The sequence below is a fragment of the Hypomesus transpacificus genome, chromosome 17 (genome assembly GCF_021917145.1).
Source record: "Hypomesus transpacificus isolate Combined female chromosome 17, fHypTra1, whole genome shotgun sequence".
NCBI classification, from domain to species: domain Eukaryota; kingdom Metazoa; phylum Chordata; class Actinopteri; order Osmeriformes; family Osmeridae; genus Hypomesus; species Hypomesus transpacificus.
Genome location: NC_061076.1, coordinates 13,435,483 through 13,683,415, shown reverse-complemented (window position 1 = coordinate 13,683,415; position 247,933 = coordinate 13,435,483). Strand labels below are relative to the sequence as shown.

Below are 247,933 nucleotides of genomic sequence, written 5' to 3'. Positions count from 1 at the left end.
TCATACAAAAGCTACGATTTCTTGGCAAGACCCGAGTAAATGATGTTTGGCAGGCGTATCTACGGCACTGTTCACACACACACACACCCAGACCCACATAGAAACCTCTCTCTCAGACACACACACACACACACACACAGAGCACTGCAGGGTTGAAAGAAACTAGGTTTCAGATCTATCAATTATGCATCTCCTTTATGGCTAAATGACTATTAATATGATTACATTTACCAGCGTAACCATATTCTTTTAGAGGCCCTATATGCATTAAGATTGAATGAGCCAGTGTATACATCAACTCCTCATGACTAATTCACAGCCAGGCCCAGTCACTGATCCAATGCTGATAAACACACTTATCCAGTTGTGTCTCCTGGTGTATGATGGTGAATGTATGGTTCACCATGAATAGGCCTCTGTTAGACCACAAGCTAGCATGCCACCCTTCTACACCTGAAGCACTGCACCTCTCTTCTGCCCTTTCATCTATAGATCTCTCTGTACTTTCCTCACTCCGTCTCACTCCACCTCCATCCATCCATCTCTCCTTCCACCCTCCCTCCCTTGCTCCCTCACGTCCTGCATCTTGGGCTGTACCTCCCTCTGTGGCTCCATCTCTCTCTAGCTCTCGTCCGTCTCTGTTTCTCCATCCCTCCACCCTCTAACTCTCCGTCTATCCCTTCTATCCCTCCATCTCTGCCTACCTCCGTCCCTCCACCCTGCCTCTCGTCCCGGGCATAGGGGCGGCAGAGTGGCAGGCCATCGGACGCAGCCATCTGCTTTGTATGGCCTAACGTGGGTTTGAGAGGACAGCACAGTGGAAGGTATAATCACATTGAAGGTTTATATGTAGATTGCGTACCTGTTCAATGTAACTCAATGGAAAGGCACTCCATGTGCATTTCTTTAATAGAGAGTGAGGTATATATATATATATATATATATATATATATATATATATAGAGAGAGAGAGAGAGAGAGAGAGAGCGAGAGAGAGAGAGAGAGAGAGAGAGAGAGAGAGAGAGAGAGAGAGAGAGAGAGAGAGAGAGAGAGAGAGAGAGAGAATTAGAATAAACATAGACATAATGTACTTAATAAAAGTGGACACCATGCCTTCATGCACAGCACCTGAGTCAAGCTCACATCTGTGGCTGATGCTTTTTGTAAAGGTTACAGACTCATTCCACCACCACCTTCCCCTTTTTTTAAAACAGCACTTGGGTCAACCAGAATCCGTGGCATTTGCATAAGGTTCTCCATATTTTTTACTGCAATAATAATCGAAAAGGACAAGTTAATATTGCCTTTAATAGCTTCTATAAATAACTGTCTCGTCCTTCCTTGGCCCTCGGCCTCTGCTGTTTTGCAAAAATTATATATAAAATAAAACATAAATGGCTCTCTGTGATCCAGAGCGCAGTCAGATGTGAGAACTGTGCTGCTAACACGTGACTGCATTCGGAGCACGGGGGGGGAAAGGGGAAGATGTAAATTCATTTTGATTTCTCATTAACTCCAAAGAAAGGACCACAATACATCCGCGACCCCTACCGGTCGTGTTCTAGCTTGCACCCTTTTCGTTCGGTAGAGAGATGTATTCCTCTGGCTGAAGATCAAGACGTTCCTCCGCTCGTACGGCACCACGTGAAGTTCAAGCTTGCGCGTGGAAAGGTGGATCATGACTCGTGACGTGAAAAGGTTTACATAGTCCAAATGTTACATACTTTACGATCTCATCTCCAGTGGTATTTTCTTTTTTTTACCGCATGCGCCTCGTCGGCGGGGCCATGGAGAGTTGAAAGTTGGGAAGCTGAGAAACAAAAGCCGCAGTGAAGACTACTTCAAAGCCACGGCTGCGTTTACAACTCTCGGACTTGTACCAAACGCATTCTAACTCGGTCATCGCTGTCCAAAAGTGTTCAGATCTCACTCCACGCTTGTAACACACCAACAGCCCAAGATCAAACCGAGAATTCCCATTCTGCGGCGACAGGCACCGGGAGAGAGTGCGGTTATTAAGAGAGCTGCCTGCGCGTACGATTATGACACAGGTGCTGAGCGAGGCGGCCTAAACTCGATCCGGTGGAACAATAAACGAATCAGTTCCGTTTATTCAACAGCATTCGTTTTACATTCATAAAAAGAACAAATAGTGGTGGGTGTCTGCGTTTGTTTTGGGGCCGCTTAATTCTAACCAATGATGCTCAGCCTGTTGTCACGATGCGTCTGTATGCGCTGCAATTTTGAGATAAAATGTATCAAACATGGCCTAGTAATACTGCGCAGGTGATATTATAATCTTGTAGTCTGTGTTCATGCAACAGCACAAACCAACCCATGTGTTCGTCTGGCTGTCCCTCCCGCGGTGGTGCGGCACTTTGGTGAGGACAAGGCTCTGCGTAAAAAGGTATTTCGCTCTCACACCACGGAAAGAAAATTTTACTATTTCATGTCATTAAATTGTTAAATAAAAAGGCAGATATAGACTACTTACAGCATCTCCCTTCCACATAGCTCCAAAATAGTGGTATGAAATGACATTGCAACAGCCCCTCTGGAAAACCAGTCTTGTATAAATAACTGGTGAAATTATTCCCACGGTTAAAGATAAAAGAATCCCCTTGTAACTTCAACGCGCTGAGCAGTGAATCACTGTAATCCAATTGTCTTCATTGTGTCGGATTTTCCGTAGCAATCCACGGCCCTTGTATCGTCGTGTGTCCCAATATCATCCTATCCTGTTCCAGCCGACGGCAGGCGTGCAGTCCTGGACGCACACCGTGGGACCCACTCGAACGTTTGTGTGTATGTGTGAGAACAGAGAGAAAACGAGAAAGATAGTGTGCGTGTGTATGTGTGTGTGTGTCTGTTTGTGTGTGTGATCGCGCGCGCGCGCTTCTGCAGAGGGGCGGCTGGATGGATGGACGGACGGTCCCTCTCTCGCGCAGCGCTCGCTTGCTGGCTGGCTGTCCCTCTGCTCTGCGCTAAAGCTTCCTGAAGAAAGTCAGGGGGCTCAGTCACACTGGCGCTCACACAACAGTCCTCAAGATGAACACGATAACTACACGCCCGCTTCGCGGGGGAGCTTCTGTAGCTAAAACTGAAACGGAGATAGATTCACATATGCAGTGGAGCACTTTACTGCAGAGAGAGAGAAGGCAGGAAAGGGCTACACTCGACACTCAGAAAGGCGCGTTAAGTTGATTTGGACGGTAGCCTTATCCCTCTTGACGCCGGTCAATCATCAAGTGGTAATGAAAATGTCAGGCCAAATGCCAAAAGCCACTTCCCATCTACTGCTCCGGTACAGAAAGGCAGTCAGCTGCGATGTGATCGCAGATTGATAAACAGAGGAACAGACTCGGACAGTGTTTCTTTCGGACTTATTTTTTTGTGGCTAATTTAGTGGTTCTTGTTTTCCCGATCTTTCATTTCCTCTTTGTTGCTTTCGTGCTACAGCTGGGGTGCCTCTTAGTGACGTAGTCTATACGCCTATAATTTACAATTCCACATGCCAAACCTCTCTCTACCTACTTTTTTCTGCAGAGCCCCATGGAGCACCAGTGCCAACCGTAGAAAGGAGGTGGACATAACGAACACTATAACCGCAAACAACCACCATTATCAGAGCTGCCGATCGTCAGCAACAGCAGTTAGCCAAGAGAAAGAGAGCCATTCTCAGTTAGAGTATAGCTTAGTTACTCCGAAAGTTAGAGATGATGGCAACGAATGAAACCACGCCGAGGTTTACCGCGATCTGTTATAGAAAGACAACTGAACCGTGTTTGTTATAAACCTCAATAAGCTGTTAATATAACTCAATAAGCAAACTTCCAATTTGTCTTTTTTATAACAGATTTAGATAGAGAAAAGCGCTAATGGATCCCATTCCCAGCCTCGGTGGATATAGCAGTCGCTTGACGGGCACCCACAGTTTGAACAGGATGAAGTGAATAGTAGTCCAGTCATGCGTCTAACTGTAAGAAATCACATTTGGTTTAAATACACATTAATGGCACATTATCTGCTCCCAGTGGCGAAAATCTGTTATAATTTTTTTTGGGGGGGGGCAATTATCTGACAGTCAAGAGCAATTCCTAAGGGGGACACCGAAATTAATGCTGTAACACAGGGCCTTCATTGTAATATGTTAAATGTTTATTATTAATATTATTGAAATTTCCTCATGTTTACAGTTATTTATTGAGGGACAAATCCTATTTTTCCCAGGATTCCCGGGATTTCCAGCTATGTCTGCTCCACCAAGAATGTGAGCTCCTGATTTGTCGCTGCAGTGTTAGCCTAGCCTGTAGTTTGATGGTAGTTCTCTCAGCAGCCAAAAGGCTACAGTGGTGGTTCCCAGTATAACGTGTGTGTGTGTGTGCGTGTGTGTGTGTGTGTGAGAGAGAGAGAGAGAGAGAGAGTTGGAGAGAGAAAACAGAGAAACAGGTAGAAAGGGAGAGACTGAGACAGAGGCTTAGGGGGATCCTCTTCTTAGTTTATTTTTTATTTTTTATTTTATTTTTAACCGTCTTTGACGGTTAAAAATAAACAGCAGAAATGGATGGTTTTCTATAGTTAGAAATAGGCCCCTCCACTTCAGCTACAGTATGTGAGAAGACGTACTTGCTGGGCGCAACACACACACACAAACACACACCTAGGGAGAGAGATGTGCACAAGACCAACTGGCCTCACTCCAGCTTCTGTTGGGCCATGATCAGAGGAGAATCAAGGTTGGGCGGGGGGGGTGTTGTAGGAGGAGATATGTGTGCGTGTGCATTTGGCATTGCCAGACCAGTGTATGCCTGTTGGACCAACACAGAGGTGACCATAGGGGTATATGGTCAGAACACGATCGCACAACCTCTGGAGAGAGACACACAGAGAGAGAACAAGACAAAGAAAGAAAGAAATAGAGGGATGCAGGAGGAAATGCAAGACAACGGAAGTGAGGGAAGGAAGGAAGAGGAGAAGGAGAGCAGAAACAGTGAAACCTTAATGTGTTCACAGGTTCTGACTCAAAACCTTGTATCTTTCTACAAGGGAGTTGGTTTTGTTTCCCTACTGTGTATAAACACTAACCCTGCTCTGCCGATAATTATTGGTCGGGCATGTTTGTTTCAATGATGTTTTGACATCGATAGCGACATGCTTTAGCCATTATCTTATATTTGACCGATTTCTTTCATTTGTATTAATTTAACAGATGCTTCTATCTAAAGTGACATCAAAAGTGAATATAGAAAAACAGCAGAAGACAAAGGATCAGAAGTGCATAGTTCTACAGTATTTCTGAGGTCTGAGTCAAGAAAAGTTCTGTATTTACCACCAATACTACCTGTATTTATTCTGGCCACACTGCCAAGTAACTACATAATATCATCTACAGAGTAGGAACTGTCATTGATCTCTTTCTGTCCTTCACCCGCTGAAAAGAGCTGTGTGTCAATCTCCTAGAAGACAGGAGATCACGGCTACGTGAAGTTGATCAATTGGTCTTAATATGACCGTTCCTCTTCACTGTGCTCCGAGACACTGTGCCCTGCTGCTTGTCGGATATAGCTACAGTAATCTGATCACCTCTATTCCCGCTTTCTTTCACACGCACAAACACACTGATACGTTCACACAGAGGGGTATGTGTAAGAACTATGCTCTGATCTAACACGATTGGTGGTTAAATGGTTGGCACCTCCACACTCACAGACTCTGCTGAAAACCTTAGTCTCCTCATTTCCAAGAGGAGACCAGCAGAGTGATACAATGGAACTAAACAGTGGATGACTAATGGTTTCAATATTAATGACTGTTGCTGTTGCAGTGTGTGTCCTCAGTAATTCTAGAATGTTCTTGTTACTACCTGGATATTCCACTACATCTTCTCCATGTAAACACATGGAAAGATTTACCATTGATTCCTATGGTCAATTTCTCATACAGATATCAATATGTTATATCAGAAGCACATTTCCTGAGGTTATGGTCTGCCTCCAGTAGTTTACTGTAGGTTATGCTATAGGTTATGTGTTTGTGTGTGTATGACAGAGAGAACAGGGGGTATTCTACGAGTGCCATTTGACCTTTACGTCTTCCCAGAGAAAAATATCTTACTGTATTGGTAGTGACATCCCTACACACACAAACACACACACACACACACAAACAACCAATGTGCGTTGACACCGTTTTGTAACCTCATATTTATGGAGTTAGATTAGTTTCATAATTCAAACAAACAAACGCAACACGATTCAAACAAATTTAACACGATCCAAACAAACGTAACACGATTCATACAAACATAACACGATTCAAACAAACAAACATAACACGATTCAAACAAACGTAACACGATTTTCAAATGTATTTCGTGATTCACAATTGTAACGCGATTCACAAATAAATGACCCTATTACATTCGTTTGCAACCTGACAAACACAAGTTACAAATCCCTGCATTCGTTGGTGTGAATCCTTGCATTCGTTCGTGTGGATTTTTGGAACTTTCCTGACGCGCTTTGATCCACAAATGCATTTTTTCTAAAAGATATCCTCAGCAGCCTATCAGATCGTCTCTTCCAATTTTAGCCAATCACATTAACGTGTCTATGTGGACTTCAACAACCTGCCATAATGACGGACATCGTCTCCTTCAGATCATGAGCAATGTCGTCTGGTAGCATGTAGGTGAAATATTGCTTGTTAATCTTATTAAACCGATGATCATACCTGATTAAATATTGTTGAGAATGGCAGGATTCATGTTTAGTCATTTTCCGTGTTTCCTAGGCTAACGCAGAGCCCGGTGATTGGCTAAAATTGGAAGAGACGATCTGATAGGCTGCTGAGAATATCTTTTAGAAAAAATGCATTTGTGGATCAAAGCGCGTCAGGAAAGTTCCAAAAATCCACACGAACGAATGCAAGGATTCACACCAACGAATGCAGGGATTTGTAACTTGTGTTTGTCAGGTTGCAAACGAATGTAATAGGGTCATTTATTTGTGAATCGCGTTACAATTGTGAATCACGAAATACATTTGAAAATCGTGTTACGTTTGTTTGAATCGTGTTATGTTTGTTTGTTTGAATCGTGTAAGGTTTGTATGATTCGTGTTACGTTTGTTTGGATCGTGTTAAATTTGTTTGAATCGTGTTGCGTTTGTTTGTTTGAATTATGAAACTAATCTAACTCCATACATATTTGGTCACTGATGTATCTGGAGATCTGGGGAGGTAAACGTCCACCACCACGCTCCTGTCATGATGACTGGTGGAGTGCTGCCCCCTAGTGGAGTTTCAACCGACTTCAGGAAGAGATTCACTTTGCATGATGAGGCAGTGGTCCTTTCGTCTTCTGTGCTTATCAATTAACTATACATTTGACCTTTGTGCGGTATTCAGGTCTGTGGGACTGTTGTTTAATGTTGTACAAATTATTTATAATTATTTAGTCTCCTCAACCAGAGACTTGTTCACCTTGACTCATTTTCTGTGGATAATATGTAAATAAGTATAGGAACACATTTACATTGAGTGGACTTCGGCACCCCCAAAACACATTTATATAACATACGTGGTGTTTGGTGGGGTAATCAAAGTGTGTGTATGTGGAAAAAAAGTTCAAACAAAACAATAAGGTTTGCCTTCCTTCTGTCTTCGTCTTCCCTGGGCCTGGCTGTTTGAACCAAAAGCCTCTGCTTCTCTGCCTGTCTTCCATGTTTTACCTTTTGTATTGTGTGAAATGAAATGGCTTGTTGGAACTTCTCAGTTCAATTCAAATAAATGTATTCTATTCATATACAGTATGTACATATATAAGGGGTGGGAATCTTTTGGCATACCACACGATTCAAATTGATTTATCCGAGATTAGTTAAAAAATATATATAATTTAAAAAGCCATCATAAAAAAAAATCATAATCGCTAGCAGACTGAATCGCGATTCAAATGTGAATCGATTTTTTCCCCCACCTCTAATATATTTTCCCACACCCTACACCCAGCCAGATGCAAATTAGGGTTTGCAAATTAGGTTAGAAACAGAAATTCTGTATAGTTTGAAAATATAACTCATTCATAAACCATTGCATTCCTACTACACTACCAATAATACATAAATCATAACCAATCTCAGGTCAGATGATGAAGTTCCCATGCCATATTTGTTTTTGATGTTTAATCAATGTTATTGATATTGTTGCTACATAACCTATCGTGGTCAAATATGGACAAAGGTCACAAGCACATGAGGATCTACAGCCCTCCCACGGGGCCTCCTCCCCCGGCCGGCTGGCCTACCCTCTGCATGCTGGACTCCTCCTCCTCAGCATCTGGGCCTGCTGGAGGCGGTGCTGCAGCTGCTGCTGCCTCAGCTTGTGCTTGATGTTGAGGCAGAAGGGCACGGGGCACTTGTTCTCCTGGCAGTTCTTGGCGTGGTAGCAGCACAGGGCGATCAGCTGCTTGCACACGGGGCAGCCTCCGTTGGTCTTGCGCTTGCAGCCCTTGGCGTGCTGCACCACGCGCTTCATCTTCTGGCAGGACGGCAGCAAGCAGTTGGCATTGTGGCACTGGCAGGCGTGGACCAGGGACTGGATGCAGCGCTGGATGCTGAGGTGCCGGCTCTCCATCTTCTGCTTGTGATCGTGGCCCTTGGTGTTGTAGGAGGTGGGGGGTCAGTATTTATGTATATTTCTGGACAAATCCAAAGCATATAAATACAATTGTCCGACAATGTTTTGTCAACCAGTTAGTTGGACACAATAAATACAATATGGTCAAAAGTAGGCCCATGTGACATGTGAACCAGGCCCGGAGTGGGTAATCGGGAGAATTACCGGTTGGCCGCTTCACTCTTTGGCCGGTCAAGGATTTTTTGTTGTTGACATTTGTCACGTTAGTCTATCTTTTCTTAAAGTAGGCTACACACGTTCCGCATTCTGACACCGCAGCCTCTGCATGGGTTGTACCATGTGAGAGAGTTTCCCCTCCCAAATAGAGTTGGTTGGGTCCACACAAGTGGCAGCTGGTGTTGAGAGAGGCCTAATGATTAGCATTAGCAACGTAATTATTTGACTAATATCGTTGTAGCGTTGCCAACCTATTCGCAAGCAAAATATTAAATTTAATTAAAATATTTGCTAGCCTATTGTAATACAAAAAAAGTGGTCCGGTCTTGGCCCTGAAAGCAAAATATTAAATGTAATTAAAATATCAGCCTTTTTGTATCACCCAATATATGATTCAAAAAATAAAAGTAGGCCGGTCATGGGTCTGAAATTCCCGGGCTGAAAAGTGGCCCTGATGTGAACACCTGCTCATGTGCATCTGCTCATCAAACATCTCATTCCTTAATCATGGCTAAAAGCGTCACCCATTTTCCGCGGTTGGGTGTATCGAAAAGCTGTTGGCTTATTAAAAAGAGCAAGGCCGTAGCCATGGAGTCAACATTGGGGGGGACGAAATTTGCTAGGGAGTCTGAGGGTCCCCCCCAGATTTTTTATTTTTTTTTATTAATTTACACATGGGATTAATTTGTAATGTATTTTTTTAAATTGTGTAGTTATTACATAGCAGTTTTTTTTATTATGTACCTTTTCTTGTTTCATTGTATGTAATGGCAGAAATTAGGGATTAAGAAAGTACCACTATAATCATTTAAACAGAAATGTATGCATTGTGATTAGAAGTCCAAATATTGTGTCTAAGGTTTCGAAAATTGATGTTTTATTAACAAATTTACAAGAAAACTTGGGTGGGCAATAGGGGCATTTGCTCTGCTCTACTTTCTTCATATCCTCTAATCGCCAGTCCTCCTCCTCTCCTCTGGTCCTATATTTTCATCGCTAGTAATCTCCTTTCCGCTGCTCTTTTTTCCTCTCCTCTCCAGAGAATGACGTGTTTTGACTTGTCATTCTTCAAGCCAAGGATCCAAAGACCTTTTTGCACTTATCATTGGCTCGGATAAAAGACTGACATATTTCTTCAAGGTCCAGTCTGTCCAGTTTCTCCTGGTGCACGTGACACATGGCTAGATTATTCAGCCTTGTTTGACTCGTAGATGATCTAAGCCATGTTTTAAGCCTCCTCAGGGCACTAAAACTCCTTTCAGCCTCTGCAGAGGAGGCAGGGACGACCAGCAGAAGCCTTACTAAAGCTTCCACCTGACTGAAGAGACCTCTCACCTCTGGGACCATTTCTCGAATAATGCTAGCAACATCTAAGCTTGTTTGATATGTGTAATTGGCCCCTAACATGGCCAACTACACCTGCAGTAGTCTTGAATTCAATTCAGGATACTCATCTACTACCTTGTCCATGTGTCCGTGTAGCAGCACATTTTCAAGCTGCTGCAGCTTGTGGAATCCAGCTTGATCAAACCTCTCTATGAATTGAGTATTCACTGTGTCCAAGGCGTTGTAGAATTGAGCTCTGTACAAAGACTGGGCATCCGGATGGATATGGGCAGTAGCCTGACCGATGTAACGCTTTGTAGGTTTGCGAATATGAGGCATCTGAATAGGTTGTAGGTCCAAAGTTGTTGCCATAGCAGTTGCTCTTGCATGTAAGACATCAAAGTGCTCTTCTGTTCACTTGTCCTGCATGCTTCTTTTGACATGTTCCACAGCCTCCAACATGCCTGAAATGGTCTGTTTTCTAAGCTGCAGGGAGGTGTTCAGGCACTCCAAATCCGCCATCAGGTCTTCAGCCATTACAAGGCCAAGCACAGTGTTCCCTTTTATAAATGCTCCATGAAGACCATTAGCCTTAGTTGAAGTGTCAGATGAGTTGCTTGAGGCCATTTCTTCAAGGGCTGTCACTATTGACTCATACTGACTGAGAACTGAGCGGATAGCAGGGGTGCGAACAGTCCACCTGGTGGGACAGAGAGGTTTCAACGAGGTGAAACCATGCTTTGATTTTGCAACTTCTTGGAAAATCACCTGAGACTGATTAAAGAACCCCCCCAATTCATGTACCAGACTCATTGAATCTCTTACTAGTTGAGAGGCTTCACAGGCAGCCTGCGTAACTAAGTTCACGCGATGTGGACCACAGTGACAATACATAGCCAGCGGTTGTTCATTCCTTAAAATGGCTTGCACCCCCTGCAATCGTCCAGCCATGTTTGCAGCACCATCATAGGTTTGTCCTCGAATTTGGGAGAGAGGAAGACCTAGACGCATCATCACATCACATGCCATCTTGGCTATATTTTTCCCTGTGGTTGATGACACTTCGTAGAGTCCCAGGAATTCTTCCTTTGGCTGTAGATCTGCATCTACAAAGCGCAAACATATTGACTCCTGCTCAACTCCTGATATATCTTGAGTGCCATCTATGATAAGTGCAAACTGCACCACTGGCATTGATGTTATTTCTGACACTATTTCTTTGATGATTGTATTGCCCACCAGCATCAAAATTTCATTTTGCATTTGGGGACTGGTGAAATCTAAGTGACCTTTTAGCCAAGTGGTCAGCTCTGCATCACTCTCTGCCTTGTACTTTAGAAGCTGGTTGAAATTCCCATTCTCCTTATCAGCACCTCAAAAAACCTGACCTTGTCGTGCCAAGTACTTCACACCCCCAACAATCTTCATAAGATTTCTCCTTGCTTGTTGCTACTGTCTTTCAAGCTCACGTGAAAGTTGGACATTAACAGGCTTTGGCTCTTGAATCCGAGTTATCACAGCTAATTTGTGACACTGGCTGTCTTTGTGAGCACTAAATTTCTCCAGTGCCTTCTTCCAATTTTGAAAGCCAGTCCTGACAAAAGTTGAATCTGCTTTTGAAGCAAGCTTAGACTTTTGCATTGCAAAGTATTTAGCACAATAGAAACAGAGGACCCCCTTTATGGAAGGGCTGTAATGGAGCCAAGTATAATCTTTAAACCATTTCTCCTGAAAGTAAAGTGTCCTATTTGATAGGGTTTGACTAGGTATGACTTTCACATTTGGCTGATTTGGGCAAGGTCCAAGGTCCTCTCCTGCACCTTCATCTTTGTTTGCCTGTCTGCTCTCTCTCTCAATCTCTCTCAGATTGTATTATCTGAAATACACACGAGAAGCCATATAAGGAACATCTAATCTGAAAATAACATTAAGACAAGATTGTTGTGATGGTCAATGCTCGGTCTTAACTATCACTTATTCTATTATTCTGTTCTCACTCACCTCCATATCACCTGATCTCCCTGGCTTGTGGGCATTCTCATGCTCATCTCTCTCTCCATCTCTCTCTTTACTCTGAACGCACTAGAGTGAACATGAAATACTGTAAATATTATCAGTAAACTAACGACGAAGAATGTTGTTGATACACATGGAGGCCAACAGTAGTCTGTGCATTCGGATTAGACTGTTGTGCTTAAACCTAACCTCAGTGGCACCTGTGTCTAAACCTAACTTCAATGAGGCATTGCTGTGCCTACACCTAACCTCACTGAGGCCTGGCCTGTGCCTAACCTCAATTGTGCCAATATTAATTATGATGTTGTCAGAGAAACACTAACGCTGCGATATCCGATCAGTCACAATATTTGCTCTTTTTAAAATCACTCACCTCCATTTCACCTGCTCTCCCTGCCCTGTCAATGTCCTCATGCTCTTTCTCTCCATCTCTTTCTTTGCTCTGAACGTGAAATAAATATGATCAGTGAACGTGTTGTTTCTCCCATGATGTTCAGGAATAGATTGGTAACCATTTATGATCTGAATGTCAATTACTATTATATGAGGAAGCTAACTTATCTCTTCTGCTACTTCTATCATCTGACTGCCATTAATTTTCTAACTGCCCTCAACTTACTTTCCCTCTTTTCTGTGTCTGCCCAAAAAAGTGACGAATGTCACTGCAACCCTTCCTCTTGCTCATGGTGACACTCAGTGTTACTGTGAATGAAAGCTTACTGTAAAAAAAAACCTGCTTGCGCTTCAATCCAACAAACAACAATAATGCTATTCATCCTAAGCAGTAGTCGGCATTTCAGTCAAGACACTCACGTGATTGATTTCACCATTTATTCATACACATGACAAATGGTTTAAAATTGGCGGAATGGATGTACATGGGGAAGCGCTCCCTGCCTTCACTGCAGCATGCATGACATGAGGCAGGGAGCAACAAGTTAAATCCCCCACGGGGAGAACAGATAAACCACATGGGGGAGAAGGGGATGGTGGTGGGTGGCAGCAGCGCAGAACACAAGGGTAATCGAGGACGGGTGTGCGTGCATGTGTGCGACTTTATAGCGCCGCCTATCAAGCTGAGCCTATGGGCTGAGAACACGGCGATGGGTGATATGGCGCGCGCTGCCCGAGTTCCATGCCTGAACTAGCTCCGCCCATTAAGGTTTGTCCAGTTGTCTGGGAGAAGTTAAAACCAAATCGTTGTAAAATAAAATACATTTGTACATGTTTTTTTAAACAATCAGTCCAGTCAAATGAAGGGATATTACAAGACAACATGTTTCTACATTTAGCTAGCTGGCACAGATCAATATTGGCTCATACATGATAATTATTGGTTCACTAGGAAAGTTTCCACAAAATACAAATTTGTGGGAATGTCTCCGACACTCACCATCAGAGACAGGTCATGTACGATACTTATATCCAGGCAAATGCTAGGTGTCCTCAATGGGTTAATGGGCTAACTCGGGCAGGGGTTTGTGAAAGTACCGCCTAGCTCTTCATGCTTTCCTTTTCCCCTCTCTCTTCGCGCTCTCTCCCCCTCGCTTTTTGCGCACTCATCTCATCCTGCAACCGGTGCGAGTTTACATCTCCCGGCTCCCGTACATAGCGCCGGTATCAGTAATACGTAGTAGTTATAAAATAGTTATAAAATAGCAATTTTTACCAAATTAATTACATTTTTTATGTTCATTTCGGACAACGTGCATGGTTTCCCGTCGTAGCGTAGCACATTTATATTTTATTTATATTTTTATCTCACTATATTGGGGGGGACATTTTGACCAGATTTTAATATTGGGGGGGATGTGTCCCCCCCAATATACATTATGATTACGGCCTTGACAAAGAGAGACGCAAAAATCAAGATCCAGCCAAGTTACCACACTCAAGACCATTTATTTTGTTTAAATTGTTTGACGTAAAAAAAATCTGTAAAAAATGATCATCCACTTCCCATTCTCCCCAAGGTCAGCAAAAGTGTATTATTTAGCTTTAGAACTGACAAATCAATAGCTTTGCTTTTTTTGTTTTGCACGAAATTACAAGCTAGGCCTACAAATTGCTGCGCCATTAAAAATATTGCTAGGCCTGCTTCCCATAATATTTCATGCATCTTTGTGCTGTTGAACTTTGGGTTTTGTGAGATAAATATCCTATGTTGTCGTTGATTAGTAACGCACTTCAACCATACGTGGTTCGCTATTCGTCAAGAATAGACTATCATACTCACTGCTTAATTTGTTGTGTAGAATTCCTCAAAATACAGCAACTAGGCCTATGTATTGATTCCTGGTAGAAATTGCGTAAACGCGAACAGTTTATAAATTAACTTTCACTTTCATTTAGGCAGGATATAGTTTACAGCCAATAAGGAAGTTGGGACTTAAAAAATTAAAGACCCAACCAACATTTTGCTCTAAATAGCCTATTTTATTTATGAAAGACGCTTCATAGCGACCCAAATTGTTCATAATCTAAGATGGCTACATCAGAAGATCAAGGAGCGCAGTGGTGGAGAGAAATTATGCCACAGCTGTTTGAATCAGATTGTTTTAAAGGGTTTTCTTTATGAAGGAAATGCTGGCAAGATGAAGCTTTGCGCAAGTTCAGCCAGGCAAGACCGATCCCTGCACTTGGGCACACTCGATAATGTTTCACTACTTAGTCCCCCCGCTAAGAACGGTATACTTTCCCTTTTCCTATGTCGGGCTGTCATCTGGGTTAAATCTTCTTCGTAGCTGTCAGCCTATCACAATGATCCGTTGCCTTTAAATATGATTCTTTCCTTGTTTGGTTTGTCCGTGCTATCAAGTGTGTGACCCTCTACCTCCCCGTCGCCACCTGGTTCATTGTCTCTGTTCTTCGGCTACTCTGACTGGGTCGTCGGCTGACGCCACCGTCACCAGTGTCTGGACTCCGTGGGGGATTCTTCTTTGGATGATGGGCAGGCGCAGCCTGGTCCTAACCCAGACTCTCGTACATTTCATTTGTACAGAGAGTCTGGCCTTGCTCCATTGACAAGCGTTTACTTCCTTGTAGGTGGGTACTCTGTTGAAGTTTTAAACTATTGGATCTGCCTAGAGCCACTCTGATCTGCCATAACCAATCGCTAGTGTTCGCCTTAACCAATTCCTTCACCACTACTGTAACAGAGCTAGCTGCCGTAGCTGGAATATCAAACTATTCCCAAACCACGTGGGGAGGAGGGCCACAGCATCATGGCCACCAACAAAACTCAGCAAAACTTGTTCTTGCTCCGGCCTTAGTTTATAAATATTCGTCAGTGTTGCCACAACAGACTTAATGGCTATGCTCGCATTACGGAACTACAACACAGACTAGCGCACAACATCAACGTCATCGTTCTCAGCCACTCCCCCTGTTCGCTGATTGGCCGGTTAAAAATTAACCTGCAAAATCGGACTTACGTACTGAATGGCCAGACCGAGTACAGAAGCGAAATCCAAATTGAGCGGTAGTACGTAGGAGGGCAGAGCCAGGCTAGGGCAGGCGCCCTTTGATCAATAATTCCCCATGGGGTCTAAGCTCCAAACACTTGTAGTACATTTATCATCTGTTAATAAACATCACTCGTCCAGGTCTCTCCTGATTTAACTAGCAGCAACACATAAGTGGAGAACTTATTTCAGTAGAGATGCAGTGAACTGTATCTACTAATTGTATCTTACTGATATCCAAGTTGGGTGTGCAAAATATTTCTAATAGAACTGTGAAAAGGTTTACCCATTTCATATCGTCAATATAAGTACCACGACTGTCAACCAATCTACCACACCCTCTCGTGGTTTATTGCTTTAAATAACTTGTCACCAAAAGCTAGACTATACTTTGGCATGTGTGTTAAGTTACCTAAGGGGTTTCTAAATATAATTCGCAAAGGGCTGGTGTAAAAAATATTTGTATTGGAATTAATATATTTAATGCGGTCTAATCTCTCCATATATTTGAATTGATCGTTTTTATTGGATGAAGTGGAGGAAAGCGAACCAATATTCTGTTCCTGTAACGTATCATTTGACAGCATAAATAACATTTCCACTTCCCAGATCAAACCAAACCTGCAAGCCTTACCTTTGGTAGAAATTTAGCCTGGTAAACCCCCCAAAGTACAGGAATCAGTCTGGTTCAGCGGGCTAAAACTTATCTTAGAGCACAACATTTCCTTCTGATGCGTAACCGTTTCACTCAGCCTGGCCAAGTGCCATTCAGAGAAGAAAGACATCAGACACTACTCAAGAAAAAATAAGTTTGATCTCTCAGATAGGGAGACATATGGAGTTTCTTGCATGACAATGTTTGATTATCACACAATAATCCGCAACAATTCAATGTTTGAAGTACTGTTTGCCTTTTAAAACACTCCCATCAATCTTCAGCCATCAATCCCTCCATACCCTCCCACCACCCCCACTTCTAGAGTCATCAGTGTGGGATTATTGCAGACAAGATTCATCCTCAGACAGCCACAACACACTTCCTCTTCTGCATACAGGGTCTGAGGGAAATGCCTAGGCTGATCATGGAAGAGATAAAAATATACTCTAGGCGTTGGCCTGGGTAGTCAGTTGTTGAGTTTCACCTCAGCTCAATGCTGTGTGAGAGTCTGGTGTTTATTTAGCACTCAGATGGTCACCTAGTCAATCAGCATTGCCATACAGTTTGACAGGTCATCATCACCACCATGATCATCAACATCTTCATCATCATCATCATTATTATCATAACAGCTTGTTTTAAACAGCTGACATGGAGGCCACATTTAGAACAAACCATGCTTCAACCTCCTTGACAACGACGTAACCAGGCTCCCTAACATAGTAGATGCACTCATAAAGTATTGCACTGGACAATAAATAAGAGGATCATATAATCAGTATGGAGGTCCATTTCCGTCAGTAAAAGAAGAAAAAATATGATTATGATAATTATGAGATACTAAGTCAAAATTATTTGCCTGACGTTGTCATACTCATAATTCTAGTCAGAATATGATTCTGAAACCACTCCGTTGGGCTGTGAGTATGGGGCGTGTTTCAACCGCACCCGAAAAAAAATGCCTCCTTGCTAAATTGGATAGACCTACAACCAATCAGAGCAACGTAATATGTTGTTTGTTGAAAACGAATTCAACCCAAGCGGTCTTTGGTGACGTGGTTGATTACGGAGTCGATCATCTATCCATCATCATATTAAGCCCGCCCTGACAATTTGATTGGTCCGAACAGCTCCTGTTAGCTGCAATCCCAGACCCAACTTCCCGATAGTGATGGGAAGTTTGGATAGTTTTAATGATTCGGCTCTTTAAATCTCGTTCAGTAAAATGAACAAATCTTTTCCAGTCATTCGTTCATTTCATTTCATAATTATGCGACATTAAATCGTAATTATGAGATACTATTATGAGATAAGTGTAAACTAGGGAGGGTACCATTTCTGGGGAAATTGTGAGGTGTGCTTGCATTGGTTGCAAATGGGTCTGTTATATTTCTGTATATTTTAAATAAGTATGCATACTTATTGTTTATGAAGATGGCATAGATTAAAAAGCTGAAAGTTTTACTGCTCATTTACACACGAAATACTAAAAGTGTAGAATGAAACAGGGTTTTCTTGTCATTTCCCTTAGCCTCACATAGTTGAAACAGTTGCATCAAAACGAAAAAATTGGGCAAATTGGTCTCACTGCTGCAAACACCCAATAAATAAATATATATGAGAGAGAAATTAGGTTGCGCCTTGTCAAAGGCAATCACATCCAATTATGAGATACCAAGTATGCATGTGCTCCAGTATAGCGCTGAAAGATTCCATCATCACACGTATTGTGTTAAAGTTGAACTCTCATTGGGCTCACCTCTGGTGGGGATGAGTCTGCCTAGAGGTTGGGAGGTTGACCATCTGGTGACCTGGTGCAGCCAGAACAACTTGGAGCTCAATGCTCTTACGTAAAACAGTGGAGATGGTTGTGGCTTTCAGAAAAAGCCCAGTCCCACTAAGCCCCATCACCCTGCTTGATTCCCCAGTCAACACTGTGGAGTCCTTCTGCTTCCTGGGCACTATCATCTCCCAGGACCTCAAGTGGGAACTGAACATCGGCTCCCTCACCAAGAAGGCACAACAGAGGATGTACTTCCTGCGGCAGCTGAAAAAGTTCAACCTGCCAAAGACAATGATGGTGCACTTCTACACAGCCATCATTGAGTCCATCCTCACCTCTTCCATCACCATCTGGTACGCTGCTGCCTCTGCCAAGGACGAGGGCAGACTGCGACGTATCATTTGCTCTGCAGAGAGGGTGATTGGCTTCAACCTACCATTCCTCGAGAACCTGCATGCCTCCAGGGCCCTGAAGCGAGTAGGAAAGATTGTGGCTGACGCCACCCTGGTCACAAACTGCTTCAACCATTCCCCTCTGGCGGAATGTTTCATCAGGACCAAAACCTCATGCCACAAGAACAGTTTCTTCCCATTCACAGCTGGGATCATCAACAAGGCCCGGGTCACCCACTGACATGACTTAGACGATACATTAACATGAATTCTACACTCCTAACAAATGTGTTACATTAAGATTATTGTCTTGTACGTTGTCTTTTTAAACTTCCTACTGTGAATTTTTGCACATCCCTGACAAACTATACAGCTCTTTATTGATTTAAGTAACAGTCATATTGTACAAATGTTCTATAATTGTTTATAGTTGTTTCTATTTTACATGTATGTATTTTATTACAGTACTTGTTTTATCTTTATCTTTCTACTTACAATGCTTATTGTTAGGCACCAATCTACCATCGTAAATTCCTTGTATGTGTAAACGTACTTGGCAATAAACGTGATTCTGATTTTATTCTGATGTACTTTACAAGGATACAGATGATCCAGTAATGATCTGAAGGAAGTTCTTGTATAGAAAAAATGCACAGTATGTATAAAAAAATACACCCAACACATAAAATATCCCCCTCATTTATTACATACAACTCCATTGTAATCCATCTACACAATTGTGACTTTAAATATGAATTCACTTCCTTAAGAACATCACAACAAGCGTGTCATTTAACAACAATAATACATAAACAGATCAATTAAAGTTATTTTCATTACATTGTGTATATCCAATGATTATTGAGTGTGCACGATTTTTCGGATCAAAAAAGACAGGAAAAATTACTTAAAATAGTGAAAATATGAAAGATATTTTAAGAGATTGCAGTCCCCTGGTTGCAACATATTTGTGGCCACATGGTGGCGACACAGGGATTAGTTGTCAGCATCGAAGACATCAGCAATAGTCCTAGAGGTAGAGAAGAAGCATTCACATATTTGTCAGAAGACCACCAACAGTCATGGATCGAAAAGGGTGAATTCAAAAAGTTACTAAACTTTAGACTACAGTGTACTATGTTATACTGCTATAATACTATAAAATGGTGCCTTACTTGTAGATTGATCCAGTCAATGCATCAAGAACCCCACCTAGGAGAGACATAATGTTATAAATGTGTCCCCTGCTTACTTGCTGTTTTCACACGTCATTCGTCTCATGATAGCAACCTATTCATTAGACTCAACATCTCCAACAGCAGTGAGCTTACCTGGCTGGCAAACGGTCTGGCAAACAGGACAGACGTAGCAGAAATTGCAAATCTGAGGAGAAAGACACAAAAGTGACAAGTTTGTCATGATATAGTGCACTATGTACATGAATTTCTCATGAAATTTGTGAGATTTTGCCCTTTTGTTAGTTTATAAATATAATAATAATATATATTATACATTATATATGATTTCTCTCAAGGGACACATCATTTCCAGTGCCACAGTTGCAGGTGACTTACCTTGAAGACATTGTTGGGTAACAACCCTCATATCTAAATATCCTTAAAATGGTAATGTCTTCTATTATAAACATATCTGTTCTGTCTGTGTGGTTTTAATAGACAGATCTGCTAAAACCTTTGTTTCTAGACCAGAATTATTATTTGTTTACAAAGTTGCTGTCATAAGGGTTGAGAGGGATTTTGTTCTGACTATCCATTAAGGTTTAGTAATAGAACATCTTAAAGAAGACGAGTGCAGGAACATTGTGATGAGCCACATTCAGGAATTTAAATACTCTTTCTGGTTATATACAATTGTATACAATTACAATTGATTTAATATATGACTTGGAAAGGAAAACAGATTTTTTATCAGATCAGATATCTACTTACCATGCTGTTTTTAAGGTTGACTAGCTATCCATGAATCAAATCAATGTGTTGACTTAACCATAAAACTATGGTAGAAGTTTTAGAAATACCTTAATCAAACCTTTTTTTTGTTTTCCAGGGAGGCCTGAAATTATAGCACACTCGAATGACAAACAGCTCACCTGGCAATGATCACAGTGCTCAGACTCATCTTCTTCTTCACAAGGGCACTTATCGCAGCTGTCACAGTGCTAGGAGAATGGACAGGATTGGAATCAGGGTTATCAAGTGGATAAAACAAAAGTGGATAGAGAAGGAATAGATTGGGTAGAAATAAGGAACTAGTTTAAGCATAGAGGGAGAGGCAATAAATAAATAACTTGAAATACTTTCTTTTTTTATGACACTTGCTTGACCCTTTTTCAAGTCAGTGTCTAATACATATATTGGCACAGTCAAAAATGAACAATCCCATTGAGTTCTCGGTATAAGCCGCAACAAAATGGTTGATCAATATGTAGGTCGTATATATAGCGTATTACAACTCTATATTAATTTAAACATTCAAAATAACATTTCATAAAACATAAAGAACATTTTTCATTGACATTTTGTTTCTTTCTCCTACACCTACAAAGGAGTTGAAAAAGGGAAACTCCCTTGTAGAAAAAGCAGACTGCACCAACCAAATACGAATGTGGGAGTTAAGGATTTGAGAATAGAATATGTCTGCTTTCTCATACAAAAACATATTTTCTTAGTTTTTTTACAATGCGACAAAGTGTTTCACTACTAGCACAGATTTGTTTGATTCATGTTTTACTTCTTCCTTTAGCACCAAAGTGTAAAAAATACAAATAATAAATAATAATTGAAATTATTTTTCATGACTTACCTCACAATCTTCACAATATGAACACAATGACCCTTTTTGATAAAGGTGATCTTCATCATCATCATCTTCGTCATCGTCATCGTCGTCATCGTCATCATCGTCGTCATCGTCGTCATCGTCATCATCGTCGTCATCGTCGTCATCGTCGTCATCATCGTCATCGTCATCATCTGCATCATCATCAGCATCTGCATCAGCATCTGCTTTATCATCATCATCATCATCTCCGTCAGCAACTTCTTCATCATCATCATCATCATCATCATCGTCGTCGTCGTCGTCATCATCATCATCATCTCCGTCAGCATCATCAGCAACTTCATCATCATCATCATCGTCGTCATCATCTCCGTCAGCATCATCGTCATCTCCATCAGCATCATCATCATTGTCGTCATCGTTGTCATCATCTCCTTCAGCGCCATCATCAGCGCCTGTAAAAGACAGCGTCAAAACCAGCCAAAACACCTGTGTTTGTATCTGTATATTGTCCATATATGTCATGTATTATTGATGTGAGAAGGGCTTGCCTTAGAGGGAATGGCAACATCTAATATAATAACATCTGAAACAAACTTTCATAAAAATCTCTTGCATACAAAACATGTTAATACAGACATACAAACATAGTCAAATTTCAGACTAACCAGATAAATAAACCCCAGCTGACATGCACTCATACTGTATACTAGAATGTATACAAGGTCAGAAAAAGGATAGAGCATACCGTAAAATACACACTAACATTCACAGACGCACAACATACACGTCCCCACACAAGTGATAGTAACTCTCAGCAAGAATGTCAAACATTCACACATCTCTCACTTGAACTGTGTTACTGTTCTTTGTCTTTTGTTGTAGTTTGCGTTATGACCCTATGTGGTTGTCAATATCATGTCACCAACCTCCTGATTTACACCATGCAAATATTCACCAACCTCTGACTCCAGGCCAAATATGTACATCCATGCATCTCATGATCAATTGATTTATTCCACGATTGAAAGTAAGGTTAAAGAGATATGATCAAAGGAGATTCTAACAGTTTTCACACAAAAAATGAAAATAAATCTACGTAAAAATAACAGACCACAACGTTCAAATTTTCCATGCATTGTCTGGACTAACATTGAGCTAGTTTAATGTTTAAGGTCCCTTTTGCTCTCTTTCTTTCGCTACTAGGACAGAGATGTTTCTCTCTTTTTCCAAATACTCTTTTTCTCCCAAATTAATTATTCATATATAAAACACCAGGTAAAGCATATAGTTAAATCCATGTTTAATGTCTTGTTTACAGTTAATGTATGAATTGATTGTGTCAAAATAAAGACTGAAAAGTAAATCAGGACTTTCCGATTTCTCTGGACTATTTTAAGAAAATATGTAATAAATTGTAACATATTTTACATGTAATGTAATAAATGTAATGCAATATTTTTTTGCATGGTGGTGATGTTTGGGGCAAAGGATTGGGGGGTCAAAAAGTCCAAATAATTTCATAGGAAATTAATAATGTTACAGAATAAACATGGATACATTGATAAATGATTAATATTCATTCAAAGCTTTGATAAATACACAAACCAGGCTTGCAAATACATTCTGTTCATTGGAAGTTTTCAACAAACTGTGACATAAACAATCTACAGAGAAAGAGAGAGATTAGGAGATGTGGAGAAAGAGAGAAACTCTCTATTGGTACTCTAGATTCCCAAGTCATTGTATTATTTGGCCCTCCTTGCCTCCCCTCAAAGCTTTTGTCTCGTTCTGTCTGTCTGTCTCTATCAAGTTCCACTCTCTACATCACTGTCTCTCTTTCTTTCTCTGTAGTTTCACATGGAGACACAAATGCAGGTCAATCCGATCCAAAACAAATGAGAAAGGAAAGACGGAGTGAAGGAACCATTCTTTCAAACAAGACACAAATCAAAAGATCTTAGCTATTGACCCGATGACTGATTCCAAGTCAGGCTCTTTGCATGAAATTGACATTTTGTTCTTTCTCTCATTACAATGCTGCTGCAGTCCCCAAGTTCATATCTAGTGTACTGTACGAAGGACTTCAGACAGCTGGACTTCAGACGGGCCAGTTCAATTTTCCCAGAGTGCTCATAACTCTATTTAAGCAGGGAAGAGAACACAGAGAGAGTCAGAGACAGCAAAGATGACGAAAAGCTGGAATGGGGTGGAGGAGGGACTTCTACATACTACTTCACTCTCATTGAAGACTAAGGCAAACGACTGACAGAGCTAAGGACTGACAAGGCGTTTCTGCAAGGCTGCAAGAAATATCAAGAGGGTAATGATCAAGGTGTGGCTTAGCTCCGCCCCTCTCTCTTCTGAAATAGCTCAGTCAGGGAGAGATGAGGGGGTTTGAGGACACCCGTTCATCTTAGTGACGATAGAAGGGGATGGTGGGGGGAGGGGGTTGATGCAAAACATTCAGGTGAAATAATTGAACTTACCTTCATGGCTGTCATCATCATCGTCATCATCATCATCGTCGTCATCGTCGTCATCATCGTCATCGTCGTCATCGTCGTCATCATCGTCATCGTCGTCATCATCATCATCGTCGTCATCGTCGTCATCATCGTCATCATCGTCGTCGTCATCATCATCATCGTCGTCGTCGTCATCATTGTCGTCATCGTCGTTGTCGTCGTCGTCATCATCGTCATCATCATCATCATCGTCGTCATCATCATCATCATCATCATCATCATCATCATCGTCATCGTCGTCATCATCATCATCGTCGTCATCATCATCGTCGTCATCATCATCGTCGTCGTCGTCATCATCATCGTCTTCGTCGTCATCCTCTTCACTATCATCATCTCCTGCATCATCATCATCATCATCGTCATCATCATCAGCAACCACACCCTGCTCTGAAGAGAGCGGCAGGTCTTGCGCCTTCACGCCAGGAGCCAGCGGGGTCTGGAAGGTGCAGAGCAGAGCCAAGAAGAGCCCCAGCAGCCAGGTCTTAAAGGAAGCCATGTTTAATCACGGAAAGAAGAAGTGGACCAGAGATGGGGTGATGAATAATGAAGGATCACTCCTCAGACAAAAAAAAGCGCCCCTGGAGCTCTTGGTGAATCTGTCCCACACACACACACACACACAAACACAAACACCCCTGGGAAGACTTTCAGGGAATGTACACCAGTTATTAATAAGCACACACAATATGCAATGCCAGTTAACAGGGGTATTCCAAGTAGAAATCCAGACACTTGTTCCCAACTCTTGAAAAAAATGATAGACAAAATCCCAGGAAAAGCAGGTGTCCTCCTTTGGCGTGCTCAAAACAGGGAACGGTACTCCTTCTTGACCCTGTTAACTGTGTTTGTTTACAAATGATTTGTAGTTAAGGACTGCAGTAAAATTCTCAGTTTGAAGAGACCCGTTAGTAACTGGGCAGTGTCAAAGACACAGACGACACTAATGTGAGAAGCGCAGAAAAAGAGAGAGACCAACCCGGGGGGTAAGATGAGAAGGGGGGGGGGCAGTTGGGCTGAGTGACAGGGCCAAATGTTAGTGACCATGCTTGCACTGTCCATAAGATAGTGAATGCTGGAGAGAGGGAATAGAGGGAGGGAGGGAAGGAGAGGAACATATTGCTTTTCTGCCGTCATCAAATGTTCAGGTTTAACTTTAGAGAGCTGGGTGGCAGAAGAAGGCCAAGCAAGGATGACCATATATTGTGAAAGAAGGGAGGAGGAAGAGTTGGAAAAGCAAAGGAGACAGCAGGATGGATGGTTACAAGGCCAAATCACTGGGAACGAAAATTTGAGAGATTACATTTACAAGACACGCTTATCCAGAGCGACATACAGTAAGTACAGGTACAATCCCACCAAGGCAAGTAGGGTGAAGTGCCTTGCCCAAGGCCACAACGTAATTTGACATGGCCGGGAATCGAACCAGCAACCTTCTGATTAAAAGCCCAATATCTTAACCGCTCAGCCATCTGACCCCCTTTATTAGATTAGAGAATGTCTAAAAGACAGAAAATGTTAAGTGTTGAGACGTGCCAAACACCCGTCTTCGAGTTGTTTACACCTTTTCCCCTCTTCATATGTTCCATTCACTTTTTAGCTATGCATTCATTATTTGAGGGCCAAAGCACCCACTACGCTCACAATTTGAGCACTGATGTTGGATTGACTGGTTTGCTTACTGCCCACTCTCCAAAATGCATCTTACAAGCAGTTCCAAAAATTATCAACAAAAGTCTTGCTCCTGAAACCTTTCACGACTGTCCCTTGCACCTCGCACCCCACTCCCACCCCATAGCCCTTCGCCCCACCAAACTTGTCTCCTCAAAATAGCTCATTTTGTGCAGGGCGGGGTTAGCCGTCACTCTATTTAAAACCCTGCTCTCTCAGAGTCAGTGTAATGTGACCTTCCCTGGCTCTGTGTGGGACTGACACTGTACCACTCCTTCTCTTTTTCCCTCCCTTCATAACCTCATCTCTCATCATCTTGGTTATCTCACACGCTTTATCGAGAAAAAATTTTTGTTTATAATGTATGAAAGCCCCAAACACTGCAATATAATCACACACAACAATATCTATGTCTAGTATTCATTAACAAACATTTTCATTTGACACCTGTTGTTCTCGTGGATGATATTCCATATTCACAATTGTTACAACTAGTTTGATATTGTTTTGTTATATTTTCATGTAATGTTAACTTTTCTAAATGTTTCCAAGAAAACTTTGTGAGTCTGGTCCTACGATGGTCTCTGCACAATGTTTTAGTTTTACACAGTTGAAGTTCATGAGCGTGCAACTCCTTACAGTGTAACTGACTGTGAGAAACAGCTGAGTTGGAAAGAGCAAAGGAGTGAAAGAAAGAGATATGAGAGACATGATAGAGGCAAAGACTGCAATGTCGCTGAAAGTGGAGATGTGTGCCGACATGCCAAAGAAATATTTATCACTCCGTTTGGATGACCTGGCTCAAGCTGGGTTAGAACATTTGACCCATATATTTAACTACCACCGTCTTTAGTACCACTCCAGTCCATAAAGTTCCTGAAAATGAGCTGCTTATATAAAAGTTTCAATACTCATACATTTACCTGTTTCAATTACAGGCTCTCCTTGGACTTTTGCAAAGGCTAAAGGCAAATGTCAGTACTGACATTGCCCCACCGCAGCCCACCACACTAGTCTCATTTAAGGAGTCCAACAAAACAGCTTATCTAGTTTATGCTAAAATTGGAAATTATTTATAGTGTAAGCATGAGGTGTTGTAAGGTGAAAAAGGAGTCATTTTAAAGCTCTGTCCTTATAGGCTTGTAGAGATCTTCAGCCACCCTTCCGTTGGTCTGTCTGTCAGATCCGATGTTCCAGAACCCGATCCATTCACCTCCGTCAATCTGATCCAGATCTCAATCCAAGCCCCGCTATTCCCATGTAAGGATTGGCAGAGGTGGGAAATCGTTTTCCGTGATAGATCAAGTTAGAGGGGAGGGACGATTACAGCTGTAGTGCTGCACAGCCTTGATTCTAATGAACTAAATAATGGCTCGGCTTTAACAGTCTGAAGCCAGTACCCAGACCAGAATAGTTTTTATTGCAACCTGTATGGAGAAGTAGTGATTTATTTATTTATATGTTTAAAAAAAACACCTACATTGAAACGTGTGATGGTGAGTTGTAAATCAAGATAAGATTCGATATAAAGTTCATTTTAAGAATAAAAAAGAAAAGTTGTTTTGAAACGCCACACAACATACTAAAATATTTATTGCTGAAAGTGTAACCCTCAGTATGATTTTACTGTAAATAAACATGTCTAAAGCAAAGAGGGTCTGCACCTTCAAAGAGAAAAGACAAGAGCATGTTACTTGTCTGGCTACATTTGACTGTATTTATTTACCTTGGGCAAACAACATGCATTTTACTATTATATTGACATTGTGCCATATCAACATTAACTACATTTTCAGAACCAAATAAGGGGAACAATTTCAGTAATTGTGACAATAGAATAATACATACTGTGGTTACAATTACATTTGACAAATACAAGTTAACATGGTCAAGGTTTTAAAACAAAACATTAAAATAATGAATTCAAGGAGGATCATGGATTGTAGCGTCCCTCTTTGGTGTTCTTTGACACATTTTGGCCCTGAGTGACTATTATGATCTGAGTGTGTCTGTGTGTGTAGGTGTGTGTCAGCGGCGTAACAAGGACTTGGCGGGCCCGAGTGCAGATCTCACCAACGGGCCCCTTACCGACCTATCGTCAGGCGAAATTATTGAGTTTTCAGTTTAGCGATGCGCAAGGAAATTTAGGCTACTCATGATGTACAATTAAGGGTAACGACTGCTCCTTCTATGTGAAGATAGATTACGGTTTTCAAAAGTGAACGGCTCTGACTCGCGAGTCTCTGGCTCTAGATTATGCTTGCTACAACACGGAATGAGTATAATGGAACAGTCAGTCATGAGCCGACGTATCTGCGACATTTGAAATAGAGCACAGAGATGAGAAGAAAATCTGATCATTTACCAAGGCTTATCCGACGTTATGAATGACGTTTCGATCTGTCATGTGTGCTATCTGGGTACTAGTAAAAAAAAACTGTCACTTCGATGGTGAATATTTGATTTTATGTTCGTTAAATATGCTAGTTTACATTTAGTCTATCTAGCTTCAGCTATTTTCCGACTACATCCTGCACATAGTTTACTATATCTAACCTGGCCGCTGCCTGGTAGCCTAGGCCTATATGTGCATTTTTATGACGTTTAATAGCCATGTCAACTGCATACACCAGACAGTAAACGTTATGTAATTATTAGCCTACCCTGGTGGCTGAGTTTCACACTCATTGCTGTTGCTGAGCTGGGGGTCAGACGTAGCGTCCTCTTCAACACGCTTCGCCACAATCCAAATGAGGATAGTTTTGACAGCTTTGCCCCACTTACAAATTGCTCTTTTCGTTCCTGCCGCTTTCTGGAGCCACTTTTATGTTAAAGGGCATGGCATGGGGTAGCCTAATTCGCTTCAAAACGCTAATGCAACACAACTGTAGTATCCCAACAACAACTGTCTGTGGTATTCCAACAACTGGATGGGAACAATCGTGTGTGGGTGGGCGGGAATCTTTGACAACAATATTACCCAGACATCCTTGCTATTTTTCGAGGGCAATATTACTTAATAAAAACGACATTTGTTTCATTCAGCAAAAGGCAAATGAGGAAAAATTAATTATTTGCTGTTGTTAACACTGACTGTTTTTAAAATGTTTATTGGGCAGGTGATAGCTCATAATTCTGAATAACTGACACCATAATTGAGAAATGTTTGCGAATTGATAACACTGGATCATATGGGATCTTCAATTTACGGTTTCACAGCGGTGCAAGGGGCCCGGTCAGATTGCCTCAAGGGGCCCGGTCAAGTTGTCTCACTTTAACGGTGAGATCGAGGACGGGCCCCCTTTCGCCACGGGCCCTAGTGCAGCTGCACTCCTTGCACTCCCTATAGTTACGCCACTGGTGTGTGTGCCTGTGTCTATGAAAAGTGAATGCACCGAGGTCATCGAGTCAACAAGTCGGAGAAAGTGGAGTCAAATCTGCAACTGGAAACAAATTTATTGGAATTAGCACATATCCTGAATATTTGAACTCATCATGCCTGCAAAAATCCAAGTTCAAAATATGTTTAACTGGATATCATATCATATGTGGCAATAAGGTACAATGGGCTTATCTATTACTCACACATTTTAAAAACATTCGAAAATCCAGTATAAGAGTTGTAGAGATGTCTCACACTTCAACTTTGTCAGTTAAAGTGACTATTTCACTTGGTGATCTGACAATTAGTTCTGAACATCTAGTTCAGATTAGTTCTGATCCCAATCAGACAAAAAGTATGAATTAAATAATTGGAACGCAGATACAGTACTTTTCCATGTGATTGTTGAGATGTGTGTCTGTGGAAGAGGACCTTACCTCGGAGGGTGGGTGGCGGGCGTGTCGGCTTTATCACAGGGCTTTGAGAGAGTGCCTCCACCATCCATGAGAGGGCGCTAGAGCAGTACTCCAGCTATGTGTGTGTGTGTGTGGAGGGGGGGGGGCAGACATGGGAGACTATGACGGATGGTAGCCACACAGTGCTGAGCAGGCAGACACGACAGCTGCAGTCCAAATGAAGAGAAAAGTAGGGCCTATACACATGCACGCGCAAACACACACGTATACATTTGTGCACATCCACTCTGAGCACTCAGTTAAGGTCACTTGAACTCAAGACATGTGTATCTCGATGCCACGTGGGTATGAAAAGTGGGGTGCGTAGAGACCCACACTGACCTCTGTCTCCAGTGTTCTTAGCCTTCGGTCGTGATCACGGATCTCAGCCATCTGCTTCAGGACACTGTCCACCCTGAGGGAAAAACAACCCAGGGCCCGTAGCTTTGCTGTCACTTACCAAGTTTGTCAAGCCAGTTCTATCAACAGCTTTGGGAAGCAGGTCCTTTGCTCTCTGAATTGTGGCATTATCAAAGTCCAGAACTGAGACAGGATTTAACTACGTACATAAATTGTACAGGGTGTGCATTTTATAGTCATGACTGAAGTGCCTAGGATTTATTTCTTGAAAACATTCATAAAATCGTTGTCAGTCAGGTCAGATCAGGATCAAGTCAGGAACAACACATGGCCAATGAGCACCCACTTACTTGACAGAGGTACGCTTAAGTCGCTCTGTGTCACTATCTCGCTGTCGTTTGTTATGGGCAGAGAGTATGTTCTCCTTCTGGATAGCCTCCCAGGTGTTCAGTCTGCTGGCCTTCCTACCACGCAACTCCAGAACTGAGGGAGACAAAGGAATATAATTAGTTTTAAAGAATTTTCTTTTTTTTTAAGGTGATAAACAAGAGGGCAGAGAGTAGGAAAAGACAGAGAGAAAAGAGTAGATCTGTCGAGCAACTGTCCAGTTCCAATACTATGGGAGAGGCATGGAGGATAAGCCAGAAAGAGGTGAAGGTATTTAACCCTTCACTGCTCCAGAAACAACTACTTATCTGTGACAAGCACTCTCTAAAATGGATCCCCTCCTGGTTTTCTCACCAAAGTGTTTTATCTTGACAGAGGGAATGCGGCGGATGTGTCTTTTGATGAAAAGGTTTAGATGGGAGAGGATGATGAAGGGTGGAGCCAGGCAGGATCGAGAATGATACTCCACAATCAGGTTATACCGCTGGAATTTCCAGTAGGTGTCGCTGTGCTCCTGCACTTTGGAGAAGGTGTAGCTGTAGAGGGTTCAAAGGAGAGCGCGCTTAAAATCATTTTTTTATGGTTTTCTTCCCTTTAACTTTCATGGTTCAATTCACATCCAGGTAGATCACTAATTTGTTACCAGTGACTTGATGATAACCATATCAAGTAAAGTGTCCAAGCAAAGGCGTGAACACAGTTATTGAACTAAACATCACCATTGTGGTGTCTGAATGTGCTTTGATGAGGGAACAATTTGAGGTGGATAGTCGGGGTCTGATACCTGAACATGGCAATGAGCAGGTTGACCAGGAGAATGTTAGTGACCAACAGATAGATGACCAACAGGAGGACCACCAGCCAGTTGGCGTAGGTGCTCAAGCAGGGTTCCGCCCCGGCTTCAATCAAGGTGGCATTGTCTGTGCACTCTACCTCCACTAACTTGTCAGCTATGGACAGACAGAGTGTGAGAGAGTATGTTGTGAGAGAGGGATTGTGTGTGTGTGTGAGCAATTGATACATTGACAAAATATAGGTGAGAGAAAGTCTAAAAGAGAGGTAAGTATTTAGGCAAAGGGACACGTACTATAGATAGATTATGAGACACAATTAGGCCTGCAACAACGAATCGATTAAATTGATTAAAATCGATTGTTAAAAGTGTTGGCAACGAATTTCATTATTGATTCGTTGTGTCGCGCGATTATTTCGCCACTCAATATGTCGCAGAGATGTTTATTTAAGCGCGGAGCGGAGCGGTGGTAGAGGAAAGGCCATCGGAGAGAGGTTGTTGTTGATTAACGTTGTTCTGAAACACATGGCGGAGGCAGAAAAATCAGTACGACCCAAATCATCCAAGGTGTGGGAGCATTTCACACAAAATAACTCGAAACAGTGTGTTAATTGCCGAGGTGAAGTTAGTTTCATATTCGACATTCGTCTCACATTAGGAAGACGCTAAAACCTCAGACACCAGAGTATCTTAACAATGTCTGGTATGCTTCCACAGCCTTTACTTTTTCAACGAAGTTTCAAATAAAATGATAGAAAATCACTAATCTTTGAAACTAGCTTAATCCTCGCAAATCTGAATTTTTTTCAAAATGGTGTAAAAAATCTTAAATATACACCACATTATTCTAATAAAGTCTGGCCTACTTCCACAACCTTTCAATTTTCAATAACGTTTTAAACAAAACTCAAATAAATTGCTCATCTTGTAAAATAGCATTTATAACGTTTTCAAAATTGTGGGCCTGTTTGTGCACATTCTGAAGATTTTTTTTTGCACTGTGAATTTGCACTGTCAGTTCTGTTTTTGAATAAAGAGTTAGAAACTAATGCTTTTTTGTTTTTGTTTTTTTATCCGATTCATCGATTAATCGAAAAAAGAATCGACAGATTAATCGATTATTAAAATATTTTTTAGCTGCAGCCCTAGACACAATGAAGAAAAAAAAACTCCCTGAGTAGCACTGGAGTTTTTCTGAAGGGGGGTTCAAAGGGAGCTTAGTAAGAGTGACAGAGAAAACCATATATATTTTAAAAAAAATCAAGGTGACACTTAAATCAAATACATATGTATGAACAGACACAGACCATCCATTTCATGTATGGGAATTTGTCCAAATATGTGGAGATAAGGCCTATAAAACACTCGTCGGAAGATCCAATCCGGTCGGGGATCGTAGGAGTAGAGAAGAGCCTGATTGGCTACGCCGTAGGCCATAAGCCACACAGCCAAGAAGAAGAGGAAGAAGAACACATCCTTCATCTGTAAATCAAGAGAAGAGGAAAAACAATGATATTGTCAACTTCCTTCAAACTGCACAAAGAACCATAAAAAAGGTACCCATTTACTTGGTTTCTGGGTTGTACTGGGTGGAAAAGAAGGGATCCCTAAATCTAGACATATCCATTTAAACTGCACTGTGCTGTGGCCTAAATCTTGCCATTATATTCTGCAGTTAAACGTACCATTTTCACAGCACTCCGGTGACTCAAGGGGTACATCTCTTACTACGTAGACTAAGGCCTTAATGCAGGGGCCAGGTTTTATTCTGGCCCAGACCATTTACTTGACATCCTCCCCTTTCTCCCCAACTTTTCCTGTCCCTCTACCCTGTCACTGTCACAGTTATGTAGAAATGACACCAATATCGCCCTTTTTAAATGTACTATTCTCAAATTGAAACAACCTAAAGAAAAGCACTGAATCTGTGTACATTTAACAAATTACCAGTTGACATGGGGAATTTAAATAGAAAGGTTTTGAATGGGTTACTGAAAATCATCAAAAGCCTGCCAGTCCACCATAGTTTGAACTATACCCAGGATATCACTGAAATACTAGTCATTGAGAAGTCAAGGCACACCTGAATTCAGGTGAATGAGTCAGTCTAGAGTGCACAACTAAGTGTACTGTATCAGGAATAATTATTAGGAAGTTACTTGTTATCTATACAATAAAACGTGCTTTTACTGTAACTCCAGAAGGTGATTTCAGCCAAGAGTCTATTTAATCAGATTTTAAACTTTTGAAACATTAGCAGACATTCGTGTTGTAATATAAAAGGAACAAAAAAGCATGCCATTGGTTGTGAGGTGTATGGAATGTCAGTCAGTCAGAATAACACTTATTACTAAATATAAATTGTACCTAATTGACACTAAAGTAAGGCAGCAAACCATTCAGTTGTGTCTTTGCAATGCCTTGCACTGTTGCATTGATGGTCCTGGGTTCTATTCCCACTTGGGGCACTGCTCGGTCTCCCAGACTTTTCTGTGTGGAGTTTGCATGTTATCTCCGTGCTCACAAGGGTTTCCTCTGTAAAGAACCCTAATAAAACTTGCAGAACAAATTGCTCTCCTGCCCACTCTGTGCCCACTCATGTCCTAGCCAGGGACATTGGCAGGAGAGCATTCTGCTCTGCATGTTTTTAGATTGGCTTTTAGTACAGAGCCACCCCATGTGAACATGGGGAGAACATACAAACTCCACCCAGAAAGGGCCAGGAGATAACCACCCGACAGGCACGACAAGGGTGCATGGAACCCAGGACCTTCCTTCTGCGAGGCGGCACCACCTTTCTGCACCATGTGCCACAAGACACTTGTATACGATAAAATCCTAGATCATATAATATACATTCTATCTAGGGACTGAGGCAGAAAAAGTCAGGTAAAACATAATTTATAGATTTCACTTGACGAAAGCTAGCGCTGGTGTTAGATCTGTTTCGTAACATCCTCTCTTACAACATCTCTGAGGGAAGAGTCTTACAGGTATGACTTCAGATTTTTTTTTTCGTTCAACTGTTTGTTGGTTCAAAGCAACAGGATATCCCTCTGACAGAGATTAGACAATTGTCTGACTCTGCTTACCTGCTTCAAGACCCTGTACTCTCCTGCACACTTTTTCAGCCCTCACCATTTTCCCCAATATGATGATTTTGGGGCCCAGTTGCTTGTGGATGGCAAAAATGTGGATAAGCCTGAGGGTGAACACCATAAAGTCCAGAGCCATCACAGCCCGGCCAAACTCATACGACCACGGAAACATCCTGGAGCATGTGGAACAAATACTTTCATCCACACCATGCCACATAATACACAATGCATACATATACATGTTTATCAAGTCATTTAGATGCTACAAGCACACACACTTGGAGTAGACAGAATCAAACAGTGCATGCATTAAACACACACACATACACACACACACCTGCAGCATAGTCCGAGGGAAAACAGTATGATGGCTGTGAGGTCACACTTGTTCCACATATCTTGGATGTAGATCTTCATTCTTAGAAACACAGTGGTGGTGCCCACAAAGAAGGTCTGAGAAGGAGTGAGAAATTAACTGTAATGATAGTGGCATGTGTGGGTGGGGGGTGGGGGGGATGGGGGGTGGGGGGGGGGTGGGGGGGGGGCGGTGGGGGGGGGGGGGGCGGTGGGGGGGTATGGGGGGGGGGGGGGGGGCGGTGCACTCCGACTGACCTGTCGGATCTCCTCGCACACAAGCGTGAAGACCCAGAAGTACAGCACAAACTCTAAGGTGGATGGGCCTTTTGGGGGTGGGGGCATGAAGTCCACCAATAGGACGTAAGCAAACAGGCAGAGGAAGAGGAAGTACATCAACACGTTGCCTAGGAATGAGGTGACAGGTGCAAACCAGAACTGCCGCCATCGTAGCACAGCATATGGAAGCTTGGGAGGGGATGGAGAAGAATCTGAGGAGAGAGTTCGAGACAGAAGGATAACCAAGCAAGAAGGTATCCTGACTTACTAGAGTAAAAGAGAGCTCTTGGCTCAAGTCACTTATTAGCTAGCTTTCACCTGTGGATACATTTCAGACATATATTTCCTTGTTTCCTTATATACTTATCTTCTCCTTCAAACGGATTGGGTGGACAAGGTCCCTTTGTGAGATTTTTGAGAAGGCGACAAGAAGGAAGTATGCACTGAATCAAGGCAAGACTTTTTAGTCAACACAACCTCACAAACATACCTTTAAGACTGGCCCTTAGCGCAGCATATTCCTCTGCATCCTCCTCACTAAGAGAATGACAGGGAGAGAGTGGAGGTGAATTGGGGTTCAGGTGCGAGTACACACTGCTTGCACACAAATACCATTCCATGAAGCAGAAGCCATCGTGTTTACGTTTTCATGATGTCGGCGAGGGAGAACACAGTGCCCCCATCGCCCCCATCCAGACTGTCTGTTTCCCGACCGTGCGGTAACTCGTCTGACTTCCCTTCTTCCTCCTGCTCCCTGAGAGAACAACACAGACAGACATGAGTAGTACGGTGGCCCTGAAGTGCAAAACACACCCCCTAATATGAGTACATCCCCCAAATGAAAACACTCCCCCCAAATACGAGTCAACTCCCCCCAAATTGGATGACTTGTTCACCTCCCCCCAATACAAAAACAAGCTCCCCCAAATGGAAAACGACATTACATTAACTCAAAAACACATTACATTAACTCTGAACGGAAAGGGTAGGTACTACACTTCAGCGCTGATTGGATGCAGTAGGCTAACTAACAAGAAATAAGAAATTGATCGACAGAAGTGCAAAATGCAATAGCCTGACAGAGTTACGTGTACCAGGACATTTATTTGGGTTTCGAAGCATGCGCATAGGCTACTTATGCAAAAGCATAAATTGCGTGTTAAACGTAAACATCGATAGCCAAACAACTAGTCCACGTAACTCTGTCATTATCATGAACTTGATCGTTTTGGTTGGAAGGAAAGAGGAAACATTTGTGTTAACAATTCAGAGTCATGACACTACTGTTTATTTTAATCAGGGTCATTCCTATGAAATAATCTTAGATATGCTGTTAACGTTTCACAATATAATTAGCCTATGCGCACGCTAAAAACGCAGTCGAAGGAAGCAGGACTTTTCAGTAGAAAAAACTAATAGTCCACTACAGAAGAACGAAATGCCACAATGATAGAGTAACGTGGACCAGGATAGTTGTTTGGCTATCGATTTTTACATTTAACACGAAATACTTTTGCCTAAGTAGCCTACTATTTGCTACATTCTTCAATAGCCAAACAAATGTTCTGGTGCAGGTAACTCTGCCAGGCTATTGCATTTTGTACTTCTGTCGATCAATTTCATCTTTCTTGTTAGTTAGCCTACTGCATCCAATCAGCGCTAAAGTGTAGTACCTACCCTTTCCGTTAATGTAATGTGTTTTTGAGTTAATGTAATGTCGTTTTCCATTTGGGGGAACGTGTTTTTGTATTGGGGGGAGGTGAACAAGTCATCCGATTTGGGGGGAGTTGACTCATGTTGGGGGGGAGTGTTTTCATTTGGGGGATGTACTCATATTAAGGGGTGTGTTTTGCACTTCAGGGCCACCGTACATGAGAGACACAGAAAGCCCAAACTAAAAGCTTCATTTAATAGTAATATTATAGTAATTTCATTTAACGGCTGATCACTTTCTGGTTTGGTCCCTGCATGTGTTGTAAAATTTAGTCATTTAGTCATTTAGCAGACACTCTTATCCAGAGCGACTTACAGTAAGTACTGGGACATTCCCCCCGAGGCAAGTAGGGTGAAGTGCCTTGCACAAGGACACTACGTCGTTTGGCACTTGGCCGGGAATCGATCTGGCAACCTTTAGATTACCAGCCCAATGCTCTACGCACTCAGCCACCTGACTCACTCTGACATGGACAAAGGTTTGCTGCTGACCTGAAGCTGATGAGGTTGGTGTAGATGAGAGGGGGCAGGAAGAAGGTGATGACCAGTTTCCACACCTCCGTGCTCCGCTCCATGTCCCCCCACCAGATCTGAGACAGCAAAGACTAGTAGGGGATAAGGCAGGGTAAGAACACACACATACTTGTTTGCTAATCCGAACACATCCATGCACCTGTTGATTACATTTTTCACATTTTAGGTGTTTAAGGTTAATCACTGTCATTTGATAGAGTATGCGTACAGTGGCAACATTAAAACAAGTTCAAAGACATAAAATACTTAATGAAACTAACATTTACTGTGTGTTTTGATATGTATTGAAACTGCATTGAATATTCATCCATCAAATATACAACTTTTTTACAGACTGAGGGTCTAGTTATGATACAAGACAAAACATAAAAGGAAGAGAAAAATATATATACTATAATCCCAGACAGAACGTGAGGACAAAACCTAAAGGTCAGGGTCTGTCCCGAGAGAGAATGTCAGGATTAGGTCTGTGCTATACCCAGGTTTCAGCCAATTATATCTCTTCGGAAAATGAAATCATTGTGGGCTTGTCGAATGTAAGGGTCAGTACTATACGCTACCAATCCAAGTGTAGACATTGGTACCGTTGCATTTTCGTAGCACACTGATCTGTATGGCACTCACCTGTACACCGTCATGGCTGAAGAAGAGGCGGGCGTCGGCTGCGGTGGCCATCTGCAGGCAGGTGGCTCCACTCCACACCGGAGACTTCCTGATGAGGAGAGTGAAGGAGCGGCTTTCACTGCTCTGGTAGCACTCGCTGAAGACATCTGGTGACAGAGGCCAGAGTTAACAGTAACCTTCGAAAACGGGGATGACTCCATGACGGACGCGCTCGTCAATGACAAGACTCTTCACCGAGAACGGCCTCAATATCCTGGACCACTAAGTTACGAGAACTTTCCCAACTTGCCATGGGAGTTTTGGGGAAATAATGGGAATTTACTTGAATTACTGGTGAATTTTTGACATACTATAAATGCTTTATTTTGGAAACTTTTACAAAGAGGGTAAAGAGCTTATAGTTAGAGACCCAATTGCAAGAATTTTCAGCTTAGCAAGAATGTCACTTTAATATAATTAAAACTCACCAATCACTGAGAACTAACTCATCACCAGTGTTACTGTAATAATATTACATTTGTCTGTAACGTAGTTATGTAATGCGTTACTGTTGATAACGTCAGTAATCGCATTACAGTTACTTCTGAAAAAATGTTTGCGTTACTTGCGTTACTTGCATTACTGCAATCTACACATCGGGAAGAAAAACTAATAAATCAAACTCCCCTTAACAGTACGTGTGTTTGCGTAACACTCGTCACTTTGACCTTAGCGCCAAAATTCAAGAGGCGAAAACATAATGGCAGACACATCGTTTGAGGGATGGAAGTATGCACGTTACTTTGTTTTAGTTGCGCAAAAGGGACACAACTTAACTGTGCAATGTACATTGTGCCCAGGCCAAAAACACCTCTCCACCGCCGCGAACACAACTTCAACGGCAACATGACAACTCCAGATTATTAGCTTAAGATCAACGGAGTGACACTGATGCCGATTAAAGTTTGCCGTTGCCGACACCAGCCAAGCAGCCACGACTGGACTTCCAACAGCAGGTTAGCTAATCAGAGTTAAACAGGCTTGTAGGAACATATATAGTTGAGGAAATGTTGCCTGTTTCGACAGTGGAATCGCCATCTTTCCGTAACATCTTGTGTATGTCCTCATTATAATAAGAATTTGAGTTGATTAGGGCATATAGCCTATATATTGTACATATATTGTTATTTGGCAAGTAAATTATAGTGCATCTTAGGTGATGTTATGGAGTAATCCAAAAGTAATGTAACTAGTAGTGTAACTAGTTACTTTCAGCAGTGAGTAATCTAGTAAAGTAAAGCATTACTTAAAAAAAAAGTAACTAGTAATGTCTAGTATATTACTTTTTTTGGAGTAACTACCCCAACTCTGCTCATCACCAAACCAAAGATTTCCTGTTCAGAATAGGTGAGGGAGATGAACCTACCATGAGCTAGGTTCTCAAACTTCTGTGCCAGCTCCTTCATGGAGAGCTTGGTCTCCGTCTCACTCTCCAGCTTCGATAGCTCTCTCAGCATCTTGCAACCGCTCAGCGCACTGAGCACAGACTCTCCCGCCTGAAACAGAGAGCCACAGCTTGTCATTGCCCTAGCATATGGTGCTATTGCTCCTCCTGTTAACACACACTAAATAAGATAGACCTAACCAACATGATTGTCCTGGTCCTGAAGTATGTATTCATAGTTCTGCCACGATAACGCTCCTTTTACTTGCCTAAAGGTCAAAGAGTGAGCTCGACAGATATTTTTGAACATACAGAACCTTTTAGCTTATGTTAGTTGTTTGTGAAAGGTTTGCAGCACAGACCCATGTGTTTGGCAAGGCTCTTCTGGAAGCTTTGACACATAACAAACATGTTGCTCACACCATAAGCTTTCATAAGCATATGAAGCCTTATCATTTTCAGAATAAAAGTACCCGTTTTTACACAGAAATCCCCCTATGCCCTCCAAGAGAATGGTTGGTACTCGTGTGGGTCCCACAATGAAGTCCCTTTGTAAATACAGCTTTCCCTCGCCTCTAACCTCAACCTTAACCCAAAAACATATACTGAACCCTACACTTAGCCCTAGCTCCTAACCCTAAAACGATCCCTAATTCCTAACCCAACCCTTAATGTAATTTGAACCCTAACCCCCCCCAAAAAAATAGTATTAGCACTGGAAATGGTGAGGACCCCCCCCCCCCCCCATTGCATTGATACATCATTACATCATTACTCACAAGTGTTTTCATAAAGGTGAAATCTCTTCAAGTAAAGCATCCCCCAAAATACTGCGCTATCTATTGTTAAAGCTAATTGTCTTGAGATGGAGTATATTAAATAGAATGCAATCAAATACAGTAAAAGTACAACTTAATGGCACAGTCTTTTGTAAGCAATGGTTGAACATGGGTATTACCATCTCCCAGAAGTAGACGGCCATCTCGCTACGGTTCTGCAGGACGGCCCAGATGAAGAGGGAGGCCCAGGGAGAGAGACATCGTTGTTCCCTGTAGGGACAGTCCCCCAACAGCAACTTGTTCACATGCTGAAGAGGGGAGGGGAGAAAGAGAGACAGAAGGGGGTTAGGACCAGGTGGGGTTAGAGAGGAGAGGAACCACAGGAGAGAGTCTGCCATAACAAAAGACGCCCTGTGCAAATGTTTTTTAACACCTTGTCCCGACACTTTTCAATACAGTAACTACACAGTTTAGTTGTCTTTCTCCTTTGCTTATAACTTGCCCCCTCGAAAGAGCAACAATTGGCTATTAGGATTGACAACAGAGACATAGCCTATATTACCGTGCAATCATGTGTCATAACTGCTAGTAGTAGACAGCGTCTGAGCTACCTTCAGGGCTCTCCTTGTGCCGGTGCTGTGGTCCAGGCCCAGTGGGCTGTAGTAGAATGGCTCACACACATCACCCAGGATACCCCATAATAAACGAGAAACCTAGGGCACAACCAAAGAGAGAAAAAGGGTGCTTTCACACCTGACATGTTTGATCCGTTTCAATCGGACCATGGTCCGTTTTCTCTGAAAGTCCGGTTCGTTTGGATAGGTGAGAACACGCATTCGAACCCTGGTACGGACCAAACAACCGAACCATGGTCCCCCTAAAAAGACGGGACTCGGTCCGGTTCCAAGTGAACCATGGTTCGGTTCGCTTTAGGTGTGAACGTATATACATATACATCAGACATATTATTGACCTATTCCAGGAAGCAAACCAAAATGTAGTGCATTGTGGGTTGAAAAAGGATGTTGACACTTGACAGAGACAGCCATGCCACTCATTAGCAGCAAAATTAGTTGAGGGAAAACGTGGGGAACTGATAAAGTGAAAGCTCGTCTACAAATATGATCAGAGATACTTGTCGAGATACTTAATTGCAGAGACACTTGTGGAGACACATAAGAATAGCGAGGTATTTAAATTATTTAATGATATACTGAAATAAAGGGTTATTATTGCACAGTGGACCAACGTCGTTTGAAAGTTAAAAAACGTAGGCAGCAATACAGAAAAGTGCGTGATTTTCTATGGAAAAGTGGTAGCTCGTCGGACGAGAAAAAGTAATTCCCATGGTTTGATGACCTGGATATAATCCTGAGTTAAAGACCAACGAGCAAGCCAAAAAACGTGGTCATAACAATTAAAGATAGATTGCAATCTCAATTCGCTGCTGTTGCTCCATTGTTGTTCGTGACAAGGAAGTGATTTTCCCTCAATCATTTTCTGTCCAATAGATTAACAACCTGTATGACCGCGTGTCATTGTTTTTTACTAACGTCATTGTATTTTTACAAACGTTGGTTCGCTTAAAACAGGACCGTGTGAACACAAACCGGACCTAATGAAAAATGCAACAAAGTAGCAAATCATCCACTGATTCGGACCAAGCAAACGGACTAATAGGTGTGAAAGCACCCTAAGATAGAGGTTGATCAAAAAACCCGACTTCAGCATGACGCCTTGTCTGTTTGTTTTGACTGACACATTGTCGTCTTTTTCCTCTCCATTTTATACACCCATATTAAAGATTTTCTGATCCTTAACCACCCTTTACATACTACACAGAAAAAACATTGTGATGCATCTTTGAATTTCTTTTACAAACCCATTAGATACACAGGTTTATATTTCTCCATTTGTTGTCACCCAGCAGATAACATGTAATTTCATACACTCCCCCAACCCCACCCAAACTTATCTCCACCCCAGACCCCCTCTCCTCCTACCCCAGGATCCTCACCTCCTAACCCAGATCCCCTCACCTCATACAAGCTCAGCTCTTTGGCCGAGACGGGTCCTGTTAGCGGGCTCTGAGGCGTTTTGAGGGGTGAGCCTCCATCCAGGGAGTCAGGGAGGTCAGGCAGCAAGCCTGCCAAGCCTTGTCGTTCGGTGAGGCGCCGCTGGAGCAGCGTGTACGCCAGAGAGCTGTCAGAGAGCGACCGATAGAGGGTCTCCAGTCGCCGGTAGGTTAGGTAGTCCAGGATGTTGAGGCCGTTCTCGGTGAAGAGGCGCACAAACTGGGGCTTGTCGTTGACGAGCGCGTCCGTCATGGAGTCCTCGAGGTCCTCATACTGTTTGGGAGGTGGGGGGTGGGAGAAGAGGGGGAAAGAAGGGCGAGTTTAGAAAAAAATGGCGTACCATCTGTGATTGAAATACATTTCTAACTTTTTGGTTGTCGCCTGGCTGACCCGTCCTCACAATGCCTAGCTCTAACAAGCACACCAGAGCACACTTTGTTCACCGTCTGATGTCAATGGAGGGTTGCAGTAGCGTTTCGACTAGAGATAGCTCACCCTCCACAGGATGTCTCCGTTGAAGAGTTCACTTTTTGCGATGTCCACTCTGTTCCACGCTACAGCGAGCTTCAACTCCTCTATGTACTCACTGGCATCGCTGGATATGCGTTTACTTGCTGACACACACACGCAAACACACACACAACACAAATCCTTATATGTTGACTTTCCTTTCACAAACATGCACACATACACCTGGGCACAAACACCAAGACGTTACCTCTAACCAGAGCCTTGAGGAGCACTGTGTCAAAGTCATCAGGACCTTCCTGTTCCCCATGAAACACTGTGATCAGATCTCTGTTCTGATAAATACTCAGAACCTAAAGGAGAATGGGACAGAGAGGTAAAACGATATGGTATTGTTCTACATTTTCATGTTTGACCGTTCATTGCAAATCATGCTTGCTGCGATTCAATTTCCAAGGCACACACAAAACCATACGCACCCTATCCACCAGCTTCTCGAGGTCCACCTCAGCAGGGAAGTGTCTCCTGACCTTGTCACGCACCCTGTCCCTCAGCTCCGTGCAGGGCCCCTCCCCACCCTCACTCTCGGATGGGGAGATGGGGGGGCTGAGGAGCACGGTCGAGAGATCGTCCAGGACCTCGCAGATCAGGTCGGCCGCTGGGCCGGAACCAGCCAGGACCAGCCACGGGGTGGTCTTCTTCAGAGAGAGGTCAACTCTCTGAGAGAGAAGAGGACAGAGGGAGGGGGGTGGGAGAGAGGGAGGTGGGTGGGTGAGAGAGCGGGGATGAGGGGTGGCGGGATGAGAGAAAGAGGGGGTGTGAAAGTGCAACGGCCGTGTAGAAGAGGAGATGTTAGCAGTGATGCAGGGAATGGGAGGGAGGAAGAGAGGAAGGTCATTATGGTATGGAGGCACATATAGTGCTACAGAAACAGGAGAGTGTGACAAAAAGAAAGAACAAAGAATGAGACAGGCAGACAAAAGCAGTTTGCGGTGAGCATGTTTGTTTTCCTACCTCCAACATGGCGACCTCCCCAGAGATGAGCATACACAGCACAGGGATTTCAATATTGCCACTACCTGCCAACACACCAGGGAAATGGGACTGTATCAATTCTGCTATGTGAATGAGGTTCTCGATTTTGGACGGCGTGAAAATCTGAAGCTTCAACAGGAGGATGCAGACACATTTCTCCTGTTGCGTCTGAAGAGGAAGCTGTTGGGGAAGTGCAGCATATCCCTGGCATCAGTCAGACAAACGCGCACACTCATTGGGATATCTCGCTAAATTTATTTTATAACAATTACAGGGACAAATATATAAGAATCCAAATTAGTTACTAGCTATTGCCTGATTAGTTCATGCTAAATATGCCAAAGTAAATTCCTTGTCTGTGCAAACTTTCATGGCGAATAAATCCCATTCTGATTCTGACAGAAATCCTTTTAATTGTTCTCCCTGCAATGTAGAATATGACCACTAGATGACAGACTATGCTTACATATCAGGTCAATAGACTCTGAGTAACTATGTTGCTGCCAAGGGTACTGTGGGTAAGTCGCTCGTCAGGTATGTGTGTTTATGGATTACCTCTGGTCAAGCATACATATCACTTTGGAGAAAATCTGAAACATTGTACTTGAAATGCACAGCGATGTGTCTGGCCCACTAGGTCAAACAAATCAAGCTTTGCATTTGTTAACACTATTTGTAAACTGTATCATGTATCAAAACAGTTTAGTTATGCATGTCTTAACATAGTACAAGTAGTAAAAGCTAAGAGTACTTGGCAGGGTGTAGAATTCAATTCTGATTATGACTGTGAACCAGCATTTGCCAATTAAGAATAGGAGGAACATTGGGTCTCACCCCAGATGCCAGTACGCTGATGGGAGATGTAGTCCTCCATATTGGCCCTGAAAGCTGTCTCTCCACCTGGACGACCGACACTCCCATCATCCACCAGGAGGAAGGCCTGGTAGTTATTATCCAGGCAGCAGGAGTCACGAGATGTGTTCTGCACATAGTAACGTGCTGGAAAACTACCCTGAGAAGGGGACAGAGGGAATGAGAGGGAGAGAGACAGAGAGAGAGAGACAGAGACAGACAGAGAGAGAGAGAGAGAGAGGGAGAGAGAGAGAGGGGGGGGGAGGGGGAGAGAGATTAAGGAGGGAGGTAAGACGGGGAGAGGATGGATCAATGAACAAGGGAATGGTGAGGAACATTAGGTGAAATGTGAAATAGGAGAAAGCAGGTGGAATGAACAGGTTAGGGAAGGGGAAGGGTGAGAGTGGGGAGGAGAAGTTTGAATTGAGAGAATTGGATTTGGACTGGTAAGTAAATATTGTATATCAAATTGCAAACTATCAAAGAGAGCATGCCGACTGACCGACATTGTGTGTGTGTCTGTGTGGTGTGTGTACCTGAGGGTTGACGAGCTGCTGTCTGTTGTGCACCAGACCCCAGGGGGCCACGCCAAGGGCAATTACTTTTTTCTGAGAGAATGAGGAGGCCGCCGCCCCGTGATCCCTAACTGCCTCCCCCACACAGCGGCCCACCCCCTCCCTCAGCCCCCCTGTCACTATCCATGCCCCTGAGGGAGAAGAGGGAGAGGAGAGGGTTATGGAAAGAGGAGACGAGTGAGGCATACGAAAGAGAAAGCGAAAGAGACAGAGAGAAAGACAAGTAGAGACACACACAAGGAGAGAGGGAGAGAGAAGAGAGAGAGAGAGAGAGAGAGAGAGAGAGAGAGAGAGAGAGAGAGAGAGAGAGAGAGAGAGAGAGAGAGAGAGAGAGAGAGAGAGAGAGAGAGAGAGAGAGAGAGAGAGAAACTGGGAAAGAGAATAGATTTTTGTCTATTAAGCAACCATGGAATAATGGTTGTAACTACACAAACTCACACACACTGAAAGGGATGCACTGCATTTTTATGCAAACAGGCTTCATAAACCATTTCCCTCCCCTTAGATGACTAACAATTGGAAAGCAGCTAAACAACTGTGCATAATCGATGAGTGAGGGGCCCCACCCAATTTTAGATTCAGGATCTCGGCCGTTGGTTGAATGTGTTTCCTGTGTTTTGCTCTATGAAGCTATATCCAATTACACTAAGAGTGTGGAAATCAAGAGATTGTTAAAGGAACAGAAGTAAAAACATGTAGTAAACACATTCACAGTGCATCTGATTTTGTTCATACAGTGGCTGATATTCTTTTACTGTTCCACACCATCTAGGAGTTAAGACTGTAAAGACTGCTTGCTTTTTTCCACGGGTACTTTTTTTGACGTTCTGTTGTTAAATTGTTTAATTGTAACTTGTTCAACTACATGCTCTTAGGGTTCTTCCCTTTGGGACTTATTTAGTTTTCACAGTGTATGCTTCATGTTTTGGCTACCCACAATGTTTGGAGCTATCTCGTTGTTATGATCAGTGACCTATGCACTTTTGTAAAGCTCTCTTTTGGAAGTCGCTTTGGATAAAAGCGTCTGCTAAATGCATAAATGTAAATGTAACCCTCCCTTACTTTTCACATGCACTAAGTGAAAGAGGAGGTAGGAACTGTAAAGGCACACAGATGTGTGTACACTTTGCACTGGCCACTAAACACCATCACTCATGGAATATTTATTTATTTTGCTTTGCTCCAATTCATTCTACTCCTCAGTTCATTACAACGCTATTGGCTGAAATATGTTTGAGCCCACATGGTCGTGGCGTAGCAAGGTTTACTCTCATAATCAAATTCCAGTTTTGCAAGAAGAAGGTTGAACTTTACAGCATATTCTTCTAGAGTTTCAGCAATTACTGAAGCATGTAAAAAATGCAAATATGTTGTGGTGTGTCTGGATGACACTGTTCTACTTGGTGTTGTAACTTTTGTTCCAGCAAACTTAGGCCCAAAAACCATAACTCCTTCAAAGTGGCTCTTCTGCCTCATTTATTTATCTGCATAAAAGCTATGTTGTAAAAATGTCACTCACGTCAAACGTTTTGCCATGTGTTTACCATTAATGCTTTTTTGCAGCTCGGATCTAAGACGGATTCGAGAGACCGCAGATAGAATGCAGCTTGTCTGGGTTGTTATATGTGTGGAAACTGCAAGTGGCGGCTCGGATCTAAGACAGATTCGAGAGACCGCAGATAGAGTGCGGCTAGTCTGGGTTGTTATATGTGTGGAAACTGCACAAGGCAGCTCGGATCTAAGACGGATTTGAGAGACCGCAGATAGAGTGCGGCTAGTCTGGTTTGCTATATGTTTTAGATCTATTACTTTTATCACTTGTATTATTGTTTTTGTTGATTTTATGTAAAGCACCTTGAGCTGCAATTCCTGTATGAAATTTGCTATATAAATAAAGTCTTAATTACTTACATACAGATAGATTGAATGATTGATACGTTTATTGAGACATTTGACTGAAGAAAAATAGTTCTAACCTGTGCTCTGTGCCGCTCTCACCAACCCCTGCCGCAGCACCTCCCTCACCCAGGTCTTGACCTTTTCACGACCTTCGCCTCCTACCACTGACACCACTAGGTTGGGTGAGGGCACACCCCAGTGGGCTGTCATCAGGGTGTACACGATCTGAGGTGGAGTGTCACATGACAGACGCAGGAACTGGCCAGTGAAGAGACAGGGTAAAACAATGAGTAACATCAACGCTTTGGGTGTAAAATGTGGGTGGGAATAATTGAGATATTCAGAGACACAATTGGCCTGACTGTGATTCTTGGTTGTGTTATTTGGTCTTGGAAAAAAAAGGGCATTTGTTGGAGTCCGTTTATACAGTTCGGTGTGCATAGGAGAGGGCCTTTACGATCATGACTTACAATATATTGTTACGATTGACTAATCTAATGTTTTAGCTGAAGCAGCTAACTGAAGGAACGTAACATTTTCTTGAGAAGTAAATTCATTTTATTTGATCGCCATTTGAGATATCATGTGTTCTCTAATACCAAAAAACTAGGGAATGTGTTTCTTTGATGTAGCCTAGGACAAATATCCCAAGATAAGCCTGAGTTGTTTTCAAGAGTTTGTTCAAGGTTTTACAGTATTTATACTCTTGTAATCCACTTGACTGAGGGACTGGGTGACAGGCTTGACTGAATAAACCGAAACTGAATTTTACCGTCAGACGTTTGGCCATGAACATATCAAGTTTTATTGTTGTGTGTGTGTATTTCAGTGAGCATGCACGTCATACCTGTCTACGCATAAAGATATGTGTGTTTGTACTACAAAACAGTTCCATGAAGCATGTGTGTGCTTGTGTGTGTGTTAGTGCCGGTATTAGTGTGTGTGTGTGTATGTATGTGAGTGTTAGTCTGTATGTGCGTTTGACCCACATGGCTGTGCCTCCTCCCAGACCCAGCAAACTCCAGCTCTCCAAAGGCATCTGTGGGATACTCAGAGGAGTGCTGGGAACTGTCCCATTGGCTGACAATCGCCGCCCCAAAATAGTCGCCTGTGGCAATGGAGCCATGCATCTCACGCACACCTCCGCACTGGCACAATGCTCCATTGCTGAACCAAGAGACAGCAAGACAGACATCAACAGAGAATACGTAGAGATACAAGTTTCTGTATGTGTGACTCCAAACAGTAGAAGGTGACTCGGATGAGCTTTTACCTGAAGGAGTCCTCGACAAATGAGGTGCACACTCGCTTCTTGATGATCTTGGGTATCCAGCTCTTAAGGGATTGAGAGACAGAAGAAATGTATTTTGGCATCTTTGATAGTTAGCAAGAGCATTCATCACAGGATGTCATTCTCACAGAATTTATTCCATTCAGTAAATCTCACTGAAAGTCCATCAAAGCATCCACAACAGATACATTGCATTTGTAAAGAGAGGTGAAGCTCCCACTGCAGCCACTAAGACTAGAAACATTCGCATTGACATATATTTGTTTAGGCTGTTTCAACTTTTTGCTGTTATGTTGTGTTGCTTGGCCATGTGCAACCTATGCGCAGGTAAACATCAACCCAGCGTTAAAGCATTCCTCACAGGACCCCCATAACGGGCCTTCTCCTGGTATGAAGATTAAGGTTATAGTTGTCCCTTATAAATATGTATTCACTGTGTAATCATAAAATCTGTCCCCAAAACAGATGATGTTATCTGTTTTGCGGACAGTGTGAAAGCATTGGTACATTGAGCAGTAAAAATCGATTGTTTTGGTCTTGGTTGAGCTTGTGTGTAAAAGAAGTTCAAGCATTTTAAATTTGTGTTTACTCTATGCATTTTGTGTCAAAGCATCGAGAAATGTGTTAATTGTACAGCCTACACAGACGGATGTTGTGGTAACTTTGTTAAGAGTTTAGGAAACGTGTTACGTAAAGGTATTGAAAAAACTGTCATAACAATTGTAAAAAAACTCAGAATGTTCCTGTTGAAAGAGAACGTGTTAGTGTTTTGGTAGACATGGTGTTATGTTTAGTATATTTTTGTGTTGTGACAATTAGTGTTTAAGTTTAGTTTACATTATGTGATATTGAGCATGAAATGAACTGCTTGCCAATTGTGTGTCTTAGGTGTGTTGGCGCGTTACAGTAAGAGTTTAGGAAACTTTTTAGAAGTATTGAAAAAAGTGTCATGGCAATTGTAAAAAACTGTAAGTGGCTGTTAAATTGAAAACAGAAACAATGTGTTGAGTAGGTTAGTGTACAAGCGTGTTTATGTGCATGTGCACTTTACCATAACTATTCCCAACTGTCAATGGGTTGTTACATTGCACACACATCAGTGATGGGAAAAATAGGTAACATGAGTACTGTATGGGAAAGGGAAAGAGACTGTGAGAGAGAGTGTGTGAATGTGAGAGAGAGAGAGACAGAGAGAGAGAGAGAGAGAGAGAGAGAGAGAGAGAGAGAGAGAGAGAGAGAGAGAGAGAGAGAGAGAGAGAGAGAGAGAGAGAGAGAGAGAGAGAGAGAGAGAGAGAGAACGGAATGGCAAGAATGCAAGGAGTCGTATTCATGTTGAGACAGGATGGAGAGGTTCAAACGCTTCTAGAGAACAGAGGGAGATCCCATCATCACATGGTCTTTAGTCAGCTTATAAACACTGCCATGTTTGTGTGTGTGAGTGTGCGCGTACATGGACCTTTAGTCAACTAGAGTAGGCCTACTGTATGTCTTATTACAGGTATTGTTTTGGGTGTACATATGTATTTTAATACACTAAACTATGTGCCAATGTGTATGCTATATAGTCTGTGTATAGTCATATTTAGGGTAAGACATTGTTCTTACAGCAAGCAGGGAGATGGTCCTTGACACGCCTACTCAACTGGCAACCATGGTGACTGTCGTCTTATCTGTTAAGTTAGTGCCTTTCTAGTCTATGTACCCTGAGTGAGAGCACAGTAGATTTAGGCCTACTATTCTCAAACTGAATGTGCAACCATACAGGGCAGATCTGCTGTGTCCTGCTGAGTTACTCCACTGCATTGGGGTAGTCTCTCCATTCAAAGGGGCAGAGAGTTGGTCAGAGAGATGAGAAAAATTAGATCAACCATAAGATGAAGGTGTAAATAGATGTTTGGCTCCAGTTTGTATATTTGACATAAGAAAGGTTGTGGGCTGTGTGGCAAGCTTGAGAAGGTTAGATCTTTTCAACAACAAATAGGCTGCATGGTAAGAGAAGCATGTGGGGATTTAGTATGGGTTTAGATAAACCTGTGTGGCTTGGTTTGAGTTTCGACCTGTCAATTCATGTGTAAAAGGGATTAACGACAGCAGCTTGCGTTTCTCTGGTTTTTAAAACGACAAAAATGCTAGGATATAGGCTTATTCTCCCACCTGTGTCACTAAAGGGAGTCAGATGGCTGAGCGGTGAGGGAGTCGGGCTAGTAATCAGAAGGTTGCCGGATCGATTTCCCGCCGTGCCAAATTAAGTTGTGTCCTTGGGCAAGGCACTTCACCCTATTTGCCTCGGGGGGAATGTCCCTGTACTTACTGTAAGTCGCTCTGGATAAGAGCGTCTGCTAAATGACTTAATGTAAAGGGAAGGTGAAATACCGACATTTGGCTAGTAGCCTAAGTTATAATATATTCAAGGCTTGTAGAGTGTACAACGACATGTTAGGTTCAGGTTGGACAGACTCAATTCAGCCTATCATATAGATGTGTTAGATGTTTGTGGCGTTTCCGACAGTCATTTGATATTGCGCTCATGTCTAGCTGTGACAAGGTTTTCATACAGTGACCTAAACACTGAGTGCGTTTACATGCACACTAATATGCAGATCATAACCGGATAATGGCAATGCCTTTATTCAACTAATCGTGTGAACATCTTTAGTGGTTTCTGGTTTCCAAAGTCGGGTTAAGGTCTTAATCGGTGTAGGCCTATTCATAACCCGATAAAGACACCTGGATTTTTGCCCAATCTTTCTATTCTGTGTTACATGTGAACACCTTACTCGGCTTTCTTGCGGTTTTTGGAAACTGCGCATGCACTTGTTTTGAATCACTTCTTTTGAAGTCACAGATTTTACTATTTATCCTACCTAAATAAACAACCACATACGTTAAAGACATCTGCATTTTGTGATGGGTAGAGCTATAGAGCTAGCGTTGGCGTACTGAGCGTAGAGATCCCTGAATCATGAGATTACGACGTCTTCCACTTTTCGTTACTATTAAAAGTAACATGAACGCTTGTCATTTGATTCTGCATCAAATAGTCTACCTAAAGTAACATGCTTTTTACAATAACATACAATAAGCTAACCTCAAACAATAAGCAAAATAACTAGTTGCATGCTCGTGCAACTTGTTATTTATTAACAAGTTGGCAGCTAGACGCCGAACAGAAGTTTGTAATATGTGTAGTAGGATTCAATGTGTTATTGAATGAAACATACAGCAGTAGCTGGTAGGGCCGATACAGGAAGACACGCAACACTTTGCAGAGGGATGATGGTGGTGCAAGTTGACCGAGAGCAGACAATTAATAAAACGAATCATGTAGAGGCGTTTATTGAGTAGGCCTATAATTGCATAACTAATTACACATGTGTAGCCTATGGAGTAATCGTATCATTGACATACAGTAAACCGACAATTGCAGTAATTGGGTTTCTCATGGTCATGTATAAACGCACTCACTGTTTGTGGTTCGGTTTCGTGAAAATATAAAATTAAAGTAGGATAACGCGCAAATATGCCATGGCCTGCAACTGAAAGAAACATAATTCCAATCGAAAGTAGGGCATAAAGTTCAATGATATTGTTTTATTAAACCACCGCAGGAAGGGCCTCAGGGTTTGCCTGTCACCCGGAATGGCAAATACTGGCATGTCTGAACACGCAGGAGAACCGACGTTATTCAACATTAACAAACTAGGACAAGGTTGACGTCTAGTTTTTAATATATATATTAACTGTAGGCTATACCTATGGCCCATAGCCTAAAACGGTGTGCTGCTGGGCCATGTCCATGCAAGGAAACAATACCTAATAATTTACTCCATATCCCAAATAGATTTGTAATTATCTACAATTTGAGGACGTTGACGTTTTCTTGGGTTTAGATTAAGTTGGCAGCAGCGTTGGAATAATGCAATGGTTTGCAATAGCCTAAACGTCAGTCAAGAAAAAAACACCGGACAATAGCCGACTTTTGGTTACGCACTACTTTGGTACACGATCCCCATCGTTGCATCTTTAAAACATACAATCACTAGGTCAAACCTGATCTTTTTCCGTTTTTCTCGTTCCTCCTCTCAACCAGCCGCCTTCATTTTCTTTATCCGTTTCCTTCATAACACAATCCCTTTTTATTTCACCTCTCCTTCGCCCAGCGTCCGCCCTAGAAAGGTGGAGTAGCTAATAATTCCATTTCGAAGTTTGAAGTTGACCGCTGGAACTTTTGGAAGTGCCTGCGTTTAATTTGCTGAGCTCCACCCATCGCCACAGAATTAAGTTTTAGTTTTCTGTTGCTCCGCCTTGTTGAAAGCCTACCTGCTTAAACTCTAGAAATTTGAGATCAATTTTGGCCTTTTTCAGACCAATAAGGTTTTTAGCTGTTTTCAGGATCCCCTTGCCGGGGTGTCGTTCCAAAAAGTGGCTTCTGCCAAAAACAGATTCCCGAACGTATCCCACAATACGTCAATAGCTGTTTTTATTTGGATCAAATAGTCATACCATGCAAATAAACAACATATCCGGTGTTATAGCCAAGGGCCTATGTCTACTTTAGTGTAGGCTATGTCACGAGTAGTCACTGTGGCAAAATAGCTACGTGCTTGCAGTTGGAGTAGGCCTTATCAGGGGCGATTCTTGGATCAGACCTTTAGGGGTGTTCAGCCCCCAATGAGAATGGGCAAAATTAAGAGGCTAGATCTATGTAGAATCTGAGGTCTTGTAAACAATGTCCTTTTAACCATAAATATATATATTTTTTAGCATACATCATAATTCTTTTTTTACAAACGGGATTACCTGTGTTGAAGTACCCCCCCCCCCCCTACCGACTTAGGTTTCAAAAAGGTGAGTCTCACCTTAAGGTGAGGAGTTAGCATGCGTGTAATAAATCCCTAATTTCACTGGATAACAATTAAAACATTAATGTATTGCAAAATCTTGAATGAATTAAAAAACCATGTCCCTTTCTTCATGAATTACCAGCATCAAATAATTTCCACATTTATTTCCACATTTATTTCCACACCACATTTATTTCTGTGCTGTATTTATTTCCGATCTCACATGCAAACGGGAGGGGCGTGGTTATCTTCAGACCAACGCAGCTGCACACAAGATCGAAGGCAGATAGGGACACCTAGATTCAGTGGAAGACATTAGCCGTGTCAGTGATCGCATGCTGGGTTTATAGATAGCTGGTGCACACAAGAAATGCAGGTGCAGTTAGAAAAATTGCTTCACACAGGAATCCCTGTGGAACCCCCACACATATTTGGCACCCCCATCCAGCCATGTCCTGTTCCATGGAATCAGAAAGATCTTTTTTGAAACCCATTATTTTGTTTTGGCTTTTGTTCTGTGGAATGTAGCTACTTGATTTCCACAGAAGTCTTGAATGACCACAGACCACACACCTACTATTACTTACCAGGCAGATGAGTGTGTGTATGTGTAGGTGTGTGTGTGCACACGTCTAACCCTCTCCTGGAGACATCAATTATTGTAGATAGGGGCTTGACTTTGCTGGAATCCAACAATGGTTGACATAGAGCCTGTGTCTGTCCAAACTTGATGATGATGTCCAGAGTGCAAATTATCCGTTACTCCCTAACCAGGGTCAGGCCAGAGATTTTCATCAACATCACAGGCAATGTTTTCTCTAGCCAAACAGCAGGGGAGAATGCCCTTGAATGCCTGAGCCAATTCTGCCTCTTCCTCTGATATTTGCATCCATGATTTCAAAGTACAGATGAGTTTACCTTTTTATTCATTCCAAACCCGATTGCTGGTTGAGTATTTTTGCTTGTTAGTGCTTACACATGGATAATTGTTTGTTAAGGGTGTTTGAATTGCGCTGGTTTGAGTTTACTTGTCAAACGGCAGTGTTTTCTAAATGACATAATGGTGACAATTGTGTCTTACAGTTCTTTCCGATTGCTTACAGTTTTTTTCAACTGCTTACACACATTTCTTTTTTACTTGTCATTCTTTGCATTTGGGACATGGCAACAAGCGTTTCAAAGTCAAGTTCAAATGTCAGTGGCACAAGAACGGTAGCCTGGCTGCCAGCCCAACTTAGCCCTGCCCACAAAAAACATTTGGTCGGAAAGTTAGGTCTGGGGTAGCTCAGTTGTGGAAAAACTATATCCGAACGAGAGCTGTTCGGACCAATCAAACTGTCAGGGCGGGCTTTATATGATGATGGACAGATGATCAACAGTAACGTGATCAACCACGTCACCAAAGAGCGCTTGGGTTGAATTCAAACAAAAAATTACGTTGCTCTGATTGGTTGTAAGTCTATCCAATTTAGCAAAGAGGCATTTTTTTTCCAGGTTCAGTTAAAACACGACCCATACTCACAGCCAAACGGAACGTTATCAGACTCATATTCTGACCAAAATTAGTATAGAGTATTAGTTAGTATTAGAGTATGACAACGTCAAGCTACAAGAATGGATCAACACAAAAGAAATCAAACCCACGACCAAGGCTTTGGTGAATTAAATAGAAAATCTCCAGAAAGAGCAGCAAACAGGTTCACAAAATTACAGGTGTCATAAAGGTAATAAAGGATCTCATGCAAAAGGATGACAATGCCTCACAAGTAGCCTACAACCTCAACTTGAGAATTAAATTAAATTGGAAATCACCTGATTACATGAGTCTCTGATTCTAGTACTTCCTAACGAGGAACAGAAAAAACTATGAATGGTTTACTAAGGTAAACAATTGGCTTACTAAGGTACACAATGCAGTTTTAATTGAATTTGAGTCAACTTTCTTCCAAATCTCCTTTTGGCATCCAAATCTCAACCCTTTCTCCTCTGACCAAGTACACAAACATCCTGTAATTTCAGCTTCTTTATACAACTTTGTGAACTCAGGCACAACTCCCTGAGGGCCAGGGAGGGAGAACGTACAGCACAGGAAGCAGTAGCCCTGTGCTTGGACAACTCAGGAAATTCACATCCTGCCAACCATGACTAAGGGAAGACACAGAGCAAATAGTCAATATTTTGGAAGATTGAGACACCATTTTAAACATGTATAGTATCCTACATTGCTAACACCAATAACACATTGCTAGTCAAAAGGAAGCTTTGAACTCTCTAGCAAATTATGAGATACCATAAATACTTAAAAGGCAATGATGTATTTTAAGAGTCTTCAAACATGACTATAATACCACCTACAGTAGGCCATGTCTCAATCCAATGGGTCTACTTTCTTGTCATTCATTCTGCATATAATTTGTGTTCAATATTTGTAAAGCATGCAAATATATCTAATAGACTTGAAATGGGCATAATTACAGTAGCAACGCATACTTGCAATGTTATGCAATTTCTAAATTCTTGAGATGTGCGAGCAAAACAGGATGGAACCGGATCATTGAGTTGACCCTCAGAGCCTTATGACTTCTCAGTCCCCAATCTCTCCCACTGTAGTTTAAGCTTTGTACATTCCAGAAAGCAGGTTATGTGACATACCCAGGTAAGTTAACTCACCAGCTGACACCCAGCATTGTAGCAACATTGCCAGTAGGTTGCGGCAACATTCTAAATCAGCTGGTGGGTTAACTTACCTGGTTATAATGCATTACCTGCTTTCTGGAATACCCCCCAGAACATTAACAAAAGGCAGTGCGATTCCGAACTAGTCACCGTTTTGTAAACAGACAGAACATTGTTTTCAGTGGGGATAATGCAGAATTGTCTGACTTTTGTACATGTCATGTTTTTATGACTAGTTTTCTTTTCAAAGGAAGTTGATCCGGTGTTATAGCAACCTCTCAAAACATTTGTACTTAATCTCTCCCACCTGCAAACATGGCATTGCTGTTAGATGCCACCCTTACTACAAATCATTTAGAATTCTGCATTCCCTTATTTAGTACTACAGCATTCAACTATACGTTGTACAGTTGTTGTATGGTGCTGCCATCTTGTGTTCCATAATTTATTTTCAGTAAAAAGACAGACAAAATAAATATTTTCATAAAATGCATACATCCGTTTAATTTTCTTTTGGATAAAAATGTATGTGACGTTTGATATACAATGTTGGGTTTTAGGGTTTCCTGCAAAAAAAACAAAAACAAAATCACTTTGTAAACATGAGCCTCATTGCAGAAATGGTAAAAAGAAAGACAACAGGGAGCTGTGTGATGAGTTCAAATCATCAGTTTCAACCAGGTTTCTCAGTTGTATTTTTCCAACCCTCATGACGTAAAGGTAATTAATTAGACAACACCTGTGATTTTAGCATCAGTGGTGTGAACAACCATTTCAGCCAATTGAGTGGGTCTGGATGAACCCTAACATGTAAAACAATTAAAATAAAGTAATTCTCAAAGAAGAAACACATACACACACATAAAAACATGCACGCACCCACACACACACAGAGAGGAACAAATGTTACATTTCTATTTTGACCCATTCAACCAAGCAGACCCGACTTACATCCAGGTTGAGCTTGAATACCATCCAGAAAGAGAGAAGCGAAAAGAGGAAGGGGAGACATTTGCTGTAGTGTACTTACAGTATGTACAGTGTGTGTGTGATCTACATCTCTTCCTCAAAATGGCAAGTTTTAATATAATGCGTGTGTACATTTAGCATTTTATCTACTTGATTTTGTACTGCAAGACAACATGTTGTAGACGTGATGTGGTTAAAGGGGTACATATGTAAGTATACAAGGGGACAGGGTAGGGGGGAGACAATTGTCACTCAATGGCCGTAGTAGGCCCAATCACGTGCAGGGGAATGGGGAATTAGAGTGGGGGGCGTGAGGAATAGTCCAAGGACCAGTAGAAGCCAGTGCAGGAGTGACCCCTATCATCTAATCACGAGTAAGAATGGAAACCACCCTGCTCTCTCTCCTCCCTTTCTTCCTCGTCCATCTTGCGGCCATGCTTCCTGAAGTACTTGTACCTCTGCACGTAGAGTTTGACCAAGTTACTAACTTTAACTGGGTTGATCTCCCCTGTGCGACTGTGGCAAATCTGAAAGAACAGAGATCACATGGGGTTTTGTATCCATACCTACAATTAATCAGTTGTGTTTACAAAGTATAAACACATTTGTTTAATTGCTCTACTAAGATGGTTAGGTAGCCAGCTGTAATTGTATGGTAAGGAAAAGTAATGTTGCAGTGTACTTACCTGCTTATCTCGATATCCAATAAATACTAACTGGTAACTCTTAACAGTATATTGAAACACATAATATGGTCAGTTCAATAAAAGTCCAGTCAAAGTTGGTCAATAACCTTGGATGTGAAAACGTGCACACTTTGTAATTGGGGGTTGTGTTCAAATTATTCCAATATCGTTGGTTACAAGATCATATTAAACTTTTATTAAACATTTTTAAATAATTTCAGCCATTCCAGCAAAAAGTTTCAATTTCACTAGGATGGAGAACACGTTTTGGGATGGATTTAATTAATTCCTTTATTTCTAAAACATAGGTCAATGACCGATAACTTTTTTAGGAACTGTAATAGAATTGTAGGATACATGTACAATTAATGTGTTTTAAATGTGGTTCATTGATAAGAAACATGCTGGAACAACAACTTGTGCTGTCTGCAGGAAGGGGAGATGATTAAGTTGAGTTTGTAGAAAGTTGAGAGGTTGTAGAAGGTTGAGAGGTTGTAAAGTGTTAGGAATTGTTTACAGTAGGTCAGATGGCTATCTGTATTAACTATTTCTGAAGGTGATGACCCCACAAAGGACAGTTGACCATTTTGGATGGTCAACTTCTGGAGTTTTATGATGTCGGGACTTGGAGAGAATGCAGCATGAGAGTACTTATCACCTGAGCTTTGGAGCATCAGGTTTTGAGGCTGGGTTGTTTCAACTATGATTATATCGTATTAGGAGTGAACTAATGACAGGAAGGAACACTGAAAGGTTGTCCAGTTCAGGAGATAATTGTGTAGGAGAATGTGACTGACGTTTATATTGGTTGATTGTTGTTTAAAGACCAGATGCTTGACAATTCCAGGGCACTCCTTTAAATATCGAAGCTGAAGATGGCCAGGGTATCAGAACGTGTGAGAAGCTGTTTGGGCGTGTTTTACTACTGATCATCTGATTGATGACCAGGGTTCCGTTCTTCGTACGTCGCTTATTACATCCAAGATCAAATGACACATCCAAGATGACATCATCTTGCTAATCATTATCTGGCTAATTGGGTTCTTCGAACACCCTTGTTGTTTATGATTAGTATAGCTGGATTAAGTTATGCATTGGTCTAAAAGGGGGTATGTATCAATAGTAGAAACCTTGATCAGCAACGCTGCTATTGGCTGCTCACATAAGTCTATGGCTGCTCACCATGGCCAAAAAGAGCACCCCGTTTTTTTCTGCAACAGAGCCAAACAGAGCAAGGTTACTCTGAATTTTGAGATTTAATCAGAAGGCCAGGGAACACCTCAAAGTCTGCAAAATCCAAGAAAGAGGGCTGGCAAAAAGGAGCAGACTAAATTAAATGTATAGTAGCGATCACGTTAGATGTATCGCTTATTACATTAGGCTAGGCCAGGGGTAGGCAACCCTGGTCCTCGAGGGCCGCTGTCCTGCATGTTTTAGTTGTTTCCCTGCTCCAGCACACCTGATTCAAATGAATGGTCATCACCCGGCTTCCACAGAGCTTGATAACAACCCATTCCTTTGAATGTTAAATTCTGCTAATTATTCTTGCACCTTCCGCAACAGGTTGTTGTCATAAAAACGGACAAGACATGGCTGTGACAGACTTCCTGTATCACCTCTGCTTATAAAGGCGCAATCAAATCTTGTTTACATAAAATAAGCCTGCTCCCGAGCAGGTTTAAGCTAAAGGACTTGTTGCTACCCAGAATGAGCTTCGAAGAACCGAACAATCCAAGATAATGACAAATCGTCAACAATCCAAACTGAGTTAGCGACATACGAAGAACGGGCCCCAGGTGGTTTTGTGTTATTGTCTTATGTTTGAGTGTCGATGATGGTTACGTTGGTATAGATATATAGAAAATTCCACAACAGAACTCAAAAGGGTTTTCAGTGCAATGTTACCTTGTGTACTGCTTTCCTCAGGATGTCTTTATATTCATCTTTGTTGATGTCCTTGCGCTGATAATAGGGCTTGATGGCTAGTTTCACCTCCTCTACCGCTCGTTCCTGAGTATGCAGCTTCTTCAGGTACTGGGGGAAGAGAAATACATGCAATATTACTGCAACATCCTAACCTACATGTGAAATGTAAATTTAGAGATCAAAGCTGTAAAGTTGCTTAAAAAAGAGCGGCAACAGCAGCCCATAGTCATCCTCATCTGACAATTAGCCAAGTAAATCCACAAATCATTGTAGCTCTGGTTCCAGCAACTTAGCTGTAAGGTTGTTGCTATGGTTTCTCCACTACTCACAAAGCATTGTGGCATATGAACTAACTTAATACTTCCCTACAGAATTGTTATCCATTCAAATCTGTTGGGTTATTTCTTAATGGTAACCTACTAAATACACAGAAGTTGTAAATATACAATTAGTTGTTGCTTATAATAGGTTACAAGTGCATCAGCCAAGTGGCTAGTGGAATAATCTACATTTACTACCTAGGTGTGACATTTCTGCCCAGTTAAAAAGAGAACAACTTAAGGAAACTAAGTTAAGACTTATTTTATATTTAAACTATTTATTATAATTAACATGGCAAACCAATGTTTCCATGTAAAAAGGCAATGCAGAGCCCACTTTTACCTCTGTGCAGAGTAAAGTGAGATCCTCCTGTATTTTTATCTAGGTTGAGTAATGTTTATCAATGGCATTGTTTTTAGCCTTTGGCCTAATAAAACAATCTCAGCTTTTTGGCGGGAAAAAAAGGGACAAGGTGAAAATGGAGAATCCCAAATTTTGAGCACTGAAGTGAGCCGAGTTAATTTTAGAACTAATGTAGACATAGTTTGGAGCAACTTTTTTTGCACACAAGGTTATGTGGTTAATTATGTTATGTCATAGTGACAACTATTTTCTTTAAATGTAATAATGGATTTTTATATGAAAGCCTTAGCAATATTTGCTATTTTATTGAGTAGTTAACTAGAAAGGGTAGAATTTCTGGGGAAATTGTGAGGTGTGCTTGCGTTGGTTGCAGAAGGGTCTGTTTTTTTTATTACTGATATTTCTGTATATTTTAACCTTTAGATGAGTGAGTTCTAAACATTTCCAATGGTCCCCACAGCACAAGTTATTTTTCCAAAACGGTAGCTAGCAAGCTTTAGTTAGCTTCCGGGCTAAATTACTTAGCATAATACTCATAGCAATGCTACTACCATGCTAGTGTTACTTGTTAGCCTTCTCATTAGTACATTTTGAAGCCATATGAAAGCGTTTGTCGCATAGTTTTTGTCGATTGAAAAATATTCAGTTGGAATTTTCTAATCACATTTGCGAAATTACGCTGTGGGACCCGCATTCGAACGATCACATATGTGGAAAATTACTCTTTAACGGGTTAAATAAGTATGCATACTTAGTATTTTTGAAGATGGCATAGATTAAATTGCATACATGTGTTGCTGCTCACTTCAAAATACTAAGCGTGAAGTGTAAAATGAAACAGGGTTCTCTTCCGTCTTGATTTTTATGGAAATGGCATGAGAACCCTATTTATATATACACACACATTACATTTCGTCATTTAGCAGACGCTCTTATCCGGAGCGACTTACAGAAAGTACAGGGACATTCTCCCCGAGGCAACTTCATTTAGCAAGCCAGGAATCAAACCGGCAACCTTCTGCAATCAATAGCACGATTCCCTAACCGCTCAGGATTCTGATATATGAGAAAAGATATAGGTTGTGCCTTGCCAAAAGCAGTCAATAATCCATAGCAGTACACTAGAAGGGACTTATTTCAATTTTTTGGATTCTTATTAAAATTCTAAATATGAAATGTTAAGTTGAATATGAAATGTTTAGAGTTGGATAATTTTCACCTTGTCTGGATCTTTACTCTCGCTGTCCCAGCCAGTCTCACTTGAGCCCCCAGTTACTCCTGAAAAGCCCATTGGCAATGGCGGAGGTGGGGTCTGGGCACAACCCATGGACATGCCAGCAAGCAGGTGAGAGGGAGGAGTTTTGGTGCAGCCGTGGAGAATGAACTGGGCAGGGGTGGGACCGGAGGTTGGATGGAGAGAGGGAGGAGGCGGGATATGTGAGGTGGAAGAGGAGGAAGATGAGGGCGGGGCAAGCTGCTGCGACTGGTTTTGATTGGCTTGAGAGAGGATCTAGAAAGAATTCAAGACAAAAATTAGTTTGAGCCCTCTTAGACATAAGGGCAAGAGACAAAATACCTGGCACACAATTCACTCACCTGGCTTGTAGCTTGAATAAACTCTTGAGCTTTGGCTCTACTGGCAATATTTGCTTCCTCCATCTTGAACAGCAGAGCAGTCACTGTAGTAAGAAACATACACAATTAGGATTTCCTTATAAGAAATTACAGCCTACATATCAAGCTACAGGCAGACATATCCAGGTAATGTTGTGGATAAACTCACATGCCAGAACGCCGCCAGCAGTGCAGTCCACTCCTGTCTGCAGACTCCATGGGAGCGGCGGCGCTGCAGGAGGGGGTGGGGGAGGGGGCGGTGGCTTGTTGGCTGAAGAGGAGGACACAGAGGAGGAGGAAGACGAAGAGGGGTCTGTCGAGCAGGGAGGGAGAGACAAGGAGGCTGGGGCCGATCCAGACGAGGATGAGGAACAAGGGGGCGAGGCTAGGGGCTTTGGGCCGTCGTCCACTGGGAGGGGCTTCATGATGGGGGTGGACTGAGATATGCAGGTGCCCTCCCCTTTGGAGGCAATGAGCAAAGGAGGGCTAGAAGCAGGGGGATTGGGGGTAGTTTGTGATGGGCAGTCCTCAGGAAGGAAAGAAGGCTCAGGGGTTTTGCAGCTGCTGTCAACAGTCTGTGAGTCTGGTGAGGATTCCCTTGCATCTCGCAAGGGGGGAAGAGAGGGCGGGGGGGTGTGGCCGGGTGAGGATGAGGGTGGAACAACACTCACAGAGGACGTCGATGACGAAGAACAGGGTAGAGGGCCGACTGGACCAGGGTGAGGACTCGAAGCTTTCCCTCCACTTCCAAGTCCTGATTGAACCTCAGTAGAGGCTCCATCCCAGCCTTCTATACTACAGTTAGCTTTTCCCCCATTTTCATCTGCAAGCCCCCCAGCCACTTCCTTCTCCCGTGCCTTCTTTCCTAGGCGACGCCTTCGCTTAGTCGCCAGGGAGGACGAAGGTGAAGAAGCTGAGGAGGATGTTGATGTTGTTGAGCTGGGCTTAGCTTTTTTGGACCTAAGCGCAGGATTGGATAAAGAAGGAGGGGGTGCGTTCAGAGAGTTGCGTTTTCCTTCCTTGCCAGGGTCCTTGTTACGCCCGCTTAGTGAGAGCGGTTCTGTGCATGGCTTTAGGAACGGAGACCTACTCTCGTTGTCCCTCCGGAAGACCACTGCAATAGAGCCCCCGACCACTTGCCCACAAGGACCACCTCCCGGGCCACCTGTCCCCAGAAGATCCATCCCTAGCTTCCCTGGGCCTGCTGAGCCCCCAGTGGTGCTGCTGACACCCTCCCGCACAAGCACCGATACTTTGGACTGCATCTTTCCTTTACGGCTGCCACTCAGCTTCTTGGACCTGCTGGAACGACCGGACTCCTTCTTCCCCACTTTCTCTCCTCGCTCTTTCTCCTTCCCCAGCTTGTGCCCCCGTTTGGTAGAGGGAGTGGCAGGTGTGAGAGAGGCCTGCCCTGAGGAGGCATCGGCCTGGGTTGGTGAGAGAGAAGAGGAGAGACCCTTGCTTTTAGGTCGAACGGATGAGGATTCCGACTGGACAGTTTTCTTGCCTGTCCGTAATTTCTTCTTGAGGTGGTGCCGTCCGGATTTCAAGGTGACCTTGGGTTTAGGGCATGGGGCAGGTGGCTCTGATGGCAAGGCCGGGGGTGGAGAATCCTCCAAGGAGGGGTAGTCTGAGTCTAAAGCCTCGCCGTCCAGAGATAACATATCTATCTCCAGCTTGCCAGAGTAGCGGTCTGAGTCGTAACTATGGTAGTGGTGTAGCGAGGGGGATCGGCTGCGCCGGCATGCGCCGTCTTCAGCCTCGTCTTCTGAGTGCCGCCGCCTCTTCTTCTTCCTCTTGTGGGGCTTGTCTGAGCCCTGGGCAGGGCTACGGGGAGAGGTCAAGTCCAGTGGAGGTGAGCTGGGAACCGTTGTCGTCGTGGTGGTAACTGTGATGGTTCGTTTGATGGCAAATAGGTCGGAGCCATTCAGGTCCTGGATGGACGGTGGAACCACAGACCGACCATCTCGCCGCCTATCTCTCTCCCTGTTGCTTTCCCGGTCTCTATCTCTTTCTCGCTCCCTATCCCGGTCTCTTTGCTCTCTGCCCCCTTTGGACCTTTTGGAGCTCCCTTTTTCTCTGCTGCTGGAGTCCCTCTCTCCATCCCTCTTTCTCCGGCTGGAGTCTCCATCCCTTGCTCTTTCGTCTCTCCTTCGATCACCGTTTTGGTCTCTGTCTCGATCCCTCTCTCGTTCTCTTTCTCTGTCTCTATCTTGTTCTCTGTCTCTTTGTCTTTCTCTGTGGTGGTCTTCAGAAAGACTCGACCAGGAACGTCTACTGTGTGTCAACCGGCCGGAGGAATTGTGGGAGTGGGAAGCCTCGGGGCTGCCTTGTCGTCTTTTCTTTCTTTTCCGGCTGTTGCTTCTGCTGCTCCGTCCTCTGTCTTCCCTGCTCCCCTTCTCCTCTCTCTCGTTCCTCCGCCCTCTCATCCCGTCCTTCCTTTCACTACTATCACCTCTGCCATTTCCCTCCTTCTCTTTCTTTTTCTTCCTCCTCCGCTCTTCTTTTTCCCCTAACCTTCCTTCCTTCCGCTTGCGACGCTCCCTTTCTTTGGAGCCCTTGGAGGACTTACGAGCCTTGCCTTCCTTCTCTACAGATAGGGGAAGGGTGGTGGATGGGGGCGAGGGGGAAGGAAGGGGGAGTTGTGGCAGGGGCTGAGGCGACAGAGAGGAGGGGCAGGAGCGGTATCTTTCCTTTCGCCGGCTGACCAGCTTCCTCCTTAGGTCTCCTACACCGACAACCAAGGGCTCAGCTTCAGGTTCTGCATCCCCATCCACTGCCCCAGGCCCGGGTTCAACCCAATCCCCCTCTGCCATCACCGACACAAAACTTTCTCCATCCAGCACCCGGAGGATCCTCTCTGGTTTGGATCCACCCAAAAAGGGACTGCCAGATGGGATTGAAAGAATCCCTTCGTTGGCTCTAGCCCTCTTCCCCCCGTCTCTCTCAATAGCACCAACAATCTCACCCTCCTCTATCTCAGAGTGATCAGAGTCTGCGTTTTGCCTCTTCTTCCGTCCTTTGCCACGCTCTATTGTCCTGTTGGCCTCCCTGTCCAGTCTCCTCCTGAGGGGGAGAGGTAAGGAGCGAGGGGAGGTTGGAGCAGTGGGAAGTGTATAAGTAGAGTCGGGGGGGGGCTCGTTCTTTTTCCCTTGTCCCCTCTTCTCCGCAGCTCTTTCCATCTCTGCCTTCCTTCTTGCCCCTCGGGCTTCCCTGCTCTCACTGCCACCGCTCTCATTCAATAAGTCCTTATCCTTCATCCCTTCATTCTCTGAGACTGGTGACCCAGTGGGTTCAAAGGGGTCATATTTCTCACCTTCCTCCTCCTCCTCCTCCTCTTCTTCATTAGCAGCTACACCACCCTCTCTCTCACCCTCAGTGGGGTGGAACGGATCGTAAATGTCAGTCTCACCCCCTTCTCTTTTCCCATCAAAACCAGAATGGAGTGTTGAAGGATTAAGAGACTGATTGGAGGATAAAAGTGGAGGAGCGGATTGAGAGGGAGGGGCTAGGGAGGCCGAGGTTGAGGAAACCACATCACCTGTTACGCTGTTGGAACCTCCACCTTTTATCTGGCCTTTCACATCATTGTGGTAACCGGTCACCGTGCCACTGGGAGAAGAGGATGAGGAGGAAGGGGAGGATGAAGGGGAAGAGGGAGCAGATGAAGGGGAGGACGGTGAGGTGGAGGGAGAGGAGGGAAGGGGGCTCTTGACAACCTCATTAGTCCTGTGTTGAGCTGAGGAAGTAGGCCTTCCTTTTAAGCCTGGGGTTCGAGTTAGGTCCATGGCCCACGGAGATGGATGAGCTGGGGGCCAACCACAATCCAGTGATTCCTGCAGCCTGGAGTTTACTCCGGAGAAGGGATGCAGCAAGGCTGCAAGCACACAGTCAGGTAAAAATGCTACATATAAAAGGATGAACACTGTTCATCCTCACTGTATCAGCAACATTTTCTGTCTTTTGTTTCTGTTCATGCAGTAGATAAGTCTACAGGGTGTTGGATATTCGGACTCACCTGTCTTTCTTCTGCCTACAAGTGGGGCAAACAAGGACAAAATGCAGAGCGACGAGCCCTCCACTCCAACCTCAGCTGTGAGCTCCAACTGTAGGTCTGAGCTGAACAACAAACGACCCCACAAGTTACATACAAGGTGACTCTTCTACAAAATGTCTATTGGACATGCATAACCCTAACCAAATGACACAAACTGACTGAAAACATTAACACACCATCAACCATGCTCGGTCCCTTGCTCTTACCTGTTGAGGAGCTCATGTGGAGACCAGTTAAAGGACACCAAAGAGGGGGTAGGTTCTGAGCTTGAAATTACAGTAGCTCCCTAAATGGGATGGGGTCACAGATGAACTAGCATAGTTGCATTATAAGCACAACGTTGTGTGTGTAAGTGCACACAAGCATTAGTCACTTTACTTACTTATACATTTACAGTTAGGTTTAGGTTAATCTAAAATATTCTTATATTAGGTTATTCTCAGGTAGGCTTATTAGGTGAATTATTCTATATTATTCCATTTTTATTGATACTGTTTATAAGAATATCTTATATATGATTAGGATGTAGATGATTTATTAAAGGCTTAGATAGCAGGACCAAAAAACCTCTGTAGCTGTACTACAAATGGCAAAAAACTGAACTTAAACATTAGTTATTACAGTGCTATCACATACCAGCTCACTCGACTCATCATCAGGGGTCCCCCTGTCACCTTGAAAACACCTTAATCTTTCCCTGGTTCTGTCTTCATCCTTCTCCACTTCTTCCTCTTTGGAGTCAGTGTCAGCCTGTATGTGTGCAAGGATGTTATCCCATTGTTAGATATGGAGAGTGAAGGAATTATCATCGAGTGTCACAATTCCAGAGCGTAAAGCTCTGACTTGTTTTGGCTTGACACTCAAGCAATTTCTTGTAGGAATTATACCTTTGTCTCAGGAATGTTGGCCTCCACTCCATCAATTTCCTTCTCTAAGACCATCTAGGTAAGAACAGTCACTCGTCAGAGCACACAGTTCTAGCATTATTGTGCTGCTTTTCCAGGCACTGGGTAGCCCGGGTACTACAGGATTGACAAGTGCCGCTGATAATCTAAACATTGGCCACACATTTTAATGACATTTCGTCATTTAGAAGAATGTTGCCAAATAAAATATCTGCACAGTTAGCTAGCACCGTACCAGAACTTATTGTAGGTGCAGATGCCTGGATTGGACTATGTACTGTAGATAACTATCCCGAAAAATAGGTAGGCTAGCTCTAGCATCCTCGGATTCAACCATCCCATCCTCTTTTGACACTAATCTTTGCAACGTTGATCTTTTTCAGTTAGTCAACCATAGCCAGCCACATATCAAAAATCATGAAGTGTCCAAACGCAACGTGCAAACACCATCTATATATTTGCAACTAGCCAGATTTCGTGCTGATGCTAATAGTGAAATAATAAACGTTAACAAATTAACGTGGTGCTAGTAGCGGCGTACCTAATGCTGCTTGCAATGCTAACGCACCTTGTTAGCTAGCTAGCCAACAACACACAGTAAAGGCATTCTGTTTTTGGATATACCAATAATCCACTGTAAAGTCTATTTTACGTTTACTTCTATGTACGTAGATTGTCTTGTCATATCAACCCTCTTCCAACTTACCGCTTGTCTTTAAAAGCCAGGCTTCTAAGTTTTAATTGTGTATTTACAGTTTTTTTTCTTTAAGAGCACAATAAAAGGCCCATCCCATCCATTGCCTCCATTTTACTTTCCCAAGAACCGGACAGAGGCTGATGGGAAATGATGTTCGTCTTCTTCTTCTTGAGGTTATGGCTGTTGCAACCAACGTTTCTGAAGTACATTCCCGCCACCTACTGTTCATGAGTGTGTGGTCAGTGACGCATTCTCTCAAAATAAACCAAATCAGCACAATTAATCAATAAAAACCTTTAATCAACAAAATCCTTCCCTCCACCCCAGTTTCCAGAAGGAATGAGGAGAGCCCAACATCCCTCCCTATGTTAGCCTAATCCCTTCACCCAAGAAACCCCTGAAATTGCAGTTTATCCATGACACCTCATCCTTAGCTATGAGCACAGCTTGCTCAAAAAAAAACTCTAATTTTGACAATATTTTTGAGAGGCAAAAGGGAGATCTACATTTTTAAAGAGTAGGCTATAGGCGAATTGGTTAATAAACCATAACCAAATTTCAATAGTATACTTTTTCAAAGAATTAGCCTACTGAAAATATCCATAACTGAAATTCGGATTAAAATGCTTCAACAGCGATATCTCTCCCTTCAAAACCAGGAACTCTCTCTCCTCAGGTCCCTCTTTCAGGTGTAGCCGAACTAGTCCAAACGGAAGAAAAGAGCGGAAAGATGGCGCATTAGATGACAGCAATTTTTTTTTTTTTTTTCTTACCAAAAAGTAATTTCACCGTCATTTTATGACTCATCATCTTAAGCAGGTAAAGCGAACAAGTCTGAAGATAAGGTAGAAATGAACACGACTACGCTGAATCAATGGAGGTATCTAGCGGTTGTTAGGCTACTAACAAGATGTTGTAGAGGGTGAATCTACACGACCGGGAGACCGCAGCAATGTGGGCAGTGAGGGAAAGCTCATCATCCATGGTCACCCCGAGGTTCCTGGCATAGGATGAAGGGGTCACCGTAGCCAATCCCAGGGTGATTGAGAGATCGTGGGAGATGGAGGGTTTGGCCGGGATGATAAGGAGTTCTGTTTTGGCGAGGTTCAGCTGGAAATGGTGCTTGGTCATCCAGACGGAGATGTCTGTGAGGCAGGCCTCGATCCTAGTTGAGATCCCCAGGTCTGTCGGGGGGAACGACAGGTACAGCTGCGTGTCATCAGCGTAGCAGTGGTAGGAGAAGCCATGGGAGGTGATGATTGGTCCAAGCGAGGTGGTGTACAGGGAGAAGAGGAGGGGTCCAAGGACGGAGCCCTGTGGGACACCAGTAGAGAGTGCCGGAAGTAAGAGAAGAGTTAAGGACATGGAGCAGAAAAGTTATGATGGAGGGAAAGATGGTTGGGATCAAGGGGACAGGAGGTGGGGCGATGAGAGAGAATGAGGTCATGAAGAAAGTGCGTCCTGAGCAGGAGGAAGAGATGCTGAAATTCTTGAGGCTATTTACTCTCTCGTACGAAGGTTTGACAATTCTGCAAGAATTAAAGTTGGAGGAGCTGTCAAAGAAAATGGAAGAGAATTGGAGTGTCATCTTCGAGCTTAAGGAAGAGCTGAAAGTTTACCAAAAGAAGGTGGCTGAAATGGATCTGGATGTCTCTACTCTCCAAAAGGAAAATAAAGAGCTGAAGGCTCTGGTATAAGAAATGGATCGCTACAAAAGGTTTTGGAATTAACGCATCAAAGGCTCGCCAGAGAGACAGAAAGAAAACACAGGAGCAGAGGTGATTTCACAACTTTCAAAGATTGCTTCTGGATATGGATGAGGCAGTTGACACGGTTCATCGAATTGACAGAAAGGAAGGAAAGCGCATGTGTCAGATTTTTCTTGAATTCTCAAAGAGAACCTATAGAGATCAAATTGTGGTGCTGTCAAAAGGGTCAATGACATCATGCACACTGAAGTAAACTTTCCTTGCTGGTGTCATTCTGAAATGGAAATAATAGTTAGAGTATGTTCAAGTACAACTAATACCAATGGAAATTAATCCTATTCATGCAATACATTCCACTGAAGGCACACAATACTGTCTGGCTAGCCTAATGTGCTCTCTACTTAACATTCTAAAAGGAAAATACAACCCCCCCAGACCTCTTACATCCCCATATTGCCGAAAATTCACACCAGTCTTAAAGAACCATACATGCAAACCCCACATTCCAATACATTTACACTTGTCCCTGAACAACCATCCTCCAAAGCATTCCAGTATCTGCCTTTTGCAACAAGCAGATATTTGGGCAAACAAACAAAGTCCAGATAAAATTAAAAACTGTTGTCTATATTTCACTGCTAACATAGAAATTGCATGGATTTAGAATGATTCAAATCTGCTCTAAAATGCCAATTATAACAAATAACCTAATTGTAAAGTGTGAATCATCAAATAACATACATAATGCATTATATTTCTGTAAGTATTTATCCTGTATCTGAACATTCGAAACGTGTAATGTCTCCATGTAGTGTGCAAGGTGCACATGCTATTTTAGCTACCATTTTCACCCAATGTCTAACAAAGACAAAACAAGCTGAAAATCAAATGTGATGCATGAATTCCACAATAACTTATTATTTACATGAACTATAGGTTCTAACAATCACCCCAAAAAAATTTTCATGGAATTTACTTACTTGAATGTTGATATATCCAATTAAATGAAACAAGGAGATTCGCTTTCTGGAAAGTTTGCGGGTGGAATGAGTTTATGGCCTTATGGCCAGATCTATATACACATTTAGTACCCAATGGCATTGCAAGGCAAGACAATAAGACAAAACATTTTTTTCAGATGTGTTTTTTGGAGCGCTAAAGGTGACGTTGTAATTTTACAACAAGGGGTCTTACAGAGTTAAACGCAAGGGGGCTGAAGGACTGAATGTTTATGTTTTGTAAAGGGGCAGAAGTTAAGTTTTGTTGTTGTTTTTTTGCAAGAGACTCATTCCACTAAAGAGGTTGCTGCTTTTTGGAAAATGCAATAGAGAAACATTTTCAATCGTTTTCTTTGTTTTACATACAATTTAGTTAACTTAGTTCAAGTGATTTATGTGAATGCGTACTGGTAGCTCAACCAGTAGGATCAAACAGATGTTATATTGTAAAAATATTGCCATAGCTCTACGATACATATTGTAACCATTTTGTATTGCGATTTATTGTTCCACAATATATTGTTACACCATTTGCCCTCCCTCTCCCAACTGTCCTTCTTCTTTTCTCTTTCTCCATAATCATTCTGAGGCAGCTGGTTGAAGCTTTGATCAATTTTCACTCCTGGGGTGTCCTCCACCGAGACATTAATTTAAGCCAGAGAACCTTCTGGTTGAGGTTCTGTGGTTCCACGCATTAGGTTTCTGGACTTTGGCTGTGGCTGCATTACTAAAGAAGGACCCCACACCGAGTACCTCCAGGTGCAGTGAGCATGTCATGAATGGGATGTCCAGCCGTAAGACACGCATCCACACGCAGATGAGAAAAATAAACATACACACTCTCACACAGAGTCACACGCATGCTTTCTGTCTGTTTTCAGCTGACCACAGTCTCCTCTGTCTGTCTCCATGGGTGTGTGTTCTGGTCTTTGTTTGGTTTGGTCACTCTCTCCAAGCTCCCTGCTCTGCCTTGATCCAATCCCTCAGCTGTTGTTCAATGTAATCATCCCAACCTCTGTCATGCATGCTTCGATACCCAAATAAATGTCCTGGTGCACGTAACTCTGTCAGGCTATTGCATTTTGTACTTCTGTCGATCAATTTCTTATTTCTTGTTAGTTAGCCTACTGCATCCAATCAGCGCTGAAGTGTAGTAACTACCCTTTCCGTTCAGAGTTAATGTGATGTGTTTTTGAGTTAATGTAATGTCGTTTTCCATTTGGGGAAGCGTGTTTTTGTATTGGGGGGAGGTGAACAAGTCATCCGATTTGGGGGGAGTTGACTCGTATTAGGGGGGAGTGTTTTCATTTGGGGGATGTACTCATATTAAGGGGTGTGTTTTGCACTTCAGGGCCACCGTACCCTTCTCATATGTGCCTGCAACCCGGGACTGCCTGCAACCCAGGAGCACTGACAGTTATGCTGCCCTGACAGTTTTACGCCCCTGCTGTTCCTGGTGCATCCTATAGGGAGAGGAGTATATACGGTTAAATAATATTGAGGATTGATATTGTTTTACTTTCAAAACATGCACACTTTTACCAATAACGTCATTAGTTCATTTTAAAGGCCATAACATTCACCATCTTAAATAAAGCCTAAAAATAGGCTTCTGTTTGCATCTTTCATCGCAGTTTATCTCTCATTACCTCATTTAGACCAGCCTCTTTGTCAGAGAGCTACATTGTCCCACTCTTCTAAACAGTTACTAACGTTTGGTTATTAGTGGGGAAACTAAATTTAACAACGTTAAAGGTTTCGTAAAATTCTTAATGAGCATCAAGAACTAGCCAGTCGACAATCAGTTCCTGCTAGAAAACTCAAGTCTCTCCTGCAACCTTACACCCCCACCCGTCACCTACGGTCTTCTTCAGACAACCGCCTGGTGGTCCCACCGCTCAAGACTGCCCGGTCCCAACACAAGCTCTTCTCCTGCCTGGCCCCCCAATGGTGGAACCAGCTCCCCACCTCCATCAGGGACACTGACTGTCTCCCCACCTTCAAGAAAAGGCTCAAGACGCACTTGTTCCGGGAGTACAACGGCACTTAAGAATGCTTGGCTGGACTTGTTAGTTTCCTCCAGGATCACAATGACTCTTATTGAGTGACTTGTTGCTCTTTTAGGTTAGATATAACAAAGTTAAGTCTTGTACTCGCTGTGAAATATTTTACTGTTGATTGTTCTTCTACAGGTACAGTCCTGCACTTTTGTGGTTCATGTTGTTTAATTTGTAACTTGTATAACTGCATGCTCTTATGGGTCTTCCCTTTGGCACTTGTTTAGCTTTTCACAATGTATGCTTCATGTTTTGGCTACTTGCAATGTTTGGGACTATCTCGTTGTTATGATCAGTGACCTATGCTCTTTTGTAAGCTCTCTCTTGGAAGTCGCTTTGGATAAAAGCGTCTGCCAAATGAATAAATGTAAATGTAAATGTAAAACTATCTATTGATAATATATAATTGAAAATAGGTTGTGCAGATGATTTATCATACTCGTGTCCAGGTTGAGAAAATCGTTGTTAAAAAACAGATTTTTTTAAATGTTGGTGGCACCTAGAGCAGCAACACAAAATAGTCACAAAAAAATATTTAAATGGGTTTACTTTTTCCTGCCCAATGTCATCAGCTACCATTCATCTTCATAGTGTGTGTGAAGCACCCCCCCGGATTTGCTGCCAGTTTGGGCAAAATTCATTCAGCCCACAGGCCACTGACTTTTGACCAATAACAGCCGGGGGTGCTACTGTATAACAGTGGGGACTTATGAGTGACAGGTGTTTGGCACGCCCTCATGATTTTCTGCTAGTTTGGGCTAAATTCGACATTTGACAGTACGATCAGGTGCTAGAGGCTAGTGCGTGAGAGAGTGGGGAATGTGATCGTTGACATGGCAAGCGTCAGCAACATTTTGAATCCATTGCAGACACCAGGTAAATCATTAATGTACGAGCTGAACAACAAAGGTCCTAAAACAGAACCCCGGGGGACTCCCACTTTGGATCCTAGAGTAGATGATGAGACATTACCCACTCTGACACACTGGGTTCCACCCTCAAGATACAATTTCAAGAAGGTAAGAGATTCTTGGCAAAAGTAAAAATTTGACAGCTTATTAATAAGGACATTGTGATATATTGAACATATTCTTCCTTCGATTTGGTGAAAAATCCATCAAAACATTTGTGTCATGATTTATCTGCAATACATATTGCAGATTTAGTTAGTGCACAAAGAACCAAGACACAAGTTTTTTTAAAGATATATTTTATATAAATAGGACATAAAATAATGGGCTGAGTTTCAGACTGAATTTAAATGCATTTATTACAACATGCAACAAAACACATACTGAATCATTGGCACAAAACAAGCCCTGTGACAAACAACAAGCTTCCTTATAACACTAAATCAATTTTCTAGATGTGGCAGTAGTGCTCCAGGTCATTGCAGTGAGATTCCATAGAGCCTGTGGTTCCCAAATAAGCCTCCGGCAGGCAGTGTGGCAAGAAGTCACAGTGCCATGACAGGCAGATTCAATAAATGCGTCCAACAACAGAGGCGAGTCAAAGAGTATACAAAAAAAGTGAAAGGGTCAAATGAAGTACAACTAGACAGACCTTGAGAAGGCTATGCAGATTTTTAGGAAGCAGTTTGAGAAGCATCAATGTTTCAGCAAGTTTGTCAAGTAAAGCGCAAGAAAGTGCTTCATAAAAGACTCACCCCAGTGTTTGGTCCGATGCCACTGTCTATGAGTTTATGTCCTTTCACAAATGACTTGCACTTGCTATATAAATGTTTTCTCATGAATCAGTGTAAATATTCTCTTTCTCTCGCTCAAGCTACCCCCTAACTAATTTCCCATTTTAGATGGACTGGCAGAGGCCATCTCTTTACCTTCATCCTTGCACTCTCATTTCCAACTGGATCACAGGAAACACCAGAGATGGACTTAATGGAGAAAATGACATACTCCACAGTGTAAAGTCTGATGTTGGAGGGCTGTTCCGAAGGCTCTAGTCGCCAAAAAAGAAGGTGGCTTAGGGATGGAGAGAGAAATAGAGGGATAGAGAGAGAGAAAGAGGGGGGGAGAGAGAGATTAGGCAAACTCATAGCTGTGTGCCAAGCTTAGAGTGGAGTGAGAAACAGCACAGAGAAAGAGGAGAGAGACGTTTTAAATTTTCTAAGACTTCGTCCTGCCATCAAACAGACAATAACAGGTTAGTTTAGGGGATTGGATTAAAGTAAATGCTCTTAATTAAACTTCTTGGTAGATGTTAGTCTGTCTTTTATTTCAGTAATACCTTCCTTGTTTTTTGTACAGAGCACTGTTTCACACTCTTCCATCCACACAGCAAATGTCCCCTAATAATGTGTATTACATGTGTTTAACTCTTTGTGAAAGTAAGGTACATTTTCTTTAACTTATCAGTTGGTTTTATTGTTTAGTTTTGCTTGGTTGGTATGTTGTGCATAGACATGACTCTGGATTTGGAGGGGATTATTCAGTCCATTAAGCATGGGGATCAGGATGGGGTTCAGACCCAACTAGACGCCTACAATGTTGAGGTACCATTTTGCTTGTTACTATGACCACAGCAATCTGCTTTCTGTAACCATGGCTACAGTACTGAGCCTGTTGCCACATTAGACTCATAATGTGCTGGCTGTAGCTATGACTTTCAGTGTAACAGTAGTCACACATTCAAACTGTCCAAGACCACCATAACTGTTCATGTTTTATGTTAGTACATATTTTTGCATACGATCAAATGGCTACTCTCCCTTGTTCCCCTGCCTCATCACAGTATGCAGAATGTTTTTTCTTCAACGTTGAAGAGAGAGAGAGGAGAAAGGTAGAACTAACATCTGGCCCTAACAATGTGCCTTTCTGTCTCTCCCTTTCCCACCTGTACATCCCGTCTCTCCCCTGCCATTTCTCCATCTCCTCACACTCTTCAAATACTTGCTCCCATATTTAGCTCCTTTTCTGCTCGACCGACTGTCACTCTCTCACTCTTTGTTCCATGTCTCTCACTGTCTCGCTGTGTGTCTCTCTGGCCCTGATCACCACACTGTCTCGGACTCAGGACAATGCAGGCTCAGATTAACCTTGTCATCTGCCTTGAATCCCTCTAATCCACTCAATTTGATCCCTCTTCACTTTCCATCCACTCACTTTCTTGGTCTATACCTTTGTTTGTCCATTTATTTATTTCTTTTTTCCTTTTCTAACATAATGTTCAAAGAATATACCTCATATTCAGTGTAACCCTCTACCACCTCTCACTCGTCCATTTTCTCTTTCTTCCATGATAATTTATGAAGATGTTATTAATTTTGTAATGGTTTTGTGCTCTCCTTTGCTTTGGGATCAAAACGACAACAGCAACAAGTGCTGGATGAGGTAAAGCCAAATGAATCAAAGAAGTGTGTGTGGGCGGGGGGGCTTGTTTAACTATTCTTGTGAGGACCCGAAGTCCTCTCAAGATTTGTAAAATGAGAATTTTTTTGAAAATGTTATTGGTGCTCGTAAGTTCAAACGTTATTTTCAGGGGGTTTTAGGGGGTTTAGGGTTACAGTACTGTATATGGACACCTGCTTGTTGAACCTCTTATTTCAAAATCATGGGCATTACTGTAACATAGAGTTGGTTCCCACTCTGTTTCTCCATCCACTTTTCTGGGAAGACTTTCCAATAGACGTAGGTACATTAATGCAAGATTTGTGCCCATTCAGCCAACCTGGCTTAAACTTGGCTACTATGGCGTTAGAATTGATCCCAGATGTGTTTTCCCCCGTGCACAAAATTAGGTCCATCAAACACATTTGGGTTAAATTTGAATACAATCTGCAAGCCAGGTCTAATCACCCAACACCAGTGCCCAACTTCTATAATGCTGTGTGGTTGAATGGTTGCACTAGGAACGCATGTGAATGAATAATAAGAAAGAATACATAGATAAACAACAGATAAAAAGGCAATAGCTGATCCGCAGATTTAACAAAATTCCTGGTCAATTAATAATTAATGCACCTTGTTGTATTCCTTCTCTCTCACACACTGCCTCATTTCTTCTGATTCTTTGATCAGTTCAGACAGAACAAAGTGAGGGAGTATGTTCCAGACTCAGACTCAGACTCAGATTTCAACTCTGACTCTGACTCTGATCTTGTCCTTAGACGAGTGAGTTTGCATGTGTATGTTTGTATGTGTACGTACCTAAAATTCAGAAAGCACAATCCAATCCCCTAGCCAGTTTTATTTCTCACACTAACCCTTCTTTCTCCCCTTTTCTTCTCTCCCTTCCGAATCTCTTCCCATTTTACTTCAATCAGAGGCTGGCTGCAGCGTTGGTGTGGTTCATCCGTACCCACCTTCAGCCTGGAGTGTTACAAGTTTGTCTGCGCACGCTCCGCATTCTCTCCCGTGACCGCCAGGGCTTGGCACCCCTAGTCACAGACACGGCTCTCATTACCCTCGCCCAGCTGGGGGGAATAAGCTCTCTGCCTGTCCTTGATGGCCAGGATGAACAAGAGAATGACAATTACCACTCAGAGGGACACAGCCATTTAGTAGCTGCTGAAACCAGGAAATCCACAGTTGATGAGGTGAAGACTTGCGAGGTAGCCTCAGAGGCTTGCGAGGGAGCCACGGAGGCTTGCGAGGGAGCCACGGAGGCTTGCGAGGTAGCCTCAGAGGCTTGCGAGGTAGCCTCAGAGGCTTGCGAGGTAGCCTCAGAGGCTTGCGAGGTAGCCTCAGAAGCTTGCTTATTATCAGTGGATGCCAATGACGGATCTTTCATCCAGACCTGCTCTGTAGTTGAAGTCTGCTCCAGTATCACCACCATGGAGAACCACAGTGATATGGCGGGTGCTGGCATGATGGTATCCTGCAGTGAGCACCACTGCCCCAACGTTAGAGGGGAAGGAGGCCACGGGACTCTGGCATGTGGAAAGAAGGAAGCCAGAGAAGAGATAAAGGCGGAAGAGGAGTATGAGGAGGATGGCAAGGTGTGGAGAAGAGAGGCCATAAAAACGTTATGTAACATTATTTATAACAGCCAGAGGGCGCAAGATAGAGCCAGTGCATTGAGGTGAGAGAGTGGATAATTCTAACGAATGCATCCCCAGACTACTTTGTCAACTGAATAAATACGATTTATAAAAGTTAATTCCATCATGAAACATTTTTGTCCTCACCTCCAACTCTTGCATTTAATTTTACACCCATCATTTCATTACATTTTCCCCTTTTCATCAGGTTGCTTCCTGGTCTATCAGAGAAGCTGAAGCTGGGGGTCAGTGACAGAGCACCCTCCTGTGGTCAATTTTATGAACTGCGTTTGCTCTTCTTGTTAACTGCGCTGAGACCCGAACTCAGGGTGCAGCTACGGCAGGTAATAGCCTCTGGCCTTGTTTTCAAGACAGTCTGTCACCAGTCTTGCTTTTACCATTGATGTTCATATTAATTATACAATTTTAATAAGGTAAAGGGATTTTCTTCATTTTATAATTTGCTTTTCTCTATAAGGAACGAGGAGTTTCCATGTTGATTGCGGTTCTGGAGCAATGTCTAGTGGTGCAGTGGGCCGACTCTCACGAGGTGATTATTGACCACAGAGCGCCCCTTGTCTCCAAGAAAGTGTCACAGCGGGCAATTGAAATCCTCAAGATCCTGTTCAACATCACCGCTACCTTGCACAGACAGGACCCTGATGAGGTGAGGGAAAATGTGTATTGAAAAGAAAATGAATTGATGTTATGTTGGGTTGGAATAGGGGGTATGGCTTAGAGGTGGTGGGGGGGTGTTCAACAATATTTAAATTTGGTGCTACTAACTATGACAAATGCAAGCAAGAGGGTCGAAACTCAAAGCACAATGTTATAACAAAGTGGTATGTCCCAATTATATGCATCCTGCATACAACAGTACGTACTTTGCAAAGGCAGCTGCAGTACCTACTAAAAGAAAAAAGTATGCTATTGACTGTAAGATGCAGGGTTGGTCTCCTCTCACTCTCAGGAGGATGCTGCTCTCTATCGCCGCTTAGCTGCAGTGCTACGCCATTGCCTGCTTCTCTCTTGTGATGGAGAGGACCTGACTGAGGAATTACAAGGGTAAGATCATTTCTGTTTCATTGTAGTAAAATTAATTGTAATGCACAATGGATACACACACACGCAATTCAATTTTTACATACGGTTGACATACCATCCATAGACACGCGGTAAACATCCTCTCCACCCTGCCCCTGAGATGTCTGGATGTCCTGCTGTCTGTGCGCCTGTCTGAGGGCTCCCACGAGTGGGAAGGGGTCAACATGGACTGTGTCCACAACCTCCTGCTCTTCTTGGAGAAGCGCCTGGACAGAGTGAGTCTGTGGGAGTGACTTGGATGGGAGGTGGAAAAAGCAGAGAGGCAAGCATCCTAAGAGGCTAACTCCTCTAGCCTGGTCCTAACCAGACTCTCGTACATTGCATTTGTATATAGAGTCTGGGCTCAATCCATTGACGAGCGCTTCCTCGAAGGCGGGTACACTGTTGAAGTTTAAAACTATTGGATCTGCCCAGAGCCACTCTGGATCTGGCATAACCAATCGCCAGCGTTTGCCTTAGCCAACTCCTTCACCACCAACGGAGCTAGCTGGAAAATCAAACAAACTATGTGGGGAATCAAAGATTGTTCTCCCTCCGACTTTAACTTCTGGATATTCGGCAGCATTGCTACAACTGACCGAATGGCTTCGCTCGCATATTTCTCCGCCGCCATTACGTAACTACAACTCAAACTAGCTCACAACATAAAAGTCATCGTACTCAGCCACTCCCTCTGTTCGCTGATTGGACCGGTAAAAAGTTAACCGGAGACATCTGACCAATATACCTTAAGCCCAGACGCTGTACAGTAGTAAAATTAAAATTGAGCGGAAGTACGTAGGAGGGCAGAGCCAGGCTATAACTCCTCTCCATTCTCTCTCTGTCCTCTAAATCCTTAACTATTCGTCAAAACCTAGGCAAGTATCAAAAGGAAGTTTCATAAAAAGTCTACCTAAACTTGTCCAGCTTTTGATAAAGGGAAGTAATTTATTTTACTTATTTTGAATGTTTTTGAGCAAAACAAGTTACTGTGTTGAAAAAAGTACTAAATCGGGATGTGTTTGCAGTATTTGCAATGTTCTGAATTGTTCTAGAACAGTTGGCAAAGATGTTACAGAATTGTACCTTCTTGAATTTCCATTGGTGTATCATTATAATATACGTATATCAAATGACTCTTTTAACAACAGGCAACACCTTACATTACTAAAAGGGAACTGTAAAAGAAGGGTCGCAAAATTGACACACACACATCTCTGTACTCATATTAAAGGCAGGGTGGGCAAGTTTCGCGAACCTAGCAATTTTAGCTCCAGTTTGAAAGGATTCAAACCAAAATATCCTACCCCCCTCACATTTCAAAGCAGCTCCTCCAAAACACATGAACACGCTGCCTGAAAACTGCCGGAAGGTAGGTAGACAAATAAAGTAATCATTGCATTCGGTCTGAATGCCGCCCAATCATTACTCCCGACTTGAGCTGATTGGTCGTCTTCATTGCACTCCTGCGACTGTGCACTCCACAGACATTGGATTGATTTCATTTTACTGTCAAACCTTTAGATTTATTGGGATGTGAAGTTTCTTTCAGCAAATACAACAGAAATTACTTCTCAACAACATTACCTACCCTTCCTTTAAGGGTCAAATGTTGAAGGAAAAACTGACCCCTGTGCTGAACTTGTTGACGGAGAGCTGCCGGGTCCACCAGGAGACGCGTCACTACCTCAAACAGCAGGTACTTCACCTCCTTTTCTCTCGCATGCTTTTTTCATTTTTCTTTCTGCATTTTTTCCACATGCAACATGTGGATACACCTGAATGTGTATCATACACAGTAGCCCTCTTGACCTCCTCATACGAGCCTTTTTTCACCAACAGCATTAATACTTACTTTCTCTTTCCACTGTCCACATTTTTGTCAAATGGGCCTAACTAGGTGTATCTGATGTTTGTGTGACCCTAACCCCCCCCCCCCACCACACACACACACACACCACAAACCCAGATCTTACCCCCACTGAGGGACGTTGCCATCAGACCAGAGCAGGAGTCAACGCTGAGAGGCCGTCTGGTCAGGCTGATGACCAACGTGGACACCGCCATCAAACACTGCGCCGCCGAACTTCTCTTTGTGCTTTGCAAGGAGAACGGTACCCATGTGTCCCTACAATGAATACGCAGTGTTACTTACATTAGTTATTAATTACTGACGTTACTGACATTCGTTATCAGTCACCATATTGATGTGAACCTAACATACAGAGTGTTACTTTGACAATTTTTCTTGCCTTAAGTGTGAGAAACAGAAATGTTACCAGACGTGTTTGTGCTCTGTGGCTTTGTGGTAATGTATGTCCTTGTCATTCGCAAATAACCACTTGATCCATCCTTCTCACAGTGTCTCGTTTCGTGAAGTACACGGGATACGGGAACGCCGCCGGTTTGCTGGCGGACCATGGTATGCTGGGCGGCAGTCGACCATCAACCAACACCCAGTACTCAAGTGATTCCGACTCAGATACGGAGGAGTACAGAGAAGCCAAAGGTCGCATCAACCCGGTGACGGGGCGGGTGGAGGAGGAGCAGCCGGACCCCATGGAGGGAATGACGGAGGAAGAGAAGGAGGAAGAGGCCCGGCTTCTCATCAGCATGTTCAACAGGCTCTCACAGTAAGAGTGTGTATTTGTGTGTGCAGGGCCGTAACTACCATTGAGGACACCGAGGTCGTGTCCTCGGTATTTTTTTTCGTATTTCTGTTTTTTTTTTTGCTTAAATCGTGGTATATAAACTCAAAATAAAGTACACGTGAAACTGACTGCAGGACGATGATCTTGGTCTCCCACAAACCGTAACGTGATTTTATACTTGAAGAGCCGAGTAGCTCAAGAGTTTGGACATATGTGCTGCGCGTCATCAACAAAACGTACTGTCGTTATGGTAATCACCAAACACAAGTCGGACGCTGATGTTTCCGCCATAGACATACCGCTACTGTTAGTGAATAGCCTATGTTAGTTACAGTCACTGGAAGAGGAGCGCAGCAAACTAAACATGTAGGTTAAGAGAAGTTTAAGTGGCAGATGACTGTGAGAAGAAAGATTCATTTTCATGTGGAAATATTGTATTGCAGCAGCGTACTACTCAGATAAGGAAACATCAAATCAAAGTTTGGTTAACTCCGTCAGTACTGTACTGTACCGGTTGTCAATCAATTTCCACCGGTTGAATCAACATTCATTTTGCGATTGATATGATATGTCATTGATGTGATTGATTGAAAATGAAATTCAGTGGCAATTGGGAAATATCAAACTGACTCGCTATCGCTCGGTCGATACGTTCCAGCCTCAGTTTGATATTTCCCGGCATGACCGAACGGTCGAGGTTAGTAAGTAGTTTATTATATGGCAATTTTAGATTCTTTTCATTTTGTAAACGAAAATAAATGGTACCTTTAGGCTAATTGTAGCTAGCTCTTAAGTCTTCTCACGGTGTGTTTCATGTGTTGCCAAGCAACTCATTACTTTTGATAGAAAGCGGACAACATGGTTCTGCTAAAATGGCTTTAATTTCATCACAAAATAACGACACAAGTGATTCAAAGAGTCTGGTCTTCATCCTCACTTTCGATGACAAAGCTTTTCAGCATCATCTGGATAGTAAAACTCAGCAGCTGACTCGTCGATATCGCTCATTTTGAAGCTGACGTCAGAGGGCAATACGGATCCGTATTGACCGGCGAGGAGGGCAACACGCTGGGGTGACTACCCGTTATCCAATCAAAACGCTCGTACCGTCGTTGCCATATAATAATAATTTAAAAAAAATTGTGGTAACTTGCCCTTACTTCATGAGTCCCATAAAGGTCCTTCAAAAAGCCTCAGAATGCCCCATGTTTACCTCAAACTTTCAAAAGCTCCACACCGCCCCATATTCAAATGTCATAATGATGATGTTTTTGCTCCTTAATACTCAATAAGAGAAAATGGCCATATTTAAATAATGTAATTTAAAAAAAATCCGGGGGAGCATGCCCCCGAACCCGCCTAGAAGTTCTGACTCATGACCTCAGTATTTTTTGGGGCCTGCGTACGGCCCTGTGTGTGTGTGTGTGTGTGCCTAGATGTCACTATGTGTGTGTTTGTAAGTCAGAGAGAGATATCACACAAAATGCTCATTTAACATAATTTCTTTCTCTACCTCAAACCTCCCTCACATTCCTACCCAGGGACAAGATCATCCAGCCAATGGGAGTGATAGCAGAGGGGAGATTAGCTCCACTGTGTGGTCAGATGTTGGGGTGCACTCTAGAGGAGGAGGAGGAAGCCGAGGGAGAGAGTGATGATGAAATGGAGCACTAGGCAAGGAGGGTGAAATGAGAGCAATAATAAAACCTACAAGATCTTGTACACAGGAAAGACAGGAAGTGTTTTGTTTTGGCGAGATCGCTTGTATTTGTATTATATAGCCCGTTGTGTCTATTGTTAAAAAAGCACTTTACTTCTCTCGCTGTGTTTAAGATATGAATCAGCTACCACTGATTTGGCAGTAGCTTGATATGCAACAACACTTATAAGCCATGCAAACAATATTAAATATATAGCTAGGTAGCTTCGAACTGGAAAACAACAAACACTTTTGCAGCTAAATAAATTGGCACAAGATGTACTATTTTATTCTCACCATGGCAACCATAGCATATCTTTTCTCACATGTGATAATCTCTCACATGCTGGTGTAGTCTCAACCCTGAGTGAATACCACCAATTATGTTCAAGGCTATGTTAACATTTTACAGGGGAAATAAGAGAGAGGAATGTATTTTGCTTGACTAATGTTTAAAAGCTCTTATCAACTGTTTCATCACTGTGTTAGGAACCTGTTAGCAACACACCAGATAACAGTGGATAGTGATTTCCCATGTTAAAAGTTAATTTATTATTTTCTGTGGTAGGTATGTCTGACTGTTAATGTGTTTTGTGAGCATTTCTGTGTCAGAATGTGACTCAAAATACCATTGTATGCAGAACCGCAGATATTTTTGGCAGAAGACAGGTCTAATTTGTTTTATTATTTTCTCTCAATATTCCTGTATCTATTGGATTAGCGTTGAGATCTTCAATGTCTTTCCTATTTCGTTTTCTTCTGGGGCCTTTAATTTCAACACCTCTTGCAGACTATTGAAGTTACAGCTAAATAAACTTATGCTATTTGTAACGGTCTTGAATTGCTTTTATCATTATCCAATTTGAATGCATTAGAATAGCCTATCATACAAACTCTTCTTTTCAATAAATACATATAAATTCCAGTTTGTTCTTTAAATGTAGGGGAAGCTAAATAACTTGCATGGTACCAGTTATTCACGTCATTTTCATACTTTTTAGCAGATTTATTAGTTGTTGTCAAATACAGGAAGTTTCATGTACAGAAGAGGAAATGGGGATTTGACTGAAGAAGCTGTACAATATTTACAAACAAAAATGCTCTGTAAGAGTTTCAACAAATTATAATTATCATAATTAACAACAGATAAAAAAGACATACAGTAAACACGCTTTATAATCGTAAGTCCAACACTGACACACTTTCTTTCAGAAAGTGCGCAGTTACTTTATTTTTATTCTGGCATAAAATCCCTTTCTTATTGTCTTTTGAAGAACCAACAGAAAGAAGTTTGCTTAACTTTAAATACACTCCCCAAATTTAAGCAGACGGTAAATAAGGAACATCATACACTTGTTTGTTTCGTACCACTCAACTCTGCTCTTCACAACTTTTCCCCCTTCAGCTGTCAAAGGGGGTTATAGCCAAGGATTGTGGTTGGGCCATTTCATGTATACCCAAATCAAATATTATCATTTAAATCAATAACTGCAATCCCATCTGGGGACGATAATGTTAAAAATGTCCTTGTATAAATAATACAAATCATAATTATTAATACATATTTATATATTGTGTGTATGTATGCATGTTTGAATGTAAGTCACAAGAGTAGTTTCTCCTGTAGTGCTAGCCGATTCACCGTAGCCCTCCTGCTGCCCTCCACAGGTCAGGACAGAGCCCTTCACACATTCACAATTTTCACATTGCCTCCTCTGCTCGTCTTCTCTCATTGAGCCAAGAGATACTTTATAAGGGAGTAAACTAAGTGTTAAAAAGAGTTTGTGGCACAAATGTAAGTTAAAATCCATCCTTCTTAAAAAAAAGAAAAGACAAAGAACACCGGTTGTTTCCTCGCTGGGCGAGGACTGAGTGGGTTTAAAACGTCCGTTTTTTCTGTCTTGTCTTGGTACAGTCCTGTGTTCTCCGCTTTCAATCTCTTTTTGTCTCCCAATATGGTTTATTATGTCTTCTTTTCATTCCTGGCTAGTGACTTCCTGCTCAGGTGTTGGTGCTCAGAGTGAGCAGCTCTATAAAGGAGTTGAAGAGGGTCTCCAGCCAGCCCTGGTTGGCCATACATTGCTGAACTACCTCCTCCTGGCCAGGGTCCTCGGTCGCCTGCTCAATACTGTCCGTCTGTCAGATCACAGAAGAGAATTGGGGCTTAGTATACATAGGCATTATGCTACCACACCAGAGGTTTATTATTATTATTAAATTTACATTTAGTCAGTTAGCACACACCCTTATCCAGAGCGACTTACAGTAAGTACAGGGACATTCTCCCCGAGGCAAGTAAGGTAAAGTGCCTTGCCCAAGGACACAACGTAATTTCGCACGGCCGGGAATCGAACCTGCAGATTACTAGCCCAATTCCCTAACCGCTCAGCCATCTGATCCAGTTTTATTCCAGTGCACCATTTCTGTCTGCACCTTTACGTTGCTTTTTACTTTATTTTTTGCTTTTCAAAGTATCACATTCTATTATTACATGTGTGTTAAAACCACTATGTGAATTTCTCTATCAGTTAGCCAGTTACAGACATACTTCTTGCAACACTTTCGGGAAAAATGTATTTCAAAACTACAATGGTGTGAAAAGGTAGAACAGGAATAGCGAGGCTGTAGAAGAGATAGGGTAACCTTCAAAGAAGGTCACTGCTCATCCACACTAGTCTTACCTCCTTCTTGCAGTGCAGGAAGGTGTGGTATTTGTAGTGGTGGAGGGAATGATAAAGGCTGTAGATTCGACACGTCTCAGTAGAAAGCTTTAGATCCTGATGTTGAGAGAAAGAGAGGGAAGGATGGATAAAGTTACAACACAAATTGTAGTTTGATAAACTCTTTAATTTCTTAGCATTTTCCACCCTAGTATCAGAAGTGGAAAAACTTAAAAAAGGACGTGAACTAGCTATTTGGTGGGACAACACACATATTTGTTTCATACCTGTTGCTTGGGCATGCTTCTCTTGACCCGGTTTAGAGTTTTGCGGTTGTAGCCCTCACCCCCAAGGTGCAGTTTAACTGCTCCAGAGTCCAAGGTATCGGCCGTCATTTTCGGAAACATGTGTAGAACCTCCTACAGGGAAAGATAGATAGTGGTTTGTTGTTGAAGATTTCAGAACATAGAAGGGACAGACTGTTGGAGGAAAGTATAAAAATAATCAAATATTATCAAACAGATTAGAACAAGCCGGTAGAAATTGAAGGGGCGTACTAGCATACCTGGTGCTGAGCACTCATGTTGACTCTCCTCAACAGTCTCCTCTTCTGTTCGTTGAGGAGGCTGTCAATTTTCCTCATGGGCGGGAGGTACAGTTCATCTAAGGAAGGGTAGACAAGAGGACAAGTCTGTGTCACTTCCTTGTATTCCCAGGACTGACCTCAACTCCAACGTCACCCTCAGGTCATATTTTCCCTCTCGTTGTCATTCAACCACAAGTTCCCCTTTTCAATTGTGTGGCCTATGTGCAAATAGCGCATGTAGTGCATATATCATCTTCATAACGTTACTTACAGTGCCAATAGGGGATCTAATCGTGTGCATGTTCAGGCAACTTTTATAACGTTACTAAATAACATCATTAGGATATTCAGATGCCCCCACATCTCTATGTCCTGAAAACACTTGAGACGTAACTCTCGTCAGTTGACACCACAGGTACGTAACCATGACTTTGTGGAGACTAAAATAACATTGTGGTCACGTTCTGGAATGTTTTTTTGCTGGGACAACATCTTATCTCAAATACACCATCATAAAAAGGTGTAGGTATAGTTTGTGTTCTTAGGTATTCTTTGAAAGCTTCAAATCAATTTCAAACGTTTACAAAAGTTGCCATGCACACATACATCACTTTGCCTAACAGAAAACTACCCATTTACATTGCATTCATTCATTTATTAAGACCCTTTAACCCTATTCCACAAGTATCTCTCACACTAGAGCACTTCCCCTCTCTTTGTCACAAACTCCCATGGTTCTCTGTATCCATCTTGCCCTTCTCCTCCCTCCCCTCTGCCCTCTCCCTCCTTCCTCTGACCGTGTGTGTCCTCCAGGGCCTGGATCATGTCAGGGTCCAGGGCGGTGCTGACTAGCATCTCCACATAGCTCCTGAACATCTCCCTCATGGCCCGGCTGTTCATGCCACCTCTCACTGAGGCTGCAGGACAGAGAGAGTTTTATCACCATGATGTTGATATTTTACCATTAAATGCATTAAACATACATTACAATATCTGGGTCCCTCACCTTCATCCTCACTGGGCTGGTCAGGGGAGGAGTCGGAATCCGAGGAGGAGGGTATATCCTTCAACCACTTCTTCCTCTTCTTGGGCGGTGGTTCAGCTTTTATTTTCATAGGCCTTGCCCTAGACGGACGATCCACCTTCTTCTCTCCCCCTCTTTTCTCCTGCTCTCTCCCTAGCTCCAGTCCACTACATCTCCTCTCTACCTTCTCCACCTGATGTTTCTTCTCTTTCTCATCCCTTTCCCTCTGTTCTTTTTCCCGCTCTCTATCTCGTTGTTTCTCCTTTTCCCTCTCTGTCTCTTTCTCCCTTTCCCGGCGCTCTCTTTCCTTTAGTTCTCTCTCTTTCTCCTTATGTTCCCTCTCTTTATCTCGTTCCCGTCTTTCTCTCTCCTTCAGCTCTTTCTCCTTCTCTTTTTCCCTCCGTTCTCTCTCCCTTAGCTCCCTCTCTTTCTCTCTTTCCCTCTTCTCTCTGTCTTTCAACTCTCTTTCCTGCTCTTTTTCCCTTCGCTCTTTCTCCTTCATCTCCCTCTCTTTCTGCTCCCTCTCTTTCTCCTTCAACTCCCTCTCTTTCTCCTTCATCTCCCTCTCTTTCTCCTTTTCTTTCTTTTCTCTTTCCCTTAACTCCCTCTCTCTCTCCCGTTCCCTCCTCTCCCTCTCCCTCAATTCCTTTTCCCTTCTCTCTTTCTCCTTCTGCTCCCTTTCCTTCTCTTTCTCCTTTTCCCTTCTTTCTTTTTCTTTTAGCTCTTTCTCTTTTAGCTCCCTTTCCCTCTCCTTCAGTTGCCTCTCTTTCTGCTCCCTCTCTCTCTCCTTCAGCTGCCTCTCATTCTGCTCTCTCTCTTTCTGTTCCCTCTCTTTTTCTCTTTGCCCCTTCTGCTCTCTTTCCTTCTCTTTTTCCTTGTCCCTTTTCTCTTTCTCCTTCAGCTCCCTCTCTTTCTGCTCCCTCTCTCTTTCTCTCAGTTCCTTCAGCTCCCTCTCTTTCTGCTCCCGCTCCTTCTCTTTCTGCTCCTTCTCTTTCTCCTTCTGCTCCCGGTCTCTTTCTCTCTGATCCTTCTGCTCTCTCTCCCGCTGTCTGTCCTTCTCTCTGTCATCTCTCTCCACTCTGGGAGGAGTCTGACTGAGAGCAGGAGCTGTTGGCTTAGGGAGGGACTGGCGCCTGTCAAGAGACAATCAGAAGAGTCACAGTTTAGACTAACTCATGATTGGCTGAAAGGTTCATTATATCAGGGCCTGACATCCAATTGTTGTGATTTGGCTACGTCAATTAAATACAATTAAAAGTCATTTATATTTCAAATAGTAAAAAAGCAACTCAATATCCATAGAACTTTCACAATGTTTTAAAGTGTATTCATAATATATATACATACAATGTATAACTGTTACGGGTCTTATTAGGTTGTACGGGTATGGCCATTGAGACTGACATACCTCAAAGTGAGACCAGGTCTGTGCCAGGGCTTTCTTGAGCAGACTCGAACATAATCCTTTTTATTTACATTCTCTAAGAACTTCACATACAAGCGCTGGTACCGCATTTTTGCATCACCAAAGTAACCCAGATACTAGATGGGAAAAGACAAGAAAAAAAGCCACTTAACACCTAAACACACTTAAACACAAAAGTCACTTTCAACTGAATAATAAAAAGCATCAGAATTTTCTTTGTCCAATACAATGTTTTTTTTATACAAGATCTATTACCAGCCTTAAAGGGAAGCAACAAGAGTGGTCTTAAACAGAATGTGGACTCACATTGCTAGTGGCACAAAACTGTCTCTGTCCATCCTTGATCTCTGGGCTGAACTTCTGTAGCAGGGCCTTCTGGACCCTCCAGATGGGGGGGGGTTCCCGGCCTGTCTGTAAGGCCATCTGGATACACACAAAGTAGTTTGTCAGTATGTGTGTGTGAGAGTTAAACAGAACAGCAGCTAAAACACGATTCATTTGCTGCAACAGCTAATTCACCAAACCCTGTGTGGCATGGGTGGTCTTTGTGCAGCGCCATCACTCACTTAACACGGCAAGCATTGGGGGAAGTCCCTTCACAGGAAGAACAACCAGTCATCTTCATCAACAAGAAATGGACCCCATACAGAATGCCGATATACGGCCGTCGAAAGAGAGGCCCTGGCCATCAAGTGGTTGGTCGATCAGTTGCGTTACTACCTCTTTGGACGTAATTTCCTACTAGTCACCGACCATGCCCTCCTGGAATAGAAGGCCATGGCAAAGGACACAACGCCAGAGTAATGCGTCCTCCTTGGAATGGCGCATCATTTGGGGGGCGAGAGGCTGTGACGTGGGTGGTCTCTATGCTGCCCCAGTGAACAATCACTCACTCATAACGGAAAGTACAAGGACCCAGGAGCGCAAGGATACATCGGGCAGAGGCGGATGAGGCACAGATGACCCCAATGACCCCTGATCAGCCATCCTATAACGGAGGATCCAACAGAGGTCCATGAAGAGAACTGGTAAGAGGACAAACTAGAAATTGTATTCTAACAAGTAGATTTTACAGAAGAGAAACTCAACTGCCCAGGCACCACGGACATTTCGCAAACTGTTTGCTGCAGCGCAAGGTCTGATCGCCAGCTACCCTCTCTGAGCTCTCCCAATAAATCACGCTCTCCGAGGCTTTTGTGATCCACCACGGTGTTGTGCATATTTCGCCACATCTGTGACTCCCAAAAAACATTTATTATATATAAGGTAATAATTCAAAGTAACTGTGAATGTATAGATATGAACAAATCACCTATAACAGTCTTGAAATGAAACCCACCACATTTTAGCCAGAAGCACCATACGCCAGGCAGTCTGCTGCTCACCTTGAGTGTGCCGATATCTTCAGTCCGGACCACAAATTCATCCCTCTCCCGAAAGATGCCCTCCCCACCACTCTCACTGTCCTCCTCCTCGCTCTCACCAGCGATGGCAGCGTTCGCCTGCTTCTTAGCAAGATGAAGCGAGGTGATCTGGGGGGTAGGTGCGTCCTCCGGGGTGGGGGGCGATGGTGGGCAAGAAGAAGGGGAGGAGGAGGAGGGCTGGGCAGTCTCTGGGTCCATGTCTGGGTCCTGGTCCTGGTCAGGAGGGGAGGAGGATGGAGGTGGTGTGGTGGAGGAGGAGGGGGGGAGGGCAGGCAGAGGTGGAGAGGATGGCGAGGGGAGGACTGGTGGGGGGTTGAAGGGGGTTGGGGAGGAGGTAGCACGGTCAGGATGGAGCTGTAGAGGGTGCAACGCTCCCTGGAGTTCCTGCTCCTCCTCCTCATGGTGCTGTGGGGGAAGAGGTGAGGGGAGGGACAGTGGCGGGGGAGGGAGGGGGGACGGGGAGGAAGAGGTGGGCGGGGAGAGGGACAGGGATGGAGGGGAGGGTGGCGCTGGGTCAAGGGGAGGCCCAGATGGGGAGTCTGTAGATAGGAGAGGAAATCAAATATCAGAATATTAAGAAAGAAGGCTAGAGAGAAAGACCAAAAAGATGGACACACACTAAAATGTTGATCACCTTCCACTTTAGGAGCATCTAGCATTGCAAAGTCATGGTCTCTCTCTTCTTCGTCCTCCTCCTCTACGAGTCTCCTTTCTACACTCTCCTCTTCCCTCTGCTCATCCTCCATCTCTTCCTCCTCCTCCTCTTCCTCTTCCCTCTCTTCTCTATCCATGGCCTTAGGCTGATTCTGCTCTTGGGACTCTATATGAGGCTGTGTGTCGTTGTGGGTGAGTAGCTGCGTGTGTGTACGTTCGTTTCCCTCAACCTCCATATGGCCCACATAAGTCTGTGCCTGTGCAGGTGGGGTGACTGGCATGGATGGGCTCACAGGCCGGACTTGTGGACTGGACGGGGAAGGTGTGCGCAGGGGTGGAGCCACAGCAATGGCAGCGACCAAAGAGTGGGGCGTGTCGTAAAGGGCAGAGATGGCCGAAGAGATGCTCTTCTGGAGGTCCTGGTTTTTGCTGACAGAGTCCTCCTCATCGGAAGAAAAAGAGGGCAGTGTCTCCAGGTTCCTCTTCAGTTCCTCATCCAGACGCTTGCAAGGGCTGGGGCAGTTGCCAAGGGCTAATCCCTCCTCTCCTTCCCCTTCCCCAAATGCTGGTGGTGGAGCCAGAGGTGGCGGAGGAGGCGGGGATAGCGGGCGGATGCCACCCTTCAAAGAGATGGTGTCGGTGGACTGAGCCTCTCCCACTGGACTCAGGCCCTGCAGGCCTGACCCTGGTCCTCCAGGCTGCTTCTTTCCTGTCTTGAGAAAGTCCAAGAAGGAGGCCATGAAGCCAGGCTTAAACTCTGTTTTGTCATCCGCCTGGAGCATTATGGCAAGAGGAAAGGAGAAGAAAGCAGACAAGTCAATAAGAGTAAATAAAATTAGGATAAGGAACATTCGCTTGTACTCAAATCATTTAATAATTAACATAATCTAATAATATTAAAGCCATAGTATCAACTAACAGATTTTTCAATCTTTATACAATTATTATTGTGGGGGTTGCAAAATTTCTGTTGACCTAAATTGAGGACGTTTACTATAACCAACAGCAGGGGGAGTCAAAGAGCACCAAACTATAATTGAGTAACCGTGGCAACAGCTACCCTGGCAACAGCCTTCTCTTTCCTTTCCCCCTTTCTCTTGTTTTGTCAGTCAGAAAGGTCTGGCCGTCAATCACTGCTCAAGTCTCAATTTCGCCCTCTATTGGCATCTAACATGCACACACAAACCCTCCTCCCACCCTCCTTAAAACAAAACATTAACAGGTTTTATCTTCTGTGCAGTGCATGATCTTCATATTTTTTTTGTTTTGGAACAAATATCACCAACTCCCTACATATCTCTTTAGTGACAGCCAGTGCAAATTGTTATTCAGAGATATCTTAGTTTCAGAAGCTTTTTGCCCACCTCTAAAATTGAGATTAAGGTAGAGTCTATGGGTTTTCGCTGCACAACTGAAGGCACCTCTGAGTTATGACTTGCAAATATATGACTTATGAATTATAAATTGTACTATGAGCCAGGTTGTGATGAGTTGTAGGATTCTGGAAACTTACTGAACTGGACAGTTTCTGCATAGCGGCCCAGGCTTCTGGTGTGATCTGATCCTCAATGTCTCTGTCCCATGTCATCTGTGTTGAAACATCAAAGGAAGACTGCTGTACACAAACTGCATTTTTGGGGGTGAGTTTTTTGTTTAATGTAAACTACACCTATGCTGATTGGATGGTGTAGACAACAAAAAATACAAGCATTGTCCATTTCAAGATATGCCCAGTTCAATTCAATTATAACTGAAAAAGGTAAAAGGGGGTTACCCTGTTCACATGACACAAGACCATACTTTTATGTACCTATATTGGAAACAATATTTCTGTGGCCTGCATGCTACAAAAGGCTAAATTAAAGCCCCTGGATCATAACAAATGGTTTAGATTGGAAATACTGGTTTAATATTTAGTGCTTGGGCAGTGGCTTGATTAAAGGCAGTGGTTTGATATTTAAACTCACCTGTTACATTTAGCATATTCAATCAGATAATAGAAAGACAGTGAGGTGAGTGTGGAGATATAAAATGGGACATTTTTCCTTTCTCCTCTTTACCCCCTCAGCCTGTGCAAATTGCACTCACAGTCCACACCTCATTTCACTGGGCACTTTCCTGCATTCACATTCTCTCTGTTGCTGAGGCAACTACCTACCGCCATCTTACTTTTACTGCAACCAACTAGGAGACATAAACAGATGGAAATCAGAACATTTACCTCAGACAAAAGACCGTCTCGAGCACCACTCAATACCTCCATGATAGACAAAGCAATAAGGACACGTCAGGGAGCAACCATCAAGATTTCACTGATGTCTTCGATTTTCAGTGAAATTAAAAATAATTGTTAATAATTTGGGGTCCAATTACATACTACTACCTATTAAACAACAAATTTATCTTTCAGGCAATAAATGGTAAGATTTTAGGAAAGGTGTTTCCTCAGAAATAACCCTTGAGCTCCCTCCAAAGTGTATATAGTATGACCCTCCCTTTTCTTGACACCCTTAGTGCCATTTCTAAAGAATCCACAGTGAAATTAACATTAAATTGACTTCGACAATATATTATTAAAAAGTCAGTAAAGAACCATTTTAACTGTATTTGCCAGACAAACAAATAACATTATATTTGTAAGCAGAGACTAATCTAAGATTCCTACACATCCCTACAGCAGAAACTGTAAGCAACTGTGAGAAGTATACACAAATACTTTTCCTGCTAGTCAGATAGACTCTGAAGTCAATGTTTCGTCAAACAACAATGTGAGTTATGCGTGGACATACAGGAAGACATGGCTAAAGGTCAACCAGATTTGTGAACATAATCCGTAGCTGTGTATTGTCGCTTTCCATGTTGTCTGTAGCTCGTGAAGTGTGGAAACACTTTGTTGCTTTTATGGATCTCGTCTTGTTGTTTTTTGTTCTATGTTGCTCTATCTGTATGCTATGTCTTGCTTGTCCTATGTTGCCCTGTGTGTGTTCATTGTTCAATGACTGTTTGTTTGTATTGTAACTGTTTTTAATAACTTGCCCAAGGACTGCGGTTGAAAATTGGCCGGCTAGCTAAAACCGGCATTTTTACTTAAAACGTTGATTAATGTGAGCTGTCCCTGTAAAAATAAATGAAATAAACAAACAAACAAACAATACGGAGAACAATAATAAAATGAGAGTTAAAAAAAACTAACCATATTTATATTGTCAAAGTCAGATTATACCGGTGAAGCCTTCTAATCGTTGTGACTGAAGAAATAATATGTCTTGCAGACAGATCGTATCAACTAGGTATATATAAAAATTAGTGGTGGGCATAGATTAATTTTTAAAATCTAGATTAATCTCACTGTAATCTTGGCGTTAATCTAGATCAATCTAGATTAAAATGGCTCATTTGAATTCTGTCGAAGGCATTCAGAATATGTGTGCTACCCAAATAATGACTAAAAGTAAGTCTTTGAGAATGGGTTTCTCAAGCCAGGTGGCGCATTAGACCAGGGGTTCATCTCCTGTTTCCAAAATGCATCACAAACTGCTTGAGAAAGCTGTTCTACTATGATAATTGGTGATGAAAATAAATTATGTTCAATAAGATGTACTTGTGTTTATTAACTGTTTATTAGATTAGTTAGCTTGGCTGATAGAGCTGTGCTGACAGGCTTGCCTCGGTTGCACTCAAACATAATAGTTTGACGACGACTCTTTCCCTGCGCTACATCAGTGCTTGGCCCGGCATCTTCCGCATTAGCTAAGGGATGCTTTGCGTTAAGGTGGTATTTTTGAGACTGGAAGAACTCTTACCGTAAACTAATTCCGCATAGCACAAGGTGCAAACAACCTTTGTCTTGTTGAGGTTTCCATTGGGAAGCTTCTTAATAATAGTTTTTCCCTGAAGCAAACCAGGCGGCTTCATAGCTGAATCCATGTTAGCACGTCACGTTTGATGTGATGATTTCATACACAAGGCATACACACAGGTCCGAAGACTCCTTCTCGCCCCCTACAGTGCAATTCGGCTAGGTATACATCCGCGCTAAAATATCAAGGTGAAAGTCATCATAGCTTGCGTAGTATAGACCCAGCTCCCAACACAACTTTGAGAATAGATTAACGATAGATTAACGCCCGATAAGAATCTCACGTTAACGCAGCACGTTAACGCCGATAACGGCCAACAAATAATACAAATAAATTAAAAAATCACATCCCACATTATACCCGGTTGCATCTCACCTCTTGGGCTTTCTGCTTGATCTTCTCCTGGGACCGATTCATGTCGCTTTTGTTCATGTCAATCCCAGCTGTTGGTCCAGGACTCAAGCCAAGGGACGGAGCGGAGCCCACCGAACCATCAGACAAAACCGGATCAGTGCTGGACAGAGAGTCTGTCCTCAACAAGGAATCTGAAGGAGGTATCGAGGGGATAGGAAGCTTTATCTGTAAGAGAGGTAAGGAAATGATTATGGGGGATAGGGGTAAGGATACGTAAAGGCCGATATGGGTAGCAAAACAGTGTTTTGATGGGTAAACATGACTCAATGGTGATCAATTGTCAATTAATGAAGCTCCTGTCTCCATTCTTTACCCATTTTTATTTCATGCTTTGCATTGTTGGAGTCATTAGCTACCCAAATATTATCCAGTAAGCTCGCTTGACAGCTACTTAATTTTGAGATTTGTATTGCAGGCAAAACTACAGGGACACACAAATAAAGTAATGCATGGATTTTCCAAATTGATCCAAGTTCAGGAAATAAATTACCTTTATAGGCCTGATGGGCTCTTGATGCTGGGGCTGTGTTTGTTGTTGTTGCTGTTGTTGTTGATGGTGCAGATGTTGCTGTTGGAGGTGTGAGTGTTGCTGTTGCTGCTGATGCTGGTGATGCGTTGGTTGGTGGTGGTGTTGGTGTGGGTGGTGTTGAAGTTGTTGCTGTTGGTGGAACTGCTGATGTTGATGATGTTGTTGTTGTTGATGTTGTTGTTGGTACTGAAGGTTTGGTACTTTGTTCATGTCTCGGTGCATCTCCATCATCCCTTCATCTCTCCTGCCACGACCCCTGCCCCGCCCTCGCCCCCTACGACTTTCACCGCCCACTGCTCCCATCAGCCCCCTGCAGTAAGAGGGCTCTGGGAGAGGACGGATGCGAGGTCGCCCCCGTGGCCGTGGTGGACCTTCGCGTTTGGGTTTTGTTGGCTTCCGGCCTCTTTTCTTGGGACCGTCATGGGGAAGAAGCTGCGGAGGGGGGCCTAAAGAGGCGTATCCTGTGTTGTGGCAGAAGTCCATGTCACCCATCAATGGGCTGAGGCCACCTACACCAGATGCAGCACCCTTCCTGCAGCTAGACACCAGGTCAGGAAGCAGGTCAGGGAGGCGGCGACTGTTGAGGCGAATGTCGGCCGGCACATTGGCCTTGTCCTCATCATCCTCAAACTCGTACTCCTGAGCGTAGTTCTTCTTGGCCTGGGGCTGCGGTTCACGCCGCTGCTTCAGAAGGTGGAAAGAGCTGGTCTTTAGCAGTTTTTTGGGCCGGGATGAGCAGAAGATTGGAGAAGTTAGCCCCCCTGCCCCTCCACCCTGGCCTACTATCATCTTGTTGACAGAGCCATCTGCAGGAACTCCAGTTGGACCACCCATACCAAGGCCAGGGGTTTGAGACTGGATCAATCCAAGCTGTTCAGTGTTTACAGTGGAGGGTAGCTCGTGGGTCTTTAGAGTGTCCAAATCCAGGTGCATGGTCCCGTTTCCAGCTTCTGAAAGACCGTGGCAGTACTGACCATACCCTTGGTCGCTATGGTGACCCATCATGTCATAACCACCTCCTCCACCACCTGCCTTGATTGCTTCCAGGCCCTCTTGCCCCTGCCCACGGACTTGAGGGATGCCGTCTTGTACCCCGTGGCCTGCCCCAACACCACCCGCACAGCTAGACTTGTATTCATCAGAGCAGAACATGTCTTCCATGCCTGGGAAGAAGGATCGGTCTTCGTCCTGGAGTAGGGAATCAGGGAAACAGATGGAGGTGAGAGGCACAAACCTCTGCTGCTGCTGTTGAGCTTGGTTCTGGCCCCCTTTCCCCACTGGGCTCACTGTGTCAAACTGGTGATCTTTGAGCTGCTCCAACTGGGATTGTGAGAGCTGACCCTCTTGGTCCCTTTGTTGAGGCTGCTGCTGCTGTTGGGACCCCACATTGGGCGTTAACTGGTGGGCGTGTTGGTGGGCATGGGGATGTGGGAGCTGGTGGTGAGGGTGGGCTTGCTGTTGGTTGTGGGCATGGGGATGGGGATGGGCATGGTGCGGGTTGAGGTGGTGCAGGTGAGAAGGCGCAGAAAGGCCCAAGTCAGGCTCAGAGAGAAAGTCATGAAGCTCTGACGCCGTTTGTTGGGGATGGTGATGGGCTGGCAGCCTATGCTGCTGCTGTCTGTGTCTATCGCTGCCACCCCCTTCCCCTCCCCCAACCCCAACACCTCTTTCCGAAGCCCCTCCACTGTCTCTACTGTTGGCCCGTGATAGGGAGCGCTCCAGCATGTCCAATGGGGAGACTGAGTTCTGGCTGGCTTGATCTCTAGGCTGGGCTCCCCGGCCATAGTGGGCCTCTAAAGCCTGAGACTGGAGTTGAAGCTGCAGCTGAGAGGACTGGGACTGAGGGTGGGTGTCGACCCCGCCTGACCCTGTCCCTCCAGATGACCCCAGCAGAGCTTGCTGACTCATTGGGTGCTGCTGCTGCTGAGGAGGAGCTTGCTGGGCGTCCATCTTGTTGCGGGTGGTATGGGACAGGACAGACTGGAGCATGTGTGCGGTAGGCGGCTGCTGGGGTTGGTCAGGAGAGGCGTCCATCATTGAGAGGGAAGACTGGGACTGCCGTGGCTGCTGCTGGCCGTCGGGAGTCTTGCGCAGGTATGGTAATTCTGATCGATCAGGGGGCTTCTTAAGCTCCATGTGGGGGTGACCATGGGCGTGGGCATGTTGGTGAGTATGTTGGGAGTGCTGGCCATGCTGGGGATGGGGATGCTGTTGGTGATGGGGGTGTTGCATGTGTGGGTGTTGCGAGTAGGGGTCACCCCGTCCATAGTGTACCACTGATCCCAGCGAGTCATGTTGGTGTATGTGGGTGTGCTGGAGGGAGTCACCGCCCACGCGACCCGAACCTACGCTAGACAGCACCCGCTCGTTCTTTGATTGCTGCTGCTTCTTCATTGACTCCAGGTGGCTCTCCAGCCCGCCACCACTGCCCCCCACAGCTGCAGCTACAGGTACCGTGCTGTTGGTGGCACTATTAGTGCGGATGACACTCTGGAGGTGATAGCGCTCTTCAGAGGCCTTGTTCATGTCGTAGGCCAGCCCTTTGCCGGAGTCTCTGGGCTGAGACATGGCCTGGGGAGGTTGCTGCTGTGGGGGCTGCTGCGTGTGGTGCTGGGAGGGATGGGGAGAACTCTGGGCGTGTAACAAGTGCTGAATCAGGAAATCATCGTCATCGTCTTCATCCTCGTCTTGGGAGCGCTCCATTCCCAGCATGTCAGAATCTGGTTTAGGCTTGGGGGGTGTGGGGTGGTAGCTTTGCTGCTGGGGAGCCCGATTATCGGGGTATCCTTGTGGCGAAGATAGGAAAGCAGGCGAAAGGACAGAGGAGAGGAATTTGCTGCCGCCCGGTCCCCCAGGAGACTGGGCAGGGCGGGCCGGGGCGGGGGAGTGTAGTCCAGGTCGAATAATAGCAGAGTTGTTGGATGGGGAGGGGCTGGAGTCAGGCAGGTGATAGGAGCCTCCACCCCCACTCCCTACACTGCTTGCCGCACCTGCCAGTCCTGCACCCCCTCCTCCTGCAGCACCTCCGCTGACCCCTGAAGCAGGGCCGCTTCCCGCTGACCCTCCAGCTCCTCCAGAGCCCAGGATCGCCGGGGAGTGTCCTTGGCTCCCGTAAACCAGGGAGGGACTGCCACCTCCTCCGAGGGAGGCCGGCAATGAGCCATACCCTGAGTCTGTCCCATAGACTACTTCAGCAGAGAACGAGCGAGCCCCTGGCCCTAAGCCTCCATAACCCTTCGCAGAGCCTCCCGTTCCAGAGCTCAAGTCCTGGGCCCGAGGAGAGCTGAAGCCTCCATAGGGCTGGGTGAGGTGTGAGGGAGGGGGCTGGCTGGGGGAGTAGGATTGTGGCTGAGGCTGCTGCTGCTGCTGCTGGGGAGGAGTCTGGCCAGGGACGCCTGGATTGGACTTGACGGAAGCAACAGGGGCGCCATAAACAGAGAGACAGGGCTTGGTTGGGGGCTGTTGGACAGGGGTGGAGGACACTGGAGGGGGTGGCGGTGGTGGGGGGGGAGGAGGCGGTGCAGACTGGGAAGGAGCCTGTTGTCTTGAAGGGGCAGACGATGAGCTGGAAGCAGGGTTGGGGTTGGAGTTTGAGGATGAGCTGGAAGAGGTTGAAGAGGTGGAGGATGCTGAGGGGGGGGTGTGGGGGGTCCGGGAAGAAGAGGACGCAGATCCTGAGGAGGAGTAGCCGCTACTGGAGCTTGAGCTTTTGGCCCCCTTGGATCCTGAGGAGGAGGCCGAGGAGGTGTAGGGGGTCTGGATGATGGGACGGTACACCTGCTCGGCCCGGGACGAGGATTTGGCATCTGAGGACGGACTCTGGTCACCCAGAGGACTGCAAGACACTCCTCCATGCCTGTGATGTGCCATCTGTTGGTAACCAGTTGCCCCACAGCTGAGGTAGTGCTGCAGGGGGTGGGGTGCCGAGGAGGAGAGCTGTGACTGGGCTGGAGAGGAGCGCTGGTAGTGCTTGATGACGCTGTCCTGACGTGGGACGGCCCTCTCCTGCGGGGGCTGTGGTGGCGGGGCCGGCGCAGAGGAAAAGACAGAGGCATTGTACAGCTGAGATGACTGGTCTTGAAGCTGAGAGGACAGCAAGTTGAACTGGGGAGGGGGCAGGTGACGACCGGAGGGGTTGGACGGGGCCTGTGGTGGGGGCCCTGTAGGGTCCTGAGTCCCTCTGTATGCAACACTTTGCGAAGAGAGCAGCCGATCAAAGCCTAAACTGGACTGGGAGGATGTCTTAATGTGCAGTAAGGGGTCATGGGGGGACAGGAGCCCGTTGGTGGTAGGGTTGAAAGTGGGTGTGTCCTGTAGGGAGAGGGATGGGGTGAAGGACCGTCCGGAGAAAGAGGCTGGGTGTTGATAGGCTGACAGTGCTGATGAGGAGGGAAAGGAGCCAGATCCAGGGAGGGCACCAGAGATGAAAAGTTCAGCTGGGTTTGGTGTGTGCATTGCTGTGGGAAACAGAAAGGGAATGACAAACAGTAGGTGGCAAGAAATTCCAAATATATTTACAGATATTTGTTAATGTGCAATGTCAATTAGCAATTGTTTAAGACCTGGATGTGTAATATGTTATGTTTGGTCCTTCCTATGATGAAACAGATCAATAGATTTGTTTGCACTGTAACTTCATAGAACAATATTAACAACACCAATTAATGATCAATTGAAACCCCCATCTACATCCCAATGAACACACACATACACGCACTCACCAGTTTGCCAGGAGGGTGTGCGGAACTGAGAAAGGAGAGAAGAAGCCGAGGGGGGGGGCTGTGGTGTCCGGGACTCCAGCGCAGAAATCAGGTTCATGACAGACGGGTCAGGGCCAGAGGCACTGGCGTGGTGTAGCCCTGCATCAAACAGTCCTGACAGTCCTGAGGGAGAAGGTGCCAGTACAGTCAACCATAACCACCTGGACAGTCAGTCTGAGTAGGAACTGATTATTCAAGGAATAAGGGAAATGACAGGTAAATGACACTCACACAAACACAGTTATAGCAGTCCTGTACTGAATTATTGTACTTCAACCATCATTTGACTTGCGTTGAATCAAAGGTGACAATCAGTACGACAGGAAAAACACCTATTTTGTAGTAAATATCATCATATATTTCTTATTTTGTAAAATATATCACCATATCTAACAGTAATGGAGAAAAAAAAGAAAGAAAAAATATCACTGGTGTAGACTTTCAGGGAAGCATATGGAACCAAACAACAATATCAATACCTTCTTTGAAAAGCTATAAAGGATGGAGGCCCCCATATATTTCACAAACCCCTTGGTTAGTTGACCTTACCTAGGCTCCGCCCAGCCGCTCCCCAAGCTCCACCCTGTCCAGAACTTCCTGGGTGGTGATTGGTTGCATAGCCCTGCAGAGGGTGGGGTGTGCCATAAGCCTGGCGATGGAGAAGCTCGGAGTCTGGATGGGAGGACCTGGAGCTCCCATACACCAGGCTGAAATCAATTAAGGAGAGAAGAATATTTTTATTAATTTATGTGATAAATGGCTCAAAAGCGCCTATATGGAAGGGGTCAGTTATATCCAGATTTTGACTCCGAGGTGTGCAGTTGCATCTGATATATTTCTGTTAGTTTATAGAGGCAACTCATCAAATACCCATCCTCCTGTGTCCATGGTGTGGTGTTCAGGCTAACACACATTGGTACCAACAGTACTAATTGCTTTAAATTGGCATAGTGCTGGTTGGGTACGGAGTAATTAAGTTTTTCCAAAATATGAACATTCTTATTCAACTTCCTTATCTTTATTATACTGTGCTGGATTGATACTACTGTTTTTCAAACGAGATAGCATCCTTTTTTTCACTGGTACCTTCAGGGGCTCCGTAGAATTGACCTATCGCTAAGCCCTGCCCCAGCCCTGAGTTTTAGCCGTCAAAAGGGACTTCATTACGCAATGAATGGAGGGATACGTACATAATTTAACATTAGATATGGTGGATGACAAACTTAAATTGGAGGCGAGAATTTACAGATCTCAATGCACAGGGCCGGCCTAAGCCTTTATGGGGCCTTAAGCAAAATTGATTTGGGGGCCCCTCAGCGTCGCTTATCACTGCCGATTAAAACAAAAGAATATATACTTTTTACATAATACATTAAACTGTAATTCCATTTGCTCTTGGAGCATTTACTCTTGGAGCAGCTGCTTAATTCGCTTATGCCTTGGTCCGGCCCTGTCAATGCATGAGGGAGAAGCTCATCTCATGGTCAATCACGATATCCTGAATCGTGGATATCCAATACTTTGCAATACCAGCATTGTTGATGCACGGCATGGTTAGATTAACTACACTAATTTACCTTCAGTAATTTAACTAATCTGGATAGGCAATGAGAAGTAAACCTACGTTTATTAGTTTATTTACAAGCATAGGCAGTGTCCTAACTTTCTAGCTAGTGAATAGTTAGCCAAACGTTATACGTAGCTAATAACGTTAACCGTTAGCTAGTTTAAAGGGCCGATTGACTGAGTTTTTGGGGTATTTCACACTGTTCCTTAAGGCCTCCGAATAGGGTATGTAACATTGGTTGGGTTGAAAATGGCCAGGGTGCTGTTCTATGCCCCCTGATAGATCCTCTGAAATGTTCCCGGGAAAAAAAGCTAGCTTTTCTCCTTTTATGGTATGCTCATTAATATTTAGATAAGCTGCGCGCTGATTGGTTGGTTTTCAACGAGTGCAGCTGGGGAGCATACGCAGCCTATGCTAAATGCTTTGATACCCAAATAAATGTCCTGGTGCACGTAACTCTGCCAGGCTATTGCATTTTGTATTTCTGTCGATCAATTACATATTTCTTGTTAGTTAGCCTACTGCATCCCATCAGCGCTAAAGTGTAGCGCTACCCTTTCCGTTCAGAGTTAATGTAATGTGTTTTTGAGTTAATGTAATGTCGTTTTCCATTTGGGGGAGCTTGTTTTTGTATTGGGGGGAGGTGAACAAGTCATCCGATTTGGGGGGAGTTGACCCGATTCGGGGGGAGTGTTTTCATTTGGGGGATGTACTCATATTAGGGGGGGTGATTTGCACTTCAGGGCCACCGTACAGAAGGGCTGATTAAAAAAGACACACTCCCATAGTAAATTTTGCCAACATAGAATTGCCTTTAGTTAACATAGGCTAATTGTCCTGGCAAAAAGTTGGGCTGCTTAAGTTTAAGTGGAAATGGCCTGTTGGTAGAATTATTGTTGTTTTGGCTGTCAATAAACTTTGAATTCAAAAATGTGATCAACCCTTGTGGACTGTCTGTTTGTGATCTATTAGGTATCGACATGGAATCAGTATCGTTTCAGTTTCAAGTAGGCCTATAGTTTCGGTATTGAGTATTGTGATACTAATCTTGGTATTGGTCTCAAAGTCAAAATGTTGGTATTGTGACAAAACTACCCCAACACATCTGACACACAAATATACGATCTTCTTGCCAGCTAATGCATGCTCCAACTTCTATGGAACAATTGGTCATTTATTTTAATGTATTTAAAATAATACTTTTGGAGTGTATAAAAAGGTAAACAAGCTGCTTTTCCTATGCACTGTATATTGACACCCTAGGCCTATTAGGTGAGAATAAAGAGATAATGTAGAATGGTCGACCCCCCCATTGCTTATCCAACTACAGGCAAGCTTTCTGGTCGTTCACATTCCATCAGCAGTAGCAGACAGTTATAGCCGGACAACAAAACCACAAGACAAGCCCAATAGTTTTTTCATTGATGAAAGTGTGGTGAGCTGAGTGCGTATCCGACTCCTCTTCAGACACTGTGCTAAGTTTAGCCACAGCACTGCTAGCATATGCCACTCTGACTCAGACTTCAGACCAGCCACCACTGTGTGTGTGCATGGGTGTATGTGTAATTGGTGTGTATGTAAAAACAGCTTGTGTCCTCATATTTGAATATGTTTCCAGTACATGGTAGGGAAATATTTGTTGAGCTATAGCCATGGGAATTATCTGTATAAATGGACTTTAGCTGGTGATTTATTTTAGTGATCACCTTACTTAATTCACACACACACAGTTGTGGCTAGCCTGCATCTCAATTAGATAATTTATTTTACTTTTAGTATGCAGCTGCCCTTACAAAGTATGTACTGTTGCATGCAGGATGCATACAAGAGAACCAACTACTTTATCATAACATTGTGCCTTGAACTTTGACCCTGTTGCTTATACAGTACTGTACAAAAGTAAAGTAAAAATTATTTAGGGAATAATGAAATGAGACAACTAAACACAAAAAATTCACTTTTATACTGCTGCACGAATACTGAAGATTTTTTAAATATAAGACAGTATTAATATAAACAACCCTGGGTGCCTAAGACTTCTGCACAGTAAGACACAATATTTTTAAACATTGTTGAAAGAATGATTGGTGCTACATTTTTACCTTGAAGATACAAAAGAAATGTGAGGCTGACCAGAGACGTGCATATTGTCAGTAGGCAACCAGTAAAGCTCTGCAGTTGTTACTTTGTAATTTGTGTCGTTCAGTTGATGTGACACATTCCACCATGCAAAGGATTGTTGGCCAGAATTGCCAGTTAAGCACATAGGGTATGTTGTACAGCACAGCATTTTCAAATGAGCACCTAACCTCTCTGTTCACTACATGTTCCCCACATTTGCTTCTTGTCCAGCTTACTCTTCTCTTTCCATCTCTTTTCCTCCTCCATAAAAACGCCCTCCTCTCCTACACTACCACTAAGTAATCCCGTAACACACAGTGAAGTGAGCCTCAGTCCTTAAGACTGTGAACAAGCAATTGAAAGAGAAAGGGGGGTGGAGTCAATTGATCTTTCATTTAGATGGACTCACAATCAAGTACTGTTTATTTACAACTGGAATTTATTTTTAAGCAGGCACTTGAATTTAGATATTCGATAAACGTCATATAGATATTTTAAAGCAGAAATTGATGAAGTTTGTTAGAAAAAATGGGTTTTGGTAGATACAATGAGCATCAAAGAACACTGCACAATAACACATTTGGTGCTATTTTGTAATGTCTTCCAGCATTTTGTATTGACATTAAAGAATAACTAAAGTCAAAATGCATTGATTCACCTTATGAACATATTCCCTACTTTATTGAGGAATGTATTTAACCAACTCCACAGCACTCTTTTTTTAAAGTTGTTCATTAGTGTATTCATGTGTGTCATGCAGGAAAGCTGTCAATGTCTGGTCTTGATTCTCGGCTTTCCTTTTGCAGACTGTTGTTGAGCAGTGACAGTTTGAGAAACACAGCAGTGCTAATGCAAATTAAAATGCAACAATGGCCCAAATCAACAGTTAGATTTTTCAGTACAAAAGCCTTCTCAACCCATTGAGACGGCCAAGGAAGACTACTCAAAAACTCAACCAGATGTAGGCCTTCATGAGTCCATATATATCATAAGAAGAAAGACTACATTGGCAGAATCTTGAACCATGCCCTTCACAATGCAAATCACTTGTGCGCCTTAGGAGCAAAAAGGTCGGGTTACGTTTATCCAAAAAGAAACTAAATTATCCTGTAGAGTTCTGAAATGATATGTGATAGACATGAGATGAAGAGTAACTTATGCAAGAGTGTTGAAATGAAGAACATGTTAAACATGGTGGAGTTATGCTTATGGTTTAGAAATGGCTGTCACTGGAAGTGTCTAATTTATCTTCCTTGATAAAGCAATTGCTGATGGCAGAAGCTTGTTAAATTCTGAAATGTACAGATCTTTTTTTGAGATACAACTAAATGTCAACAAATTCATTTGTGGAAGCTTAATCATGCAGCAAGATAAATGATCCCCAGCCAAGGTAGCCTAATATCCAGACCTAAATATAATTACGCTTGCTTAAATAAATAAATAAAGGAAAAACTAAACAAATTGAAGACTCCTGCATTATTATTATGATATTTCTTTGACTGTGCACCTTCACAGTCAAAGAAAGGTCATTTAAAACAATGTTACTTTCTCTGCTAGATTTAAGACCTGAAGCTATATTTTTGTGCTAAAGAGTTGTGAAATTTCTGTCTATTTGGTACAAACAATCACACTGTGACGATCAATTTATGGCAGGTTCTTAACTCCAGGGGCCAAATGTAAGAAGGCGCTTATGCGTGAAAATGGGTTCAGAAACATGTGTATGGGTGTTTCTACACAATTTCAGATTTATGAAAGAACCTCTGCGCACTTTAGAACCCATGCGTACGTATGTTTTTTAATTTGATACAGCGACACACTGTGACCAAAAAGCAGAGAGAAAGTGCATGCATTACAATTGACAGTTTTACGTGATCTACAATGGGAGAAATTGTAGGCTATTTACAAATTATGCCAATTACCTTGCTTTAGCCTATTTAGCCAGAAAGAAAATGTATGAATTTTGGCCACAAATGAGTTACTCCAAATGTGATCTAGATAAGGATCATTTATTGTCATTCCCAAAAAAATGGTCCATGAGCTGGAACGAAATTAAGTACTGAGGTCCAGTTAAAACCACTCACAAATAAATAACTAAACTGCTCATCATAAATAAATACAATAGATACAGATAACCAATCATACACACACATAGATACATAGTAAAAGAACCTGAGAAATTAGCAGCATAGTAAAACAATTTCAGTGTAACTTTTAGATCAAAAGTTCAGTTTGTCTGTTATGGAGTGTGGCAGAGTTAATAAGTCTGACAGCTTCTGGGAAGAAGCCGTTCTTTAACCTGGTTGTTCTGGTTCTGATGCTGTGCAGCCTCCTGCCTGAGGGGAGAGGGACAAATAGTCTATTGGCAGAGTGGGAAAAGTCATTCATAATGCTGGTAGCCCCAGTCCTGCATCTGTTGATGTATGTGTCACCGATTGCCGGGAGACTATATCCAATAATTTTCTCTGCCATCTTAACCACACACTGCAGGGCCTTCCTATCTGTATATTTGTCATATACTATTGGTGCGGAATACTTTAGAGCTTTTGGAGGACATCGCCAATGGGATATTAAGGCGAGCGGGAGTTCAGGAATTGTGACGATTTATTGGCCCACAATGTTGACTGGTTGACAAACCGTTCTAGATATCCTCAAGCTATTCTTTTGAAACTCTGTACTGAGTGAGCTGGGCCCTGTGTTGGAATGCCCAACAAAAGTCAAGCAAATCGAATGTAAAAGTTATATAATATATATATATATCGATATATATTATGCCACAAAGTACCATCCCATTCTTATTCAAAACACTTTGAGCCCTTGCAGCCTCTTGCACTCAAGTCACTTACAGGTGAAGTCAATTAAGTCTGTGAGGGTTCATGGTTTAGGGGGGACATTGGGATTGGACCGATGAAAACAAACGTGTGATATTGGTCGCATATGCAGTGTTCATAAATCTGAGAACAACGTTGCGCAGGCTATGTAGTTTTCCGGTTATCTCCATAGGCGTACTTTTACCGATGAATGTACAGAGTTTGAAACATTTGACCCCAGGTCACTTGAAATAAGTGCATTTTTTATAAATACATTTTATGAAATTCAAATGTTATTTCTTCGTGTTGGATTTCAAAAATATTTTCCACATTTGATTCAAATGCACATATGCTGCTAAGCAGCAAAAAATATATATTGTGTGGCACATGGGCGTGGGATGCAATAAGATACCTGGACCACATCACTAAGCTTCTGGGCTTGGAGATGCCCTTGACTTTGGGCTTTAGCCATAAAACCACTGGCGGCTTGTTTGGGTCTACTCCAACACAGTGGATGTGGCAACGGAAGGGCATATCTGATGGGGAAAGGCTGGACGAAAGTAAATAGCTTTTTCAAATTGACAAATGGAAAACATGTTATATTTTACCATGGCAGCATGTTCTTTTGAGCTTATGCTTTGAGGCAAGCATGCTTATGCAAAATGTAGCAAATGTTTACACATATGGATACTATGCATTTTCTTTGTTAAATTATTGGGTTTGTGAGATGATGTAGGCTATGAGTCATCTACACATTGGGGCACATTTAACTTGAAACTCAAAAGGCAAAACATATGTAGGCCTATTGATTCATTTCATTGTACAATAATAATAGACAAACCATTATAGGCTTTATAGGAATTAACATTTCAATAAATTGTATTGTATGCATTTGTTTTAATGTGTAGCCTATAGAGTAAGAAAAATACATACAATGAGACGTCTGTGTGGTGCAAGATTGACAAGTTAGGGTAGGAAATAAATAATAATAATATATGTGAGATAACAATAGGGAGCCTTGCTGAGAGTAAGCACAACTAATTATGGATACTCCTCTACTAGAAGGCCTATTAACTGTCAACTCAGACGATAAAGCACATATATCCACGAGGCATATCCAAATTAACATTTCAGATGCTTCTGTGTAAAAAAAAATATATATAACAATAATAATAAAAACACAAAACCCTGATTAAACCAACTGTGGGCTTTTTCTTTGGAATATGGAAATTAATGCAAATTAAATATGGATTGCCTTGCAAACCATTGCCTTCTCAATGCTTTATCAAGGACGTGAATATCAAGCTCAAGCAACAAAGTAGCTAGGCTAGGCTAGCATGGTCTACCAAGATTGATTTGGTTGTCAAGGCGACTGGTAATGTGCGTGGCCAGGTCGCCTTCTTTCAACTGTAAGTAGGCCTCTATACCGACAGACTGGGGCATTATAATGAACTGCTATTTTAACTTGTAACAGGGTTTTTAACAATAAGTAACAAATGTTTTGTCAATATTGGGTGTTTTCTTAAGATGCCACTGCGCAATGAAAGACACTTGCGATACTCCTTACACAGTAGCCTCTCTGCTAGCTTGCTTGTCACATCATGGTTAGGCTACAGTCCTTGTCGCTATGCCAGCTAAGCTAACTATTTATACCAAGCTAGATGGCAGTACCTGCTACTAGCAAACATTATCAGGCATGGTTTGCAATTACTTTAATTAAACCCTAATCTAAAAACTCTCAATGTCAAAAAATGAATGACATTCGTTTAAGACGATTCACATCCAACATGCTAGTTTAGCTAGAGATTCTCAGTGAATTGGCATTAGCTTAACGTGTATGTCTGCAGTATAGTACCCAGTTTGTTTCTTTTGGATTAGCTAACGTTAGCTAGCTGGTTCACTAGCATTGCTAGTGTGTACCTAGCAATTATGGTTTCGCTGGCTAACGTTCGAGTGAAAATGCATACTGAACATAGCAACACAACATAGTATGTTTTGATTCTTAATATGGGTATTGTAGCTACCTCGCAAGGTAGATCCTGATATTAAATCATCCTGATTTGGTCGTTGAGATGTCGTTGGAACAACGATATTTCATTAATTACATTCGATAATTATTAATTAGACTATGCAGTCCATTAATTGTACTACAAGTACTAGTAACGATACTGTCAAGATTGCTAGTATGATAACTCGTCTAGCTACTGGGTTGCAGTCATATTTTGAAGGCGTTTTATAAGGAATAATGCAAATATGATATTTATTATTACATGTTGGCTATTGTGTATAGTAAATACAAAAACCGTCGTTCAAGTTTATTTCATTGGGTAATAGCTAGATAAAGAAGACGCTTAACGGTTATACGACGACAAAACCACCACTGCACCATACTTCGACTCGACTTTGCAGCACCTAGAGCCATTGCATTTCTGAACAGTGAGTGAGCTAGACTAGTAGCTACTTACAGTAGCCATGCAAGCTGCCGACAGTAGCTAGCTTTCAACCATCACATTACCAAATGTATTTGATTTGTAGGAGGTAGCTAGCGAATTAGCGCCCGTAATTGTTTTGTAAATATTATACATGGAATAATTTATAAGCAAAGCTCAGTCTATTAACATTAAACAGCCATTTAAATTTAATAATTTATTTTCATCAGACAGGATTTTTTTCTATTTTTATTTATTTTTGATAATACGTTCGATAGCAAGCTGTATCCTCAAACCCATCCCCCTCTTCTCGCCCTACTCCCCCCTCTTTTCTGTCTCGGTCTACCTTCAGTATCACGCATTAACTCTCAATCGCATTCCTTGCATTTTCAAGACACCCGTTCCTTGCTAATGCAATACAAATGGCTGTACCTGAGACTTTCAAACAATTGAGTGAGCAGACCTATGTATATGAATGCAGTGAGAGCGATAGAGGGAGCACGAATTGCAATGCCTCTATCGGCATGGGCATTGTTACAGCAAGCTAAGCATGTTTATGCATCCAGTGTATGGGTGCACATGCAGGGGTACAAATGCTTACCTTGCCTTCGCCGATCTCTCGTAACTCCATCCCGTTCCAGCGCCCAAATCACCGAATCCTGTACCAGGATAATTTCTATCCATTAAAGAAAAGACGAGGGATGAAGATGGAGAGATTGTGAAGGGGAAGGGGAGGGAGGAGATGTCTTAAATTATCGTAGCCTACGCTATCACTCCCTGTGTCTTTTTTTCCTCTGCTCAGGGTCTGTTTATTTCTCCCGTTTCACGAGCAAGTCCTCGAGACTAGGACCAGCGCGGAGGGGGAGAGGAATGGAGGGGAGGAGGAGGGGGAGATGGAGGATACAGAGGGGAGGAGGGTGTATAGAGAGAGAGGGGGGGGGGGGTCACACCAACCACCACCACAAAAATCCGGTTTCTTCCTTCCCTCCCTCACCAGCCCCCTATATATTTCAATGTCTATTGTCTTCTCTGGCATAGCCAGCGGTTCTACTGATGCCAGCGCATAAACCAGTCTTTGAGTTGTACAAAACGCATGCTCACATTTCAAACCATTAGGATTTGCGACTGTGTTATAAACCACATCATTTCATACAACCTTGTTTGTTTAGAAAATACGATTCTACAAATTATTACCCATGGTGATCTATTTTGTTTCTAATCATGCCCAAATTAATTCTAAACAGCAAAATACAACGGCTGTTTTGCAGGGCTGGTGTTTTGTTACTGCAGAAAAGGGATCAGGCGACGATGGCAAATGTGTGATTTACGGGCGATCTGAAATCTTAATCCCGGCCTTTCACATAAAGGCCTCGTTACAAGAGCTATTTTCGGTCATTTTGTTCAGAAGACGCCATTTTTGAGAGCGAATGACTGGGCTGGCTGGCTTACGCATTTGTGCACTCCCTCTTTCTCTTCACTCACCCACACACACTCACTTTCTCTCCCATTTTAGCGCACACACACTCGCAATCCATCTACAACTCCTATTCTTGGTGTCTCAGTTTAGTTAGAGCAATGAGCAGTGACGATTAGGGCAATTTTTCAACCATGGTGTGAATATGGAAATGATGTAGTCAGGTCTACTCTCAGAATAAAAAGTGCATGGATTCCACTCCACAAATAGCACAGCCGAGATATTGCAGCTGCATCCAGACAGTGAGGAATGGTGTGATGCTGAATACATTTTTTGCAGCATGTTGCTAGCACATATTTTTTTTTACATGCTGTAGGTCTACTTCTGCAGTCTTATTTGGAAACAGACAAATTATGTAAATAACAGCCCAATATTGCTTGTCAATTAAAATATCTGACGGCTTCATAACTTGTTAAAAAAAAAGGTTATTCACAAGATCACTAAACAATATGGCAAAAAAGGAAGACGGTTAATAAAACTAAGCAAAATCAAATGATATAAATGGCACATTTTCCACAATTGTATTCACATACCTAATTTAGATTGACACATAATTAGGATGTTTGAAACATAAGATTTTAATTTAAAAAGTATCCATATAAAAATGGCAGAACACACTGTTAAACAATGAGAACTGAAATATTATTACAATTGACTTACCCACAAAAACAACACGTTTATTTTTGTAAATCATGTAGTCTATCTTTCACAGTTCTAAGCATCTTATATCTAAAAGAAATAAACAGCATATTTAAGAAGGCAGAACCCTTACTTTATAATAGACAAGAAATAATTCATATGGCTTTTGCCTTGTCACGATTCTCAAAGTCAACCCATTCTAGGTGTCAATGTGACCATTTGGATTTGAGTATTTGTGGATGAATCTATTCACCATTATACTTTCCGGCTCTATATTGTACACCCACCTGATGTGGGTACTCAAATGGTTCAAGGGTATTCTTATGTCCTTAATAAAATAGTACACCCTGACTTCATTCATACTCATGTAACATGTTTGGAAGTTGTTCCACTTCACTCATTAGCTGCCTCGGGAGGTTCTGATGGCACCCCCCTGTGGAGAAGAAGAAAAAAAGAGGGAAGTGTAGGTGCCATCAAAATAAAAGAAAACAATAAAACATGCAGGCAGGCACTCTCTGTCTCTTTGTGTCTCACACATACACACACACACATAGTATTCATGGAAAGAGATGAAATTGGATTGTTTGCCACATATTTAGTCATTCTAACATACCCAGAATAAGGTGGAGGGGGGGCATCATGCTGCCCACTGCGGTTCAAAGCTTCATTGTAGGATGGCAGTCCTGGTGCAATGATCCCTGATAGCGGCACTGTCTCTGGGGCCGGACGACCATCTAAAGCCAACCTCACTGGAGCGCTGGACCAAGAGACGTAAAAATAATATCAAAGGAAAAGATAGAACTTGAAATGCCTCATTACGGCTAATCTCCATCTTTAAGTGTCAGGTAAACCAATGCTTCAATCAAACAAATCTTTCGCAAAAAAGACTCTGGGGCTCTTACCTGCCTGCCGTCTGCACATTCTTTCTCCTGGCTTTGTAACAATAGATGCCCAAAACAATGGCAATAATAACTGACACTACAGTGGCCAGTAATCCTGCCACCAGAGCTGAAACATCCACTTTTGTTGTAGAATCTACACAATAATACAGTCAACAAGTTAATAAAGCTTATTACAAACAAGGTCTTATATGTTAATTGTTCAATACATTAATGACCTGGCCCAATCCCCCCAAAAAATATGACATGTATTCTGATTAGTCCAACAATATTTATCTGAATACTCCTGTCTGCTAAATGAATATACTATGTAAAATGACACAGGTTAATTATTTCGGAGAATATTCCCAATGGTAATCAAATATGACCTTGACTGCTGACGTATGAGCTCCAGAATAAATCCTGTAAAACAAAGAACAAGTTCATAAATAAAATATTAGCTTTCCATTCAGGCATCAATATGTCTTCTGAAAGAGCGCAAGTTCCTGTGATCACACCCTCCATATGAACAGCTCTGTACTTGTGTTAAATGGATCTGTGTGTTCAATGGATCATCATGTTCAATGATACTCATGGTTCATTTAAAGAATTTTCCATTTCAAAATTTCTCTCTCTGTCCCCTCTTTCTCATTTCCTCAGATGAAACTTGAACTTTACATTAATTTGTGTTTCTTTGACTGAGAGTAAAGGGAAAGACAGGACAGGCAGGAAGAAGTTGGCATTTCAGACTTGGACCCTCTCTCAATCATACCGTTTGTGTGGTGTCCTCAAACACCTCCCTGGCTTCCTCGTAGCTGCATATCTCCTCCTTACATTCCCTCTCCAGGTTGCCTGGCACAATCAGCTCAAAGTCCCAGCTGTTGTAGAGCAGTGACCGTGACAGAAATGACAATGCTGACCTGTCTCCTAAGAACACTGACCCCATCCATAGAAAGTGGTCAAGGAAAGAGGTGGACATGGTAGTTCATAAAATCAGAATGGCCTGGAAGTTCCTTAAGAATTTATAAAGTCAATAACATGTAAATAGATAATCAAAAGAGGGAGACAGATGCAAATATTTAGAGACAAACTGACACACTTAAAAAGAAAACACAAACTACAAGCAGCAAGGCATAAGGATGACAGACTACATGGAATGCCTCAGTGTGTAAAATTAATCAATTAATTGTTTAAAACATGAATCAGAGATGTTTACATAGGCTGCTTACCACCATTGTGGTTGTTGTAGATGACTCTGGCCCAAGCCACATGGAGAAGCACAGCCATGCTTAGACATATCTCTGACAATGCAACCATTTTGAAAGCTGAAAAGCAATAACAACTATTCACACCATGAACGTGATGGTCTATAAACAGCCTTGCTAAAATGCTGTGATTTCTCATCAGATTTTTCATCTGAACATCATTTTTTCTTGTCGCCACCTTGTGTCCAAAATAATTTCACTACATTAGATACATGTTGAAATGTTCATTAACAAAATGTGTTCCACTTCCAATTTCCACTACAAAAATCTGTCACATTACTACAGGAAATGGTTTGCATTAACGGAAAAATGCAGGAATATTAGGTAAGAAAAAATTAGTAGGCTACGTAGGCATAATTTAAGACGGTAATTTGGTATACATGATGTTGACAGAAAAAATAGTTAAAACCCGGTGGGGTCGCTTGATCCAGTAGGCCTAGACTATTTAAATTGAAAGTGAATGAAGAGAAAATGTCCGATACTTCCTTACCTGGTGCGTCCGACTTTGCCCCCAAATCAATTAAAAATATTAGCCCACTTGGTTGTATTCAGTCCCACATCTAATAAGTTGCGGATTCGTCTCAATCAATTATGTACGTTTATAGAATAGACGACCAATTTCTTCACGGGTTTGGGGCTGGTAAAACAGCCTACACAATCACCTGTTTTCCCATCAACTTCCTACCCAGGCTACAACGTCACACGACATTCCAGTTTGACAACATACGCGCTTGCGGGGTGTGGATAATCGGTAAGGGAGTTTCTAAAAGTTGAGGAACAATTCAAAACACTGCATGTTTACAGCCATGTATGATTCCGTTATTCTTTAACCCAATGTCAAGTAACGGTTATAGATTTCTACACATTTTTAAATGAATTAAGTTTTATCATTCATTATGGTAGTAATACAAAGTCTTTGGTTTTTTATTTCAATACAAAACACATTACTGGTTGATTACAGGGTGCAAGTTAAATACAGATTCATAATGAAAGGCAAGGTGTCACCAAGGTGTCACCAAGCCATCTTATATATTTAACATATGAAAGCCTGGTGAGGAATACATTTCAGACAAAAAAAAGTCATTCTTTTCAGCCCTGTAGTACAAAAGATCCCTAACATCAAGGACTGCTTTGTACCAAGAATGTGAGTGTTCCAGATTATTAATTTGGACATTGGCACCACCTAGTAAGGATTTCAGTTTTCATATGCATTTCTTTAAAAATAATTCGATTCTGTGAAGCATAATTGGTAGCCGTGTGTGCCCAAAACATTGCAAGCGGCATTCAAAACTGAAATGATAAGTTAAAAAGGCTTACATTACTACATGCATAGACAAATGTACCTGGACAAACTTTAATCTCCTCCCACCCCCCACACACACAAAATGAACAGCACTTTAGTGTCAACCTACTTCTACCTACCAGTCCATCTCTTGTGCAAACATATAACATTATGTGGTCATGAATACTAAACTGCTAAATAAAAAAGGTACCAGTGTTATAAACACTTACCAATTCTCAAGTCTCTCAATGTAAAAACAAATCTGAATGAATTCTCGTCTTTAAGTCCCCATTTGTGCTATGAGGGTGTCTACATCTTATATAAAAATCCTGACCTAACCACAAAGACTACTGTTGTTGGTTCAAATGACGAATAATCACCTTCCATCTCCTTTCCCCCCTACCCCCTACCCTCTTGCTGCTCTTTTCTCTCCCTGCCCTCCACTTTTAAAAAGAAAAGGGTCTGGTGGCATTGGTGTTAGATGTGCTATTGCGCTGATCCAATTATTTCAAATGAACTTGTGTCACTGCTGGACTGTCTTACTTGAATGACACACAATCAACTATCCACCCATACAACTCAAACAATTTCCTTTTACAACCTTTTTATAGACATGACAGAATACCAAATATAAAACAGCATACATAGAAGAAAACATCGGAAAATGTTACACTAAACCAAATGCTTGCCACTTCTTTAAGCAACCCCAACACTAAACCTCACCCCCTAGCATTACACACATCACATGCAAACACATACACACACTTTTTCCACTCATCTTCACCATAACATATCGCCACTCTCCCTTCAGGTAAGCAGGACAGACTCAAACGCACATCAGCGATGAATCATGGGTTTTGGTCTCTATGGCAACAATGCTGCAAAAAAAGGGTTGGGGGCATTTAAAGTAGGGTGCAGGGGCAGCCTCTGTTCTTCTGTTTTCTTGTGTGGTTGGCTGGGAGAGGAGGGCTCTCAGTCTCCTGAAATTTCCTGTGTGGGGGAGTGATAGGAAGGGTGTTTACATGTGGTGAAAATATGGAAACGTATATCAGTGTTTGAGACAGGAACAGAGAGTAGGAAAGAAAATGCATAATTTAAAATGTTTTATTCTAACATGTACAGTGTAGTGTACATGGCACAGACTAGCCTCTTATCTTGCTTTTGTGTAAAAATCACAAGTTACTCATCACTTATCAGATGATACCTTATAGCTCGCACAACCTCCAGGAAGGCCTCATCCACATTGTAGCGGTTCTTGGCAGAGGCCTCCATATAGTGGATCCGGTTCTCTCTTGCAAACCCCTGAGCGTCTTCTCTCGAGATCTGAGGTAAGGGAAGAGCAGACACGTCAATCGAGAAAACTTAGTAGCATTTACAATTGTCCACCAGTGATTTGGGATGCTGTTGAAGGATGCTTGTTTGAGAGTTCAGGTCAGAAAACGATCATATTACTTGTGAATTGTCAAGCATAGTCAACGGTGAGGAATGTCCGTTTGAGGAAGCTGAAATCCAACAATAAACTGCCAACTGAGTAATGATAAATGCCTTTTTTTATATTTCATTGACTTGTTGAGAAGACACATCCAAGTCGCATCCCAACAGTCTATCCAGTCCTTCTCTGCCCCTTCATTATATGCACTAATCCTGGCCTTAAAAAAATATAAAATGCATAAATGTAAAAAGTAAAGCCTGGTACACAACACAGATGCTGTCCATCTTCACCAGTCTGACTCAAACTAGGCCATTCTGTGCACACAGGAATGAGACCAAAAGATGGAGATATGTCAAACTTTTGGATTCGACACACCTTCAACCACTAACTTTCACTAACCTTTTTTCTACCAAGAAATCACTATGAAACAGAGAATCACTCCTATAATGGAGAACTAAGACCTGTCAGCGACTGGGATTCAAAAGAAAGCAACACTTGTTTTTGAACACTGGGCTTTTAAACATTATTTCATGGGCAACATATTTACAATTTCACCAACAGCCTTATTTCCCGCCTAAATTGTGAAGACACGCAGTGTAAAAGTAGCTGCCATGTAAATCTCGCAGATCTACACATGGAGAGGTCCCAAACCTTTCTGGTTAAACTTTACTAAACAAATATGCAATCTAGGGTCCCCAAGACTCAAATGTAGAAGCTCTATGATCCTTAAATCTAACTGAAAGGGCAACGTACCACTCTCTGCTGGTCCAGGTCTGCCTTGTTACCGACCAGGACCATGGGGAAGTCATCCCGGTCCTTCACACGCAGTATCTGGGTGTGGAACTTATGGATCTCATTATAACTGTGGGAAAAGGGAATAATGAATAATATTTCAAAATTGTATTGTGCCTCTCACCACAACTGATTGAATGCTAAATTGGAGTTGTAATAACGCCCTGTCTAGCAATGTGCAATCAGTGAGCCTCACAGCATCTACTCACAGATTGGCTAAGTATTTTCTTATCTCTGTTTTGGCTGTGTTGTTGGATTGAAGGCTACAGTTTTTGTGTGGACCTAGCCACTTGTGGGGGAATGGGGCTATTAATCAGAAGGTTGCCGGTTCGATTCTGGCCATGAAAAAATTACGTTGTGTCCTTGGGCAAGGCACTGCACCCTACTTGCCTCGGGGGAATGTCCTTGTACTTTCTGTAAGTCGCTCTGGATAAGACTAAGGCTAAATGACTTAATGTAACGTAATTTGTTTACTGTCATGTTCCTTGACTAACCACTGAAATAATGTTAGAACTATGCAGTACTGAACCTTGATTTCTGCTGCTGTTTCTATATGCACCATGTGCATGTCACTTTGGATAAAAGCATTTTCTAAATAAATAAAAAAACACTTGTCATGCATGCACACACATTTATCACTCTCACCTGCCACTGTCATTTAGGGCAAACACCAGCAAGAAACCCTCTCCTGAGCGCATGTACTGCTCCCGCATAGCTCCGAACTCCTCCTGACCAGCTGTGTCCAAGACTAACACAGACACAGACAGTTAGGCACACTCCACACAGATCACTCCAAGCTGTACACAATACTGAGTGACACAATTACACACTGCCATAGTGAGTCAACAGGACAGCAGGCGGGCTCGGGCCAGTTTAACAGTTGACACCTGAGTCACCCTCACTTTCATCTCCATTACCAAATGGGTCAAGCAAGCTAACAATAGAGTATCACCTCCATGTGCTTCAAATTCAGGGGGATGGTTCTGGGCAGTGACTGGTTAAAGTGACCAGTAGTGTGTGTACTCTGCCTCCATTAGAAAAAAATTGGCTTTATGTTTCTACTATTACACTTCTGAAAGCAACACAAGCCTGTCAGTGACATGTTAATTGTACCCATCTCTGTATACAGTATCTGTGGCATTTGATAAGGGAGCTGCTGCACCCACAGACAAAACATTTTTCAGTTTGAAAGGGATAACCAAAGACATTTGGATGAAGACAGGACTAGTTGTTTAACCCAGAAACACGCAATATTAATGGGTTTCTGTGCATGTGACCCTCCTCTATTAGCTTGCAATGTTCCATTAACATAAAAACTAAGATGACACGCCATTTTAGGCTCATCCTTAAGACAACACCTTAGCTTAAAGCATCAACATTTGCCAAATGCAAGTCATAACAGAGCAGAGGGAGATGAATCATTCGGACTCAGCTCTTTTTGTTGGCTTTGCAAACTGGCACCATTCAACTCTCTTTCTTAGTTTTGCAAACTGGCACCATTCAACTCTCTTTCTTAGTTTCAGGGATCAGCACGAACTGGAATACATAGCAATACTTACTGTCTAATCGTGTCTCCTTCCCATCCACTGTACAGATTTTTGTGTAGGAGTCTTCAATGGTAGGGTCATAGTCCGACACAAAGTATGACTATGGGAGAGATTGAAAGTCTACAGTTAAAGAAGTGTGCATCACCGAGCTGTTCATTTTTGCCTACTACCTACCATAACACAATATGCTCTTAAATAAACGTTGATCTATACCATGTATATCCTATTAGAGTACATTTTATGTAGTTAATCAAACATGGACTCAACACGTCAAATAACCAAGTACACTGTGTTCCCAGCTTATTTCACCACCAAAGTTATTTCATGGAAACATTGTAACACTCACCTGAATAAATTGTATGGTTAAAGCGCTTTTGCCCACACCGCCTCCGCCCACGACAACGAGTTTGAATCTCTCCTCTTCTGCAGACATGGCTACTTAAGTTTGTGGTTTTACCTTTTTTGTTCTTTCGAAACAAAACACGGACTGTAGCCTGAGTCTAACAATACAGGTTGATAAAGTCTGGGTAGAAATGTTTTTAAAACCCCGTCTTGAACAAAGCTTACAGTAGACTACTAAAGCGTAAAAGAGGTAGCCTATTATTTAATGGTCAAATAACCTGAACGGCTGTATTATTGATCAGGTTGTTCCACAACATCTATAAAACAACGATGTATTTTAAATCAAACACAAAAAGAATGGTCTGGGAACGTTTCAAAAGACCTCGACTGAATATTTGGCCCTGTAAAGCCTAACCCTAAAAACAAAGTATCCAATCCTCAAATAATTATGTAGACTTAATGACTGCTTCCTGTTATAGATAGATTCTCTTTAAATATATAAATTAGGAAAGTCGACAGAGGTTACATGTTATAATAATTATCATACTTTAGTCCGAAGGAAAGCGCCTTCCGCACCCGCCTTGAGTAAATTAGGCTACCGATGCCAACTTTTATGACTCGATTAAAGGTTGATAGACCGTCAAAGCAACAGTAAAACTTTCCTCTTACTTTCGACGTTCATTATTATATCAGGATTTCCCCTTCAAAACAATAGGTAAAACCATAACCCGACTATCCGAGGCGACTAGTGGATCTCTTGCGATGTCTTCATTTTTCCTCGTTGACTTCTTTTTTTTTCACCGCCTCAAGGCAACTTTTTTCTAAGCCCAAGGTTTCTCGAAATCTCATGCGTAGGACCCGGTGGGCGTGTCTGATTATTCCGTTTCCTCTTGTAAATTCAGTCGAGTCTTTTTTCCAGGCTAGGATGCAAAAGAGGAAATATTACACAGGGATAACTTGTTAGTTAACATTCTAGGAGACCAATCTAACTTTGTAAGAACGTATTGTTTAGGCTGATTCCGGAAAAGAATTGCCAGCTTTAATAACCCCCAGCTGTTCACTTCCTTAATTGGCAATACTGCCTGTGGTTGGGTTTGAAGTCTACACGGATGTTTGATAGGACCATTTATGCTTTAGCCTGTCACATTCAAACGCACATGGGCTATCCCTATAAGAGTAGAAATCTGGACATAATCATATGTTGGTAGGCTACTTTAGAATGTTTAGAAATCCATTAAGCCTACCTACAGTAACCTGACCAAAATATGTATGGCTACTCACGAACCATAACACACTTCTATACAGGTGAAGTAATTTGAGCTGCAATTTCTAAGTTGTATTTTGCATTTTGTATTTTGGTGGACGGAAACAAATTAGATGCAATTTATTACGAAATACTTGTATTTTGTGTGGGCCTACGTGAAATACTTAAAATGCTTGATCAAATATGACATTTTATTTTCTAATATAAGACAAAAACTTTTTCCTGGCTTAATAAAACTACTAAATACAGCCAATAACAGTTTTTGGCTTGATTCAAGTAAATTACGTCACACACCCTGTTGGGTTCAGCACGCTCATTGTAAACTGTTTGTTTTCCTCATGTGTGACCAGTATAAGAAAAGCAGCTGCTTTCTGCCCGATCATAGAATATAACAACTAGACCAAGCCAATGAGCTCTAAAAAATTATATTAACAAAAAGAATGATGCAAGGCGCAGGGTTGCCGACGTCTGTGCTCCTGGTGGTTTTTTTGTTCTCCCATATTCAGTCTCGACACATTAAAGGTCACATTACATGAAAACGTAACTTTAGGAGATTATTTAACAATAATATGAGTTCCTTTAGCCTGCCTTTGGTCCCCCAGCGGCTAGAATTTTCGATAGGTGTAAACCAAGCCCTGGGTGTTCTTCTCCGCAGAAAATGAAGGCTCAATTGCTCTGTTTGAAAATCTCCTCCTTGTGACGTCACAAGGAGGAAGGTTACCTCCCCTCTCTCTGCTTTGCCCGCCCAGATAATCTGGCCCGCCCATGAGAAACTGAGCTACGACCGTGCAAGGGCGAGTGCGATATAGTTTTTTCCTGGAGAGACATGGCGAGCTAACAAACGAAGCATAACAGTTGCTCAGTGCTTGGATGTACAATTGAAAACAAAAGTCTTTTTTTAGTTCCTTCATCCGAGCGTCTGCACAACCGGTATCTTAATTTTATTTTAGCTGAAAATGTGCCGACACAACATCCAATGGTTAGCAATGGTTTAATGTACAACCATGTGGACGATAAAGGCACACTGTCTCAAGCTGGTGGTCAGCTCAGGTCGATCTCTCACCAACCCATCCCTGGAGCAGGTACTTGAAGCCTCAAGCCACGCCGGGTCCAGGGGTGTCCAATCAACCCAATCAGCATGGTAGCGCAGTAAAGGGGAGGGCCGTCACAGGACGTTGGTCAACTGATGGCCTGCTATTCTTGAGCTTGTATGACAAGACAACTGATTTTAATTGTAATACTGTATTTTAGATTCCCCTCATACATGCATCTGATGGCGTTTTAGAACCTGATCGAGGCAGCAACAGCCAAAATAGTTAGTCACCAGAGCACTAGCACAAAAACTGAAAGCTCTTTAACTAGACCAACTGTAAGTACCCATTCCCCCAAAAAACACAGACACAGATCCACAAACATTAAAAGGGCGGTTTTGAACTAACAGTCATTAAACACTTCTCCCCACAGAAACTGCTGCCAATAGATGAGCTCTTCCTCTTCCTGACATACCTGTCCACTGGCTGTACCCAGAGGGGAGTTGGGTTAAGATTTTAAATCCACCAAGCAACAGTCAGCAAAATCATCGTGACATGGGCTAACTTCCTCTACAGCTTACTGGGCTCAGTCTGTATACGAATGTTTCGCGCAGCTGTGAAGGCCCATCTTCCAGTCTTTGAGGGTTCTATGAGTAACAAGGAGGTGTTTCGTCAGTCAGGGATTTCACCACTCTTAACGCTTTGACATGGCCATCATGGTTGACAAGGGATTCTCGGTGGATGACCTTGTACCTGGGACTGTTCATCGTCCTGCCTTCCTCTCCAAGAGGGCCCAAATGCCAGAGGTGGATGTTCTGAACACGCAGTCTATTGCCCGTTTGAGGGTGCATGTCAAGAGGATGATCAGAAGAGTTTAAGAAAATAAACTCTTTGATACCACCATCCCTCTCTCCATTGCAGGGAGCATAAACAAACTCTAATAGCAGACAGCACCTGGTTTGTGTGACAGCTAAGCAGGTGGTTGACAATCCATCTTCCAGGCCGTTGACCATGCTGGTCAGGAATTTAAATGCAGATGCCCATCGTGTTATTGCATGACTTATAACAACGGCTTAGGGAGTGTAGGACTCCCCAGCATCCTACGCCAGGATCCTGTTTGTGGACTTCAGCTCTGCCTTTAATACCATCATCCCCGCTCTGTTTCAGGACAAGCTCTCCCAGCTGAACGTGCCTGATTCCACCTGCAGGTGGATCACAGACTTCCTGTCTGACAGGAAGCAGTGCGTTAAGCTGGGAACACAAGTCTCTGATTCCCGGTCCATCAGCACTGGATCTCCCCAGGGTTGCGTCCTTTCTCCTCTACTCTTCTCCCTGTACACCAACAGCTGCACCTCCAGTCATCCGTCCGTGAAACTCCTGAAGTTTGCAGACGACACCACCCTCATTGGGCTCATCTCTGGTGGAGACGAATCTGATTATAGGTGGGAAGCAGACAACCTGGTGACCTGGTGCAGCCAGAACAACCTAGAGCTCAATGCTCTCAAGACAGTGGAGATGGTTGTGGACTTCAGGAAGAACACAGCCCCACTCACCCCCATCACCCTGTGTGACTCCCCAGTCAACACTGTGGAGTCCTTCCGCTTCCTGGGCACTATCCTCTCCCAGGACCTCAAGTGGGAACTGAACATTAGCTCCCTCACCAAGAAAGCACAACAGAGGATGTACTTCCTGCGGCAGCTGAAGAAATTCAACCTGCCAAAGACAATGATGGTGCACTTCTACACAGCCATCATTGAGTCCATCCTCACCTCCTCCATCACCACCTGGTACGCTGCTGCCACTGCCAAGGACAAGAGCAGGCTGCAGCGTATCATCCGCACTGCAGAGAAGGTGATTGGCTGCAATCTGCCTTCCCTCGAGGACCTGCACACCTCGAGGACCCTGAGACGGGCGAAGAAGATTGTGGCTGACTCCTCCCACCCTGGACATTCCCTGTTTCAGTCACTCCCCTCTGGCAGAAGGCTGCGGTCCATCAGGACCAAAACCTCACGCCATACAAACAGTTTCTTCCCTTCCGCTGTTGGCCTCCTCAACAAGGCCAAAGCTCACACTGACTGAATGTCTTTAAAACTTTTTACATTTTGCACTACACTCATTCCTGTAGTATTTGTATTTGATATTGTAAATTGGCAACTTATATTTTACTTATTGTATATTTTATTTTAATTGTATTCCACTTAGTATTGCTAGTTTATGTATCCTTAGTATAGTTAGACCACATATTTAAATTTAAGATTCCTATATGTTTACTGTATGCACCTTCCTGCCAAAGCAAATTCCGTGTCTGTGCAAACTTTCATGGCTAATAAATCCCATTCTGATTCTGATATCACGTAATTAAGACGGCCCAGCCGTTTGCCTCGTTCCCCCGGGCTATTTAACTGCAGCAGAAGAATGGTGTCGACTTGGGTAGGCTACTCAGTATCATACTGATGAAATGCTATGGAAGCTTTTATATATTAGATTGAGGGACGAGAGGTTTCATAGTTTCAGCCAGACAGAATTGTGCAGAGAAGGCAGTCAGCAGGGGAGCGGGTACGTCATGTTTGAGATTAAAAGTCAATTGTTTGCTAACAATTACCTTTTTATTTTTGTATCACTATAAATGTGATTTCATTTTTGTTATTTTTATATCCAGAATGTGTTTAATAAATGGTTAAAAAAAATTAACAGAATAACATATTTTGAGTGTACAATGTAAATTTTTATAATATTTTGCCATTTTGAGGAGGAACACGCATCGGTGCTTATAGCTATATTTGTTTGTATTTTTGTATTTTCAAATGAAAGTGACAATTACATCACACAATGTTATTTAATTGGATGACCAAGTATTGGAAAATTGTAACAACATACATTTTGATGTATTTGTGCCTATCTCTGAAGGTGGCAAGTTAAACACGTTTAGCCAATGTAGTAGCCTACTCATTGTGTATTAGGGAAGTAAGGGGACAGTATCTGTCTAAAATTAAAACTGAAAGAATAATTGTAATAATAATATAGAGCCTGAAGAGTAAAATATGTCATCTTTAATGAACACCGTGATGTCATTACAAGCCATAAAATACCATCGTCAAAATATCAATTATATAAATAGGAACAATAAAACGCACACTTCCTTTGTGTCAGTGAAATTGGAATCAGGGTAATCAAGCCTTTATATACAGTGGTAGGGAGTAGATACCTCACAGATTTATAACACATATAGTGCTTTCAAAATAAGTAAACAATAAATAGACAAAAGCTTTCCATCAGAACTCTGTGACATAAATTACACATGCAGTTCAGTTCCTCAAACAGACAAAGGAGGATACAATTTCCCTATAAACGTTTACATCCTCTATCAATTCCACATAGTTTCATTAACAGTTCTCTAAAACACAGAAGATACTGTCCAATGCATTCTCGAATACCCCCCTCAACCTTGTCAGTGGTCTCTTCCCCTTGTCAGCATCTGTATGGCAAAGTGGCTTGTCCCACTTTAATACGGGGGCCCAGCAGCACTCCGAGCAACATTCTCTCCCCCCAGCCCAAGAGCTTGTTCACAGTGAGGCTCAACGGTGACAGAAGACTTTGGTCTGAGTCCACACCTTCCTGAGCCCCCACGGCAGACGCAACAATCTTTTTTTCTGGCGGCACCTGCTGGCAGACTATGGTCGCGCGCTGACTCTTAATGGAACTGCGCCGATTCTCTGCCTGGCCCTTGTTATGGCCCCTCCCTTGCTTTTGAGCTGTGTTAGGCTTTTTCTTCTCCACTGTCTGAGGGTGGCTGGGCTGGTCCTGTCGCTGAGCCTGACCCTCCCTCTCTGCTTTCATTTTGTTCTGGGAAGAGCTACTATTAGGTCTGGCTGACTTTGAGTGAGAAATACTTGTCTCCCTTAGATTTTCGTCTGACTGCACTGAGGAGTTGAGCCCAACTGGAGCCTTTCTGCTACGTCTCTTTACACCAATGGCAGATCCTGTGTCCCGCTTATTTATGGTATTAGAGGTAATGGTGAGTGCAGTCTGGTGGGTGGTAGCAAGGTTTTCATTGATGCACTTTGGAGTCGCCTGGTGATGAGTTGGTGGAATTGCAGAGACAGGTGACAAGGAGAGTGTGAGACTCTTGCGTTTCTCAGCCAGCGATGCAAAGCTGGATGGGATTTGTTGTTGAGTGGGCTCGAATATTGCTTTATCATGTTTGTTTGGGCTTGGCGTTGAAGCTTCACATGGGACCTGGCCTTCTGTTTGGTTTTGGTTGAGTGTGAGAATCCTGAGTTTGCTAGAAAGTGACAGAGTCAGTTGCGATGAACTCCTCTGCTCTGACTGTTGTTGGTTTCCTGAATTTGGAACTAAAAACTCATCTACATGTGAATATCTCTGCTCTATCTTTTCTGGGTGGGAATTTGAATTCTCACTGTATACTTTGACTACCTCACTAAAGTCCTTGGTAATACAGCTTTTGTCCTGGAAATGCATGCTCTTATTGGCTGACAAAGGGACGATGGAAGTGCATCTGATATTTTCATTGGAGGACTGCAAACACACGTCCACAGATTTGACTGGCTGGATGACAGAGTTGTCGTTGTTGGCTGTTTGACTGAGAGTGCCCTGGAAGTGCTGCAGCTGGCCCAGGAAGTTGAAGTTGGGTGAAATTGAGGGCCTGCGCTCTTTCACAAACCTGAAGGTGGGAGAGGGAGACAAAAACAAGTTTAGGGAGGCTCCACAAATGAAGTAGGATAACATCCCTATGCTATGAGTCTATGTACAGCTTGTACAGTAAGTGGATAGATTAACCCAAACCACAATGACCCAAAGATAACACAAGGGTTAAGAAAGTTTGGAAGGGCAGTAACTGCTTAGAACTATTACACACCTATAGGCATGGTCAAGGTCCATTCCCATATGATACATTATGTAGGCCACAGCCAGGGCAGGTGAGCGGGAGATTCCTGCAGCACAATGGATCAGCACAGAGCCACCAGCAGACATGGCCCCATCTGAGAGAGAGAGAGGGAGAGGGGTGGGGGAAAGGAGAGATTAGGTAGTTCCCGGTTCCAAAATCATGTTACTGCATCATCACTGCTAGCTCGGTCATGAGTGTGCATGCATGGTTCTATTGCTGGCTGCTACAGCCGCTTGCTTTTGTCTTTGAAGCTGCAGCCATGTGATAACAAAACTATACTTTTTGACTTCTCACCAATAAAGAGCAGTGCCTCTGGGATCCATGGTAGCAGGTCATCCTGGAGGGAGTCATCAATGGGGATGCGGAGGTACTGAGAGCAGGGCAGGAACGTGGGCTGCGGGCTGCAGCGGCTCACACTAAGCACATAAGAAATCCCACGAGCAGTGAGGCAATCCTGAGTCAGAGACGGGGAAGAGAAAGAGAGTAAGGTATTAGATTATGACAATATTCAAGGTGAATAAAGGTAGTTTTGACCCCAAAAAATATGGCTTTATAGAGTTATGAGGCATTGAAAATGTTATTGATTTCATATGAACCTCCAGCAGTATTTATATGAATATACGCATTGAAGATTGATACAAAAATAACAATAAAAATAAATAAAACTATACCTGTGTAACATCAGTTTCTGCACCTAGGTAAAGATGCGGTAGAATAAGAGACAGCAGCGGCCGCTCGTTGTCTCTTTCTCTGTAGAACACCATCTCGGTCTTTTAGACTACGTAAACTGGGCTCGAGTATCTAAACATAAATAGAAATGCAATAATAGACAGATATCAACATTTGTCAGGATATGCATCAAATAACTATAAAATTTAAGAAAGCATTTGAAGCATTATTTTGATTGTAAAAAAAATCCAAAAATAAACATAATATGCTTTCGATAGGCTACATTGCGGGTCTTTCTATTTCGCTTAATTCATTTTGGCTAAGCACATTCTCAACATGCATTTGGGCCAAAAATATTATCATCATAAAAAGCACAACACTTAATGAGAATTATGCACGATATGCAGCACTGGTACTTACTGTAAAAATGAGAGCACGACAGAAAATGTCTCACGAGTCAATTTGTCAAACTCTGGAATCAACCCGAACAGGGCACAAAGCACACGAAAAAAAGATCTTAGAATAAATAATCTAAACAACCAATGAACTTGTCAGTACGTACGCTATAGCCAGTTTATAGTCCTTTCCTTTCGCTTGTCCTGACTGCGACTGTTGGATTACTTGATGTCGTATGCCTATACCTGAGCGAGGGGGGAAAAGGATGAGGTCATGCTGTTTCTACAGACTAAGAATAGTGCGGTTGTGTGTGATGTCATCTTCAACCAATCGGTGCCCTTGTTGCAATCTGAAGCGCGCGCGCGCACACGCTGGATTTGTTCACCATCATCAATTCACCAGAGGACCTCGCATTTTATTGTGATGAATCGCACCTTTGATTGAACGCTGTTTGTCCTGACACTATTGTTGCAGAGGCTTTTAGAGAGAAAAACATGCAGCTGCAAGACTCTCACGTGACAAAATCGCTAGGAAAAAAACCATTCTCTTGACAATCTTATTTTGCATGCCTCATGCGTCTGTTGTTTTGCAGTAAACATCATACATATTTGAAGACGTTGGCTTCATTGCTCTATTTTTATGCAATGACATAATTTACAGTGCACTTCAACTGTCAAGCCAAGTAAATTAGGGTTTAGCATTTGCAGATGGAGAAAAAATGATCCTTACATCATTGCTGCCATTTAAAAAGCAATCAATTATTAATATAACTTCTGCTTGACTGCATGTTGTGCATTTACATTTGAAGCAAATACGATTCTTCCCACGTCATTAAGTTCTGCTTTTCAGTGGTTGTCTGCAATAAGGTTGCAATGTTTAAAGTGTCGTTTTACATGTGTCCTGCAGAACCAATTTGTCCCATTGGTGGGTCAAGGTAGGTTACTTTTTCCACAGCAAGTCTCTTCCTATTCTGTCTGAGTGAAGAAAAATTGAATGGGAAATGTAGTTGATGGGATCTGCATCTTTGAATGGTGTACTAGAGCAAGTGAAACAGTTGTTACTGCGGCCATATGCTTCCTGTGACTAGTCTGCTCTATGACACATACACTTCTGAAACACATCTCTAAATATTGTGCAATTGCCCCCCTAAAATTAAGTTATATCTTTCTGATGTAAAATGAGGAAACCCCAATCAAAGAACCTAAAGAATATGTTTCAGAATCAACAGAAAGGAAAATATGCACTATTTAATTAACAGTTACAAGGTTGTATGTACATTTACCAGTCCTAAAGATTATAGCAATCCTGAAGCGTCACTTTCAAAGAGATTTGTATTTGATTTGGGTTTCAGATTTTCTCTCTCTCTCTGTCTGTTTCTCTCTCAAAAAAAAGCAAGACACAGTAGTTAGAGTATATGGCATAGTTTTACTTTCACATTTTTCAGTACAGAGTAAATCTTAATCTAACACAGGTATCTGACAGGTTTAACACCAATACACAGGGCTGCATTAGCTAGCGGATACTGCATAGACGGACACGCACGCACACACACAGTGACAAACTATGGGGGTTTTCACTAAAATGGTCAAAGTCCCACCAGCAAGGGCTGTACAGTGAGAAAGAAGAAGTGACACCAGTTAACCTGGTATGACTAGGTTTCATAAAAGTCTCAAGGGTACTTTATATTTATTCTATGTGGTTACGACAACACTCGTGCACATACACTTAAGATTCCCACCGTATATCCTATACCAAGAGTCCTGGTATTTGCGATTGACAGTTGGCTGTCCTCACTGGTCTTTGTGCGCTCCTCTATCTCTAGACTCAGTGTGTGGCGTAGTGGGCGGGTGGTGATTGCCGTCTGTCTTAAACCTGTTTGAAATGTGCATCCACACAAAGAACGTCTGTGGTGTGTGTGTGTTGATGAGTGTTTGAGGATCATACATTTCTCCCAATAAATATCCCATAGGACGTGTGTTTGCGTGTGTGCCTGTGTGCAGGTACAGAGATCATGTTCTAAAGTACTCATCTGCTTCTTAGTCTTCTGACCTAACCCTGTATCTCTCCTGAGCACAACAACAAACACAAACCAAACTGAAAGAACACAACCATCAGTCACAGCACTCTTCATGTGCCAACGTGAACCCTTGCTCTCTCAGCCTCGGCTCTAAATCCCACTATTTCTACAGTGGTGACTTTCTCTTTCGCTGTGTCATGTCTGCGACGGCAACAAGCAGGCATAACCAGGGCTGGTGCCCCAGCCTGCACCTGTATCTGATTAACACTGTAAGTCAGGCCAGCTCCCTTCCCTCCCCTCATTCAAGCTGGCCCATACACATGCCACGCTGACCACACTCCAACACTAGGTACTGCCACGCAATGGAATGTCAAAAAAAGGAAGCAACAATACACAGTTAGAAATACGTACAAACACGTCAACGCCACTACTGAACAAAATAGAAATAAATCACAAAAAGGGTAATTAATTACATGATTTCTTCATATATATATTTCACAAAACATCAACGGAATTTCTATATAAAGTACAATTTATGCTGGGTGTGTGAGGTGGTTTGTGTGGGTGAGTGTGTGTGTGTCAAGAGTTACGGAAGTCTCCTGAAGTCACCTAAAGTGCACTGGCCATTTCCATTGGAATAGAGCAGGAGGCAGAGACTGGGAATGTGCTGTTGAACATCGAAGTGATTATGAGCTTTATGGAGTTCTAATCTATGTACACGCAATGGCCTCTGGAGAGGGGAGAGGCCGCAGGTTAGGGGAGGGGCCGCAGGTTAGGGGAGGGGCCGCAGGTTAGGGGAGGGGCCGCAGGTTAGGGGAGAGGCCGCAGGTAAGGGCAGGGGAGAGGCTGTGGGTCAGGGGAGAGGCCACAGGGTAGGGAAGAGGCCGCAGTCCGGGGGTGGGGCAGTGTGTGTGTTTTTTCCACACACAAGGACCCTACTGAGGATCTTCCGAGGAATGGTTCTTCTAAGGTTGAAATGTTTACGGAATCGACGCCCAAAACAATCCACCCACTGCTACGTACACACTCACACACACACAAATACACACACGCAAACCAGCTGTTGATACAATTACAGGAGCTCTCAGGGTTGGACAGGCAGGACGGAGCAGAACGGGACACGCGCGCGCACTTACGGCCACACATGCCACGTACACAGGTAAACACCGATAAAAACAAGAATTGTAGCGCCAATGATAATAATAAACAGTAATAAGTAGAATTGGAATCATATTTTGTGACAATAACAATGACAATAATATTGCCGCCACGGCTAGTGACGGCTCCTTTTTCCCTTATGTAGGTTAATTTCTTTTACTCATAGATTCTTTGTTCAAGGGAGGGGGGAACAGGGTCATGAGGGAGCGTTGGGGGAGGGTCTGGAACGCGAAACGCTGGTCTCTGGGGAAGAAGGGGGGCTCTAGAACGATATGGTTGGGGTGCCGGGAGAGGGGAGGGAGAGGGTGGTAGGGGAGGTCTAGAACTGTTCTGCTAGCAGGTCGCACAGGCGCTTGGAGACGGTGTCCTTGCTGCTGCGCAGGGTCAGTCGGTACATCTTAGGAGGAGTGAGAGAGAGAAAGAGAGGGATGGGAGAAAAGAGATTAGTATACATACAGGAGTATTAAATGCAGGAAAGTGTGTGTGGTGGGGAGGGGGTCATTCTTTGTGAATGCAGACATACACACACATGCGCAACCAAATGTGTGCGCAAAACGTACATACACACACCCTGATGGGGGAGTTGGTGCAGTAAACACACATTTACCCTATATTTATTAATCTATTACAATACAAGGGTGGTTATACGCATGATGATGACATCATTGGCCTGGAGTCTAACACTGTACAGAGAGAATGCGTGAGAGAGAGAGAGAGAGAGAGAGAGAGAGAGAGAGAGAGAGAGAGAGAGAGAGAGAGAGAGAGAGAGAGAGAGAGAGAGAGAGAGAGAGAGAGAGAGAGAAAGGGAGTGGGGTGGAGAGGGAAAAAGAGGGAGAGGCAGGGAAGAAAGACGGAGTAGGGGAAGAGGGAGAGAAAGGGATATATGGGGAGAGAGAGATAGATGTAGAGAGGGGGAGGGAGTGAGAGAGGGGGGGGGCAGAGAAATATATTTAATGGCAAGACAGCCTACTGTCTTTCCAAAAATAACCCACCTAGTAAAGGTGTTTGGAACAGGAGGTAGTAGGTCAGAAAAACAAAAATGAGAGGGTGGCTGTGTGTGCGTAGTATATGGAGGTATATGATAAGTTGTTTAGGTATACAAGTTGTGTATGTGCAGGTAAATGATAAATTGTCTATGTATTTGGTAAGTTTCGTAGGTATGTGATAAGTTGAATGCATCAAGTGGGATTTTATTGCCATTCCTTTATACAACTTGTATACACTGGAACGAAATGGCGTTTTTTTTGGGACAATGGTGTAACATGGAACAGTACACAAGACTACATAAAGTGCAAATGTGTAGGTATATGACAAGTTGTGTTGGTACATGATAAGTTGTGTATGTGTAGGTAGCCTATATAAGTTGTGTAGGTATATAATAAGCAAGGCTTTGAACCGGTTCAGGGAACGAAATTATAGATATTTAGCTTGGAACAAAAACAAAAGTAGAAACTTTATTCAAATACTTTTTGATTTGATTATTCTGAATATTATGCTATGAAGCTTTTCAATGTGAGCCGCTGGCACACTGACCAGACAATGCCCAACTAGCCCCAACATTGTAAGTTGGCAGTTATTGCTGCGGTCTTTAGAATGTTCAGAAAACCAACTGCCAGTTCCACACTGCCCAGAAAGTAACACTTTTGTTGCTTACTTTGCTTATCTTGCTTATTCAATTTTTAGCCTTATTTGACATGGATGAAGTGGAGGGCTTGTTAAATATGTTCAAAGTAGTCATGGTTTACCTGACCTTTTTAAAGCTAATTGATAAATTACCCTAAAGCTAATTGATAAATTACCCTAAAGATAATTTGATAGCCTAATCTCTTTATCCTGCCTAGTGCCTAGTGGTTAATAGTAATACACTAGCCTACAATTTACATGAAGTTCATTTCATCTTTTAATTTCCTATCAGTAGCCTCCATATTTGTTGCTTTATGAATGGTTTTATTGTTTTAAAATCTTGTTCTTTTGCATTGTTTTGATGCTTTTAATGGATTTATGTGAAGCACTTTGAATTGCCCTGTTGTTGAAATGTGCTTTACAAATAAACTTGCCTTACATAGCAGGGCTCTACGCTAACTTTTCTTTTGCTCGAGCACATGTGCCCCAAAGTGAAAAACTGTAGGGGCACAGACAAATGTAGGGGCACAGTCAGTTTCTGTTTAAACATTGCATCATTATTAGACTATTGAATGAATTACACAAAATTGACCGGAAACAGGATTGGTTACTTATTTATTCATTACATATTCATTTATTACTTTTTTGTATTCATGGTATCATTGTTTCAAACTGACTGGCTTGGCCAAGCTTTGTAACATGGGAGTCGATCTTTTTCAGCATATTTTTGTTGACAGAAGGATTGTTAAAATTGTTATTGTTGAAATCATGTTTATTTTGGAATGTGTAGTGTTGGACGTTAGTTTGCTTAGTTCTATTGTTCACACTGAGTGTGGAGGTTAGCTAGCTAGATCGCTAGCCAGATTGTTACAGTGCGGGACAGATGCAGCAGGCTATCGCAGGACTCAACCTATGAGGTTTATCCGAGTCACAATTATTAGTAGTTGTAATCTCTCAAAAAAATAGGAATAAACGTCTCCTGTAGCGAAGAATGGTTTGAGCATATTCGGGTTCCATCATCTCTTTTCACGTAACTGACAGCTGCAATAGGTTACAAACAGACTATGTTTATGGTTAAAACTCGCTCGAACCCGTGCACCCAAATACTTTTCCATGCTCGCACACATACGTTTGTACTCGCATATGCAAGTAAAATGGGTGCACTGTAGAGCCTTGCATAGGCCTAAAAAAAAAAAAAAAGCATGTTCTGAGGTCGACGCTAAAATATAAGCTGTTTCCCTCTGTTCTCTACCCAACAGCCTAGTTAGTAGATTCAACATTTTTACCATAAGATATGCAACTTTAAAGTTCCAAATAGACCGCATGTGAAAAACTTTACAAATAGCCTTCAAGGACATGATACAAGTAGGCCTACTATAATTTACAATCACTAATGTTAAATGTTTATTTTTTATTTTTTTACATTAATATGAGTTTCCCTAGCCTGCCTATGGTCGCCCAGTGGCTAGAAATTGCGATAGGTGTAAACCAAGCCCTGGGTATCCTGCTCCGCCTTTGAGAAAATGAAAGCTCAGATGGGCCAATCTGGAATTGTCATAATAAGGGGAAAGGTTATGTCATATCACACAGACCTACACGGAGCGTTATTAATCAGTGTTTCATTTGGTTCTAACCAGTTTGGGAACATACTTTTGAAGGTGGAATGTAAACTCAGACACGTTAAAATACAGATTCTGCAAGGAATGAACCGATTGAAAAAACATTAGGTTTGAAGCGTTGATGACAAGTTGTGTATGTGTAGGTATTTGATAAGTGGTATGTGTAGGTATATGATAAGTTGTGTATGTGTAAGTATGTGATACAATTACTTAGAAGGGAAGGAGATGGACAAGAGAAAGTGTAATCAGAGAGTGGAAAGAGAGCGAGAGAGAGAAGGAGACGGGGGAAAGACATGGAGAGAGAAAGAGGGTGACAGAAAGAGATTAGGGACGGTGGGGAGAGGTGGAGGGAGAGGAGAGAGACAGAGAGAGGGAGGGAGCAGGGACAGTGAGTAAATTACCTGCTCGCCAGGCTTGATTTGCAGCAGCACAGAGAGACACAGACAGCAGTGAGTGATGCGGAGACAGCAGCACAGAGGACAGACGGACTCTCTGTGTGTGTCTTCTCTTTCTGTGATTGGTGCTTTTTCCTGTGTGTGTGTGTGTGTCTGTGTGTGTGTGTGCATTTGGTAGACGATACTGTATATCTAAATACCAATAAAATACAAAGACAGGGCTGAGCCTTTGGTTTGTTTTGTAGTGTGTGTGTGTGTGTCATTTTTAAGAGGATGACTAAGCTTTATCATATATGCATGTTGTCGATGTGTGGGTAATTTGAGTAACATTTGGGTAATTTGACATCCATGCGTGTTATAATGTGTGAGTATATGCATGTTGTCGTGTGTGTGCCTACTACCTGGGCCTGTGCGTTCGGCTCCAGTCTCAGCAGGCAGCCCACTTGCTGACCCTTGGTCTGGATGACACCAGCACACACGTAGTTCTCAGGGTTAGGATCCACATTCTCTAGGAGGGCCGTGCCCAGACCCAGCAGCTACACAGAGAGAGAGGGGGAGAGAGGGGGTGAGAGCCCAGACCCAACAGCTACACAGCGAGAGAGGGAGGGAGATAGAGAAAGAGAGAGGGGTGAGAAGAAGAGAGGAGTGGATGAGGGAGAGACAGGGGGGCTGTGCCCAGACCCAGCAGCTACACAGCAAGAGAGGGAGGGAAAGAGATAGAAAGAGAGAGGGGTGAGAGAAGAAGAGAGGACTGAGAGAGGAAGAGGGAGAGAGCCCAGACCCAGCAGCTACAGAGACATTGAGGTGAGAGAATGCCAGGGGTTGGGGACTGAGATGGAGAGACAGTTGTGTGTCCCCAAATATATATTGTGATTACGGCCTTGAGTTAAACTGTGAGTCTGTTTTACCTTGGCCTTGAGCACTTCTGTGTCCATGCCTTGGCCCGCCTTGAAGATCTTCTGTGCTTCCTGCTGAGGCCTGGAAAGAGAAGACTAAATGAGTCCACACACACATGCACTCATACAGTGCCCTCCAAAAGTATTGGAACAGTGAGGCGAATTCCTTTATTTTTGCTGTAGACTGAAAACATTTGGGCTTGACATCAAATAATGAACGTGAGACCAGAGATCAACGTTTCAGCTTTTATTTCCAGGTATTTACATCAGGATCTGATGCACAACTAAGAAAATATCACATTTTGTTTGAATCCACCCATTTGTCATGTGATCAAAAGTATTGGAACAGATATACTTAAAACATATTTAAGTGAATAAGACTTAATATTTAGTTGCAAATCCTTTGCTTTCAATAACTGCAGCAAGTCTGTGACCCATTGAAGTCACCAAACTTTTGCATTCTTCCTTTTTGATGCTTTCCCAGGCTTTCACTGCAGCCTCTTTCAGTTGTTGTTTGTTTTGTGGGGTTCCTCCCTTCAGTCTCCTCTTAAGCAGGTAAAATGCATGCTCTATAGGGTTTAAGTCTGGAGATTGACTTGGCCAGTCTAATACCTTCCATTTCTTGCCCCTGATGAACTCCTTTGTTGTTTTGGCAGTGTGTTTTGGGTCGTTATCTTGCTGCATGATGAAGGCTCTGCCAATCAGTTTGGTTGCATCTTTCCTTAAATTGGCAGACAAAATGTTTCTGTAGACTTCCGAGTTCATTTTGCTGCTGCCATCATGTGTTACATCCTCAATGAAGATTAATGAGCCCGTCCCAGAAGAAGCCATGCAAGCCCAAGCCATGACATTACCTCCACCGTGTTTCACAGATGAGCTTGTGTGTTTGGGATCATGAGCAGTTCCTTTCTATCTCCAAACTTTAGCCTTTCCATCACTTTGGTAAAAGTTAATCTTTGTCTCATCAGTCCATAAAACTTTGTCCCAGAATTTTTGAGGTTCATCTCTGTACTTTTTGGCAAATTCCAGCCTGGCCTTCCTATTCTTCTTGCTAATGAGTGGTTTGCATCTTCTGGTGTAGCCCTTGTACTTTTGTTCATGAAGTCTTCTGCGAACAGTAGATAGTGATACCTTCACTCCTGCCATCTGGAGGTTGTTGCTGATCTCACTAACAGTTGTTTTAGGGTCTTTCTTTACAGCTCTCACAATGTTTCTGTCATCAACTGCTGATGTTTTCCTTGGTCTACCTGTTCGACGTCTGTTACTTAGTACACCAGTAGTTTTCTTCTTCTTCAGGACATTCCAAATGGTTGTACTGGCTATGGCCAATGTTTCTGCAATGGCTCTGATTGATTTTCCATCTTCTCTAAGACTCACAATTGCTTGTTTTTCACCCAAAGACAGCGCTCTGGTTTTCATGTTGTTTTCACCTCTGAATACAGTCTGCATAGACAAAACCTATCTTACCCAATCTGAACCTGAGTGTAGACATTCAGTGGTATTTATTGATTGAATAATGTATGTAATAGGACACACCTGGGCAACAAAACACACCTGTCAGTCACATGTTCCAATACTTTTGCTCACGTGACAAATGGGTGGGTTCGAACAAAAAGGTGATATTTTCTAATTTGTGCATCAGATCCTGATGTAAATACCTGGAAATAAAAGCTGAAAAGTTGATCTCTGGTTTCACATTCATCGTTTGATGTCAAGCCCAAATGTTTTCAGTCTACAGCAATAATAAAGGAATTGGCCTCACTGTTCCAATACTTTTGGAGGGCACTGTACATGCATGCACGCGTACACAATTCCCAGACTCACTGGCTGAGCTGCTTCCAGCGCTGGAAGAAGTCGTGGGAGGCCATGTCAGTGGGCTGGAAGAACTTGTTGATGGTGACGGGCAACTTGAGGGTGACATTCTGCAGGGCTCCACCATACCTGAGGTGGACACACACCATTTACTTCACAGCTTACACACATTTAAACACTGGACCGCAACATCCCTGTGTGTGTGTGAGAAGAAATTACAGTGGCTACTGTAGCATGTGTGCAGTATAGTACATCAAAATTTAGTGTGCACTGTTTATATAGAACGGTAGAGCAGTTATCTATATTCCTGACATAGTGGGTGTTTATCTGTATTTGCTTGAATAAACTCAATACTGGTATTTAAACAGTATGTTTTCTGTGTGAGTGTGCACCTGAACTTGATGTTGAGCAGCGGAGCATCGACAAAGTCGGTCAGACATTCGATGTTAATCACTTGCTGAACCTGCGCCCCTCCCTCCACCAGGGGCTCCACTGGTTTGGTCTGGACATTGAGCTGTAGGCCACAGTCAAGGAGCACACAGAGAGGGTAACAACACCAGCTCTGTCTCAAATCACTACCTTTTTCTTTTCACTTATAGTCTGTACTGCAGCTGCCCTTACAAAGTACAAACTGTTGCATGCAGTCAGACTGTCAGAAGGCAACCAGAGATCCCTTGTTGTTACTTTGTAATGTCTGTAGTTTAGTTGATGTGACATAACTTCCTCTACATTAAAGATTCTGCGTTTGAATAGTCAGAATAGCATGCTGGCTTGGATAATGCAAAAATACGACCGGAGGCAGTAGGACATCCTGGTATTTTTGGCATTCTGCATTTGACGTAATGTGTGTTGGGACATACTACATAATACATAATCTTTTTCTGGCTTACTAAATAGTATGGTAGTATGGGTACACGGCAGACAAAACTACAGCATGCAGCATTTTTTCACATGTTAACAAATACATAAAAACTGTTGTGAGGGCATGGGTCTGAGACCTGCCCCAGGGGGCCAATGTTTGATTCCAGCCTGGGCTATTTCTTGCACGCCATGTCATCCCCTCTTTCCATGCCTTTCCTGTCTCGCAAAAAAAAAGTTATCTTCAAATTATTATAAGAATTTGTCATTTTAGAGAAGTACAAGCCTACAGTGTGTGGTGCACACGTGTGTGAGTAGTCGGAGTGTGTTGAAGGCCGGGTGTAAAGGATATGAGCCTGGAGATCTCCAGGACAGGTCACTGTGGTGCAGAAGCTGGAGAACTGCACTGACGTCTTGTTGCCATAGAACAAGTACATCCTCCCTGCAAAAGACAGGCCCTGTCAGAAGACACTCCGAACACACGCCACACACAAACTACTAGAACTGTCATTATGGATAATTATAATGCTTTATTATAGACCTTTACTCCATTGATAAAATAAAATAACAATAAAACATACACCTATTAAACACATTTAAGTTTACTTTTAAATAATTATATTAACCAATACATTAACAAATACATTTAACATGTTTTTTGTATCAGGGAAATAGGATATGGATTTATTTAAGCAATAAGCCCCAAGAGGCCGTGGTTTACGCTGATTTTAGAACAGGTAAGGGGAGTTGTTAGGCACGACGCGAAGCGGAGTGCCGAAAACCCCCTTACCTGTTCTAAAATCAGCGTTCTAAAACTTCTAAAACTGTTACTACAAATATTTGATATGGTTTCATCAATAAAAACAATTAGAAACAAAATAGTTTAATAATAAACCGTCATTCTTCCGCTACTACAAAGTATAGTTCCAATATAAATCGTTGCCACGTAACAGCCAGATGGACACTTTTGCCGTCTTTTTCCATTTGAAATATTCGATGCGCATGTAATATGGAATGTTAAAGAATGTTATGAGGACAACCTGTGAGGTTATGCTGGATTTTACAACGGCATGGAACGCGATATAGCCAATCACAATCAAGGATGGGAACAACCAGTTTTAGAATTTTATTTTTGCAATTGTACTGTTAGCTACACAAGTAGTTATGATCATTCTATTGGGATGATTTAAATATTTTATGAAGCATCAGCCTAATCACAAACAACCATATCATTAAAACGTGTAGGTTTTTATCATTCTGAAATCAATGTGAAATACTGTATAAATAGGATTCTTAAAGTAGGAGGAAACATATTGTACTTGTTTTTGTTAGTATGATTGGGTGTGCCTGCCTTTGGCAAGGTAAGACCTATATTCTCTCTCAAATAAAGTTAAATACACACACACATATATTATTCCTCCAGTAGAAGGAAACCTATTGTCATTGTTAGTATTCCTATTATTGTTATTTTTCCTCTTCTCCATGAAGTGGCTCAATAGTTCACAAGGGCCTCGACCCGATTTTTTCAAATTTGGCCCAATGATACAACAGGTCACTCGCTACTCCCAGACTGCTAATGGCTCACGTAAGCCCATAGGTGGCGCTATAAGCCATGCCCAAAGTCTACGTGATTTCCCCTGCGCCCCATTTCTCCAAAATGCCAGAAAATTGGTATACATGCCTTATTACTCATGGGGAACAAAAAAGCCTCAAGGACCCATAACGTCCGCCATGATAGATTTTGCTGCACTGTCCAAATTTGGTACAAGCTTCAAAACCATTCTCCTCATGAACCATAGATCCAATCGACTTGAAATTTGTTACAGATGTGTAGAATATATTTCTTTATGTAGGGTGAAATGGAATAAGAAATCCAATACAAAATGGCTGAAAGGGGTGTATTTCTGTAAATGTCCACATCATCTTTGCCTCAATATCTTTGTGTCAATAAATCAAATATAGATTTGACTGATGGTTTGTCAAACCTTATTGTCTTCAAGATTACATCATACTTCCAATTTCACCTTGATATGTCAAAATCAAGATTGAATTAAATTGAATTGCTCCACAGCGCGCGCGATCCAAATTCTCACAGACTCATCCGGCCCCTTGACACACGCGCCAGCTTGGCGAGACGCACACACATCCTTTCTGGAAATTGTGGGCTGACCAAGCCTCCACCCTCACTCCTTGGTTTGTAGCATAGGCCCTTGTGGAACTTGGTCTAATGACATTTCCAATTTGTATGCAATGGTAAAAAGTTCTCAAATTCTCATTTCCACTCCATGAGTCTAAAAGGTTGGAAACTATACATGCCTTATTTATCATGGGAAACCATACAGTGGTGACCCATACAGTCCGCCATGTATGGTGAACATTTTGAAAAACTTACAAATATCTTCTTGTGAACTATGACTCCAATTAACTTACGGTATATATGTGTAGGCCACATATGTAGTTATGCTAGTTTGAGACCACAATAGCTATGGAAATAAGAGTGAATGCACTTAAGAGGGCGGCTTTGTCCACATACAACCAAGTAGATCTACTTTCATCAGACAAGAGGCATTCCATGAGTGCTGACATTTGACGGCCTCAGACACTAGGCCTTATGAAAAGGCTTTTGTATTGATATGATTTGCAAATATGTTCTAGACCATGGGGGGCCAAGCTGGGGCCAGTTGTACTGTTAGAAAGGCCAGTTACACTTGTTGTGATATCGTTTTCTTCCCAGCATTGCAAGCACGAACAGGCAGGGGCGCTCCAGAAATGTTTCATAGGAGTGGCGAAAAAGAGAAGCAGAAAAGTCACTCTCCTGAGTCTCATCTGTGTTGTATGTCTGCAAACTGCCGGGCCTACACAAAAGCTATAAGAAATTGGACTTGTGTGGGGAGGGTTTGACAAGTGTGATGTCTGTATTCCTCCACAGATCCCATGGGCTTCGATATGGAGTTGGACCAGTTAATATTCACGTTGACTTGATGGGTGTGATCTGTAAAGAATGAATGGCACCATGCAATGGCAAAGGGCTATAACCCAGGGTTGATTGTAACTAATGTTGGAAAACACGTAGTAGGGCAGAATAGAAGAACTGGGCAAAGGGTGCTGGTATGGAAAGTCCCCAAATACTGTGCAGAATGGGCGGAAATTATTAAATGGCATTGTATCGAGGCCCAATTTGAGAAGAAGCCATAGGATATTTACAATTGTAGTAGGCCATTCGATCTGTTTTAAAAGTCCAGGGGTCCTTTGTTGGATATGAAGCCCCCACCCCCCACTCCAGAGACAGTTAGTGACAGAGAGGTGCAGACATTAAGTTAAACATAGTCATGCGTTAAGAGTAGGGTAAAATAGAGACTAAATGTATAAATGGATGTTGAAACTCAGTGCTCTGAGTTGGTGCATGGCAGTTTAGGCAAAGGTAGCCTCTTAAACCTCTAGGTTTAAAAACTATTCTGATTTGATTGGAACTCTCTTTAATACATTTATAGTTGGATTTGACATTTAATTCATTTAGGAAGTTGTTTAATTCAAACAACCATAACACAGTACATATGGTATACAAAGCTGCAGTCAGATTTGGCAAAATTGTTAGCTTGGATGTTATCTTTACATATAGATGGGGTGTTGTGTTCACAAACAAGGAGGATGCGCACGCAGCTCCAAGGCAGAAAGGCACGTTCCATTTCACTTTTAATGTCCCCGCCATCCCCCTCTTTATGAATAAAGTGCGATTGATCTGATTTGTTGATTTCTGTTGCTATGAAAACCAGTTTAGCCAAGCTAACTAACGTGGTTTTTAGCTAGCTTGCATTACCATTCAATCACTAACAAAACATTAGTAAAAATAGCTTGCTAATCAGGCAGAACTGTTTCATGCAGGAAACTACGAGACCTTAGCGCGTCACTAGTATTTCGTCATATCACGCAGTCGGAGCACAGCCAGATAATCAGCGTCAGCGCCCTTGGTACCCAGCATGCAGTGCGGCATGTTAAAAAACGAAAAGACTTGTGGAAAATAGTTCGGTCACATCAGCCGTGCGAGGGGTTTCGTTGTTGTGTTCGTTCAGTTAGATGTTTGTAATGTTATTGTTCGTTAGTTAATATAACCTTGTAGGTCACCCTGATTGTGCATGTTGTATAGTTAAATGGGATCAGGGAGTCGGCTCGCAAGCAATTTTCGCAAACAGCTGAACATGAGCTCTGCTTTAGCCCAGTTGCCCACATGACTATTCTTTCTTGTGCATTGACTGAGATTCTAGAAAGAGATCAAATCAAGAAGACTTTCAATATCCGCGTTTTTCAAGCCATCTTCGGGAAAGTTTGAAAACGGTGTCGCGGTTATAATGTGTCGATTGTGGGAGGCATGTTTTTGGGCTACTTCTAAACCTCATGCGGCTGCCGCATTTGTGCCTTGGCATGACCTGTGCTCGGAGAGGGAAACAGCATGGATGGGGATAGTGTGCAGGCAGACGTGTCTTTATATAGAGTGAAATAGAATAAGAAATGGAATACAAAATAGTTGAAAGGGGTGTATTTATGTAAATGTACACATTGCCTTAATATCTTTGTTAACCTTATTGGCTTCATGATTACATCATTCTGCAGTACCATGTGCAATTTCACCTTGAAATGTCAACCGTTTCTTAACTTTTGTCCGAAAGCTGACCAAAGCTAATACTCTGCCTTGACTGACTTGTAATATTATACTCATGAGTTCAAATCCCCATTCAGCCTATTGTTGTTGCCAAACATGAAGTAGTTTTGCTCTCTTGTTGTCCAGCTCTCGATCTTCTACAATGTACATTTTTATACTATTTTGCCATTTTGCAGAGGTTCCTGCATCGCTGCTTGCAGCTATATTTATCATTATTATTATAAAATTACCACCCCTAAAAAAAAACAATTGTGTTGCTTGTATCTACGCTAGAGTTTTGTATGACCGTTTAGGCATGATTTAAGTTTTCATGACAAAAAGTGAAGCTAACGGTAGCTAACTTGCTAGCCACAGTCAGAAGTCAGGACATCAGGACTTCACCTGATATCACATGCAAACTGCGTTCAAAACAAGGCCTGTACAATCAATACAAGCTGTGAGTCAGGGGAGATTGTCTCAGTGAAGGACAAGCCTTAAGTAATTTTTCTACTTGCATTGCTAGTTACAGCTGACAAGAAAAATACAAGCTAGGGTGGTGTTATCGCAGAAAGACACATTAGATACCCTGCCTTTAATGAATGAATGCAATATGAGTAAATGCTTAAAAATACCACTAAAAGGGAAAAACTTAAGGGGAAGTTTAAGTCATATAGGTTAGGACCATTTTTACACAGGATTGTCCACTTTCTTTGTTTTGATGCAACCGTTTCCACTATGTGAGGCTGCCACATAGCCTGTGAGGGAAGTGTGAAGTGTAAATGAGCAGCAGCAAATGTATGCTTTTTAAACTAGTCAATCTTCATAAATAATAAGTATGCATACCCTTTTTAAAATATATAGAAATGAAAATTCTCCAAATGTTTGGATGTTTCACATTAGTTTGAAGGTGATATAGTAAAAAGAAAGAAAGAAAACTGCCCCAGGTTCAACCGACACAAGCACACCTCACAATTTCCCCAGAAATTGTACCCGTTCAAGTTAAAAACACCAATTGATGGCTCAACATTTGTTGTGTGGCTGAGTGGATATAGAGTGCTGCTAGCAAACAGAAAGTATTCTTATCTAGAACTATAAAGTTTAATCAACCATATACAGCTTGGTAATTTTTCTTCTTCTTTGGCACACTGAAACTAAAGACTAGAAAGCATCGCCAAATCAGAATATTGGTGGCATGACAGACCATGCCTCAACTCTATCACTTTCATACTGATGGCATTCATGGTTTCATGGCACACACCATGAAACAACATTTCTGGAACTGTGTATACATGCCATATTTCTCATGTGGAACAAAATAGCCATTGGGACCCATATCGTCTGCAATGTACAGTGACATTTTGGAAAACCTTCCAATATCTTCTCATAAACCCATAAACCATAGCTACAATTGACTTGAAAGTCATTACAGATGTGTAGAATACATGTCTTACTATTTGTTAATTAGCGATAAGGAATAATTCTTTGTAAATTTGTGAAATACATGTCTCTACTAGGGCTGGGCGGTATGGCCTAAAATGTATATCACGGTATAATTCTGAAGCACAGACGGTAACGGTATACATATATATATCACAAAATATTTCCTTTTCTTAAAATGTAAGAAAGACATTTTTGGACTGACAGTAGTAAATCTCTACTATAATGCAAGGAATCACTGTCTGTGTAAGTTTTATAGTGTATTTTTTTTTTTTTTTGGGGGGGGGCGAGCTCAGGAACCGGGCACTGTGCAAAGTTGTAATTTGCAGGTGTCCATCTCAGGACCCAAGGACGTGCAGTGCCGTAGTTGACATTGTTTGGATGAGCGCATCGCAATTGCCAAAAAATAAACACCAGGCATGTTTCGTGATGGATCCCTTTCAGTCATGTTTAGCTGGCACCATGGATCTTGTGAGATATATCATAGCGCTGCGCTGAGTTAACCTCCACTAAGCACAGTTCTCATGCGAGTTGAAGTTGAAATGCTGTTGGTGTGTCTACTGTATCATATAAAGCAAGGAATATCTGTGTGTGTGTCTGTCTGTCTGGTTTTATAGTGGGATTTTAGGGCGATGTCCCAACGATTATGTCAAGAACCGGGCACTGTGTATAGTTGTAATTTCAGAGTTGTAACTTTTCAAGTTTCAGGTCAGTTTTGCAGCACAAGTTGTCATAGTAACTGAGGATGAACTAAATTTCACCTGGAAATGAGTTAGACTAACTGACATAAGCCTGGCTTATTCTGTAAATGTGCTTTATGGAGCAGGCCTTAAGTCCACATGCATACAGACATGTATGTGCAAACATACCCAGGTTCTGGCGGTACTCTGACTTGATGCCGATCTGAAGCAGCTGGTTCTCAAAGAGCACTCCGTTGTTCTTGCACACAAACCTGGTCAGAAGGAGGGAGGGAGGAATGGAAGTCATTCAAGTTACGAGTAGGAACAACTTTGGGGAAGACACAGAATGTTATATTGGAAGGGTTCAGAGGTCATATTATCCAGAAAACAATCTCAAATGAAAAAGCATCAACGTGACTTGGGTCTACCAGAGACTACATGTTAACACACAGTGATGTTGAACAGGGGTTGGGTACAACTCTGGTTGTTTTTTTCCAAAAAAACAGTGTGGGGGGACATTAGATACCTTTGGTCGGGGAGCGATAGACACCCAACAAAGCACAGCCGGGGGGTCGGAGAGATGGAGGGAGAGAGATAGAGCGAGAGAGCCCTTACTTGTTTAGAAGCTCGTCTGCCTCAGGCAGGGGAGGGGCAGGATCCTCAGAAGCCACAGAGGGAGGGGCAGAGCTGAGAGATCAGAGAGAGGAGGGAGGGATGAGAGAGGAGGGTGGAGGGAGATGAGAGGAGGAGAAGGAGATGGAGGGAGGAGAGAGGAGGATGGAGGGAGGGAGGAGTAAGGAGAGGGTAAGATGGAAGGAGATGAGATAGGAGAATGGAGGGAGTGAGGAGAAAATATGGCAGAAGGATAAAGGGAGGAGAGGAGGATAAGGGAAGAGGAGGATGGAGGAAGGAAGGAAGGAAGGAGAGAGAAGGATGAAGGGAGGGAGGAAAGAGGGTAGCCATGGCAGTAAGGCAAAAGAGGCAAGAAGAAATTGGAGGAACAAAACCAGCAGAGGTGGTTAGTATGAGCCTTCCCAAGTTTAGTTTGTACAAAATGACAACACAATGTGAAGTATAGGCTTAAAGTGTGGTACAGTTTTGTGGGATCGATGGTAAATTGTCCAACCAACCAACCAACAGCCATGAGTGTGCTAAAGTGACATGGCTAACAAATATTGATGTAGCCTCCCAAAGTGTCTCTTGAAAAATAATGTTCAATGTTATGTGTTCTGACTATGGCGGCGGCTTTTATTGTTTTGGGGGGTTTAATACTGGGCCCTTACTCCGAGTCACCAGGACCCTCGACCAATAGGGAGTCAGAGACCTCGGTGGGCTGTTCCAGATCTCTGCCAATGTCCAATCACAAAAGAGGACGAGACAGAAGACGCAGTCACGCAGAAGACACCCGCACACAGGCCAACCAAACACACAAACGCGCGCACACCGAGAAGGGAGGGAGGAGAGGAAAAACAGAAAAGCAAGAAAAAAGAGACAGTCACATACATAGCAAGGAAAAGAGAAAAGATTAGACACACTTAAAGAAGACAAGAAAAAAAACAGCTGATAGCGCGAAGACAGAAAAGGATTGGCACGTTACAAACAGCGATCATGGTGATAATAATGCTAGTTTTCTTGTTAGTGTTTTTTGAGAGACAATAAACAAACACACACTGAAGGCCTTCACATACGGGCAGGACAGACTTTCTGTACCACCTGAAATCCAGTCTTGTGGTATCTACCCTCCTCATGGTTCAAAATGGCCTACCCCAACACAGATGCTCAAGTTTTGTTTTAAATATATTATTTTACTTCGACCAAGCAAGTGGTAGCATTACTTGGTGGATAAGAACTTGTACAATTTGAGTATAGATATAGGCTAGAAAACCATGTAACTTCTTTTTAGGTTCCCAAAATAATAATCCCAAAAATTGTGTTTTCACATCTCATGCATGATAACTTCAATTCATGGGATGAACTTTCACCTCAGGAAGCCGTCGTCATTCACACTAGCAGAGGCAGTGGCTGGCCCCCCCTCTGAAAACACGTCCACCAATAGGCTGCCGGCACTTGGGGCAGCCGAGCCAACGGGAGCAGCCGAACGGAGGCCAAGCAAATCCGCAGAGGGGGAGGGGGTGGACTGCAATAATTCAAAAGAGAGAGAATACGTGTAGAAATTGTAGTAAATGGTTTAGGTCATTTATGATTATTTTTCTGAATGATAGTTTTTCTGTCCTAACCACAAGTGAAATTGAACAGGAAGAGATGCCCCTATTGTTAGTGCAGACGTACATGGGTCCTGGTTAGATTTCTTAGAGTAGGAGAAATACATGTTTTAGCAGTAGTTTCTATAATGTGAGGTAGGAGAGAGCTGAAGATATTATCCCCCTGGTTCTTTTAACACCAATCAAGGCTCTATCCCACAATCAAGCAGTTATACCCAGAATTTACATTTAGTCATTTAGCAGACGCTTTTATCCAAAGAGACTTACAAGAGAGCTTTACAAAAAGTGAATAGGTCAATGATCATAAACAACAAGATAGCCCCCAAAACATTGCAGGTAGCCAGAACATGAAGCATACATTGTGAAAAGCAAATAAGTGCCAATGGGTGGAACCAGAAGAGCATTTCGTTAAACAAACTTCAATTAAACAACATGATCTTTGAAAGTGTTAGAGTGTACCTGGAGGAAAGCAAGCAACAATAATATAATTCACAGCGAGTACGAGCAGTTAAATTAGTTACAACTAACAAACCTAGTTAGTTGTAGTTATTTCGTTCGTTATTTACAATCGGAAAGAGGATTAGTGGATTGGGGATCACCTTCACCCCCATAGACACAAACACACCAACTCACAGCGTTCGAAGTGGCCATGACCGATGCATCGCCCCCCCTCTCCCCTCCTCCGTTGAGTTCCCCCCCCTCCCTCCTGCCCTCCTCCAGCTCTGACACGGCCCCCGGGCCCTTCTTCTTTTTCAGCTTTGCCAGGATGGACGACTCCCTCTCGGGGAAGGGCGGCATCTCCTCCAGGACTGTGGCCTGTGTGTGTGTGTGACAGAGAGATACGGACAGAAATGGAGGATTTAACTTCAGCTCATCATATCATTGACTACTCAAGGTCCTGATCAATTAATTAGACTGTTTTGAGGGATTTCAAATGCTTGAGTAACTGTATGCGCAGTTACAGAAAAAGTAAACAACTAAAAGTAGGCAACACAGACAATACACACAAAAGCAGCAATGAAACATCAGAATAAATTAAGCTATTTGAATTTCTTCAGTATGTAATGCAGTATAGATCCATGGGATCTGAACATAGAAGGGTATATATTATACTAGTGTGGTTACCCACTCCAGCACCTTGCTTTCCACTGGGGGAACATATGGGTGTCGGGAGGATGTTCTCACCAGGACGTCAGTGCTGGCGATGGACGACAGTTTGAGGTATTCCACGGCACGCTGCTGCAGCTCTACGTCCGAGTTGCGGATCTGGCTATCGGAGCGCAGCACCTCCTGGATGGTGGCCTTGGTCTCCGGGAACAGGTTGATGAACTTGATGTAGGCAGAGAGGAGCAAGGCGCGTGTGGGCACAGAGCACAGGTGGAACTTGGAATGAAGCAGGTTGAACTGCACCAGAGGGCTGGAGGGGTTGGAAAGAGAGGGACAAGAGGGGAGGAGTGGGGGGATGGGGAAGAGAGTGGAAAGGGCGGTTTGGGGGGGTGGAGGAGCCAGATAGAGTGAGAAAGATGTTAATGTTGTTACTTATATAGAATGCCCAGACTGGTGCAATAAAGCCCCATCCCCCAAATACCTGGAGCGTGGGTCGCCAGCGATGAGGTTTCCAAACTCCCCCAGGATGTACCCCCCCACCTTCACCATGTTTTCATGGCAAGCCGGGGCTTGTAGGGCCTGGGGGGGGGGGGGGGGGGGGGGGGGGGGTCACATGATCATTAGTAGTAGTTACACTAACCATTCTATAGTCATTCCTGCCTTTCCTGTCTTGAATCTGATTGTTTCCATTTTTTTCCACATATAACAGGTTAGATAAGGTGTGCATATGATCCAGCCTGAGGTAGCAAATTGTCGTTTTCCTCAAAGTGGGAGCTAACCACCTTCCTTTTAAACTTTGATGTAGACAGTACACACCAATAAGCCATTACATTATGACCACCTGCCTAATCTTGTAGAACTCCCTTTGGCCGCAAAAACAGCTCTGACCCGTCGAGGCATGGACTGCACTCTGAAGGTGTGCTGTTATCTGGCACCAAGGCGCTGCTGAAAGACTCCACTGCCATCAGGGAATACTATTTCAATGAAAGAGTAATGGCCTGAAACAATGCTTAGGTAGGTGGTACGTGTCAAAGTAACATCCACATGAATGACAGGACAACAAGGTTAGAACATTGCCAAAATAATCACACCCCCCCGTCGGCTTGCCTTCGTCCCATAGTGCATCCTTGTGCCATGTGTTCCTCCGTTAAGCAACGAACATGCACCCGGCCATCCATGTGATGTAAGAGAAGACCCTTCTTCCAGTGGTCCAGTTCCGATGCTCACTTGCCCATTGTAAGCGCTTTTGGCAGTAGACAGGGGTCAGCATGGGCACCCTGACACCCTGGTCTGCGGCCACACAGCCCCATACGCAATCAAATGCGATGCACTGTGTGTTCTAACACTATTTATCAGAACCAGCATGAACCTTTTCAGCAATTTGAGCTACAGTAGCTCGTCTGTTATATCAGACCAAATCGGCCAGGCTCTCTCCCCATGTGCCTTGGCCACTGATGACCCTGTCGCTGGTTCACCACTTCCTTGGATGGACAACTTTTGATAGGTACTGACCACTGCAGACCGGGAACCCCCCACAAGAAATGCAGTTTTGTCGATGCCGTGACCCAGTTGTCTAGCTATCACAATCAGTCCCTCAAATCCTTATGCTTGACCATTTTTCCTGCTTCAGCTTAAACTTTGGGACAACATTTTCACCTAATATCCAACCCATTATCAATGACAGTTGATAACGACATAATCAATGTTATTGACATCACCTGTCAGTGGTCATAATGTTATGGCTGATCGGTGTGCACACAGAGGGCAGAAAAGTCACTATTTTATAGTATGTCCATGTGCCTTGTGCTTCCATCTGAAGTCATTCTCACTGTCACAATAGAAGAAAAAAAGCATGGTGTTTCTTCCACAAGTCCTTACCTCAAAGACCGTCTTTGCGGCGTAGCCTTGCACGTCATCGCGGTTGATGACGATCTGGATGACACGGTACCACACCTCCTCGCTCACGTAGTCCCCGGCGATGCGGATGAGGTTGAGGATGGTGTCCACATACCAGGAGTAGTCCACAGCATACTTCTCAGCCAAGATGGCCACCTTCAACACCTGGGGGAAAATCCGAGAGGGGGAGAGGAAGGAAGAACGAGAGGCGCAGGTTTTATCAGTGGGTTTTACTGTCAAGACAAACAAACAAACAGGAGAAAAGCAGAACTGGGCAGTAGATTAAACCACACACCATCTCCTCTCTGATGGAGTAGTCGGCCGTCTCCAGGTAGCTGAGCATCTCCGCCACAATCTGCTTGGCGTTGCTGCGGTCACACATGGCATAGAGCAGGTCGGCCGCCCTCTGTCGAACACTCACGTCCCTCTCAGTCTGCCAGAATGGGGGGGGGGGAAAGAGGGAACGAGCCAAAACAGAAACTCAATCAATTCCACTTTTCTCTTGCCTGGTAGGACACAGACAATCATTTCAACATCCAGAATATTAACAAAATATGTCTCGACTGCGCATGAGCTGTGAGACTGCCGCCCGCCCACCCACCTTCAGAGCATTGATGACCGTTTCGATGTGGGTCTTGACCGCCTCGTGGGAGAACTCAGAGCTGGCCAGCGTGCACATGCTCTCCAGAGCTAGGTAGCGCAGGTTGGTCTCGCGGTGCTGCAAGAACTGACCCAGCTGGTTACAGGCTCGCACCAGCAGGTTGGGCTCACTGTGGACGTACGCACATTCACTGGCTTACCAACAGCTACGCCACTAGTACCCACTCTACTTATACACACTAGCCTGACCTAGCAGAGTTATTATCCTTCTGTCTCAGAGACAAATAACACTAAACACCCATATAGACACAACAGTAGATCAGTAGAACACCTGCGATTTACAGCCTCACCTGATCCTGGAAATGCATGAACACCAGTCGGCTGGAGGTCCAGACTACTGACCACTGTTAATAGTGTATACTACTAGTACAGACTAAACAGCCTCACACAAACACATATATAACTATAACTTTTTTCTTTGCTTGAATAAATGTACTTATTATCTTATTATTGCACGTATGTCATCGTTCGAATGCGGGTCTCACAGCGTCCGTCGTATATGCGTAGCATTAACCGCACTGGAATATATGCCGCACTTGGTACATTAACCATACGTTGTGGATAATATGTCCAGAAATAAAGCAGTCATTCATTTAGTGGGAAAATCCATTGTTATGTCAACAAAATTATTTTAGATATAGTATGTTTAGCTAGCTCGCAAATCCTGAGGATCGCCTACCAAGGTACGACACAGTAAATAATTCCTCTTTCAAGTAATAAGCCCCCGTTCGAGTGTTGAGCATTCAATTAGCTGCACGGTCTGTAGAGATCATGGGACAAAGCCCCTTTTTAGTTCTAAAACCGGGCTATAAGCTGCTTCGAAATATACGCCTTACAACCACAAAAAATACTGTAAAATCAGGGTACAAGCTGCGGCTTTATTTCCCAAAAATACGGTAGTCAGTCGGGTCTGTATTGTGACTGTAACTGCATTAAAATTTAGGGAATTATTACTTTAAAAGTTACAGCGGCAGTAAAACTGTATTTCACACTATGGCAAAACTAAAGCTAAACTTAGCAAGTTATCCACAGTTCACATGCATCCCAAACCATGGGGGGGTGATCCGTACAAACACAGATCAACTACAGTCCGTTACACCACTTGGTGTGCATGTCTCCAGGATCCTTACACTCCTTAGACCCCGTCTACCTGTCATAGACCCCGTCTACCTGTCATAGACCCCGTCTACCTGTCATAGACCCCGTCTACCTGTCATAGACCCCATCTACCTGTCATAGACCCCGTCTACCTGTCATAGACCCCATCTACCCGTCATAGACCCCATCTACCCGTCTTTGAGCCCGCCTACCTGTCATAGTGGATAATCAGAGAGATGGCCTCGAACAAGATGGCGTTCTTGGCGTTGGAGTGCTGCACCTTCTTGGACTTGGGCGGCTCCTGAGCTTTGTTGAGAATGGTTTCCAGACACTCCACCAGCCGACCTTTCACAGCGCCATCCTCAGGCGGGGGATAGCACTGCAGCAGGCGCAGCAGCTTGCAGGACAGCCAGGGGGCGGGGACGAAGTAGTAGGTGTAGTCCTGCAGGTCAGTAGAGGCTGAAGACACGATCTGGAGATGGAGAGAGAGGAGAGGGAGACGAGGAGGAGGGTTACTGCGGCTGAAGAACTTACTTCTCCCTCAGTCCGACAATTCCTCTCAGAAGGCGCACACACAAGCATGCACACACCCTGCTCAGACGAGACACGGCCAGGGACACGCAGGTCTTGAACTCATCTGGGTTTTTCTGGCTCAGACATGTGATAAGGGAGATGGCCGCTGTCACCACACCCTATACGGGAGATATAGGAGAGAGAAAAATGAAATTATACAGTTCAAATAATACAAATATGGCCTTATTAGCTTCCAATATAAAAAACTGGGAAAACTGTTAATACCAAACCATTATAACCAAAAAGCTGCAATCCCTTGTTATGGTTTTGGAGCTGCACAAAGATTACTCTCTTGGGGATGAAAGTGCAACAGCATAGCAGATAGCTGGGCTGAGGTAGGCTGTGCTTGGCTGAGGTAGGCTATACTATGCTGAGCTGAATTGAGCTAGGCTAAACTGAGCTAAGCTAGTATAGGCCCTCACCATGTGCTGGTCGTTGAGGAGGTGCACCACCCTGGAGGTCCACTCGCCCATCAGAACCAGGTCAGGGGAGGTCTTGTAAAGGCGCAGCAAACAGAGGGCAGCTGATTGCTTCACACTGTCCATAGTGTCCCTGGAAAAACCATTACATGTAAACCAACAGAAATGCTTAATGCTTGTAATCTTAAACATTGAAATGCTCATCGGTGCTCATGGGCTCTCCCCCTCTCTCCTCCTCCCACACTGTCTCCCCCACCCTGTCTTTACCCCACCCTCCCTCACTTCACCTCTCTCCACCACCCACCCTCCCTCTTCCCATCCCTCCCTCTCTCCCCCTCTCTCCGGCACCCTCTCACCCACCCACCCTGTCTCCCTCTTTTTCCGGCATCCCTGGTCTCACCCTGCCACCAGAATGCGGGGGATCTCCCCAGCGAAGGCTTCGGCCATCTCCCGGCTGCCCACATTGGCAATACAGTGCAGGGCCAGGCACATGAAGGTGGGGTTGCGGCTGGACAGGTCGTTCTTAATGGCATTGTTGATGAGGCGGATCAGCTCGCTGTTGCTGTTCACCAGGACCGAAATGAACAGGTAGCCCTGGGGTGAGGGAGAGGTGGAGTGTAGGGCAAGAGGGAGTGGGGGGGGCAGGGAGGAGATGTGTGGTACAGAGGTGAAGTGGGGGCAGGAAGGAGATATGGCATATTTGAAGGGATGATGGAGGCAGAGAGAGGATCCATGGTAGAGGAAGCAAGCAGTCAACAAGAGAGGTGGCGGGGGGAGGAGGGGGGGGTGATATTGGTGTGGAAGGAAACGGGATAATGAAAAAGAGGAAGAGAGGATGAAAGACAAGGAAAGAAAAGATTGATTGCGTTGTATAGAAACCTCAGAAGAGAGCTCATCCTGGCGCTGAGTCAGGTAGTCAGCTTGGATTGTCACTAGTGCCGTCTCAGCGCATGGGCTCCGGTCACATGGCTACCAGCCATCCCTTCCATGGAACACCGTTTCCTCACCCAGCACACTACCTCTGTCTTTTGTGTATGGCATGAGCAGGCATTTATGAAACTACTTTTTTGAAATACTGTAAGTACCATGTTAAAGTATTACAAAATCAATAAAGAAATGAAAGGCAAAAATATCTGTCACTTTTAATCACCCATTTCCTTAGAACAGACATCTATAGGTCGAAATATACTTCATGCTAAGTATGTGTACGCATATGCTTAATGTCTGCTGCACGTATCCTGCGTTCATTTGGTGCTTACTTTGTAGACGCCTCCCTGGCCCTTAATTGTATGACTAAGAAAGGTGCAATACCAACAAAACTGGTGGGGCAGTATACCAAAGATCCTATTACGTGCTGCTAGATAAAAACAGGAAACAGTAAAGAAGAAGTAGTACACAATGGCAGTAAATGTTAAGGATCAACATCTACTGTGTGAGATCGAGGCCATCATCAATATGTGGCCTGGCTAACACAATTATACATCAAGACATACATTAACAATACCTCTTCTGTTGCCATGGTTATTGCTGTTGTACATAATAAAGTAGCAGTTTAACATTACAGTCACAAAATATTTTGCCGCTGACCTGCCTCTGAACTTGACTAATCACACAGCATCTCTGAGCGGCCTCATTCTTAACACTGGTTGACTGGCGTGAAGCCTGACCTACCTGAATATATGGTGCTGAACATACTGTGAGTCAGCAGAACTGCTCAACAAGAAAGGTGGCAACTTCCATTTAGAGAACTTAAAATTAACTATTTTACTTGGTGGCACTGGTGCTCAGCACCCTCAAAAATTTGGAGCACCCACCAAATATTAAGGAACACCATTACAACAAAAATTATAGATTTATTTTGTGCACTAGTTGCTCCCTGTCACATGACAACGGAGCACAGTGAAAAAAACTGCGGCTAAAATTGCGGCTAAAACTAATCAATATAAAATCTGCATTACAGTTTAAAACATAAAGTTTATTTTAGGGCTCTCAAATCTCACACATTTGCAGTGAGACTCGCGCATTTGAACCATTTCATGGATTTCTCATATTGAGAAGTAAGGGATAACTTGTCCCGCTATACTAGCAAGCGTTTTGTAAAAAAATTAAAACAGGTCGCAGCAAAACAATTATTTACACACAATTTTGGGAGGATATGCGACCAAAATTTTCGCAATTTCAAGCCATTTGCAAAAAGACTTCTGGAAGGAGGGTGCATAAGTACTCAAGTGCATTACAGAAAATTCCATGGGGGCTTAACATAACATTCTTTCATGGTATACGCCCCTTAGCATTAGAAAGGCTCCATCCTGGGCCTGTACAAACTTCAGGTACAAATTCCTTGTGACTCTCAGACTGTTCGAGTCTGTGACGTCTTAAAGCTGCTGGTGGTCTGTTTGAGGTTTGAGTACAAACGGAAGTTGGGAAACAAAGAGCCTTAGGAAACGTGTAGGAGCACATACAGTTGTGTCATTGTTTAGTCTAATGAGGGCGTACTGTTTTATTTTTAGAGATTTACCTAAGAATGGACAAAACATAGGGTTGTCTGTGATGTACAGGGAGCAGGGGCTGAGAACTTCCTGGTGGGATCTAACCCCCCAAATCTTGGGACCATGACAGAAAAAAACATCGCCACAAATGACATCCTCCTCCCTTTGCTGGTTGAGGATAATCCCTAACCTTACATGACTGAACAGGTGAATGTTTCTCTTTTCTAATCTTAGTTGTTTAGAAACCGTCTCCCTCAAAAGGTGGAAGACAGAAGGTAAAGTGAGGATACACTCTCAAGGCCTTTAGACTGAGTCAAAGGCTAAACATTACTCATTTTTATTGACAGAACACCTAGCGGGTGAACAAGGAATTTACACTGGCTCACACAGCCTCCGCCTTGGCCCATGGCAGTGCCCTTGAAAACGTTCATCCCCCTAAGGATAGCCTGTTGGCCTTTTAAACAACATTCTATATCGACCTCGGTGGGATTTCGGGCGGGATCCACAGCAGGGTGGAGTTACCACGCCTTAAGGAAGGAAACAAGCAAATTTGGCTATAAAGGCAGGAATCTGTGTGTGTGTGTCTGTGGCTCCATTATCTTGAGTGCTGGGCACTGCATGAAGTAAGAATTTGGTAGCTGTATTGCTCAGGACCCAAGGGAGGGCTTGAAATTGCAATTATTTTGGCCGCATATGCTCCCGAAATGTTATCTGTGCAACCTGTTTTTATTTCTTTACAAAATGCTCGCTAATAGCATCGAGCCTACTGCACAGTATGAGCCTTCTGTGAGCTGAAAGTGACTGTTCTACCATTCTATCCAATGTTACAGTTGAACTTTATCTTTACGTTCTTAACCTTAATGCAGATTTTAGATAGGTGTTACCAAGTACAAAAGTTAATTTCTAGCCCTGCAAGGACATGCAGTGTTGTGTGAAGTTTGAATGAGTGGCTCACAACAAATGAATATAAATGAGTGTTCTCTGCCATGTTGAGCTGCACTAAGTGATGGAGCCATGGACCTTGCTAGTCGCCAAAGGGCACTGCACAAGTGAGCGCCGTCAACAGGCATTGCACTTGTGGTTTTAAATGGACAAAGCTCTTTACAACGCTTTGTGAAAGGACACTCTGAACCTTAAATGAAAATCATCAACCTCTGTACTAAATACAATCCAAAAGGTATTGGAGGAGTCTTTAAATAGCATGCCTTTCCTAAAGTCATGTAGTTCTTAAAGAAATATTGGCCCACTCTCTGAATGACACATAGTTCATTGATCTCCAATTGTGCCGTCAACATTCGGACCATGTAGGCGAGCACAGTATTGAAGTTCTGGTGTGTTCACAGTCATGGCCTGTCAATGACCTAGACAAGCAGTAAGCACAACAAACTAGGGAGATGCACACACTGATCCTGCTTTAGCTTAGAACCACAAATAATGACTATCAAAGAAGACAAACTAGACTGATAGAGACCACAAACATGCAAATTGTGCTTAGCACACGGTGCTTTTCCATCACACACGCAAAGCACACTTGCTGTTCATGACACATTCACAAACGCAGCACACTTACAATTTGTTTCTCTGTGTACTTGTTGGAGCTGAGCAGGTTAACAGCTTCCATGTGTCCGAAGTCGATGTCATGGCCCAGCAGGAAGATAAAGAGCAGCTTACAAACATACTTCTTCTTGCTGTAGCCATCTAGGGCCTTGTCCCCCTTGAACTTGGAGCGGATGTTGGCCAGCTCCTTATTGATCCGCTTGATCTCAGCCTCCTTGCTCTTACCTGGGGAAATAAAGTGGGGTGGCCATTGAAGACATTCTTTTTGGAACATAAGATACAAGAAGCCTACACTTTCAATTAGAGCCTTACAATAACTGGACTAGGCCATACTTAAAATGTTCAACACATGTCCACATTCAAATTCTCCGAATGACGCAATTTAAGACTCTAACTCAGCTGGTGCTCTTCTGGTTTTGCTTGCTACACTGTGCATATTTACCAAAGTCATAATATGGAGGGTTGTTCTTTTGTATCTGTTGTCTGTATTTAACAGTGGTTATTAGAATAGTATGTTTGAACATTGTACCATACATAGAGTGCACGCTATTATCTGTAAGATAAATTCTCCAGAAACATCTATGAGCTTGGGAGAAACCACACCTTTCTTTGAGGATCAAGTTGAAGGAATGATAAACAAAAGCATGTGAGGGGTGTGCTTGGCAATAGTTAGTTATAGCAGAGGGGGTGGGGTTGAGGAGGGCAGGGAGAAGAAAGATAAGATAGATAATGCAGATGCAGTCTCTAAGAACACATTTTGTCTGTCTTGAGTCCCTGAGCCAAAAGGAGGCCAGTCCTACCGACATGCTCTGTTCCACTATGTGTGATATTATTTTCATTTAGACCCTTTTAACTCAGTTCCTTTCTTGAAGATTTGGAGGCTGCAGAACACAGTATCCCCCAAGGAGATACTTTCATAAATGTGGCACAGACTGTGATCCAGAAACACACAAGAAGGGAGTGTGTATGTACTTACACAAAAACATTGAGCAGGAAATGTGATAGTAATGCATGTGTCATGGCAACAGCAAATTAATTTACTTGATTAAAAAGTATTAAAGTCAGATAATAGTTTTGCCAATGCAAAACCAATATGCAGGTCACAACATCAGGCATACATTTAAAACTTCAAGGTCACAAACAATCACAATCAAACTGTAATAGGCCTACTAATCAAATGAATTCAACTGTGGAACTCATTTTCTTTTTTTCTAGTCTTATGATGTCATAGAAAATGTTTGGGATTTCTCAGAACGCACATTGTCTGGGGATATTATACTTTGAATAATGAAAGATCATAATATTGTCTAAATGCAATGCAGATCAATACATTTACAACAACAACAAATATTTATTTAAAGAAATCCCAATCACCAAAGATTCATTCTTTACTCAAAATTATAATGCTTAGTAGGTTATGTGGCATTTGAATGAGTAAGTACTGCCAGTAAGTGACATTTAGGTCTCTTTGTATAAAATGTAATATTTTCATAGAAACTCTAGTAGTATAGTATGCTGATATAAGGCGCCCTCCCTTATCATCATCTATCAATAGCTAACATTGCTGGTGGCCAGACTGTTAAACGTAAAACACACAACGTTTGTGGAAGCTACTGCAGTGCTGCTAAAACGTTGTCAGGTGTTTGCTTTTTAATAAATGATTAGCCTACCAATAACCATTTATTTTTTTAAAGATCGACGCTTCCAACACGATATCAACACAGCTATTCGTTGCTTCTGATGCAGGTGGCGTGTAAGGCAGAGACAACATCTGATGGATTAATTGAAGTCAGTAAAAATAGAAACGCGGTTCTCAAATGGGGCCTAGTAGTAGCCCGATATTACATCACGTTACTTAGTGTGTAACGTTACGTTCATTCCAAACGAAACGCTACGCAAAAGGGATGCAGTGCAGCAGTGATCGCGTACAGTATGACCTCTTAAAAAAAACTCCTCAGACATAAGCATATTCCAGACCTCCTTAGCACTCGCTAGCACCATCTCAGATATTATGTATTTAACCAGACACTCATGAGAACATACATTTTACCTGGTCTGGAAAGCTCAAAGTCTACCAAATACTGTAAGAACTAGACTAACTATTTCAGTTCAAATTAATCAAAAGAGTGGTGAAAAGGCACTTACAATTCCTTATGTCCGAAATGAACACCGCTAATCCGCGCATTCCATCTCCCTTCGACACAGCCGGCATTTTTGCTTGGTTCTGTCCTCACTCAGGCCTTTTCCGTAATATCAATTGACCACAGTCAACGAAGCCGTTGATTCAGGGTTTACAGCACCTATCTTAGTTTTTAGATCCGTTAATCAGTTATCCAACTTCTAGCTGACAGATTTAGCAGTTTAGGGTAATAGGAAACGTACAGGTTTGCTATAACATAGGATAGATTATTATAGCCCTCGACTTGCTAGCACATTAGCCAGATTAGCTAGAGCTAGCTATCCTATCTTGTATTACGATGGTTATAACCAGCTAGCTAGCCTAGCAAGATGGTTATTCGAGGTAAAGGGTATCCCCGTTTACAAGCCGATGCTTGAGCTACTTATTTCATTCAAAGTGGTATGTCCACCATAGACATATGATGCACTGCGTATGTTACTATTAAAGACAGTGCGCACACAGTCTCTAGCTAGCTAACAGCTAATACATTAGGATATATTCCACTATCAAGGAAACAGTATGTCAAAATATGCTACTCGATCTGATCTGAGTCACGCACGATCGGCAAGCTAGCTAAGCAGCTAGCTAGCTAGCTGGCTAGCTATATCAAATGTTGGAATACATCACCAATTGACTAGGATGAGTGAACAAACAATCCTATTTCCACAATTTCTATATTCCAATAATGTATATCCGGCTGCAAAATGAAGACGAGATCGTGAATATTGTATGCCTTGACTGACTTAGTCGCCTTGGACAGGACTCGTGACAGCACAAACAGCGGGACTGGCCAATGCATTCGTTATCTCGCGCAAACTCACTGCCTCATTTCCTAGACACCGCCTCCTTTCGAACTAAACACAAATAGGCCTAGGTGGTAAAATTGATGGGATTGTTTTCTCAAATTTGAAGTTTTGTACATTTTCAGTCAAATAAAATGTGTTAAGAGCTGTTGTAGCATTTAGCCTGCACAAAACAGTGGTAACACTATTAATACCACACACCTACCTTCACATTATCACCTATTTTTTATAGATGGGTGGGGTTTTAATCTCACACTTGAATTTTTTTTTTAAATTAATTTATGGGCAAAACAATGTGGCATTTATCCTCCTCAAAATATTACACATCTTACACTACCATAACCTACCAGTAACCTACTACGTACATAGTCCTCCAAACAACTGCAGAATCTTCTTCTTCTTTGAGGTTTACAGTAATTGGCATCTTCCAAGTTGCATTACTGCCACCCTCAGGTTTTATTCTCACTCAAAGTCCATTTAGTTGCCTTTCCAGTCATGTAAAAACTACAAATGCATTTCAGAATCAGAATCAGAATTGGTTTTTATTGCCATGTAAGTTAACACAAACATAGAATTTACTCTGGCAGGAAGGTGCATACAATAAACATATACAGATCTTAATTTTTCTAAATGTTGAAAAAGCATACCTTAAATAGCTAAACAATATACTAATGAGTTAAACAATGAAGACATAAAATAGATATAAATATAAAATAAGAAATGGTACAAAATGTTACCAATATTTCTGCCCATGAATACTGTTTCCACATTCTAAAACACTTTTAACGTTGTTCTCTACCCGCCCTGTTTCCCATAACTGTGTCATAATTTGGCTTTCCTATGTACATTTCTTGCATGATACTTTTTTTCTCTAACCTAACATAAATGATTTGTACATTGAGCATGCAAGGAGTGTGCCACTGCAAGGACTCTCAATTGAGCCGGTCTTTGCAAGTACTTGTTTAAGTAACACTAGTTTGAGGCAAACATGTTTGATCATGTGAATTAAAATAAGTTGCTGTATAAAAGCATACATGTATAAACGTCCGTTTTGTAAGACATGATTTTGTAAAGGTCACCATTGGACTTGATGTTTTCATGGGGCAATGATTTCCCGTTTGAATTTCCCTATATATTAATGTGACGTGGAGGAACTAAAATAGCCTATATATAAACCATATTGGTTCAATTCAAAACAAAAATGTTGAGTTAAATATAACATTGGGGCATGTGAGAGCATACAAATGTAGCACAGCCAACCATGGTGGAGACTATAGTTTCATATATGCAAGTACAACACAGAGGAAAGGACACAGACAAATCTTAAAAACCATAAAGATTGCATTTGTCAATAAATCCTTATCTGAAATTTGAAATAATCCGAATTTTAGAGTATTCCTTTCCGGTTCATCCCTCTAAATATATCAATATATTAGGATCTAATTGCTCTTGCCTACCACATATACAAGTTTAAGAACATAACAATTGAAACATAATTAAAATAAATAAACAGCAACAGGCTCTTTAACCAAGGTCATTTTATCCTAAAGCCATAGAGTAGAAGTACAGTATATCTTTACATGGCTCTGTGTTATATGAAAACAAGCGCTATCTGTTTACATTAATCCCCAAATATGAACAAATGGTGATTGGTTATACATGCGCTATATTGTAAATCAATGCATTTATTTACTACTAATTACCAAAAATCGCATTGTGTCTCTCTGTTTTAACCTAATCAAATGGCCCACCAAGAACATCCTGGAACTATTTGTGTCTACATAAACCACATGACGATCAAAAATTTAACTAGGACTTCCGTTGAGTTGAGGGGCAGTTCTGTGGGCGTATGTGAAGCCCTCTGTGACATGCTTGCGTGTAAAAAGGGCTATACAAATACATTTGATTTGATTTGATTTTGACACAACTGTCTCTTTACATGGCGCTGGATCCAACCACAAAATCAATTAGCAATTCTGGCAAGATCTTTACAGCTGGCTAAATATTGGTACTGAAATTCCTTCACTAAATTTATTTCAGTTTCTGGCAGATGGTTTCTCACACCATCATTGATGTTAAACATTCAACATTATTATTAGGCCTACTAGTAATCATCATATACATAAAAGCTAAAGGAGCAACAGTAAACCCTCTTCAACTTGTTTTGAATGAATAAAGTCACGTTTGGTCTCTTTCAATCTAAAATGTTATACATGCATCAATTTATTGTATTAATATTTGTTCATTGCAAACCCCCCCTGAATATCGAAACATTTTGCTTTTGTTTTTTGTTCTGAATATGCAATATTTTGTTTTTTGATCTTAAAGAAAAAACACAAAATATATTGGGGGCGTAAACAATATACAACGTTTTTGGTGTACACCAATGAGGATTTTCAAGACTGTACTTTGGGAGGAGCCTTCAGAATGCTACCAATCGCATATCGTATTTATCCTAAAAGGGTGGGGGCTTGGAGGAACACTTTTCAATTTCTTTCCAAGTCTCCCCACATGCGTGCACAGAACCGAAATGGCGGAGACTGCAGACAGGATGGAGGTAAGTCCAGTCATTACGTATGTACAAGTATTTAACAAGCTTAATATTAACTAATTTTACTGCACTAGAATAAACCGTCCGTGTTTAACAAGCTGTATTAGGTTAAAATATTTATTTCATATCACTAGGCACGAGGCATGAATAACTTGTTAAAACAACACGCACTAAGCTAACGTTAGCTTGGAAATGTAGCCTGCGATTTTAGCTAAAGCATCCATTTTAGTCTGGTTCTATCAACACCACAACGCTCCTTCATTCGGTTTTATCACGTGTTACTCGATGGGCTAGTTAACGCAACCGTCTAATGTAAAATGTTCCAATAGTTACATGTGTATGCGTACCTTGCTTGGATAGGCATACATCTTTTCCTAGATAACCTCGCGCCAACTAGCCTGACGAGCGTAGACCGCATGGAATCTGTCCAGTTATACTTCATTCATGGGTTAATGCCCATAGTGGTGGCTAGCAAGTGTACGTTTTCTCAGGGTTAATGCTGAGTCAGAGATATATACTGCTAAATCGTACTAAGATAGTTAATACCAACATTAATTATTTTCAGCACCCCTAGCAAGCTAACTACCAAGGCTTTTGAGCTTACAGTAAAGCTAACTTGCTGGCCCGGAAATTCTTTGAATGGCATTGGAGAACCAAGACTCACATTAGCTTGGTTGGTTAGCTAGCGGCTAGGTCAGCTTATTTTACTGCAAATTGACCCTAGTAAACAATGCTGTTTGCGGCCGGCGCACCTTCAACCTTAATAACGTATGTTAGTTAGGCAGATATTTTTATTTAAACTCAGTTTGCCTGTTTCAAAGCAAACGATACTAGTAAAGGCCTTGAACCACCATACTACTACCTAGTTGCTACCACCATGTGCTCTTGTTCTTTGTGATGCTGAAATTTTTGTCGATTGTAATGAGACATTTTGACCAGGTTAGTTGAGTCACTTGATAGCATTTTTTTAAAGATTTTTTTTTAATCTTCATTATCTTTAAATTATTTTCTACAACGTTTTTACCCCTCGTCTCTAAACCTCTGGCGTCTGTTTGAACGAATATAGCAGTTGTGCCTTAATGTTAATGAGTGGTAGTCGTGATTGTAACTGTAGTCTCTTATGATGAGATTTCTCAGGGGGAGAGCTCGGCTAAGCCTGCAGCGGAAGACATGACATCAAAGGACTACTACTTTGACTCTTACGCTCACTTTGGTATCCATGAGGTAGGTTACATTAACAGCTGCCATGGCATACTGGTGTGAAGTGTAGTAGCATTGTCATGTTTCATTTTGACCATCTTGCGCCCCCCCCCCCCCCCCCCCTTACATAGGAGATGCTGAAGGATGAGGTACGCACCCTGACCTACCGGAACTCAATGTTTCACAACAAGCACCTGTTCAAGGACAAGGTGGTGCTGGATGTGGGCAGTGGGACGGGCATCCTCTGCATGTTTGCTGCTAAAGCTGGGGCCAAGAAGGTCATAGGGGTAAGACATGACAACCGTAACCCATCCAGATGTTCATTAATATACTATTGAAACCAGACTTGAGTAAGGTTCTGCAAAATGTTAAGGTTCAAGGCTCTTAATCTTTCCTTTGATTGGCTGTAGATTGAGTGCAGCAGCATCTCTGACTATGCCGTGAAGATCGTCAAAGCCAACAAGCTGGACCACAGTAAGTTACTACATTCAAAAGAGCCAGAGCACTCAATAACTGCTGTAACTGAAACCCTCAACCCAACCCACTCCATATTCAGATAATTTACCACAGAATAACCTACACCTGTCCCTCCTCTGTAGTTGTTACAATCATCAAGGGCAAAGTGGAGGAGGTGGACCTACCGGTGGAGGGAGTGGACATCATTATATCTGAATGGATGGGCTACTGCCTCTTCTACGAGTCCATGCTGAACACAGTCATCTATGCCAGGGACAAGTGGCTGGTATGTTTGTGTGCTCACGTAGGACCTGTGCATCCACCGACGCTTGTTTGGTTGTTGTTTTTTTGGAGTACTATAAACAATTTCCCTGGTGTTTTTTATGCAGGGGCGATTCTAGGATCAGACCTTTAGGGGTGCTCAGCCCCCAATGAGAATGTGACATGAATACAGTGCTTTGGAAAAGTGTTAAATCCCTTTGCTAATAAATTTACTGGATAACAATTAATACATTCATTTATTATGCAAAATATTGAATGAATGAAAACTAAGGATGTCCCTTCATGAACTACCAGCATCAAATGATGATAAACCATAATCATTAAAAAAAACATTTAATATTATTTTAAGGGGTGCTGAGATGAAATTTAGGGGTGCTTGAGCAAGGGTCTAATATCGCCACTTTATGTATGGTTGTTCTGACTCAGAAGTGGCCTCCCCATCACCTGGTTGTGCGTGGGATCCCACACAGCTGTTACCAAGTGTCAGACCTCTGAAATTGATGTATCATCTGTTAGTCCCAAGTGTATTAACCCTTCTCTGTTGCACTTGGTCACAGAAACCCGATGGCCTGATCTTCCCGGACAGGGCCACCCTGTATGTCACAGCCATTGAGGACAGGCAGTACAAGGACTACAAAATTCACTGTGAGTGAAGAACCTTTCAGTGCTGTAGTTGCCATTTGAAGCAGCCTAGCTGAAACCCCACTGTCTGCTCTCAGAGACGAACTAGATGGATAAAGGTGTGGGCCCTACTAATGACTCTGTACTTCTTGGCTCAGGGTGGGAGAATGTGTACGGCTTTGATATGTCCTGTATCAAGGAGGTGGCCATCAAGGAGCCCCTGGTAGACGTGGTGGACCCCAAACAGTTGGTCAGCAGTGCCTGCCTCATCAAGGTGGGTGGACTTGTACAGCTGGATTGGACTAAAAGCTAATGGAGCTGGTATCGTATTATCGAACGGTGGCTTTGAGAATTGATGTGATTGTTGTGCTTCACTGTCATTTTAATGTGCAATGCCCTCTAGTACTTACAAATCTTGTATGTTTCGTTTGATGATTCCGGCCAAGTGACTCGTATGTTTCTACAGGAAGTGGACATCTATACAGTGAAGATAGACGACCTGTCCTTCACCTCACCCTTTTGCTTGCAAGTGAAGAGGAACGACTACATTCATGCGTTGGTCACCTACTTCAACATTGAATTCACTCGCTGCCACAAGAGGACAGGCTTCTCCACCAGTGAGGACTTTATATATTTTTTTTTTAATCTGTAATACCTTGCAGTCCTGCAGGGGGATTGTGGTAAATCATAGCCTAAACCAGTGGTTCTCAATCCTGGTCCTCGGCACCCTATCTAAAACATGCAAGTCAGGGGGTCCCGAGAACCAGGATTGAGAACCACTGGCCTAAACCACTGGTCTTATTAGAGCGTAGCTTGCCAACAACATGTTTGCTGCATTGGGGTATGAGTGTTCAGTCTGCTCAACACACCCTAAAGTTAAACTGAAACACTTCATTAAGTTCGGTTTAAACAAGCCTGTAGGTCACCCCAGGTGTGGTTACGGTTTCCAGAAACTTGAGTGGTTCATAACACCCCTGTCTCTGCTCCCCAGGCCCAGAGTCTCCCTACACACATTGGAAGCAAACAGTGTTTTATCTGGATGACTACCTGACTGTGAAGACTGGAGAAGAGATATTTGGCACTATCAACATGAAGCCTAATGTCAAGAACAATGTAAGTTTCTCAGGCCATGCCACATGTCCTAACTATATGTTGAGGTGTTGTTGATGCATGCTTGGAGTTTCCTGCTACTTTGTTGTAACGTTATTTCAATGGTTTCTCTTTCAGAGAGACCTGGATTTCACTGTTGATATCGACTTCAAGGGTCAACTTTGTGAGGTTTCCAAGACCTCAGAGTACAGAATGCGTTAGATTCCACCCCTCCCATGTGTAAGAAAGGGGGGGGAGTGCTGAAGGGAGATTGAGGGGTCAGAGTGTGTGTAGATCTTCATTCTCCAAATTGTTCATAGTAGTCCAAAGCAACATTTTTAAAGATTCTGCTTTTTGTGTGATGTTTGCTGTTCAGATCTTATGAGTTTTTAAAGACTTCAGAGATCCTCAAACTTAAGGGGCCAAGGTGGAATGATGTGGCGATTCATTGTGCAATAGTCTCTCAAATGTTTATTTTACATGTTTGTTCTGATGTCTTTACGTTGAGCGTCTACACCTTTGCTCACAACCTTGGCCTAATTGATAAATACACACCCTGACCCTTCTACCTGCCTGTACATAGTGTTACTGTTCAGTCACTTTGGCCTCTTGTACAGTCATGGATATTGTTGACAAAGTCCCAGTCCCTCCTTTTTCATTGTTTTTTCTTAAGAAGCGCCTCCTGTGGCTGTCCTTACCTTGCCAGATAATGAGTCTGCTGTGTGGACCTAGGGCAGCCATAGGTGTATCTCAAATTCCATATGAGGCGTTGGGGTAATTTCCCAGCACGCTCAAGCAGTTTTAATGATATAACCGATCAGGAAGCTGCCTGGAAACCCAACTTGACTATCCCTGTAGATTCCATGTCTCTGATTTAAATGTGATCTTGGACAGCCTGCTAGGTATGCGATGGAAATCTTGAATGCTTGTTAAGCATGGGGCTTATTCAACTATGGATGTGTTGTATCATTGTATCTTTATTATAACTGTCATTCATTAGAGCTCCAATTCAGAGCCCTCCCCATTTGAAAACCAAGCATAGTTTTGAATGAGGAGCTAAACCCAGTGCTGGATTCGAGTAAGAGGGAGGTGGATGGTTTGTTGGACCATATGTGTCCAGTTGTCCTGAGTGAGTTTCCTGGGACTGGATGAAATTGCCTGTTTCCCCATAAGTCTGTGGACTCCTTCTTTATGATGAGACATAAGTCCAAGCACCTGTCTAAGCCAAGTGCAGCACTTAACCTTGAAACAATTGTCAGAGGCTGATTCAAGGGTCTGGAGTGTTTACTTGGATGATATTGATCACTGGGAGTATGCAGGGCAGAGTTGGGTCAGACTGGACTTTTGTTATAGGTTATTTTTGTCCTTGCTGCTTTTTAAATAAAATTATTAAACACAATTGAATTGTCACACTCCTTAATGTGATGTATGGGCGTTTGATTAAACACTAATGCATAGTGCCTGGGATGCAGTTGCTGATTAAGATGTCAGTGAAAACACAAGTGGATTACTTATTTTATTACTCAGATTCCTGGAATGACAGATGGGTGATGCAGCTGAAGCTGACAGTTCTTCAGTGCCTTGGGTACCCATTTCTCAGACCACAATTGAAATTCTGTAGTACTTGTTCAACGTCCACATCTAATCACTTGGACGTCATGTAATACATTTACCATTTTAAACAAAGGGGGGGAAACGGACATGTACTCGTTTGTTTCATGCCGTATTATGCATACTGGCACTATTGGAAAAAGTGAGGTGGAGAGATGTGCAATGATTGGAGGTGTTATTACTCCAGAACACCAGAGGGCAGCAACGACTAGCTTTTTTTAACCTGCGATCTGTAGGCAGAGCCTGTCAAAAGGAGAGCCTGTTCACTCCATAAGCCCCATTGTACCGCATTTTTGTATTCACCTTATTCACACTTATATACTCTTTATCATTCAATGGAGAACTGCCGAGAAGTCCCGCTGCTAAAATATAAGAAAATCAGGTGGATTTGTGCGAGATGGGCTATGTTGGTGTGCTACAAGTCAACAATACACCCCTTCACTGGATGGCTTGAAAACGACTTAAGTGTGTATAATTTGTTGTCAGATTGCTGCCCTGCCCTCTGCTATGCTGCGATAAGCAGGTGTTACAATAGCCACAAACTTAAGATGTTCAAACGATTTCACCGCAGGGCGTATGCATTTGCAATAGCCTACCTTGTTTGAAACCTTAGGTCCCCTAAAATTCAGTCGTCTGACAGTCTGTAGGCCTACATGTATTTGAGATTCGCCCGCAAAACTGACCAGCTAACATTGTTAGCAGTAGAACGTTAGCTTTTTGTTTATCTAGCGTACTTGAGGCTCTAGTTTTTAGGGTTTTTTGTTTTTCTAGGGTCAGACTGGCCATCGGGAGACTCGGGAGATTTCCCGAACGGCCTGTCAAACAAACGGCCGATGGCCCCGTGGCCACGGGCCCCTGACGGCATTATTCAAGAACAAAAAATCCTTATAGTTTATGCTCACTTTGAGGACGGCCTTAATACCAATAACACCTGTTTAACTGGAGCGATCCAAAATCCAAAGGGTGGGGGTGGGCATTTCCCCCGTGTAAACTTCAACGGTGCACTTTTCAGTCCATTTTACAGATCACGATTGGTCAAAAATCTATCGTTTTCCGGGTACAGCCAATTCGTTGGAGCTATTTTTGCTAACATCGTTGTTTCTTCAGCAAAGAAATGGAAAGGAAAATAAAAGGAGAAAAACAACGGGCACTGCAAGCAAATGCTGCACAACGTAGAAGTATAGAATAGGCCTACATGTTTTGACCGTCAAAAGACGGAGTTTGCAGCCCGAAGATGCGGCTGTGAGCTACCAGAGGTGCCAGTAGCTGTAAGCAGCTGTATTTTCGACATTTAGAAAATTCAAATATCATTCCAAACCATATTGTGAATTTTTTTCTAAAAACATTATACATTTTTTATTACTGTTAGCCAATATATAGGATATACATTTTAATTGAAGTAAAATAAATGGCCAAGAGAAAAAGGCACTCATCTAAACATGCACAACGTGTTTTTTGGCTTTAAATAATAAATGTGCTATGTGGCTCAAATGCAATTGTCTTGATTTTCTGTTCTGTGTATTAAAGCAGGCACAGGTGACACAGGGAAAGAGATGGAGGCTGCTGTGGTGACAGGGTCCAGTGGAGAGACAGGTGCAGCACTGCAACTGTACACAAGAGTCAGTCTGTGTTAACAGTTATTATATGGAAATTAGTTTGTTGAATTGATTGTTATTATTGAATATAGTTTACTGATTATTGTTCTTTTGCAACATCAAATAGCAGATGCAGAAACAGAGACAAGTATGGAAAAAGAAAGTGAGGGAGAAAGTGGAGGGGGGGGGGGGGGGGCGGTGTGTTTCAAAGTCCCGGGCTGACCCTGGTCTTTGGTACAAGCTTTATGCAACGTGTTAAAACGTACATGATATAGGGTGTGTACTACTAATCTTTCCTGCTATCTAGTGGCAATTACAACAGACGCATCTAAATAATTTGACAGCTGCCTTGTTTCAAAAGCTTTACATTACTACATTTAGATGCTCTAGCAGTTGTTTTGCCCACAGCCATGGGCGGCGTTAGGGAAGTGTTATAACAGGTGCTTCAGTACCCCCAAGAAAGACCACAAAGCACCCCGATAGCACCCCCTAAAATATTGCTCATTTAGTATTAGTATTCAGGCCCAGAGTAGCCATCGGGAGAATCGGGAAAATTCCCGGTGGACCGCTCCACCCGCTCTTAAATTGGGCCATCAGATCACCTGCTTTCTCTTTGTTTTATTCGGTGTGTGAAAAAACTATGTGTTAAGTTTGTTAAGGTACTGTGTGACTGATAAGTAAGCCAATAGGCTACACTAGGTTTTAATCTAAATAAACGCACATATAGGCTAACAATGTGAGCCCAACATAATGCTTATATCAAATAAAGCTCAAAAAATAATTTGTGCTGAAATTGATGCGAAAATAATTGGAATAATTGGATGGGAAAAAGATGCCAGGAGGAACTGAAATAGCCAGGTAAAAAAATAAAGATCTGTCACTTCATTAACCAAGGGTGGGAAAAATATGTTTTCTCAAAAGCCCTGAATCTTTCAGGTAAAAATGTGGGTTGTAATTATCAGAAAATATAGGCTAACAATGTGAGTCCAACGTAATGTTTATATTAAATAAAGCTCAAAAAACTATTTGCGCTGAAATTGATGCAAAAAATCTCGCTCGCGCGCTCGCTCGCATTAATGTGAAGTTTCGATTTCAGCTCACATAAAAACCTTGACTAGGTCCTAGGTTCGGGTTTAGCCCGGAATGTTCAAAGTATGGCTTGTATGTCAAGCATCCTGTTGGGGATGGGCTGGTTTTGGCTTCAATTTTAATTGGATGACTTGAATTTGCATTCTTGTTTTTACTGTGTACCTACCCTTTCCGTTCAGAGTTAATGTAATGTGTTTTTGAGTTAATGTAATGTTGTTTTCCATTTGGGGGAGCGTGTTTTTGTATTGGGGGAAGGTGAACAAGTCATCCGATTTGGGGGGAGTTGACTCATGTTCGTGGGGAGTGTTTTCATTTGGGGGATGTACTCATATTAGGGGGTGTGTTTTGCACTTCAGGGCCACCGTAATAGGGGTTATGCGCAACATTCTTCCGGGTTCTACAGAACAGATGTAACTACTTCCGGCCGGCCGCTTTTGAGGTAAACACAGCGTAGTAAAGGCCACCTACTATAGCCGGTGTTTAAAGGAGCTACCCTTAATTACAATTTCCCATGTACACAGGATTTCCAAACGGACTTCCAGAGCCCCGAGTACCCTGGGGAGTAGCCTTTTTTTTTGCTGGCAGACGATTAAAACTGTCAAACGAAGACTGGTCTGTAGAACTCGAAGTGTATGGAAGCAAATCGTGACCAAAATTCAAATGAAAATGCATTTCCAGAAATGCATTTTCATTTTAAGAATGTGGCTGCATTATTTGACTCATAAATGAAATTAGTATTCAATCATCCTATTTGCATTCTAATTTTCATCTTTAAGACTGCTCATTCTTTCCCTTAGGCCTAATTAAAATGAAAACGAAAAAGACATTTGAAATTTAATTTTCAAAATATGCCCCAGCAAATAGATACCAAAATTTAATTTGAAATGTAAAATTTGAAAATGCAATTCCAGAAATGCATTTTCATTTTAAGAACGTGGCTGCAAAATCGTGACCACAATTCAAATTCAAATGCATTTCCAGAAATTCATTTTTAAGAACGTGGCTGCAAAATCGTGACCACAATTCAAATTCAAATGCATTTCCAGAAATGCATTTTCATTTTAAGAATGTGGCTGCATTATTTGACTCATAAATAAAATTAGTAATCAATCATCCTATTTGCATTTGCATTTTCTTCCTCAAGAATGCACATGTTATGCCATAATCAAAAAGAAAACAGAGCGGACATTGCATTTTCATGTTCTGCCCGCAAAGAACTGCCCATAATTCGAAAACGAAAATGCATTCTGAGCGGCGCAGCAGAGTGACGTCAGTAGCTGTCTTCTTCAGCTCCCTGCTGACCGAGCTACCCATCTTGTTCGGTAGGGGGCGGTGTGCACATACGCATTGCATTACATGGCAAATGTGCCGGGAAATTGGTTGAATTGCCGGGTCTTTAGAGGACGCATCACAGATCATGGCGCACCCTCAAATTGTGCAGACACTGATAGAATTAGCTGAGCTGGTAGAAACTAATAATATATATCTGAGTCTGATGCCTGTGACCGAGTAGAACAAGTCACAGAGAGCTTGGCTGCACACTCTGCCGTCAGAGACGTACACATTAATGAGGTTGCCATAGTAAAGCTCTCTTCAGTCCTGGAACGGCTGGATGCTGTGGAGCCTCAAATGGGAAGGGGACGACCAACCATCCACATTCCGTTCGAGTCCATCGAAAACTATTTATTAAATGGTTTAAAAATGGGGGGGGGGGGGGGGTTGGGGGCTATACGTCCACTGCAAAGGACTATTGTACCTACGTCCACTGTAGGTTAGTGCATGACATGTGCACCAGCAAATACTATTTCAAAATAAATTCCTGCATTAAAATAATGTATCATGAGTTTGTATGATTTGGTCATGTATTATCACACTAGCATTTAATTATCACGTCAAACAATTACACTGCACTAAACTGTAAGTGTAAATGTAAAGTGAAAATAACAAAACCAGTCAGTATGATGACTTGAGCGAATATCATTCATTCACGTCTTACTAAAACAGCGGCCACGCGAAAGGGAATAAGGAAACTGTTTCCTCTACTAAAAAACGTGAAAAAAGGATCCAAAGACTCGTAGAAAGACCGAGTCGGGGAAGGAACTAATCATTCGTTTCCTCTAGCTACAGAGCCTATGCAGGTCACGTGAAAAATGATCCAAAGACTCGTAGAAAGACCGAGTCGGGAAAGGAACGAATCGTTCGTTTCCTCTTGCTACAGCTTGTACAGGTCACGTGAAAAATGATCCAAAGACTCGTAGAAAGACCGAGTCGGGAAAGGAACGAATCGTTCGTTTCCTCTAGCTACAGAGCCTATGCAGGTCACGTGAAAAATGATCCAAAGACTCGTAGAAAGACCGAGTCGGGAAATGAACGAATCACTCGTTGAGAGGACTCGTTACTCCCGAGTCCTTATAAGGATTCGTTCAAAATGAACGAATCGTTCACGAACGACACATCACCAACTGTTACCAAGTGAGTCGAGACAGACTTGGAGGGCGGCGGAGACCGATGGAAGACGTGGAACAACTGGCAAAGCTATAGCCTATATATTTATGTTCCGTTGTTCTCTTTTCTGTGTTGTTCTTTTAATGGCTTGATGCCATCAACATAGCCTGATATAAAATCATGAACTTCAATTGTGTCTCTAATACGCACACAGAAAATCCAGGTTGAATCAAGTCACGCTAGCTAGCTACTATATTGCTAATGGTCAAGCATATTTTTCATTGTCTCCTTATTCCTATCAAAGTCAATGTTCAGCCTATAAGCTATGTTCATTTGCTAAGTGACATTTCATATTGGTTATGGAAAGTGAAATATTTGCTTTTTGAGAGATCGGACATAGCCTAGTATTTACCAGCATATAAGGAGTTATCTATCAGAATATATCTGTAGTGCGGCCGGGTGTGATTTGATTCATCGTCCACACATCGTCTGGAAGTCAGTTTCGATCAAATACCAACGATCTCCATACTACATCTTGCTGACGTATCTTCTACACATCGGGCCGACGTCGGCAAGACGTATGTGTGCTATCCCAGATGATGTGGGTCTTCCTCTAACTAGAAACTCATTTTGTTCTACTCGGTCACGGGCATCAGACTCGGATATATTATTAGTTTCTACCAGCTCAGCTAATTCTGTCAGTGTCTGCACAATTTGAGGGAGCGCCATGATCTGTTATGCGTCCCGGCAATTCAATCAATTTCCCGGCACATTTGCCATGTAATGCAATGCGTATGTGCACACCGCCCCCTAGCGAACAAGATGGGTAGCTCGGTCAGCAGGGAACTGAAGAAGAGCGGCTACTGACGTCACTCTGCTGCGCCGCTCAGAATGCATTTTCGTTTTCGAATAATGGGCAGTTCTTTGCTAGCCTGGTCCTAACCAGACCCTCGTACATTTCATTTGTACAGAGGGTCTGGGATGTCTCGATTGACAAACGTTAACTTCCTTGAAGGCGGGTCCTCTGATGAAGTTTAAAACTATTGGATCCGCCCAGAGCCACTCTGATTTGCCATAACCAATCGCTAGCGTTCGCCTTAGCCAACTCCTTCACCTCTACTGTAACGGAGCTAGCTGCCGTAGCTGGAAAATCAAACTTTTCCCGAACCCCGTGGGGAGGAGGGCCACAACATAATGGCCACCAACAAAACTCAGCAAGGAATGTTCTTGCTCCGGCTTTAACCTATATTCGGCAGCGTTGCCACAACCGCAGAATAGTTTCGCTCGCATCTTTCTCCGCCGCCATTATTGAACTACTCAAACAAGTGCACGACATTAACGTCATCGTTCTCAGCCACTCCCTCTGTTCGCTGATTGGACCTACAAAAAATTTGTTTTTGGAAACTGACTTCAGAACCGACATCCCAGACCTATTACAGAAGCAAAATCCAAATTGAGCGGAAGTACGTAGGAGGGCAGAGCCAGGCTAGTTCTTTGGGGGAAGAACATGAAAATGAAAATGAAATGTCCGCTCTGTTTTCTTTTTGATTATGGCATAACATGTGCAGTCTTGAGGAAGAAAATGCAAATAGGATGATTGATTACTAATTTTATTTATGAGTCAAATAATGCAGCCACATTCTTAAAATGAAAATGCATTTCTGGAAATGCATTTGAATTTGAATTGTGGTCACGATTTGCTTCCATAGAAGTGGACTATAAGAATGCAGAGTTTTGCAATCAACTGCAACAACTACCAGTGTGACACTATGTTTTTACAGGTCAATTTTGTCGGTAGCGTAATCTTATACACCTGCTAACGTTAACGTTTTTTTTGGCCTAGTAGTAGGCTAGTAAACGTAATTCCTTCTAGGAACGATAGGTCCTAGCTATAGAAACCAGAATAATGATATGGATATGACACTAAATTAAAATGAGATTCTTAAATTAATTTGCTGAATTCATATATTTCATTGATAACTTAGCACTAGTTGTGTAGCTATGTAGCCTACTGTAACGTTGTAGTTAATGTGTAGAGCTAGTGTTAGTGCTACCTCCTGGGAAACGGTCTAACGTTAGGCTATTATAACGTTGTATGAACTCATCGCTTTATTCCTGTCACACTTACCCTAATGTAGAGAGTAATACAACTAATAAAATCCTTGAACTTCCCTGTCAATATAAGTTATTTGGATCACCTAGCGCTGCAGATGTGTACAGAAGTGAGAAGCGGAAACGATTACATCTGTTTTCCGGTTCGAACGCTGAGCGCTCCGCATAACCCCTATTTCTATGAAAAGTGCTCAGTGTCGCAGTGAGGCAAGCGAGAGCGCGAGACTGGACGCGGCCACCTTTCCACTTCCGACTCTTCCGGTCTAGCTTAAACAGTGGCTCTTTTTTTCCCTAGCTCCGAGACCTCGTGCACGCTACCAATCAAAGACAAGTCTACTTATCTAGGGATTACCATAATGAAAAATGAGGAGGAGAGATGCTCTGTAAACTTTGATTTGAATGATAAGACAAAGAAGAAACTTAAACAATGGCTTCAAAAGACTTATCCTTGAAAGGACGAGTTTTGTTGACAAAGGCAGAAGGTTTATCCCGTCTTACGTATTTAGCTATCCCCCTATTTGTCAACAAAAGATCGGTAATTCCATTGATAAATTACTTTTCAATTTTATTTGGAAAAACAAGACGCATTATGTGAAAAAATCTGTTATTATGAACCCTTTTGAATGTGGTGGTGTGAATTTTCTTGATTTTACAACCCTTAATAATACTTTTAAAATAAATTAGATAAAACATTTTCAAAATAACCCCTCATCTACATGGAATTGTATACCTAACTATATTTTCTGTAAGGTTGGTGGTCAAGAATATTTACTTTTGTGTGATTATAAAATAGACAAGATACCCGTATTCTCATCTAAATTCCACAAACAAATGCTCTTAGCATGGTCGTTAATTTACAAACATAATGTCTCCCCACATAGATGCTTCATCTGGAATAATCGGCTTATTAGGTTCCAAAATAAAACGTTATTTTATGAAACTTGGGAAACAGAACAGTACATCAAAACCATCTATGATTCAGAAAATAAGAAAGCTGTTAAAAACATTCAGTTATGCTCTATTTTTAATATATATATATGAAACTCCCCCTGGCTCTCCTGGTGACTTATGTTTTTTGTGTATTAATGACTCTGATTGCTGCCTGGTTGTATCGTGAAGATTTAATTAAGATTTACAAAAGAAAAAAAAATCTATAACCCCACTGCACACTTGCAACTAGCTGTACACGTCATACTTTGCGTCAACCAGTCGCAAGCATAGATATCTATGGTTACGAGCGTGTGAGCTAAGGCATTGCAGTGGCATAATCTATGGGCAGAATGGGATACAAGTCCGATAAGAATCAGAGACAGGATCCAAACTTAATGGAAATGTAGTCTGTCACTGTATAGTATTCCTTTCACTTGTTTTTTAGAAATAGGCTATAGGGCTAAATATCGGGCTATTCTAGATGGAACTCATCACATATGTTGCCTTTTTCTTTGTGATATGAGTATGATTTCCAACGCATTGTATCGGATGAAATAAACTGTTAACATGAACAGCTCCGTCGTTGTTCTCGCCAGGCAAAGAAAGCTTAATCGTTATTTTGGTAACCGAAATCTTCCATAATGCTTACTGTCAACTTTATATTCAAACAAAATGGCACGAAATTCATACTGCCTTCAATTTATCATCAGTGTAGACATGTGGCCTGTGTTTTATATATTCATCCTACAAAACCAAACGCCTATTAATGGATATAACGTGATCTAACAAGACTTGGTAATAATGTAATAAATAAAAGCTTGAGAACTGTGTCTAAAATATACTTTATTGAACATTTGCCTTTGAAAGGGACATATTCACAGAACCATATAGGCTACAAGACGTTTCCATCAGATGTAAGTGGTGGTGAAACATAGTCACTGAGGACCTTCATTGTCCCACAAAAGCAGTCTGGCTTGATGACACAATCAAAAAAGAATATTGGGTGTGTTGTCTAACAAAAGCTTCTGAAGGCAAGACTAATATTATTTAAATATATGTAATTTCCTATTTTAGTTAACAGTTAAAGTATTAATCTAATTTAAAAATAACGGGAATAAACTATATTAGCAACATTTCATGAATGTGTGACAACCATTTGCTAAACTTGCTACCACAAGGCAGGCAACTCAAGCCATTTCTCCCTGTGCTCATTCAATATAAGTCTATGGCTCATTCAACTCAATGTAAATCGGCTATCGGCCAATGTGAACTTTTGTGCTCGTGCCCTGTTGGTATCCGCAAGCACATTTGCAAATAAATGGGGCGCTAGTTTACCAATTTCGGATTGGTTTCAAACTTAGCAAAAATCAGAAAAAATGATTCTATGAAAAAGCTATTAGTATGAGCCAGGTTCGAGAATCGAAAAAAAATTATTGGGGGAGATAGTTTTGTAAATGTTGACTGGAGTTAATAGAATAAAAACGACCGGAAGAGTCGGAAACCTAACCTACATCCACCGGGGCCGTTGCTTCAAGCCGAGGGGCGAGGGGTGGGGGCTTGTCTGGTTGACATCAAATGAGAACTTGCATAAAAGCAACAAAAGAAAATGTCGCAAAGTGTCGTAAATCACGGGGCGGGATCAACCAATCACCAAGAGTAGTCGATGTACGGTGGCCCGCCATTTTAACTAGAATACGCTTGGCTTCTCTGTTTCCTTCCAGCCACCCATACCAGTTAAACGTTTGATATTTATTTGGTATTTAGTTATTTAAATGATTGTGGCTGTTTTTGATAGGGAGAGAAAACGACTGTAATTTTGCGTCGCCTGCTTTGGGCTAACGTTGTTTTTAGCAATTGAATGAAGAGTTGAGGTACGGCATGCTAGGCTGCTAACAGCATTGCTATTTATGCACGAGGCCTGTTGTTTAATATGTGAATGCTTCCTAGCTAGTAGGAATACCAAGCTCGATACCGACACAGGAACCTGAAACAGTTAATTAACTATGATATTGTGAGAATTATTATAACCAGACAAAATGTGAGCTGGTATTTGTGTTTTTTAATGTTATATAGGCTATATACTGTAGCTCATTTTGCACGTTTGTACAGCAATGTAGTTAGATGGCAAGCTAGTAAAGCTAGTGAACTGCTACTTGGGTTGTATATCAGGTTTCGTGAGCCACCATCCTAACCCAATCTCTTGTCGCGGTGTAGAGATATTTGATTCTGGGCTTATGGCACTATTTTTTTATTTTACAGGTGAAGGATGACTCAGTTTCTACCTCCCAACTTGCTGGCCCTGTTTGCGCCGCGGGATCCTATACCCTTTTTGCCTCAATTGGAGAAACTTCCTCACGAGAAGCATCATAACCAGCCATACTGCGGCATTGCGCCCTTCATCAGGCACTTTGAGGTACAACCAATGTTTCATCTTAACTAGCTAAAAGTGATATTTTCCACTGGTTTAGAGTGTTATCTTCAGAGTTGCATGCAAATCTGTTGTCTTGTCTGCCAGGACCCAAGAGATGCACCTCCACCCACTAGGGCAGAGACTCGTGATGAGCGGTTGGAGAGAAAGGTAGAGTATGCTCATTGTCTTTTGATGCTTGGATTTTGTATATTTAAACTTGGTGTAGACACAAAACTAAACCAATCAATTAAAAGCGAACTCAGAGACTACATGCCTGTTAGAGCAACCTGTTTATGTCTATTGTCCAAAAATGTGCTTTGTTCACAGAGGAGAGAGAAGATTGAGAGGCGCCAGACTGTTGTGGAGACAGAGCTCAAGCTTTGTAGGTTTTATACAAATAACCTGACTTGTGTTTGTTGATCATAAGAAATGGTATCTTGATTATTGTTTCCTGTGCTTAATCCTTTCAGGGGATCCTCACAATGACCCGAATGCACAAGGGGATGCTTTCAAGACTCTCTTTGTGGCCAGAGTGGTAGGTTAATAATGAAGATTGGTTCTTTTAGCAGTTCATTTGGTATAACCCTAATTTGGCACAGTGTACTGGTGTGTAAAAGATCTGGACTGACTGTATTTGTCGCCATTAAATGGGTCATTGGCACACTGAGTTTGTGTGTGGTTCCATCTTTGTACATCAAATGAATGCTTTGTCGTTTTTGCAGAACTACGACACCACAGAATCCAAGCTTCGCCGCGAATTTGAGGTCTACGGGCCCATCAAACGGGTACGTGTTAGTCTCAGACCTTGGAAGTAGATTTTGTTTTCCCCTTTATTCCTTTATGTAGTCTCACTCCTGTTGTTTTCCACCTCCTAGATATACATTGTCTACAACAAGAGAACAGGGAAGCCGCGAGGCTACGCCTTCATCGAGTATGAACACGAGAGAGACATGCACTGTGAGTACTGTCCGACAGCAGCGAATCTCCCCCTTCTTGCCCCCGTCATGTAATGGTGGGAGAAAAGGTGTGTCAAAAATGTCAATAGGTCTGATAATATTTCTGAAGCTTTGCACAAGGTATCTTCTAACCCCAAAGTGGGGTTATTGACAACAGGTTTTGATGCTGCAGAAATGGCTCAACCTGTCTACATGCTGTCTTTTAACATAATTCGAATGTGTTAATTTAGCAGACGGTTTCATGCAAAGCGACAATAGATTTGAACCTGCAACCTTTTGATCTGCAGTCAAATGCTCCATTACTGAGCTAATACCTATTATCACCACATCATCTTAGTGGGACCAAGGCCTAAGATGAATACCACTCTCTTCTGTTAAGGTTAGATTTAGTGCCTCCGACATGACAGGGCCCCTAGTTGATTGAGTTCTCATTGAAAGCAGAAAAAGCTCAAATGTAACCTGTTGTGTGCCTTGGGTGGAACACATCGGAAGGAAAGACGGCAATAGAACGAAACAAACCCTGATTCTTTCCTTTTGTGTGACACCTTGCTAGTCGTTCCCCTGTTCACTAAAGGACTTTGGGTTGAGTGAGTGACGTGTCTGTTGTTTGTATTTGTGGTGCATGCTCACTTACTGCACGTGTAGTAGGTCTCGTCCATGGCACCTTTAGTTGGGCCTTTCAGTGGGGGTCAAATGAGGTGGGTGGGTTGGGTTATCATGAACTCGTAATATAAATAATGTACACAAATTGATAGACAAATACAAATGCATTTGCCTGCCACAGGGCATAGTGAGAGTGTGTGTTCCTGTTGGACCACCATGGTAAGCTGGAGGTCATGCAATGCTCATCAAGCCTCGACAGAAGCCTATTCAGAATAGTAAGGTTAAGTTGGCCTCTCGTAAACTCTTACTTGTTCTGTTATGCTGTTTGCTAGGTTGTAAAAGCTTTCCTCAGTGGTGTTCAACCCTGGTCATGGTGAACCAGCATTTCTAGAACCATGGGCAAGCAGCCAATTCACTCTCCTAATAATACAAATGCAGCAACAGGATGTTGTAGTGGCTTTTTCAAGTGATAAAATGTTTTTGGCGACAATTGGTTCTGGGACGTCCATATCCATAAGACCAACCACGGAGTAGCTGGCTTCTCCCAGACCAGGGTTGCCCACCCCTTTTGGAAGCTATGACTCAGGTGAGGGTTTGACTTTGAGGGGTATGTCGGGCTATGCAGTGTATTAACTGTGTGTTGTTCTCATTGCCACTGCAGCCGCCTATCTGTGATGGCTATTGGCCAGAGCTGGCTTGCAGATGATGATGGTTATGATACATCAACACCCTACTACCACAGCTCAGTATATGGTTGGTATAATGGGTTTGTATGATGGGTAAGATTTCTTTCCACCCTCCATCTCCTACGTAGGGAAGAGGAGCCATGTTCAATGGGCGAAGCTCATTTTTTTGAAGCTTGTTTCGTGACTGCATTTCACATTGGTAAAGAACAGAGCTTTGAGCTTTGACCATTGAATGCATCCCAGGACAATAGAATATAATTAGCGCCCAATGTGTGCGCCTTTTGTATTAAAGCCACCTCTGGTGTATTTATTTCCCTTAAATACACAAGTGGAAGACACAGATTCACTAGCATTTTTAGGGATAGCTAACCTTTAGTCTGAGCTGGCTTTGATATAATAGGCATACGAGGGGACTGGACCATCTTGGTAGACCACATATTCATACATTTACCCACTTCATGATTAAATAGGAGCAGATGGTCAAGGCAGAGTTGCACCTGTATCCATAAGTTGAAAGGATAGAGGAGGTGGCAGTTATACCACCCACATATCTGAAACGGCTAGGTAACGGACCTGGGCAAGTCCTGGAAATGGAAACAATAATTGGAAATACAGTCATGCATATATTTGAGGATACACTACACATGTCATTTTCACACATATGGTTTAGATTTATATTTAGTATCTTGTTTTGAGATGTTCATGGGTTGTGGTAATGTGACTCCTTTTGAGAGAGGTTTTCTAAAGAGAATGTGAAGGTTTGGGGTAAGACAAACATCTGGTTAGGAGTGAGGGGTTTTGGTAAGGCCCTGCTATTTTAATGGACAGAGGCTTCCTAGCAAGTCCAGCATATGGGGGGTTACGGTAAGGCCCCCAGTGTTGTGATAGTTTCACCTACTTACTATAAGAAGGGGGTACCGGTAAGGCCCTCTTGATTTGCTGTTAAATGGAAGGGTTCTGGTAAGACCCTTTGATTGGAAATACAAGTGAGGGGTTCGGGTAAGGCCCGCGAATTGGTGATGCGAAGGTAGCGTTAAGGTCAGTCCCGCTGGGTTTCCTCCGGGCTGTTTCCTGGAGGACCGTTGCTGAGCAGACCAGTGAGCTCACTGAATTCTTCGGTCGTGAGAAATGGATCCCAAGACTGTATCTGTGCAGAAAAGGGTGTGTGTGTGTGTGTGTGCACGTGAGTTTGAGACTGAAGGCAGTGACTGGTGGGAATCTGGCATTGGCAGAAGGAGACTCCAGTATTGACTGGCAATTGGAAGCCATAAGCTCCGGATGGGAACTCCCAAAACTGTTCGCGCATCCAGGTGGTGGTAAGGTAGTTTGAAGGTAAAACATATGCAGGAGGACAAAGACTTTTCCCATAGCACGGACTCTAAATGACATTTTAACTTATAACACAAGGGTTGTATGTAAGGCAGCCCAGTTTGTTCCCATCTACTTCAGTAGAAGCATGTATTACAGGTGAAGTTTGTGTGTGAAGACTTGCTAGTTATGCAAGTCCCTGTACACTGGCTTTTATCAAGTAAATTTTAACTTACTCTAAAACCCAACACGTGAGTAGTGTTTTATTTCTGGTTTAACCAGGAGGGGTGGGTGTGGTATTAGTCAGCAAGAGTGGTGTTAGAAAGCCAAGATTGCATTGCTGCACATACCGTACCTAAACACCTACAGCGTGTTTATTAGCCATATAATGTCTTGTTGAATTCCAATTCATCACCGAAAAGATGTGAGGAATGCAGTGGTGAGTGAGGTTGCTGCCTGTTGCCTCCAGTAGTTCACCGTGGTAAGAGGTCTGGTGCAGTGTGGAACGCATCAGTAAACATGCACAGCAGCTGCACATACGGGTGTTTCTCTACCCAGAACTTGGAAACCCAATTCAAATGGGCTGTGTTTTATATGGGCCCAAATATGGACTGAGAAGTCTGGCTGTTGGGGTTGCGAGGACATCTACAATGCAATATTGTGGGCTAAGTAAATGCAGATGGCAGATCCCCTGGCTCACTTTCAATAGCATGCCTAAAGGTTAATAAGACATGACAATGTGCAATTACCAAATGTATTAATCCCATGTAATTTTGAAGTACATGAAAAACGTATCATTTTTATGTTAAAACCCATAAATAGTGTTGTATAACATGTAATTATGTTTACAGTGAAGCTCAATTTAATCCTCACAAATAAGGTCAAGGGTCAAGGGTTTCGTGTGGCTTTGGTCATTACATTTTTAGATGGTGCTAAGTTGCCTGGCCATTCAATGTGCGCTGAGACCAGGCCAGTGGGTTATCCACACGAACCTAGATGGGTGTCATTTTCCCCAGATACAACCAGGAATCTAATTTCACTGATTTAATTTTATGGTCCAACATAATAATGCCCTGGGGGGTTTCACCCCAGTGTATCGTTATTGTTAAATTAGACAATTAATGCTGTTTATGTAAGATTAATTGAGCGTTTACAGATTCTTTGTTCTGTTTGGCCTGAAATGACCTACAGCGGTGTAATTCATCTTTTGGCATTTCTTGGATGGAGGAGGGCAGTTATAACTTTTTCTAAACCTCAAGACTGTCATCCTATTTTAATACCAAGTGTAAGTCTAATGTAGTACCAGACCCTCTATGGGTGAAGGCAGAGGTGGTCTGTTAACAGTGCCTTCCAGCTGCTTTTTTCACCCAGAGAGCTGCTCGCTGGGCCTTCACCTGCTCCTGGTCAGTATAATCATGGAGTCTTGCTTCCTTGGCCACCGTGACACAAAAAGCCACAGTCACTTCATTCTCCCCCCCCTCCTCCCTCTAGCTGCCTACAAACACGCGGATGGGAAGAAGATTGACGGCAGGAGGGTGCTGGTGGATGTGGAGAGGGGCCGCACTGTGAAGGGATGGCACCCTCGCAGGCTAGGTGAGTATGGGGAGGGGAATAAGGATTAGCGTGAGTCCACTGAAGTTATCTGCTGAGAGATGGGGTAGCACTGTTGGACTGGAATAAAAACTGACCTGGCACACCTCCTATATAGAAACAGAACTGGGTCTTGTGTTTACAAAACAAACAAAAAAGCATTGTCATAGCTGTTGAAATGATCTCTTGACAAAGTTTTGTCACCAATTAGGCGGAGGACTGGGTGGCACCAGGAGAGGCGGGGCCGATGTCAACATCAAGCACTCTGGACGGGACGATGCCTCTCGATACGACGACCGTCCCATCGGAGGGTGAGTAGCGACACATTGGGACACTGTGAGAACAATGACACCCATGGTCCCAGTGAAACTCTTTGAGCCCTTGCTTCTTGAGACATGATTGGATAAGTGAATGTGTGGATTCCTGTGCTCCTGTCAAATCAGATCTTTTTCAGAAGGAAGCAGGGGATCAAAAGTTCAAATGTTCAATCCAGGCCCATTAAATTGTCTTTTCTTTTGAAATTGGCCTCACTTGGAATATAAGCATTGAGCATTTTGCAAGCAGCTAGGGAGGTGACAATCTCTTTCCCTTTTTTCTCCTCCTCAGGGAACGAGAGCGCGAGCGTGGCGTTGGCGAACGGAGAGAGCGCAGCCGTGAGCGTGAAAGAGACAAGGAGCGTGGCGAGAGACGGAGGTCCCGCTCTCGCGAGCGCCGCCGTGGTGGCCGCAGTTCCCGCTCCAGGGAGAGGGTCCCTGCTATAGGCTTAGGGGGTCCTGTGGAGGATGCCAGCGGAGGCAGCAGCAGGCGTAGGGAGAGAGAGAGGGAGCGTGGGGGGGTAGGAGATGACAGCCGCAGCAGGGAAAGGAGCCGCGACAAAGACAGGAAGAGGAGGAGCCGCAGCAGAGAGCGAAAGAGGGACAGGGAGAGGCCCAAGGGTGGAGATGGGGAGGAAATCGTCGTGGGTCTGGGAGAAGGCATGACGGGCGAGGGAGGGGACAGGATGCCGGAGGATCCTAGTGGTGGTGAGGAGGGGGGCGAGGTGGGTGAGGAGCGTGGGAGAGAGCGGGACAGAGAGAGGGAACGAGACCGGGACAAGAGGCGCAGTCACAGGGACAAGGACCGCGACAGAGACCGAGAACGGCGCAGGGGGGATAGGGAACGAGAGAGGGAGCACAAGAGAGACCGTGGAGACAGGGAGAGGGGAGGTGGGGAACGCAGGGAGGACAGGCATGCATCTCTCCTTCAGAGAGACGACATGGGTTCCCAGGATGACATGGGCAATGGTGAGGAAGGTGAGGCGCCACCCCAGCTGGAAGACAACAGCCAAGACGGTATGATGATGGACCAAGAGTCTATGCAGTCAGGTGAAGGTTATGTCTCCAATGAGAATGGCTACAAGATTGAGCCCCCTGCAGACGAGTACTGAGAGCCGGGTTGGCTTGGCCAATGTCTTTTTATTGTATTTTGTTTAAAGATGTACTTTTTTTTTTTTGTCCTTTTCTTGGAATGATACTATTTTGGAATGATGCTTTGATAGTGTAACAACCACTGGGGCAGTCTAGGCATAGGAATGTATAGGCCATTTCAAAGTTAGACAGGATTCCTTTCTTTACCCTTTTTTTGCGCATAAAACCAAGGTTTCCCACAGCAATGACACTTTGCTCATTAGAAAGCTAAAAGAGGGCCCAAGGTCCTTTTTTCGGACTTGCTCAAAACCAACTGTGGCATGGCCATTTTCTGCTTTGTGAATTTGTAGTCTAACTGATTGCCTGGAAAGTTCAACATAGTATTGTCCCACCGAATGCATTTTGTCTGGATTAGTCAATTGGTTAAATGGTGTAGATTTCAATCTTGGTTGCCTTTTGTGTGTGTTGAGGGGGGGGGAGGCACTAAATTGAAAATACTTGGTCTTTTCCTTAACCAATGTGTAGAACTTTATGATTCTGTGAGGCTGTAGCCATATTTTGTCATGCAAGGTCTTTCTTTAGGAAGCCTTGTCTACCACAATATCATCTGTCACATAACGAAGTCCATATTCCTTGACATGGAAGTACACCGTTGTTAAAAATGAAAGGAAAATTGCTTATCTTTTTTTTTCTTCAGTAAAGTAGCATGGAGGGGGAGTTCTTCTGAATGGAATTTGTTCCGTTGACCTAAATGGAATTTGTTCTGTTGATCTTTATTCTGTCGAAATAAATGGGATTTTTTTATAATTTAAAATGATGCGTAGTGTCATAATTGCTGAAATTGCATGCTTTCCTGTTTGGATTACTAACCTTAAAACCCTTAAAAAATGAAAAGAGCGAGTTCATTAACGCGCACGAATCAAATCCTTTTATTTTTGTTACGTAGCAAGTCGCAGTGGGTTTTTACTTCATTCGCCACTAGCGAGACATGCAAGCGCTTCTCCTAGGCTCTCAGACGAAACACCAAAATATTGCAACTAGTCGTTTCATTCATTTCAAAATTGGGCGTTCTCGTCAGATTTGACTGATAACATATCGCTATAAGAAAATCACCCTAAATCGGCTCTTCGCTCACCAATCCTGACCGGCTTGTAAAACGTCCAACCCCTTCACCGCAGTGCCAGACACGGGGCCTCAATGATGTCATCCTATTACCACTCCGGAAAGGAAACAGACATGGCGACGATGACAGAGCCTCTCTGCCTAGAAAGGGGTAAAGTAGACTTTGCAAAGTACATCACCCGACAAATGTTTAGGGTCATATTTACATACCTTTAGGGAGGCATATCTTACGTTTAAGTGATTATTGTGGTATTTTATTTGGCGCCTCCTCTATCGTTAACACGACCCTTGCGGATTAGCAACTCGAAGGACACTTACAATCGCATGTTTTGTTGGGTGATGTTTTTATACACTGCTGCTTTGGTTCAAAGTAAAGCTCCCTGCCTCGACCTCCAATTATAATGTGTCATAGTAGGACAAGTAATTTTATGATCTATGCCCCCTGCTTAGTGCAGGACGTTGGGCTTACATATTGAAGTGGATAAGCAATATCAAATTCACAACCATGATTTATTTAAATTCGATAATACATCAACATTTAGCTGCTGTTTTGCCCGGCCCACAATGTCTGCCTCAGCTCAGACACGAAGGCACTTCCACTCTGCTCTCCATGCAATGTTCCAAATGGGTATTCAATATCATACAAATAATAATTGACAGCTGGTTTCAAAAGATACACCAATGTCCTGTTTTCATGTAATCTTCCAAACTACAGTCCAAATTGATCCTCATGGAAACGTGATTGTAATAGAACATCTAAATCAGAGTCGAGTCAAATCAAGAGGGTGAAAACCATCAAACAAGTAAGCAAAGCACCAGGTTTTTGAGGGATTTGAACCTCTAGTCGGTGTACATGTGTTGAAAGAGTATCTTAACACCCTGATTTCTGTATTAGTACATCCTTTTATGATTTGGGGGATTTATCACGCTCAAAGTTACACATGCACCTGGCCAATTATCATAAACAACCCCTCACTGTAATATGGTCACCTCAAAAAGGCACTCGTAGGGGGATTAAAAAGTGGTTTTTGAAATACCTCCATTCACCAGATGAACACACATTGCATGAGAGATACAATGTTGATAAAGGTCAATATGTGCCACCTCTATACAGACTATTCAACCTCCACACCCCTCTTTCTCAGACGTATGTCGGGTGATCGAACTTCTGGACCGACTGCAGAGGAGCGGGGAGCTGCCCCCTCCCAAACTCCAGGCCTTGCAGAGGGTCCTGCAAAGCAAGTTCTGTGCTGCTATCAGAGAGGTATGACAAATTTCTGTGAACAATTTTGCTAAGCAAACTTCCAGTCATGACAATCTACCCTTTTTATGGGGAAATGTGGCAACAAGGCTAATTTTTGTCCCATGGTATACTGTGAGTAGAAGCAGAGACTAGCTGCAATAATCTCTACAGGTCCTCACATATTAGAAATGTTTTGTCACCATCAATTTTTTTAAGTGTCCGTCTTTTCAGTATGTTTGATTGTTATTAGTGGTGTACCAAATTTGTATGTATAAAAATTGTGGCAGCCCAGGAAAATGCCAATGGCAATTTTATACACACATCACACCTATCACAAGCTTATGAATAAAATATTATCATTGAATACAATTAATAAAGGCATACTGTCAGAAAGAAGCAACATGTAAAAGCAATTCTGTTGGAATATCAGATCATTTGGAATTGATGGAGCTAGTATACAACCTTGTGTTTGACTTTAATGTCCACTTTACTCTGTACCTCAGTTCAGAATCAGAATGGGTTTTAATTTAGGTTTAGGCCATGACAATTTGCACAGACAAGGAATTTGCTTTTGCAGGAAGGTTCATACATTAAACATATAGGAATCTTAAACATTTAAATATGAGGTCTAACTATACTAAGTGGATTAAAATTTAAATAAAATATACAATAAAATAAAATATAAAGTTACCGTAATTGACAATTTAAAAATACAAATATTACAAATGGTACAAGAAGGTACAATTGTGGAATGCAGTACAAAATGCAATGTGTTTAAGAAATTCATTCAAGTCATTAAAGTCACTGTGAGCCTTTGGCCTTGTTGAAGAGGCCAACAGAGAATGGGAAGAAACTGTTTTTGTGGCGTGTGGTATTGGCCCTGATGGACCGCAGCCTTCTGCCGGAGGGGAGTAGCTGGAACAAGGAGTGTCCAGGTGGGAGGAGTCGGCCACAGTCTTCCTCACTCGCCTCAGGGACCTCGAGGTGTGCAGGTCCTCGAGGGTAGGCAGATTGCAGCCAATCACCTTCTCAGCAGTGCGGATGATACGCTGCAGCCTGCTCTTGTCCTTGGCAGTGGCAGCAGCGTACCAGATGGTGATGGAGGAGGTGAGGATGGACTCAATGATGGCTGTGTAGAAGTGCACCATCATTGTCTTTGGCAGGTTGAATTTCTTCAACTGCCGTAGGAAGTACATCCTCTGTTGTGCTTTCTTTGTGACGAAGCTGATGTTCAGTTCCTACTTGAGGTCCTGGGAGAGGATAGTGCCCAGGAAGCGGAAGGACTCCACAGTGTTGACTTGGGAGTCACACAGTGATGGGGGTGAGTGGGGCTGTTTTCTTCCTGAAGTCCACAACCATCTCCACTGTCTTGAGAGCATTGAGCTCTAGGTTGTTCTGGCTGCACCAGGTCACCAGGTTGTCCGCTTCCCACCTATAATCAGACTCGTCTCCACCAGAGATGAGCCCAATGAGGGTGGTGTTGTCCGCAAACTTCAGGAGTTTGACAGACGGATGTCTGACTTCATAAGACCGTCCCACCCCTCAACTGTCGACTAATATTGCTCTTGTTTGTCCTATGACTAATCTGTGGACACTGAAGTCGTGGTGTGAAAAAATCAAATAATATGACTAATGTTTCTGCCAAGTCTGGACAAGAAACTTCCACCCCCAACTTACCTCACTCACTTAAATAACCCAAAAGCCATTATGACTCATGCCCTGAATTGCGTGTTTGAACGGCTACCATTGTGCTGGATGTCAATGCCTGCTACTTACTTGTTTTTTGAAGTAATGTGTCCTGTTTCCTACTGTTCTGTATCCTTCATCTTATATCAATTCATTTCGGGATTAAACTCAAACAGTTTTGTTGTATGGTATTGCAACATCACCATTGAAAAACAAAACACAAGTCTTATGCTCTTTAAAGTCAGAAACAGTACAATTGCCACCTTCCTTCCTCACTGCATTTCAAGAATCACTGGTATGGTACGACTGGGTTTAGACTTGGAGCATGTGACTAAACCCATGTTTTAATGGCAGATCAGAGATAACGTCAAGGAAAAGAGGAACCAATGTGCTGTTTTCACACTGTTCTAACATGGCCCTACATCTTTGTAGTGTTAGTAATTGTGACTGTTTTAATCCTTCCTTCTCTGATTATCTTCTGCTCTCTGTCAGGTGTATGAACAGCTCTATGACACTCTCGACATTGTAGGAGGGCCCGAAGTACGGGCCCAGGCAACGGCCAAGGTATTGACAGCACACACTCACTCCATTTTTATTTACATTCATTTTATTAATTTAGCAGATGCTTTTTGCAAAAGTCACGCATAAATATACAATTCTGAATTATATAATTAAGCACATTTACCCCTCCTCCATTCATTGTCCTGCGACAGGCAACAGTGGCAGCATTTGCGGCCAGCGAGGGCCACGCTCACCCACGAGTGGTGGAGCTCCCCAAGACAGAGGAGGGCTTGGGCTTCAACATCATGGGTGGCAAGGAACAGAACTCGCCCATCTACATCTCTAGAGTTATCCCTGGAGGTGTGGCCGACAGACAGGGCGGGCTGAAGAGGGGTGACCAGCTGCTCTCCGTTAATGGAGTGGTATGAGAAAAGAAGAGCAGTCACATGTCTGATTCACAAGCCAAGATGGCGGGCCTAAAGCCACATTACATGATTTTTTAAAATAGTTAATAACAATGGAAAAAAGGGAGGAGAACATTTGCAGATTTTCATTCTCTTCATGAGAGAGTATATTTCCCTTATTATTTGAAGCTACCAAATTGTTCCCCATTTGTCGCAAACAACATTTTCATTGGAAATTGAAACTTCCCCTTTATAGATTGAGGCATTAGGAGCGGCATGGTTGCAATTCACATGTACAACAATTACAGCAATGCAGCTTCTCTGAACTGAAACAACTCTGCCCGACCCCAAATCGTTACCTAATTGGCTTTGGACAGTGTGTAACATGGCCTCAGCTTTAGCTGAACCTTAGAGTATGGACCAAATTTGGTTAAGATGATAACTAATCCGTTTTACGAGTGTGGATTTGGAATCTATTTGACTTTGAAACTGCAACAATAATTACTTTGTTCATGTGCCAACTTTTCCTTGTGGTGTGTGTGTGTGTTCAGAGTGTTGAAGGGGAGCACCATGAGAAGGCGGTGGAGCTGCTGAAGGCTGCACAGGGCTCAGTGAAGCTGGTGGTCAGGTACACACCCAAGGTGCTGGAGGAGATGGAAGCCCGCTTTGAAAAGATGAGGAGTGCCAGGAGACGCCAGCAGCACACAAGCTACTCGTGAGAGAAGCCACACAGACACCAAACCATACATGCACATACTGTATGTAAGCAAGCAAGTACATTCAAAGCTTGCGCTCATAAACACAGACACACAACCTTTGCATTGAGCATAAAACTCTATTTTTTTCCTAACAGGTCTCTGGAATCCCGGGGCTAGGCACTATTGTCTCAACTAAGCTTGTCAGCCCGCTTACCTTAGTATCTTTCTCCAATAGGAAGCCTGACCTCAGACAAGAAGGAAGAAACCAAAGTAGCCAACGTAGACTTACTATATTTGTATTTCCAATGTAGCCATGGATTGTCACTTGTCTTTGCCCTCCCTATTTAGGCCCTAAGTAGAGACTCTGTATTTGAACCTTAAACCAAGAATCCCCCCCCCTCCCCAAGTTCCAGAACATAATGTGTTCAGTGTAAGATCCAAGGAGAGCTGAGTTAGCATGGTGGATGTAGTATAGTACATAGGTCTGTTTACTTTACTATATGAGATTATTCTGTACAACACTTAACTTTGAAAGCAAAAGATTTCAAAGTCAAGAATAGAGAGGTAGCGCTCGAGGTAGAGGTACTATGTGTAACTACGAGGTTGGACCTCGGTAGTGATTTCGGAGCAACTTCTGACATATCCTAGATGAGCATTCCAAGGTATTAATTTGACTATTTATGTTTATTTATGTACCTTATTTATTCATTAAATAAAGACTGATCCTAAATGAGCATTCCAATGCATAAATATGACGATTTATGTTTAAGTATTTGTTAGTGTATTTATTCATTAAATAAAGCCTGGTATGGTTTACAGCAGTGAAGTACCTTCATTTATTTGAATTCCTCTTTGAACTTAAAGAGGAAGATTTTCCCAAATGAAATAGTAAATGTTGGCTCCTCTGACCATGAGACCATATAATGGAATGCTTTGCCACTGACCTCAGTCCTATTTTAAACCTATGGAGCATAATCCCCATTTCGAATTAGTTTAAAACTCAGTGAAATTCATAAAAAATTATTCTATGAAAAAGCAAGTATTTTGAGCTTGGATGTTTTGACTGGAGTTAATCTAATGTCAGAAATGTGTGTGTGTACCAATTTGAGTGGGTTTAGTTTCTCACGCTCAACTAAAGACCCGGACCCAACCAAGTGCTGTGCTGGGATTTACGTTGTTTTGATAAGCATTTTGACATTAAATAATAATTTCCATGAATGTAGGCTATCACAGCATTGGAAATTTGACTAGAAAAGATGTGGAGGTTGAAGTACTTTAGAGATGACAGAATTTCAATTGTGATCTAAGACATGTAGCTACCAAAGCCACTGAAAGAACTGACATCACCAGCTGCATCATCAGGCACTGCACTATGTGTAATTCCAGGAATCTGTGTATGTGTCACCAATTTTATCACGGGCACTATGCACTATTTATACTTCAAGGAATCTGTATTTGTGTGTTTCACTGACATCTTAATCACCGACTGATCACAGGCACTGTGTGCACTAGTAGAATAAAATCACTGGAATGAGCCGGGTGCCAAAATGGAAATGCAGTACCATCAAGATTCATCAGGGCTTTTGCTTCAAGCTGAAGAGGTGGGGGTGGGGGTTGGTGCTTTTGCTTCAAGCTGAGGAGCTAAGTAATGTAAATAAAATCCCTGTAGTATAGGGCTGAACTGTAGACTACTAAACAAATTCATGGAGTGTGAGTTGTGTGCCCTTTTAATACTGGGTAGTGATTTGCTGACTTCAAAACTGATTGACAAAGGGATGTATTTGACAGCAGAGTTTAGGCCTATATTTTTTTTTTTTAACAACTGATTTTTGTCTTCTTCTTCAAAGAACAGAGAAAAAATATGTTTTAAATGATACAGATATTTGATAAAGGTTTATTTCAAGCAATTACTGTTTTTTTAGTTTGATCTTTCGCTTTCCTCTCAAAAATTGATCAACCTAAACTGATGTAAATTAAAGTTGTGTACACCTCCATCCTGTGCCTTAATGACAGCCCATCCCAGACTGAACTTCCGTCATCTTTCTTTACAGTATAAATAAACTGTGCAGAAAAGGGGAAGTGTAGTTTCACTTAACAGTGTATCTGTCTGGATGTGTTGCTATCTGGAGAACATGCATTTTCCTCTTTGCCTTTTCATCAGCATCTCTCTGACTGCAGGTATGTGTTATATAGGAGACTAGGATAAGTTCTTGCTGGATGGATGACATGGATCAGGGAATGGTAGGAAACACTATTGAACAGTAGTGTGATTAAATAAGTTCTAAATTTTTTGTGTGATAGGATGACTTTTTGATCTGCTGTAGAAAGAAGACATTCACTCTGAATGTTATCAAAACTAAAGAGTTGGTCTTAAACCCAAGACCAGTAGGGGATCATAGCCCTGTCTTTATACAGGACTCACCCATTGAGCAGGTCAGCTCTTATAAATATCTTGGAGTTCACTTAGATGACACTTTTAGTTGGCATGTGCATGTTGATATATTGTGTTCTTGTCTACAGCAGAGATTTTTTCAGCAAAGATTTTGTTTTTTCTACGTAGACTGAGGGTATATGGGGTGAACAAAAGCATCATGGTTTTATTTTACCAGGCAGTGCCGGAGAGTTTAATCAGATATGGGATGTCATCCTGGTATGGCAACCTCACCGCAAAACTGAAAACTAAACTTGCTCGTCTGGTGTACACGGCCATGAAGGTCATTGAAAAAAGCAGCTACCAGACCTTGCAGTCTGTTTATGAACAATCTGTTCTTAGGCAAGCCCAGAGAATAGTAAGGGACCCTTCTCACATTCTCCATTCAGAGTATGACCTCCTACCCTCTGGGGTAGATTTAGAGTCCCTTACTGCAAACTCAACCGTTTTAAGAACTCATTTGTTCCAACTTCCATTGAATTTCTCAATGCTATTTACATTTACATTTATGCATTTAGCAGACGCTTTTATCCAAAGCGACTTCCAAGAGAGAGCTTAACAAAAGAGCATAGGTCACTGATCGTAACAACGAGGTAGTCCCAAACATTGCAAGCAGCCAAAACATGAAGCATACATTGTGAAAAACTAAACAAGTGCCAAAGGGAAGACCCATAAGAGCATGCAGTTATACAAGTTACAAATTAAAACAACATGAACCCCAAAAAGTGCAAGACTGTACCTATAGAAGAACAATCAACAGTAAAAAATATTTCACAGTGAGTACAAGAGTTCAAGAGTTAACTTTGTTATAACTAACCTACAAGAGCAACAAGTTTCTCAATAAGAGTCATTGTGATCCTGGAGGAAACTAACATCTAGCTTGAGCTTGATGTTAGCTTGAGGCTGAAGTCTATGTAATAATTTTTGTAGTGCCTTTATTACGGTGATCTTTTAGCATGTATTATTATGAGGTGTATGTATGTGTTATGTTATGGGATATGTGCAATACTGTTATGTAACTGTTGATGCTGTTATGGCTGAGGATGTATTGTTTGTTGTCATTGTGACTGTCAAGGCATTTATGACGCACCACAGAGACCAAGACAAATCTCCCTGAGCGGGACAATAAAGTTCACAGTATCGTAATCCCAGTTTGTGCATTTGTGTGTTCCCTGCAGAGTGTATGTGTGGCTCCCTGGAAACTGTGGTGGGTGTGTGGGGTAGGGGGGTGATTCTGCCCTGCAGGTACGATGCTGGGATCCAAGCGAGTCTGGAGGTGTGCTGGGGGAGGGGGGCCCAGGCAGCTCTGTTCACATGCCACCACACCCTCCTCTCCACCAACGGGCGAGCTGTCACACACCGGAGCTCACATAGGTATGGAGGTTGCTCGAGGAAACAATGGGGGGAAAGGGTGGTAGAGAGCTTTGACTAGCTATAATCTTACCTCTGCTCTTCTCCTCCTTTCTGCCCCTCGCCCCTTGCACCCCCCTATCCCCAGGTACCGATTTGCATTGGGACTGCGTAGCGGGGATGTCTCCATGAGCATGTCTGGTATTAGAGAGTCAGATGCGGGGTTCTACCACTGCCGGGTGCAGCTACCGGGTCTCTTCAATGACCAGACCCATGTAGTCCACTTAATCATCAGAACCGGTCAGAACCACTAACATAGCTAGAACATCCCTGTTTATGGGGCTTACCCATTGTTGGATCTTGAAATACAAATAATTCTGCCTCTAACTCCAGTTCAAACTCCAGTTCTTTAGCAGAGAGAAGAGAAACTTGAAGTGTAGAAGTGTTAAAGTAGTTAACATGGTGATGTGTTTCTAGATGTTTCCTTTATAGCACCTCCTCTACCTGCACACCCCCATCGCCTCTCTGAGACACCTGTTACCCCAAGTTGTAGATTCACCACAACGCCTGGATCCACTAAGACACCTGGATCCACTACAACACCTGATCATGTTCTTATGGACCACATAACTGGACCTGTACTGGGCCAGGTCAAGAGACCTAGAATCCAGGTAACATATCTTAAACCAGTTCTCTTACTCTGGTCAATTAAACTCCATCACCCTCAGAACAAGGAGAGACACAGCATTATATTTCTATGTCCCTCTCTCTCATTCTGTTGTGTCAATTTGAATGTAATTCTAGTAATTATATCTCTATATTGTTTGTCCCTCCTTGACAGGGCACAGTGTTTCCTCTTAGTGGGCAGCTGGAGAGTTATCTTGGAAACACAGTCAGAATGGCCATCATCATCTTCCTGAGTGCTCTGGTCATTACAGTCATATACAGTGAGTGAACATATGCTTTTCTAAAAAACAGTCAATTGCTTGTCCACTCTTCCTGGTCGTAACATTACATTTACATGTATTCATATATATAGCAGACACTTTTATCCAAAGCGACTTCCAAGAGAGAGCTTTACAAAGTGCATAGGTCACTGATAATAACAACAAGATAGCCCCAAAGCATTGCGGGTAGCCAAATCAAGCACACATTGTGAACAACCAAAAAAATAAGTGCCAAAGGGAAAAACCATAAGAGCATGTAGTTAGCAAGTTACAGTTTAAACAACATGAATATGTAAGTGCAAGTGTACCTAAATACAAATATAAGATTAACTAAAAAATAGAATACAACAGTTTAAATCAGCTACCACTAACCAACAAGAGCAACAAGTCTCTAAGTAAGTCATTGTGATCCTTGAGGAAACTAGCATTGGGTTCAGCAAACCATTCCTATGTACCGTTGTACTCCCTGAACAAGTGCGTCTTGAGCCTTCTCTTGAAGGTGGAGGGACAGTGTGTGTCTCTGATGGAGGTGGGGAGTTGATTCCACCACTGGGGTGCCAGGCAGGAGAAGAGCTTGTGTTGGGACCGGGTGGTCCCCCCGCCTGGTGGGACATTAGACCAGCTCATTAGACCAGCTCTCTTTCTCTCACAGGCACTGGAAAGTAGACATGTGTTAAATAGTCCTGACAGACACATCCTTGTCAGTTAACATCTATAGATGATCTTACTGGGTTTCAGAATATTAACATGTTTTATTTGAGGCCGCCTTGTATATAGAAGTAGATAGGAAAATATTTTTATATTATATTATTATATTTATTTTGAAGTGTGCTATTTTGAGATCTATTAACCAAAACCTGTTACTTATCCTGTTTTTCCTTTTAAACAGTGTTGGTTTGGTTGCTAGTTGAAGTTTAGCCTTACGAGTTGGGTTATTTGTGACATATCCGATCCTCTATTGATCTATTGCTTCATTATACAACCGCCAAGATTTCCACTAAATACTTGTCGTCTTGTCTGGTAGCTGCAGCTGTTTCCCTCTCAGAGGGGAAGTGAAACAGAAGACTAGATGAAGCTCTGCTGACTCCGTTTTCTGTCTGTCTGACCCCCTTCTTTTTATGCACATGTGTGTGTGTGTATGTGTATTCAGGAATAAGGATCTCAAGGAAATACAAAGATATAGAAGAACCTGCCAGTTCCTCTATTGTCTGACGCTGGACTAGGACTTGGATGAGGGCTAGAAACCTGGGGAGATCTGAATGAGGGTTCTCAGCAGATCTGCCCTCCTGTTGCTGTTTCATGAAGCTCTATAAATATATTATTTTGTGTTCTTAATATTGATACCGTAACAAAATGTCTAATACCATAACCATTCTGTAGAAAAAGACATAAAGTGCATTGAATGCAAAAGTAACTGTGTGTTCAAGGACATGCTAAAACAAATCCATCACTATTAAATAATATACGTTGCTATGCACAAAAGAAGGTGTACTCCACATTTTAAGCAAACTTTTGAGAAGGTTTTTTTTTTTACACTTGACAATAGAATGTGCAGTCCTCCACAGACACTTTGACCCATGCATACGCAGAAAAACTGGAGAAATTAGGAACTGCGACTCCGATGGCAGAAGGATGAAACTCGAGAAAAGCTTTGAATTGATCCACAGTGTGCACAGTGCTCATGATGCAGTTGGTGATTACAGTTTTTTACAATCACTTTGACACTAATTTCAAAACCTTGATGTCCTTTTTCAAAACTGTAGACACAAGACTCACAACTGATGATCAAAATGCTAATCTAAAAAAATGCTAACACGATTATCAATTGCTTGGATACAATACACATACAACATTTGTTCATTGAACTATAATCATCTGTTCAAAATGACACAACTTAACATCAAAGTATTACGATTAAAAAATGCAATTCACGCATAACATCTGAAATGTCTGTCATTTCCTTAGATTACAGTGATCTAACTGTCAATTGATACTACAGCTCAAAATGATAAGCAACTGTTGTATTACTCAGAATGCATAGTTTTATAGAAATTGACAAACAATATTACAAGAAAACATGAACGTTTCAGTATAACGAGATCCATTGACACCAATAACCAAGAAACATGAACAAATTAGACTAAACAATCATGTTTTCAGATTTGAAAACCAGCAGCACGGGTAGGTATGCAGGCCCTTGTAATTGCTTTGCCAATTTACAGCCTTGTACTTGCCCCCATACTCTCCCTTCCTCAACCCTATTGAGAAATTGTTCTCCACATGGAGGTGGAAGGTGTACGATGAACTCAAGAACAAGTTACCCTTCTCAAAGCCATGGATGAGGCATGCAATTACATCACAACAAACCAGTGTCAGGCCTGATGTTTGTCAAATGAAAACATCCATTGCGATGTGAATGAAAACCTGTGGCCAAATCCACAAGACAGGGTTGATGGAAATGTAGAGTAATCAGGAATAGGAAGGAGGCTTATGGGAGACTGTGAGTTTGCAGGGTTTATTGGGTAAAGGGACTGGTAGGGTGGTAGATAGAGCTCTTTTTTCCTTCCTTTTGGAGACAAGTGATGATAAAGGGCAGGCCTGGCCTTCGCATGCGGCTCTTTGTCTGGTTTCATGCGGCCCTTACGATATATTGAATTTCGTGTCATTTTTTTTATGTATGTGTGTTCAATATTTATGTTGAGTTCAATATTTTCATCCCATGCAAATGCACGTTTGACGTGAATTTTCGCGTGATCGCGTCTGTGTACATGCACTTTGTATCTAAAATAGACACGGGAAACGTGTTTGGTATGGACCAACATAAACTCTACGCTCAGCTTGGAAGGAGGGAAAACCTTATTGTTGAGTAGGCCTAAACCATTGGTGTCAAGTTCGCTCTGAAAAAGGGCAGGGAAAAAATACTCAGCAAAACGAAAATATGAAGATGAACACAGGATGTTTTAACAGAGTGGGACAGTTTGTTTTTGTTGTTGAACGTAATAGCCTTTCTGCCGTGTGCCGGGCGTCATTTCAAGGCTTCAGATATTCAGCGCCACTTCAGCTCACTCCATGCTAACTACATCGACCTGGAATTTCCTAAAGGAACAGAATTTTGCAAGCACAAGGTAATCACTTTGAAACGTCAGGCAGAAAAGCAGATACAGTTGTTCCAAAAATGTACAAAGCACTCACAGACCGTAACGCTTGTATCAACTGCCTTGGAACATGCCTGGCCTGTGTGGTCTTAGTACGGTAGGAGTCCATTTCTGTCATTATCATGTTGGTGTGTGACATGTAGGCCTACAGTAAATCTGTCTGAGCAGAAGTCTGTGTCTCTGTCTGTCTGTCTGTGCGTGTATGTGTGTGTGTGAGAAAGAGAGAGAGAGAGAAAGAGAGAGAGAGAGAGAGAGAGAGAGAGAGAGAGGAGAAAGAAAGGGAGTGGGGTGGAGAGTGAGGAAGGGATAGGGCGATGTTCATGTGTGTGTATGTGTGTGTTCATGTTCATGTGTATGATGTGGCTTTTGCAGTAACACGGTAAAAAAGGCTCTTTTAGTCTCTGACTGGTTGGCCACCCCTGATAAAGGGGATCATCCTATTATGTGGTTTCCATGTTTTGGGGGTTTTAGATAGTGTAGGCCGCCGGCCTTACACTCCCGAACAGTAGGTGGCGGTGATGCACCTCTTAACGTTGGTTGCAATCTTCCATTAAAATAGAAAAGAGAATAGCCACAACCTGGCGATTTATCTGTAGTTGCTAATTTTTAACACGCAGTGCGCTTTTGTTTGACAAACCAAAAGTGTTCAAGCGGAAGAGAACTGTAGCTATTCATCGTTGCTCTGTTGAGTGTTTTTTAATTCCATTGCTTCTGTAATTCTTCTCGATTGTCTTTGTTAACAAAGAAGACGGTGAAAGGTACGTTTTTCCTACGTAGCTAGCTAACCCAGTGTTAAAGCTAGCTAGTTAGCCTACCTGGTACAGTATTGCCACCAACGCAATGGTAGCTAAACGTTTACTTTGCGGAAAGTTGGTCAGCTAGTTACCAAGTCCAGTTAAACGGTCTAAAATGTTTTTTCCATTCCTTATTATATTATAGCCGCTCTGTTTGGTGACAGTTCGTTTGGCAAAGCAAGGCCGCGAACCAGCTTGACTATCCATGTTGGGCAATTTGGGCCTACTGTAGACAAGTTGTGTACTGTGTAGCTTCCTGGCGATGCTACATTAACTAGCTAGTAGTAGTTTCTGAATAGATGGCTACCAGACTAGTCAGCTAGCTAAACTACATGTCGCATCGATTATCTCATCAATTTATAAATCTAGCTGCAGTGTATCCCTAGCCAGCACCAAAGTAGATTTGGTAAGTACGAGTTGTTAAGCCACTGATTTAGCTGGTGAACCCTGGTGCGTCAAGCTTGCAATTACATGCAATAGAATAAGATGTCTACCTAGCAAACTATTATGTATCAACTTAATATTTGTTTGCTAGTTGTGGCCACCACTTTATATGCAGACAATAGCTTGGAGTGTTGGCTAGGTAGCTAAATAACACCAGCTAAATGGTTGTAAACCTATTCAGGCTAGACCAGTGTGAGTCAGTGCAGCCAGCGTAGTTGAAATGACCAAGAATCGCGCCTTTGCAGATGCGTAACATTAAGGCCTCATACGTTAAAAAATAAATAATTAATTTATCGTTATGATAATTATTAAAAAGTACGCATTCATTATATTAATTTGTCAAATATGATTGTCACCCAAATAAAAAATACGTTTACATTACTGTTTTAGCTAGAATATCTATATTGTAAACCACAGATTACCTTCAAACAATCCTTTCAATAAGAATGCATGTATAAAATTAATAGTTTTGTTTGATTGTTTCCAGAGCCATGGTCATGGCTAGACATAGTGTGGTACTTCACAATGGCTCATGCAAATCAAGTTCTTGGACCTACTTAACTCCCACCCGGCCTTGTTTTGACACAGAGAAGCAATGTACAACGGCATTGGCCTCACCACACCACGAGGCAGCGGAACCAATGGGTATGTGCAGCGCAACTTGTCGAGTGTACGTGCCAAGCGCCAACGGGATGAGCGTGGAGGTGAAAGGGATGAAAAGGACAGAGAGCGTCTGGAGAGCCAGCTGAACCGGCAGCCCAACGCCGACATCCTGGAGCACCAAAGAAAGAGGCAGTTGGAGGTCAAATGTGCAGAACTGCAGGACATGATGGAGGAGCAAGGGTAAGAAAGGGGACAAGGGAAGGGTGGTCTTGATGGAGGAGCAAAGGTAATGGGAAAGGTGGAAGTTGTGATTGACTTCAAAGGAAAAGGGGGCAAGAAGAATCAAATATTTGGTTGAAGGGAAAATACAAGGATAGGTGAAAAATTATGCTAATAAAGGGAAAGAATGTTTAATATCCATCAGTTTACTTAACTGGGTTGTTGATCAACAGGTATTCTGCTGAGGAGATTGAGGAGAAGGTGAACAGCTTTCGTATGATGTTGCAGGAGAAGGAGGAGCCGCCCACAGCCCCAACAGAGAGACCAGCGTAAGCACGAGACATGGCTTTGGGAGTTATTGGGGGTCAACCATTTTTCATCTCATGAAGTTATAATTGGTGATATTCAATTGAATGTGGGGTTGAATAACACTAGGGCTGCAACTAATGGTTATTTTAATAATCGATTAATCTGTCGATTCTTCTTTCGATTAATCGATGCATTAGATAAAAATTGGGCTCAAGCCGTTGGCGAGCACAACCAATGTTCTCTCTCATATATGTTTATTATTATTTCCCCATCCCTAAGGATCCCTCAATATTCGGACGACATAAACAACGTTGGTGTCAAAATGTTTGTATTGGTCCCGATTGCGTTGATTGTATAGGGATTTACATTCCCTTGCACGGTTTAGACTGAAATTAAATTTGTGGGAAAAGTGCCTTGTGTGGCAGAAGGGACTTCAGTGCTAGCCTAGCGTCACAACATCAGCACACGTCAGCAAGGACGCATAGATTCGTCGTTCTAGTAAGACAGACAGCTACAGTGCCCTCCAAAAGTATTGGAACAGTGAGGCCAATTCCTTTATTTTTGCTGTAGACTGAAAACATTTGGGCTTGACATCAAACGATGAATGTGAAACCAGAGATCAACGTTTCAGCTTTTATTTCCAGGTATTTACATCAGGATCTGATGCACAAATTAGAAAATATCACCTTTTTGTTCGAACCCACCCATTTGTCACGTGAGCAAAAGTATTGGAACATGTGACTGACAGGTGTGTTTTGTTGCCCAGGTGTGTCCTATTACATACATTATTCAATCAATAAATACCACTGAATGTCTACACTCAGGTTCAGATTGGGTAAGATAGGTTTTGTCTATGCAGACTGTATTCAGAGGTGAAAACAACATGAAAACCAGAGCGCTGTCTTTGGGTGAAAAACAAGCAATTGTGAGTCTTAGAGAAGATGGAAAATCAATCAGAGCCATTGCAGAAACATTGGCCATAGCCAGTACAACCATTTGGAATGTCCTGAAGAAGAAGAAAACTACTGGTGTACTAAGTAACAGACGTCGAACAGGTAGACCAAGGAAAACATCAGCAGTTGATGACAGAAACATTGTGAGAGCTGTAAAGAAAGACCCTAAAACAACTGTTAGTGAGATCAGCAACAACCTCCAGATGGCAGGAGTGAAGGTATCACTATCTACTGTTCGCAGAAGACTTCATGAACAAAAGTACAAGGGCTACACCAGAAGATGCAAACCACTCATTAGCAAGAAGAATAGGAAGGCCAGGCTGGAATTTGCCAAAAAGTACAGAGATGAACCTCAAAAATTCTGGGACAAAGTTTTATGGACTGATGAGACAAAGATTAACTTTTACCAAAGTGATGGAAAGGCTAAAGTTTGGAGAAAGAAAGGAACTGCTCATGATCCCAAACACACAAGCTCATCTGTGAAACACGGTGGAGGTAATGTCATGGCTTGGGCTTGCATGGCTTCTTCTGGGACGGGCTCATTAATCTTCATTGAGGATGTAACACATGATGGCAGCAGCAAAATGAACTCGGAAGTCTACAGAAACATTTTGTCTGCCAATTTAAGGAAAGATGCAACCAAACTGATTGGCAGAGCCTTCATCATGCAGCAAGATAACGACCCAAAACACACTGCCAAAACAACAAAGGAGTTCATCAGGGGCAAGAAATGGAAGGTATTAGACTGGCCAAGTCAATCTCCAGACTTAAACCCTATAGAGCATGCATTTTACCTGCTTAAGAGGAGACTGAAGGGAGGAACCCCACAAAACAAACAACAACTGAAAGAGGCTGCAGTGAAAGCCTGGGAAAGCATCAAAAAGGAAGAATGCAAAAGTTTGGTGACGTCAATGGGTCACAGACTTGCTGCAGTTATTGAAAGCAAAGGATTTGCAACTAAATATTAAGTCTTATTCACTTAAATATGTTTTAAGTATATCTGTTCCAATACTTTTGATCACATGACAAATGGGTGGATTCAAACAAAATGTGATATTTTCTTAGTTGTGCATCAGATCCTGATGTAAATACCTGGAAATAAAAGCTGAAACGTTGATCTCTGGTCTCACGTTCATTATTTGATGTCAAGCCCAAATGTTTTCAGTCTACAGCAAAAATAAAGGAATTCGCCTCACTGTTCCAATACTTTTGGAGGGCACTGTATATCAGCGAGCCCTCGGCATTAGTACCGTAGCTTAAAATCTAGGAAAGTTTGGCATCATGGAGCCGACCAGCTAAATACTTAATTAGCACTAGCATTGCTACCTGCATATACCTACAGCTGGCAGCTGTGCTCCATCAGACCTAGCCCTGGTAAATTGTAGCGATAACTAACTACTACACTTCTGTTGTGTGGGAATCACAGTAGCTAACCAATCGCAGGACGTACAAAAATACAGTAGCACATCCCACAATTTCTATGCTCCCACACCTTGGATGACATGGGTCGTACTGAATTCTCTGCCTCCGCCATGTGTTTCAGAGCGTTACGGGTCTCTCCGATGGTCTTTCCTCTACCCCCGCTCTGCTCTTTTGGGGGGGGGGGGGGCTCCGCTCCACGCTCAACTCAATAGTTTTATTAATTTATGCTGAAACATCTCTGTGACTTTTTGAGTGGTGTAATAGTCGCACGACACAACGAATCGATAATGAAATGCCAACTCTTTTAATAATTAATTTTTATCGATTTGTTGTTGCCGCCCTAAATAACACATTTTTGTAATTAACCGGTAACCTACAATACGAATGTTTACCGGTTAATACTATTGGTTATACATTGTTGCCAATTTAGCAATCTTGTCGCAACATTTTACCTTCCCTAGTGACAGTCTATCAAGCAACTAGCAACAAATCTAGTGACTTTCTGCTACTTTTGCTATCTATTTTTTTTTAACCTGTAATTGTACTTCAGTGTTGTTTTTAGAATCATGTAGGAACATCCGGCCCTCTTAGATTTTATTAATCAGTTTTTGTTCAGTGATTGCTATTTATAAATCAACCCCCTATGGGAAAAACAAAAAATACATTTGTTCTATTGGTATTTTTTTATGTGGTCACAGACACTCATCCAATCTAAATTTGTAATCTTGTTGGTTAAAGTTACCGGTGACTTCCATTTAAAATCTCATACTCATGAACCCAATAAAATGCAATATTTTGAAACCCACAGTGTGACCATTTTCAACAACTTGCCAATGTCTGACTTTAGTGTGACAGAGACTCACGCCTTGGCTGCAGCCAACCAGCAGAAGAATGACCGGCTGCGTGAGGCCTTCGGGATCGCCACAGACTATGTGGATGGTTCGTCCTTTCACCCCGAACGCAAAGAGCGAGAGAAGGAAAAGAGGGAGCAGGAAAGGCTGGAGAGGGAGAAGCAGCAAAAATACATGTGAGTAAGGGAAGGTGGATGGCTTTTGGGGAGAAAGTGGATGGATGTGGGGAGGGAAGGAGGTAGGTGGGTGTATGGATGTGGTGAGTGGGAGGTAGTGGATGGATGAATGTAGGGAGGAGGCAGTGTTGGGAAGGATACTTTCTAAAATGATTCTGTTACAGAATGCCTAAAAATGTAATTTGTAACTTATTCCGTTAAATTACTCAGTCTGAGTAACGTGTTCTGAATACTTGGATTACTTCCACATTGAATTGCATTCTATAAGTGTAGGAATGCGGCCATCAATTCTTGCTGACTAAGCAGGCCTTTCTGGTGTGTGACAACATACCATGTTATCACATCATGGCCTACATCAGAGGTCGCCAAACTGTCGATCGCGATCGACGTGTCGATCTCGGAGACTTTCCCTGTCGATCTCCAAAATAATTTCAGAAATACTGATCTCCGACTAATTCATGAACGGGAATAAATGGGCGTTTTTTCCCGAAGACGACCTTTGAGAGACCTGCTATCCCAGGATACCTGTGGGCGTGGTTGCCGTTGGTTTGTTTATTTACCCGGCCGTGTTGTCCACATAGTGTTAGCAAGCATGGCAGAGGCACCACGAAAGAGGGCGAAAAACTACAGTTTCCATCATGAATGGGAGGAGGAATTCATCTTTACCTTGGTAAAAGACAAGAGTGTGTGTATGTTGTGCCACCAGCCACAGGCACTGTCTAAGCGAGGGAATTTGGAGCGGCACCACAACACTAACCATCCGAAATTCAAAGACTGCTATCCACCAAAGAGCGCAATCCGCGCCAAAAAAGTTCAGGAGCTGAAAGTGGAGTTGAAGGCTCAACAGTCGCTTTTCTCACAACCTACGTCTCAAAGTAAGGCTGCAACTGAGGCGTCATTTCGTATTAGCCACATTTTGGCTAAACACAAGAGACCTTTTACAGATGGGGATTTGTTTAAGGAACTATTGACCGTCACCGCAGAGACTGTTTGCAGCACCTTCAAAAACAAAGAGGACATAAAAGCTGCATTCCGTGCTGTGCCTCTTGGTCCTACAACAGTGACACGAAGGATCGAGTTACTGTCGGATAACGTTGGTCAACAGGTGTTGAAGGACTTGTCACTCTGTGAATATTTTTCACTGCAGTTTGATGAATCGCTGGATGTAATGGACACGGCTCAGCTTGTTTCATTTGTCAGAATGGCTTTCCAGGACTTTACAACAAAGGAGGACTTCCTCACTCTTCTCCAATTAAAAGAGAGAACGAGAGGTGAGGATATTTACAACGTTTTTAAAAGCTATGTCCGTGAAAAGAACATCCCCATTCAGAAACTGGTGGCAATCACTACCGATGGGGCACCGGCAATGTGCGGTGTGCACGCTGGTTTTATAGCACTGTGCCGTAATGATCCGGATTTCCCCGACTTCATGAAGTATCACTGTGTGATTCATCAGCAAGCCTTGGCTGGGAAAGTTGTGGACTTTTCTCATGTCATGTCACTGGTGGTCAAAGTGGTAAACTCGATTCGAGCAAAAGCGCTTCAGCATCGCTTATTCAAGGTCGTTATTGGATGAGCTCGATTCGGCGTATGGAGACCTGCTTCTGCATGCTGATGTCAGGTGGTTGAGTCGCGGAAAAGTGCTGCAGCGATTTGTTGACTTGCTGCCTGAGATTAAGACGTTTCTGTCGAAAAGGAACGAGGAGCACGAGGAACTTTCAACGGATGCGTGGCTACTGGACTTGGGGTTTCTGACGGACCTAACCGGAAAACTGAACTCGCTCAACCACGAACTCCAGGGAAAAGACCGGCACCTCCTCCACATGATCAGCGCAGTGAATGCGTTCAAGGCCAAACTCTGTGTCTGGACCACGAATCTGAGGAAAGGGACGCTGACACACTTTACAAACCTGGAAAAAATGTCACAGTCCATCAAAGACTCTTCTGACTTTCACCCTGAGCAGTACTGTGTGCACCTGGACAAACTGGCAGCGGAGTTCAGTCGACGTTTTGGTGAGTTAGAAATCATGAAGGATATTGCTGCATTTCTTTCAAACCCATTCCTGCCTATTAATACAGAGGAGGTTGCAGACCAATTCGAGAAAGCATTTACTTTGCCAAGTGGAGTGGACATGGAGATGCTTGATTTGCAAAATGACTTTGAGCTGAAAGCCAGGTCAAGGGACAGTGACTTTTGGGGACTTGTCAGCCGAGAGAAGTTTCCTCTCCTCAGTGCATGTGCACTAAAAGTGAGTGCCTACTTTGGATCGACCTACCTCTGTGAAATGGCATTTTCACAGATGAAAATCACCAAATCCAAGTACAGGAGCCGGCTTACTGACAGACACCTCACAGACTGCCTCAGACTGGCTGTCTCTGCTTATGAGCCAAACTACAAGGCACTCACAGACAGTGTTCAGTCACAGCCATCACACTGACTTGTCACATGAGAAATTTGTCAGTGTTGTGTTGTAACTTCAGTTTATAAATAAAACCGTTCATATCCAGCCTGCTCATTGCAAAAGTGTTTTTTCTTGTTCATATTGTTCACAAATTGTTTGATTTCATTCAATTACAATAAGGCCAAATATAAAGTTAAGTTGTAAGTTCAGTCTGGAGTCTGTTCTGTCTCTCAACGCCTCAATAGGTAGATCTTCGGGTCACCAAGGCAAAGGTCGGTGATCTTTGGCCTAAAAAGGTTGGTGACCACTGGCCTACATATTTTATACACAGGAGGACTTGTCATGTGAGGAAACATAAGACAGTAGCCTAACTGAAGACATTAGCCAGTAGGCTAAATGTAACTAACTGCACATTGAACTGCGTACTACAAAAATCTAACCGCAGTCTAAGCTACCACGAGATAATTTTACAAATGTTAGCTAGCATGTCAAACAGGGCTAGTCAGTCTTTCAACAGCTCTGGGGTAAGTAAATCAGCACATAGGAGAATGTAAAGTTGCACATGAACTACAACTATAAAATAGCAAGGTGACCAGTAAAACTAGAGCAGACGACTACCCCTTGCATAAAAAAACAAAAAAAACTTTAGGATGCTTCTTCAGGTTGGAGGTGGAGTCTTTGGATGCTGAAAGGAGGTTGCTGGGGGAAGCAGAGGTTGCGCTGCACAGTTATATTTTGTTACGCACAAAATATATATATGCAAATAGCTCATTTTTTCATTTCCATATTGGGGCTTCTGGGAAATGCATGGAATTGCCTTAATTTATTTAGAGTGTGTAAACTCGTGAAACATAAGTATATGTAATCCATTGATTTCAACAATGTAACTATTCTAAATACTGACTATTTAAATTGTAACTAATGGAATACAGTTACTTGTACAGGTACATGTATTCTGTTACTCCCCAACACTGGGAGGAGGTAGGTGGATGATGTCAGAGAGGAGGAGAAGGGTGGATGGATATGGGGAGTGGGAGCAGGTGGATTCATGTAGAGAGGGGAGGAGGTGGGTGTGTGAATGAGGGGCGGAATCTCGAACCTGCTTGAGTGGTCAACATGTTTTAACTTGTATGTCATGTTTGATCCTCCTTTCTTCTTTCCCTTTATAAGACTGGTAGAAGAGTCTGAGGACTCAGAGTCCACCTCCCGAAAACAGAGCCGGAAGAAGAAGAAAAAGAAGAACCGAGATAGGTGAGAGCAGAGGGAAATATGGAAGAGTGAAGGGAAATGGGTCTGATTAGTGCAGATGTCTAAGATTTTTTTGCATCTGCATTGGATGTCCATGATTTCACCATGATGGTCACCTCACCATTCTTTAATCAAGTCACCATGATGTATGTTTATTTTAGTGTTTTGTTGTTGACTTTTTATAATTTCTTCTTTAGCTCAGAGAGCATATCTCCCTCTCCTCGAAGGGAGAAGAAAACTAAAAAGAAGAAAAAGAAAAGGTTAGTTTTTGCCAAGCCCTCACCCCTTGCTCATCAGTTTTAGGCACAGGCATATATAGCTTGCTTTGCCGAGCCAGAACAACGACACAGCCATGTCACACTACGTTGGCAGTCATACTAAAAACACAATGCAAAAAGTATTTGTGGTGAGTTCCATCTAGAAGAGGCCTATATTTCTAAAAACCAAGTGAAAGAACACTCTACAGTACTGATGGCACTGATTCTTGTAAAGTTTGCATGATATTTCTACTTCTTGATCAGACTATTACCCCATTCTACTGCAATACCTTAGTTTACTCACTTGCGACTGGTTGTTGCAAAGTATGACATGTACAGCTGGTTGCGAGCTTGCACGAGCCTCGAAGCTAGGAGCATGGCAAGCCACTGTACTGCGCAAGACTGGACGAGCCTGAAGTTTAGATGGCGCGGTCCCTTTCTCGCCCTTGCTTGCCTTTCTGAAATGAATGTCACTTTATACAGTGACAAGCTTGGTGAAACTCTAGCTGTGTTGGGTAGGAACTACCATTACTGGAAATGTAATATACTTACACCAATTTTACAGAGACAAGTCAGAAGATGAGGATGAAAGTGACAGGTGAGTCTGGTATACTCTTGTTTACATTGCCAAATCAATTTTCATAGCAGTTTAAGGATGTCTAGTTATTGAACAGCAGTGTCTGCATGTGTTGCATTTGAGTGAATTGTGTTTAGCTTGAAGGTTTTGTTATTTAATATTAATTATATATGGCGTGGAGGAATTTGTCTTCTATTGCACTAACAAGCATTTTCCCAAATGGAATTCTCTTTCAGTTCCTCCAATGAGAAGCCGGTGTCCAAGCGGAAGCGAGGGCAGAGTGAAAACGACAGTCCAAAAGCCAAGGCCCGGCGACAGAGGAGTGATGCCTCCAGCTCTGCCCATAGGTAACCATTGAGTCATGGGTGCAGCTACAATGCTTACAACTTTCTCTCAAGCGTCGATGATAGACATGTAGTTTAGAGATGTTTTGACTTGTGTGCACACTTAAGTATATATATTTTTCACTGCCTTTTACAGCCAATCCCCTGCACCGCTGAGAGAAAGGCAGCAGAACCAGCATGTCAGGAGAGCAGAGGAAGGAAGGAAGGGGCGGTCTCCTGACAGGAGGGGACGGGGTCGTGAAGACAGTCCACCTCGACTGGCTGGCAGAGAGGTATGATGCATGAACCGTCCTGTGTCCTTCACTGGTCATCTTCTAAGACAAAGTCCATTTGAGATTGTGGATTTTGATCACTAAATAACTAGGGTGTGTAATCATACTCAGCTCACGATTTGATGAGGATATACATATTGTTACAATTTTGCATCACGATATATTGTTACACCCTTATAAATAACACTTTCTGTGACATCAAGAAAATGATTTTCCCAAGAGATGCCTGGCATGTGGTGTTGTTTTTTTTGCATTTTCTTTGCAAGTGTTAAAAAAAAACTGAGAATTAACACTTTCATATCTCTGTGTCCTTCAGAGTTCTTCCAGACATCTAGGTTCCCCAGATGTCCACCGGGGTGCTAAGGGACAACAAGAGAGAGAGAGGATAAAGGACAAACCAAAAGAAAAGGAGAAGGTAAAAGACAAGTCATCTTTGAAGAAGAGATATGATTCTTCATCCCCATCTCCACAACCACAGCAAGAGAAAGCCATGCGCTCTAAGAATGGTGAGGCGGATAAAGAGAGAGAACGGGGGAAGGAGAGAACACAACAAAGAAGTAGACACAACTCCTCATCTCCCTCTCCGCCACCAAAGCAGCAGTCATCCAGGAGGCCAAGGAGTGGAGAAACTGAACAGGAGAAAGACAGAAAAAAAAACGTTCCCGCACATCATGACAACTCCTCGCCATCTCTAGACAGAGCAACAGCCAAGGGAGGGAGGAGTGTTGCGAAGGAGAGGGGAAAGGATCGAAATGTGTGTGACCAAGAAAGAGGGAGAGAACAAGTGAAAAGGAGGGAGAGGGAGGTGTCTCCCCCTTGTGGGAGAAGCAGTGGGGGAAGGGATAGACACTCATCCCCCGACTCTTCATCTTCTACCTCTCCTGTCCCCATTTCCAATGGAAGCCAGAAAAAGAGGGAACATGAAGGAAAGAGGGAAAGGGATCTGGAGGAGAGGTCTAAAGAGAAGGAGAGAGAACTGAATAAGGAGAAACAGGATGAGCGTAGAAAGCGGGAGAGGGATGGAGGCAGAGAGAAAGATGGTGGAAGAGAGAGAGATGGTGGAAGATCAGGTAGACAGCCGTCTGTTGGCTCAAATGAAGACCGTCGTGCAGAGCGAGACAAAGATAGGGAGAGGAGAACTGAGAGGGAGAAAATGGCATCTGAAGGCAGGAGAAATGAAAGACCAATGGAAGAAAATAACAGATGGGAGGGAAGAGATCGAGACCTTGCAGAAACGGAGAGAGGGAGGGATAGAGAGGAGAAAGTGTCCAAAAAAGTAAAAGAAGATGGGGGCAGCAGTGACAGTGACAGTTCCTCCTCTTCCTCTTCTTCCTCCAACTCCTCTTCTTCTTCCTCCTCCTCCTCTTCTTCCTCGAACAATGAGGAGAAAAAGGGGCCTACAAGCAAAGAAAAGAGTGACCCAAAAAAAGAAATCCCTACTCTAGTCTCCCCTCCGGCCATTAGCGCTGCCTACCACAGGTATCTGGCCAATGGGGGTAGAGAGAGTGCCTCTGAAAGTGACGTGCAAAGGCATGCCCAGTCAGGGAAAGAGAGAGATCGTGAGAGTAAAGGAGGAAGAGGAGACAGGACGACACCCTCTAAGAGGGAAAGCCCAGCCCCTGCCGCCTACAGGTCGCCCCAGCGCTCTGCTGGTGAGCGCTCTACACCGACAGAACGGGCCAGGGGCCAGGAGCGGTACAGCCCCACGGAGGTGGAGAACACCAGCCCTCGCCCCTCCCCTCCTCGGAGAGGGCCTCCGCGAAGCAGCCACAGGTACTCCCCCGCAGATGCAGACAGGGAACGAGGGACGGACCGGGACTGGGCAGATGCGAGGAGCAGCACAAGGAGGCCTGAAAGGCGCAGCCCCCTCACGCGTGACAAAATGAGGGAGAGGAGGAGATCCCCAAAAGCACCTGCCCAGCAGCGATGCTCCCCAACACCACGACGCACGCCCCCGCGGCAATACCAAGACCTCCCAGCTTGCTCCCCGAGCCCCCGAAGGCACTCGGCACGCTCCCCACCCCGAGGACCCAACCCCCCGCGTCGCAGCCGCAGTCGGGAAGTGGAGCGGGACAGAGCCAGGGACAGGGGAGGGAGGGAGCGCTCCAGAGAGAGGGCCACCAGAAGGAGCCGGTCAAGGAGCCCTAGGAGACGAAGCCCCTTGTACAGGTAAGAGGACAAACTTCAACACGGACTTAGGTCAGCAGCATCTATATAGAACGTAAACTCATGGCGTGACCAGTCAGTGGCAACAAGGGGGTGTCTGATCAGATTGATTTGGTATTGGTGTATACCGGACACTTTGCAAATGTAAAACGGGCATTTAGAGACCAGCACTGATGTAGGTGGTCAAATTATTTGGATTTAACTTGACACCCTTTATTTATTTTCAGATCCCGGCGATCCCCCTCTCCAGCTCGACGTAGGAGAAGCAGCCGCTCCCAGTCAGGGGAGAGAGAGAGGAACAGGGTGAGAGGGAAGGAGCAAGAGCAGAGAGGGCGCCTACCTCCCAAAGGCGGGCTGCCACCCCGCCGATCTGCCACCTCCTCCTCCAGAACATCCTCTTCCCAGTCCCCCTCACCCGTCAGAGGGAGGACAGAGGCACCTGGCATTAAAGGGAAGGACAGTGGAGCACAGAAAGTGGACAGAGGAGACGGGGGGAAAAAGTCAAGATTGTCACCTTCAACCCTGCCCTCAAAAGAATTTGGGCCCCCTCCTACCCATTTGGATAGCAAGGCCCTCTCCAGAGAAATGCGTCAATCGGATCCACCTCGCTCCAGGTTCTCGGCTACTTCCCCACCAGAGATGAGAGAGACACAGAAAGGTGAACAAAGGAACCAAACACTCCTGCTGTCACGTAGCCCAGCCCGTCCTACTGACCAAGCAATTGGGGAAGAGGGTTCCGTAAATGGGAAGGGGGCAAAAGACGACAAGAAAACAATGAGCAGCAGTTCCAGCTCCTCGTCATCGTCCTCTTCCTCCTCATCTTCGTCAGACAGCTCAGACTCCGAGGCTCAGCAGGGCAAACGGTAAGGAGGTTCTGAAAACATGCTTTACTTGGTTTTCCTTTTCCTCAATGATTGTTGCGTGTAATTATGCTTGTCATATGTATTTACCACCCCCACCAATTTTAGTGGTGGAAAGACAGCTGCTGCCCATAGCTCCTCATCCTCTGAAAGTGAGAATGAACAAAAGAAAAAGAGGTATGTGGAATGTCTAACCGTTGAATTGAAGCAGGCACATTTTAAACCCATTGTCAATACAGTCCTTGGTTGCATGTAAGAAATTGATTTTGTTGTTGTTGTACTGCCTACTTGTACTACTGTTGATGGCGTAGGTTGTAATTGACAACCCATCATATACTGGGGATGTCCACTATCTCAAAGAAGTTGATTGACAATGTGATGTCATCAAACCCCCTCACCTTTTCCAGCCCGCCCCGGCCTCAGAGGGTGCCAGCCGATTCGCTGAGAGACTCGCGCTCACTCAGCTACTCTCCTCCGAGACACAGACAAGCCGCACATTCACCACACTCTCGCAGGTTAGTAATCAAGTTGCGCAAGACACCTCAACACCAGTGCTGGATCAAACTGCATGTAATGAAAAATGATGATAACAGTGTTCTGTCTTTGTTGTTTTCTGTTAGGACTGGCAGCAGGAAATCTCCTAACCGGACAACCTGCAGTAGGAGGAGACAATGAGTCCCCAAGTCATCTGTTTCTCCTTCAAACACATCTATGCTTGTCAATTGTACCTCCATAGATTTTATAGGGAGGCTTTGCATCGATCTGTGAAGGAAACTTGAGCTGTATGATCTGCTTTTGTTTCTGTGTGTAGACTAAGTATAGACAAGGTGCAAATGCAAAATTTGAAGATAAAAATAAATACAACACTTTTAAAAATATGATATACGGAAAAACTCTCAAATGCTATTTCATGCTGCGCTGACAACACTTGTGCAGATGGACATGGTTGTGCAGTTTATTTGAAACTCAACACAGCGCAGTCATTGAACATCAGAAAGGAATGTTTACTGCGCTCTCCCCACTTGAGTGTTGTAGAAATGCCCACGGATAAACTATTGTTTCAATGTAATGTGTTTAAAAACTGTTACTTATTTCTTTGTGAAAATAATGAATGATAATAAAAACAAGCAGCTGTGTAATGTAAGGCATGTTGAGAATTAATTTATTAATGCAAACCACAATCAACCTCAAAAGATTTAACTTCGTGATTAGTTGGATTTACATTATCTCCCAGAGTTCATTTGTAACTTGTAGTGACGTCATATTTCGTCGACTGAATTTGAAATATACATGCTCACAGAGCCCGTAGACGGACACAGACATTCTGATGCTCGTTAGTTTTATTGTGAAGGGACAAAACACGCCGAGTTGCATGCAAAATGGGTCCTGTTGAGGTAAACGTGTCCTGTTTATAAGTTTTCCTTTTAAATGTTTACTTTTAAATGAGCTCTAGGCAATTTCCTGTTTCTGAAACAGACGAAGAGAGCGGACAGTGGCATTCTGGTTTGCTCGCTCCATGGCATTGATACGCTAGGTTACTTTCAACAATTTGGTAGATAGCTAGCCAATAAATTTAGCACGTTTAGTCTGTGTATCTAGGGTGACCAGACGTCCTCTTTAACCCGGACATGTCCTCTTTTAGAGACCTAAAAAAGGCGTCCGGTAGGGATTCCAAATTCGTCCAGGATTTTGCCTCGTTGGATATTTGTGTTTCTCTGTGTCTTTCTCAAACTAGTCATTACGCTATTAAAAGTTTTGGAAAGGGTTTTTCCCTTTCGTTTCACCTTCTTGCGCGAGGTCTGACTAGAGAGAATTGGTAGATCGCCTTCTCAGTGTTGCCAGAATGCACAATAATTATCCTGCAAATACGATCATTTTGAGCCTTTGGGACGATACTTTGCCATTTCCAATCTGCCAACACTGAGCACCTTGCCGCCTCCACGAGTTGCATTGTTTACAACAGCACATGACGCCTGCAGCCACGTCGAAACGTAAATGTAAGTTCACGGACAAACTTTAAAAAAAAAAAAAGAAATCGCCTCGGCCGTGATGCTTCGGAAGCATTGTCAATTCATTTGTAGATGCCAAGTGTCCTCTTTTTCCACAAACTCAGATCTGGTCACCCTAGTGTATCAGTCATAGGATGCCATTTATTCGTGAAGTTGCCGACCTGCATATGAAAATGTGGCAGTAATGCAATTCCACTTCCGTATTATCCCTCTGTTATTTATTTCAACTATAGCATCTCCACATGTCCGTGTTCTCCCAAAGTTATTCTCCCTGTGGTCGCTTTCTTGCTGCGGGCAACAATTATGGGGAGATAGCAGTGTTCAGGTAAGACTGTAGATGAAGTTAAACATTTTAACTTGTGTCTAGGTGCATACTTAGTCTCTATCTATCCAACAGTCTCTCATCGGCTCTAAGCTCGGATGCAACGGAGTTGAGCAAGAAACCCATCCTTACTTTTACAGGTTAGTCATTCAGGGGACGGCAGAACCTTAACCCAAACTTATGTAACTTGTAAAGAAGTTTTTCTCAGTCTTTTCATACGCCAGTAACTTGTCATCAGTTTAAGATCCCATCCCTTCCTCTGCACTTCTTAATTTCTATGTAATGCAAATGTTTCAGGAACCACTCTTGTATGGCATTTAATTCACCATGGCGTTTTGTTTAGCCTTTAAAACAAGGTCACTAGCTACCACCAACTACTTTGCAATTGTTCACTGTTGAGTGTATTGTAGAGGATTATAAACAAACAATTATCAAGGCATAATCAAATACACTAGATGGAAAATGTAATGCAGGGCTCATTTTAATTTAAATGATCATGATCTCGATTCAACCTAATATCCTGTTTTCCCAGCTCACGATGGACCGGTTTTCTCTCTCATCTCCACTGACTCTCACCTGCTCAGCACAGGCAATGGAGAGATCAGTGCCTGGAGCTGGGTGGAGCTTATAAAGAGGGTAAGGCCAAGATGGTGTCCATATATATATATCTCCTCTCTTTCCAGGGGGGGAGGGGGTTGGGTTCTATGCTATTGCATTTTATTCTGTGAGGAAGTAATATACAAAATACGCAGTATTGTAAGTGCCACTTTTCCCCCCTCAAGAATACCAAGGCTTCTTGGACAAGAAGGCCAAACTACAAGTAAGATGTCTTATATTAATTCAGACAATATCTCACAGTATATTTGTTGTTCCTATTTGCTTCACTATTAAACGGTATGTCTGTGCCGTACATTCCATTGTATTGTTAAGATTTGTACCTGATTTAGATCATTGTACATGTAATGTTTCGTGAATCGGTAAAGGTCACTCCTCAGGTATGTAACAGGCCACCCGCGTCAACGAATTGCAAGCTTTTCTTTGGCGTAGCTGGTAGTGGTTGCGCTTGGCAGTCAGAGGTGGTGTGTTCGAGACCAGGCAGGGACGAACAAATGGTCCATAAAGCTTTCTGACGGAGTAAGACCACGTCTGTTACACCCCTGTTACAATGGTGCCGTGACCCGGCTCACTCGGTTAACGTCAGCTGAGCTGCCAGAGTGAGTTCAGAGGGGTGAATGTAACCGGTGTGAATCGGTGAAACTTACTCCTCAGGTATGTAACAGGCCACCCTCGTCAATGAATAGCTAGCTTTTCTTTGGTGTAGCTGGTAGTCGTTGCGCTTGGCAGTCAGAGGTGGCGTGTTCGAGGCCAGGCAGGGATGAACAGATGGTCCATTAAGTCTTCTGATGGAGCAAGACCAAGTCTGTTACACCCCCGTTACATATAGACCAGGGTCTACACTTGGATTATACCTCCTCTGTACAGACCAAGGTCAATACTGGGATTATACCTCCACTGTACATAACAGGGTCAATACTAGGATTATACCTCCACTGCACAGACCAAGGCCAATACTGGGATTACCGTATTTTACAGAAAATAGGCTGTATTTTCTATAAGCCGCATCCCACCAGAATGGGAGTTTTGTGTTTGTAAATCAGAATATAAACTGCACTGGAATATAGGTCGCACTTGATACGGGCACAATGATACCATTGCGCCGGCTAGCGTTGAGAGGAATGATGCTCATAACTGTTTATTTAGCCAGAAACACTTTCACATTGCACACGCATCTAACTACACAACATTCACAATCAGGGTGAACACTCAAATTATCTAAACTACAGACCATAGCATTGCACATATCAAACATAACAAACACAACAATAGAACTCCGAAAAATGCTTATGTAGCCGATTTATATCGGTGAAACTCACTCCTCAGGTATGTAACAGGCAACCCGCGTCAACGAATTGCTAGCTTTTCGTTGGCGTAGTTGGTAGTGGTGGCGCTTGCGACGACAGAGGTGGTAAGTTCAAACCCAGTGCGGGACGATTTGCCCGATACCTCTGACAGAGCTTGCAAGACTACGTCTGTTACACTTATCCAACTAAGTTAATGCCCTTAACTTTGGAGCTTTTCAGCTTGCTGTGGGGCATTCTGGGCACCAAGAGCATTGTCGCTACAATACAAAGCAATGCACGAGTATAGGCAATGTGTAACACACTTTGGTTGTGGATAGTATGTCCAGAAATAATATGTCTGCTAAATGCATAGATGTAAATAAAGCCAAGTCACTCATTTAATGGCAAAATCAATTTTGATGTCTACAAAATTATTTTAGATATAGTATAAGTTAAACTAGCTTGCAAATCCTTAGTATTACCAGCTGAGCCCAAGACTGGGGTCCCCAGGGCACCCCTGTACTTCATGATTTAGATGTTTCCCTGCTCCAACACACCTGATTCAAATGAATGGTAATAAGCAGGCGTGTTCAAAGTGAGGGGTGTTCACTCACTTTTTTTCTGAGAAAAATAATTGGCAAATTAATAGGAAATGACAATATGGCCATTGTAACTAAGATAATTGTCTACTAATTTGCCTAATTGTGTAAATATCATGCAACATGATCTACTGTTGGTTAATAAACATCACTTACTGATATTCCTAACATCTTTACTGCATTCATTGACACAGAAAATGTCAATTTTGACACCCAAGATTGACCTTTATAGGTTTTGCATGCGAACAGCTTGGAAATCCAAGATGGCCGCCATCCACCATCTTGATTAAGTGGAACTCTCTCTAAATTGAAAGGTGTGGTGATGCATGTGGAAAAAATGTGGTGCTTTTGTCCACCGTGTCCCCATTATTTTGCTAAGCCACCTGACTACTAGCTGTATATAACATTTCACTGGGCCTTGCAGCTGTTTGATTTGCAGAAATTGTTATGTTATGTTCTACTAGCCATTTGCCTACTTTAGCAAGTCACTGTATGTCCAAGCCCTGATAGTGTAACTGAGACGACACAGTCAATTATTATTCTTTCAAGTAATAAGCCCCTGTTCAAGTGTTGAACATTAAATTAGCTGCACAGTCTGTAGAGATCTTGAGACAAAGCCACTTTTTGGTTCTAAAACCGGGCTATAAGCCGCTTCGAAATATAAACCGTACAACCACAAGAACTGTAAAATCGGGGTAAAAGACACAGCTTCAGAAAAATACGGTATACCCTTTCTTACAACCCTGTAACTCTAGGGTCAAGAGAGGCCTAACAAGGAGTGTTTGGCAGTATGCAAACCAACAAACGACAAAGGGGGACAATGAACGGTGCCGAAGAAAAGTAATTAAAGTGTCCTATCTATCTAACTGAATATGTCCCTACTAAAGACGAGGTGGCACATGTTCCTAACCTAGGGTGGTTAGCAAAGGTTTGCTACGTAATGGGGTGTATCCCCATGGGCATCTTACCTATTCCAAAACCCCCAAAAAGCACAACATCGCATATTGGCATAAACTGTAACTACACAGAAGCGAGAGGACGTTACAAACACTGACACTTCAACTACAATCTCAAAACAGAATAGCTGAAAACGAATTGCACAAAGACAGAACCAAGTCGACTACAGACACACAAACGACAGACTCAAGAACAGCACACAACTATACGGACACAGGCAGACTTATGAATATATAAACATGGGGCCATTCACTATACAGACCAAGGTCGGTACTGGGTTTATGTCAGGAACCTTGGGGTTACCATGGATGACGAGCTCTCCCTCACGGCCCACATTGCTGCAGTATCCCGGTCGTGTAGATTCACCCTCTACAACATCCGGAAGATCAGGAGATACCTTTCTGAGCACTCCACCCAGCTGCTAGTCCAAGCACTTATCCTCACCAAGTTGGACTACTGCAACTCGCTGCTCCCTGGTCTCCCAGCATGTGCAACCCGCCCTCTTCAGAGGATTCAGAATTCAGCGGCCCGCCTGGTCTACAATCTACCCAGACGCTCCCATGTTACCCCGCTCCTCATCTCTCTCCACTGGCTACCGATTACGGCCCGTATCAGATTCAAGACCCTGGTACTGACCTTCTGAGCAGTGAACGGGACTGCAACCCACCACATCAAGTCTCTACTGCAAGTCCTGCAGCCTTACACCCCCACCCGCCACCTACGGTCTTCTTCAGACAACCACCTGGTGGGACCGCTCAAGACTGCCCGGTCCCAACACAAGCTCTTCTCCTGCCTGGCCCCCCAGTGGTGGACTCAACTCCTCACCTCCATCAGAGACACTGACTGTCTCTCCACCTTCAAAAAAAAGGCTCAAGACGCCTTTGTTCCAGGAGTACAACGTTACTTAGGAATGGTTTGCTGGACCAAATGCAAGTTTCCTCAAGGATCACAATGACTCTTACTTAGAGACTTGTTGCTCTTGTTGGTTTGTGGTAACTGATTTAAACTGTTGTACTCGCTGCAAAATATTTAATTTTATCGGATTTTTTACTGTTGCTTGCTTTTCTACAGGTACACTTGCACTTATAGCGATTCATGTTGTTTAATTGTAACTTGCTTAACTACATGCTCTTATGGTTCTTCCCTTTGGCACTTATTTTGGTTGTGGGCTACCCGCAATGTTTTGGGGTTATCTTGTTATTATCATTGACCTATGCACTTTGTAAAGCTCTCTCTTGGAAGTCGCTTTGGATAAAAGCGTCTGCTAAATGAATAAATGTAAATGTCACCTAATGAAACCAATGGGTCAGTTCCAAGAACCAATTGTGAGACAAATCATGCTTCATGTTTTGGGGCTATCTTGTTGTTATGATCAGTGACCTATGCACTTTTGTAAAGCTCTCTTTTGGAAGTCGCTTTGGACAAAAGTGTCTGCTAAATGCGTAAATGTAAATCACAGAAAAACTTCAATTCTTTAAAATACAAGATATTAATACACAAGTTAATATACAAGTTTATCATTAAGTAATGTCCTAGGACTATTGAACGCGTTCACTGATGTGTATGTGCGTGCTCACATGAATGTTGTTGCAGCTGTGTAAGCAAACTTCATATTCTGTTTATTCCTGCCACCAGATCCAGCTTGGAGATTCCAGAGATTAACTCCATGCTCATCAATCCTAAAGTGAGTACATTCAAATAAATGAGTACGGGGTTGATTTAGCCAATGTTCAGTTGACTTGAATTAAGACATTTTCTATCACTGCTTTCTACCTTTCTCCATACCTCAGGATAACAGTCTTGTAGTTGGTGGAGGAGACAATAACATCCACGTAATGGATATGGAGCATGGAGTCTTCAAGGTTCAGGAAAACATTCAAATAATCCTTGTACTTAATTATTTAAAGCTGAAACGTAATATTTTCTACTCCTTTTACCTTCTCATATCACTTTTGTTATGTATTTTTATTTCTCTCAATAGTTAGTTCTTCAGGGCCACACAGACTACATCCACTGTTTGAGTGTGAGAGAGAGGGAGGGAGAGATTCTCTCAGGCGGAGAGGATGGCTCTGTGAGGATATGGGGTGAGGGACAGATGCATGCACCTTCACACACCAGTTTTCAAGAGGTTATCATTTAGGATAAGCCATGTATATTCAATATAAATAGTGTTGTATCTGAGATTACTACATCTGTTTTTTAGACAGTCGGACTGGCCAATCCGTGCACTGTATTGAAGTTTACAAATATGAGGTAAGAAATGAAAGTCAAGAAGTGGGGGCAACCTGCTGGAAACACATAATTTTCACAATCATTTAAACTATATATATATCGATTGACAGGTGCATTGATCGACAGGCCTGGGTGATGTGACGATAGAAAAGCATCAATCGTTTCATATTATGCTCTATAGTTTATATTGCTGTGCCGCAAATCCCCTTTGCTGTGGCAATATTTGTTGTAATATCAGAATTGGTGTTTATTCGCCATGAAAGTATGCACAGACAAGGAATTTACTTTGGCAGGAGAGCCTACCCAGGCAGCCATTTACGGCACCAACCAGCCATTTACGGCGCCAAATTTGGACAGCGGTGCCACGGCACTGGATTATAGTAAACACTCACAGCAGGCACACATTGTGCAGTAAATAGTGAGCGTTTCGTAGAGAAATGAAAACAGGTCGCACCAAAACAATTATTTGCACTCGCGCAAATGCTCCCAAATATATTTTGAAGTTGCACAGAATACATTTCGGGAGCAAATGTGACTGGTTTCAATTTCAAGCCTTAATTAAGGAGAAAAAAATCTAATATGAGTAAGTACCTTTTAATTGTCGAGGAGACCATGTGGTCGTTTTAATATTTTTGAAAAATCATTGAATTGACAAAAAATGTGCTATATTGTGATATGTATCATATTATATGAAAGGAACTATATCAGGATATGATTTTTGTTATATGCACAGCCATATAATATTATTATTACTATATTAATAATTATATTATTCCGGGAGTACAACTCTTGAACTATTGTATTATTCTGGATAGCAGTACAAAAGACAGGAAATGGGCTACAGAATAACCCTCCGACCCTCCCAAATCTTTGTTGTCCTCATGTTGAGCTAGACCTGTGCCCGCCCCCAGTATGGCAAGTGGATCTCCTGCCTTGCTACAGACTCTGACTGGATGGTAAGATGTCCAACAACTACCATTGATCTTTTTTTCTTGTTTTTTTCCCCCAGTACCTGTGCAGAGCACTGAGCCTCAGTAATTATTACAATTTGTTCATTTTTTATGCGCTGCAGGTCTTATGAAAGAGATTATACTAAGAATGTTTTAAAGCACTTGACCCAGTTGATCAGTGGCATATCTAATTTCCAAAATCAAAATATGAAGTCACTCTACAGTTTCAGGTATCACATTTGTAGTAACCTGTTGGTATAGGGAGTCATACATTTAAACAACCACTTCCTTATTGTGCTGCTCTCATTCCTTATCAGCTCTGTGGAGGAGGGCCATCCCTTTCTCTCTGGCACCTTCGATCCATGTCTCCCACCTCTGTCTTCCCCCTAGCAGGCTGTCAGCGACAAGCAACCTTCTACCAGGACATGGTGAGACTTCACTCTGGGTGTTTGATTTTGTGTCTCCTTAACTGTTATTAGATGTTTTTGTCCTTTTTTCAGTCTGCACTTGGTGCAATATGGACTTTTGAGTTACATTTACATTACAGTTAGTCATTTACTCAAATGTTTATTTGAGTTAAACATCTTTTTTTACAACGCTTCCACAGATCTTGTCTGTGGGTGAAGGCCAGTGTGTGTCCCACTGTCTTCTGGGGGGCGAAGTGAAAGCCCAGATTCCCTGCACCCCCCACTCACTCAACACTCTGGCTTTTAACCGCAACAGCACTGAACACAGGGTAAGCAAATCCACCGTAACACCCAACTATCCTCTTTGGTTTACCTTCCGTCTGAGAGATAGAAAACGACATAACCTTGATTGACATGACACCACAGAGCCAGAGAAAGTAGCTACCTGTACCCTGCTTTCTCCTTTTCAGCCCTGACCTGACACTGACCCTCCACACCTTGTTTTTATGCCCATTTCAGCAATGATTACGTATAAGTCAAGGTTAATGTGTTCTGACGACAGAACTAGATGCTGTTTGAAATGTAATGGCCTCATCAGTTATTCAGGTTTTGTTGCTTTAAAGATAGATGCTCTGCGATCGACCCTGCTTCGCGTGGTTGACTTTTCTGTCGGTTTCAAAATTAATTGTCTCATATCCTGTGTTTTGGGGCGTGTCCCTTCTTGGTTGGTGGGTTGGGAAAATCAAAGATCTATGAGCAAGTCACACCTGTTTTCAATTAATGTCCAGGTCAACCAATAGGTACCTGTGGCCCTGAAGAGCAAATCACAACAGCAGATAGAAAAACGCAACAGAAAATTATGAAACACAACGGCAAATATGAAAACACGACAGCAAATATGAAAACACGACAGCAAATATGAAACCACAACAGCAAATATGAAACCACGACAGCAAATATGAAAACACAACAGCGAATATGAAAACATTTCCACAAATCATAAAACACAACTGCATTAATTTCTACCGGAAAAGGTAGGGCCTATCTAGCAGAGGACGGACCCTCCTGATTGGACAGACGAACTGTCTGTCTTTAGAGGTGAAAAACACAAGAAAAAGCGCCTATTTTGAAAACATGAGTAGTCCTGAAGATACTATTGCTATTTTAAAGAATTATGTTGATGCAGGGCTTACATACTATGGAGGATTATAGGGGCCAAAACGAAATAAATTAATAAATAATTGAATGGTTAAATACTTGAATAAATAAATAATTATATAATACAAAGCTTAAATAAAGAATGTAATGCCTGATTGACATACAAAATGTATACATTACAAATTAAATGAGACACTAAATACATGTATGCTACATGTATTTGTGTGGATATACATATATTTATGTTTTCATGTGTTCACATTTATTTATACTTTCATTTATCCACGGTGCAACTTGTTGCAGCAAAATAAATATGTTGTCCCCCCCTCAAAAGTCAGGGGGTGGGTTAAAGCCTCTGATTGGTGAATGAACAGTATTACACACCAGGCAGGCTCAAGGCAGTTGTGATGAACACAAGGTCAGAACGCACTTCTTTTCAGCAACAGTTTCATAGCAAATCCTGATTTACATTGTCCCAGGTTTTCAAAACCGTCCTTGGTGAAATGGTTCGAGCAAATGTGTAATTGAGGGTCGAACTGCACAGGGATCTTCTACGCTACGGTATAGACAAACATCAGCCATTCCCATCAAGTCAATATTAGCTAGACTTGAGCTCATCTGCTTTTTACAGGGTTCGGGCAAGGTGCTTAAAGTACTTGAAGTAGGGCTGCACGATTATGGCCAAAATGATAATCACGATTATTTTGATCAACATTGAGATCACGATTAATTATCACGATTATTTGTTGATTTTAACCTAATCAAATTTGATTGTCACAATGTATTGTACCTGCAGAATGAATGTGAATAAAACTCAAAATATACAATCAATAAAAAAACAAATGATATCCGTCCACACAGCGTTTTCATATCGTTTTCCAAATGTTTGCCGTCCACACTAATACAGGTACATGACAATCGTTGTCATGGTTACGCCAGTCCTGCCCCTCCCGCCACGGTGCCCTGTTTACCTACTCTTCTGGCAATACTATTTGGTGTTTTAAAATCGTCCCACCAGCTAGCCTAAATGTTCAGCCAGGTCTCACCCAGAATCGCCGCTCTGTTTGGTTTTAACCATCTTCTCTGCCTTGACCCCCTATCGTTCAGGGACACCGAACACTTGCCTTCTGCGTAGGAGTAACGCATAGGCAATCTATTAAGTGATAATACTTGTACCTGAAGTACACTAACTAAACTGGTAAATAAATTATAGAGATGGAGCAGCATATTTATTTCACCTTCCATGTTCATCTTGACATTATAGCTATAGAGCGAAAGCTACCCCCAATGCCATAGCAACTGAACGTCATTGTATCTGAAAAGCTCCATGGACCCCGTCCATACTACTACGCAAACCCGGCGTTTTCAAATGTCTCCGGCTAGGAGAGCGTATTCGAAAAGCTCAGTTTTCAGTGTCCAAACACGCCGTATTAGTGTGAACGGGAGGTGCAAACGCAGACACATGTATGCGTTTTTAAATGTACTCAGGCTAGTGTGGACGGGGCCTCTGTTCTCTGCAACCGGCCGTCTACATCTAGAAACTAAGCTGCGTGGTGCAGGGAACATCTCGTGATCAGACATTAGGTGTATTCGACTCCATGCAGTGCCGCAGCCGGCTGCAGCCCACAGATTGGAGAAATTGTTTATCATAGCCCAATACATAAAATGACAAATTTTCCGACTTTACAGAGCCGTTTATAACTCCTCCCCGACTGCAAGCTACAAATCTCGCTGATCGTCTCATGCAGCCGATGTCGAACACACCTATTGGTTTACGGAGCGCTAGATTGGCTTTGCAAAAAATAACTTTGATACGGAGTGTTCTATTAACGGAATGACTCATTTTAAATTTAGCTCGATCACGTGAATTTGATCGTGGGAAGCCGAAATCGTGATCATGATTAAAATTCGATTAATCGTGCAGCCCTAGCTTGAAGTAAATTGACTTTTTGAAATTTTTATTTAAGTCCTGGAAAACCCTTGAAAACAGTCATGTTAATGACGAGGTACTTGAAAAGTGCTTGAATTATTTAAAGACGATATATATGAGTTTACAAAGTAATTTTGAAGTGTTCATTTTTTTTCTATAAAACAAATACTGTCTTTTAGCTCAAAATTAAAGCCTCAGCCCATCCCCCCTCCTGCTAATTTAATTATAGCACTATCCGTTTATTCTGGCATTCTTTGGTTTGCGTTATAGCATATGATCATGCTCTCAATTCATTTAAGTGTTTTTCAAACTCAATGAGAGCCAAAGTAGAATGCAACATGTGCGTCAGGTCTTATATACCTGTCTAATAAACCCACTGCTGTCCGTCTCATTAATGTTAATCAAAGAACAAAAGAAAAAGAGTACAAGTACTTGAGTACCCGAACGTGACGGCGACAATTGATCATAAAAACAATGATCTTGTGAGTAAGAATCTTTTAGAATCTTTTATTTTCTTCTGATTGGTTATAGCAGAATTTTGAGTAGCACCTTGAGCTCTGATTGGTTAGCATTGCCAGAAGATGCGGTTCAAAGTCCAGACCAAAAAACAGAGAAACATGGCTATAAAGTGGCATAGTGATGTCTGGCTTCACTTCAACAAAGTAGATGAAAATACTGTAATGTAATATTCCATATACATAACATTATGGGAACACTATAGAAAATGTTGTGAATTATTTTTCCTTTACTTATAATGTTTTAGCGCGCTGTTAGAAGAATGCATCCACAACGGGAGTTACACTCTGGCTTAAGCACCTAACCGCATTTGCATCCTCTTGTGCGGATACAAGTTGTAATGTGATGTTTATTTTGTGTATTACTGGAGTTAATTTACTCTTCAGCTCCCCCTTAATACAGCTATTTTAGATATTAATTTTTCCATAACACTGATGCAGCAAAGCAGTGTTATTTTTTCGAGTCATGTTTGCATAGACATGTTTTCATTTAATTTTTATTTGTCAACATATATTTTCTTAACAATCTTTAAATAGGTGAAGGGTGATTGTAATTCCAGTAAAGTTATTCCAAATGATCACTTATTTTGTTATGAAATATTTATCTTGATAGCCGTGGTTGATCTTTTACAAGTGTGGAGTGACGCCCCTCCAGAGTTCCAGATCATTGTATGGGTACTGTGAATTTAGGTTGATCCTGTTTGCATGATCTACCAACAAACATAATTAAATTGTATTTTTTCTACAGGTGCTGACAGTAGGAGGCAGCAGTGACCAAGTAGATGTATTTACCAACCTGTCCTATAGAGCATTTTCCCTGTCCTTCTAAGGCACATCTTACCATATCGTTGCAAAATGTGTAATCTTGCTGAAGTAATAAAGTGCGTATAGTATTTAGAGTAATCGTATATGGATGGACATTAGTTATTATTGGTGAAAACTGATGTTTTTTTCTATGAAATATTTGTGTACATTTGCTTTTTATTCTCATGACTAATTATTACTGATCAAGACTGGGGTTTTGTTATTTTGACGACTTCTGTAAGTTCTGACGACTTTCTGGCAGATGGACTTGGCTCTTCACCTTTATGTAAGCAAATCAAACTAAAGGAATTTTATCAGGCTGGAAATTCCATGAGGAATGTTATCGGGATCCAATTGTGTTGGCTGTGGGCAACTGGCGTGAGTGAAGAAGGAAAAGGAGGAGGAGGGAGGTTTTCAGAGAAAGAAGGGCACATGATTTAGCAGAAGCATGTGTGAGTGACTCAACTCAGGTGTGGCCCGAGACAACGGTTCGTGGACCACGACATTCGGAACTGTCATTCTTCAAGAACCGCGACGTATTGAACATTCTTCTTCAAACGGAAGACTACACATTCTAACTTCAGTATTGCGAACCCAGACATCGCCGTAAGTTTTAACGACACAATCATAATTGGTCATAAAAAAACAAAAAACATTCTAGTACTTCCGCTGATTAAAGACGATTCTGGACACGTTTTATTAGTAGACATAGCTTAAAGTGCTTGCTAGCCTACCTAGGCTACAGGCCAAGTTAAACAACTAGTTATCTGATTGCATTAGCACTAGATCTAGCCTACATAGTTTGCTAGCGCAGTGTAGGTGGCTGTTTGCTGGCTAACGAGCGTTAGCTCGCTAGATTGTCGCTGACCTTATCGAGCTACTGCTGTTTCCAATTCTAGACAACTTCGTTATTGTTTGCGAAGTTAACTAATGTTAGCAGGCTACTGTAGTTGCTAGGATAATAACATTTCTAAACTATACGGTATTGAGCTAACCTTATCACCACTTGACAAATCCTGACTTCCTCTAGCGGGTGTGAGTTGACAAGATGAAAATAATTACAGAATTGTCTTTGCCCTGTGGCTGGAACACATAGCTAGTGCTAGCTACTTTTCTTTACCAGAACATTGTTTGCTAAACTTGCTAGCTAAGTTAACTAGCGAGTAACGATAACTTATATAGCATAGAATGTACTCATATAAATTGATATTACGGTTTCTGCAACCCAAGGAAAATCTCAACACCCAGGATTACACACCCAGTTTAGTATAGGGAGCTTTAGCACTGATATTTTGGTGTACTATTAAACCACAGTAGCGGGTATCAGCTATTTCTCTTTGCTTCCTATTTCTTCTTCCATCCTTTTTAGTGATAGACAACTACACTTTCCTGTTCTCATGAAAAATGACTGCTATGGCTGTATTTATTTGTTTCCCCCAGAGTTTAGGGCGAATTTCTCTTATGACAGATTAGGTTATGCTTTCGTCCATTAATGTCCATATTGAAGTCAGAAAACCTTTTGGCCTCACCTTGCTTCTCCTTCACCCAGCTACCTAATAAGTTCAGGTGGGAATTCATGGAAGCCTATATGTGTGTCAAGAGGGTGCAGTGCAAGTTAAATTTAGTATCACAGCTGTTATAAGGACATGGTACACCAACAGTATTGCCATAGTGGCAAAAGATCATCAGAAATGTATGACAATTTATTAAAGTGCCAGGCTTCAATGCTCATCTTCATATTAATTTACCGTTTGTTAACTGTAACATTAACTTTCTCTCTCGTTCAGGCATTTTGGCAGGAAACAGACAAGCTAGCCACTTCTCTTTCACCCATAACCAAGGAGAGGAAGTGGAATCGAGAGATTGAGACCGGAGGCAGCTCAGTGGATTAAACTTCTGTCAAAAATAAGTCTATTTTTGCTAAGAACTGCCAATTTGTGTTCCTGTTTCCGGACAGCTATGATACCAACACTGGAAGAGCGTATGGAAAAAAAGAATGAATCTTTAACTGTAGTTAATGACCTCTTTAGTGCGGACATGGAGGGAGGTGCAATTGCTTGATTGAATAGTCTTGAACTGTGTAGTGGAGACTTTCAAGCAAAGTCCGTACTGCTGCTGCCATTAAACGTGGGGAACAAATATTTTAAAAACCTTAGGAACTAAGTGTTAAAACAATGCTACAGTGGACTGAGGGGAACAGAAAGAGGAGAAACTGGTCATGTCTGACTGGAATGAATTGGGAATCCCCGACATGTGTTAGTGGGAGGAACTGGAACTGAGGTGGGATCACAGGCCACAGACTCCAAGTTAAAGAAGACTTTGGCACTTTGGGACACGGTGTCAACGGCAATAGTTGCACAGTGGAGATCAATTAGAAATTCAACAGGATAAAAATAAATACAAATCTTCTGCCTCTGAACTGCTACAGTATTTTACAAAAGTTAACTCTATTGGATCTAGGGAACACAGGATTCTGCTGCAGTAGAACCACATTCATTGGAAGAGGAAGAGACATCCAACAGAGCTCTTAAAAATGGCGGGAAAGGACTACAACCATCTCTTCAAGCTTCTAATCATCGGAGACTCCAGTCAGTGCATCTTAATGTTCAAATCCTGACAATAATGTTGAGTTATCCTTAAGTTTGCCACAACATCTAGACTTGTTTTGCAATTCGCTTAGGCTAGATTTGAAACCTTGCATTGCCAGTAGGGTTGCAACATTTTGGGAATTTTGCTGCACAATCTTGGTTAAAAGAACCAGATTTAATGCAAATTCTGTTGAATTTCTACCCTGTGCATTCCTCCATCACATGCACAGCTAATTTAGAGAATCCTGCACACTACAGCAGGACTATTGAATTGCAATTGAGCCCAAGGACTACATCCAGTTAGTAAGTTTTGGGTATTAATAGGGTAAATATATTTCATGTATGGTATTAATGTTTAACTAGCAAATACAAGAAAGTAGGTTTTAATTTATAACTCATAAATGTAGCTTTGAGAAGTGTTCAATATTTCAAAAATTTCCCAGCTAAAGTTCCCATGGAAAGTTTCCAAAAATTTACCAGACTTTTTTGGCCCCTTTGCAACCCTAATTGCCAGTAGTATTATGGTATAAAGGTTCCAGTCCAAATGCCTTTACGTTAACTCACAAGTATCAGGACTGTGTTTTTCTTCAACACTTAACTGCCCATCAAAGTCAAATAAAAACAACGAACACTAAATACTACACTGGATTCAAATTAAGCATATTTGTAATAGAAATTTGATTAAAAAAAATCAAATCGTGACCTCAAGAATCGATTTGAATCGGGAGGTACCAAAAGATTCCCACCCCTAATGGGGATGCAGCAATACAGTTAGCCCACGGTTAAATACATACCTCGTTTTTTTTATCACATTTTTCTGTTCTGATGGCTTGGCACGTGTGGCAACAGTAAAATAACGGTTGGCATTGTGCGTCGTTTTGAAGGATGGGGTCATTTGGAAGATGAGGCGGAGGCGAATTATAATGCCTGTTTTTTGCGTCTGCAACGATTTCTTTGTGATAGTGTGTGGTAGACTGGCACTAAGATATTTTGCTACAGGATAATTTCAAAACTAGGTTGGGGATTCAATTCTAGTGCATACATCTACTGTATGTAGAGGAAAAGTTGCACTATCCTTTTGTCAGCGCTTTAACAACTGTTCAGTTTCCAACACAGCCTGAGCCACAAAATGTGACCCGTCAGAAACATCAGATAACCAATATCCCGATATACTTGGCTGTGTAGATGGCACCCACATAAAAATGAAGGGACCCAAAGACAATTATTTTGTGAACAGGAAGGGATACCACTCAATCAAAACTCAGATTGTGTGTGACGCTGACCTTGTAATTATAAATAAGGTGATCAAATGGCCAGGGATAAAGAATGACAGCAAGTGTCAGTGAGAATGTGTGACAGTGACAATTCAGCACATACAAAGACCTGAAATGTGGTGGAGTGGTGCACAGGTGTTCTGAAAAGCTGATGGGCCTGTTTGCACAGAAGTATACAATTACACTTAATCCCAACGTCATTGCCTTCTTTATTTTAATCTCTGCAGGCTCTGGATCCTCATCTAACTTGGTCTATTCTGACTGGATACTGCAATACATTTATTAAGAACACAATATCTAAATATAGCTGCAAGCAGCAATGAAGGGGCCCTTCAGTATTCGATATGGAAATTCAGTAGCTAAAGCAGCAAAGCAAAACGTATAACAAAAAAAATTAGCTTTTTACAAATCGCATTGTGCTTTTTACAAATCGCATTGTACTTTTTGGCAAGGCAGTGGCGCTACCCCGAAACTTTGGATTTCCTTCACGGCGTTGCGCAAAAGACATATACCGGGTTTTGTAACGATGAGCCGATGCGTTCATTTTGAGACAAAATTTGACTATGACGCCATAGGGTTCAGCCGCATCGTCTGCATCTAAGGAATCCAATGATACCTCACTTAAGAAAAACGGTCTCATGGTTCAAAAGTTTTGGGCGTAAACACACCTCCAACTTTGACCCCTTGGTGGTCAGAGATCGACATTAAACTTGGTGACAATAATCAGGAGACTGTTCCAAATCAGTGTGCCAAATTTCAAAACTTTGCACCAATCGGTTCTATGGGCTTCCATAGACTCCTAGTCCTAAGTATAATAATACTAAAACTAACAAAAACAATAGGTGCCACAGCAGGTACGCTGCTGCTTGGTCCCTAATAATAATTAGGGATGCACCGAATCCAGATTTTTGGGGTTCGGCCGAATACCGAATCCAGTGGTAAAGAGTCTGCCGAAACAGAATACCGAATCCTACTCCTATTCTCAGTCCATTAACACAGTGAGTAATGAAGTAAACAACGTCCATAGCACAGTATTTTTCATTTGATTTAAACTGTAAAAAAAACATGCCAGGAAGACAAGTGGGAAAAACTATTTTCACAAATACCATATGCCTATCTTAAGATCCAATCAATATCCAAAATATTAGCCTTTTAGATTTCTTGGAATTTCTTTTAGATGTTTCATACACAATGTTTCAACAGCGGAGATGTTGTGTATTGTTTAGGGTCCTTGCCACCACAAGACAAATTGTCATTGCAAATTGAACATGTACACTGAAGCTCCCTTGCTATTCCTCTCCACAAGTAAAGTTCTGGTCCTTGTAGTTTCTTTCACTTTTATAAAACCAGGTGCTGAGGTCCAAATACAACGATATGATCCGCCCTGTCCAATGTTCTGACAGTTGTGACATGGTCAACAACTTGCATTTCGATTGGTCAGATGTGCACATGACGGTCGCAAAACCTCAACAATCTAACTGGGTCCCAAAAAATGTAATGCTGCAAAATTGCTCAGAACAATAACGTCACTGATGTGCAAGCTTGCACTGTCTAAAAGGCCTTTTAGTGTGTTAATATCAACTTCTGTGCTAGGAGCAGGAGGCCTTCTCTTGCCTTTAGCACGCTTGGCTACTGGTGGTAGGTGGCTGCTGGAGTTATCCTTATGGGACTGTGCAGGCTTACTGTTGACTACATTCAGTCTAGTAAAGGTGGGTTCTGGAGGTTGGAGGGATGCTGACTCAAGCAGACATGCTTCTGCAGGTAGGGGGAGAGGTTGTTTGACTGTATGAGAGAGAGGTGATGCTGCTGGTGGGTGAGATTCTAGTGAATCAGGTGCTGGAGGTTCTTCTGCTCTTCCACTTGTAACCCCACATGAAATGCCAATTACTGTAGGGCAGATGTCTTCAACCTTGGTCAGCACATTGTAGATGTTTCCCTGCTCCAACATACCTGATTCAAATGAATGGGTCGTTATCTAGTTAGGCAGAAGCCTGTTAACAACCATTCATTAAATTAGACGGTAACGTTGCAGTTTTGGAAAGCAAATATAACCCTTTTTTGCGGTAGTCTATGATGTAACAACATTGTCCCATATTGTCAGCCCGACAGCTCATTTTATATGATTTGACAACACGGTACTAAACACTGCATCAAGAATAGTGCTTTCCACTGATTGGCCACAGAAAGGTTAACGTCATCAATATTTTGATTAATGTGGACTTTACGCCAGTGTAGCCAAGATGAACCTTACATCTCCGTGGTGCAACCAAACATCGATACAGCTTTACTAAAAAACTAACTAGTTTAAACGTAAGATTTAGTGTGAACTTTGCACCCTAGACTAAGAGAGAATTTAAGCACAGCTACTGCAACAGGCTCCAGGAACATTAAGAAGGTTCTTAACTTTAAAGTGAAAAATCGACAATTTTAAGTGCCAGGTGAATGAATATTTACTTGCAGGGAGGCGTTTCCTCATCTCAGCGAGTACACTCAAGTGTTGCTAGCAACTGTGTTGCTAGATTTTGGGACTTTTCACCTTCCCTAGCAAAAAATAAAATAATCTCATCTAGCGACCCGCGACTTTTCAGAGAGCCAATAGCGACTTCTGGTGAGATTTTTTGGCAACAATTCAGAGAGAAATTAAACTCACAGAAATTATTTCAAACCAAAAACGCAATTCTAAAGTGGGTATTGAACTGTGGATGTCGTACCGAACGGTTTGATATTCTATTGAGAATGGTGGTATCCCTAGTGCTTGACACTTTAAACATCTTCAGCATTGACACGTACGCATTTAGCGTCCGCTAAATTCATAAATGTAAATCTTGTCACTGAATGATTCAAGTAATCAAGGTCAATTGGTGAAAAATATAACCTACAAGTTGAACCTCTAAAGATTTGGGAAATGTTTTTGTTCAAGCCACTTGGCAGAATGTCGTATATCAGTAAATCTCCTTACTATGATATAATTATCATGTTGAGTAATGTTTTTATAGATTGGAAAACTACCAGACATATTGCTAGTCTTATCAAATATTGTTTGTGTAAATCCAATGGAAGATTTAAGAAATTAATCAAATTGACTTGGTGTAATCATTGGGAACTTTTAACCTGTAACTGGAAGGTTGGTTGTTGTGTCAGTACTGTGGAAAAGGGATGCTTGATTTCCTTTTGACATTGTCATCACTTTCTACTTTCTACCTCTGTCTCAGATGTAGGGAAAAGCAGTCTACTTCTGCGGTTTGCAGACAACTCCTTCTCTGGTGTGTTGAAAGAGCTCTTATTTCTGGTGCTTTTACGAATGTCTAGTTTAGATAGAAAATTTGTTATAACTGACCTTATTCATGTTTTCATTGGGAGGGGGGTTAAGTCAGGAAAACTAAACACTATTGTCTTTGGTGACCCTCAGGCAGCTACATCACTACAATCGGTGTGGACTTCAAAATTCGTACCATAGACATTGATGGGGAAAGAGTTAAACTGCAGATCTGGGACACAGCAGGGCAGGAGAGATTCCGAACTATCACCTCCACGTAAGCCATCTGTTTATACTATAAAACTGGGTCATGTTAGATTCACATAACTCATGCATACCTGCAAACTTGTCACTTTTCGGTAAAAAAATAGCAGTTTTGAATGAAAAAAATGTCATCCACATGAATCGTGTAGATCGGGAGAGTTTTTATTTTTTTTTGGGGGGGGGGGGTACAGTTTCAAAAAACTACTGCGGTCGTTTTCACAATAAAGCATCTTTGGTGATACGTCAGGCGAGTCAACTGCAGCGTCTTCTTTGAAAATGCTACAGTAGTCAGCTTGTCGTCTAGTCAGATTGTCAGCTAACGTAAGATCAGCAAAATGTGTTGCATTAGCCAACCTACAATGTTGGAGCTAAATACGTTCGTAATTTCATTACAAACAGGTAATGAAACAAGACCAATTGGTGTCTGGTTTAATGAGTGATCGAAACACCTGCTCTGGCAGATCATTTAATGTTAATTTAATGCAGTCGGAGTTAGTCTTAACAAACGTTTATGATCATGAAAAAGTTGCCCTGGTCCAGCACATACAATATTGACAATTGTTTTCCAGAATGAGCAAGCTTAAAGAGAAAGATTCAATTTATTTAGCACAACTGGATTCAGGGCTAAGGTGTAAATGGAGCTGGGCCTGGCTAAAGATTGAGATCAAGACCCATGTGATGGGGATTTTGGCAACAAACAAAATGGGCCGCTACCCACACGGTTAGCTGTGTTGCTCATTCCACGAATGCACGATCCTTAGAAGTTGTACCTCGTTGTAAAGGTGACAAATCAGGCTTTCCAACGATATAAAACACAATACCAATTGGTATTATTGAAGTGGAGGAATAATCGTCCAAAATAACGTTTCCGAACTCTTTTGGGGGGGGGCTGGGCTGTATAAAATGTGTCACCTTTTTCAGCCCTCAGAGTTTGCAGGTATGCTCATGACAGTGTGCCAAAATTGTGTATTTTATTTAGTCATACAATCAATATTCTTTGAAAAACGTAATTTGCCATCCTTATTTACGAGTTCTTTCTTGTCCCACAGATACTACAGAAACACCCATGGAGTAATCATTGTTTATGATGTCACTAATCCAGAATCTTTTGTGAATGTGAAGAGGTGGCTAAATGAGATTTCTCAGAACTGTGACAACGTTTGTAAGATTTTGGGTGAGTTTGGGCCCTCCATAGGTGTAGTTTGAGTTATAGACAGTTCAAGATCATTTGATTGCTGAAGAATTCCGAAAATGTATAGGCAAGTGTGATATCATTGGTATGGTAATTATTTTAAATTGTGGTGGTTAAGGAAAAGACTGTTAAATGTGAGTAAAGATGTATTAGGAAGAAAAAGATGTACTGTAAAAGTACCTCAATCTTTCTCACCCTCCATTCTTTTGTTTTACCTAGTGGGGAACAAAAATGAAGACCCCACCAGGAAACAGGTGGACACCCAGGATGCCTTGCGGTTTGGGGAGTCAGTGGGAGTCAGGGTGTTTGAGACAAGTGCCAAGGAGAACATTAACGTAGAAGAGGTGAGCTGGAAATCTGCCTTCTTACATTGGGGTTCCAGACAGATTCCAGATGGGGGTGTGGTGGGGGGTTGGGGTCAGTCTATCCTTATTACCTCTTTGTTCATTGTTGTAATCTCTGCTCCCACTTTCCATTTTTACCCTCAGATGTTTATGGAATTCACTCACATGGTTCTCCGGGCAAAGAAGCAAAGCCAGATTCGTACAGAGAAAGAAAGGGAAAGAGAGAAGGACACGGTTCATATCAACTCACATAGAGACAGAGAAAGGAGGAAGAGGGGGAAAAAGTGTTGCTGAATTATAGGACCAATGAAGAAAAAGACAAACAACTGTTCAGACAATGGCCCTGTTTACATCTCTAAACATGATTGAGAGCAACTAATTGGGGAAAAATCCCAACCTAGACTATTGAATATAACATGGATAATGGAGGTGTGCAAAGTAATGTTTTTTTATACACAATTAATAGACTTATTATTGAATGGTTCTATGTTTTCAGAAGAGGCTACACTGGGTAAAAAGGGGTTTGGTTTGAAATGAATAGGATAGACCAAGGGAGAGTTCTGCCAAAGTCTATCACCACTGAATGGGGAAAAGACTGGAATTAATTTTGACTTTGCACTAAGAATGGGTGTCAAGATTTGGCAGTGAACCACTTATGTGCCAAACTTCTTTTGAAGTTATTTGTGTTTATTAATGTAATTTTATCATTGAAATGGAAACCACTTCTCAGAAATGTAAAAACGATCATTAAAACCCTAATCTAGCAACAGACTTGGGGTGTGTTCACACTTACCAGGTTTGGTTTGAACAAACTCTGGTGTGTTTAATACTGCCTTTTGTCGAGCTGTATTGGTCCCAACGTCAAAAGGGGGGATAGGTATGTTGGTCCAACACTAACCAATAGCATCAGCCGTGTCATCAATGCACAAAATTACATGTTACATGTTTTCTAAGTAAGGGATAATGTATAGAACGCCGTTGTCATTATCGGGAAAATAAGACAACGGCGTTCTATACATTAACCCACTTATTACACGGCTACTTGCCGAAAAAATAACTTAACACAGTGTGTCTTTTTACAATTTATTTGTTACCATTCGTAGTGTTGATCAGCAGAGAAATAGTTCGCCAAAGACGTTGAACTTCAAAGACGTTGAACATTCTGGTGCCAACATGTATGACAATATTCTTGTACCTATGATCAATGCGTGCACCATGTGCCTTAGCTTTGGTCTAGCCTGCACTATAAGGCTGTGCAATAAATTAAATAAAAATGAAATTACTTGCTTTAGCTTTGGCGTTTGAGGAGCCATAGCCTGGTAACTAAGGTAGGTTACTAGGGAAGGTACACTTGTCCTGTCCTGATTGGTCAGCTGTCAAAAAGGCGCTTGACGTCACCAGCACTTTTCTGAAAAGTTGAGAAAATTGAACTCAAAAAGGCGTCGGGCTCAGCGCTTTTTTAGAAGTTTTTCAAAGTCGGCCGCTTAAAAAAAAAAAGGTGTCCGCTTTAATACATGCAACCCTATGGGAAAAGGAAAAAGGCGGACGCCTTTAAAACTTCTAAAAAAGCGCTGAGCCCAACCCCTTTTTGAGTGAAGTTTTGACTGAAGGCAGCGCCTTTTTCTGAAAAAAGTGTGAGCACGGCCTAAGATTAGCTTCCATGTCGTTAGTTTTGACCACAGGTAGCCTACACCATGGCCTACACAGTATCCACCAGAGCCTGTTTAAGGAGAGCCTTGCCACTCCCTATTAAGCCCCATTGTACCGAATTTTGTTGCAGTTCCACCAGAGTTCCACTGGGAGTGATCGCGGTCTAGTGCAAAATGAACGGGAGTGTATGGAGCTACACGGCTAAATTTGTCTCTTTCGCCTGAGTGTTGTTGAGAAATCTCCGATTTGATTGTAGTTTCTGCATGTTCAACATGGATTACAGGTCAAAAGTTGGATGAACGAGTACTTATGTCCTTTCGATTTCTTACAGGGTAAGTCGTTGTTGCCCATAACACTAACATTCTGCTAACGAATGCTGATTGGTTAGTGAAGGACTGACTACGACCAGAGATCCCGCTTGATGGCATCCGAAGCAGAACCAGAATGTCAGAGCATTAGCAACATTAGCAACAACATTAGCAAGCCAAAACTCTTTCTAGCATGTGTATTGACAGGGAGAGCCTAACCTGTCAACTGTGTTGTCGATGCTTCGAGAGAAAAGTGGAAGTAACCAGAGCTTGCCGTCAAGCAATAGCTCAGGTCGTACGATGTGTATGACATCAATGACATTTTCAAAGGCTTTTTAAAACGGAAAGGGGACTTAAAAAAATTTACACCGAGCGGTGTGTATTTTTTTTGGCCTCCCCTTTCGAATTCAGGATTCAAATTACTAGAGAAAAAATTATATCCTGAGAAAAATGGATTTTGAGGGATATAGCTCCATAGACCTCCATTCATTCTGCACTCGACCGTTAGCGCCCTCATATGGAACTTGAGTGGAACTGCAACCAGTTCAGAGCCCGGATGATTCTCGAGAGTGGCAGTTCTCCCCATAGACATAATAAGGAGTAGACGCCGCAACGATCGCTACTGCCTACTGGCGCTGATGAGCCGTGGGGCCGCCATCTTGGAAAGGTCAACCACTCCACTCCAGAGCCTGTTTAAGGAGAGCCTGCCCACTCCCTATTAAGCCCCATTGTACCGAATTTGTTGCAGTTCCACCAGAGTTCCTCTCGGAGTGATCGTGGTCGAGTGCTAAATAAATGGGAGACTATGGAGCTAAACGGCTAAATTTGTCTCTTTCGCCTGATTGTCGTTGAGAAATCTCAGATTTGATTGTAGTTTTGCATGTTCAAGATGGATTACAAGTCAAAAGTTGGATGAACTTATGTCCTTTCGATTTCTTACAGGGTAAGTCGTTGTTGCCCATAACACTAGCATTCTGCTAACGAATGCTGATTGGTTAGTGAAGGACTGACTACGACCAGAGATCCCGCTTGATGGCATCCGAAGCAGAACCAGAATGTCAGAGCATTAGCAACATTAGCAACAACATGAGCAAGCCAAAACTCTTTCTAGCATGTGTATTGACAGGGAGAGCCTAACCTGTCAACTGTGTTGTCGATGCTTCGAGAGAAAAGTGGAAGTAACCAGAGCTTGCTGTCAAGCAATAGCTCTGGTCGTACGATGTGTATGACATCAATGACATTTTCAAAGGCTTTTTAAAACGGAAAGGCGACTTAAAAAAATTAACACAGAGCGGTGTGTATTTTTTTGGCCTCCCCCTTCGAATTCAGAATTCAAATTACTAGAGAAAAAATTATATCCTGAGAAAAGTGGATTTTGAGGGGTATAGCTCCATAGACCTCCATTCATTCTGCACTCGACCGTTAGCGCCCTCATATGGAACTTGAGTGGAACTGCAACCAGTTCAGAGCCCGGATGTTTCTCGAGAGTGGCAGTTCTCCCCTTAGACATAATAAAGAGTAGACGCCGCAACGACCGCTACTGCCTACTGGCGCTGATGAGCCGTGGGGCCGCCATCTTGGAAAGGTCAACCGCTCCACTCCAGAGCCTGTTTAAGGAGAGCCTGCCCACTTCCTATTAGGGCTGGGCGGTATGACGGTATATACCGTGCGACGGTAGAAATGTGTCTACCGGGAGAGATTTGGCTATACTGTTTCAACCGCGGTATACTTTTATACTATATTTTTGTATTACATGTGTCAATTAAATGTCTGGTTGTTGTATTGTATAAGCCATCATATAAATCGCATTCTTGCGATATTTAGATTTGTAGTTTAACTTTTATTTGATTAGCTATTTTCGTTTGAGCTGAAGCACATTTGCGTTGGTCTGACGGAATTTTCGATGTGGAGTGTATTTTGTCTAAACGGACCACATTCATGCCGATGCTAATTAATTATATATTTGATGACCCATTCTGCAGGTAACCAATTCGATTTGTTGTTCAAGTTTTATGTCTCGTGCTGTAGAATTATTGTTGTAAAATTACACTGGTGGCGTTGCTAGCATTCTTGATCTAGGATGACTAGTGAAGGCTTACTACTTACTTACTGAGAGTGAGGTCATGCCGGGAAATATCAAACTGAGGCTTTAACGTATCGACCGAGCTTTAACAAGGTTGATACGCCGAAACGGAAGTTATATGGATAGTAAAACTCAGACTGATCACTTTCACTGATTTTTTTATTTTCGTCGGAGGGCATTACGGATCTGTATTGAACTGTGAGCAGGTCACCACGTGGATGGCATGACCGCGCAACAGCCAATCGGAACGCTCGTACTCGTAACTTTTTTTGAGTCTTTTGGTTTTAACTGAAGTGTTGTCTCATGTGAGGCTGTTGTTTTTGTTTGTAATAAATAATTGAGTGTGATAATGAAGTACGGTATGGTTATTTTGTTCAATTTCTTAATTGAATTTACAGAACAATTACTATACCGTGATGTATACCGTAACCGTGATATAAAATAACTCATACCGTGATAAGAGATTTTGGCCATATCGCCCACCCCTACTCCCTATTAAGCCCCATTGTACCGAATTGTGTTGCAGTTCCACCAGAGTTCCTCTCGGAGTGATCGTGGTCGAGTGCTAAATGAATGGGAGTCTATGGAGCTAAACGGCTAAATTTGTCTCTTTCGCCTGATTGTCGTTGAGAAATCTCAGATTTGATTGTAGTTTTGCATGTTCAACATGGATTACAGGTCAAAAGTTGGATGAACGAGTATTTATGTCCTTTCGATTTCTTACAGGGTAAGTCGTTGTTGCCCATAACACTCTAGCATTCTGCTAACGAATGCTGATTGGTTAGTGAAGGACTGACTACGACCAGAGATCCCGCTTGATGGCATCTGAAGCAGAACCAGAATTTCAGAGCATTAGCAACATTAGCAACAACATTAGCAAGCCAAAACTCTTTCTAGCATGTGTATTGACAGGGAAAGCCTTACCTGTCAGCTGTGTTGTCGATGCCTCGAGAGAAAAATTGAAGTAACCAGAGCTTGCCGTCAAGCAATAGCTCTGGTCGTACGATGTGTATGACGTCGATTACATTTTCAAAGGCTTTTTAAAACGGAAAGGCGACTTTAAAAAAATCTAACACCCAGTGGTGTGTATTTTTTTGGCCTCCCCTTTCAAATTCAGAATTCAAATTGCTAGAGAAAAAATTATATCCTGAGAAAAGTGGATTTTGAGGGGTATAGCTCCATAGACCATTCATTCTGCACTCGACCGTTAGCGCCCTCATATGGAATTAGAGTGGAACTACAACCAGTTCAGAACCCGGACGTTTCCCGAGAGTGGGAGTTGTCCCCATATTATACATTCCCTGGAATGTCATTGAAGGATGAAGTTGTATGGAGGTCAATGTGGAGGGGTGATGGAGGTCGATGGGTAGTTGTAAAATAAACAATGTATATCTTGAATCTACCCTGAGAGTCAACCTTGTGTCTTGCCTCTAACATTACACATTTGTGGTTGAGATTGAGTGACTGCAAAAGCCATTGCAAATAGAATATAACTTCACTCTTCCAGAACTCACACATACAAAATGTTGTATGCACACAGCCATGTGCAGTATTTACAGGTATATGAAAGATGATCTGATCCACTGACGTGGTCAATGTTTTGTGTCATGTCCAATACAAAACAGTTAATCCTAGCATGCCCATCCACAAAGGAAGCATTGAATTAAATTGATGTTTATTGGCCATGAAAGTTTGCATGATTGTCATGCAGCCCATCCATCCACCATAGAGGTTCACCACCAGCAGCAGAAGAGAAGGAAGCAGTGGATCCTCCGCAGCCCCATCCATCCCACATCACACAAAGAAAACGTTTTTTTTGTGATAATGACATGAAATAATGTATAACTGATTAGAGTTGAACTTATATTTCCTCAGATAACTTCGATATTTATGTATTATAGAGCATAGAATAGTAAAGTCACCTCAAGCATCACACCTGTCCACATTGATATATGTTCCACCTTTTCTTTAGACTATTTTATCTTCCTTAATTTGCTTAATTCATTTGATCAAATTACACTGGATCTTGACATCTATGAAATATGTACATTTGTTTCTCATTTTGTGACAATATTTATTATTCGAACATATTTTCAAATATTATACCTTTCTATATAATTGTCTCATCAAACATCACATATGCCGGAGTTTTCCTTGTTTCTTGCCTCGCAAACCATTCAAATGTACTGTTGCGATCTAGTGACTCTGCCTTTGAATTCGCTGGGTGGCGCTGTCAGGGTCCTAGAACTGCGGTCCTGAAATCAAGAGTGTATGGCTGCAGCCTCCCGCCTCATGCCCTCCCGTCTCATGCCTCTACTTTTCAAAATAAAAGCTCTTCAAGGTCATCGGAGGTTTAATCAAATATATGTTAACATCAGGGACAGAACAATAACATCCAGAAATCAGCAAATAATATATTGACAAAAAAATACATTTCAAGTTTTTCAATTTATTGCAACAAACGTGCTTACGAACTTACCTTTAACTCCATCCGTAAAATAATTAGCGATTTAGTATTTTTGACCCTCTGAATTTACCGTTGGACAGCTTGGGCATGAGACGGGAGGGCGTGAGGGGTATGGCTGCAGCCTGTAGCCTTCCGTCTCATGCCCTCCCGTGGCCTTAAACTAATCCTAACCTCAACCGTCGTTGTGACGCCTAAACTCAACCGGGCCTCCCAGGCTGCAGCCGTAGAATAGATTTTAGTTTGTAATCTAGCTAAAAAAAAACACGTACACCAAAGTAGGAAGGAGAAGTAGCGGACCTGACAAGTTTTTATTTAGAAAAGTAGAGACATGAGACGGGAGGGCATGAGACGGGAGGGCATGAGACGGGAGGGCATGAGACGGGAGGGCATGAGGCGGGAAGCTGCAGGCTGCAGCCATACACTCTTGGAGAGGTTAGGCTCCCCCTGTCAATACACATGCTAGAAAGAGTTTTGGCTTGCTAATGTTGTTGCTAATGTTGCTAATGCTCTGACATTATGATTCCACTTCGGATGCCATCAAGCAGGATCTGTAGTCGTAGGCCGAATCCCAATACTCCCCCTTACACCTTCCCCTTACCCCTTCCACTTAGTTTTGCGCGTTCCCGTGAGAGCTAGTGGTGTCCCAATACTCTTTTGGAGCTAGGGGAAGGGCTAAGACTAAGGGGTATACACCCCTTAAAACCAAGTAAGATTGGGAGCTTACTTGAAACCTAGGGCTATGTGAAAACTGCGCGACAGGCAACAATGGCGACCAGATCATCCAAGAGAGTCTAAATGTATTATTTTTATTATATAAATGTATTATTTTCGGCAGTCTTGTTTTGTGTTATATACAGTCATGAACATATATATTTGCAACCATTTCCCTAATTGAAACGTTTCTAAAAATCGCTAGTTTGGTACGCTAATGTTACACTTCTGAATTGCACAACAGTCCCGCATTTCTTTGACTAGCATGTCTACAGTTCTAAGTAAACACCATTAGCAGCGAATTTCGTTTAATATCAGTACATAACACTACTTGCTTTGGAGATATCGATACGTGCTAGATGACGTACCTGTAACCAAGTGGCGTCCCATTTCCTAGGGCTATGTAGCCCTTACCCCTTACTTTTGAGGGCCAAGGGCTAGGGGTAAATTAAGGGTAAGGGGTAAGGGGGAGTATTGGGATTCGGCCGTAGTCTGTTTTTCACTAACCAATCAGCATTCATTAGCAGAATGCTAGCGTGTTATGGGCAACAACGACTCACCATGTAAGAAATCGAAAGGACATAAGTACTCGTTCATTCAACTTTTGACCTAAAATCTATGTTGATCATGCAAAAACTACAATAAAATCTGAGATTTCTCAACGACAATCAGGTGAAAGAGACAAATTTAGCCGTTTAGCTCCATAGACTCCCATTCATTTAGCACTCGACCGCGATCACTCCCAGTGGAACTCTATTGGAACTGCAACAAAATTCGGTACAATGGGGCTTAATAGGGAGTGGACAGGCTCTCCTTAGACAGGCTCTGACCCATTGGTTGCTGGAGAAACAGGCGGATACTATGCCGTTTGCTCTAATCTAACGTTACAAGTGATGGCGTCACCGATCACTAACAAATCATAATTATGAGATACTAAGTCGAAATAATGAGATACGTAAGTCATAATTGTGAGATACCAAGTCATAATTATGAGGTACTAAATCGAAATTATGAGATACGTAAGTCATAATTATGAGTTACTAAGTCATAGTTACTAAGTCATAATTATGAGATACTAACTACAGCATTTTTTTACGCCCTGCACCGCTTGCCTTCCCATAGTTCACGCTCGGAGGCGTGTCCGACAGGTTAATACAGAGTTGTACTAGTTCTCTAAGGTCACTATCAGTGTTGGGTAACGTAACTTTTTAAAGTAACTAATTACAGTTACTAGTTACATTCTTTGTAAAGTAACTAGTTACGTTACTTAGTTACTTGCTGTAGAGAGCAAGGCGTTAAGTTACTTTTGCGTTACATTAAGAAAAGTATTTTATTTCTAAGACAATTCACTTTGGTCACTCTTATGCCCAGAAGGCACATTTAATGGGTTGACCTCAGCAATAGCACATATTGTACTGAATATTCAGTGTCATATATAACATGATCGATCCTCATTATACAGCAAGATGGATCAAGGTAACAATCCACCATAATGAAAAGCAATATTTGCATGTTCTTGAATCAAGAAACTCTTTAATCAATAAATTATGTTGTAAAATGCCAGGCAAAAGTTTAGCAGTTAGCTTGCTCTACAATTTACCAGTGCTAGGTTTGAATCTAGGAGCAAAATGAAGCTAAGCTATAGCTAGGTATATGGTAGCAAAATGGTGTTCCCTTAGCTATGTAGTACTGAACCAGACTATTTTACTTACTGTAATATACAGGGCCGCATTTGTACAATGGGCAGGAGGGCCTGCTGCCCCGGGCCCCGGCCACTAGGGGGCCCCAGCACGGGAGATTAAAAAAGATTAAAAAATAGTTTTGACCCACACATAGTGAAGTCCACGTTCTCTTAACGTCAGAACACGTTCATATCGAAGACGAGTTCTATCAGAATCAGCTACATATATTAGCAGGTTCAGGTTGACTGACTGATTTCCTTCTCATACATTTCCGTAGCATCACAGTGCATTTCCCTGTTGAAGCTCAGCTTTCATAGACTTCAATGGGCTGCTTTGAACAGTTTTTTCAGTGCTTCGAAACTTAACGGTCATTGGATGAATGCTGAGATTATGTCCCGCCTGGGACCAGAGCCATAGGTAGCATCAGTAGCCTAGGCTAGTGTCGTAGGGGTGAACTAGCCAGTGAACAATGTATCATATACTGATATTTTTGTCTGTCATAATTAAATTATCAATCCCTCTCTCTCTAATATATATTGATAAAAATCTCGGGGAAGCTTCTGCCCCGGGCCCCAGATGACCTTAACCTGGCCATGGTAATACAATCCTAAACCTAAACCACTGAACGATACAGCAACACATGACACAAGCTTGAGTTCAATACATTATTTAATGGGACATTACGTAGGCCTGTACATGCAAGTCTTACATAACTATTTAGCTGGTCGGCTCCATGACGCCGGGTAAATTGGGCTCATGAGACTGCTCAACAAAAGAACGAAGGGGAACCCACCTGTCTAGCAGATTAAGACGTTTTCGTAGGTAGGCCCTACCTAGCGAAAAGTTGACCCAACTTTCCTAGACTTTTAGCTACATGCTGAGTGCTTGCCACCAAAACACTAAATTAAGTAACGCGTTACTTGTTTGAACAAGGAACTAGTAACTGATTCATTCAATTAAATAAGTAACACGTTAAGTTACTTGTTACCTAACAAAAGTAAAAGAGGCAGTTAGAGCCGAAACTGTACTGTACTGTAGCTAGTGGTACGTGTCAGATAGTGGCTAGTGCGTGCCAGTGCCTTTACTGGCACCTAGTGGTAGGCTACATGCCAGTGTAACGGGTATGCAAAAGACGTGGTCTTGCTCTGCCAGGGCCGTCGTTCGCTGCCATCGGGAGTCGATCCTGCCACCTCTGGACTGCCAAGCGCAACCACTACCAGCTACGCCAAAGAAAGGCTAGCTATTCATTGACGCGGGTGGCCCATTACATACCTAAGGAGTGAGTTTCACCGATTCACATCAGTTACACCAGTGCCTCCACTGGTACGTGACAGTAGCTAGTGGTACATGCCAGTGCCTCTACTGGCACCTAGTGGTATGTTCCAGTGGAGCTAGTGGTACGTGACAGTAGCTTGTGGTGTATGCCAGTGCCTCCGCTGGTACATGACAGTAGCTAGTGGTACATGACAGCGCCTCCACTGGTAAATGACAGTTACAACATGTATTTTCCATTCATTTTCTATGGAGCCAGGCGAATCGCTTGCGTGATGCATTGTGGGTAGCGACGCAACACGACTGAGTTGAGATGTTCTCAACTTTATGCAAATGAGGAGCGATTTTCGCTAGCGATGGCCAATCGGAGTGTTTTCTTGTTTCTCGTAACGTAGCAACCATGGTCAACATTTTCTAGCTTTCAAGGTGGAGGAGAAATTAATCGTTTGTGTGGCTGCCCACCCAGTCCTGTACGATACATAGCTGTATTCGTACAGAGATGTTAATAAAAAAAACGATGCAGAAGTTGTTGGTACTTGTACATTCAAATTCAGTCTAGTCACATTACATAACTTCGTTCTGTGGTAACTAGCTAGCTAGCCCGGCTGGAACTCCCTATCGTATCGACAGATTAGCAGAGATTTTGAGTAATAAAACGTTTTTTACACGTCAACGTGTATGTCAATTAAACAGTTTTGTATACAAGTTGTATTTTGATCGATGTTGCGTGTCCGTAAACCCAAGTCTGCACACTTGGCCATGACAACTACAACAGTGACTTTAGAGAACTACATTCTACATTTATCTGTTTGAAACGCCCCCGAGCGTGGTGAACATGATTGCAAATGTGCTTTCTGGGTATTATACATATTGGAAACTAAAAACTCTCCTGGATACAAACATACATCACTCAGATATCTTTATCACAACTGAAGTTACATCATCTTAAAGTCGAAAAGTGATATGGGAGAAAATCATTTTGTTTGTAATGACGTTGTGAATGTAAATGTCAGTTTAAGTATAGGCTACATTAATAACTTCTCAGCAAGTTATTTCATTGATCAGTTGTTATGGGCTGCTGCAGCACTCAAAAGAGCAGGCAAATTAAGCATTTGATTTGACATGGCTTGAAAATCTTGCGAGCTGACATGTCCAAAAACCATTGAAATTAACAGTTTAAAAGTAATCATATACTTTGTGTACATTACAATGAAGTTTAGGATGTTAACTATACAAAACATCAAAAATCTCAATTTTGACAGACAACTATTTTCGATCTTTTATGGCTTAGGCTATAGCCAACAATGAGCGGCCGCGACATCTATGGGTTTCAGCAGGCCGCTACACATATTTAAAAAATAAAAGTTTATAGCCTGTTCTTCTATTCTAAACACACCAATGACACCCAATGCAACTGCCACGAGTTACTTGCGTAGCACTATCAACAGAACAGTAACTGTCATGTACCAGTGGAGGCACTGTCACATACCGCTAACTACTGTCGTGTACCAGCGGGGGCACTGCCATGTACCACTAGCTACTGTCACATACCACTAGCTCCACTGGCACATACCACTAGGTGCCAGTAGAGGCACTGGCATGTACCACTAGCTACTGTCACGTACCAGTGGAGGCACTGGCATGTACCACTAGCTGCTGTCACGTACCACTCGCTCCACTGTCACATACCACTTTACTACAGTACAGTACAGTTTTGGTTCTAACAGCTACTGAAAAGTAGTCTGACTACTGTAACGCGTTGGGTTCATGTACTCACAATATCAATCAAAATACCACTTTTACACAACATTTGTGTAAAAGTACACAATATTTTACTAGTGCAAGATTACAGTAGACTATATGTTACACCACCGGTCCCTCAACCAGTCGTGTGTCTGCTGGGCTAGCGAGCTAGCAGTGGCACAGAACAGTCACGTAATGTGACGCGACTGAATTTAAATGACTTAGTATCTCATAATTATGACTTAGCATCTCATAATTATGACTTAGTATCTCATAATTATGACTTAGGTATCTCATGATTTCGACTTAGTATCTCATAATTATGACTTACGTATCTCATAATTATGACTCAGTATCTCATAATTATGACTTACGTATCTCATAATTTCGATTTAGTATCTCATAATTATGACTTAATTTGTCATCGTTTTTTTTTTTTTACTGGCGGAAATGGGCTTCCATTCATTTCGGATTGGTTTCTAATTTAGTAACAAAAAAAAGCTAGTAGTATGAGCCAGGTTCGAGAATCGAACAAAAATTATTGGGGGAGATGGTTTTAGATATGTTGACTGGAATTAATAGAATGAAAACGACTTGACGAGTCGGATAGCAAATCGAAAATGCAATACCACCTACATCCACCAGGGTCAGGGGCTGGGGGTCTGGTAGCCTGGCTTATAATGATTTTTTTATCAATGAATTAAGCCGAAAATACTACATTTATCGGACTCTGGATGATCTGGCCGCCATTGTTGCCGGTCGCGCAGGATTTACGTAGCCCCATAGGTTTCAAGTAAGCTACCGATCTTACTTGGTTTTAAGGGGTTAGTTTTAGCCCTACCCCTAGCTCCAAAAGAGTAAGAGAGAGACACCACTAGCTCTCACGGGAACGCGCAAAACTAAGGGGAAGGGGTAAGGGGAAGGGGTAAGGGGGAGTATTGGGATTCGGCCCACCTCCCCCCAATACAAAAACAAATGGAAAACGACATTACATTAACTCAAAAACACATTAAATTAACTCTGAACGGAAAGAGTAGGTACTACACTTCAGCGCTGATTGGATGCAGTAGGCTAACTAACAAGAAATAAGAAATTGATCGACAGAAGTACAAAATGCAATAGCCTGACAGAGTTACTTGCACCAGGACATTTATATAGGTATCGAAGCATGTAGCATATGCTACATATGCAAAAAAGCATAAATTGCGTGTTAAACGTAGGCTAAACATCGATAGCCAAGTCTACGTAACTCTGTCATTATCATTAACTTGATCGTTTTGGTTGGAAGGAAAGAGGAAACATTTGTGTTAACAATTCAGAGTCATGACACTACTCTTTATTTTAATCAGGGTCATTCCTATGAAATAATTTTAGATATGCTGTTAACGTTTCACAATAAGTTGCCTATGCGCACGCTAAAAACGCAATTGAAGGAAGCAGGACTTTTCAGAAGAAAAAACTAATAGTCCACTACAGAAGAACGAAATGCCACAATGACAGAGTAACGTGGACCAGGGCTGCGTTTCCCGATAATGATGGATCGTAGCTGTTACAAGGGTTCTCTACAATGAAAATAACGATCCATCGTTATTTCTTACGTGCGTTTCCCGAACATGCTCGTAAGGAGAACCATCGTACGTGTCTCTTAAGTTGCACTTAACAAGACGCTGTCCATTGTACTGAATTCTGAATTGTGATTCAACGAAACTTTAAGACTTTAAAATTAAAACGTTAACCAAAATATTTGACGAATTACGGTACACAAAAAAAAAATTTCTGTCGCTACAGAAAACTTTACATTTATTATAGGCTACTTATTTGAGTACTTTTCAATGTGATGCTACATGAAGGTAAAGACAATAAGGTGAACGTGCAAACTATGCTGCATCTGAGTTTTACACCGGTGTTAGGACCTTGCAATCAGCGACACAAGATGCTAAATACCAATAGGAGGTCTTGGAAATTAAGTGGGCTCGTCTCCAAATTGAGGTGAGGAAGGTTTTGTTTGAAGAGATGAAGTTCACAAGGCCCTCCATTTCTGTGCCTATTCTTCTGCCCAATCAACAAGGTAGTGTCACATTTAGGTTACCTTATAGACTTATGCATACAATGTTTATTTAAATTAAGTAAAGGCTGAATTGTGTATTGTATCATATATTCAGTGTTGCCTGTCCAATTCTTACATGTTTACCTTATAGATCCATGTGAGGAGCAGGAGCAGGTAGAACAAACTCCCACAAAACAACTATTTCTCCAATTACTTGTGCCTTGGTTTTTAACTCTTCTTGGTACTCTACTTTCCATAGGCATATATATATATATATATATATATATATATGAGTCCTATATTTACTACTTGATTGAACTACAAGGTTAAAAAACATGCATATGAATGGTATCACACATGGCATGTCCCAGCTAGCAGCCTTAACAATTCAATGTACAAATACAAGCATCTCAATCCAACATATTTACTGTCTTATTTTCTAGTGCTGACTATATCTAC

The 247,933-nt window shown here is 42.5% G+C and overlaps 17 protein-coding genes across 30 annotated transcripts; 8 read left to right on the top strand and 9 right to left on the bottom strand.

The window, feature by feature from the left end:
• Positions 1-7,147: 7,147 nt before the first annotated feature.
• Positions 7,148-14,517, bottom strand: LOC124479359 (histone lysine acetyltransferase CREBBP-like). Of its 4 annotated transcripts, XR_006957430.1 has the most exons (4): positions 14,432-14,517; positions 12,569-12,637; positions 12,181-12,261; positions 8,664-12,055 (listed from the first exon to the last, which is right to left on the bottom strand). XR_006957430.1 is itself a non-coding variant. In XM_047038090.1 (3 exons), exons 2-3 carry the CDS (start codon positions 12,572-12,574, stop codon positions 8,302-8,304), a joined length of 360 nt encoding a protein of 119 aa, XP_046894046.1. In that variant the 5' UTR covers positions 12,575-12,637; positions 14,432-14,517; the 3' UTR covers positions 7,148-8,301. The 4 variants fall into 4 exon arrangements, 2 of the variants coding, with proteins under 2 accessions (XP_046894046.1, XP_046894047.1); XM_047038090.1 differs by lacking the exons at positions 8,664-12,055; positions 12,181-12,261 and adding an exon at positions 7,148-8,655; XR_006957431.1 differs by lacking the exon at positions 12,181-12,261.
• Positions 14,518-19,180: 4,663 nt separating this feature from the next.
• LOC124479304 (serine-aspartate repeat-containing protein F) lies at positions 19,181-24,796 on the bottom strand. The gene is made up of 6 exons (XM_047038005.1): positions 23,784-24,796; positions 21,316-21,749; positions 20,603-20,671; positions 19,824-19,875; positions 19,668-19,704; positions 19,181-19,522 (listed from the first exon to the last, which is right to left on the bottom strand). The coding sequence occupies exons 1-6, from the start codon at positions 24,319-24,321 to the stop codon at positions 19,489-19,491; spliced, it is 1,164 nt and encodes a 387-aa protein (XP_046893961.1). The 5' UTR covers positions 24,322-24,796; the 3' UTR covers positions 19,181-19,488.
• A 3,999-nt stretch (positions 24,797-28,795) lies between these two features.
• trpm4a (transient receptor potential cation channel, subfamily M, member 4a) lies at positions 28,796-52,305 on the bottom strand. 2 transcript variants are annotated; one of them, XM_047037889.1, is made up of 28 exons: positions 51,920-52,302; positions 47,852-47,913; positions 47,568-47,745; positions 46,656-46,836; positions 44,641-44,810; positions 44,087-44,264; positions 43,232-43,296; positions 42,697-42,936; positions 42,468-42,570; positions 42,245-42,363; positions 41,714-42,022; positions 40,286-40,387; positions 39,854-39,982; positions 38,878-39,007; positions 37,473-37,618; positions 36,807-36,919; positions 35,245-35,355; positions 35,092-35,138; positions 34,581-34,813; positions 34,306-34,421; positions 34,009-34,141; positions 32,178-32,352; positions 30,862-31,027; positions 30,432-30,613; positions 30,041-30,173; positions 29,673-29,745; positions 29,313-29,406; positions 28,796-28,936 (listed from the first exon to the last, which is right to left on the bottom strand). In XM_047037889.1, exons 1-28 carry the CDS (start codon positions 51,989-51,991, stop codon positions 28,902-28,904), a joined length of 3,795 nt encoding a protein of 1,264 aa, XP_046893845.1. In that variant the 5' UTR covers positions 51,992-52,302; the 3' UTR covers positions 28,796-28,901. The 2 variants fall into 2 exon arrangements, with proteins under 2 accessions (XP_046893845.1, XP_046893846.1); XM_047037890.1 differs by lacking the exons at positions 28,796-28,936; positions 29,313-29,406; positions 29,673-29,745; positions 30,041-30,173; positions 30,432-30,613 and having other exon boundaries at positions 30,940-31,027; positions 33,963-34,141; positions 51,920-52,305.
• Positions 52,306-55,867: 3,562 nt separating this feature from the next.
• On the bottom strand, positions 55,868-66,078 carry scaf1 (SR-related CTD-associated factor 1; the record flags this gene model as incomplete). Its single annotated transcript, XM_047038270.1, has 8 exons — positions 55,868-56,885; positions 58,950-59,078; positions 60,874-61,164; positions 61,251-61,333; positions 61,438-65,145; positions 65,287-65,387; positions 65,532-65,611; positions 65,962-66,078. Coding segments are annotated over 8 exons (4,668 nt in total), but the record flags the coding sequence as incomplete, so codon positions are not given.
• An 8,035-nt stretch (positions 66,079-74,113) lies between these two features.
• On the top strand, positions 74,114-82,612 carry si:ch211-195b15.7 (synembryn-A). Its single transcript, XM_047038264.1, has 14 exons — positions 74,114-74,203; positions 74,443-74,490; positions 74,985-75,041; positions 75,729-75,821; positions 75,974-76,324; positions 76,445-76,731; positions 76,899-77,034; positions 77,169-77,357; positions 77,661-77,755; positions 77,859-78,009; positions 79,377-79,472; positions 79,743-79,887; positions 80,136-80,406; positions 81,966-82,612. The coding sequence occupies exons 1-14, from the start codon at positions 74,114-74,116 to the stop codon at positions 82,096-82,098; spliced, it is 2,142 nt and encodes a 713-aa protein (XP_046894220.1). The 3' UTR covers positions 82,099-82,612.
• A 497-nt stretch (positions 82,613-83,109) lies between these two features.
• Positions 83,110-109,244, bottom strand: prr12b (proline rich 12b). 3 transcript variants are annotated; one of them, XM_047037855.1, is made up of 17 exons: positions 108,986-109,244; positions 100,010-100,167; positions 99,422-99,583; positions 94,662-99,157; positions 94,133-94,336; positions 91,411-91,485; positions 89,878-90,670; positions 89,205-89,782; positions 88,126-88,242; positions 87,802-87,935; positions 87,440-87,526; positions 86,376-86,758; positions 86,167-86,286; positions 85,349-85,446; positions 85,071-85,202; positions 84,805-84,900; positions 83,110-84,259 (listed from the first exon to the last, which is right to left on the bottom strand). In XM_047037855.1, exons 1-17 carry the CDS (start codon positions 109,066-109,068, stop codon positions 84,125-84,127), a joined length of 7,851 nt encoding a protein of 2,616 aa, XP_046893811.1. In that variant the 5' UTR covers positions 109,069-109,244; the 3' UTR covers positions 83,110-84,124. The 3 variants fall into 3 exon arrangements, 2 of the variants coding, with proteins under 2 accessions (XP_046893811.1, XP_046893810.1); XR_006957376.1 differs by lacking the exons at positions 83,110-84,259; positions 84,805-84,900; positions 85,071-85,202; ... (2 more) ...; positions 86,376-86,758; positions 87,440-87,526 and adding an exon at positions 88,909-89,051 and having other exon boundaries at positions 88,126-88,807; XM_047037854.1 differs by lacking the exons at positions 83,110-84,259; positions 84,805-84,900; positions 85,071-85,202; ... (4 more) ...; positions 87,802-87,935; positions 88,126-88,242 and adding an exon at positions 88,429-89,051.
• A 1,168-nt stretch (positions 109,245-110,412) lies between these two features.
• prrg2 (proline rich Gla (G-carboxyglutamic acid) 2) lies at positions 110,413-113,354 on the bottom strand. Of its 2 annotated transcripts, none has more exons than XM_047038070.1 (7): positions 113,131-113,354; positions 112,605-112,700; positions 112,148-112,311; positions 111,765-111,798; positions 111,400-111,532; positions 111,111-111,254; positions 110,413-110,930 (listed from the first exon to the last, which is right to left on the bottom strand). In XM_047038070.1, the coding sequence occupies exons 2-7, from the start codon at positions 112,690-112,692 to the stop codon at positions 110,891-110,893; spliced, it is 603 nt and encodes a 200-aa protein (XP_046894026.1). In that variant the 5' UTR covers positions 112,693-112,700; positions 113,131-113,354; the 3' UTR covers positions 110,413-110,890. The 2 variants fall into 2 exon arrangements, with proteins under 2 accessions (XP_046894026.1, XP_046894027.1); XM_047038071.1 differs by having other exon boundaries at positions 112,148-112,302.
• A 180-nt stretch (positions 113,355-113,534) lies between these two features.
• rras (RAS related) lies at positions 113,535-118,891 on the bottom strand. Its single transcript, XM_047038072.1, has 7 exons — positions 118,705-118,891; positions 118,040-118,116; positions 117,706-117,793; positions 116,792-116,894; positions 116,108-116,216; positions 115,127-115,245; positions 113,535-114,912 (listed from the first exon to the last, which is right to left on the bottom strand). Exons 1-7 carry the CDS (start codon positions 118,715-118,717, stop codon positions 114,825-114,827), a joined length of 597 nt encoding a protein of 198 aa, XP_046894028.1. The 5' UTR covers positions 118,718-118,891; the 3' UTR covers positions 113,535-114,824.
• A 4,459-nt stretch (positions 118,892-123,350) lies between these two features.
• si:ch211-195b15.8 (protein phosphatase Slingshot homolog 2) lies at positions 123,351-126,599 on the bottom strand. Of its 2 annotated transcripts, none has more exons than XM_047037953.1 (5): positions 126,468-126,589; positions 125,908-126,037; positions 125,531-125,690; positions 125,207-125,330; positions 123,351-125,011 (listed from the first exon to the last, which is right to left on the bottom strand). In XM_047037953.1, the coding sequence occupies exons 2-5, from the start codon at positions 125,998-126,000 to the stop codon at positions 123,799-123,801; spliced, it is 1,590 nt and encodes a 529-aa protein (XP_046893909.1). In that variant the 5' UTR covers positions 126,001-126,037; positions 126,468-126,589; the 3' UTR covers positions 123,351-123,798. The 2 variants fall into 2 exon arrangements, with proteins under 2 accessions (XP_046893909.1, XP_046893908.1); XM_047037952.1 differs by having other exon boundaries at positions 123,352-125,011; positions 126,326-126,599.
• Positions 126,600-127,706: 1,107 nt separating this feature from the next.
• Positions 127,707-158,450, bottom strand: ap2a1 (adaptor related protein complex 2 subunit alpha 1). Of its 3 annotated transcripts, XM_047037898.1 has the most exons (22): positions 157,599-158,450; positions 155,467-155,678; positions 151,808-152,001; positions 151,411-151,540; positions 151,006-151,107; positions 150,628-150,887; positions 149,259-149,427; positions 148,953-149,090; positions 148,640-148,822; positions 147,243-147,340; positions 146,840-147,071; positions 146,288-146,470; positions 145,415-145,569; positions 144,716-144,778; positions 144,048-144,119; positions 143,622-143,704; positions 137,032-137,121; positions 136,214-136,337; positions 135,834-135,950; positions 134,022-134,091; positions 133,515-133,649; positions 127,707-129,873 (listed from the first exon to the last, which is right to left on the bottom strand). In XM_047037898.1, exons 1-22 carry the CDS (start codon positions 157,663-157,665, stop codon positions 129,796-129,798), a joined length of 2,955 nt encoding a protein of 984 aa, XP_046893854.1. In that variant the 5' UTR covers positions 157,666-158,450; the 3' UTR covers positions 127,707-129,795. The 3 variants fall into 3 exon arrangements, with proteins under 3 accessions (XP_046893854.1, XP_046893855.1, XP_046893856.1); XM_047037899.1 differs by lacking the exon at positions 144,716-144,778; XM_047037900.1 differs by lacking the exons at positions 144,048-144,119; positions 144,716-144,778.
• Positions 158,451-160,911: 2,461 nt separating this feature from the next.
• Positions 160,912-166,033, top strand: prmt1 (protein arginine methyltransferase 1). Of its 2 annotated transcripts, none has more exons than XM_047038016.1 (10): positions 160,912-160,992; positions 162,115-162,210; positions 162,318-162,473; positions 162,597-162,660; positions 162,786-162,928; positions 163,482-163,569; positions 163,704-163,819; positions 164,012-164,162; positions 164,537-164,658; positions 164,773-166,033. In XM_047038016.1, exons 1-10 carry the CDS (start codon positions 160,966-160,968, stop codon positions 164,854-164,856), a joined length of 1,047 nt encoding a protein of 348 aa, XP_046893972.1. In that variant the 5' UTR covers positions 160,912-160,965; the 3' UTR covers positions 164,857-166,033. The 2 variants fall into 2 exon arrangements, with proteins under 2 accessions (XP_046893972.1, XP_046893974.1); XM_047038018.1 differs by having other exon boundaries at positions 160,916-160,992; positions 162,124-162,210.
• A 10,048-nt stretch (positions 166,034-176,081) lies between these two features.
• Positions 176,082-184,189, top strand: snrnp70 (small nuclear ribonucleoprotein 70 (U1)). Its single transcript, XM_047037965.1, has 10 exons — positions 176,082-176,287; positions 176,676-176,829; positions 176,932-176,994; positions 177,154-177,208; positions 177,297-177,361; positions 177,549-177,611; positions 177,702-177,783; positions 181,871-181,972; positions 182,181-182,280; positions 182,576-184,189. Exons 2-10 carry the CDS (start codon positions 176,683-176,685, stop codon positions 183,393-183,395), a joined length of 1,497 nt encoding a protein of 498 aa, XP_046893921.1. The 5' UTR covers positions 176,082-176,287; positions 176,676-176,682; the 3' UTR covers positions 183,396-184,189.
• Positions 184,190-184,344: 155 nt separating this feature from the next.
• Positions 184,345-189,847, top strand: lin7b (lin-7 homolog B (C. elegans)). 2 transcript variants are annotated; one of them, XM_047038065.1, is made up of 6 exons: positions 184,345-184,648; positions 185,643-185,761; positions 187,919-187,990; positions 188,140-188,349; positions 188,883-189,046; positions 189,185-189,847. In XM_047038065.1, the coding sequence occupies exons 1-6, from the start codon at positions 184,573-184,575 to the stop codon at positions 189,204-189,206; spliced, it is 663 nt and encodes a 220-aa protein (XP_046894021.1). In that variant the 5' UTR covers positions 184,345-184,572; the 3' UTR covers positions 189,207-189,847. The 2 variants fall into 2 exon arrangements, with proteins under 2 accessions (XP_046894021.1, XP_046894022.1); XM_047038066.1 differs by lacking the exons at positions 184,345-184,648; positions 185,643-185,761 and adding an exon at positions 187,021-187,061.
• Positions 189,848-191,116: 1,269 nt separating this feature from the next.
• On the top strand, positions 191,117-195,682 carry LOC124479334 (hepatitis A virus cellular receptor 1 homolog). Its single transcript, XM_047038056.1, has 6 exons — positions 191,117-191,207; positions 192,639-192,834; positions 192,959-193,110; positions 193,288-193,481; positions 193,652-193,757; positions 194,908-195,682. Exons 1-6 carry the CDS (start codon positions 191,141-191,143, stop codon positions 194,967-194,969), a joined length of 777 nt encoding a protein of 258 aa, XP_046894012.1. The 5' UTR covers positions 191,117-191,140; the 3' UTR covers positions 194,970-195,682.
• Positions 195,683-197,435: 1,753 nt separating this feature from the next.
• Positions 197,436-211,953, top strand: srrm2 (serine/arginine repetitive matrix 2). Its single transcript, XM_047037891.1, has 14 exons — positions 197,436-197,670; positions 198,739-198,993; positions 199,206-199,301; positions 202,504-202,683; positions 206,256-206,336; positions 206,531-206,593; positions 207,156-207,188; positions 207,404-207,514; positions 207,648-207,783; positions 208,100-209,952; positions 210,177-210,812; positions 210,918-210,986; positions 211,217-211,324; positions 211,430-211,953. The coding sequence occupies exons 2-14, from the start codon at positions 198,746-198,748 to the stop codon at positions 211,482-211,484; spliced, it is 3,669 nt and encodes a 1,222-aa protein (XP_046893847.1). The 5' UTR covers positions 197,436-197,670; positions 198,739-198,745; the 3' UTR covers positions 211,485-211,953.
• A 130-nt stretch (positions 211,954-212,083) lies between these two features.
• thoc6 (THO complex 6) lies at positions 212,084-233,717 on the top strand. 2 transcript variants are annotated; one of them, XM_047038021.1, is made up of 19 exons: positions 212,084-212,203; positions 213,052-213,143; positions 213,216-213,280; positions 213,673-213,776; positions 213,923-213,960; positions 218,233-218,281; positions 218,388-218,459; positions 218,579-218,681; positions 218,801-218,850; positions 219,723-219,785; positions 220,097-220,207; positions 220,387-220,515; positions 224,538-225,199; positions 226,381-226,873; positions 227,054-227,181; positions 231,865-231,988; positions 233,025-233,149; positions 233,387-233,511; positions 233,656-233,717. In XM_047038021.1, the coding sequence occupies exons 1-13, from the start codon at positions 212,189-212,191 to the stop codon at positions 224,616-224,618; spliced, it is 972 nt and encodes a 323-aa protein (XP_046893977.1). In that variant the 5' UTR covers positions 212,084-212,188; the 3' UTR covers positions 224,619-225,199; positions 226,381-226,873; positions 227,054-227,181; positions 231,865-231,988; positions 233,025-233,149; positions 233,387-233,511; positions 233,656-233,717. The 2 variants fall into 2 exon arrangements, with proteins under 2 accessions (XP_046893977.1, XP_046893978.1); XM_047038022.1 differs by lacking the exons at positions 212,084-212,203; positions 231,865-231,988; positions 233,025-233,149; positions 233,387-233,511; positions 233,656-233,717 and adding an exon at positions 212,223-212,806 and having other exon boundaries at positions 226,381-227,075.
• si:dkey-16l2.16 (ras-related protein Rab-35) lies at positions 227,098-234,275 on the top strand. The gene is made up of 6 exons (XM_047038068.1): positions 227,098-227,181; positions 231,668-231,718; positions 231,865-231,988; positions 233,025-233,149; positions 233,387-233,511; positions 233,656-234,275. The coding sequence occupies exons 1-6, from the start codon at positions 227,127-227,129 to the stop codon at positions 233,803-233,805; spliced, it is 630 nt and encodes a 209-aa protein (XP_046894024.1). The 5' UTR covers positions 227,098-227,126; the 3' UTR covers positions 233,806-234,275.
• Positions 234,276-247,933: the final 13,658 nt, after the last annotated feature.

What these genes read in the sequence shown, in the direction of transcription:
- LOC124479334 (XM_047038056.1), top strand. Translation starts at nt 191,141, where the DNA reads ATGTGTTGCTATCTGGAGAACATGCATTTTCCTCTTTGCCTTTTCATC. An exon ending in CAGCATCTCTCTGACTGCAG is followed by an intron (nt 191,208 to 192,638) that starts GTATGTGTTATA and finishes TGTTCCCTGCAG; the next exon opens with AGTGTATGTGTGGCTCCCTG. An exon ending in GGTCATTACAGTCATATACA is followed by an intron (nt 193,758 to 194,907) that starts GTGAGTGAACAT and finishes ATGTGTATTCAG; the next exon opens with GAATAAGGATCTCAAGGAAA.
- thoc6 (XM_047038021.1), top strand. An exon ending in ACAAGAAGGCCAAACTACAA is followed by an intron (nt 213,961 to 218,232) that starts GTAAGATGTCTT and finishes TCCTGCCACCAG; the next exon opens with ATCCAGCTTGGAGATTCCAG. An exon ending in CAACCTTCTACCAGGACATG is followed by an intron (nt 220,208 to 220,386) that starts GTGAGACTTCAC and finishes ACGCTTCCACAG; the next exon opens with ATCTTGTCTGTGGGTGAAGG.
- prr12b (XM_047037855.1), bottom strand. Translation starts at nt 109,068, where the DNA reads ATGGATAGAAATTATCCTGGTACAGGATTCGGTGATTTGGGCGCTGGA. An exon ending in TGCAGAAACTGTCCAGTTCA is followed by an intron (nt 90,671 to 91,410) that starts GTAAGTTTCCAG and finishes ATAATGCTCCAG; the next exon opens with GCGGATGACAAAACAGAGTT. An exon ending in GAAGCATGCCCAAGCAACAG is followed by an intron (nt 84,901 to 85,070) that starts GTATGAAACAAA and finishes TCTCAACATCAG; the next exon opens with GATCTAAAGCTTTCTACTGA.
- ap2a1 (XM_047037898.1), bottom strand. Translation starts at nt 157,665, where the DNA reads ATGCCGGCTGTGTCGAAGGGAGATGGAATGCGCGGATTAGCGGTGTTC. An exon ending in TCGCCAGCACTGACGTCCTG is followed by an intron (nt 146,471 to 146,839) that starts GTGAGAACATCC and finishes ACACACACACAG; the next exon opens with GCCACAGTCCTGGAGGAGAT. An exon ending in CTGCTCAACATCAAGTTCAG is followed by an intron (nt 135,951 to 136,213) that starts GTGCACACTCAC and finishes TGTCCACCTCAG; the next exon opens with GTATGGTGGAGCCCTGCAGA.
- rras (XM_047038072.1), bottom strand. An exon ending in GCCCTAAATGACAGTGGCAG is followed by an intron (nt 116,217 to 116,791) that starts GTGAGAGTGATA and finishes CTTTTCCCACAG; the next exon opens with TTATAATGAGATCCATAAGT. An exon ending in GAGGTTGTGCGAGCTATAAG is followed by an intron (nt 114,913 to 115,126) that starts GTATCATCTGAT and finishes TCCCCCACACAG; the next exon opens with GAAATTTCAGGAGACTGAGA.
- prrg2 (XM_047038070.1), bottom strand. Translation starts at nt 112,692, where the DNA reads ATGGTTGCATTGTCAGAGATATGTCTAAGCATGGCTGTGCTTCTCCAT. An exon ending in CTCATACGTCAGCAGTCAAG is followed by an intron (nt 111,533 to 111,764) that starts GTCATATTTGAT and finishes ATTATTGTGTAG; the next exon opens with ATTCTACAACAAAAGTGGAT. An exon ending in AATGTGCAGACGGCAGGCAG is followed by an intron (nt 111,255 to 111,399) that starts GTAAGAGCCCCA and finishes CTCTTGGTCCAG; the next exon opens with CGCTCCAGTGAGGTTGGCTT.
- si:ch211-195b15.7 (XM_047038264.1), top strand. Translation starts at nt 74,114, where the DNA reads ATGACTCTGGATTTGGAGGGGATTATTCAGTCCATTAAGCATGGGGAT. An exon ending in AAGAGAGAGAGAGGAGAAAG is followed by an intron (nt 74,491 to 74,984) that starts GTAGAACTAACA and finishes TTTTGTAATGGT; the next exon opens with TTTGTGCTCTCCTTTGCTTT. An exon ending in TGGAGAAGCGCCTGGACAGA is followed by an intron (nt 78,010 to 79,376) that starts GTGAGTCTGTGG and finishes CCTTCCTTTAAG; the next exon opens with GGTCAAATGTTGAAGGAAAA.
- prmt1 (XM_047038016.1), top strand. Translation starts at nt 160,966, where the DNA reads ATGGCGGAGACTGCAGACAGGATGGAG. An exon ending in AGACTGCAGACAGGATGGAG is followed by an intron (nt 160,993 to 162,114) that starts GTAAGTCCAGTC and finishes TCTTATGATGAG; the next exon opens with ATTTCTCAGGGGGAGAGCTC. An exon ending in AGCCTAATGTCAAGAACAAT is followed by an intron (nt 164,659 to 164,772) that starts GTAAGTTTCTCA and finishes TTTCTCTTTCAG; the next exon opens with AGAGACCTGGATTTCACTGT.
- srrm2 (XM_047037891.1), top strand. Translation starts at nt 198,746, where the DNA reads ATGTACAACGGCATTGGCCTCACCACACCACGAGGCAGCGGAACCAAT. An exon ending in AGACGAAGCCCCTTGTACAG is followed by an intron (nt 209,953 to 210,176) that starts GTAAGAGGACAA and finishes ATTTATTTTCAG; the next exon opens with ATCCCGGCGATCCCCCTCTC. An exon ending in CATTCACCACACTCTCGCAG is followed by an intron (nt 211,325 to 211,429) that starts GTTAGTAATCAA and finishes GTTTTCTGTTAG; the next exon opens with GACTGGCAGCAGGAAATCTC.
- trpm4a (XM_047037889.1), bottom strand. Translation starts at nt 51,991, where the DNA reads ATGAAGGAAACGGATAAAGAAAATGAAGGCGGCTGGTTGAGAGGAGGA. An exon ending in TGTGCGAGGAGATCCGACAG is followed by an intron (nt 34,422 to 34,580) that starts GTCAGTCGGAGT and finishes ACTCCTTCTCAG; the next exon opens with ACCTTCTTTGTGGGCACCAC. An exon ending in CCCGCCACCCACCCTCCGAG is followed by an intron (nt 28,937 to 29,312) that starts GTAAGGTCCTCT and finishes ATTTGTTTCCAG; the next exon opens with TTGCAGATTTGACTCCACTT.
- si:ch211-195b15.8 (XM_047037952.1), bottom strand. Translation starts at nt 126,000, where the DNA reads ATGGTGTTCTACAGAGAAAGAGACAACGAGCGGCCGCTGCTGTCTCTT. An exon ending in CAGAAACTGATGTTACACAG is followed by an intron (nt 125,691 to 125,907) that starts GTATAGTTTTAT and finishes TCTCTGACTCAG; the next exon opens with GATTGCCTCACTGCTCGTGG. An exon ending in AGAGGCACTGCTCTTTATTG is followed by an intron (nt 125,331 to 125,530) that starts GTGAGAAGTCAA and finishes TCTCTCTCTCAG; the next exon opens with ATGGGGCCATGTCTGCTGGT.
- LOC124479304 (XM_047038005.1), bottom strand. Translation starts at nt 24,321, where the DNA reads ATGGCTTCCTTTAAGACCTGGCTGCTGGGGCTCTTCTTGGCTCTGCTC. An exon ending in TGATGATGACAGCCATGAAG is followed by an intron (nt 21,750 to 23,783) that starts GTAAGTTCAATT and finishes TGTCTTTTACAG; the next exon opens with GCGCTGATGATGGCGCTGAA. An exon ending in CATATTGTGAAGATTGTGAG is followed by an intron (nt 20,672 to 21,315) that starts GTAAGTCATGAA and finishes CCATTCTCCTAG; the next exon opens with CACTGTGACAGCTGCGATAA.
- lin7b (XM_047038065.1), top strand. Translation starts at nt 184,573, where the DNA reads ATGATGTCATCCTATTACCACTCCGGAAAGGAAACAGACATGGCGACG. An exon ending in TCTGTGCTGCTATCAGAGAG is followed by an intron (nt 185,762 to 187,918) that starts GTATGACAAATT and finishes GCTCTCTGTCAG; the next exon opens with GTGTATGAACAGCTCTATGA. An exon ending in TGCTCTCCGTTAATGGAGTG is followed by an intron (nt 188,350 to 188,882) that starts GTATGAGAAAAG and finishes GTGTGTGTTCAG; the next exon opens with AGTGTTGAAGGGGAGCACCA.
- si:dkey-16l2.16 (XM_047038068.1), top strand. Translation starts at nt 227,127, where the DNA reads ATGGCGGGAAAGGACTACAACCATCTCTTCAAGCTTCTAATCATCGGA. An exon ending in TTCCGAACTATCACCTCCAC is followed by an intron (nt 231,989 to 233,024) that starts GTAAGCCATCTG and finishes CTTGTCCCACAG; the next exon opens with ATACTACAGAAACACCCATG. An exon ending in AGAACATTAACGTAGAAGAG is followed by an intron (nt 233,512 to 233,655) that starts GTGAGCTGGAAA and finishes TTTTACCCTCAG; the next exon opens with ATGTTTATGGAATTCACTCA.
- snrnp70 (XM_047037965.1), top strand. Translation starts at nt 176,683, where the DNA reads ATGACTCAGTTTCTACCTCCCAACTTGCTGGCCCTGTTTGCGCCGCGG. An exon ending in GGAGACAGAGCTCAAGCTTT is followed by an intron (nt 177,209 to 177,296) that starts GTAGGTTTTATA and finishes TAATCCTTTCAG; the next exon opens with GGGATCCTCACAATGACCCG. An exon ending in TCTACGGGCCCATCAAACGG is followed by an intron (nt 177,612 to 177,701) that starts GTACGTGTTAGT and finishes TCCACCTCCTAG; the next exon opens with ATATACATTGTCTACAACAA.